The sequence below is a fragment of the Cornus florida genome, unplaced genomic scaffold (genome assembly GCF_030987335.1).
Source record: "Cornus florida cultivar Cherokee Brave unplaced genomic scaffold, ASM3098733v1 CherokeeBrave_3.0.0_Hap2_Chr09, whole genome shotgun sequence".
NCBI classification, from domain to species: domain Eukaryota; kingdom Viridiplantae; phylum Streptophyta; class Magnoliopsida; order Cornales; family Cornaceae; genus Cornus; species Cornus florida.
In genome coordinates, this window is record NW_026775579.1 from 85,652,542 (window position 1) to 85,940,899 (window position 288,358).

Genomic DNA, 288,358 nt, shown 5'->3' on the forward strand with positions numbered 1-288,358 from the left:
ATGACAAAAAAAAAAATATGTTGGATAAATTCTCTTTTGGCAGGACCCAAAAAAATATATATATCTCTTTTTACAATATATATATATATATATATATATATATATATTGAAGAAATTATCTCTTTTGTTAAGACCAAAACAAAAAAGTACGAAAAAAGAGGATTAAAAAATATATATATCTCTATTGAATAAATTATCTTTTTTGATAAAACCCAAAAGAATATTTATATATTTCTATTGAATAAATTATTTCTTTTAACGGGACCAATAAAAAATCACAAAAAAAAAGTTACCTCTTTTGACCGGACTGAAAAAAAAAAAAAAAAAGAAGAAGTTTACTTCGTTGAATAAATTACATATTTTAATTGCACAAAAAAAAAGAAAAAGAAAAAAAAAAAGAAGTCTATTGAATAAATTATCTCTTTTGACTGCCAAAAATAAAATTATCAATATGAAATAAATTATCTTTTTTGAGAAGACCTTCGAAAAGAAAAGAAAGTATAGCACTGGGAAAAAAAATAGTAAAGGAACTAAAGAAGGTAAAAAAAAAAAAAAAAAAAATTGTATAAAGGATAGTTATGATATAATAAAATAAGGTATAATACATTAATGAATTCAATGACCTTCTTGTCATTTTCTTTAAAAGAAAAAGTTAAGCGTAGTGCAATTAGAAAAAATTGGAGTGGGAATATCCTCTCCCTTAATTAAAATCATATATATATATATATATATATATATATATATATATATATATATATATATATATAATTATAAATAGATAAGAACCATTTGCATTTAATTAATACATGAGTCCCCACTTGCATGTAATTAATGACTTTAATACTTTATTATAATTATTATTTTATATATATATAATATAATATATATTCCAATATATAGTAATTTTATGTGTAAAATTCTGAATGGTGCGTATATTTTTTCTTCTTTTCTAAGAATTCAAAGTAGGAATGGGAATGTGCATTAATGTCTTTAAAACGACATATCAACAAATTTTCTGGTATTAGAGTATTTTCCTGGCATTTTTTTTATATCTGATGTGCAAAATTATTAAACATTTGTTTATACTTTTATCGTGAACTTGTTCTGGATTAAATATAATAAAAAAAAATTATGCATATCGGGCGACCTAATCTGGTTCGCCAAATTAATAAAATCCAATGCAAAAAGTAGCGCAACAACTTGTAAGTTTAGAATAGCCTAAACCCAACCCAAGCCGAATGAATTGAGTTAGGTTTGGGCCCAAGTATTTAGATGATATTTATGCTATATTGCTATCCAACCCAAAAGATAAATGCTTGAATTGAGCTATGCTGTTTTGGGCCAGTCCCAAGCTGGCATACTGCCATTTAAATGGACTTGGATCCTCCCTTGTGAATGAGAAGAGATCTGTCTTCTCATTGAATTACGGGAGACAAAATTTGGCACGATAAATCAATACGATTTGAACATGACACGAGTTAAATGGATTTAAATTTATGTTAAATGAATTCGAATCGTAGATGGGTGTTTAACCCGTGTAGTCTATTTGGAACTTATATTTTTTTTAATATTTAATATTAGGTTGAATATTATTAATAATATAATGTCTCGTTTTAGTAAATATGTTATTAAACGGGTTGCATATATAACTCTTTTAATAAATAAGTTAGGTTAGTATTAAGAGTTCTTGACATAATTATTAAACTGATTGTATTTGGTTTGAACTAGTATAATATTCTTCTATCAACACGACACGATTATGACTTTTGAACACAAATTGTCAATCCTAAATTAAATTCACTTTCAAATACACTATGTATAGCTCTCATGTAAGGTCAATCAAAAAAAAAAAAATTGTTTATTATTTTATGAACCGACCGATAAAGTTCGAAAATTTTAGCTGTGATTTTCCATGAGAATGAAGACCAAAAAAAAAAAAAAAACTAAGAAAAATATTTGAGAGAGTATTAATCCATTTCTGAAATAGATGAAGATCTTTTGAGAACTTATTTTCCATTCTTAATACTTCACTAATGATCCTTTCCATAACACCCATAAAATGTTGTGAACCGGATAACATTCAGGCCTCATCTTCTAAAATCAGTTTTAAAATATCTTATAGCCTATGTGTTGTGTCTACTCGTATGGATCAATATGAACACTTCCAGGATTATATTTATATCAAGAAATTTTTATACAAATACGATTATTAAATAGGTAGTGATTTTTTTTTTTTTTTTCCCATATTAAATAGGTAGTTTACATGACTTGTGTAGCTTATTTAATTAATTCGTCAACAATCTAATTAAATTTCGTAATATTTTTTACAAAGGTCAAAAAATTAGATCGTGAACATGTTTAATTACAATAGTGGCTTGGAATCACTATAACTAAATTATAAGAGAATTGTTGTGTCAAACAAAAACACAATAAGTATAATTAACATGTCAATTCAAGTAATGATACAAACACATTAAGAACATTGTGGGCTAGTATTATCCCAAAATAGTTGTCAATTTAAAAAGTCAAATAAAAAAAATAATGTTATATTTTTATCATTATCTTTTAAGTTTTAAAAAAGTCTTTCAACTAAGTAATATACATCTTTAAACTTAAAAGAATAAGTTAGAAATTTTAATAAAGAACAATGCCATTTAAATGTGTCCTCTTCAAAACTTCTAATTATCCAAGATGGAGAAAAAAAATATCAATTCATATTAAACCATGAAGTTATGGGCCAGCAATCTATATGTTAATGGTGTATCTTTGTGATTTGTGAACAATAAAAGAGGTTATGTGATTTGTGAACAATAAAAGAGGTTAGAGGAAACCCTGTTTTAAAAGCAATGCTACACAAAACCATGTTATTCTATTCTGTGCTCTCTTTTTTTATTATTATTATTTTTTTATTATTTAAGAGTGGTAATATATTAGAGAGAAAAGGCCAATAAAAGACCTTTATTTTATAGAGAATTTGGAGAAATGATGTTTTATTAATGGGTTTTTTACACTAATTAGTGTAGGAATGTACAACTTTTATATAAATTCTATTACTTATCAATGGCAGATTTAATTATTGAGCTGACATTTCCATTTGTATCACAGCGCCACCTATCATTATTTCATGTCTCATACTTCTATCACGATGAGTCATTAATTTATCGTTGTAGAAGTTCTAGCAGAACTCACAACAACATGCTTTCGTCATGACGAATGCATTAATTTATCATTGCACAACTATCTGGATTCAAGCAAACAGTACAATAATATGGACAAAAATGTTTTCTAGTTTACTAACCAATGCAAGTCGGTCTCACTGTTTCTGGCCAAGGTCTCTCGCCAAACTTTTTGGTGGCCCTCACCATCACTTCGAGCTTGTTGGATACAAATGTCTATTATCCTATTTATAGACCTAATTCTAAAATTTTATACAGTCCTAATTACTTACAACACAAAATTCTCTATTATTTTAGAATTTTCTACCATCTACAATGATGCACAATTTCTCCAATATTTTGGTTATAATCTTTCAACTCTCTCTAACAAACTAACACTATATTTCTTTATGTAAATATAGAGTCTCAATCTATTACAATTCTTCCAGATATCATGAATATGTGCCAATGACAATGTATTATTTGGAAAAAAACTTGGCTCACTTATTTATAAATTTGTTAATAACAAAATAAAAATATGTTATATTTGATTGAATGGATATACAAATACCATGTTATGCTGTTAAAAAAAATATTCCAATAATAATTTCCACCCAAATTTGCAAGTTGCAACGCTCTCATTGCGGCTCGAGCTACCCTGCCTACCTCGACTGCAAACTCGGACTACTTCCGAGTAGGGCACTTGGCGTGACATCAGATCAAGAACTGGGTCTTGCCCTAATACCAACTGCAACGGGTGGATGTTTGCCCATTTACCTAAAAGCTCAAGTTGTTGGGTAGTATTACATACCAATCCATTTGCACTCAATCACTTTCCCTTCCGAATACGATGTGGGACAAATGACCTTTGTTACAGCATTCATGCACAACTTCTTCTTCGATTAACAATATGGGCCTCATAACCGCGCGGGCCAACCCAAACCAAACCAATTGAGTTGGGTTGGGCTTTAAGTATTTAGAAGATGCTTATGCTATATTGCTCTCCAACCCAATAAGATAAATATTTGAATTGAGCTGAGGTGTTTTGGGCCGGTGTCAGACTGACATACTAGAAAAATATTGATTGATTTCTTAAATAGATGAGATCTTTCAACAATTTATTTTCCATTCCAAATACTTCGAGAATGTTCCTTTTTACATAACACATAAAATGTTGTGAACTGAAAATCATTCAAGCTTGTATCAATACCAACACCGCACGATTACATTCATATTAAGAAATTTTGATACTAACACAACATAATTATTAAATAGGTAATTATATATAACTTGTGCAAGTTGTTTAATGAGTCAAAACTTAAAAATGAATAATCTAATTAAAGTCCATAATATTTTTATAAGGATTGACAAGTTAGCACATCAAACACAAATTCAATGAGTTAATTAGGATGTTCACAAATTCAATGAATTGACGAAAAAAAATAATAATAAATAAATAAATGTAACTAACATTTCAATTTGAGTCAATACAATTATAATTCAAACACAATTAAATTATATTCAAATTCATTTCTCATATGTTGTGTTTGACTCATATCAATGTGTGGTATCTCACTCTCGTTGTGATTGTTGAGCTTCTCCTACTTGCCAATATAGACTAAAACTAACTAGTATACTTCAAGAATTTGTTCCAAATCTAAATCACACATCACTTTTTTTTTTTTTCTTTTTCTTTTTCTTTTTTTCCATGTAAGATTAAGTGTCACACATCACACTTTCATATTTTGATTAATTTTAAAAAGTAAAAGGTGAAGATAGCAACGTAAGATACGAGCACAAAAGAATAACTTCATGATGAAAAAGAATATCAGTTAATTATGTTAATGGAAATTAATTAAATAGTAATTTCATCATGTGTACTTGTGAACAGTAAAAGAAGTTAGAGGAAACTCATTGGTCTAAAAGCAATGGCTACACAAAACCATGTTAATGTACCATTTTCCTTTCGGTTCGAGTGCTTAGATTACAAGTTATTCTATTTTATGCCTTTCTTTTTCAAAGAGAATATATAACGATTCACATAATTAGTGTTCGAAGAAAAAGACGATAAGAAACATCTGTTTAATCATGAAAAAGAAAAAGTTACCATATGGGGCATCTTGTACCACTAGTTCCAATAACATGGTGGGTGCATTCACATTGTCACTTCACATTCCAGATATTTTAACTAAGAAAAATTAATAATAAAGATTGCGAATTTTTTTATTATACTAAGTCTTTGTTTGGATGTAAGATATTATTTTTAGAATTTTTTTTTTCCTTTTTAAGATAAAATTTTTTTATTTTAAATTTTTGAATATTTGATAAATGTCTAGATCGAGTTGATCCGACGAGTGTTTAAAATGATAAATTATTTTTATTAAATTTTAATATATTTTTTTTCTTAGTAAATCTTTTACAACAATCAAACACCAAAAAATAAAATAAAAATATTTTACATTCAAATAAACAGAGCTCCCTTTGTCCATATTTACGAATGGTTTACTTGATGAGATTTCTTAAACGAAGTGCTTAGTAATTTATATATATATATATATATATATATATATATATATATATATATATATATATATATATATATATATATATATATATATATATATATATATCGTCAGCTACCTCAAACCATGCATGCAAATTAGTTGGGAGATCAAAATGGCCTCAGAAATTGTAATAAATGAAGAAATGCCTGAAGAGGTAGCCCATGAGGTCCATGATGAGTTGTTTGAAATTGCCATGAAAGGCCATTGGGACAAAGTAGTGGAGGTCTATCAGAAGAGCTCAAAGGCTCAAACGGCCAAGCTCACCAAATCAGAAGACACGGCTCTCCACTTAGCTGTCTCAGATGGCTACACAGACATTGTTGTCAAGCTAGTTGATAGCATTCCTGTAGATGAAGCTTCCAACATCCTTGAAATCAAGAATGAAGGCGGCAACACCCCTCTCCATATTGCGGTGATAGTTGGGAATGAGGATATGTGTATGTGCATTGCCCTCAAACACCGGAATCTAATCATAGCTCGTAACGCGGAGAGCGAGACACCTCTCTTCTTGGTAGCCCATCTTGGGAACTGGTGAGGCTATATCCTCATTATGCTAACAAGCTCAGTATTCTTGTAAATGCATTTTAATATCCTTCATTAAATTGATAGTTTTCTTATTGTAGGATGCTACTAAAGAACAATTAGAAAGCTACTGTACGTAGATGATGATAATGTTTAGACTGTTTGATTTAGGCTATCACTATATATTTATTTTTTTGTTTATGAGTTGAGAAGGGTTGAAAGTTAGATCAGTAGATATAAAGAGTCGAAACTTGGCACTCCAAAATCAACTGAAAGTATTAACTCACTAGACTATCGAGTCATCTGTCAATGTTAGAAATTGAATGTGGTATCTAAGTCAGTTCAATAATAAAGAATTTAAAAAAATGATGTTTATTTAATGATTTTTTTACCGTTATTATCTAAGTTGGGCAATGTCTCAAATTTTATATAAATTATATCCCTTATCAAACATGCCGATTGAATAGTTCAGAAATTTTTGTTAGTGAATAAATTTTAGCATTTCTTTGCTTTAGTAGCACCGCGGCCACTTATCGTTATTTCGCGATCTCATACTTCTATAATGGATAAGGGAGTTAATCTCGTTGTAGAACAATATGGACAAAAATATTCATATAGATAATTTCTAGTTCACTGAGCAATGCAAGCATGTCAACAATTAGTGTCACTGTTTCTGGCCAAGGTGCCTTGCCAAACTTTGTGGTGGCACTCACCATTACTTTGAGCTTGTTGGATACACGTCTATTCTCCTATTTATAGATCTTACTCTCTAAAATTTTATACATAAATGACCTAACTACTTACAGTACAAAATTACCTATTGTTTTTGAATTTCCTACCGTCTACAATGATGTATACCAGCAGAGTTGTGGCCTAGCGGTATCAAGTCTTTACTTTTCAAAAAAAAGTCAGAAATTCAAATCTTAATGAAGACATATATGGTTGTGTGAATATCAATTAAGGAAAAAAAAAAAAAAAAAATGATGTGCAATTTTTCTAATATATTAATTAGATTCTTTCAACTCTCTCTAGCACTCTATATTATACAACTCTAAAAGTCTCAATCTCTAACAACTCTTCACATATATGGTGAATATTCATCCAATAACATTGCATTTTTTTTAAAAAAGTTGGCTCACTTATTTATAAATTTGTTAATAATGAGATAATAATATATTATATTTAATTGAGTGGGTATGTAAATAACATGTTGTGCAAGGTATATATACTCTCATTTATGCACTGCTAGCTGTTCCAAAAAATTCTAAAAAATTGTGCCCATGACTCAATAGGGCAGCCATGCACAACTTCTTCTTCAATTAACATTATGGGCCTCATAACCACGCGGGCCAACCCAAACCAAACTAATTGAGTTGGGTTTGGGCTTAAGTATTTAGAAGATGTTTATGCTATATTGCTCTCCAACCCAATAAGATAAATGTTTGAATTTCGCTAAGCTGTTTTGGGCCAATCTCATGCTGACATACTAGAAAAATATTGATTGATTTCTTAAATAGATGAGATCTTTTAACAATTTATTTTCCATTCCAAATACTTCGAGAATGTTCCTTTTTCATAACACACTTAAACTGTTGTGAATCATTCAATTCCAACACCATAAGTATACATTCATATCAAATAATATTAATTAGAACATAACATAATTATTAAATAGGTAACTATTTATTGTTTAAAAAATGAGTTATTACCTGAAAATACATAATCTAATTTAATTCTATAATATTTTTGTAAGGGTTGACAAGTTAGCACGTCAAACACAAATTCAATGAGTTAATTAGAATGTTCAAAAATTCAATGAGTTGAGGGGCAAACACAAAAAGTGTAACTAACATTTCAATTTGAGTCAATACAGTTACAATTCAAACATGATGGAATTAGATTCAAAGTTATTTAGGGTAAAGTGCAAAAAAAAGACCCTAAATTATATCGGAATTTGCAAATAACTCTCCTGAAATATATTTTGTGCATATTACCCTCTGAACTATATCACATTTAGTTACAAAATGCCCCAATGCCTTGACTATATTTCATTAAATGACCATAATGCCCTTTATTATTAAATTACACTTAATTTATTTTTCTTATTGAAATAAATTATGAAAAAAAATCATACTAATTTGATGACATATTTTTCATTAAATTTGTATAAATTTACCTTTAATTTTTGAAATTAATTCTTTAAATAAAAATCTTAAGTAAAAAAAAAAAAAAAAATTAAAACAATATAAGTAATTTCTTAAATTTTCATGAATATATTGCATAAAAAAAAGGTATTTTGTATTTAAGTAATTTATTATTTTTTTTTTCCTAGTTGGTACTTATACACACTTATCTCTTCTGAGACTTGAACCTTGACCTCCCTTTGGGAAGTAAGAGGCTGATACCGCTAAGTCACTGGCCCGTTGATAAATTTTTCATGAATATATTGCATAAAAAAGAAGGTATTTTGTATTTAAGTAATTTATTAATTTTTCATGAATATATTGTATGAAAAATAAGGTACTTTTTATGGTAAAAAGTTTGAAGTGAGAATAATAAATTTTATTATAAATAGTAAAGCTTTAATAATAAATTAATCATTTTATAAAATTGTACAATATATAACTTGTACATGTTGTTTAAAAAATGAGTCAACAATTAAAAATGAATAATCTAATTAAATTCCATAATATTTTTAAGGGATGATGAATTAGCACACGTTAAACACAAATTCATTTAGTTAATTAAAATGTTCACAAATTCAATGAATTGACTAGCAAAAAAAAAAAAATTGTGTAACTAACATTTCAATTTGAGTCAATATAATTACAATTCAAACACAATTAAATTAGATTCGAATTCATTTATTATATGTTGTGTTTGACCCATATCAATGTGTGGTATCTTACTCTCATTGTGATTATTGAGCTTGTCTCTTCCTTGCTGATATAGACTAAAACTAACTAATTCTCTCTAGAATATACTTCAAGAATTTGTTCCAAATCAAAATCACACATCACTTTTTTTTTCTTTTCCCTTTTTTTCCATGTAAGGTTAAGTGTCACACATCACACTTTCATATTTTGATTAATTTAAAAAAGTAAAAGGTAAATGTGGAGGGAAAAAATTCCCCCTTCCAATAATCATCATCCACGTCATCACATTACAAAATTGATTCAGATGCCACAATAGCCTAATCGGCACCAAGCCTAAATCGGATCAGCCCAGTCCAGAGCAAGCCCAGTCAAGGCCTCGACTCCCACATCGATCGCAGACCAGAACCACCTGCCTAGCTTCTAAGTCCAGGTAGTGACAGCCCATCGTACTAATAGTAAGATCCAAACCCATCAACCGAATCATCAGGGCCAGCCCACGTTCAACCCAACCTTGATAAAGAGAAGTCATGTCCTGCTAGGCCAATGAATCACTAAAGAGAACAAGTTCTATACAAGGAAAATTCAACATAGAAAGAATTGTAGAAAGGAAAGGATTATAGATGTAAAGAAAATCATATATGGAATGAATTGAACGACAAGTAATGTGAATCCTACCAAAATTCCACCACTGTATTTCTTATAAATAGAGGCCTAGACCTCCAATAAAAGTATCAAGCAATTCTACGCTTCTCTATACACTGTTTTTATTTATTTTTATTATTTTTTGAGTGAGTTGTTTTATTTTTCTCAATCATTATTGGTTGAGCGAAATTTTGCACCTACATTTTTGCGCCGTCTGTGGAAACCGTATAGAAAGATACTCCCACTCTTTGTTTTAAGTTCTTTTTATTTTCGCGGTGCGGAATGTCAAACGGAGAATCAATGGCGGCAGATCAACAGATGAAGTTGATGCAAAAGATGCGAGAAGAGTTCTTGCACCAGTTCGAAACGCTTCGTCAGGCGAATGAAGCCAGCGTAGCCCAAATTACATTACTTCAACAGCAGAACGACACCCTTCAAACGGCTATGGCACAGCTGGCACCACAGCCACCGCTAGTTGACAGGGCTGCGCCTCTTCCCAACCAAAATGAACCCAGGGCAATGGGGTTCGGCCCAATGAAGTTCAGCCCCACCAGTTAACAGAGCTGCGCCCCCTCCCAATCAAAACGAGCCCCAGGTCAATGGGGCTCGGATTAGTGAAGTTCGGCCCACAGAAGTTCAGCAAGTCCAGAGGGCCAGATCCGAGGCGGTAGTTTCAGACAATCTTCCTCGTCACATGCAGGATGAACAGGCCGAATCCAGCCGTAAACTCACGGTATGGTCTAATGGTGTTCCAGATAGTGCAGGAGTAAAGGAGGCCTTTGACGAGAAAAAACTCTTGAGAGTTTAGACGCCTGCAGAGATGGCTAGGGAACATAAGAACTCACTCGTGAAGACTCATTTCATTGACGATGTGTACCTCGTTGAGAGACCTAAGAAATTCATTATGCCATCCTTTACCCAGTTTGATAGTACATGAGATCCTTCCCGGCACTTAGATCACTAAGCGCAAAAGATGGCTCTGGATGATCACAATGACCAATGGATGTGCAAAATCTTCCCTACCAGTCTAACTGGGGCTGCGCTGGAGTGGTTTAGGAATAGGCCGCACAAGTCTATTCTAGATTACGAAACTCTATGCGCTATGTTCCTAGCGCAATATTGCGGTAATAAGAAGCAAAAAAAGAGTATTGCTAGCCTTTTTACTATAAGGCAAAAGAAGGGCAAAACGCTGCAAGACTTCTTGTCTAGATTCAATATGGAGGCTTCGAAAATAGCAGATTGCCACCCTACTACCGCAATAGAAACATTCAAGCTCGCAATGATTCAGGGAACCAAGTTTCATACGTCCTTGATTAAGTATTCTCCTCCGGACATGCAAACTCTTAATGCTAGAGCACAGATCTACATCCAACTGGAAGAGAATGTGGCTCCCTGAGCTCAACATGTCACCCTCATCACGGTGGAGAACAAGCCTCAGGAAAAGGTTTCAAGTTCAAGATGCCGAAGAAGCCAGCACGCTTTGGCGCCAGCCATTCAAATACCCGAAAAATGGCAAAAGATAGAAGAAAGAATCACTCCCCTTCGCACAACCTTGGCCCGGTTATTTCAGGAGAACAAAATGAAGTTTGCAGCTCCTCAGCCAATAAGGCAACCGTTGGAACAGAGAGACAAGTCCAAGCACTGCGCTTACCATAGAGATTATGGGCATATGACCAATGATTGCAGATCCCTCAGGCGAAAGGTGGAAAACATGTTACTGAGGGGTGAATTGGCAGATTACCTTACAACAAAGGAGTACGTGAAGCCTCGGGAGACCAACCCTTGGAGTGTCGATGGTAATCAGGTGAAGGTCATCCATGCAATACATGGAAGATCAGAAGATGATCAGGAGTCAGATGAGGTTTATAGATCCCGACTGAGAATAACCCATAAGCTGAGGTTATCCTCAGTAAACACTATTGTCTCGAGAAGCATCAACATCAGGTTCGGCGATGGAGATTTATCCATAGTTCAACTTTCCCACGAAGATCCGTTAGTCATCAGTCTCTTGGTGGTGAATTGTATGATTAAGAGGGTTCTGATAGACCCATGGAGTAGTGCCAACATCATCGCAAAGACGGTCTTTGAACAGCTAGAGATCCCGTCATTATCAGTCCGGCCCACCTTCAGCCCGTTGATGGGGTTCGATGGTACAAAAGTTGATCCCCTTGGGGTGATTGATTTATCCGTAACTGCGGCAAAGAGGACTCTGAAGGAAAATTTTGTCTTAACAGAGATCCACCCTTCCTATAATCTTATTATGGGAAGAGGTTGGATCCACCGAATGAACGGAGTGTCGTCTACCCTTCACCAAGTGATGCGATGTTTGTCTCCAGACGGGAAAGAGGTCATAGATCTTAGGGGAGATCAAGTAGCCGCCAAAGAATACTACATGTTAACGCAAAATGAGGCAAAGAAGGTAGTGAAACAGTCCCAACCGATTACGCCTCCAGGAAGCAAATCCAAATAGCAATTACAGAATCCTCTGCCTAGGTATCTGAAGGCAGAGGATGAGGCCGAAGCGAAAAAGCCTACCGAGGAATCACTAGAAGCTGTCGAGGTAATCCTCGGCGATCCACGGAAAATCACTTACATGGGTTCTTCCCCCATAGCCGAAGAAAAAGAAGCATTAATCAAAGTCATTCGACGAAATGCAGACGCATTTGCTTAAGAGCATTCAGACATGGTGGGGATCGATCCTTCAGTCTCATGCCATAGCCTGAAGGTGGATCCGGCATTGTGATACCCCTCGGATCCGAGACACGGGTTGATCAGAACCAAGCCCAAACCCGAAAGATATCAAACAATTAATATGTAACCGAACACAGAATACAAGATGAGATAAATAATAACAATAAGCTGGAAGAATACTAATTGAAATCCTCAAAATATCATTAATGAAAACTATTAAATCCAAACTCCAAAAGTCCATAAGTTACAACTCGGGAATCCATTTAGTGGACCCTTTATTAAAATCCCAAAAGAAACTAAAATAACTGAAATAGAAACTTAAAGTAAACATAGAAAAGATTCCTACGTAGTCGGAGGAACGAATGTCTGTATCTGCTCTGCACGTCCAAGCTCTAACCCTGGAACTGAAGAACACTTGAAAAATAAGAGAGTGGGTCAGGCCCACATGCAAGTCCTATTCTACTACGATCCAAACAGTAATCCGATACGCAGATACATCCTAGGAAGGCTCAACAATATCTAGAGTAGTCCATATGTATATATATAATACACACTATAGAACGCTCACTAGTCCAGTAGGTCTGTCTCAGCCTGAGTAGAGATACCATGCAAATCGCACAATAATGCGGTCATGTGTACCTAGACCTACCGGGGAACAACACCTATGTCCAGTTATCCATCCTAGGCGATATACGCGCCCTAACCATGGTCCTGAGATTCAAACTCATACCATGGTACCATATAATAAGTATATAAAATCCGTACTCCTCATAATACAAAATACCACCCATCTGTGTAGTGGTCTAGTATATGTATAATCATCCGTCCTGAAACCATATTAAGTCATCCAACTATTTTGTTGACCTGACGCAAGTAGGTAATAGACTTAACCTATATGATTAATCCGTACCTTAATCCAAATTAGGTAGGACTTAGGGTTTGATCTAGTCTATACCTAGTATGTCACCGTCCCATACCGGTACATACGATCCTCCAGTTTACACGGTTGACCAAACAATGATAAATGCATATCAATTATACTCCAGAATAAGCACACATACAAATCTAATAAGTGTATGATCAAATTATATATCCAGTATATGATCTAGAAGTCACATTCTAGTCCTTTAAAATGTTAGAGTAAAATACAGCATCTAACTCCTCTAAAGCAGTACAATAACTGATGTAATTTATTGTAGATTTTAAACATCAATCATTTCCAATTAACCATACTTATTCATCATTTTTCCCAGATAAATAATTATATGATTACAACATAAGGAAGACATGATTAATAATTGTTAAGACATGTAAAGCATCCAAAACTCCTCAAAACAGAAAACAGTTTTAAGTTAATTAATTAATTAACCCTCCTTATACAGATTTCCTATTTAATCTTAGAATATATCATGCTTCCACATAATATCGTTAACATGCTTCCCAACAATTTATACATCTCTGGAATAAGTATACAGATCATCCATATCCCCGGAACCAACCTAGAAACCTTCCTACAGTCCAAACTGAAGGCAGAACGTGGAAAAATAAAAAAAACAAAAGAGGAGCCGGCTTCACTAAAAGTGGAGCCGCCTCCCCCCTTGGTGGAGCCACCTCCACCACAAATGGAGCCGGCTCTACCCCTTGTAGAGGCGGCTCCACCCTTGTGGTGAGTCGGCTCTACTCCCCTGTGACCCGTTTGCGCGTAGTTTGATCATCTTCTTCGCCTCTGGTGGGGTTCAGAGGCTCTGTACAACTTTAATAACTTATTCTAGAGTTCAATTGATGTCCTAGAATTAATTAAAATCATGCATTCATTCCAAGACTCTTAAGGCTAACAAGTTTAAAAAACCATGCAAATAGATTCTTAACAGAGCAACTTCCTACACACAAAACAGATTCATACAACGATTAACAGTCGATTCAACCATGCCTCCAAGATGATATTAACTTTAATTTAATCTGTTTTAATGCTTGATTAATCCCTGGAGTCTACTAGGAATGCACAGAACACGAATTAAAGGGAAGGAGAAGAATAGTGACTTGCCTTTGAGTTTCAGATTTTGAAACTGTAATCCTGTCTCTAAAGTTTCTGACAATGTCCTAGATTGCCGTCCCACTCCTCCGGTGCTCTTGGTTCAACCCAGAAGCAACCCCGTTCCTTTCTCCTTAAAGCTCCCTTTTAAACTCTCAGAACTCTCTCTCTGTTGCTCTCTGTGTATCTCTCTGTTTCCCAGTCGTGACTATGAGAACTAGGGTTTTGTTTCTAACCCTAAACCAACGTAGAATATGCATATATATAGACTTTTAAATTCTAACCCTAATCCTTATACAACTCGGCCCATTAAATAACCTAGGTTTAACAGTGCCGGCTACATGAACTTACGTAAAATTATAATAACAATGACTTAAATAAAGAAATAAAAACAACCATTAACAACCAATTAAATAATTAAAACAATTTAAACAATTAAAACAATTTAAATAATTAACAATTTACAAAATAATTAACAATTAAACAAAATACCCGCAATTAAATAATTAACACAACAAACAAGGAAAACAATTAATCAAAAAAAAAAAAACAATTAAATCAAAAATAAAATACCAGAAATATCCTTTTAAAAATTAGGGGTATTACAGGCATACAAACCAGTCAAACAGAAGCACAGAAGGTTTGCTCCAGAGCACAACCAAATTATAGCTGAAGAGGTAAGCAAATTACTTCAAGCAGGTTTCATCCGAGAGGTGTACTACCCACAATGGCTCTCCAACGTGGTGGTAGTTTAGAAGAAGAATAGCAAACGGAGGGTTTACATAGATTTCACCAATCTCAACAAAGCCTGCCCTAAAGACAGCTTTCCGTTACCCAAGATTGATCAAATGGTTGATGCCACTACTGGTTTCGAGAGGCTCACATTTCTTGATGCATACTCCGGCCATAACCAAATTCCTATGAATCCGAAGGATGAAGAGAAGACTGCTTTCATAACGAAGAAGGGCACCTACTGTTATAGAATAATGCCCTTCGGGCTAAAAAAAGCTGGAGCAACTTACTAGCGCCTTGTTAACAAGATCTTTGATGAAATACTGGGAAAGACGGTCGAGGCTTATATTGATGATATGGTGGTAAAGAGTGTGAAGAAGGAGGAGTATCCTGGACACCTCTAAGAGGGCTTTGATACTTTACGAAAATATGGCATGAAGTTAAATCCTTCGAAGTGTTCCTTCGCAATTTCTTCAGGATAGTTCCTCGACCATATCGTGAACAAAAGGGGAATTGAGGTAAGTCCGGCACAGGCTCAAGCCCTCATACAAAATCAAGAACCAAAGACACGCAGGGATGTACAAGTTCTAACAGTTCGAATCGCAGCTCTCAGTCGATTATTTCCCGATTGTCCGATAAGTGCAAACCATTCTTTGATGCAATAAGGTCCAAAAACAAAGACATATGGGGAACATAACAGCAAGATGCTCTTAATCAACTGAAATGTTACATGTCAAGACCTCCAATTCTGTCAGCTCCGAAGCCTGGTGAGGCTCTTATCATGTATTTAGCCATCTCCAGCATAGCTACAAGTGCTGTGTTAATCAGAGAAGAAGGTAAGAGTCAGTATCCAATTTTTTACACCAGCAAGACAATGATAGATGCAGAATCGTGGTACAGCAAAGCCGAGAAGATCATACTAGAGTTAGTATACGCCAAAAGGAAGCTTCGACACTACTTTGAGTCACACAGCATCAAAGTTCTTACCAATTACCCCATGCGAGTCATTCTTTCTAAACCGGATTTGTCCGGAAGAATAACTAAATGGATAATTGAGCTTAATTCTTTTGACATATACTATGAACCGAAGGAGTCGCACAAAGGGCAAGCACTAGCTGATTTCCTCTTGGAGTATGAAGACAAGTCCGAGGAGTCAAGCCCTTTCGAACCACAATGGGAGCTTCGGGTAGATGGTTCCTCGAACTTGATTAGTGCTGGAGCAGGAGTCATTATCACAACTCCCGAAGGCACCAGATTACAGTAGTCAATCCGGCTGAATTTTCCTGCCACTAACAATGAGGCGGAATACGAAGCTATGCTAGCAGGACTTCGGTTGGCAAACCAGCTTCAGGTAAGGTGCTTAAAAGTTTTTAGTGATTCTCAGCTTATTGTGAATCAGGTAACAGGCCAGTACCAGCCTAAGAAGGATAGAATGAAGGCTTACAAAGAAGCTACGGAGATTGTCTCGCGAGGGTTCGACCAGATCGAGTTTCATCAAATACCTCGCGAGGAGAATTCTGAAGTAGATCAGTTAGCCGCAGCGGCATCTTCTTCAGATGAAGATTTGGTCCGGATTGTACCCATCGACATCCTGGACGAACCGAGTATAAGCCCTCGACATGAGATAATGGTGATCCCAATTGTCCCACGCGAACTATGCTGAATGGATCCATTGGAAGCTTACCTTAAGAAGGGGACTCTCCCGAACCAGAAGGCCGAGGCATGAAAACTCAGGCTCACCGCAGCTAAATATGCTATCATCAATAACCAATTGTATCAAAAATCATTCTTCGGTCCTTACCTAAAATGTTTAAGCCCTACAGAGGCTCTTATGATACTACAACAAATTCATGATGGAGATTGTGGCAATCACTCTGGAGGAAGATCTTTGGCGCATAAAGTTCTAACTCAAGGTTATTTCTGGCCTTATTTGGCTCGGAATGTTGAAGAGTATGTTAGAAAGTGTGATAAGTGCCAACAACATAGTCCAATGAAGCATCAATCCGCCGAAGATTTGCACGTAATGGCGAATCCGTGGCCATTAGTTCAGTGGGGGATCGATATGGTCGGTCCTTTGCCCAAAACGGTGGAGAAGAAGGAGTATGTGTTGCTCACCATCGATTATTTCACTACATGGGTAGAAGCCGAAGCCTATTCAAGTGTGACCCATGAGCAAGTGAAAAGTTTCCTCTGGAATAATATAATCTGCCGATTCGGGATGCCACATGTGATCATGATGGACAATGGCCCCAATTTAGATAACCACAGCACAAGAAAGTTATTTGCCAAGCATGGGATTAGGCAGAAGTTGGCCGCGGTTAGCCATCCTTAAGGGAATAGACAGGAAGAAATAACTAATCGAACCATCTTCAGTTGTTTGAAGAAAAAGTTGGAAAAGCTCAAATCCAAATGGTACGAGAATCTACCTCAGGTACTTTGGGCGTATCGAACCACCCCTCGCCGACCAACAGGAGAAAGCCCTTTTGCCATGGCTTATGGGTCAGAGGCTGTCATACCTATGGAATCAGCAGTTCCGACTCTTCGGACTCACTTGGTGTAATACCCCTAAATTTAAAAAGGACATAATTGGAATTTTATTTTTATTTTATTATTCTTAGGTGTTTTCATGACTTTTGTTACGTGGTTTCTTGTTTTGTTGTTTAAATGAATTAATTGTTTAATTATAAGTGTGCGTGATTAAGTGGCATTTGGAATGTAAAATTAAATGTATTGTTTTTATTTTATTTTATTTTTAACCGAACTTGGGCTTGGATATGATTAACGGACTATTTGGATAGTGTAAATGGGTACCATTTTACCCATGGAAGTATATACATGTATATATATGGGTATATATGTATATAAAGCTAGTTTTAATTATTGCTATTTATTAATAATTAAACTTGAGGTATTAATCCTAATTTAATATAGGTTATAATTTTAGGGTTACATATATTCTCACGTTTTTAGCCGACTTACATTATAACTTTTATGGTTGTTTTTCTTTCTCGGATTAAAATTAGAATTAGGGTTTTAGTTTTTCTAAACCTATAAATATATCATTATGTTGACTTAAGGTTTTTAAAAAAATATGTAAACCTTTTTCACGTACCATAGAGATAGAGAGGAACAAAGCGTAAATTGTGAGATAAATGGTAAGGGTTTCAACTGTGGATAAAGGATTGGTCATAGGAGAAAGGAAGGTTGAGCAGTAGGAGGCTTGACGGCAGTCATGATCGCCGGAAAAAAACCTAGGAAGACGGCGACAAGGTTTTGATTCCAAAACCGCAAAGGCAAGTTTTTTCCTTTCTCTCTCCCGTTGCCTGTATTCTGTGCATCTGTAGATAGTCTCTAGGGCTTTAATGGACTAATAAATTGAATCTTAGATACTTAGTATTTGTTTAATCAATTATCTGTATTTAGGCGTGAATTAATTTTGTTACAGTTCATGCAAGTTTGTTTTGGTTGCAGTGCTTGCTCTTTCTAAGCATGTTGGATCAGCAAAAGTTTTAAGTTTTAATTTGATGCAAATTGACTTAAGTAAGGATTTGGGATGGTTTTAGATATACTTAGGACTCCTAGGAACAATTTTAAAAACCAACAAAGGGAGTGGAAGTGGCCGGTGCTGAAGCAAATGGTCAAAAAAACATAGCTGGAGGAGAACAGAGGCTTAGAGGGATGAAGAGCCGGCTCTGGGGATTGAAGAGCCGGCTCCCATCATTCAAGAGCCGGCTCTAAGAAGGCATGGAGCCAGCTCCATGCTTTCAAGAGCCTGCTCTTGCATTTTAGAGCAGGCTCTCTCCTATTTTGACGTATTTTAGTGTTTTCTGATTTTTCTGGGCACCGTTTGGATGATTTTAATTCTTTCGAATTGTGTTGTGAGGGCATTTGGGTTCTTATTTTAAATCCTATTATTGCATAGTTTATACATTTACACTAAAGTATTAAACAGTAGGAAAATAGACAACTTTTCAGTACTGTTAACGGTTGGAGGAAAGTTAAATTGCGTAGTTTAATTCAGTGATTGACGGATTATAAAACCAGTCATGGGGATGATTTTGGGTGTAAATAGGATTCTTAAACTCAGTATTAAAGATGAACCGAAGGTTGGGAATAGCCGGAGACGAAGCTGAAAGGCGAAACGGAGCAAAACTGGACAGAGGAGGCTCTAAGCCTTTAAGAGCAGGCTCTAAGTTTTTATGGAGCAGGCTCTAAGTTTCTAGAGCAGGCTCTAAGTTTTTATAGAGCAGGCTCCATGGTGTAAAGAGCCTGCTCTATGATTTTTAAGAGAAGGCTCTTTGGTTAGGTTACGTTTGGTTGCAATCTAGAGCTGTCCGGGAACTGTTTGGGCTATGTTTGGAGTTCTAAATTGTTTTAGGGAGTGAACTAACAATTTTAAAAGTAATTTCAAGAGATCTTAAGCTCTCTAATTGCATAAGTTAGCCTATTATAGGAAGGGAATGATCAGTGTGAAAATTAGACAATTTACATACTGTTAACGGTTGGAAGGGAAGTAGTTGTTCAATTTTTAAATAGGCGACTTAAGTAATTATAACATGATGTTAATCTTGTTTTAAATGCACGTTAGGGTCATTTACTTAATAAATTTGATCTGTGCACACTCGGGAATATAATTGCTGAATTAATAAATCCGTTCTACAATTACGTAGATTAAGGATAGGAAATTACTTGCTTTCTCTAATATGGCAATTTAATGAGTTATAACATGTTTCTAATTTTTGTTTTAGATGCACAGTAGAGTCTTTTAGTTTAAAGATTAGACCTATGCATACTTTGGATTTTTATATTACTGAAACATTAATTTTCCTGCAATTACATGAGTAAAATGTTTGCTTTAAATTGTTGAATTATTAGATACACTATTCTGCAATTAATTGGATGATGGTTTTCAACTGGATGATGGTTTTGGACTTAAATTGCTAAACTAAAACATAGGTTTTGTAATTTACATGGGAGTTAACCTGGACTTAATTGAAGAATTAATTGCTTATTTTCTGTCAATTATATGAATGGATTTTCGATTTTAAGTTAACGAACGATTAAGTTTTGTCTCGTCAATTTCATAGATATTGTCATGGATATTTAGTTGATAAACTTTTCCAATTTTGTTTTATCAGCTACATGGATTTATGTGGATTGTATTTGGTGTACTGATTGAGTTAATGCATCATTTACGGATCATATGCATGGTATGTACCGGTATGGGACGGTGACATACGGAGGGACGAATTAGATCAAAACGCTAATTCCAACCCATTCATACATACGGAATGGATTAACTAAAACAGTTGAATCCTACATTGTTTCATGTCCTGTAAACTAAAACAGTTGAACGACATATTGGATGGTTGTTTATATTTTCTGTTAATAAGAAGGATAGGGATTTAATTAAAACATTTAGATCCTAATTATATGTTGTGTTTTGGCAACGAATAGTTGACCGGCTCAACATTGTATTTGGATGGGTTGTATATACACTTAATTTATGTTAGTCTGTGCAGTTGAACAAGCTGAACGACTAGCTGGATTTCTTATGGTTGGATAGGATCGGACTTTATATATATAATTATGGTACCGTGATCTGAGCTTGAGTCTCATAGTCAACGGTTAGGGAGCGTATATGTAGTGGGATGCATAGCTAGCTATGTTGGTTGAGGTATACCCTGTTAGGCTTAGGTAGTCATGCCCACTCAAGTGCGTTTTTGCATGTTGCCTTCTATTCAGGTTGAGACCCTCAGCATAGTCTAGTGAGAGTCCTGTAGTGTGGTTATATGTATATATCTATTTATGGATTATATAAATATGGTTGAAACATCTAGGATGTATCTGCGTATCGGGTCTCTGTTTGGATTGTAGTTAGGATAGAACTTGTTCGTGGGCCTGACCCACTATTATTTTTCAGGTAACGGACGGTTCCAGGTCTTAGATCTTGTTCGTGCTGGGCAGAGACGACTTCTTATTCTTCCGACGACGTAGGCGGTTCCTGTATGGTTTAGCATTGGATTCTTTTTCGGTGGTTCATTTCTCAGTGATGATTTTTATTAGGGGTCCACCAGATGGATTCCCGAGTTGTATTAGAAATGGAGAATTTGGATGTATCAGAATAATTCTTTATTAATTTAATTTTATTCTGAGGTTTCAGTATTTGGTTTATCATTCTAGTTTCTTTTTAGCAAATTTTTATTTATTCCTGTTTCCTTAATTGTATTCTGTGTTCGTTTATTGCTAATTTGTTTGATATCCTCGGGTAGTCGGGCGTGGGCCTGGCCAACCCGTATCCAGAAATCCGGGGGTATCACACTTAGTACTCGAAGGTAATAACTACCAGCAATTCGAGCACAGCCTCAATCTCTTGGAAGAAAAGAGGGATGCCGCGACAATCAGGCTCGCTTCATATCAGTAGCAGTTGCGTAACAGTTACAACAAGCGTGTTAAGTTCAGACGTTTTGTAGAAGGAGATTAGGTGCTGAAACAGGAAATGGCTCATGTAAAAAAGTTGCAACCCAATTGGATCGGACCGTACAGAGTCACTGAAGTAGTGGGAAAAGGAGCCTACCGATTGGCAGAAGCTGATGGACGTCCAATTGCGCGTTCATGGAATGCAATACACTTAAAAAGGTACTATCATTAGATGATATAGTTTATTTAATTTCTATTTATAGACTACATACATCTATTTTTTATCCAAGTATGGCTGCTTATAGGCCTATTTAATAAAAGTTGCTTGAAGTTTTGCCTATCTTTGCACATCTTTATTCCTTTAGTAGAGTGGGGCCTTACTTCTCTTGTCGTGATAAGGGGCAATACACCCTACTCTTGATATTGCAACAAGAAACGGATATACGACAAAAGAAGCAACACAAAGCAAACAAAATGAATAAATTTTAATTTTTTGCTTATACTTACAAGTCCTTTTTTATACAAGGCAAAAACAAAACGAATGATTTTGACTTTTTACAAGTCCTTTTTTATACAAGTACATCAAAATGCAAGTATGTACCCGATTGTTGATGTCACAAGTTCTTTGGTAATGGACATTTAGGCTCTATTTAAATCATGAGCCCAAGGTTGCTTTACAGTCTTTTCATGTTTTGAACACAAACCACGAGTGTGTACAATTCAGAGTACTTATGTAGTATGGTCCCACATTGGAAAAACACTGTTTATATGCTACCTTTATATAAGGAAATATTAAAGTATTTGGATGCATTGCAAAGAGAGCCCGTTGGTAATAGTACTGGCCCAGCCCAAGTTGAATGCATAGCCCTAGTACCAACGGGTATTCTTTGTAATAATTTTTGCTCTTTCCAAACAAATCAGTCTTAGTGGCTCATATATCATTTGTCCCATATCGAAAAGGAATACTAAAAGTATATAGTTAATATAGAGTTGACAAACAGCGTTTGATTGCCACGAAGAGAGTCCCTGTGAAGGAACGCCTTCCAAAAAACATATATGAAGGATTTCCCAGTTATAATTACTTTCTTTCTTGGCCTCATGACATTTTTAAATCTTCGGCTAGCGTGGCGAATTGGATGATTTTTCCAAATCCGGCTTATAGCCGAGGACACTTCGCTTGGGACCCCAAGAGTCCAGTTCAGAGCGGACCCCAAGAGTCCAGTTCAGAGAAGTTCCTCTCCGGCTTATAGCCGAGGACACTTCGCTTCGGACCCTAAGAGTCCAACTCAGAAAAGTTCCTTCGCTTCGGACCCTAAGAGTCCAGCTCATGAAAGTTCCTCTCCGGCTTATAGCCGAGGACACTTCGTTTCAGACCCCAAGAGTCCAGTTCAGGAAAGTTCCTCTCCGGCTCATAGCCGAGGACACTTCGCTTCGAACCCCAAGAGTCCAATTCAGAGAAGTTTCTCTCCAGCTCATAGCCGAGGACACTTAGCTTCGGACCCCAAGAGTCCAGCTCAGAAAAGTTCTTTCGTTTCGGACCCTAAGAGTCTAATTCAGAGAAGTTCCTCTCCGGCTCATAGCCGAGGACACTTTGCTTCAGACCCCAAGAGTCCAGCTCAAAAAAATTCCTTTGCTTCGGACCCTAAGAGTCCAGTTCAGAGAAGTTCCTCTCCGGCTCATAGCCGAAGACATTTCGCTTCGGACCCCAAAAGTCCAGCTCAGAAAAGTTCCTTTCAGGCTCACAGCTGAGGACACTTCGCTTCGAACCCTAAAAGGTCAGCTCAGCACGGTCCTTTTGTGGCTCATAGCCGAGGAACGTAACTCCTCGGACCCCAAGTGTCCGACACTCAAACCTCAAGACTCAGGAGTAGTACAACTCCTCCCAGGCTCATGACTGAGGAGTTTATTGCATCATGCATTAGGAGTCCAGCACAATACGACTCTTTTCAAGCTCCTTGCTAGCTAATATATTACCTCAGATGATTCAAGTTCAATACTCAGCCAAAGGGTGCTACTTCAAACAATTGAAGTCCGAAGTTGCGCTAGCAAAGTGAGTCTAAGCAGGAACAAAAGTTCTCTATGGTGACACACCCGCAGACTCTTACTCAAAATTTCATCCCACATCAAAATGATGTAGGGAAAAATAAGCATTGATATGTACATTTCTTATAAATCAACAGCAAGAAGGGTTCCCTTGATAGTTGGAATGATAGATGAAAAAGCCTTCTTCAGGTAATAATTAAACGGTCAAAGGGATTCCCTTCTTATCATCTGTACTATTTTTTCAGGTCACAAGAGATCCAAAGCTCCCAGGCAATAAGCCTTCCTCCCAGTGAGGAGCATGTCTTTGTAATATGATTGTACAGAAGCCAAAAGTATTCATAAACATGAAGAGGACTTTAGAATAAATATGATCATTACATTGCAAAAGTTATAGTTTATACAACTGTTCTTTCAAAACAAGGAAAGAAACACAAAAAAGAGGCAGTTACATAGATCTACTTCCTTTTTGGATCAAATGGAGTAGAGTCAAAGGCGTCCACCACGTTTGGATTGGTAGGAAGAGGGATCAGCAGGTCAAAGGATGGGGGAGCTGGCAAGCTTAAGGCTAGAGGAACTTCCAGATGAGCTTTCACCATCTCGGCAAAAGCACCTCAGTTTCCTGAGCCTTGGGTTCCTAGCATAAGAAAATGACACCCCCATGTTAGCATCAAAAGCCTCTGGGTCCGTCGACTTGTCACCAGAGCCCTGGTTGAAGCCGAACCTAAAAGCTTTTACGCTGGATAAACGCACGATGGTGGAGTAGCGTCCTTGCATTTGCCTCCCATCAGTAATATAGGTACCAATGGCATCATTTAAGCGCTGAACTTCAGCCTCCAGAGCCTGCACCTTTGCCTCAGAAGCTGTCAGGCGATTCTTGTAAACATCCCTCACATCAGAAGCAATCTTCGCATTCATAGCCCAGTGCAAAGACTTCTTCTCAGCATTGCCTAAGTCCCTTTTCAATTTCTTAATGGAAAGCGACTGAGCTTCAGCAGTGGCACATAGTGCCATAGTCTGGTACAGACTTTACATGATCAACAATAATAATGTTAATAGATTTGTGGTGAAGATAAATTTGAGGAATTAAACAAATAGATGAAAAAGAATAAACCTTCACGGCATCCACGGGGGCAGATGGCAGCAGCTGGTCCAGCCCCAGATTCCCAATAATTTCCTCAACCTTGGGAAGCCACATACCTTGAGCAACAGCCAAGGCAACAAAAGGGTCAGAGACTATGGAATCCCAGAAGTGAAGAACTGACTTGTCAGCCCTTGAAAAGACAGGCCTCCAGGGTTCTCCAGATTTAGCCTGAACGTAAGCATGGACTTCCTCCTTCGGGTCAGTCTTTCCAGCTTTCTTCCCCTTGCTTTTTAGGATGGTCTTGTTCTTGCTGCTGGAGGAAGTATTGGATCTAATCTTTTTTAGAGGGGGTTCATCCACCTCCTGCTCATCTTCAGTTGATCTAATAACCAACAAAGGTTGCTCCTCAGCAGCCTTCTTCTTCAGAGCTTCAGCCCTCAGCTTTTCTTCCTCAGTCAAGTGGAAGCTATCGAAAAAGGGGAGCGCCAAATCCATGAGATTTGCAGCAGAAGCACTAACAGCGATATCCTGAAGGTTGGATAAGGTGAGCAGCTCCTCAATCGAGGGGGTTCGCTCCAAACCTGTGCTTCAAGAAGGGCGAACCTCTTCTTAGCTACGGAAGAAGGAAAGGTAGCCGAAAGAAGAACAAGAAATTCATAAGTATGGTGAAATAATAAAACTTGACATGGGAAACAACCAGAACATTTTTCATAAAATAAGGGAAGGTACTTTATACCTAACTTCCCAAATTTGCAAAGAATGGGAAGGGAATTCGATTTGTCCACAAACCAGTTCCCCTTCACAATTATCATCCTCTCATTCCACTTCTTCTCGAAGAAAGGGAGGTTCGTGCATATTCTCTGATGAAGGGGAGAAGTGAGGTAGAAGCGGCTAGGCTCAGTCCCATGCCTGATGATGGTATAGGTAGTTAGTAGATCGGCAAGAGTCAAGTCGAGACTTTCCAACCTCCGGCGAACTAGAAGAGCCGAAATCACTCAAAAGAAGTTAGGGTTCACTTGAAGAGGGGCAATCTCTAGTTTGTTAAAAACTAAATGATAGAAAGGGGTGAAAAGGGAAACGAAGAGCGTTGAGATGCCCAACGGATAATAGCAATTCATTGTTTCCTACACCTTCACCGGAACTAAAGTCAGCCCCTTCTGAGTACACGACAATGTCAACTCCTTTAGGAATTTCATAATCATTTACTACAGACTCGATTGAGAACTTGATACGATGAACAGACAAAATTAACTCTCTCTCTCCCTTAGTAAATAAGCAATCGGACCCTGAAGTGGATTCTTCAGCTTGCGAAGTGGATTCTTCAACTTCTGAAGGAGAGATATCCATCTGAACAACTAAATCGTTCATGGTTTCAACAGGGTCAGTGATGTGACTTGAGCGTGTGCACAAAATAATGCACAACACTTTGGTTTTGGAAATGGTATCAAGCGGGCATCATAGTTTATATTTATAAACCGCTAGACACTTATACTATGTAGTATGAAGTGAAAAGGGATTGAACCCAAGAGACCTTTGGCTTGGATTTAAATAAGACAGTTGGTTTTAACAAATAATTACCATAAGAGAGAGAAAGAGAGAATAAAATAGATGGTTGGTTGATTAAGCTAGTGAACAATTAAATTAAAATGCAATGAAAATAAACTAAGTTAGAGTTAGGGGTTTAAGAGATAGAAGAAAATTCTTAGGGTTTATTGGAAGTACCACTAAGCTCATGCAATTAACCACTTGCTTTCCATTAATGGGGAGAACATTGTTGTAATTAAAATGTAGCTACAATCAATGGCACAATTTGCATATGTAAGCATGATCATCCAATTCATTTGTAATGCATTGCCTACCTAACCAACAAGTAAACTACGTGTAGGACAACACACCAATCTTGAGGCTTAACCTATCTCACAAATCCACAAATGCATCCAATGAGAGCACACATCAATGTGATAACACAAATTTCAATCATGATAATGGATTGATTAATTAAGTGTAGATTGTCTACCTAATGACAAGTAAACTAGGGTGTAGTACAACCTATCAAGACAAAACCATAACCAAACAAATCCATTGACCATTTGCATATAATCCACAATCAAGAAGATGATACAAATTGCATATAATAAGTGTGGAATATCAATTTCAAGTATGAATTGTCTAATCATAACACAACTCATCAAGAATAAAGTATAAACCATCAGACTAGTTAACAATTGCATCCATTAAATACCATGTCATGGTCTTCAAGTATAATTCTTAATTAATAACATATAGACATGAAATTAACATATAGAATTAATGAAAGAATTAATCTTTAACATCTAATCATGAGTATAAACCCTAGATTGATCACACATAGACATGCAACCAAAGACAGAGAAATAATGGATGGATTAATTAACATAAATCTTGGAACATCCAAGTATGAAATCACAAGACCACAACATCAACTACAACAATATATTAATCTCCCCAGAAATAGAAATTGCAAAGGTTTAGATTACAAGAGACTTAGGGCTTAACCAAGCCCTAAGTGGAGAGCTAACCCATCATGGTTGTGGTAGTCCAGGTGTCAACAAGATCCACCTCCATGCTTTGCTCCTTCTTCTTCTTCTTTGATGCTCAAGAGAGATGAGTGTGTAGATATTCTTCCAAACTTGTGCCTCCACTCTTCCCTCTCTTCTCACCCTAGCCTGTTCTCCAGAGAGAACGTGATATCTTGGTACAGAAAAAAAAAAATAATTAATAATTCAAATAATATTCACCTAAATAAAATAAATACTAACCCTAATCTAATGGCTCACTGGGCCTTAAGTAACAACCCTATTAAAGCCTAATAGTTCATAAAATAAGCCCAAACAATAAAAAAAATCTGTAATGTTGCCAAGTCCTGGGGGATCGATCCCCCCAGAGTTGGAAATTTCCTTTAAGCCCTATTTAGCTCCATTTTGGCCCCGAGCTCATTAGTTTGCTTCTTCATCTTTGGGAACATTATCAAAGGCCTGAAATTGACTGCTTTTGAAGAATAAACACACTATACGAGCAATGGGCTGCGACTTCCTTTTTGCCATTTTCTGAGCTTTTTCTGAATATCTTTGCTTGACTCCAAAAAGGCTTTAATGGACCGTTCTTAGCTCATTTTAACTTTATTGCCCTGAAATACACATAAACATAAATTAGGACTAAAACATGATATTAAGATAGATGCAAAGACTGAAATACCCTAACTTAGGTGCTGAAATGTGCAACATTTAAGCACTTATCACACCCCCAAACTTAGATATTGCTAGTCCCTAGTAATGAACTACAGCATTGAAATGAATTAAACATATATACAATTATGAACTAATAAAACAAATAAAGATAACACCACTTTCGTAGGGATCACGGTTGCATTTAGCATATACAACAAGCCTTTTAAACCCCTAGGTTACCCCTAGTGGACGAGTGAAATCTCGTGAGGGTTTCCAGAAATGGTACACACAAACATCAAAAGCTCTTTCTTACTTGAGAAGTAACGACACATATTAAACAAGTGTTGAAAGTAGACTACCTCAAGTATGCAAATTCTGCCATTTCTAAGCTATTCTCAACATTTCAATATCATGTAAGCAAGAATGGTCCTCCACACATCAAGCAATTAATCATACAAACTGAATCAATTCTATCATTCTTTTTTAGTGAACCAGCATCAAAATGTGTTGCTATCCTAGCAATCAAAGTAATGGCGTAGCCTTACCCTCAAACTGGCATACAGATATAGTACCAATCCTCAAGACATTGAATGAACCTTGTTATTCAATCAAACATTGTTTTTTTTATTGATTTCATTTTTTTTATTTTTTTATTTTTATTTTTTATTTTTTTATGTATGACCATGTGCAATGTCCAAGTTCATTAAGCTCTCTAATCACCCCATATAACAAGCGTTGAGCCAACGACTCCCAAACCAGATGGTCTTAGGGCATTAAGTGTAAAGACATTCCTAAGGGCGTAATGACTCGGAATGGTTAGGCTACGAACTCAAACTAATCATACATCTTACATTCTTCCCTTGTCTTCCTTTTTAATCAGTTGACATGTTGAAAGAATGCAGTTTTTTTTTTTTTTTTTTTTTTTATTCCTCACTTTTGGTAAGTGCTTTTATTTCTTTTCTTTGCAAGGTCATTTTATCAAGAATGAAAGCTTTCAAAGCATACTAGCTCAATTGGGATAAACCAAGACAATAATCAACTAAGCATGTACCCCACAAATTGAATGCTAGTGTGCGCAAGTGCAAGTGTAGAATTCTAGAATCAACTTTTAAAGCATTTTCAACCAACAAGATGATGTGTACCACAAAAGCAAATATGATGTCAAAAATTAAAATTTTCCCCCAAATGGCATCCTAGAGCATACAAGAAGTATTAGACTCTAACAACTTGCTTTCCAATGGCACTATGTTTCAAAATTTCGAAGTCATTGCCAAACACATCTCAAATCTCAATTATGTATTTAAAGCTCAACTTAAAGTAGAATGTAACACGACTACCTTACCCCCAAACTTAAACTGCACATTGTCCTCAATGTGCAATGTAAACAATGAAAGAAATGGAAAGAGTATACCATGATGGCAAAAGTTAATGACGCCCGGCAATGATCCATGACGAAAGAGGTCTCCCCCAAACTTGGATGCAAAAACCTACTAGAAAAGCCACACTAGCAACTCACATCAAATATCAAATGGGATAAGTAAAGCATACATTCTAAAACAATATAGAATAAGATGTAAAGAGATATGATATCAAGCCCTTTGTAAAAGATGAAAACATGTATAACTAAGCAGAAGGGCATAACGGGAACACATATTTTTGAAATTTTTTTATTTATTTATTTTTTTGTTTGTTTTGTTTTTTTAATTGTATTTTAAAAGAAACAAAGAAAAAGAACATGTATATACAACCTAAAAAATAAATAAATAAATAATACGCTAAGTGTAACGTCTCTAGCAAGACAGAATGCTACTGAAATTTTTTTTTATTTAAAATAAATCAATTCAATTTTTTTTTTTTTTTTAATTATCAATGCAATTGTTTTTAACAACAATTCAACTGTTATTTTATTTATTTAATTTTTTTATGAAGAATAAAATTTTATTTTATGTATTTTTTTATTATTATTATTTTTGTTATGTAACTTTGTTATTATTTTTTTATTATTTATTTAATTTTTTCTTTTCTTTTTCTTTTTTTTTTTTTTTTTTTTTTTTACACATCACAAGCTCGCCGGAGAAGACAACCGGCAGCGCTGGGTAAACCCAGTCCAAGAATCGCCGGCGAGACCCAGCAGCCAAGCCGCGACGCCAGAGAAGAACTACGAACAGCCGCGAGAAGAGCCCAGCCGCGATTTTATACCTATTAGGTGTTGGGTCAAAATTCTAATACAGTTACTGACAGGGCAATCTGTGTACCACGAACTGGTAATGGAAGCAAATTTCCATGGAATGGGTTGAGATTTGAAAATGTAAAAGAAATGATTTTTTTTTAACTGAACATGTATCCTGAAAACCGAAGACAAAAAAGGATTGGAGAACCTACTTAATAGTAAAGTTTATATCTACAATCAAGACATTAAACATGTAAAAGTTATATTTGAATGATGTACAAGATAACTCCATAAAATCTTGCAATTACTAACAAGTTGTTAGGTTTGATGAGGATTGTGCCATGATGCCATATTAGTATGAAGAAAAGTATCTAGATCCACCAACCGATGCTTAGGATATCGATAAAACCTGAAATTACCCATTCCCAAAAAAGTTTAATTTGATGATGTTAGCATTTGACTTTATTCAAATTCTATTGTAACTTTTAGAATGTTAAAGAGATTTTTTTTGAAGTAAAATGGTTAGAACTCATCAATAATTCAAGATGAATTATTATACAGGATCCGTTAATTGGTTATTGGCATGAGATACTTGCAAGTCGGGTCATAATGATGCGCTTTAGAAAAATGCCATACAAATGGAAAAGCGTATTAAAAATACTTCTGTCTTGAAGCAAAATACTCTCATTGTGATTTTGCTTTTGAGATTGCTTATCAAGTAATTCTAGGATGGATATTTGGTGTCATTTTGAGAATAGCATTTCGCTTATTCAATTAATGGGAGCAAAGTTTACGAGAACAGCTCGTAGTTAAGTCTCAGTGAACCTACTAATTTGTTCATGTATTGTTCATATGGCATGTAGGCATTGGAAGGACAAAGAAAATCACATAAAAGAAAAAGAAACATGTGTGGGCTCGTCAGATCATGAATGAACTGGTTGTACGTGCATCTACTTACAAATATGATTATAATGGAAAAATGCCCCATGAATCCCAAAATTTCAAGGATGGAGGAGGAGCCCAAGTTCCAACGTCGCCACCCTCCCAAATTTTCAAGGATGGAGGAGGAACCGAAGTTCCAACGTTGCCACCCTTAACGGATGACCCTAATAAATCTTTAGGCATAATAATGAACTGTGGGAACAATTCTTTAGATGCAAGAAAAAACAAGGATCAGAATAAGAAGGATCAGAATGAATCAGGTAAAGTTACAAGTTTTCGCTTAACTGTGACTTCACATGCCTTGTGTATGACTTTATTGAATGAAAGAAGCATCTGTGTTATTTGTGAGACTGTAATAAGTGGGAAATACTTGTACCTAGGGAAATGGAAAATCGAAGTAGTTCGAATTCGTTTGGGGTTGAAAACTTGTTTTTGCAACTACATTGGGAATGGATAATCATTGTAGTTCGAATTAGTTTGAGGTTGAAAACTTTTTTTTTTTGCAACTTTTTGGGATTTTTTAGGAGAATTTTCAAAAGCAACTAAGGAAATTCAGGAGTCTTCCTCCTCTGATTATTTGGGTAACCATGAATCACATCCAAGTGCTTGCTATTCCCTTGATCTCATTGTAATGAAAAACTTAAAGATGTTTTCTAGTTCCTATTAAAGTATTTTTCCTTAAAACTTTTCAACTTAGATTTACAACTTAGTGATTTTAATTCTGGTGGAATAATAAAACCCGCAAAATAATTAACTGTGACAGTTTCAGGGTTATAGAAGTGCATTTTCAGAGAAACCTGGAAAATATATGATGTTTTTTAGGAACAAGCAAACTATTTGCAATGTTTTACACAGCCTGTATGATAGATTATGCTGTTTTAACTAGGAAAAAAAAGAAGAGATTATGCTGTTTACTTTCATTAGCAGTGTTCATTTTATTAGAAGCTAAATTTTTTTATTATTTCCACTTCTTTGTTTTCCATTATCTTTCAGTCTTGTTAGGCCGGTGGTACAACACTTTCAATGTACTTTTCACCTCCAATTGTACTTCCTTGACCTTTCCTGGAGTTTTGCTAATTACTCTCTTAAAACCTTTATCCTGGAGCACTGGGAATTGTAATAGCAGTGATTTTAAACAAAAAAAATGTCTCTTACTAACCAAAAAGTAGTTGTCTCAAGAACAATAATGAAATATTGTTGGTTATTTCTAAAACTATCTTTAATTTTTTGTATTTGTAACATTTGCTATCTGAAAGAGCACAAGTCATGTAACAATATATGTAAAGCATTTTTTCTTGTTTTAACTAGTCATAAGAGATACTGTTTACAAAATTGTGATTTTAGATGGCACGGATAAAAGGGACGCACTACCCGGATCTTTTGCTGCAAAGATTGAATTGATTAATGTGATGGACAAATTCCTCAATGCGTACCCAAATGTAGTTCAAGTGTTGAATTCATCTTTCAAAGATCTTAGACATTTGCAATATGAAAAGAAGCAAATGCATGATTATGGGAAAAGGGAGACTCCATTATTAATAGCAGCAAAGATGGGAATTGTTGAAATGGTGGAGAAAATCATCTGCACATTTCCGGTGGCTATCCAGGACTTGGACTCCAATAAGAAGAATGTTGTGCTCTTGGCAGTTGAGAACAGACAAGCTCAGGTTTACAATCTCTTGCTAAAATGTAGTTACCTTAAGGAGAGCGTACTCCGTCAAGTGGATGACCAAGGGAACAGTGCACTGCATCTTCCTTCAATGTTCGGGGATCACCAGCCTTGGCACATTCCAGGCGCAGCACTGCAAATACAATGGGAAATTAAGTGGTACAAGGTATGATCTATAATTCCCATACTATTTATGTTCATGGTTTAGAATTGTGTATCTCAGATCATTTTGACCTGGTTATGCCTTCCAAACATGAAATGTAACATTCATAAATTGACAAAACATATTGATTGCACAATTCTTGTATAACCGCCATCATGGTTGGATAGATAATAGGTTCAACAATTAGATAACTTTCTGTCGCATCTTATATTTGCCGAAATTTTGGCTTTATTATCCATCATCTAGTTTATGTTTTAGGTTCAGCTCTTCCCTTGTAACTAATTGCCCAGTCATCATGTGACTAGGCACAAAAGCGTAATTAAGCACATAGTTTGATTATTCAGAGTCCGAATTCATAAAATTCAAGCGTGAGTTATATAATTCTTGACTTGTATCATAATCACTGAAAAAAGTCTGGTTGGAAAACTGAGAACTAATGCTTTGTTTGGTATGAGGGTGGGAAAAATGGATTGGTGGGATAGGAGGAAAAATGGAAGCTAGAGGCATCCCTAGGGAAGGGAGGGTGTCCATCCCTCTTTTGTTTGGTCGAGTGGAAGGGAAGTAATTAAAGAAGTGACATTATCATTTTACCTTTATACCTTAATTATTTGAATTAACATACTTAAATAAGAGTGATAAAACCCTTTTTTTTATTTTTTTTTTTATCCAACAAATATTCATTCTCTCTACCTCCTTCCTCTCAATTTTGGATGGAAGAAAATGGTAGGCCAGGAGGGTTGCTTCATACCTCCTCCTATCCTTCCCCTCTACCAAACTATGGAAGCTTGTATTGGATAAAATGAGTGAAATATTATAATGTGTTGTTACTACTAGTTACTAGTAAGAATCTGTTTTTTGACAAGGTATATGTCCTTTTAGACTAATGAAAGAATTAAGTTAGGCCACAAGCAACCTTTAATTTCACAATAGTTGTAGAAACAAACTGAATAGGACTACTCGAGCTTTGTGAAAGTTGAACTTGAATTTGAGAAATCCAATGGTTTCCTAGCCTCGACTTGTATATGAATTTCTTGCTGCACTTAAATCTGGATAAAGGTCATAATTTATCAAATTTCAAGCATCTCAATCAAAGCTGAATACTAAGGCCAATGCAGACACTTGCATAAGAAATCCTGGCCTATGCCCTTTTTTAGAACCGAGTAGACAAAACCTTTCATCCGTAATGAGAAAAGTTTTTTTTCATGCTGAATATGTATGTCCTCTATACCTTCCACACACAAATGCACATATCTCGTGTCTTTTTTTATTTCTTCTTGGTGGTTTTGACTTGATTTATCAATTCCAACATAGTTAGCTAAATTCAATAAGATTTGTGTCATATATATAATGCATACTACTCGCACCTTCAATTCATACATGTTACATGGTTATATTCCTATCTTGGTAATTCTGATTGGGCTAAATGATCATGAATATGCACCAACTTACAACCATTTTCAGTTGTGTTACTATTTTTGGGGAAAGTTGTCATTGTGTGCGTCTATGAGCACAATCATTTATATGTGTGCATCTCAAGAGCACAAAGTTTACTGATTTAATTATTCTGGTGATACAGTTTGTTAAACACTCAATGCCACCCCAGTTCTTTGTTCGCTATAACAAAATGGGCGAGAACCCAAGTGAGATCTTCACTCGTACACACCAAAAGCTGGTGAAGAGTGGCAGCAACTGGCTTATCAAAACCTCTGAGTCGTGCTCTGTGGTCACAGCACTCATTGCAGCAGTTGCATTTGCAACATCAGCAACTGTGCCAGGTGGCGCCGATCAAGATACCGGTGTTCCAATTCTTGGAAGCGAGCCCGCGTTTGTTGTCTTTTCCATCTCATCACTAATTGCTCTCTGCTACTCTGTCACAGCCCTGGTGTTTTTCCTGGCAATTCTCACCTCTCGATGCCAAGAAAAAGACTTCCATAAAGATTTACCAAGGAAGCTTCTGCTTGGTTTAACATCGCTATTCGCTTCAATAGCTTCCATGCTGGTTTCATTCTGCGCTGCACATTTTTTTCTCCTCAAAGATAAATTGAAATCTGCGACCTTTCCAATATATGCAGTGACGTGCTTGCCAGTAACATTTTTTGCCTTTGCTCAGCTCACTCTTTACGGAGATCTTATCTGGGCCATCCTTACAAAGGTGCCGCAGCGTAGCTACAAGGTGTTTCCTCATTAGGTTTGTCATTTATGTTCTCCACCCCTTTGATATGTAACTGAGAACATATAATTTGTTTTCGAGTTCTAAGCTTGGTTTATGATTTGTGTCATGGTCTTTTAGTATGAGCAAGTTAAAATGTGGTTCAGCTAAGTAGCATAGTTCGTTTACGACATTGAACTTCATACATAAACGCACAATCTTTCAAATACCTTTCGCTCAACCTCACAAGCCATTTACTGTAGAAGAATTTAAAACTTGTGTAGGAAAATTTATCGAGATGAAAGGTATAAATGACTAGGATGAACTATTTCTATTAAGTTGCTCCAGGACTGGCCTAATATCACATGGAAAACAATAAAACAGAACGTGGGAACTGTTGAGGCTATGTCCTCATTCTGCTAAAAAGTTCAGTATTCTGTTAGTTTCTCTGATACAAGATTAATTTTCGTGTAAATGCATTTTAATATCCTTCATTAAATTGATAGTTTTTTTATTGTAGGATGCTACTAAAGAACAATTAGAAAAAGCTACTGTATGTAGATGATCATAATGTTTAGGCTGTTTGATTTAGGTAACTACATAGAACTCAGAAATGTATTGTTACCCAACTGGTGGACCTACTTGATACCTCCCTCTATTATAACTTTGGCAATGCTATTCAGACCTAATAGTTTAACCTAGCCGAAAGTTTCTTATCCATTTGATGCATCGGATAAGATCAAAGTTGTGGCCTTATTCAATGCATCTAATAGATAAGACTTTCTCGGCTAGGCAGCTTGCTTAGACTATTATAATAATGTAATGTTTCCAATTTTTACCATTTTTTATTTGTTGGAATTTTTTGATTTTTCGAGATATTTTCGTCTTTACTCGTTTTGCGTGCCGGACACCGTGGGGTGTGCCGATTATGTCTAAGAGTTTGTTAAGGCATTCCATTGAATTCAGGACTCTTGGAAATGCAACGACTACCATCCCGACATTTTTTCTTTTTTCGAGCCAGGAGGCGGTCCCACTACCGGAGTCATCGTGTACGAAGGTTGTGTCTTGGGTCCATTGCATACCATGTATCATTATTTTATGTTCATTTACATTGTTGTAAGTCAAATTGTATGGTTGCATAAAAGAATGATATTTTAATGTAGGACCCACTTGTTATTTCTTTAGCCACATATATTGACTTATAATGACCATAAGTCATCAGATGGATCATTTTTATCTCACCCGCACAGAAACTCTCTCACTCGTCCCAGCTTTTTTTTCTTTTTTTTCTTTTTTTTCCAACCTTTAAGCTTAGATATCTCTTTATCCTTTGAGATTTCAATCTTGCTACAAAAGGCAAAGTTGATGAGTGCGTCGAGGCCTACATTTTGATCGGAGTAAAGTTCAATTTGGCCACCATTTGAGATTTCAAATTTTGGGTTCAATTGGGGGCTTTTTCTTCTAATTGAGGTAGGGGTACTTTAATCCACAATTTCTTGGATTTTTTGTGAATTTTTCCTTTAATTTGACTCTAAGCATGCTTAATTTTAATTATCTTGATTATGTTTGTTGTGATTGTTGGTATTTAAGGTGATAAAGACATGTTATCTGTTAAGTGAGCTTATGAATATGATTAAATTCTTTGTGGTGAAGAAACATGCTTAGTGTTGATATATTATATGTCCTATGATTTTAAATTATTATGAAAAGTGATGTTGTAGTTATGAAAATAAATAATTTTATTTTATGCCTTATGTATTTAAGTTGCTGGATTTACGAATTGAAAGTATGTAAAATACCATGATTTAGAAATACGAAAATGTGATATTGTGTGAAAATTCATGTTTTAAACATGCTTAACTGATGTGGATGATATGTATGAAATTTTTATATTGTCATGGCATTGAAGAAATTGCATAATTCATGCATTACCATTGGGAAAGTAAAGGGAAAAGTTTGTTTTAAAAAAAAAAAAACAACTGAAATTGTATTGGAAAATGGTTTTTGAAAAGTGTTTGTGAAATCCGGACGCCTAGGAGGCGTCTAGTGGTCCGTGGTGTTAGTATGGTCTAGAGGGGAGCTAGAGAGAGACTCTAGTGTGGTTAAGCTACTTAGGCCCAGATGAAGCCATGGAGGTGCCATGTGGTCGGGGAAAGCTAGCCAACCTTCCCTTCGTGACGCCTCAGAGGTGCCTTGGGTCGGATCGCATTAACGGTTTGGAAGTTGAAATGGCATTGTTTCGGAAATGGGGAGCGACATTGCATGGCATGGTATTGCATTGGCATACATTTTATATTTGGTGGTTAGACGACTTGCGTATGTATTTGTTGATTATTATAGTTATTTTGCTTATTTTCCCTGAGATATGATCCCGTTCTCTCGTATCATATTCATTGTATGGATTCACGAGGTCGTAAGAGGTGTGTCTTAGACGCTTCCTACTGAGCTTTATGCTCATCCCATCATCTTAACATTTTTCAGGTCACGAGAAAGAAGTGGCGGACGATGCTACTCCACAGGTTTTGATGGGTTAGTGAACTGTTTTGACATATTTTGTAGCTATGATCTCATTTTATTATTATTATTATTTATGAACCCTGGGATGACATGTATATTATGTATTGACATAGGAAAGGACGGTAACGTCTTTAATTGACCTTGAATTCGGATAAGGACCCGGTTAGCGATTCGGACCCTTGGGTTATCAGAGCTTTAGGTTCGAAAACCTAAGGACGACAAGTAGTGGCTTGCCTAGAGGGGTAAAAGGCTGACTTGTGTTGATTACGTGTTGGTGTTTATGTACTTGTTGTTTTATGAAGTATGTTTACTTGCTACTTGTTTATATGTTTACAGTTTTGAAGGCATGCCTATTTGCTAAGTGCTTACATGTTTAATTACCGTTATATGTAAATGAAATGTAAAAGTATTTGAAAGCATGTTATACATGATAAGGTGAAAAGTATGTGATACATAACGGTGGCAAATAGTAGGCACAGTTGGTGCAATTTTCTTTTATGCTAATGTGACAAGTAATGAGCCTGATATATCCAAGCATGTTTCGTATAGTATTGTGGGTTTCATTCATTTTGTATACGTATATATCTATATTCCTATATGTTTATGCGGTTGAGCATTGGGGTGGTTGCTAGTACGGTAGAGTACTTGTCATGGCATTGAGGGTTGTGTAAGTTTTGACTTGAGTAGGAGAGGAGCTCGATTGCTCCAGGGTTGTTGGGTATTGGCTCTTCAAGAACTACAGGTGTTGACTTCTAGCTCGTGGATTGAGCTATTTAGTGTGTAGTCATCCTGATTTTCTTGTTACATTTTGTGCGGTGCTTAGGGCACAACTTTAGAACGGGTTCATATTTCATGGCAGGATGTCTTTGTTGTGTGTGAGTTTCATGCATCAGTGGATGAGTTCCTGTGACCATGGAGGTCAGGTATGCGAGTGAGGGTTTTGAGGGAGAAATGTATGACCTTAGGAGTTTAGTGTTTGTGACTTGGGTCACAGTTTGGTGCGGAGGTTCTTTTCGAACCAGTCGTGGTAGGTGTGATAGAAGTTGTTTGAGTCACGAATGTAGTCTATGGGTTGTAGATGTGTATTGCAGGTGTTCTGGTGCGGTCTAAGAAAATGTGTTGGTTACGGTTGGTTGAGGGGTGATTTTCCATTTCAAAAAGTTACAAGAGTGTGCTACGAGTAATCGACTCTCAGTGGGTCGATTACATGGCTCGGTGGATGAGCGAAGTTATAAGTTGTCGTGGTTGTCAAGAGAGTCTCGAGGTAGTGTATAGTGGACAATTTTAGCTGTGTAGTGTATGATTGGACGATAAGGCAGGTATTATGTAGTCATCGGTATGTTTGGTGGTTGCGGATGAAGTGATAGATGGTAGGTACTGTGGTACTAAATAAATTGTGTTTTAGAAATTGTAAGCTGTGGACTGGAGTTGAACTTTATGTTGCGTATGGGGTATGAGGAGGTAGTACTTGTTGTTTAAGGATTCAAAGAGATAGACTGATGATTGGAATGATTGGGACAAGGGTGATCCCGTAGGTCTAGTTGGTTGCCCTATTTGACTTTTGTCAGGATCAGGAGTGTTCTGAGGAATGGTGAAAAGGAGAAGTAATGATGTTGAACTAATGGTGTGAAGTTATCTTACTTAGGCACGTAAATTATCTTGGTAAGAATGGTCGGAGTAGTTGATAAGTGTTAATGACTGATTATGATGTAGATGGTTTGAGGAGGCATTTGGATGTTAAGGATTCTGGTTTTTGCACCTTTGGGATTTGTCGGAATGGTATTGCCGTATAGAGATTTTCTAGTGGCAAGTAGTGGTTGTTGTGGAAGGTATCGAGAGTAATGTTTATTCTTTTGTTATGATGGTGTCATAGGAAGAATTACTTGGTAGTGACTTGGTGATCTGGTGAGATGAGAGGTTTGAGTTATCATTTGAGGATGATGGTAGTAGAGGCGTTATGGCGTGATGTTTAGTATTGATGAGCAGAATGGTTTGGGGTATAATCAGAGGGTGGATTGGAGAATATGAGTTGTTATTGTATGTTGTCGGGTAGGTGATGGGATTGCACGCCAGTTGAGGTGATTGTGGTCGATTTAGTCTTTAGAGCCAATGGGGGTGATGTTGCCAGATAGGCACCTTTTTCTTTTGATGAGTCAATGGGTTGTTGTGACTGAGGTCACGAGTTGGGTGTACATAGTGATCGAGACAGTATTATATGGGAAGGTAGTGATGGAATGGGTGGTAAAGTGTCATTTTATGGCATATGGGTTGTTATTTGGGAGTGACAGGATGCGGTGTCCGATGGGTTGTGATTGTTCCGAGTGTTGGTATGTTGTGAGCATTAATACTCTTGTCTGATGGTTGTGTTCTGAGTTGTATCTTAGTACTCGACGAATGAGTGGTAGGGATCTGATTGGTTTTGGTTAGCATGGGTATTGCGGGGTATCGTATGCGAGGTTTATGTGTTGATAGTGTATAATATTCCGTTAGTAGCAAGGTCGCTTAGAATTAAGTTCGTCCATGGACAGTTGGTGTGTAGCATGTGACAAGGTGTCGGGTGCATTCAAGTGCGAGTCATCAGTCTCTTGTGAGAACGAGGTTTGTTACCCTTTCCATTTATTCTAGTTCTGGCAAGGACGTCATTTGCCGTGAGTCTTGTTTTTCATTTAGGAGTTGTGCGCGTTCATAGGTGGACGGACATGTGTGTGCTTTGTTATGTTGTTGAATTCATCGGTAAAGGTTTGGTTGATTTGGTCGACTCACTTCCACGGAAAGAGATAAAATCATCGATTTATAATAGTGCTTGTTTTGAGGATGGTTTTGACGGTTGTGTTTTGGGTGTCTGGTACTTTCGGTGATGGCTAGGGGTGTGTCGTGAATTGTAAGCTTGAGGATGGTTAGGTGATATGATGTAAGTCATGTACTCGGATGTTTTTATAGGTGTTTGATTCGAGTAGTGTCTTGAGGACAAGTGTCGATATCACCTTAAAACTACGTGATTTAAGAAAGTGAATGTGGGGATTCCGTTAAGGAATAATGGGAATGATTGATTTTGATTTTGAGGTTTCAGGCATGAGACAGTCGTATTATGTGTTTTGAAGAAATAAGAATTGAACTAAATGATGTTATAGAGTCGTCTACCTGGTATGGGTGCTATGAGATCATCAGAGAGTTTTTACGCTAGTCGATGATTTTGACTTTTGGTGCTGTGTTATTACTAGCTTGTTAGGGTTGTATGATTAAAGCATGATTGGGATTTTTAGAGTAAGTATGTGACTGTTTAGCCGTTGTGGTTACGTAGAACGATGAATTAATAGCGAGTTAATTTCATAGTTGTCTTGTGAACTGTGTGAGAGTGTGTTTGAGGTTTGGACCTGAGGACAGGAACGACATCTGTGTTGAGACCGAATCAATGATGAGAATGGCCTGGCCAACCATTTCTCTTGAATCAGTCCCTCTTTAGCACGATGTTGGGTCCAAGGTCATTGACTGTTTTCACTGGTCGCGGACAGTGAGAGCATAAAATTGCACGTTGTGTTGGTGTGGCAGTGTAGATTCGGGAGGCTTGTCTCAGGTGACGAGATGTGCTAGGTAGTACCAAGTGTCTGATAAAAGGTTTGCGGTATGACCATTGATTATTGAAGATTTTGTTTTGAGGATAATACGTTTTATTATTCTAGTGACTCACGTTTATGTAATCGGGAGAATTGTTGTTTTGTTATCTTGAGGGTGATAACTTTAGTGATTTCCTATTTGTGTGGTTGGTAGTCGTTTGTATGGATACGTGATGGTGTAGTTAAGTGTTAGATAATGAGTGTTTAGTCTGACAGAGCTGTGTAGATTAGAGTTGGGCTTGATTGTGAGATGGATGAGGTTCCTTGTCTGAAGTTTAGTGTGTCCATTGAAGCATGAGTTTGGTTTGGACGTTGTCGTGTTTGGTGGTCTGATGTCTGTTCTTTTTTTCAGACTTTGGAGCCTTTGTGGCAGTATAGAGTAGATCGATATCGTCTTGAGTCGAGTATAGTGTTGAGCATACCAGCTAATTTTGTGTTGCGATGTCGTGAGAAATGAGTACCCTCATAGGGTGGTGAGTATTGGGTTTTAGTGGCAGTGGATTCTGATAGCCTGGTAACGTCTGGTGTTAAAGGAAATATATTGGCGAGTTCATGGTCTTGTAGTTTTGTGAGGTGTTTCTTAAGAAGGTGTGTATTGTGGGCTTCCTTCTTTAAGGAGGGTAGATTTCGAGGACGAAATCTTTTAAGGAGGGTAAAATGTAATGTTTCCAATTTTTACTATCTTTTTTCGTTTTGCGTGCCGGACGTCATGGTGTGTGCCGGTTTTGTCTAAGAGTTAGTTGAGGCATTTCATTCAGGACTCTTAGAAATGCAACGGTTACCATCCCGACATTTTTTCGTTTTTCGAGCCGGGAAGCGGTCCCACTACCAGAGTCGTTGTGTACAGGGGTTGTGTCTTGGGTCCATTGCATACCATGTATCATTATTTTATGTTCATTTACATTGTTGTAAGTTAAATTGTATGGTTGCAATTTAATTGGAATATATATATATATATATATATATATATATATATATATTAAATGATTAAAAGAATGATATTTTAATGTGGGACCCACTGGTTATTTCTTTAGCCACATATAATGACCATAAGTCATCAGATGGATCATTTGTATCTCACCCATGCAGAAACTCTCTCACTCGTCCCAGCATTTTTATTTTGTTTTCTTTTTTTTCCAACCTTTAAGCTTAAATATCTCTTTATCCTTTGAGATTTCAATCTTGCTACAAAAAGCAAAGTTGATGCGTGCGTCGAGGCCTACATTTTGATCGGAACAAATTTCAATTTGGCCACCATTTGAAATTTCAAATTTTGGGTTCAATTTGGGACTTTTTTTTTCTAATTGAGGTAAGGGTGCTCTAATCCACAATTTCTTGGATTTCTTGTGAATTTTCCTTTTAATTTGACTCAATGCATACTTAACTTTTAATTATCTTGATTATGTTTGTTGTGGTTGTTAGTATTTAAGGTGATAAAGACATGTTATCTATTAAGTGAGCTTATGAATATGATTAAATTCTTTGTGGTGAAGAAGCATTCTTAGTGTTGATATATTATATGCCCTATGATTTTAAATTGTTATGAAAAATGATGTTGTAGTTTTGAAAATAAATGATTTTATTTTATACTTTATGTATTTAAGTTGCTGGATTTGCAAATTGAAAGTATGTAAAATGCCATGATTTAGAAATATGAGAATGTGATATTATGTGAAAATTCATGTTTTAAACATGCTTAAATGATGTGAATGATATGTATAAAATTTCTATATTGTCATGGCATTGAAGAAATTGCATAATTCATGCATTGTTATTTGGAAAGTAAAGGAAAAAGTTTGTTTTTTAAAAAAACAACTGAAATTGTATTGGAAAATGGTTTTTGAAAAGTGTTTGTGAAAACCCGGACGCCTAGGAGGCGCTTAGTGGTCAGTGGTGTTAGTATGGTCTAAAGGGGAGCTAGAGAGAGATTCTAGTGTAATTGAGCTACCTAGGCCCAGAAGATGCCATGGAGGTGCCATGTGGTCGGGGAAAGCAAGCTAACCCTCCATTCGTGACGCCTCGAATGTGCCTTGGGTCAGATCGCACTAACGGTTTGGAAGTTGAAACGACATCGTTTCGAAAATGGAAAGCGACATTGCTTGGCATGGCATTGCATTGACATACATTTTATATTTGGTGATTAGACGACTTGCGTATGTATTTGTTGATTATTATCGTTACTTTGCTTGTTTTCCCCGAGATATGATCCCGTTCTCTCGTATCCTATTCATTGTATGGATTCACAGGGTCGTAAGAGGTGTGTCTTAGACGTTTTCTACTGAGCTTTATGTTCATCTCATCATCTTAACATTTTTCAAGTCACGAGAAGGAAGTGGCGGACGACGCTACACCATAAGTTTTGATGGGTTAGTGGACTGTTTTGACATATTTTGTAGCTATGATCTTATTTTATTATTATTATTATTATTTATAAATCCTGGGATGACATGTATACTATGTATTGATATAGGAAAGGACGATAGCGTCTTTAGTTGACGCCGGGTTCGGGTAAGGACCTGGTTAGCGATTTGGACCATTGGGTTCGGGACATTACAAATAAGGACAAAGTACAGAAAACCCCCATCGACTTGTAACCTTTTTCAATAAACCCCCCGTTTAATTTTTTACCAAAGAACCCCCCTCGACTATCTAAGGGGGTAAAAAAGTTGATATTTGGACCAAAATGCCTTTTTATTTAAATCTTAATTTTTCCAAACTTTAAAAATTCATAACTCACAAACGATACATCCAAATATTGCAAATAATATATCCACGAAAAGCTTATAAAACATTGATTCCAGAAATATAATTTTTGTTTAACAAAACTTCATAACCAGAGAGAAATAAACAATCTAAAAATGTAACGATCCAAACAGATACCAAAATAATAATAATAATAATATATAAAATTTCGGTATGACCTCCGCAGAAAAAATTCCTCTACAACCTGTTGAAATAAACAAAAATGTAATGATCTCACTTGGCCTTAAAACTAATCTATCATGTTCCAACGCACAATACAAACATTATACCACATTCCCAAAATGATTACATACATATAAAAAGGTCTCGTTCCTCCATCTCATCCAAACAAGGAACACACTTTAATTACATCAAGTTATAGTCCAACAAATATAGCTAAAATTTAGAAGTCCATAACTTACAACATTATACTAATTAAACTAAAGTTTCACAAAATAGTTAAAATTACATTTGTTTCTATAACATCCACTGTTACAATACTCTACAAGCTACACTTGGTCATTACAAGAGAATATGGTTCATGTTTCTACACAAAAGACCGCAAAATGACAATCCTGATCCAATCTAGATTTGTGGTGGATTGTCGTCCGCCACTTCTTTTCTTAAACCTGAAAAATGTTAACATAATGGAGTGAGCTAAACGCTCAGTTTCTTATGACCCAGTGAATCCACGCAAAGAATAGGTAAAACATAAGCGAGATCATGCCGTAGGGAATACACATCAATAACACCACAACAAGCATATAAATAAATATCATCAAATCTCAATTACACCAAATATGCTAATGAAATGCAATGTCATGTCAATGTCACTCCCCCATTTTCCAAAACAATTCATTTTTGACGTTCCAAACCGTTAATGCAATCCGGCCCATAGCACAACGCCACGAGAGGAGGGTTGGCTAGCTTTCCCCGACCACATGGCACCTCCGTGGCATCGTTTGGGCCTAGGTAGCTCAACCACACTAGAGTCTCTCTCTAACTCCCTCTAAATCACATTAACACCACGTACCACTAGGCGCCTCCTAGGCATCCGGGTTTTCGCAAACTCTTTATCAAAACTTTTTTCCAAAACTTTTTTCTTTCATTTCAAAACAATTTTCCCATTTTCCTTGCCTAATTTTATGCATGAATGTCTCATATATTTCAATGCCGTGCAATTAGAGAAATCCATGCCCATCAAGTTAAAATTCAACAATATACATGCTTTGTAATAAAATAAAAATTTTAAAATATATTTCATGCTTTCTAATCACAAAATTTAGCACTAAAGACACAATGGGCATAAATTAACATCAATTAAGCATGTTTCACCTTCAAATACCAAATAACACACAATCACATATTTTATATAAAACATTAAAGTAACTTTACAAGAGATCTATACAAATTGAGCATGTTTTAACACAAATTAAGGAGAATAATCCAAAAAAATCAAATAAAATGTGAATTAGAAACCCCAACCTCAAAATTGAAGAAAAACCCTAAAATCCCAAATTTCAAACCCTAATTTCAAAATCCCAAAGCTTGGCAAAATGGTGCTTGGCTCCTATTAAATCGACGGCCTCGACGAGCTTTACAACTTTGCCTAGGAAGTGCTATCAAATTCCAAAGGGATAAAGCTAGATCAAGCCTTGAATGGTGGAGTAAAAAAAAAACACATAACAGAGAGAGAGAATAGAAACTGTCGAGAGCGAGAATGTAAGGGTCTGTTGATGACCCTCAAGTCTTATATGATGATAAGTAATAATGTGGGTCCCAAGGCTTTAAAATAAATTCAGTTAACATTTATATATATATATATATATATATATATATATATATATATATAAACATCACATTCTCCCCAACTTTAAAAGATTTCGTCTCCGAAATCAAGCCATACCTGAGGGAGAAAACAACTCTGGATACTTGGAGCGAACCTCCTATTCGAGCTCCCAAGTAGCCTCCTCAACTTTGTGATGCCTCCAAAGAACCTTTACTAACGGTATCGTCTTGTTCCTCAACACTTTTTGTCGTGTGTCAAGGATCTGAACTGGTACCTCCTCGTAGGAAACATCCTCATCAATATCAACCTCAACCCAACTCAAAACTTGAGGTGGATCCGGCTCGTACTTCCATAGAATCGATACATGGAAAATATTATGGACCCTCCATCTGTGGTGGCAACGCTAGTCTGTAGGCAACCTCTCCTACACGATCCAAGATCTCAAAAGATCCAATGAATCGTAACGACAACTTGCCACTCTTCTTGAACCTTATCAACCCCTTCCGTGGAGAAACCCGAAGAAAAACGTGGTCTCCCACCTCAAAGGATAGTGGTCGTCTCCACATATCCGCATAACTTTTCTTTCGGCTCTGAGCTATGAGTAACCTCTGTCTGATCAACTTAATCTTCTCAGTAGTCTCAAGTACAATGTCGGGTCTTAAGGCGACTGTCTCGCCCACCTCAGTCCAACAAATAGGAGACTTATAAGGTCTGTCATACAACGCCTCAAATGGAGCCATCTGAATACTCACTTGATAACTGTTGTTGTAGGCAAAATCAATAAGTGGAAGGTGATCCTCCCAACTACCTCCCAAATCAAGAACACAGGCCCGAAACATATCCTCCAAGATCTGGATGGTACGCTCCAATTGGCCATCCGTCTGTGGATGGAATGCTATACTAAAGTGCAGCGATGGGCCAAACGCTATGTGAAGTCCCTCCCAGAACTTCGAAGTGAACTTAGCATCCTTATCTGAAACAATAGATATTGGAACTCCGTGCAGCCTCACAATTTCCTTCACATACAGCACACCAAGTGTTTCTGGGTCATTTGTTGCCTTAATAGGCAAGAAGTGAGTCGTCTTGGTCAATTTATCAATAATGACCCATACGGCCTCATTTCCCCTCCGTGACCTAGGAAGACCTGTCACAAAATTCATGGTAATCTGCTCTCATTTCCACTGCGCTATTGATAATGGCTGCAATAAACTAGCTGGTCTCTGATACTCGGCCTTCACCTACTAACAGGTAAGGCATCTATCCACAAACTGTGCAACGTTTTTCTTCATCCCACTCCACCACTACTAACGTCTCAGATTGTGATACATCTTGGTACCACCCGGGTGAACTGCAAAGCGGGAGGTGTGAAACTCCCGTAAGACGTTCTCACGACAAACTGTGGGGACAACCAACAAACCCATAAGACCTCTATCTGCATATAAGGTCCAATCTTTTACTGTCTCACCACCAGAAATCAGAGTGTGAATAGCATCCAAATCCGGATCCTGTCTCTATGACTCAATCACTCATCTGACAAGAGTGGGCTGAGCCACGAGACTAAACAAAAATGTTGATTCACTGCCAACATCATCATCAAAACAATACAATCCCATCTCTGCCAAATCTTTAAGCATCTTCCATTTCTGAATGACTTACCCGGCCAAAGTCCTACGAGATTTTCGGCTTAAAGCATCAGCTACCACATTTGCCTTGCCAGGATTAAAGTTGTAGTCTTCTAAGAACTCAACCCATCACCTCTGTCTGTTGTTCAAGTCCTTTTGGGAGAAAAGGTACTTGAGACTCTTGTGGTCCAAAAACACCTCAAATCTCTCGCCATACAAAAAGGGTCTCCAACACTTCAAAACAAACACGACTGCCGCTAACTCCAAGTCATGAGTAGGGTAATTAAGCTCGTGAGTCTTCAACTGTCGAGACCCGTAAGCCACTATTTTACCATCCTACATCAACACACAACCTAAACCATCACGTGATGCGTCGTAATAAATCACATAACCCAAACCACGCTCGAGTATTACCAATACTGGAGCCGTAGTCAACCTTGTTTTCAACTCTTAAAAGGATGGCTCACAGGCCTCATTCCATGTAAACTTGATCCCTTTCCGGGTCAATTTGGTCATAGGAGCTACCAAACGGGAAAAATCCTTCCTAAATCTCCGATAATAACCCGCTAGGCCAAGGAAACTCCGGATCTCAAAAACATTCTTAGGTTGCTTCCAATTCAGAACTGCTTCAATCTTCGATGGATCAACTGACACTCCACCTTCCGAGACAACATGTCCCAAAAACTTCACCTCTTGTAGCCAAAATTCACTTTTTCATATTTGGCGTACAAACGATGCTCTCGTAAAATCTACAACACTATACTCAAATTGACCTCGTGCTCCTCTCGAGTACATGAATACACAAGAAAGTCATCCACGAAAATTACCACAAACTGGTCCAAATAATCATGAAAAACGCGATTTATTAGGTCCATAAATGCTGTTGGTGCATTAGTCAAACCAAAGGGCATAACAAGGAACTCATAATGTCTATAACGTGTACGGAAAGTTGTCTTTGGGATATCCTCATCCCTAACCCGTAACTGATAATAACTTGACCTCAAGTCAATTTTCGAGAAATAACTGGCTCCCTTCAACTGATCAAACAAATCATCTATCATTGGCAAAGGATATTTGTTCTTAATGGTAGCATAATTCAACTTCCGGTAATCAATGCATAACCTCAAAGAACCATCCTTCTTCTTAGCAAACAAGATCGGTGCGCCCCACGGTGACACACTCGGTCGGATAAAGCCTTTCACTCTCAAATCATCAAGTTGCTTATTTAATTATTCTAATTCAATCGGTGTCATACGATACGATGCCATAGAGATTGGCGCGGTACCAGGTATCAAATCAATGGCAAACTCCACCTCTCGGTGTGGAGGCAACTTTGTCAAGTCCTCCGGAAATACATCCAGAAAATCACGTACAACCACTGGATAATCAACTCTACAATACTCAACATCATCATTGGCTAAGAGGCTCGCCAAAAAGAACCCCTGACGATCCCGACCTCTAACACCATAAAAAGAAGGAATAAAAGAATCACACCGATCTCCCACAAAACAAAAACAATCCCTATCTAGGGTACACACTGACACTCTACCCCTAAAACAATCAATAACAGCTCTGAAGGACGACAACCAGTCCATCCCAAGAATGACGTCAAACCCTGTCATCTCGAGAATGATGAGATTGAACTCAAGTACCTGTCCGGCAATGGTAATAGAACAACCCCAACAAACTCGACCAAGAATGACTGAACCCCCAATAGGCGTGTCAACATAAAGCGGTCTGTCTAACTGACTGACCTCCAACCCCAATGCCCGTGTAAATGATGAAGCGATGAATGAATAGGAAGCACCAGAATCAAACAACACTCTAGCCTAAGAACGAGATACAAGGAATATAACCCTGACAACTGAAGGACTGGATGATGGCTCAGCTAGAGTGACTGTAAAAACACGACCCCGGGTCCTGTGCCCCTAAGAACCACCTGTCTAATAACCCAACTGCTGAGTGGGTGCATTCGAAGAAGCCCCTCTGCCCGGTGGAGAACTCTGAGCTGTCATAGCTGGCTGAGGTGGTGGTGGCGATTGAAACCCTGACTAAACTGTGGCAGACTGCATCTGTCTCTGCTGTAAACCTCCACCTGTACCTGAACCACCGCCCCACTGTGGACAATCCTTCACCCTATGGCCCTACTGGCCACACCCAAAACATCCACCTAACACTGCTTGAACCTGAGTGCACTGGGTCTTATGGTGCCCCAATTGCCCACATCTGAAGCAAGTCACCTTAGTCTGAGTGCACTGTGTAATGTCCCGGTTGTCCGCATCTGAAACAAGTAACATTCGGTCTAGAAGACCCCATAGACACTGAAGTTGTGGGTACGGATCTGGCTGACTGTTGTCCCTTAAACCCTGACAGTTCATTCTTCTGCTTCTTATGTGATTGACCCTCGGAGATAGCATTCATGTTCCTATTGTGCTTATAGGAATCTCTGATAGCTTTGCTGTCCTTGCTTTCAGCCTCAACCACTAAGGCTTTTCACACTGCTTTTGCATACTCTGTCCGTTCTGAGGCAGCCACAATTGGCCTGATGGTAAGATCAAGGCCATCAACAAATTTCTCTATCTTTCCTTCCTCATCATCAACAATCCCAGGTGCAAACCTCAAAACCTACGTAAACTTGTTCTCGTACTCAGTGATAGTCATATTTCCCTACTTCAACCCATCAAACTCTTTCTTTAACTCTCTTCGCTTAGCTGCCAGAAAGTACTTCTCATAATACAACTTCTTGAATGTATCATAGGTCATTGTGTCCGGATTGTGGGTGTGAGAAACGGTCTTCCACCAACTCTCAGCTTCTCCAACAAAATTATAAGTTGTCAATGTAATCTTCAACTTGTCCATCGCCAAATTCATGGCGTTAAGATGCTTCTCTACCCTATCCATGAAACTATCCGCAACAAGCGGATCTGAACCGCCCTCAAACAAAATCGGCATCAACTTCACAAACTTTGTAATGTGATAAAGAATATCATCTGACTCATTTGTCTTTGGAAGTAGTGCTGGTAGTGCCAGCGGTGGCACAACCTGTGACGATGATGCCACTGCAGTCTGAAACACATCATGAAAAAATCGTCTGCACTGCCAACTTAAGCTGCTCCTTACTTATTTGAAGAGGTGGATAAATGGTCCCCATCGCTTGTCCCCCTCTTGGTGGGACCAAATCACACAACAAGACAACTTCTTCAACTTGGTCCCGATCCTTTTCTACAGGATTGGAGCTAGAACTTTCCCCGGGATCCCTTCATGGTGGCATGACGCTATAAAAAAAAGGAAATGGGCCAAAAACGATGACACTAAAACACGTCCGAAAATGAGTCCTCACATGAATGACTTGACAAGAATAGAAACACATAAACACCTTCCATACTCCCGGAATACCAACTAATGATAAACATGATCATGATAATAATATACATCAACTTTAAACACTTAACACGTAAGCACATAAGCTATTAAACAATTAGACATGTTTTTTAAACAATTAAACACCTTAACATATAAGCATATAAACATGCTATTCAACTTCCCATGCAATCCTAGGTAGGCCTCTACCAGTCGTCATAATGGTATTCGAACCATTGCTCTGATATCAAATTTATAACGACCCAAAGAGATACAAAAATAATAATAATAATAATAATAATAATAATAATAAAATTTATAAAATTTCAGCATGACCTCCGCAGAAAAAAGTCCATCTACAACCTGTTGAAATACATAAAAATACAATGGCCTCACTTGGTCTTAAAACTAATCTATCATGTCCCAACGCACAATACAAACATTATACCACATTTCCAAAATGATTACATACATATAAAAAGGTCCCGTTCCTCCATCTCATCCAAACAATCATCAAGTTACAGTCCATGAAATATAGCTAAAATTTAAAAGTTCATAACTTATAACATTATACTAATTAAACTAAAGTTTCATGAAATAGTTAAAATTACATTTGTTTCTATAACATCCACTACTACAACACTATACAAGTTACACTTCGTCATTACAAAAGAATAAGGTTCATGTTTCTGCACAAAAGACCACAAAATGACAATCTCGGTCCAATCTAGATTTGTGGTGGATTATCGTCTGCCACTTCTTTTCCCAAACTTGAAAATTGTTAAGATAATGGGGTGAGCTAAATGCTCAGTAGGAAATGTCTAAGACACACTTCTTATGACCCCGTGAATCCACGCAAAGAATAGGTAAAACATAAACGGGATCATATCGTAGGGAATACACATCAATAACACCACAACAAGCATGTAAATAAATATCATCCAATCTTAATTACACCAAATATGCTAATGAAATGCAATGTCATGTTAATGTCGCTCTCCTATTTTCCAAAACAATTCCTTTTTGCCGTTCCAAACCGTTAATACAATCCGACCCATAGCACCTCTATGGTGCTACGAAGGGAGGGTTGGCTAGCTTTCCCCGACCACATGGCACCTCCATGGCGTCATCTGGGCCTAGGTAACTCAACTACACTAGAGTCTCTCTCTAGCTCCCTCTAGATCACATTAACACCATGGACCACTAGGCGCCTCCTAGGCGTCCGGGTTTTCGCAAACCCTTTATCAAAACTTTTTTCTTTTATTTCAAAACAATTTTCCCATTTTCCTTGCCCAATATTATGTATGAATGTCTCATATATTTCAATGCCATGCAATTAGAGAAATTCATACTCATCAAGTTAATATTTAATAATATACATGCTTTGTAATAAAATAAAAATTCTAAAATATATTTCATGCTTTCTAATCACAAAATTTAGCACTAAAGACACAATGGGCATAAATTAACATCAATTAAGCATGCTTTACCTTCAAATACCAAATAGCACATAATCACATATTTTATATACAACATTAAAGCAACTTTACAAGAAATCTATACAAATTAAGCATGCTATAACACAAATTAAGGAGAATAATCCACAAAAATCAAAGAAAATGTGAATTAGAAACCCCTACCTCAAAATTGAAGAAAAGCCCCAAAATCCCAAATTTCAAACCCTAATTTTGAAATCTCAAAGCTTGGCCAAATGGTGCTTGGCTCCTATCAGATCTACGGCCTCGATGAACTCTACAACTTTGCCCAAGGAAGTGCTACCAAATTCCAAAAGGATAAAAGCTAGATCAAGCCTTGAATGGTGAAAAGAACAAGAAAAAGAAAAATGTTACAGAGAGAGATAGTAGAAACTGCCGAGAGAGAGAATGTATGGATCTGTTGATGACCCTCAAGTCTTATGTGATGATAAGTAATAGTGTGGGTCCCATGGCTTTAAAAGAAATTCATTTAACATTTATATATATATCTATAAACTTTACAAAAAATCTACTGCATTATTTTATTTTATTTTTTATAAAATACTCAGGTTATTTGCAAGAAAATTTTCAGAATTATTTTTTTTTATATGGAGCATAACATATAAAAAAATTATCTCCAATAGAGACCAAATATTCATTTTTATTTTTTTTTAAATGGCGAGTCTATAAAAGAATGAAAATACTTTGACGCAAAATATGATATTTCATGAAATTGATCTCTGTTGGGGCTAAATTTTTTTATATATTTGGCTCCATATGAAAATGAATAATTCTGTAAAATTTCTCGGAAATATCTCGAGTATTTAATTTTTAAAAATAAAATAAGATTATTGGAATAGATTTTTAGATTGCCTATTTCTCTCTGATTATGAAGGTTTGTTGTATAAATCTTATATTTCTGGAATCTTTATTTCATAAACTTTCCGTGCATATAATATTTACAATTTTTAAAAATACGGTTTGTGAGATATGAATTTTTGAAGTTCGAGAGAATTAAAATTTAAATAAATGGATATTTTGGTCGAAATATCAAATCTTTTACCCCCTTCAGATAGTTAAAGGGGGTTGTATGGTAAAAAATTAAACAAGGGGAATTTATTGAAAAAATGTTACAAGACGAGGGGGGTTCTTTGGTAAAAAAAATAGATAAGAGAAATTTACTGAAAAATGTTACAAGTCGAGGGAAATTTTTTATACTTTGCCCATTATAATAATTATAAAAGGTCTAAAAAATAAATGCATTAAAGCCGTTGATTACATACAAGTGGGAAATGGGATCACATGACTCCCACTCGCATGTAATCAATGACTTTAATACTTTAGTATAAATTTTATATATATATATATATATATAAAAAAAATTAATTTTATGTGTGAAATTCTGAATGGTGGCATATTTTTTCTTCTTTTCTAAGGATTCAAAGTAGGAATGGGAATGTGGATTAATGTCTTCAAAACGACATATCAACAAATTTTCTAGTATTAGAGTATTTTCCTGGCATTTTTTTTTATATCTTATGTGTACAATTATTAAACATTTGTTTATACTTTTATAGTGAATTTGTTCTGGATTAAATATAATATAAAAATTATGCATATCGGGCGACCTAATCTGGTTCGCCAAATTAATAAAATCCAGTGCAAAAAGTAGTGCAACTACATGTAAGTTTAGAATAGCCAAAACCCAAGCCAAGCCAAACGAATTGAGTTGGGTTTGGGCCCAAGTATTTAGATGATGTTTATGCTATATTGCCATCCAACCCATAAGATAAAATGCTTGAGTTGAGGTATGCTGTTTTGGGCCAGTCCCATATTGGCATACTGCCATTTAAATGGACTTGGACCCTCCCAATGAATGAGAAGAGATTTGTCTTCCCATTGAATTAAGGGTGACAAAATTTGACATGACCCACCAATATGATTTGAATACGACACGAATTAAATGGATTTAAGTTTAAGTTAAACGAGTTCGAATCGTGGATGGGTCAACATGCTTAACCCGTTTAATAAATCGTGTCCTGCTTGGATTGAGGATTCAACCCATGTAGCCTGTTTCAAACTTTTATATATATATTTTTAGTATTTATGGTTAGGTTGAGTATTATTAATAATATAATGTCTCATTTTAGTAAATATGTTATTAAATGGGTTGCACGTATAACTCGTTTAATAAATAAGTTGGGTTAGTATTAAGAGTTCCTGACATGATTATTAATCGAATTGTACTTGGATGGATCTATTTGGTATAATATTCTTATATCAACACGACACGATTATGACTCACGAACATAAATTGTCAATCCTAAATTGAATTCACTTTCAAATATAGGATGTATAGCTCCCATGTAAGGTCAATAAATAAAAAAAATTAAAAAAAAAATGGTTTATTATTTGATGAACCAACTGATAAAGTTTGAAAATTTTAGCTGTGATTTTCCACGAGAATGAAAAGGAAAAAAGAAGTATTTAGAGAGTATTAATCGATTTCTTAAATAGATGAAGGTCTTTTGAGAACTTATTTTCCATTCTTAATACTGTACTAATGATCCTTTCCATAACACCGATAAAATGTTGTGAACTGGAAATCATTCAGGCCTCAATCTTCTAAAATCAGTTTTAAAATATCTTATAGCCTATGCGTTGTGTCTACTTGTATGGATCAATATGAACACTTCCAGATTATATTTATATCAAGAAATCTTTATACAAATACGATTATTAAATAGGTAATTTACATGACATGTGTAGTTTGTTTAATTAATTCGTCAATAATTTAATTAAATTTTATAAAAAAAATTTACAAAGGTCAAAAAGTTAGATCATGAACAAGTTTAATTACAATATTATTTTGGCATGTTGAGTTAAACCACTATAACTAAATTATAAGGGAATTGTCGTGTCAAACAAAAAGCACAATAAATATAAGAATAATGTTTACCTTAGGCCGTATAAGAAGGAACCTCCATCTTATGATGAGGTGGCCCAATAAAACACTACAATGTGTTGAAATTTTTAAAAAATAAGAAATAATGATTATAGGAAAAAGAAACCCTCGTTCTCTCTGACGCAACTATATATCACTCTTGTGTTTTATCCCTCAAATTATGGACCTCGCTGCCGATTGAGATTTTGTTCGCCACCATCTATTTTTATGGACCACCGCGGCTCGCCACCAACTATTCACACAGCGCCCAATCAATTTCGCAGCCAGAGTTCGCATCATGTAAATATCATCAAAATTACCAATCAATGGTGAATATGAGACCCAAAAAAGAGTTGATTTGGTGGTCGTCTGTGATGGGATACCCTGATGGTGGGAAGAATGATTTTATGAGGCGGTGGTTGTCACATATACTGGCGGCCTGGAGATGGGTTGATTGGTTTGGTGATAATTCGATTCCGTGTGGTTATTATTATTATTATTTTTAAAACTTCAACACATGGTAGTGTTTTATTAAGCCACCTCATCGTAGGAAGGAGGTTCCTTCCTATACGGCCTAAGACAAGCATTATTCTAAATATAATTAACATCTCAATTCAAGTACTGATACAAACACATCAAGAACATTGTGGGCTAGTAGTCTTAAATAAAGCACAAATCACACCCTTCTTTATTTTTATTTTTAAAAATTCAATATTCATTTGTCCTTTTTTCTTTTTAGGATGTTCCAAAGTAGTTGTCAATTTAAAAAGTCAAACAAAAAATAATGTTATATTTTTATCATTACTCGTTTAAGTTTTGAATTAAAAAGTCTTTCAACTTAGTAATATACAAATTTAAATTTAAAAGGATAAGTTAAAAATTTTAATAAAAAGCAATGCCATTTAAATGTGTCCTCTTCAAAACTTCTAATTATCCAAGATGGACAATTAATACACAACAGATGGAGTAACTTGTGATAGAAAAATAAAAATAAATTTTTTTTATAGCAATTCATATTAAACCATGAAGTTATGGGCCAGCAATTTATGTTAATGGTGCATCCGAACAATAAAAGAGGTTAGAGAAACCCTGTTCTAAAAGCAATGCTATACAAAATCATGTTATTATATTATGTTATATTAGAGAGGCACTTGCGTGTATAAAGAAAGGCCAATAAGAGACATCTATTTTATAGAGAATTTGAAGAAATGATGTTTATTAATGGATTTTTTACCCTCATTATCTAACGAGTGTGGGAATACTAACAACTTTTATATAAATTTTATCACTTATCAAACCTCCAATTTAATAGTTGAGCCAACAGTACATAATTTGCATTCTACAAATTTCCATACCTAATCCAATTAGTGTCGTTGTAAAAGTTCGAATGAAACATAACTATTCAATTCAAGCAAACAGTACAACAACATGGACAAATGTTTTCTAGTTCACTAACTAATGCAAGCACATCAGCAATTAGTGTCACTATTTCTGGGCAAGGTGTCTCGCCAAACTTGTGACCCTAACCATCACTTCGTGCTTGTTGGATATAAATGTCTATTCTCCTATTCATAGACCTTTAGTCTAAATTTTTATACATAAATGTTTTAATTACTTACGCTACAAAATTTTATATTATTTTAGAATTTTCTACCATCTACAATGATGTACAATTTCTTTAATATTTTAATTAGAATCTTTCATCTCTCCCTAGCACTCTATTTTTCTTTACGTAACTCTAAAAGTCTCTATCAATTACAACTGTTCACATACATCATGAATACCCAATGATAATGTATTATTTGAAAGAAAAAAAATGTTGGTTTACTTATTTATAAATTTGTTAATAAGGAGACAATAATATGTTATATTTAATTGAGTGGATATACAAATAATATGTTATGCAAGGCGTACTCTATATCATGCACTACTAGCTGTTAAATAATAATAATAATAATTTGTGCCCATTACTCAATGGGGGCAGCCATGCCCAACTTCTTGTTCGATTAACATTATGGGCCTCATAATCACACAAACCAAACGAATTGAGTTGGGATTGGGCTTAAGTATTTAGAAGATGTTTATGCTATATTGTTCTCCAACCCAATAAGATAAATGTTTGAATTGGGCTAAGGTATTATTGGCGAGTCTCATTAGAAAAATATTGATTGATTTTTTAAATAGAAGAGTTCTTTTAACAATTTATTTTCCATTCCAAATACTTCGAGAATGTTCCTTTTTCATAACACACATAAAATGTTGTGGACCGGAAATCATTCAAGTTTGTATCAATAACAACACGATACGATTATATTCATATCAAGAAATTTTGATACGAAAGTTAGTTATGAAAACAACATAATTATTAAATAGGTAATTATATATAACTTGTGCAAGTTATTTAATGAGTCAAAACTTAAAAATGAATAATCTAATTAAATTTCATAATATTTTTTCTAAAGGTTGATGAGTTAGCATGTCCAACACAAATTCAATCGGTTAATTAGAATGTTCACAAATTCAATGAATTGCCTGACAAACAAAAAAAAGTATAACGAACGTTTTAATTTGAGTCAATATAATTACAATTCGAACACAATTAAATAGATTCAAATTCATTTATTATATTTGTTGTGTTTACTCATATCAATATGTGGTATCTCACTCCCGTTGTTGTTATTGAACTTGTCTCTTACTTGTTAATATAGACTAAAACTAACTATTTATCTCTGAAGTATATTTCAAGATTTTGATCTAAATCTAAATCACACGTCACTCTTTTTTCTTTTTATCACTGTAAGGTTTAGTGTCACACATCACACTTTCATATTTTGATTAATTTAAAAAAGTAAAAGGTAAAGATAGTAACCACAAAAGAATAACTTCAAGATGGAAAAGACTATCAGTTCATATTAAAAGATAAAGAAGTTAATTAAATAGTAATTCCACGGGGGTGGTGTCGTCCTTTGTGAACAATAAAGGAGGTTAGAGGAAACTGATTGCTCTAGCTAAAAGCAATTGCTACACAAAACCATGTTAATGTACCATTTTCCTTTCGGTTTGAGTGCGTAGATTACAAGTTATTCTATTTTATGCCTTTCTTTTTCAAAGATAATATATAATTATTCACATATTATTGTTTAAAGAAGACCACAATAAGAAACATCTATTTTATCTTGAAAAAGAAAAAGTTGCCATACGGGGCCATCTTGTACCAGTAAATTATTATTATTTTTATTTATAAGATAAAATAAATTTTTTATTTTTTGAGATTTGACAAAAGTCTAGTTCATCCGACAAGTGTGTAAAATAACTTACCAAAAATTAATGAATTAATTATTTTTAAAATAACTTACCGAAAATTAATGAATTAGTTATTTTTATTAAGTTTTAATATTTTTTTTCTTCGTAAATCTTTTACAACAACCAAATACTAAAAAATAAAAAATATATACTACATCCAAATAAACAGAGCTCCCTTTGTCCATCCGGACTTATGGTTAACTTGATGAGATTTCTTATATGAAGTACTCAGCAATTTATATATATATAAACAGAATTGTTCATTTCTCTCTGATGTGGAGGAAAATGTATGCACATCTCAAATATTAATCGTTAAATTCTATTGGGCAGTTAAAAAAGTAAATTTCTTGCACACCAGTGAGCAAGTGAACTGGTCTTCTATATATATATATATATCATCAGCTACCTCAAACCATGCATGCATGCAAATTAGTTGGGAGATTCAAATGGCCTCAGAAATAGTAATGAATGAAGAAAAGCCTGAAGAGATAGACCATGTTGAGTTGTTTGAAATTGCCATGAAAGGCCATTGGGACAAAGTAGTGGAGGTCTATCAGAAGAGCTCGAAGGCTCGAACGGCCAAGCTCACCAAATCAGAAGACACGGCTCTCCACTTAGCTGTCTTAGATGGCCACACAGACATTGTTGTCAAGCTAGTTGATAGCATTCCTGCAAATGAAGCTTCCAACATCCTTGAAATCAAGAATGAAGGAGGCAACACCCCTCTCCATATTGCGGTGATAATTGGGAACGAGGCTATGTGCGAGTGCATTGCCCAAAAACACCCGAATCTAATCGCAGCTCGCAATGCGGAGAGCGAGACACCTCTCTTCTTGGCAGCCCATCTTGGGAGGCAAGGGGTTTTTTTATGCCTCCATGAGCTGTGGGAAAAAGAATCAGGGCAAGAATTAGATTATACACCATGTAGAAAGAGCAATGGAGATACTATTCTTCATACTGCAATCTTTGGGGAGTGCTTCAGTAAGTGTGGTATATTATTGCAGTTTTTTTTTTTTTTTTTATTATTATTTTTTTGTGTGTGGTGGGGGAGGGTATTTTAATAAAAATGTTAAAAGTTGGTTTTTGTTTTAAAAAAATTTTGTTTTTTATACAATTTTATGGTTACTTAATTTTTTTTCTTGTATTTATTAATTGTGGAAGCATTTTGTTCTAAGTTTCTAACTTCAATAAAAGAGGTATTTTTTTCTCTTTGATTGACTCTCTCATTTCTATAAATGTTTCACCATTTTATGTGTCATTTTGAGTCTAACTTAGATGCAAGACTTAGTAAAAAATGGTTTTCAACAAAAACCCTCCAGTCCAATGGTACAAATTTTTTGAGGGGGAGGGTTCAAAGTATGTTTTAAATACTTACCTGAGAGACTCAGAAAAAACTAATTATTATTTTTTTTTTTAACTACATACCTCTCTATTATTTTGAGACAGGACCTTTTTTCAATCTATTTTATTATTATTATTTTTGCTCTTATTTTTCGCTAATTCTATTAATTGCCAATTTTTTTTTTGAATGATAATTGCCAAATTCATATACTTAATTCCTTTCTTCTATATTATTTGCAGCATGTTTCTTTTTTTAATTCTTATTGCTAATTTTTTATACTGTTTTTAAAAGTACTCCGTACAAAATTAACCAGTCAAAATTTTTTTATTTTATTTTATGAAGTTTCTCTAAAAACAAAAGGTACGTGCTTTAAAAATTTTCTAACAAAACCTATAATAGCACTAAAAATTTCCTTTTTCTTTACATTGTGTAGTTGATGATTTGAATTCTACTAATGTCGTTCATTTGCTAGGTTTGGCATATCAGATACTTAGCGACTACCCAAACCTTGTTAACTATGTGAATGAGAATGGTTTGTCTCCTCTCCATATTTTGGCCAGCAAGCCAAATGTATTCAGCAGCAGTAGTCCCCTTCGACTCGTGGATCGCATCATCTATCACTGTAAGAATATTTGCCCCAAACTCTATTTCATGTTCATTGATCTATCATCCAACCAATTTTTAGAGTTTGTAGGGTCTAGAGAGTCAGATGACCAACCGTGGTTCTTTTAGAAAAGGCGTGTTCATTAGTTCTCTAAAACAAGGGACTCTATTTGGTGTAGTTTTGTAGAGATGTATTGCACTTTTGTTGTTTGATAATATGCTTCACAGAAATGTGCTACTTATTTTATATAGGACATGTTCTTAATTTTTTTCAGCTTTTGTATCTAACTGGAGAAAAACAAACTACATCACATCAAACCAATAATTCACCTCAATGGGCAATCATAATAATTTTGGTAAACAACTTAGATGATCATGATTGATGTTTGGCAAAGTGATTTATTTATGAAAATATACTTACATATGCATGTGTAAGTACATATATGTTGAAGCATGGATAGACATTTTAGTAGTTATTCTTTTTATAAAAAGAAAAATCAAATAAACTAACCAGTGAATCACGAGGTTGAGCTTTTTTTGCCGATAGATTTAGCGTTTGTTTTTAATTTAAAAGTGCAAACTGGCTTTAAAATTCAAGTGTTGATCCATGTTGCTTATTTCCATCAAAACAATTATAAGTTTATCTCCATTGTTGTTGTTGTTAAAGCATATCTGATTTTATTTTCAAGGTGTATTTGTTGATGAGCTCAAGAAGAAATCACATGACCATAAAGCTATTGAAGCCTATCAAAATAAATATAGAGGCAGTAACAGTGTGCACTATCCAGAAAACTACAGAACATGCGCAGACATTTTCAAACTACTGACAAATTCATTTCAAGTTTTAAGTGGGTGAAATCTCTTGGATAAGTTTCATTTTTTTTCCTTTCCCTGCTTATTTTCGTATATATTGTACTTGTTCTAATTGGGCATTCTTTCACTTCAGCTTCTCTGAAGAAAGATGAGAGCTGGAAGTCATGTTTACTGTCATGTTGGGAGGGTTTCAGTCACTCTCTTCTTGCAGATAGAAGCAGAAAGAAAACTACCTGTGCAAGTGACGAGGAAGATCCCCAACAAAAGAGCAGTGTTTCTCAAAGTAAGCATCATTACCTCTTTAAGGGACACCTAGCATCACGATCAATTATTTATCACAACTCAGTATCTTGAGGGATCATTTAAGTTCCATGCATAGCCATACTCACGCTCCTTAGGAACTTCAAGCAAAACTGTTGTAGATCATTAAGTTGCCTGCAATCAATGTCAGTAGGATACTAGCTACCAGGGATAAAGTAATGGAGTCAAATCACTCACAATGAACTGATGTTAGAAGGCACTAAGTATCCCTTCTTTTACTATAGGTTCACTTTGACAATTAGTGTCAAGGTATACAAATAAGACATATGGCAAGGACAGTGGTGCCAGGTTGACACATTGGTGACACATATAGCGCGAGTCATATAGCCCAAGTTTGAAGCCTAACAGAATATAGTACAGCTGGTAGATTTCCTAAATCCCCTTGAGAAAATAAATTCTATCTAAAAAAAACCCAGATCACAACATTGGCACATTTGTTAAAACACTAAAAGTGAAAGGTTACATGAATTAAGGTCATTGAATGTTTATGAAAATCGTATTGTATATATTATTCGTGGTGTGCATTGTAACTTAGATTGCAATTTACTTTAAAGTACAAAGGCAATACAACCCACTTTTTTTGATAAATAACAAGTCTCTCCGCATATAGTACAAACTCTAGTCTTTGTCTCAGTATATATATCCATCATTTGAATCAATAGCATTTTTTAAGATATATTAATTTAATTCTGACAGTTTACACTACTCTATACTAATGAAAGAATTAATCATTTATGCTCCGTCTTTGGCATCACTCTATTAAAGCATAATGTTATTTGCCAAGTTTTACGATTACTAATCAGATAGTCATTTCAAGGGGTTAAAAGAATTTGCTTCCCTTGACCCAATGGCATTTTTCTCATTTCTGGCCCACATCGGGACTTCAGCTACAAATAAATTTTGACAAGTATCTCTTGCACCAAAACCAAACCCCACGCTTGAATATCCACTTCTATGCTTATTTTCAACTTTATTACTTCAATTCAGTGACACTTTATATATGATTAGTTTGACTAGTCAGACATATAGTTAGTTCAATTTTTAAAATTTCATTTATACCATTGAAAAAAGGAAACAGAACTTCCAAGGCTATTGATAGTTAAACTAAGAAGGGACATAATTGCTGTTAAAATTTAACATTGAAATTGACCAGTATTAGTCTTAAACAAAAAGGGAAACAATCATATTTATGCTGGCATCATCCTAATTAAGAAAAACCTATGTGATACAGGAAAGGATATTCAAGGAGCTGCACCGAATGCACAAAGGTCTGGATCACGCAATGGTAAGTGCTCCCCATCTCACAGTTAAAAGGGCTTATTCCCTTTGTCTCAAATTATAGTGAGTTGGTTTGATGGAAATAATAAATAAACGTTTTTGGCCGTAAAGTTTGTTGGGTTCCTAATAAGTTAGTTTTACATCAAAATAAATAGAAAAGAAGGCAGAAGGATCCACAACTAGATTGCTCTAATTTTACTTATCTACCTAAAAATCAGCTAGATTTGATGAGCATTTACTATCCAATTTTCAAATTGAATACTCTGTTTCACAGCATTGTGTAAAGTTATAATCATCTGATGTTGATATTTTCTGAAAAGCTAACTGTGTTGACTACATCTGGTTGTAGCAAATGCAACCCTTCATGTTGTGATTCCTGATAATTAGATAATCGATAGATTTCCAAGGGCACAAACTTTTCTCTTTTTTCCTCGTGTTTTTGTCAGGCAGAGGACCTAAACTTGTAAATTTATATGTTTCTAATCCATTCTGTGGACTTTCTCTGGCAAGATGGAAAACAAGCAAGTAGAGAAGACAATGACAATCACTCCTTTCCTCCCAATTACTCCACGTGTCTTGGATTCTTCAAACTCTTCATGAAGGCACTGCTAATTATTCTTGGACTTGGTTAGTAATAATTCCTAACTTTGCAGACCTGGTAAAATTGTCTGCTGTTAATTATTTTATAAATAAACTGTTGATTGTTTAACCAACTTTTGTACTTTATTGTGTTTCTCACCAACTTTGTAACAAACTTTAGTCATTGTAATCTAGTTTGCTTTAATTAGGAGTTGTTACACTTTTTATAAATTTTTCCTATATTTACTTTAAACTTTTGCTAAAAATCTTTTTACTGCTTTGTTAATCTTTGATCTTTACTAGAGTGACACTTGCCATTTCAAAATGTTTTGTGTTGTTTAATGCACACATATGCTGATGAAGATTTTAATAAGTTTAAATTTGTGTTACAAATTAAGATTTAGAATACCACAATTTACAATGAATTGATGAGGATTCCTACTGTACTACTTATTTAGTGATAGCATAGATGATATAATATAATTTGAGGTATTGCTAAAGCAAAATATGGCAAAAATACAGTAAACTTGGAAGTGTCGAAGCAGGTCATTGTAAACACTATCAATCTTCACACTTTAATATATATATGTGTGTGTGTGTGTGCATGTATTTATATTGTGTATAAGATATAAAAAGGGGAATTTGAAGGTCTATTGGTCTTAATTTTGGCTAGATCTGGACCCAAGTCCAACGCATATTAGCAATGTTGGGTCTTAGACTTTAACTAACTCAGTGTTGTTTTGAACTACCATGCATAAAGGACTCATCTCGTTCCATGTTAAGAATCTTAAGATATCTGTTAGAATTTGGACCATCTACTTGGTGGGTTTAATACTAAATTCAGCTCAAAGGGATAGTATTTTACTGATTTGCATATTGAGGATTATTTAGTATGTTCTTTACATCACAAAGTAACTCAAGCAATGTTGGTTAGATAAGGTCATGCATCCTCACTTGAACTGTATGCCCTTTTAAACTAACTGGTAATGGAAGCAAATTTCCATGGAAGGGGTTGAGATTTGAAAATGTAAAAGAAATGATTTTTTTTTTTAACTGAACATGTATCCTTAAAACCAAAGACAAAAAAGGATTGGAGAACGTATTTAATAGAAAAGTAAAGTTTATATCAACAATCAAGACATTAAACATGTAAAAGTTATATTTGAATGATGTACAAGATAACTCCATAAAATCTTGCAATTACTAACAAGTTGTTAGGTTTGATGAGGATTGTGCCATGATGCCATATTAGTATGAAGAAAAGTATCTAGATCCACCAACCGATGCTTAGGATATCGATAAAACCTGAAATTACCTATCCCCAAAAAAGTTCAATTTGATGATGTTAGCATTTGATTTTTTTCAAATTCAATGATAACTTTTAGAATGTTAAAGAGATTTTTTTTGAAGTAAAATGGTTAGAACTCATCAATTAAAGATGAATTATTATACAGGATCTGTTAATTGGTTATTGGCATGAGATACTTGCAAGTCAGGTCATAATGATGCGCTTTAGAAAAATGCCATACAAATGGAAAAGCGATACTTCTTTCTTGAAGCAAAATGACTCTCACTGTGATTTTGCTTTTGAGATTGCTTATCAAGTCATTCTAGGATGGATATTTGGTGTCATTTTGAGAATAGCATTTCGCTTGTTCAATTAATGGGAGCAAAGTTTACGAAAACAGCTTTTAGTTAAGTCTCAGTGAACCTACTAATTTGTTCATGTATTGTTCATATGGCATGTAGGCATTGGAAGGATAAAGAAAATCACAGAAAAGAAAGAGAAACATGTGTGGGCTTATCAGATCATGAATGAACTGGTTGAACGTGCATCTACTTACAAATATGATTATAATGGAAGAACGCCCCAAGAATCCCAAAATTTCAAGGATGGTGGAGGAACCAAAGTTCCAACGTCGCTACCCTTAACGGATGACCCTGATAAATCTTTGAGCATAACAATAAACTCTGGGAACAAGGGTCAGAATAAGAAGGATCCGAATGGATCAGGTAAAGTTACAAGTTTTCGCTTAACTGTGACTGCACTTGCCTTGTGTATGACTTTATTGAATGAAAGAAGCATCTGTGTTATTTGTGAGACTAATAATTGGGAAATACTTGTTCCTAGGGAAATGGAAAATCGAAGTAGTTCGAATTCGTTTGAGGTTGAAAACTTGTTTTTGCATCTACATTGGGAATGTATAATCATAGTAGTTCGAATTAGTTTGAGGTTGAATTTTTTTTTTTTTGCAACTTAATTCAACTTTTTGGGATTTTTAGGAGAATTTTCAAAAGAACTAAGGAAATTCAGGAGTCTTCCTCTTCTGATTATTTGGGTAACCATGAACCACATCCAAGTGCTTGCTATTCCCTTGATCTCATAGTAATGAAAAACTTAGAGATGCTTTCTAGTTTCAGTTTCTATTAAAGTATTTTTCCTTAAACTTTTCAACTTAGATTGACTGGACTGGTGATTTAATTCTGGTGGAATAATAAAGCCCTCAAAATAATTAACTGCTACAGTTTCAGGGTTATAGAAGTGCATTTTCAGAGAAACCTGGAAAATATGTGATGTTTTTTAGTAACAAACAAAGTATTTGCAATGCTTTACACAGCCTGTATGATAGATTATGCTGTTTTAACTAGGAGAAAAAAAGAAAAAGAAAAAGAAAGAATTATGCTGTTTACTTTCATTAGCAGTGTTCATATTATTAGAAGCTGAATTTTTTTATTGTTTCCACTTCTTTGTTTTCCATTATCTTTCAGTCTTGTTAGGTCGGTAGTACAACACTTTCAATGTACTTTTCACCTCTAATTGGACTTCCTTGACCTTTCCTGGAGCACTGGGAATAGTAATAGCAGCGATTTTAAACAAAAGAAATGTCTCTTACTAACCAAAAAGTAGTTGTCTCAAGAACAATGAAATATTGTTGGTTATTTCTAAGACTGTCTTTTTTTGTGTTTGTAACATTTGCTATCTAAAGAGCACTAGTCATGTAGCAATATATGTAAAGCATTTTTTCTTCTTTTAACTAGTCATAAGAGATACTGTTTACAAAATTGTGATTTTAGATGGCACGGATAAAAGGGATACTGCAAAGATTGAATTGATTAATGTGATGGACAAATTCCTCAATGCGTACCCAGATGTAGTTCAAGTGTTAAATTCATCACTCAAAGATCTTTGGCATTTGAAATGTGAAAAAAAGCAATTACATGATTATGGGAAGAGGGAGACTCCATTATTAATAGCAGCAAAGATGGGAATTGCTGAAATGGTGGAGAAAATCCTCTGCACATTTCCGGTGGCTATCCAGGACTTGGACTCCAATAAGAAGAATGTTGTGCTCTTGGCAGTTGAGAACAGACAAGCTCAGGTTTACAATCTCTTGCTAAAATGTAGTTACCTTAAGGAGAGCATACTCCGTCAAGTGGATGACCAAGGGAACAGCGCACTGCATCTTGCTTCAATGTTTGGGGATCACCAGCCTTGGCTCATTCCAGGCGCAGCATTGCAAATGCAATGGGAAATTAAGTGGTACAGGGTATGATCTATAATTCCCATACTATTTATGCTCATGGTTTAGAATTGTGAATCTCAGATCATTTTGGCCTGGTTATGCCTTCCAAACATGAAATATAACATTCATAAATTGACAAAACATATTGATTGCACAATTCTTGTATAACCGGCATCATGGTTGGATAGATAATAGGTTGAACAATTAGATAACTCTCTGACGCATCTTATATTTGCCGAAATTTCGGCTTTGTTATCCATCATCTAGTTTATGTTTTGGGTTCAGCTCTTCCCTTGTAACTACTTGCCCAGCCATCATGTGACTAGGCACAAAAGCGCAGTTAAGCACATAGTTTGATTATTCAGAGTCCTAATTCATAAAATTCAAGCGTGAGTTATATAATTCTTGACTTGTATCATAATCACTGAAAAAACTCTGGTTGGAAAACTGAGAACTAATGCTTTGTTTGGTATGCGGGTGGGAAAAATGGATTGGAGGGATAGGAGGAAAAATGGAAGAGGCATCCCTAGGGAAGGGAGGGTGTCCATCCCTCATTTGTTTGGTCGAGTGGAAGGGAAGTAAAGAAGTGACATTATCGTTTTACCGTTATACCTTAATTATTTGAATTATTAAATAAGAGTGATAAAACCCTTTTTTTTTTTTTTTTTTTTTTTAAATCCAACAAATATTCATTCTCTCTCCCTCCTTCCTCTCAATTTTGGATGGAAGAAAAATGGTAGGCCAGGAGGGATGCTTCATACCTCCTCCTATCCTTCCCCTCTACCAAACAATGGAAGCTTGTTCCATCCCTTCCTCTTCCTTCCCTCCAACCAAACATAGTCTAAACATAAAATCAACTATGTATTGGATAAAATGAGTGAAATATTATAATGTGTTGTTACTACTAGTTACTAGTAAGAATCTGTTTTTTGACAAGGTATATGTCCTTTTAGACTGATGAAAGAATTAAGTTAGGCCACGAGCAACCTTTAATTTCACAATAGTTGTAGAAACAAACTGAATAGGACTACTTGAGCTTTGTGAAAGTTGAAGTTGAATTGAAGTTCAGCCACAACAAATTTGAGAAATCCAATGGTTTCCTTGCCTCTACTTGTCTATGAATTTCTTGCGGCACTTAAATCTGGATAAAGGTCATAATTTATCAAATTTCAAGCATCTCAATCAAAGCTGAATACTAAGGCCAAGGCAGACACTTGCATAAGAAATCCTGGCCTATGCCCTTTTTTAGAACCGAGTAGACAAAACCTTTCATCCGTAATGAGAAAAGTTTTTTGTCATGCTGAATATGTATGTCCTCTATACCCTCCACACACAAATGCACATATCTCGTGTCTTTTTTATTTCTTCTTGGTGGTTTTGACTTGATTTATCAATTCCAACATAGTTAGCTAAATTCAATAAGAAGGCTGTTTGTGTCATATATATAATGCATACTACCCGCACCTTCAATTCATAGTATGTTACATGGTTATATTACTATCTTGGTAATTCTGATTGGGCTAAATGATCATGAATATGCACCAACTCACAACCATTTTCAGTTGTGTTACTATTTTTGGGGAAAAGTTGTCATTGTGTGCGTCACTGAGCACAATCATTTATGTGTATGCATCTCAAGAGCACAAAGTTTACTGATTTAATTATTCTGGTGATACAGTTTGTTAAACACTCTATGCCACCCCAGTTCTTTGTTCGCCATAACAAATGGGGCGAGAACCCAAGTGAGATCTTCACTCGTACACACGAAAAACTGGTGAAAAATGGTAGCAAATGGCTTATCAAAACCTCTGAGTCGTGCTCTGTGGTCGCAGCACTCATTGCAACAGTTGCATTTGCAACATCAGCAACTGTGCCAGGTGGGGCCAATCAAGAAACCGGTGTTCCAATTCTTGGAAGCGAGCCCGCATTTGTTGCCTTTTCCATCTCGTCACTAATTGCTCTCTGCTTCTCTGTCACAGCCCTGGTGTTTTTCCTGGCAATTCTCACCTCTCGATGCCAAGAAAAAGACTTCCATAGAGATTTACCAAGGAAGCTTCTGCTTGGTTTAACATCGCTCTTCGCTTCAATAGCTTCCATGCTGGTTTCATTCTGCGCTGCACATTTTTTTCTCCTCAAAGATAAATTGAAATCTGCGACCTTTCCAGTATATGCAGTGACGTGCTTGCCAGTGACATTTTTTGCCTTTGCTCAACTCACTCTTTACGGGGATCTTATCTGGGCCATCCTTACAAAGGTGCCGCAGCGTAGCTACAAGGTGTTTCCTCACTAGGTTTGTCATTTATGTTCTCCACCCCTTTGATATGTAACTGAGAACATATAATTTGTTTTTGAGTGCTAAGTTTGGTTTATGATTTGTGTCATGGTCTTTTAGTATGAGTAAGTTAAAATGTGGTTCAGCTAAGTAGCATAGTTCGTTTACGACATTGAACTTCATACATAAAACACAAAATCTTTCAAATTCCTTTCGCTCAACCTCACAAGCCATTGACTGTAGAAGAATTTGAAACTTGTGTAAGAAAATTTATCGAGATAAAAGGACTAGGATGAACTGTTTCTATGAAGTTGCTCCAGGACTGGTCTAATATCACATGGAAAACAATCAAACAGAACGTGGGAACTGTTGAGGCTATAACCCCAGGAATGTGTTGTTACCCAACTGGTGGACCTACCTGATACCTCCGTCTATTATAACTTGGGCAATACTATTCAAACTTAATAATTTAACCTAGTCGAAAGTTTCTTGTCCGTTTGATGCATCGGATAAGATCAAAGTTGTGGCCTTATTGGATGCATCTAATAGATAAGACTTTCTTGACTAGACTGCTTGCTTAGACTAAAAAATAAATGCATTAAAGTCGTTGATTACATACAAGTGGGAAATGGGATCACATGACTCCCACTTGCATGTAATCAATGACTTTAATACTTTAGTATAAATTTTATATATATAATTAATTTTTTGTGTAAAATTCTGAATGGTGGGCATATTTTTTCTTCTTTTCTAAGAATTCAAAGTAGGAATGGGAATGTGGATTTTTTTTAGTATTAGAGTATTTTCCTGGCATTTTTTTTATGTATCTTATGTGTAAAATTATTAAACATTTGTTTATAGTTTATACTTTTATAGCGAATTTGTTCTGGATTAAATATAATATAAAAATTATGCATATCGGGCGACCTAATCTGGTTCGCCAAATTAATAAAATCCAATGCAAAAAGTAGTGCAACTACATGTAAGTTTAGAATAGACTAAACCCAAGCCAAGCCAAGCCAAACGAACTGAGTTGGGTTTGGGCCCAAGTATTAGATGATGTTTATGATATATTGCTATCCAACAAATAAGATAAATGCTTGAATTAAGCTATGCTGTTTTGGGCCAGTCCCAAACTGGCATACTACCATTTAAATGGACTTGGATCCTCCCCTGTGAATGAGTAGAGATTTGTCTTCCCATTGAATTAGGGGCGACAAAATTTGACACAACTCATTCAACTTGAATACGATACGAGTTAAATTGAATTAAGTTTACTTTAAATGAGTTCGAATCGTAGATGGGTCAACATGATTAACCCGTTTAATAAATCGTGTCGTGCTTGGATTGAGGATTCAACCCGTGTAGTCTGTTTGAAACTTATATATATATATATATTTAGTATTTGTGGTTCGGTTGAGTGTTATTAATAATATAATGTCTCATTTTAGTAAATATGTTATTAAACGGGTTGCACATATAACTTAGTTTAATAAATAAGTTGGGTTACTATTAAGAATTTCTGACATGATTATTAAACGAATTATATATGGATGTATCTATTTAGTATAATTTTCTTATATCAACACGACACGATTATGACTCACGAATATGAATTGTCAATCCTAAATTGAATTCGCTTTCAAATATAGGCGGTATAGCTCCCATGTAAGGTTCAAAAAAAAAAAAAAAATTTTTTATTATTTGATGAACCAACTGATAAAGTTTGAAAATTTTAGCTGTGATTTTCCACGAGAATGAAGACAGAAAGGAAAAAAATAGTAGTATTTAGAGAGTATTAATCGATTTCTTAAATAGATGAAGATCTTTTGAGAACTTATTTTCCATTCTTAATACTATACTTATGATTCTTTCCATAACACCGATAAAATGTTGTGAATTGGAAATCATTCAGGCAATTTCATGGGAATCATAACTTGCATATTAGAGAGACACTTAAGTGTATAAAGAAAAGGCCAATAAGAGACATTTATTTTATAGAGAATTTGGAGAAATAATGTTTATTAATGGATTTTTTACACTCATTATCTAATCGGTGTGGGAATGCGACAACTTTTATATAAATTATATCACTTATCCAACTTCCAGATTTAATAGTTGAGCCAAGAGTACATAATTTGCATTCAATCCTACAAATTTCCATAACTAATCCAATTAGTCTCGTTGTAAAAGTTCGAGTGAAACATAACTATTTCAATTCAAGCAAACAGTACAACAATATGGACAGAAATGTTTATAGTTTACTAACTAATGCAAGCACATCACCAATTAGTGTCTCTGTTTCTGGGCAAGGTGTCTCGCCAAACTCTGTGGCCCTAACCATCACTTCGAGCTTGTTGGACATAAATGTCTATTCTCCTATTTATAGACCTGAGTCTAAAATTTTATACATAAATGTCTTAATTACTCACTCTACAAAATTTTATATTATTTTAGAATTTTCTACCATCTATAATGATGTACAATTTCTTTAATATTTTAATTAGAATCTTTCAACTCTCTCTAACACTCTATATTTTTTTATATAACTCTAAAAGTGTCAATCAATTACAACGTTTCACATATATCATGAATACCCAATGATAATGTATTATTTAAAAAAAAAAGTTGGTTCACTTATTTATAAATTTGTTAATAAGGAGATAATAATATGTTATATTTAATTGAGTAGACAAATCACATATTATGCAAAGCCTACTGTATATTATGCACTACTGGCTGTTAAAAAAATAATAATAATAATTTGTGCCCATTACTCAATGGGGAAGCCATGCACTACTTCTTCTTCGATTAACATTATGGGCCTCATAATCACGTAGGCCAACCCAAACCAAACGAATTGAGTTGGGTTTGGGCTTAAGTATTTAGGAGATGTTTATGCTATATTGTTCTCCAACCCAATAAGATAAATGTTTGAATTGGGCTGAGGTATTATTGGCGAGTCTCATTAGAAAAATATTGATTGATTTCTTAAATAGACGAGATCTTTCAACAATTTATTTCCCATTCCAAATACTTCGAGAATCGTCCTTTTTCATAACACACATAAAATGTTGTGGACCGGAAATCAATCAAGTTTGTATCAATAACAACACCATACGATTATATTCATATCAAGAAATTTTGATATGAACACAACATAATTATTAAATAGGTAATTATATATAACTTGTGCAAGTTGTTTAGTGAGTCAAAATTTAAAAATGAATAATCTAATTAAATTTTATAATATTTTTCTAAACGTGGACGAGTTAGCACGTTTAATTAGAATGTTCACAAATTCTATGAATTCCCTGATAAACAAAAAAAGTGTAAGGAACGTTTCAATTTGAGTTAATATAATTACAATTCAAACACGATTAAATAGATTCAAATTCATTTATTATATGTGTTGTGTTTGACTCATATATCTCACTCCCATTGTGATTATTCAGCTTGTCTCTTACTTGTCAATAGAGACTAAAACTAGCTATTTCTCTCTAGAGTATATTTCAAGAGTTTGGTCCAAATCTAAATCGCACATCACTCTTTTTTTCTTTTTTCTTTTTATCACTGTAAGGTTTAGTGTCACACATCACACTTTCATATGTTGATTAATTCAAAAAAGTAAAAGGTAAAGATAGTAACCACAAAAGAATAACTTCATGATGGAAAAGAATATCAGTTCATATTAAAAGATAAAGAAGTTAATTAAATAGTAATTCCACGGGGGTGGTGTCCTTGTGAAGAATAAAAGAGGTTAGAGGAAACTGATTGCTCTAGCTAAAAGCAATTGCTCCACAAAACCATGTTAATGTACCATTTTCCTTTCGGCTTGAGTGCGTAGATTACAAGTTATTCTATTTTATGCCTTTCTTTTTCATAGATAATATATAATTATTCACATATTAGTGTTTAAAGAAGACGACAATAAGAAACATTTATTTTATCTTGAAAAAGAAAAAGTTACCATACGGGGCATCTTGTACCAGTAATTTTTATTTTTTATTTTTTTAAGATTAAATATATTTTTTATTTTTTTTTTATATTTGACAAAAGTCTAATTCATCTGGCAAGTGTGTAAAATAACTTATCAAAAATTAATGAATTAATTATTTTTAAAATAACTTACCGAAAATTAATAAATTAGTTATTTTTATTAAGTTTTAATATTTTTTTTCATCATAAATCTTTTACAACAACCAAACACCAAAAAATAAAAATATATATTACATTCAAATAAACAGAGCTCCCTTTGTCCATCCGGACTAATGGTTAACTTGATGAGATTTCTAATACGAAGTGCTTAGCCATTTATATATATATATATAAATAGAATTGTTCACTTTTCTTTGGTGTGAAGGAAAATGTATACACACCTCAAATATTAACCGTTAAATTTTATTAGGTAGTTAAAAATATAATTTATTCTTTTATATCCAACTTCGTACATAAATTCATTACACACCCGTGAGCAAGTGAACAGTCTTCCATATACATATATCATCAGCTACCTCAAACCATGCATGCATGCAAATTAGTTGGGAGATTCAAATGGCCTCAGAAAAAGTAATGAATGAAGAAAAGCCTGAAGAGGTAGATCATGATCAGTTGTTTGAAATTGCCATGAAAGGCCATTGGGACGAAGTAGTCGAGGTCTATAAGAAGAGCTCAAAGGCTCGAATGGCCAAACTCACCAAATCAGAAGACACGGCTCTCCACTTAGCCGTCTCAGATGGCCTCACAGACATTGTTGTCAAGCTAGTTGATAGCATTCCTGCAAATGAAGCTTCCAAAATCCTTGAAATCAAGAATGGAGGAGGCAACACCCCTCTCCATATTGCGGCGATAGTTGGGAACGAGGATATGTGTGTGTGCATTGCCCTCAAACAATCGAATCTAATCATAGCTCGCAATGCAGAGAGCAAGACACCTCTCTTCTTGGCAGCCCATCTTGGGAAGCAAGGGCCTTTTCTTTGCCTCCATGAGGTGTGGAAAAAAGAATCAGTAGATTATACACCATGTAGAAAGAGCAATGGAGATACTATTCTTCATACTGCAATCGATGGGGAGTACTTCAGTAAGTGTTGTATATTATTGCAGATTTTTTTTTTTTTTTTTTGGTGGTGGGGGAGGCCGGTATTTTAATAAAAATGTTAAAAGTTGTTTTTTTTTTTTTTTTTTTTTTTTTTTAAATGTTTTTAATACAATTTTATGGTTACTTGATTTTTTTTTTTTTTTTCTTGTATTTATTAATTGTGGAAGCATTTTGTTCCAACTTCAATAAAAGAGGTTTTTTTTATCTCTTTGATTGACCCTCTCATTCCTATAAATGTTTCATCATTTTATGTGCCATTTTGAGTCTAACTTAGATGCAAGACTTGGTAAGAAAATGGTTTTCAACAAAAACCCACTAGTCCAATGGTACAAATTTTTTGAAAGAGGGGAGGGTTCAAGCTCGAAAGTGAATAAAAGTATATTTTAAGTACCTCCCTGATCAGAGGTGAGACAAACATTTTTTCAATCTATTTTATTATTATTATTTTGCTCTTATTTTTCTAATTCTATTAATTGCCAAATTCCTATGCTTAATTCCTTTCTTCAATATTATTTGCAGCATGTTTCATTTTTTATTCTTATTGTTAAATTTTTATACTGTTTAAAAAATATATAAAATTAACCGGTCATAATTTTTTATTTTATTTTATTTTATAAAGTTTCTCTAAAGACAAAAGGTTCGTGCTTTAAAATTTTTCTAACAATACCTATAATAGCACTAAAATTTTATTTTTTCTTTACATTGTGTAGTTGATGATTTGTATTCTACTAATGTTCTTCTTTTGATAGGTTTGGCATATCAGATACTTAGCGACTACCCAAACCTTGTTAACTATGTTAATGAGAATGGTTTGTCTCCTCTCCATATTTTGGCCAGCAAGCCAAATGTATTCATCAGCAGTAGTCCCCTTCGACTCATCGATCGCATCATCTATCACTGTAAGAATATTTGCCGCAAACTCTATTTCATGTTCATTGATCTATCATCCAACCAATTTTTAGTGTGCATAGGGATTAGCCAGTGAGACTCCGTCTTTGTAAGGTCCAGAGAGTCAGATATACGCAACCTTACCACCTCCACCAACCAACTGTGGCTCTTTTAGAAAAGGCGTGTTCATTAGTTCTCTAAAACAAGGGACTCCATTTGGTGTAGTCTTGTAGAGACGTATTGCACGTTTGTTGTTTGATAATATTCTTCACAGAAATGTGCTACTTATTTTATATAGGACATGTTCTTAATTTTTTTCAGCTTTTGTATCTAACTGGAGAAAAACAAACTACATCACATCAAACCAATAATTCACCTCAATGGGCAATCATAATAATTTTGGTAAACAACTTAGATGATCATGATTGATGTTTGGCAAAGTGATTTATATATGAAAATATACATACATATACATGTGTAAGTACATATATGTTTAAGCATGGATAGACATTTTAGTAGTTATTCTTTTTATAAAAAGAAAAATCAAATAAACTAACCAGTGAATCACGAGGTTGAGCTCTATTTCCCGATAGATTTAGTGTTCCTTTTTAATTTAAAAGTGCAAATTGGCTTTAAATTCAAGGGTTGATCCATGTTGCTTATTTCCATAAGAACAATCATAAGTTTATCTCCATTGTTGTTGTTGTTAAAGCATATCTGATTTTATTTTCGAGGTGTATTTGTTGATGAGCTCAAGAAGGAATCACATGACAATAAAGCTATTGAAGCCAATCTAACTAAATATAGAGGCAGTAAGTAGTAACAATGTGCACTATCCAGAAAACTACAGAACATGCGCAGACATTTACAAACTACTGAGAAATTCATTTCAAGTTTTAAGTGGGTGAAATCTCTTGGATAAGTTTCATTTCTTTTCCTTTCCCTACTTATTTTCATAAATATTGTACTTGTTCTAATTGGGAATTCTTTCATTTCAGCTTCTCTGAAGAACGATGGGGGTTGGAAGTCATTTTTACGCTTAAGTTGGGAGGGTTCCAGTCACTCTCTTCCTGCAGATAGAAGCAGAAAGAAAACTACCCGTCCAAGTGATGAGGAAGATCCCCATCAAAAGAGCAATGTTTCTCAAGGTAAGCATTATTATCTCTTTAAGGACACATAGCATCATGATCAATTATTTATCACAACTCAGTACCTTGGGGATCATTTAAGATCTATGCATAGCCATACTTACACTCCTTAGAAACTTCAAGCAACACTGTTGTAGATCATTAAGTTGCCTACAATAAATGTCAGTAGTACTAAGTTACTAACAGGGATAAAGTAATGGAGTCAATCATTCATAATGAACCGATGTTAGAAGGCACTAAGTATCCCTTCTTTTACTATATGTTCACTTCGACTATTAGTGTCAAGGTATACAAATAAGATATATGGCAAGGACAGTGGTGCCAGGTTGACACATATAGCACGAGTCATATGCCCCAAGTTTGAAGCCTAGCAGAATGTAGTACAACTGGTAGATTTCCTAAATCCCCTTGAGAAAATAAATTCTATCTTAAAAACCCAGGTCACAACATTGGCACATTTGTTCAATTTGCAAGCACTAAAAGTGAAAGGTACAAGTAGTTAACATGATCCTTAAGTTATTTTGATAGTATATGAATTAAGGTCGTTGAATGTTTATGAAAATCGTATTGTATAAATTATTCGTGGTGTGCATTGTGACTTAGATTGCAATTTACTTTAACGTACAAAGGCAATACAACCTACTTTTTTAGAGAAATAACGAGTTTCTCCGCATATAGTACAAACTATAGTCTTTGTATCAGTATACATATCCATCATTTGAACCAATAGCATTTTTTAAGATATATTAATCTAACTCTGACAGTTTACACTACTATATACCAATGAAAGAATTAATCATTTATGCTCTATCTTTGGCATCATTCTATTATAGCATAATGTTATTTGCCAAGTTTCACAATTACTAATCAGATAAAGGGGTTAAAAGAATTTGCTTCCCTTGCCCCGATGGCATTTTTCTCATTCCTGGCCCACATCGGGACTTTAGCCACAAATAAATTTTGACAAGTATCTCTTGCACCAAAACCAAACCCCACGCTTGAATATCCACTTCTGTGCTTATTTTCAACTTTATTACTTGAATTCAGTGACACTTTATATACGATTAGTTTGACTAGTCAGACATATAGTTAGTTCAATTTTTAAAATTTCTTTTATCCCACTGAAAAAAGGAAACAGAACTTCCAAGGCTATTTTTTTTTTTTTTTGGTCATTCAAAGGCACAAAGGCCAAAAGCCATGAAGGCAGTACAAAGGTTAAAGCCAAGCTGGAAAAGACATACAAATCTTAAAGCAAAGCAAATAAATGAAGAACAGGTTCCAAATTTGTGGAGGAAACATAGCCCAACACTCTACAAACGGAACCACCATGGGAGAACGCAGCAAACTGGAAAGACCAAAAGGTCTGGCCATCAGTATGGCAACCGTTTCAAAGCTAAAACCACAAGGCGCTCCGACATATAAAAAACCCTGCACAAGATCAAATCAAGGGGAAAAAGATTAAATCGAGGCAGGGAAAATTAAAACCGATCTAGACCAGAGATCTAGTCGGAGGAAACAACAGATCCGCCCATGTGATCCGAAAACAAACCGAACATGAACAGATCTAGCCGAAGAAAAACAAAAACGGCGTAAAAAAACACCCACGGAGTGCACTTATTGAAACACGCCGAGTTTATTGCAGCAATGGGAGGTGGCCATCATCTCCCCACTCCCATGGAAGGGAGCAGGGAGGCAGAGTGATGAAGCAGACGAAGGGGTTAGAGAGAGAAAGTTAGAGAGAGGTGGGAGAGAAAGTTGGGGCGGCTGCCGGCTATAAGGCTATTGATAGTTAAACTAAAAAGGAACATAATTAGTGTTAAAATTTAACATTGAAATTGACCACTATTAGTCTTAAACAAAAGGGGAAACAATCATATATATGCTGGCATCATCCTAATTAAGAAAAACCTATGTGATACAGGAAAGGATATTCAAGGAGCTTCACCGAATGCACAAAGGTCTGGATTACGCAATGGTAAGTGCTCCCCATCTCACAGTTAAAAGGGCTTATTCCCTTTTATTACTTTGTTGTAACGCAAAATTTCACCATCATTTTCTTTACATATTGTACTGCACTTCTGTTCGCAGGCCAAACTGTCTCGAATTACAGTGAGTTGGTTTGATGGAAATAATATATAAATGTTTTTCGCTGTAAAGTTTGTTGGGTTCCTAATAAGTTAGTTTTACATCAAAATAAACAGAAAAGAAGGCAGAAGGATCCACAACTAGATTGCTCTAATTTACTTATCTACCTAAAAATCAGCTAGATTTGATGAGCATTTACCATCCAATTTTCAAATTGAATACTCTGTTTCACAGCATTGTGTAAAGTTATAATCATCTGATGTTGATATTTTCTGAAAAGCTAACTATGTTGACTACATCTGGTTGTAGCAAATGCAACCCTTCATGTTGTGATTCCTGATAATTAGATAATCGATAGATTTCCAAGGGCACAAACTTTTCTCTTTTTTCCTCGTGTTTTTGTCAGGCAGAGGACCTAAACTTGTAAATTTATATGTTTCTAATCCATTCTGTGGACTTTCTCTGGCAAGATGGAAAACAAGCAAGGAGAGAAGACGATGGCGATCTCTCCTTTCCTCCCAATTACTCCACGTGTCTTGGATTCTTCAAACTTGTCATGAAGGCACTGCTAATTATTCTTGGACTTGGTTAGTAATAATTCCTAACTTTGCAGACCAGGTAAAATTGTCTGCTGTCAATCGTTTTATAAATAAACTGTTGATTGTTTAACCAACTTTTGTACTTTATTGTGTTTCTCAACAACGTTTGTAACAAACTTTAGTCATTGTAATCTAGTTTGCTTTAATTAGGAGTTGTTACACTTTTTATAAATATTTCCTATATTTACTTTAAACTTTTGCTACAAATCTTTTTACTGCTTTGTTAATCTTTGATCTTTACTAGAGTGACACTTGCCATTTCAAAATGTTTTGTGTTGTTTAATGCACTCATATGCTGATGAAGCTTTTAATAAGTTTAAATTTGTACACAAATTTAATTAAGATACAGAATACCACAATTTACAATGAATTGATGAGGATTCTTACTGTACTACTTATTAAGTGATAGCATAGATGATATAATATAATTTGAGGTATTGCTAAAGCAAAATATGGCAAAAATACAGTAAACTTGGAAGTGTCGACGGGACGTCATTGTAAACACTATCGATCTTCACACTTTAATATATATTTATATTTGTGTGTGTGTATTGTGTATAAGATATAAAAAGGGGAATTTGAAGGTCTCTTGGTCTTAATTTTGGCTAGATCTGGGCCCAAGTCCGACGCATATTAGCAATGTTGGGTCTTAGACTTTAACTAACTCAGTGTTGTTTTGTACTACCATGCATAAAGGACTCATCTCGTTCCATGTTAAGAATCTTAAGATATCTGTTAGAATTTGGACCATCTACTTGGTGGGTTTAATACTAAATTCAGCTTAAAGGGATAGTATTTTACTGATTTGCATATTGAGGATTATTTAGTATGTTCTTTACATCACAAAGTAACTCAACCAATGTTGGTTAGATAAGGTCATGCATCCTCACTTGAACTATATGCCCTTTTAAACTTACCAAAAAAAAAATAAACTATATGCCCTCTCAATTTATTCATTTATTTTTATTTTTTATTATTTTTATACCTATTAGGTGTTGGGTCAAAATTCTAATACAGTTACTGATAGGGCAATCTGTGTTCCACTAACTGGTAATGGAAGCAAATTTCCATGGAATGGGTTGAGATTTGAAAATGTAAAAGAAATGATTTTTTTTTTTAACTGAACATGTATCCTTAAAACCAAAGACAAAAAGGATTGGAGAACCTATTTAATAGAAAAATAAAGTTTATATCAACAATCAAGACATTAAAACATATAAAAGTTATATTTGAATGATGTACAAGATAACTCCATAAAATAGTTAGAACTCATCAATTAAAGATGAATTATTATACAGGATCAGTTAATTGGTTATTGGCATGAGATACTTGCAAGTCAGGTCATAATGATGCGCTTTAGAAAAATGCCATACAAATGGAAAAGCGTTTTTAAAAATACTTCTTTCTTGAAGCAAAATGACACTCACTGTGATTTTGCTTTTGAGATTGCTTATCAAGTCATTCTAGGATGGATATTTGGTGTCATTTTGAGAATAGCATTTCGCTTATTCAATTAATGGGAGCAAAGTTTACGAGAACAGCTTGTAGTTAAGTCTCAGTGAACCTACTAATTTGTTCATGTATTGTTTATATGGCATGTAGGCATTGGAAGGATAAAGAAAATCACAGAAAAGAAAGAGAAACTTGTGTGGGCTCATCAGATCATGAATGAACTGGTTGAACGTGCATCTACTTACAAATATGATTATAATGGAAGAACGCCCCAAATTTTCAAGGATGGAGGAGGAACCGAAGTTCCAACGTCGGCACCCTTAACGGATGACCCTGATAAATCTTTGAGCATAACAATGAACTCTGGGAAGGATCAGAAAAAGAAGGATCCGAATAGATTAGGTAAGGTTACAAGTTTTCGCTTAACTGTGACTGCACTTGCCTTGTGTGTGACTTTATTGAATGAAAGAAGCGCCTGTGTTATTTGTGAGACTGTAATAAGTGGGAAATACTTGTACCTAGGGAAATGGAAAATCGAAGTAGTTCGAATTCGTTTGAGGTTGAAAACTTGTTTTTGCATCTACATTGGGAATGGATAATCATAGTAGTTCAAATTAGTTTGAGGTTGAAAACTTTTTTTTGGAAGTTTTTGGGATTTTTTAGGAGAATTTTCAAAAGCAACTAAGGAAATTCAGGAGTCTTTTTCTTCTGATTATTTGGGTAACCGTGAACCACATCCAAGTTCTTTTGGAAAACAGATTTACTTTACTTTCTTTTGCTATTCCCTTCATCCGTGAAAAACTTAGAGATGCTTTCTAGTTTTTATTAAAGTTTTTTTCCTTAAACTTTTCAACTTAGATTGACTGGACTAGTGATTTTAATTCTGGTGGAATAATAAAACCCGCAAAATAATTAACTGCTACAGTTTCAAGGTTATAGAAGTGCATTTCCAGAGAAACCTGGAAAATAGATGATATTTTTTAGGAACAAGCAAACTATTTGCAATGCTTTACAAGCCTGTATGATAGATTATGCTGTTTTAACTATGAAAAAAAAAAAAAGATTATGCTGTTTACTTTCATTAGCAGTGTTCATATTAGTAGAAGCTGAAATTTTTTATTGTTTCCACTTCTTTGTTTTCCATTATCTTTCAGTCTTGTTAGGCCGGTAGTACAACACTTTCAATGTACTTTTCACCTCCAATTGTATTTCCTTGACCTTTCCTGGAGTTTTGCTAATTACTCTCTTAAATCCTTTATCCTGGAGCATTGGGAAAGTCATAGCAGCGATTTTAAACAAAAGAAATGTCTCTAGCTTACTAACCAAAAAGTAGTTGTCTCGAGAACAATGAAATATTGTCGGTTATTTCTAAAGCTGTCTTTTTTTGTGTTTGTAACATTTGCTATCTGAAAGAGCACTAGTCATGTTGCAATCTATGTAAACCATATTTTCTTGTTTTAACTAGTCATAAGAGATATTGTTTACAAAATTGTGATTTTAGATGGCACGGATAAAAGGGACACACCTGGATATTATGGGAAGAGGGAGACTCCATTATTAATAGCAGCAAAGATGGGAATTGCTGAAATGGTGGAGAAAATCCTCTACACATTTCCGGTGGCTATCCAGGACTTGGATTCCAATAAGAAGAATGTTGTGCTCTTGGCAGTTGAGAACAGGCAAGCTGATGTGTACAAACTCTTGCTAAAAGGTAGTTACCTTAAGGAGAGCGTACTCCGTCAAGTGGATGACCAAGGGAACAGCGCACTGCATCTTGCTTCAATGTTTGGGGATCACCAGCCTTGGCTCATTCCAGGCGCAGCATTGCAAATGCAATGGGAAATTAAGTGGTACAGGGTATGATCTATAATTCCCATACTTTTTATGCTCGTGGTTTAGAATTGTGTATCTCAGATCATTTTGACCTGGTTATGCCTTCAAAACATGAAATATAACATTCATAAATTGACAAAACATATTGATTGCACAATTTTTGTGTAACCGGTGTAATGGTAGGATAGATAATCGGTTGAACAATTAGATAACTTTCTGATGCATCTTATATTTGCTGAAATTTCGGCTATATGATCCATCATCTGGTTTATGTTTTGGGTTCAGCTCTTCCCTTGTAACTACTTGCCCAGTCATCATGTGACTAGGTACAAAAGCGCAGTTAAGCACATAGTTTGATTATTCAGAGTCCTAATTCATAAAATTCAAGCGTGAGTTATATATAATTCTTGACTTGTATCATAATAACTGAAAAATATCTGGTTGGAAAACTGAGAACTAATGCATTGTTTGGTATGAGGGTGGGAAAAATGAGTGGAGGGATAGGAGGAAAAGTGAAAGAGGCATCCCTAGGGAAGGAGGGTGTTCATCCCTCAATTGTTTGGTCGAGTGGAAGGGAAGGAAAGAAGTGATATTATCGTTTTACCATTATACCTTAATTATTTAAATCAGCATACTTAAATAAGAGTTATAAAACCTTTTTTGTTTAATCCAACAAATATTCAGTCTCACTCTCCTCTTCCTCTCACTTTTGGATGGAAGAAAAATGGTAGGCCAGGAGGGATGCTTCATACCTCCTCCTATCCTTCCCCTCTACCAAACAATGGAATCTTGTTCCATCCTTTCCTCTTCCTTCCCTCCAACCAAAGATAGGCTAAACATAAAATCAATTATGTATTGGGAAAAATGACTGAAATATTATAATGTGTTGTGACTACTAGTTACTAGTAAGAATCTGCTTTTTGACAAGGTATATGTCCTTTTAGACTGATGAAAGAATTAAGTTAGGCCACGAGCAACCTTTTGTAGAAACAAACTGAATAGGACTACTCGAGCCTTGTGAAAGTTGAACTTGAATTGGAGTTCAGCCACGACAAATTTGAGAAATCCAATGGTTTCCTGGGCTCTACTCATCTATGAATTTCTTGCTGCACTTAAATCTGGATAAAGGCCATAATTTATCAAATTTCAAGCATCTCAATCAAAGCTGAATACTAAGGCCAAGGCAGACACTTGCATAAGAAATCCTGGCCCATGCCCTTTTTCAGAACTGAGTAGACAAAACCTCTCATCCATAATGAGAAAAAACTTTTGTCCTGCTGAATACGTATGTCCTCTGTACCTTCCACACACAAATGCACATATCTAGTGTCTTTTTTATTTGTTCTTGGTGGTTTTGACTTGATTTATCAACTCCAACATAGTTAGCTAAATTCAATAAGAAAGCTGTTTGTGTCATATAGATAATGCATTCCTTGTTTCATGGTTATAGTACTTTCTTGGTAATTCTGATTGGGCTAAATGATCATGAATAAGCACCAACTCACAACCATTTTCAGTTGTGTTACTATTTTTGGGAAAAAGTTGCCATTGTGTGCGTCTGTGAGCACAATCATTTATATGTGTGCATCTCAAGAGCACAAAGTTTACTGATTTTATTATTCTGGTGATGCAGTTTGTCAAACACTCTATGCCTCCCCAGTTCTTTGTTCACTATAACAAAAGGGGCGAGAACCCAAGTGAGATCTTCAGTCGCACACACGAAAAACTGGTGAAAAATGGTAGCAAATGGCTTATCAAAACCTCTGAGTCGTGCTCTTTGGTCGCAGCACTCATTGCAACAGTTGCATTTGCAACATCAGCAACTGTGCCAGGTGGCGCCAATAAAGAAACCGGTGTTCCAATTCTTGGAGGCGAGCCCGCGTTTGTTGCCTTTTCCATCTCGTCACTAATTGCTCTCTGCTTCTCTGTCACAGCCCTGGTGTTTTTCCTGGCAATTCTCACCTCTCGATGCCAAGAAAAAGACTTCCATAGAGATTTACCAAGGAAGCTTCTGCTTGGTTTAACATCGCTCTTCGCTTCAATAGCTTCCATGCTGGTTTCATTCTGCGCTGCACATTTTTTTCTCCTCAAAGATAAATTGAAATCTGCGACCTTTCCAATATATGCAGTGACGTGTTTGCCAGTGACATTTTTTGCCTTTGCTCAGCTCACTCTTTACGGGGATCTTATCCGGGCCATCCTTACAAAGGTGCCGCAGCGTAGCTACAAGGTGTTTCCTCACTAGGTTTGTCATTTATGTTCTCCACCCCTTCGATATGTAACTGAGAACATATAATTTGTTTTTGAGTGCTAAGATTGGTTTATGATTTGTGTCATGGTCAGTGTTGTTAAAGGCGCGCCTAGGCTCGAGGCTTGGGTTTAGCACTTGTTGTCATCCTACGCTCACTGATGTTTACTAGGCACGCGCCTCGTCCTGTTTGTGAGGTGCGTCTCACTGATATTTGTTTTAAATAAAAAGGATTGTTCTATTTCTTAAGCTAAAAAGGGTACTTTTGGCAACATAATAAACAAAAAAGAGGAACTTTTGTACAAAAGAATAAAAAAAATAAGAAAGCCTAATAGTTAAAGTGTTAACCGAACAGTAATAGAATGAGATTGTGAGACAAACACAAAGCCCTAATTGGAGAGATGAACGATGAAGCCACGTGAGTTCTCTCTCTCTTTTTTTTCTCTCTTCTCCTCTAGATCTCCCCCCTCTTCTTATCTTTGTTTACATCTCTCTTTTCGTCTAGTCTATTCTCTCTCTCTCTTTATTTTTATTATTATTATTTTTTTTATGATTGTTTTTTCGTTTCGTTTTTTTTTCTTGTTAACAATTTTTTTTTTTTTTTTTTTTTTTGTTAACATATTTATTTCTTTTTGTTCTTTGTTTTGCCATTCAAAAAAAAAAACATTTTGCTTTGCCTTTCAAGAAAACAAATTTGTGCTCTGTTTTATCGCTGTTGGATGCTTGTATCGTTGATGGATTTACTTTTTTATATTTGATATTAATTTTTAAAATATGGATATAACTTATGAGATATGAATGTTATCATGGTAGTTCAAATTTTCAATTGTGCTAACTTATGAGATATGAATGTTATTATGGTAGTTTAAATTTTCAATTGTGCGCCTCACTTCACTTAGGCGCGCGCCTCGCTATGCGCCTAGCGCCTAGGCTTTAAAGGACCTCTAACGCCTTCGGCCTTTAAAAACACTGGTCATGGTCTTTAGTACGAGCAAAATAAAATGTGGTTCAGCTACGTAGCATAGTTCGTTTATGACACTGAGGGCCCGTTTGGCATGCGTTTTGTTTTAGGTGTTTTGTTTTTGGCTAAAACAGAAACAATGTTTTTGCTTTAGGGTGTTTTGGAAAAAAATCAGAAGCACATTTGGGAACGATGTTTTGCTGTGAAAATGTCGAAAGCAGAAACATGCAAAACATGTTTGGTAAGTCATGTGCTTCAAGAAATTTGAAAACAAAACATGTTTGGTCATTCCAATTGTTACCAAAAAAAATATAAAACAGAAAAAAAAAAATGTTTGGTTATCATTGTTTTTAATTTGTTTTTATAAATTTAAGTGTATTTATAAATTTATTTCTATATAAATAGTCATCATATTTTTAATAGATGTGAAGAAATTTGAACACACAAACACACACACACACACACACACACACATATATATTAATTTTTGCAATAACCTATTTACAAGTTGTTCGCAATAACCTGCTTCAATTTTCTTATCCTATTACCTGTATAGTCCAACACAACATTAAAAATAAAAACAAAACCCAACTGCAAACATAAGTGGAATAAAGGGTAAACTATTTACAAGTGCTTAAATATTCAACAAACAAATTTATTAAACTTGCAAGTCATCTATTGCTTTTTTAGCCTTCTTAAAGTGATGAAATATAAGAATTAATACAAGTTGAAATATGCAAAGACAGCATTTGAAACACTAATTTGCAACCACCTATTTTATAATTATACCAAGGTAATAACATCAATGCTATGAAGGTAAATAATAACCACCTGTTCTAATATATATACTAACAACAAAGCTTTCAAGGTAAATAATCACTTGCAGACACTGTGGAGAGAGCAAAATGCATAATTCTAGTGAGCTATACAAATGAATATTACAAGAATGAAACAACTGAGTAGTGAAAATACATAATGCAAAATGCCATTTTTTAAGATTACAAAGATGATACAAGTGAGCTAGCCTCATTGATTACAAGGATGACGCTATAAATACAGAATGAAGATTACAAGGATGATACAGCTGAGCAGAATCCAGAATGCCATTTATAAGGTCTTTAGCTATGGAAATACAAGGATGAAAAACTTGGGATAGCATCCTTGATACACAACAATAGCAAAGACTTTTCTTCAACCAAAATGCATCATCTATCTTTAGAAACTTGCAGTATGATAGCTTTCTCAGTATTTTGAGAAGATAACCTCAAAATGAATTTGATCATAGCAGTCCCATTACACAGCAGCAACCATATGCAAAAGAGGAGCACAACAATATTACCCAATTGTCCACATAATGACAACAATGAATTATACCAAGTATAATAAATGCCACCATTTTGTAATATTCTCTTCCATTTTCACTGGTTATGAAGCATTTGAAAATTGCCATTAAATATTTGTGATTCACATATAATTTGAACAAGTATAAATAATTAATGAATAAAATCACAATGTTTGAGGTGGAATGATGAAACTAATGACACGATAATTCCTAAGTATTAAAAGATCAAACAAGAAAATACCCATAAGGCAACCTTAGAACCAACAGGTAATCTGATTGGCTGTCCCTTGAATTTGGATGGCCACAACCATAATTTACATGGCATTCAAATAGGCCCTCAATTTGTCTCCATTAGTACGCAGTATCGTCCCTTTATTACCTTGGCCATGTGGTGAATTATCCCATTAAATCTATGTCAATTACACTACACAATTCATATAAATAATTTCCAAATTAGCAAGAAAATTAAGTATTAGTGCTTCTATATTTCTCATTTTGTCTAATGTCTTCAAACTAAGATCAAGAGAATTGTCAGACTTTAAATCACTCTCAAGACCTGAAATTCCTAAATAACAACAAAACCACGGAGTTTCTGGTAGAAAGAGCATTAAATCTATTTTGTAGCAAAGATGGCACTATTTTGACTTCTATACAACAAATTTTCAGTATAATAATTTTTGATATGAAAGGCAACCGAACAACAATGACACTATGATAATTATCTTTAAGCATGCTTCACTTAAGAAATTCAATTACACCTTGAAATAAGCTTTTAGGGAAGCTCTTCACATTAGATGTTTTTATGTAATTTGTATTATACTTGTAGGTTTTCTTTGTTGTTTAATACATTAAATACCATTTAAGTAGGATTAAATAGATTAAAAAACTTAGTGGATAAATAGATTAAATTTTTTTGTTTATCTTATTGCAAATATTTTCTCAACAACCAAACAGAGAAATTTCCTAACACTTAAACAATAATTTCAACTCTTTTGAACTAATTTCAAGAACTCTTTTGGACTAATTTCAAGAATCAAGACTAACTCAGAAAAAAAAAAAAAACATATTAAACACGCTGGAAAATGGTAAGGCCTTAGGCTAACACACGCTTGGTTCGGAGTTTGGAGAGCTTGCCGTCGATGATGAGGGCATCGGCGTCGGCGGCGGTGGTTCCAGTGGAGACCTCGAGCAGAGAAGAAGGCAAGGAGAGATTTCCAAGTGATCGATGAGTTAATGAAATCGACGCCCTCTATTCACGAAGACAAAATTGAACAAATCGAAACCGAATAACACTTAAAAAAACATTAAATCAAACGTTTGGGTTTCAAAGACTTACACTACTATGAATTGAGCCTCTTCTTCGCATATCACAGGTCGCCTCCAAAATCGCCAAAGCTTAGGGCTTCATAGGAGAGAGAAATTTTCGGGCCAAATGAACTACAATATTTTAACTTTTGCTTTTATACGTGGGCCAAAATGTTGCAAGTAGTTTAATTTTGTTTCGACCGCTACAGTTGTGTTTGGCCCGCTACAGTTGTGAAACATGCAAAAACACCAATTTCTTGCTTCAATTTTTTGGCCTAATTTGTGAAATGTTTTGATACTATGTAAAACAATCCGCCCACTACCAAACATGTTGCAACCCACTTTTCAGCTACAGTACCCAACCTGCAACAAAAACACTAAAACAAAGTAGATAACAAACAGGCCCTGAACTTCATACATAAACACAAAATCTTCCAAATACCTTTCGCTCAACCTCACAAACCTTTGACCGAAGAAGAATTTGAAACTGGTGTAAGAAAATTTATCGAGATAAAAGGTATAAAATGACTAGGATGAACTGTTTCTATTTAGTTGCTCCAGGACTGGCCTAATATCACATGGAAAACAATCAAATAGAACATGGGAACTGGTGAGGCTATATCCTCATTCTGCTAAAAAGTTCAGTATTCTGTTAGTTTCTCTGATACATGATCAATTTTCTTGTAAATGCATTTTAATATCCTTCATTAAATTGATAGTTTTCTTATTGTAGGATGCTACTAAAGAACAATTAGAAAGCTACTGTATGTAGATGATGATAATGTTTAGACTGTTTGATTTAGGTAACTGCATAGAATCCCGGGAATATATTGTTACCCTACTGGTGGACCTACCTGCATCTATCATAATTTGAGCAATGTTATTCAGACCTAATAGTTTAACCTAACCGAAAGTTTCTTATCCATTTGATACATTGGATAAGATCAAAGTGGTGGCCTTATTCCATGCATCGAATAGATAAGACTTTCTCGGCTAGACTGTTTGGTTAGACTATTAGGTCTATGAGTCATTATCCGCCAAAACTTTTACCCCTCTATACGAGCTTCTAAGTATGAGTTAAGTAATGTTATTTCCACAGAGGAATCTTGGATGGCAATAAATGTGCCAATTCACTTATCTAGCTTGTGCATGTAGTACCTTTCAGAACAAGGGTTTTTCAAGCCAAAAAGCATTTGAAATTAAATTTGGCTTAAAATGTTTACTAGTATTTCCATAATTATGTTTAATAGTTTCTACCTCAAATGTTTTCTGGCCTGACTGAAAAAGCCTTTATGTGACTTTTGGCTTTTAAGGCTGAAATTCTTGTCTTCAATGTTTTGATCCCAAAGACTTTCTGATTTAGGCATACTCATTTGATGTGATTTACTAAAGTAGACATATTTGACTGTAAAAAAGAAAACTAAACTGAATGAGTATTATTAATTGTGAAATAACTGTGTTTAACTTTATAGGGTTAAAGATTATAATGATTATTGTCCATTATATTGATCCTCTGGTTGCTCTGTTATCCACCCTGTTTTTATCTGTGAAACAAAAGGGAAGAAAAACATTTGTTGAAAAGTGAAATGTAAATATTACCTTTTATAATAATTTATATATATATATATATATATATATAATCACACATAATTAGAATCTTTAAGGTGTAAAACATCAAGTTAAAGAATCATTAATTTATTGAGCTGAGCTGGAAAGATTAAGATTAAAGCTATTGAAATTAATTTAAGTTTTTTTTTTCTTATAAAACGAAAAGTCATACATATTTGGATGATGACTTCATGGTTGCTTTTAGTTGTCCAATTCAAGCATAAATAAACAATTGAAGTCATCAAAAGTTGAATAAATGCACCCCCAAAGGATTAACAATCATTACTTTCATAAATCTTGCATTAATGTCTAACGAATGCCACCAGGATTGGTGTCTCCTATCATGCCATTTGAACTGCCCCTCATACAATTTGTTTACATTTTGACAAATTTGAGCCATCCAATCACCACCCAATCCATTACACCCAACTAAGAAAAAACCACCCACCATCACTGTCCCAAAAATTATACTTTATTGCATACTAACCCATCCGAATTTATTTTGATAGGTACATTCAGACACATTCGTTTTTCGAATTACTTATTTACATAATTCTGATAGTCTTTTCACCCAACGATTTAATTAGGTGAATCATTAATCCAATTGAGGCTTTAATCCTTTTTTATTCGAAATCTTACTCTTTGCGCAAATTAAAATTTTCATTTTAGATTATAAAATAAAAAGATAAAGATTTTTTGGATCGGTTGTTCAAATAATCATATCATCAAGTCTTACAATTTATTGGGATCATTAAATATATCAAAACATGAAATTGATCGATAAATGTATTGAATAAAATTAATACATCAATCAATACTCTACTTTTTGTATTTATTATTGTGATAAAAAAAAAAAAATCTATTTGACTTATGTTCAACTTTGCTCTCACTAGATTAAATTTCTGGCTCCATTAGTATATATATTTGTCCCATTATTGGAAAGTTGCTACTATTTTTCTTCACAGTTTGTACAGAAAAGGGAAATAATTCCATATATTCAAACCCCATGAAAAGCATTGATTTATAAATGGTGTAAAGATGAAAAGCATCGATCAACCCATATGTTGTACTCGTAACAATTCATCATCACCATGCAAGCATGACCAAGTAATTTGGAAAATGATGAGTTCATCATAAAAATCAAGAACAAAAAGGTTGTTCTTTGGATATATAGACTTTATAAGACTTTGAGTGTTGACTATGATACCTTATTTTTCACGATGAGATGTCTTTTTTTATAAGATTACAAAAAATAATAATAATAATAATAAAATAAAAATAAAAATGTACAATTTTTCATTTTTATTCGTCCCAAAATAAGTGTTCTATATAAAAAGTCAATGTACTTATTTTTTTGTTTTTTTAGTATTATCAATTTAATCTTCTTGCATTGAACCTATAAAAAGTAAACCATCATATCATTATGGACCCACAAAGGGTAAAATTGATAATTCATTCACCACTAATGCAATTTAAAAACAATAAAGATCATTATCTTAAAAAGTTAGATTTTAAAAAGAAACACTTTTATTGGGAGAGAGGGAATATTTTGTACCAAAAATCATTTTCTTGATTTGGTAACAAGCGTGAAACTCCTATATGCTTGTGAAATTTGGAATTAATTTGTTAAATTAATATGATGTGACATTCCACGTGCCCAAAAAAAAAGTCGTTGATATTTGTGGATGTTTTTTTACTTATATAGATGCGTTCTATTAATATGATGTGACATTTCGCGTGCCCAAAAAAAAAGTCGCTGATATTTGTGGATGTTTTTTTACTTATATAGATGCATTCTTGAGTACAAAACAAACAATATCTACGAAATATAAATTGAATTCCAGATGCTAACAAATGAAACTAGAGTCAATTGAGGGTTAGAATGTTGAGCTACCGATCATTGTCAAATGCTAAAATCTAATGTCTCAAATATATATATATATATATATATATATATATATATATATTAGGCAACCAAGTCAGGCTACCAACAGCCACATATTACTTAATACATTATCCTATTTATATACATGTGTTTATATATAATGTGAATTTGTATTTATATCGAAATAGTAGTATTTTTTAGTGGTTCCATACCTAAATTTCCGCCATTGATGATGTTTGTTAATCTCAGGTCCCCCATTTCCGTCCAACAACCATATCTTGACCTTTGTTATCCCTGGCTAGCTCTGCCCCCTCCACGGCTATGGCGTGTTTGGTTAGGATTATCAACTCTTATACTTCTTTTGGAATTTAATTTGCTTTAAAAAATAAATACTCAAAGATTAGGTCAAATTTTTTTTTTTTTCATGTGCTTTCGTCACTTTTCTATCATTGAGAAAATATAATTAAAAATTCAAATTTGACGACTGGATTAAAGGTGGCAACTTAATAGTGTATTTTTTTTATTTTTTATTTTTTATTTTTTATTTTTTTTACCTTCCAAAATAAATGGTCGAAACTTCAAGCCTATTTTGATCTTCAAGCCTACGTGAGAATAATGTGAGTAACTTTCCTGCCAAGATTATATATATATGTGGAGAGAAAACAAATCCAGAAGACTTATTCAATGAAAATAATAATAATAATAAATAAATAATCGAAGGAAATAGAAGTAGACAACAGCAAAATTCAAATTTGAGATGTCCCAGATAGCTCAGTTGCTAGAATTGAATTGTCTTTAGATGTGAACTGTGAATGTTATTAAAATTTATAAGCTATCCTTGTGAAAATTGAACTCATTCTAGAATTGTAGATTTTTTCTTCTACCCATGTTTGTTAATTATCCAATAAATTACCATATAAAAGAAAAACGAAATTTTTAGGCACAATCCTTGTAACACAGTCTTTTGCTTGTATAAGAATTACAAATGTTTGAAAATTTGTGTGACTTGGGTCCATATCAATATATCACGTGTTCAAAAACATGCCAATGCATGATTCAATATCTACTCTTCACATGAGGAGATCCAAGATCATCCCCATAAAATAATGTGAGTGAGTGAGTTTAATGTCAGGATAATATATATATATATATATATATAGTATAAAAAATTAGTTAGGAATTAAGTCACACAATCCTTTTCAACGGGTGTCGCTCTTACACTCCCGCTCTCAAATTTGCTCTGACTCTCGCTTTATGTGATTTAGACCAAAAAAAAATGTCACACGTGCTTGGAAATGCGAGTGTTCTACTTCTAAAAGACCTCCTCGTGTGAAACCGATGGAATGTGCGTTCCAAGAACCTAATCAACAAAATTAAAGAATATTCATTGCTGACATAAAACCTGGGTGGGTATTGGTTGGCTTTTATGACCATACAATTCAACCATGCAACCTAACAAGTTTGAATAAAAGCACACCAAAAGGTATATCAAATTACTATCATATACAGTATATATATATATATATATATATTCACATTCAGAAGCTTCCTTACCGCGTTTTCTATCCCCATCTCCACCTAATGCCATTCTAGCCAGCACCATGCCGCTGAACCACCTCTGCTTCATTTTACCGGCAGATTTCGATGATCTTGAACCGTTTGATCGTCAACAACTCCATAAACCCATGAAGAAGGAATCCTCCCATCGCCATTGTGGGGCTCAGATTCTTGACATCTTTCGCCAATCACTTTACCGGTTTCTTGAATCGAAATGGTTTGTTTTCTGTCACCATGGTGCGCCCAAAAAACAACACTCGGGCGTCTTTCATGACATGCAAGGAGTTGAATTATCGGACAAGGTTGGTGGCGACAATCCGAGGATTTTCAGCTATGCTGAGCTTTACATAGGCTCAAATGGATTCAGTGAGGATGAAGTGCTTGGAAGTGGTGGATTTGGCAGGGTGTATAGAGCTGTTTTGCCAAGCGATGGAACGGTGGTCGCTGTCAAGTGCTTGGTGGAGAGAGGGGAGCGGTTTGAGAAGACCTTTGCGGCTGAGTTGGTGGCAGTGGCTCACCTCCGCCACCGGAACCTTGTCCGCCTGCGAGGATGGTGTGTTCATGAGGACCTGTTGCTTCTTGTTTATGACTACATGCCAAACCGCAGCCTTGACCGGGTACTTTTTCGGCGACCAGAGAATATGGGATCAGGGCCGCTCAGTTGGGAACGGAGAGAGAAGATAGTTAGAGGTTTGGCAGCTGCGCTGTTCTATCTCCATGAACAATTGGAGACTCAGATCATACACCGGGACGTGAAAACGAGCAATGTAATGCTTGACTCCCATTACAATGCCCGGCTTGGTGACTTTGGCCTGGCAAGGTGGCTTGAACATGAACTTGAGTATCAAACACCTTCAATGAAAAATCACCAATTTCGGTTGGCAGACACAACCAGAATTGGTGGCACAATTGGGTATTTGCCACCAGAAAGCTTCCAGAAAAGAAGTTTGGCCACCGCAAAATCTGATGTTTTCAGCTTTGGGATTGTTCTGCTGGAGGTTATTTCAGGACGGAGAGCAGTAGATCTCACATATCCAGATGATCAGATCATTTTGCTTGATTGGATCCGGGGGCTATCTGATGATGGCAAGCTTTTACGAGCAGGGGATACTCGTCTTCCTGATGGGTCTTACAAGCTTTCTGATATGGAACGTTTGATTCACCTGGGGCTCCTATGCACACTTCATGATCCGTGGTCACGGCCTAACATGAAATGGGTAGTGGAAGCACTCTCAGGCTCTATTTATGGCAAATTACCGGATCTTCCATCATTCCAATCACACCCTCTATACATCAATTTATCCTCCCAAACCAACACTAGCACTAGCAACACATCCAACATGAGGTCCAGCATCGCCACCAGCACCGCAACAACAGTTGCATTCAATTCATCCAACTTTGTCACAGCCAATGGAGAAACCATGTATGCAACTGCTGAATGCGGAGATGGTGATCATGCCAACTCTTCAGACAATGGCCGCCGCCGATCAAACACTTTCCCCCTGGTTGAAACTCCAAGAGTGATATCCTACAAGGAAATCATTTCTGCCACAAACAATTTCTCAGATTCTCAGAGGGTAGCAGAGCTGGACTTTGGAACCGCCTACCATGGTTTCCTTGACAACCGCCATCACATTATGGTGAAAAGGCTTGGTTTGAAGACATGCCCTGCACTCCGGGCACGCTTCTCAAATGAATTGCTGAATTTGGGAAGGCTCCGCCACAGAAATCTGGTACAACTGCGCGGATGGTGCACTGAACAAGGAGAGATGCTTGTTGTCTATGACTATTCAGCGAATCGCCTTTTGAGCCACCTGCTATTTCATCATGAGTGCAAGAATGAACATCCAATCCTGCAATGGCGTCGTCGATACAACATAATCAAATCGCTAGCTTCTGCCATTTGTTATCTCCATGAGGAATGGGATGAACAAGTTATCCATCGGAACATTACCTCTGCTGCTGTTATTCTTGATCCAGACATGAACCCAAGGCTCGGTTCCTTTGCTCTTGCAGAATTCCTGATACGGAATGAACATGGCCATCATGTGGTCATTGACAAGAATAAATCGATCCGTGGGATTTTCGGTTACATGTCCCCAGAATATCTAGAATCTGGTGAAGCAACTACATTGGCTGATATTTATAGCTTTGGTGTAGTGATGCTAGAGGTGGTTAGTGGACGGATGGCAGTTGACTTCCGCCTGCCTGAAGTGCTATTGGTAAAGCGACTCCATGAATTTGAGACACAAAAAAGACCATTTGAGGAATTGGCGGATCCGAAATTGAAAGGAGAGTATGATCATCAGGAACTGGTAAGGCTTCTGAAATTAGGAATAGCGTGCACACGCTCTAACCCAGATTTAAGACCAAGCATCAGGCAGATTATCAGAATACTCGATGGACATGACGGATGCTTCATGGAAGAAGGGCAAAAGAAGGAACGAAAGGAAGAATGGAAACAAAGAAATGCTTCTTCATTGTCACTGGTTAGGAGAATCCAAGCTCTAGGCATACAATGACCCAAGAAATAGAACAGCGAAATATAGATAGATATTGTATACTGTTTCTTTTACTGGTAACGTTTTTGAATTTTTTTTCCTTTAGTTCCTGGGAAGTCGTATATTATTTAGGTTTCTGGTGTTTATAGCGAAAGAGGAGCAGACCTCTGAATGTATCTTTTTAACTAAGAGTGAATCTTTGTAAATGTCCAAGTTTGCAAAATGTCAAAATCCATCACAAGTTTGGAGTATGATTTAGTCAAGGAAGAAATAACAGTTTCAAAGAGAAGAACACATTAACCAACTAAAACTGTAATTCAAGGAATGTTGAAATTTCAAAAATAATTCCACGGAATGTTCAGATTTCTACACGAAGGCGATATTTTGTTATGGTATACAGACACACACATATTCATCTAACCGAATAAAACTGTAATTCAAGGAATGTTGAAATTTCTACTAAAATTCAACGGAATGTTCAGATTCCTATGCAAAGGCAATATTTTGTATGATATACAGACAGACATGTATCTATCTAACCTTGTTTCTGACTTTGTCGTTGCTCCATTTTAAATTGCCCAGCACTCAATTTATCTTCTTTCGATGGGGATCTGATCATCGGCATCAATCCACACAATTAATCAAAGCAAAGAGGATCTCCATGAAGCTCTTCCAATTCCTGTCCAAATCCAATCCTTTTCTTCTACATTTATTTGCAAGCGAAGGTTAAAAGAATTTCAAAGAAATGCAACCATAAATTTACCGGCAGCAGTACGATAATTAAAGTAGCTAAATACTAAAACAAGTCTAGTGATGCAAGGGGTTTTCTCGTAAAGAAAAGCCTCGTTCAAAGCCTTGACCATGCCTTTATTGTTCAGCTTTTCACAGCCATTTTCATCAAGAAACAAGAATGCTTCAATTATAGTATAAAGGTGGCTTCAAGCTGTGATGAATTCATATTTCATGTCTGAAATGTACTCGAAGATCATCAAATAAATTGACGGCACATATTTACCAAACGAGTGAATTCTACAATATAGAAGAAAAAATATCAAGTTAATTGTGGATACAGCATGAGAAGAGATGGAAAGGTCCATTAGGAGATAAATTGGACATAGAATCACAGTGAACTCATTAAATCATATTCCCTCACTATTGTCCATGTCACATTAACAATATATCTATATATATATATACATATATCATCAATTTTCTTCTGTAAGATGAAAGTTGCAGTTTCTATAAGTGTCCTTGAGTTCCTCGCGATCAATAGCTTATTATTGGGAGCATGCAAACAAACATTGCAGAAAAAACCAGTTTGAAGCGGTTAATCCTTACTAAAAGTATTTTAAAGATGGGAAACTTGAAGAACATAAAAGCATCGTTGTCAAAACTCAAACTAACACTACTGGTAAAGTTTTTGAATTTTTCTTTTAGTTTCTGGGAAGTCGTATATTATTTAGGTTTTGGGTGTTTGTAGCGAGAGAGGAGCAGGCCTCTGAATGTATCTTTTTAACTATAGTGAAGCTTTGTAAATGTCCCAGTTTTAAAAATTCATCACACTGAACTGCTTTCCATCCACAAGGCAGGAAAGAAATAACAGTTTCAAGGAGAAGAAAACATTAAACTAAAACTATAATTCATGGAATGTTGAAATTTCTACTATAATTCAATGGAATGTTCAAATTTCTAAACAAAAGCGATTCTTTGTTATGATACAGACAGACGAGTATTCATCTAACCGAAGAAAACATTAAACAACTAAAACTGTAATTCAAGGAATGGTGAAATTCCTACTATAATTAAACAGAATGTTGAGATGTCTACACAGAACGTATTTGTTCTGATATACAGGCAGACATGTATCTATCTAACCTTGTTTCAGATTGTGTCGTTGCTCCAATTTAAATTGTCCAGCACTTGGTTTAACTTCTTTTCACAGGGATCTCATCATCAGCATCAATCCACAATTAATCAAAGCAAAGAGGATCTCCATGAAGCTGTTCCAATTCCTGTCCAAGTCCAGTCATTTTCTTCTACATTTATTTGTAAGATAAGGTCAAAAAAATTTCAAAGAAATATAACCATATATTTACTGGTAGCAGTACGGTATGTAAAGTACCTAATACTAGAACAAGTCTAGTGATGCATATGGGGGATTTCTCGCAAAGATAAGCCTCATTCAATGCCTTGACCATGTTTTTATTATTCACCTTTTTATAACCATTTTCATCAAGAAACAATAATGCTTCAATTATAGTATAAACGTGGCTTCAAGCTGTGATGAATCCATATTTCATGTCTCAAATGTACTCAAAGATCATCAAATAAATTGACAGCACATATTTACCAAACGATCAAGTTTATTGTGGATACCTGAGAAGAGATGGGAAGGTCCATTAGGAGATCCATTGGACAGAGAAGAACAATGAACTCATCAAATTGTATTCCTTCACTATTGTCCATGTCACATTAATAATATATATAGATATATAGATATATCATCAATTTTCTTCTATAAGATGAAAGTTGCAGTTTCTTCAAGTGTCCTTGAGTTCCTCGCGATCAATAGTTTATTATTGGGAGCACACACACACACAGTGAAAAAAAAAAAAAAAACCAGTTTGAAGCGATCGATCCTTACTTTAAGCATTTTAAAGACAGGAAAGTTGAAGAAAGGAAAAGCATCCTTGTCAAAACTCAACACTAACCCTACTGTTAAAATAAGCTTCGAAGCCTTTTCGTTCCCCTCTAAAAGATAGAAATCCCATGACCATGCTATTGATTAAGATCCAAAATTGTTATTTTCCCATGCACTACTTATCTAAATCTCCATCATTTTCCTTTCAAGCTTCATGTCCTTTAGGTAAATTTTGCCAATAGAGCATGCTTCCTAGTTCCTACTTTATTTATTTATTATTATTATTTTTTTTTTATAAGTAAATTTCATTGAAAGAGCGCTCAAGAGGGGAGTGCATCACGAAACAACTGCACAAAACCCCAAAAAAAAAAAATATATTATTTAAAATTTTAAAATAAATAATTAGTTAAAAACTATACCTTAAGACTATCCACAATGCCTCCAACTTTGTGCCTAAAAAAAATAAAAAATAAAAAGATCGTTTGTGTTCATATTCTCAATTTCACAATCTGTACAAAATAGATGAGCACAGAAAGCAGCAAAATTTAAACCAATTAACTAAAAATCAAATACAGGCATGCATGTAGCTCAGTAAATAACTAACCAAACAACGCAGCTCTATTAAAAAGATGGTCCGATTATGAATTTATTTATAAATCAATTGCCTGAAATCAAATGTTAAACACGTTGTGAAACCCTAATTGATTAGTTGCTACAATTAGCATTCCACTTCAGTCACATGAATCTTTAAATGAACAATTTACAACAATCTCATGAATTATTACGACAACAAACAGAGAAACAGAGACTTACCCAGTGAATCTTTCGTGGGTTTTTTGGCGCGAGAGCAGAGCAGCTAAAAGATCCCAACACACGTACAAATATATCACGTTTGTGTGTGTGTTTGAGAGCAAATAATACATAGAAAAGAAAATGGAAAACGAAATTATGGCTTTCAATTGTCCTACTCACTATAAGTTGGTAAACGTTCACTATTTTTAAGTTAAGATACAGCAATTTCATGGTAGGGGTAAAAATATTCTCTATAATTGCTCGTAAGATAGGAACGGTATATTTGCGGTGCACTGAGAGCCCGACAAACAAAGATGATCCGAAAATAAAAAAATAAATAATTACTGTATTATATAAAGCACAGTACAAATATCTGTACCGGAGATTTTTATGATGGTGTTTTGCTTTCTAAATAACATTATTTTAGAAGATTGTCAAGAAAAATTGTAGCTTTTGGCATGATTTTTGATGCACGATGCTCTTTGGGCGTTCAGAACCTATCCTCTGTTTGTTACGGACACAACTCCATTAGCCCCGTATATAAATTTTCTTCAAATAATTCAAAAACAATTAAATTTAAACATTCACACGTCTTAAACTTAATTTAAATAAGTCAGCCGGTCACCATTTGGTATCATTAAATAGCGACCTTGATTTGATGTCTGACACACAATTTTGACTGTAGAAAGAGTTGTGTTCAATTTACTATCAGTCAGAGAAAGAGTCGTTTCAATTCACCATGACAAAGCAAACAAATAGAAGAAATTCAAAGCAATAATGAGGATTTTTCAAGGATCAAACAGCAAAGTCACCAAAGTTAAATGACACTATATCACGCTTCATCTAACAAAATCAACTGCAGATAGAAAGGGTTCTTCTTCTTCGAGTTGGCAAATCAGAGGCATTTGCAGGGTTACTCTCGATATTGAGAGTATGGAACTCTAAGTTGAAGATGAAGGGCAATGCTATACCTATAACAATCTACAGTATTTTGCCTCGAACATTAAACAAGAAGTGTTAAGACAAAAAAAACATTATTATCTAAAAGACGTCATCAAAAATGCAGAAACTAATCATCAGTTGCAAATGAAGTAGGCAGAATCAGGGTCACATCTCTCTTTAAAAGGACATGTTCCTTTCACCGGATATCATCATTTCTTCACCAGGTCACAGTTCCTTTCACCGGATATCATCATTTCTTCACCAGGTCACATTTCCATACATCCGGGATGCAACAATCCGATCAAAGTTAAGTTCATCAGCACGACGGAGCAAAACAGGAGCTCTGCTTAAACTCAAAACAAAATATACAAACCAAAAAGATTAGAGCAGAAAACATAGAGAATTTACAAGTACAGAGAGAGGATGCTCAAAGTTTTTTAGATTCTCTGAAGTACGGAAAGAACTTCTGCATCATGCAAAATATTCAGAAATTATCGGGGGTTCTAAAGATGTGATTATCATAACACTCATCATTTTCACTTTATATCTGTACTGTAGTATCTCCCAATTGTTAGCAAACGTGCATCCGATCATAAAGAGCAGATCTAAGAAGTGATTACACAATCACAATCTAAGTAAAATCATGGTATAGTAAACATTTAGGTCACAGATTAAATTTTTCCTAATAACCTATGTTGTATCCAAATGTCCCACAAAGTAAATTTTAGCAGATGACATAATAACATATTGTTCACAACCAATATTTCTCCTCCCTGTGACTGAACTATATCATTGACAGTACTGACAGTGATACCGTTCACTTGTCTTCTATTGATTTTCATGGTTCTAATAGAATATCCATTGCATCCTATTAAGTCCATATCCCATTTGTCATGCATTTAGTCTCGATGTAGGAGAACATTTCACGCAATTATTGCACCACATGGTACAGAAATCCACTGCTTCAATTGCACATTTCAGTCTAAAATTAGCAGAATAGTCTGAAACTCGAGGTCCCTGAGGAAACCAAGCTTATTTACTCAGAGAAGCCCCAGAAAGAGGAGTTGTAAATCCTCAGACAGACTAAACACTATTGAATTCTAAGGTTACTTAATACTATGGTAGAATCACAAATCCTGAAGCCCAAACACCATATCAGTAGAGGGCATAGAGTGATAATTTGGAAGCCCGGAATGAGCAGCACATGGAAAATAGAGAGGAGAGAGCAGTTTTTAAAGCATATAGAAGACTCGTTGTAAAATGATATCAGTCCAGTGGACAGACACCAAACTGTCAATTATTGCAGGATGTATGTCTGGAAATTAATATATGAACCTCAAGATTTCAATCTTCGAGAGAAATATCAGATTGAAGTGACAAGCCTGATGGAAAGTATCTGGAGACAAATTACCATAGCAGCAATCCACCACCCTAAAGAAATATGTCTCAGAAAAAAAAACCGTAATCACAGGATTTGGGTCAATCCTCGAATGTAACCCATTAAACAGAACTGAAATTGGAAATAGTAAAGTCTCACAAGTTGAATTCCTTCGATATGCACACAAGACTTTTAATTTAAAATTTCAACAAAAATACAGCAAATATAGATGATAACAGCTTATGTTTTGGATACTTTGTTTAAGTGAAGGTATAACATAACAGACATTAGCAACTCATTCAACTTCCAACTGAGAATAAAAAATAGTACAAACATAAATATGGCAGTAAATTACTCACTTAAGTTCTATTCACTCAAGAAGATGGCAGTAGGATTTCCTGGGGATGGTGGATTTTGCCTTAGCAGTGACACATGGGGCCCAGCTCTATGAACTGCTTCAGGATCTGTTGCAGACAAAATTTCGATCCGTTCAAGACCTAGCTGCCGCTTGATCAACTCCAAATTTTCCTGGAGGACGGCAATCTCGCCAAAGGGTAGCTTCAGATCCAATGCCTGAACTCCAACAGCAAGAACCTCGTCCTTCTTAAACCTCAAGAAAGGCATACAAAGCTTTTGGACCTGCTTGAAATTGCCTTCCTGCCCGATTGCACTTTGCTGCAACCCTTCAAGGATCTCCTTGTCCGGTGCGAAACTAGAAGTTGTGGGGTCAAACTTACTAAGGAGTATGTTCAAGCATTCTTTTTTCCATCCATCATATTGCTCACTCACAAATATTAGGCCAATCGTTGGTTTGTTTTGATTACTTGATGCATTTACGTTACCTTTCTTTGAACCAGAAACTTGTTTCTGAAGCAACTTTCTCATCGAGACAATCGAGTCTTGCACATATTTGTTCGCTCTTTTAAGAGTAAGATCAGGTAAATCAGCTTCAGGCCAGCCTGCTTTGATGACAAACCCATCCTTCTTCAAAAGCTCCCTCCAAACATATTCAGCATAATGAGGGCAAATTGGAGTTATAAGCCTTGTCTGAACATCCATAAACCGCCACAGTAGTTGACGATTCATGCCCCCTGAGCCACAAGAAAACCTATACTCATCCCGAGCGGCCTGAAGATCATAGAACCCAGTTTTGAGAGCTTCCCGAAACATGAACTCATTGTAGTTCTTATCCGTCATTTTAACTGCAATATCCATCTCATTAGCAAATACACGGTCTGCATAGGTAGAAGGAGGACCATTTCTTAAAGATGACTCAGCAGCAAGAACCTCCTGCATCCATGATATCTCTTTTGTAAGACGTAAGATTGCAGCATTAGCCGTATCAAATACAAAGTTTGCATCATCCATTCCATCCCCTGCATCAGCAAGGGAGAACCTTGTGGCATCAGCAGAGAACTCCTCAATAGCTTGGCGTACTGTCCTGAAATTCCCCGTGGACTTGGACATCTTCTCGGAATTCAGCATAGTGTGCCCATTGCATCTGAACCCTCTAGGCCAGTGGCGCTTGGGTAGAAGTGCAGTATGGTTATAAATGCAGAAAGTGAGATGATTCTGAATAAGATCCTTCCCGGAAGTTCGGAGGTCAAATGGATACCAATATTCAAACTCCTGCTTCATCTTATTAAGAAGGGAAGAAGATATATCCGATGAATTGGGGTATGGTCCACCACAGAACAAGAAGTCCCAAACCTCGTCTGTAAGTTGCTCTGGTTTTACCGAAGAAGTATCAGAGCCATACATATCACCTCTCTGCAACAGATGAGAGACAGTATAATATGCCATGTAAAGAGTTGAATCAGATAAAGACTCCACAAGGAACTGCTCGTCCCAAGGAATGCGGGTCCCAAGTCCAAAATTACGAGAACAAGCCCACTGATTTAACCAGCCGAGTGTGTGCTCAAATCCATGCCGTGTCTCATCACAGTACAGATTCATGCTGGCCAAGCACTCCTCTGCATCCTTCTTCCAACTTGGTTCCCCATAAGTGATGTACCACTGATCAGTCAGAGCCACCACACATTCATCTCCTGATCTCGACATGACCTTCTTCTCAGGCTCACTATATATAACAGCTTGACCAAGATCAAGAAGCTTGGTCTTGATTAAATTCTTGGCTTCCTGGACTTTCATTCCTGCATATTCTCCAACAAGCATAACTCCCTCATAGAACCCTCCCTTGTAGACTATTTTCTTAGCTTCCTCAAGCTTCTCTCTTTCATTCTGGCTCTTAATCTTCATTTCTGTGCAAATTTTCTCAGCTGCCTTATCTCCATACTCTGGAGTGTTGATGATTGGTATGATCTCAAACGGCAAGACCCACTCATCCTTTATACCAAACTTGGCCCTGAAAGCTGGTTTTGATTTCAAATCATGAAGGGCCATGAAATCATCAGGGGAATCACTGGGAACACTAGTCACAATCCCAGTACCCTTATCAGTGAGAACTGACAGCATAGGTAGAGCGTATATAATCTCATTGAATGCTAAAGGAGATTTCAAAGGTAAACCAATGAGATCGTGGCCAGTCAGCTCAGCCAAACAAGTTGGCTTCTCTGGGACTCTGGACAGCTTCTGATATGCAAGATTAAGCGCTGCCCTCTCCGTCAAGATAAATACGTCTGTTTCATTTATTTCAAATGCTTTATATTTCCCGTCAGGCAACACCCACGCATTGGTTTGCCCAAACATCGTTTCCGGTCGTAAAGTCGCAGCTGCAAGATACACTTTTTTGCCTTCCAGATCTTGAAACTTTGGGGGAAAAGGTGGGACGAGCTCCATTTTTATCAGTGTGTACTCTTGAGGGTTGACACCTTCGCCTGAAGCCCGATCATGATCAGCACATGGCTGGCCATCTAAGGGTGAGTATATAGTGTACCTCAAGTCCTTGACAATTTTTCCCATTGCTTTCAATTTTCTCATTTGCCACTTAACGAATGAGTCAAAAAATGGATTCATGTCAGTAGTGACGAAGGAACGTCTCCAATCACAGCCTAAGCCAAATGCCTTAAGGTCTTCAACGGCCAAAGGGGGAAAATATGTCAGCCAGCAATATGGGTCCTGGAACTTTGCAATCTCATCATCGGAGAGGCCATAACTCCGCATAATCTCCCACTGGTACTTATCGCCACCAGATTTTGATACAGCTTTAGACTTTTTCCCTTTAAAATTTCCAGGTATTACCTGGCTTCCTCCACCTGCTTCAACTGATTCTGGTACCGAATCATTAATTTGCAGCTCTTCCATGGAAGGAAAAATGGGTGGATTGCCAAACTTTTGGCTTTCTCTTTTAAGTTTATCAGCTGAGGCCTTGATGGGCATTCCGGTACAGTGGAAACCAAAAGGCAAAAGCACATTGGCACCCCTTAATCTGTGATAAGCTGCACCAAATTCAAGTTTGGATAGTGAGAATGCATGGCCAAGGTGAAGGTAACCATTCATGTAAGGAAAAGGGAAGTTTCCAAAGAACTTCTCTCCCGGTTTAGGAGGTGCTTCTCGAGATTCAGCCCTGAAGACATCTCTCTCTTCCCACCATTTTTTAACCCGGGCCTCGATGTCCAAAAGTAGATCTCTCCTAGCAAAGCTCTTCCCACTCTCGGTGCTTAATGCCATATCCTCGGTAGCAAATTGACACAATCTGCAGGAAGATAGGAGAAGGATTAAGGTGGGACACACACATATAAATATATATATACGTCTCAGACTGAACAACATACATGCAGAGAATTATTCAGAGAACAGAAAAGAAACTACATGTTAAGAAAACTAAATAGAAGATAAATAGAAAAGTGTAAAGCCCACCTAGGCTTTTAGTTGTTTTGATTGATAATTTGATATTAGAAGGCTAAGTAGAAAAATAACACTTACAAGATATAACTACCTGAAGAAAACCCAAAATTTAATTTCTCGTTTTCAATTGCCCTTTATCAGACACCAAATAAATAATATCACACAGCACATGAATAAAATCTAACGACGGCAAAATAATTAAAAGGAAAAAAATTTGTGCTTTATATTCATTCAGGTCTGTCTGCTCAGATCTAATTATATTAATTAACACCGCAAAGAGGAAACCGACTCAGACAATTAGAGGATGGATTAACCATATAGAAATAATCGAACAAAAATAGAATATAAAAAAATAAAGAATTGATGGTAACATATGAATTGAATGTTACAAACAAGATTGAAAAAAACCAACAATAACAATTATTAATCAATGAATGAATGGTTGTTGTTACCTCAGATGACGATAGTTGGGGTGTTGTGATCTGAAAAGGAGGATGTCTCTCGGAATAATCTCAAACTGCTGTAGTACTCGTCTCTTCGTTAGCGACGACGCCACAATGAATCCACCTTTGGTTGTTCAATATCTTACTCTCTATATATGTATATGAACATGAATATATACATACATAGATACCCAAAATCAATCTTTGTGAAAGAGAGTGAAACTAGACATCCTATGAGGGAGATGCCCTCTCTGGTTGCAGTGCAGACGGACAGTGCGGCTTGTTGATAAAATGGTTTTAGGGTTTTGGTTTGGATACGTTATATATATAGAGAGAGAGAGAGAAGGAGCAGTGATATTATGTGGGTGGGTGTTTGGGAGTGCTTATTGATGGAAAGCACTTTTATTTTAAAAAATTGGAGTGTAAAATATTTTAAAAAATTGCAGTGTAAAATGTTTGGTGAATGCAGAGATTAGGGTTAAAAAGCGCGTTTATTTAAAGTTAAGAGTCATAGCTTTTAAAATTGCATTACGGCAGAGGTACTTGTTTTTAGGTAACTAATTTTGTTATAGACAATTTGATCCCTTTATATTTTTATTAATACAATTTTATCCCTTTTAGGCTTCTACAAACAAATAGTAACTAATGCGTGGGACTCTATAACAAACAAAGATTCAAGTTTATTTTGGAGCATAATAAACAAAATATGTGATATTTAAAAAATATGTAAACAAAATATGTGATCCTAGTTTATTTTGGACTCTGTAATAAATAATGCGTGGGACTTGGTAATAAACAAAATATGTGATATTTAAAAAATAAAAATAAAAAATACAAGTTCATCTTTATAAATCATTCAACTCTATGGAATTTTACAATATTTAATATTAGGAAATTATTATCTGTTTAATGTAAGGGCAATGTAGTAAAATTAGTAATAAAAGTGTTTTAAGCAATTTTATTACCAAATAATTTTAAAAGTGCTTAAGTATGAAAAGTGTTTTATATAATGTATCATCAAACGCTTAACTGCGTTTGACTGACAGCACTTTTATAACAACTCTACTATTAAAAGCACTTTTAACATTCTAACAGCAATCCCAAACTGGCTATATATCTAATCAAATTGGCCAAGTACAAAATTGCCACATAATATTTCTTTGTAAGTTAAAGATATTAAAAATAAATAAATATGGAGAGTAGCTTAAGAGATTTTGACGATCCATCTTGATTTTTCTACAGTGGTATTTTTCTCTCTCTCTGACTTAGGATTTTTCTACTTCTAGTACAAAATTGCGACATAATCTTTCTTTGTAAGTTAAAGATATTAACAATAAATAAATATGGAGAGTAGCTGAAGAGATTTTGACTATCCATCTTTGATTTTTCTACAGTGGTATATTCGTTTTCATTTTTTCTCTCTCTGACTTAGGATTTTCTTTTCCACTTTGTAAAATTGAAGAGAAAATAAAGAATTAAGAAGTCTCTATTGGTTCATAAAATCAAAGGGGTAAATACATATAAACGTATATGTTTATTTGAAGAGAAAAAAATAAATCTTAAAAAGATTAAAGGTATGTATTTATGTTTTTTTTAACGTATATTATATAATTTTAGGGATTTTATTAAAAAAAAATAATAAATTAAAGTTCATTATGAAGTGGAATGTATATAAGCAAAAAGTAATGCTTGAAGAGAAAACGATAAATCCTTCTTCTTCTTCTTTTTGTTTTTTTTTTTTTTTTTTGACTGCTGATACACACGCGTACGCATAAATGATGAAGAGAGTGTTTTATTAATGTTTAGGGATGATCTTTATCAACTAATTGTTGTGTTACTGCTAACACATAATCCTTATTAATCGAGTGTTGTGTTAATAAATTATTTACTACTGTCAGTCAACTATACATTAATTTAAAAAAAAAATCCATGTAAGTTTTAAGTATAGTGATGTATACGTACTACACATTCAGCATAATTGCATATCTATATAATATCTAGAGAAAAGTGCATAAAACCCCCTGAACTATGGGGTTTTGCAAGTTACCCCTCTAAATTACAAAAATCCCCTTGTACTTTAATTTTGTTGCAATTAAATCCACCAGGTTAATGGCCAGTGCCGAAAATTCTAAAAGACAATTATACCCTTAAAATAAACGACGTAGTTTCGAGTTTTCAACACCGTACTCCTCCTCCGACCTCAACCCCTTAGCCACCGCCATGCCATCGTTGTCGCCACAACATTTTTTCTCTCTACATTCTCTATTCCAATCCAGAGAGAGAGAAAACGATTACAAATTTACAAACAACATACTCTGATTCATTCACTCTCATCTGCAATTGAAATCACAAACAAACACGCACACACAAAACTGTAATTTATTGTAAATTATTCAAATGCATTGGCCTCCAAGAAGGCACGAAACAAGTAATTCAACTAAATCTGAGTTGTCGTCATCACTTTTGTGTGATTGTACCGATGGATCTGATGTTGAGAATTGGTGGGGTGGGGGAAGAAAAGGATTGGGGATTTCATGGTTCTAGGGTTTTAAGAAGAGGAGGCTACAGAGGAGACAATACAGCTACACTTCTCAACAAGCATGAGGAGTATTACGATATCGAGCAACAATGGGTTTGACAACAGCACCATCATCCTCGCCGAACTCACTACCGAGACAAGTTTCTCGTTGCCCACCTGTGCCACGCCTTTGCACCACCTGCCAGATCCGCCAGCCATGTCACACTTCTCTGCACCGTTACGCTAGCCCATCGCCTTGCCCGCCGTTCAGCCCGCCTTACTCGTCAGTCCATTCCATCGTCCGTTCCAAGCTCACCTGCCCATGCCGCCATTTCCATAGCCAAACCATCCATAGCCGAGCACACCGCCATCCGTGTTCCAAGCACACAGCCGTCCACAGTTCACTACCGAGCCCCTACGAGCTCGCCGCTGTAATACCCCTAATTTTGTAAAGGATATAATTGGAATTTACATTTTTTTTTTTTTTTTTTTGTGCATTTTAGGTGTTTACGTGACTATATGTGTTATGTGGTTTCTGTATTGTATTTAATTGGTTAATTGTTTTCTTTACTTGGATTGGTTGTGTAATTGATTATTTTGTTTTTGTCTAATTATTTGCATCAATTGGTTAATTGGTTTTTTTTTTTAATTTTCTTTTATTTAATTAAATTAGTTTTAAATTTTTAAATGTTTTGTTAGGTTAAATTATTAGTGTATTTCATTTTAATGTTAAATTAGGGTTTTAGTTTGATGGACCGCGTTATTGGGCTGATTAGGGTTTAGTTGGGTGTCCATCTCTAATGCAAATACACGTAGGGTATATATGCCTATATATACTGTTATAAGTCTGTTTAGGGTTAAAAGCACCAACCCTATTCACGAACAGTGAGCATATAGAGGGACGTGAAAACAGAGAGAGAAAACTATAAGGAAAACAGAGGGATTTGTTGTTAGGGTTTCGGCTGCGGATTAAAGGACAGGCCTAGGAGGAGGGAAGGTTGCACAATAGGAGATTGACAGTGAATTGGACGTCGTCGGAAAACCTAGAAAAACGGCGACAAGGTTTTTTTTCAAAAACCACAGAGGCAAGTTCTATTCTGTCTCTCTCTATTTGCCCTGTGTTCTGTGCACCTAGATAGTCTCTAGGGTTTAATTAATCATTAATTGAAACCATATATGTTCATTGTATGCTATATTTATGATCTGTGTGTGGTGAAATTAACTTTGTAATAATTCGCACATGTCTGTGTTTAAATTTTGTTCTTTAAGTATGCTAAATCAGTACAGTTGTAAATACTGGAATTGTTTGCAACCATTGAATACAAAATATCAGAATGCTACTGGGATTATATATAAAACTCATGGGGTCAGTGTTATCCTGTTTAAATATGTGTTGCAATTTATTCTGTTTCAGTTCATGCTTATTGAATTTCAGTGTTAATCTTTAAACATGTTTAATCAGTAGGTGTTCTAAGATTTTTCAATGATGCTAACTAGTGTAACTAATGGATTAAATGTTACTGGATACTCTTATGACCCTTAAGATTAGTTTTAAAACCCAACAGAAAAGTTGCAACTGGCCGAAGTTGAAGCAGGGGTCAGAAATGGAGTGCAGTTGAGTAGAGGACTCTCAGAGGAGGTGAGAGCCGGCTCTATGGAAGTGGGAGCCATCTCCCACACTCTTAAGGCTGGCTCTAAGGTCCCTAGAGCCTGCTCCCATGCACAAAGAGCCTGCTCCAAAATTTTTGGAGCAGACTCTCTCTCAAATTTTGTTTTCCAGTTACGTTTTGATGCACTGTTGAGACTGTTTGAAGGTGGAATTGTTCTAGGTAATTAATGGGACTTCACAGAGGGATTTAATGGGTGATTTGGGGTGTTATTAAGACCTTAAATTAATTTAAGTGATCTTTAGGTCAAGGGGACAAACAGTATATAATTAATGAACTTCTTATGCTGTTAACGGAGGGAAGACGGATTAATTGCTTAACTAAATTTTAGCAATTTAATGGGGTTGAGTATGTTTATAAAACTTAATTTTAAATGCATAAAAAGGTCATTTACTTATTAGTTTTGATCTATGCATACTCTGGATGCTAATTGTTGAAGTATTAAATCTTTTTCTGCAATTAGATGGATTATTGGTTGGATTTAAATTGCTGGAATGTTAAACACTGTTCTGCAATTATTTGGAATGGTTTGGACTGTAAATTGCTAAACTTTTATTTATATGTTGTAATTTACATGGTTTTGGATTTAAATTGCTGAAACACTAAATACTCTTCTGCAATTATTTGGAATGGTTTTGGACTGTAAATTACTAAAATATTACGTGTTTGTTGTAATTTACACGGATATGGAGGATTGTATGCACCGGTATGGGACGGTGACATACTAGGATGGCTTAGCTCAGAAACACTAAGATCTACCCTATTGGAATAAGGGAATGAATTATAAATAAATCTTACTTATATTTATGCTAAGTCAAAGAAGCTGCACAAGCTGAATGACTAGCTGAATTACTTGTTGTCTATGTTGAGTCAAAGAAGCTGCACAAGCTGAATGGCCAACTGGATTTCTTATGGATGGATAGGAACAAATTTTAAATATATGATTATGGTACCATGGGATGAGCTTGAGTCTCAGACTCGTTGGTTAGGGTGCGTATATGCAGTGGATGCGTAGCTGGTTATAGTAGGTTGAGGTGTACCCTGTTAGGTCTAGGTACTCATGCCCACCTTCGGGTGCGTTTTTGCATGTTGCCTTCTATTCAGGTTGAGACCCCCTACATAGTTTAGTGAATGTACCTTAGTGTGGATATTTATATATGTATGGACTAGATAGCTATTGCTGAGATATCTAGGGTGTATCTGCGTATCGGGTCACTGTATGGATTGCAGTTAGGATAGAACTTACATGTGAGCCTGACCCACTCTTATTTTTACAGGTGTTCGTCAGTTCCAGGCTTAGAACTTGATCGTGCTGATCAGATACAGTTATTCACTCCACCGACGACATAGGAGTATTTTCTTCTCATTATGGGCATTGGATTTCTTTGTAGTTGTTCATGTTCAGTATTGGAATTTTTAGTAGGGGTCCACGAGATGAATTCCCGAGTTATATTAGAAGTAAAGGGAAGTTGGTGTATTCAAACTAGTTCTTGTATATAAAGTTTATTCGGAGGTTTTTCCATTAAAGGATTTTCATTTTAGTTCTTTTCAACAAAATTTTATTCAATCCTGTTTTCTATATTGTATTCTGTGTTCGTTAAATTGCTAATTGATTTGATATCCTCGGGTTATCGGGCGTGGGCCTGCCCAACCTGCATCCGGAAATCCCGGGGTATCACAGTTGGTATCAGAGCACTCCAGGTTCTAGTGTCCTTAGGAGTGTTTTCGTTATAAGACTTCTGCGTTGCGTCTCTTAAAAACTTAGAGCCATGTTAGGATTCGTTATACTCTCTTTACGGTTCGTTAGGAGGAATGGATGACAATTATATTCCATAGTTATGGAATGGTTGACACAAAGAGGAGGATGTGATCCACGGCGAAAGCAATACGGACCTAACAGAGTAAAAGAGTATGTTTTCGAGTGCTTTGCCAGAAACAGAACTTGGGGATTGAAGGTTTAGTTCCGGAGTTGGCGTTACTTCGAAAGTATAAGCCACAGAAGGATTAAGGTGTAGGTATTAGGTCACCTTATGGCGAAGCCAACACAATTTCGGTTGTTCTTAAAAAGAAGATAAACGAAGAATAGGTGTCCGAAGAGGATCCTAAGGGAGGAGATTTCCACATATCCAATAAAAGGGGATATAGAAATTTGAGGATGAAGGATGGCACAAGTGTGCTCTCATTCACCAGCAGTATAATGAATGGTACTAATGGAGTTGGTGTGAACCAATCTACATATAGTTTAAGTTTCGTATCATCTTTCCAGGAGTTATTTGAGAAGTACTCTTTAGGAGTTTGGGAATCGGATTGAGTTCTTACCAGAATAAAGACGTGATTTTATATCACATTCCGGAGAGTATGGGGGTTAAATTGTAACGTTCTAAGTTGCTTATTAAAGCCACGTTAGATGGGTTGCATTCCGCATATAAGGAGGAGGAGAGTTAAGCTCGTTGGTTTCTGTTTAGGCAAACAATTGATGTTATTAAGCTATGTTTAATGGATGGGTTTCGAGGTTGGATGGTTACCTACGAAACTATAAAAAGAAAGGGTGAACCAATCTAGAAAGGTTGAGTCCAAAGGAGACTTACTTTTCTAGAAGGAACAATGTTCAGAGGAAGATTATATTTTTGTTTATGGTATGCGTTTTATGTGTTTCATTTTTGTTATTGTATGTATCTTATGTGTTTCATTTGTTTTTTTTGTTAATTAGTTTGGATTGGGAGAATGGTTTCGTTGGGGGCACACATATGTGATCAGCTAACTATTGTTTTACTAACACGGAGTAATAGCGTTATGTGCACTAGGATTTGTGAGCGTGTGGTCATGGGATTTGGTAGATATACATGAGTCTAGCCAATCTATTGGACCTGAACATATATCATTATGGTATGTTACTTGGGATCGGATAATTAACCTATCAGTACGCGTCAACTAACCTAAAAACGATGGGTTTAATATGCTTTACACTATATAAGGATTTGTTGTTACAACACCCTAGGATTGGTGGATATCATTATGATTGTATTCATGGGGTTGTGGTAGATAAAAACCGTTGAAATGCTACCATGGTTGGTGAAAGGTGTCGGAGGTGCAGAATATCTTCAGGGAAATTTCTAAAGTGACCACCAAGACGGAAGAAGGATTTCGTGCTGGTTTAGGTATTTATTGAAAATGATGCCGAGAGAGGATGGGGGGTGAATGACTGATTAAATATTCATCAGTCTATTCGTAACCAAGACACTACTGATGAGGGAGTCATTTCAAGGGGTTGCTGGTGTTACACTTGGAGAGGGAACCAAAAGTTTCTACACTGTATAAAATGTGAATTTTTTTTTTTTTTTGGGTCCTAATTTGCAATAATTAGCTGTTGTTACGACATTAATGACTCTATGGAGGATGGAAATTTTTCATATTGGTTTGAAGCGAAACAAGGAGTTAATTGACACTTATTTATATTAGAGAAGTAAGATGTGTCAAGAACAGGAAGGTGAAACCAAACACCTATATAAAGAAGCGGTGCACGGTGTGTGTGAAAAGTCATAGTGAGTTGATTTTCGATGACTGGAATTTTCGGATTGATTTTATGATCGGTAAGTTTATCATTAATTGGTACTGCAACGATTCAGTTGCAGGGTTAGCTTTTGACGATGCTCCAAATTAAGTAATGGGTGCAGACGGAAGCTGGTGATACTAGACTAATGGTACTTTTGGTAGACAGATTGAAATGAGGATGTAAGGACTGAAATTCACAACACTTAATTCATTATTCATTCTGGTGGAAGCATGATGTTTCACGATATGGAGTAGACTTTTTGAGGATCAGGAGGAGGGACAAAATGACTTTGTCTTCCAGTCCAATATTTATTAGATGTTTGCAATGAACTAGCAGAGATCGTTAAATCTTTGCAGTCCTTTTCTATACAAAAGTGGAAATGATAGAGCATTTTCATGGATTTAGTTGAGGGATTGCTGATTATACCAAATGATCAGGATTCTGGATGGGATACCGGTTGATTTCTAATGAAATCAACTCCATTTTTAGTTTATTTTGGACTTGTAGGACATCAGTTCATATGGATAGAGTGGATTACGTGACGACTTAGATACATCAAAAATGGGGGTCAACCTCAAATATCAGAGCTGACCTAGAGGCAGTGTTACCTTACTCAGAAAGAGTATAAGGTACTAGAGGAGGATTTGTTGCATCTGTGAATACTGTCAGAGTGACTGAGATATAACATTTGTAGAAAAAAAATTTGATGCACTCGGACGGTTATACGGAACATCGAGACATCAAATGCCAGTTCTAGCAAACAGGTTTGGAAAGAGACATGTATATAACTGTCTATACGAGTAACACCTGTTAGAAAAAAAATGAGTCGGACTAGTCAGAAGTGGACGGTTGGTTGCGATAATTGACATGTATTGGAATTTTAATTCCACACGGATGAAAAGTGGTGAATTAAGCAAGTTTGCTGCTCAACCTAATTCTTGTAATGTTCACTATTGGACTTCGCATTAGTTCTACATTGCACTGCTAAAAGAAGTATAACTGTACTTCATATCTCTCAATGGGGGTTTGGATCGAAAGTGTACATTTGATCATGGAGGAAATACTTAGGATAGATATCCTAGGTTTTTATGAAAAGATGGAAGTGCTTATTTCACTTCTTATATTATGGACACAAGAAGATTCGTATGACCATGTATGGGGTTTTTATATTAATAGAGCAGACCTATTACCTGTTGGTTTGGAATGGCAACAAAGGTTGTACAATAAGACCTTGGCTTCCTTAAAGGATTCATTGGGGAGAAATATTCTCCTTTGTAATGGATTGCGTGTGGTTTGGTAGTAGTGGTACGATTTTGTAAATCAGTACACTCATACACTAGAGTTCTCAATCAGGAAACAGTTAATTGGGAATGTCTTCCGTATTGGAAGCAAAGTGCGTTTTTGAGGAAGGTCAGTTATTATGTCTTAAATTGACTTTTCATGGATGGTGGTTCTCTATTTAGGCAATAGCCTATCGATTAGTGTTTTTAAAATGTTGGGATGGGATGCATAGAAGTTTTACATATCTATGCTATAAAACTTGGTGGACTATGGATCTTTACCCTGTATAAAAACATTGGGCAAGGATGAGTAGTTGCTACATACAACTTATGTGTTGAATAATTTTTATGTTTCCTTCATATTGGACCCATAAATTTTCTTGGAGGTTGTGGAATTCCGTGGCGCTCCTACACAGAGTCAGCGTCCACAATGGAATGTCAATGAATTTTAATGAAAATAATTCAAAATTTCGTGAATTCTGAGAACGGAATTCCGTTTGTTAGAGGGGAAGAATGTAATACCCCTAATTTTGTAAAGGATATAATTGGAATTTACATTTTTTTTTTTTTTTTTTTTGTGCATTTTAGGTGCTTACGTGACTATATGTGTTATGTGGTTTCTGTTTTGTGTTTAATTGGTTAATTGTTTTCTTTACTTGGATTGGTTATGTAATTGATTATTTTGTTTTTGTCTAATTATTTGCATTAATTGGTTAATTGGTTTTTTTTTTCTTCTATTTAATTAAATTAGTTTTAAATTTTTAAATGTTTTGTTAGGTTAAATTATTAGTGTATTTCATTTTAATGTTAAATTAGGGTTTTAGTTTGATGGACCACGTTATTGGGCTGATTAGGGTTTAACTGGGTGTCCATCTCTAATGCAAATAGACGTAGGGTATATATGCCTATATATACTGTTATAAGTCTGCTTAGGGTTAAAAGCACCAACCCTATTCACTAACAGTGAGCATATAGAGGGACGTGAAAACAGAGAGAGAAAACTGTAAGGAAAACAGAGGGATTTGTTGTTAGGGTTTTGGCTGCGGATTAAAGGACGGGCCTAGGAGGAGGGAAGGTTGCACAATAGGAGATTGACAGTGAATTGGACGTCATCGGAAAACCTAGGAAGACGGCGACAAGGTTTTTTTTCAAAAACCACAGAGGCAAGTTCTATTCTGTCTCTCTCCCTTTGCCCTGTGTTCTGTGCACCTAGATAGTCTCTAGGGTTTAATTAATCATTAATTGAAACCATATATGTTCATTGTATGCTATATTCATGATCTGTGTGTGGTGAAATTAACTTTGTAATAATTCGCACATGTCTGTGTTTAAATTTTGTTCTTTAAGTATGCTAAATCAGTACGGTTATAAATACTGGAATTGTTTGCAACCATTGAATACAAAATATCAGAATGCTACTGGGATTATATATAAAACTCATGGGGTCAGTGTTATCCTGTTTAAATATGTGTTGCAATTTATTCTGTTTCAGTTCGTGCTTATTGAATTTTAGTGTTAGTCTTTAAACATGTTTAATCGGTAGGTGTTCTAAGATTTTTTAATGATGCTAACTAGTGTAACTAATGGATTAAATGTTACTGGATACTCTTAGGACCCTTAAGATTAGTTTTAAAATCCAACAAAAAAGTTGCAACCGGCCGGAGTTGAAGCAGGGGTCAGAAACGGAGTGCAGTTGAGTAGGGGACTCTCAGAGGAGGTGAGAGCCGGCTCCATGGAAGTGGGAGCCGGCTCCCACACTCTTAAGGCTGGCTTTAAGGTCCCTAGAGCCGGCTCCCATGCACAAAGAGCCTGCTCCAAAATTTTTGGAGCAGGCTCTCTCTCAAATTTTGTTTTCCAGTTACGTTTTGATGCACTGTTGAGACTGTTTGAAGGTGGAACTGTTCTAGGTAATTAATGGGACTGCACAGAGGGATTTAATGGGTGATTTGGGGTGTTATTAAGACCTTAAATTAATTTAAGTGATCTTTAGGTCAAGGGGACAAACAGTATATAATTAATGAACTTCTTATGCTGTTAACGGAGGGAAGACGGATTAATTGCTTAACTAAATTTTAGCAATTTAATGGGGTTGAGTATGTTTATAAAACTTAATTTTAAATGCATAATAAGGTCATTTACTTATTAGTTTTGATCTATGCATACTTTGGATGCTAATTGTTGAAGTATTAAATCTTTTTCTGCATTTAGATGGATTATTGGTTGGATTTAAATTGCTGGAATGTTAAACATTGTTCTGCAATTATTTGGAATGGTTTGGACTGTAAATTGCAAAACTTTTATTTATATGTTGTAATTTACATGGTTTTGGATTTAAATTGTTGAAACACTAAATACTCTTCTGCAATTATTTGGAATGGTTTTGGACTGTAAATTACTAAAATATTACGTGTTTGCTGTAATTTACACGGATATGGAGGATTGTATGCACCGGTATGGGACGGTGACATACTAGGAAGGCTTAGCTCAGAAACACTAAGATCTACCCTATTGGAATAAGGAAATGAATTATAAATAAATCCTACTTATATTTATGCTAAGTCAAAGAAGCTTGTAATACCCTTAATTTTTAAAGGATATTCCTAGAATTTATTTTATTATTGGTTGCATTTTATTTAATTATTTGTTTAATTGTGTTAATTAGAATTTAAATTATTTGTTAATTGTTTTGTTTTGTTTGTTTTATTTAATGATTTTAATTGTTGTATTTTGATTGGTTGTTTAATTATTTGTTATTTGTTTTGTGTTAGTTTGGTTGGTTGTTTTAGTTAATTATTTTTGTTTAATTATTTCAATTTCGTGGGTTATTTTAATGAGATTAAGTTTAAGGTTTTATTTATTGCATTAGGTTATAGTGTTAATTGTATAATGGAGTTCGTATGTAGCCGACACTGTTTTACGACGTAGGTTTTGTTATGGGCCAACGAGGATTATAATTAGGGCTCTGTCTCTATATGTACAGGCAATAGGGTTATTTTACGTCTCTATATATAAATAGAACAGTGTATGGATTTAGGGTTCTAGAATACAAAAGCATTGTCACGTACCCAAGATACAGAGGGAGAAATAGTGAGCAGTTGTGAGAGAAACAGAGCAAGGCTTGAGGGGAATTTTACAGAGAAGATCAAGGAGGTTGAGTAAGGTTTAGAGGCGGAGTTAGAGGAGGCTGGAAAGTAGTCTGTGGTTGCCGGAAGTTAGGACGACGGCGACAAGTTTTGAGTCTAAAACTATAGGCAAGTTCTTCTCTTTCTCCTTCTCTTTAGCTCGTGTTCTGTGCACCTAGATAATCTCTAGGGTTTAACCAATCAATAACTGGAAGATATATGTTTAATATATGTCATGTGAATGATCTATTATGTTGAAAAATCAATCTGTTACAGTTCATGCATGTCTCGTTTCAGTTTTCTGTTCTTTAAGCATGTTGCTCTGTTATAACTTTAGTCTTTGGAATTGCTTTTAATCTTTTTAAATGAACCATGGGGATGTTATTGGGATTGATATAGGATCTTTAGGTTTAGTGGTAAAGGGGAACAGAGGGTTTGGAAGAGAACTGAAATTTTCTTAAATTAATTTTCAGTGTTGTTCTTCAAGCATACCAATTTAATGGCTTCGGTTAATCTCTGTAATTGGTTTCAAATTATTGTAATAAAATCTTGGGGATGCTATTAGGCTTAAATATGACTCTTAAATTAGTTTTAAAACCCAACAGAAAGATTGCAACTGGCCGGAGTTGGAACAGAGGTCAGAACGAAGCTGAAACGGAGGGGAGGCTCGCAGGGGGAGAGAGAGCCGGCTCTGGAATGCCAAGCCCCGGCTCCCACCTGTTTAGAGCCGGCTCCAAGGTGGTGGTAGAGCCGGCTCTATGCTGATTTAGAGCCTGCTCTATTTTTCTAGAGCAGGCTCTTTCATTTTTTAATGCGTACAATGTTTTTTGGCTGCTGTTTGGGCACTTGTGGTTCTTGAACAGTTTTAAGAATTTAATGGACTTTTAAATAAATAATTTATGATGTAATAAAGGTCTTGAATTGCATCAAGTACCCTCTTGGTATTAGTGGAATTAACAGCGCGTTATTTATCAACTTTGCGTACGATTAACGGCTGAAAGGAAATTTATTGTCTAATTTTGATTTGACAATTTAAGGGGCTATAATATGAATCTAAATTAAATTTTAGATGTATGATGAAGTCTTTTATTTAATATTTTGGACTTGTGGCTTAGTGTGTGTCCCGGTGCTAAAGGGTAAAACAGAAAATAGGTATACAACTTAGTACGCTGTTACCGGATAGAAGGAACTAAATCGCTTAAATTAATTTAGCGATTTATTGGACTATAATATTATTATAGAACTGATTTTAAAAAAAAAAACATGATAGGGTCATTGTTATATCAAATTTAAACTATGCATGTTTTTAGATGTTAATTGTTAGAATATTATATTATTCAATGCAGTTACATGGATTAATACTGGATTTTAATTGCTAGATTGTTAAACTTCTTTCTGCAATTATTTGGTTATTAGTTTTGGATTGTAAATTACTAAAATGTTATATATGATGTAATTTACAAGGATATGGAGGATTGTATGCACCGGTATGGGACGGTGACATATTAGAGACGGTTTAACTCAAAACGCCTAAACCTAACCTAATGGATTGATAGAATGGATTGAAAGATATCGAATCCTAATTGTAACTAAGTCAGATCAGCTGTAACCAAGTTGGATGACTTCCTGGATTAATGGATTGTAGTTAAGTTATATCAACTGATTAAGTTGAGTGACTAACTGGTTAGTTTATTGTATATCAGTTTAACAAGTAGTTGAACTACATACCTTAGATTTGGATGGATTTTATATATATGTTTATGGTACCACGAGCTGAGCTTGAGTCTCAAACTCGTTGGTTAGGGTGCGTATATGCGGTGGATGCGTAGCTGGTTATAATAGGTGGAGGTGTACCCTGTTAGGTCTAGGTACTCATGCCCACCTTTGGGTGCGTATTCGCATGTTGCCTTTTATTCAGGTTGAGACCCCTATTATAGACTAGTGAATGTCCCTTAGTGTGGATATATTTATACGTATGGTCTAGATAGATAATGTGAGGTGTCTACGGTGTATCTGCGTATCGGGTCACTGTATGGATTGCAGTTAGATTAGAACTTGCTTGTGGGTCTGACCCACTCCTTCATTATTCTTTTCAGGTACAAGACGGTTCCAGCTTTAGAGCTTGATCGTGCTTGTCGAGGACAGTCTCACCTTCATCTGATTACGTAGGACTTCTCTCGATGTTTCTAGCATTATCTATTTTCAGTTTTCAGTTTCAGTTGAACTTTTGGTTAGGGGTCCATCAGTGGATTCCCAAGTTGTAACCTTGAAGTTTTGGGAGGATTGGAGTTTTATTATTTCAGTTATGCATGGAGGGTTTATAATTAATGTTTCTTTCAGTTTTATTCCATCTTTATTATTTTATTTTTGTAATCTGTGTTCATTTTAAAATACTTTAATTATTTGATATTCCCTCGGGTTCGGGCCTGGGCCTGATCAACCCGTGTCTCGGATCCGAGGGGTATCACAAAGCTGCACAAGCTGAATGACTAGCTGGATTACTTGTTGTCTATGTTGAGTCAAAGAAGCTGCACAAGCTGAATGGCCAACTGGATTTCTTATAGATGGATAGGAACAAATTTTAAATATATGATTATGGTACCACGGGATGAGCTTGAGTCTCGGACTCGTTGGTTAGGGTGCGTATATGCAGTGGATGCGCAGCTGGTTATAGTAGATTGAGGTGTACCCTGTTAGGTCTAGGTACTCATGCCCACCTTTGGGTGCGTTTTTGCATGTTACCTTCTATTCAGGTTGAGACCCCCTATATAGATTAGTGAATGTACCTTAGTGTGGATATTTATATATGTATGGACTAGATAGCTATTGCTGAGATATCTAGGGTGTATCTGCGTATCGGGTCACTGTATGAATTGCAGTTAGGATAGAACTTGCATGTGGGCCTGACCCACTCTTATTTTTACAGGTGTTCGTCAGTTCCAAGCTTAGAGCTTGATCGTGCTGATTAGATACAGTTATTTACTCCACCGACGACGTAGGAGTATTTTCTTCTCATTATGGGCATTGGATTTCTTTGCAGTTGTTCATGTTCAGTATTGGAATTTTTAGTAGGGGTCCACGAGATGGATTCCCGAGTTGTAGTAGAAGTAAAGGGAAGTTGGTGTATTCAAACTAGTTCTTGTATATAAAGTTTATTCAGAGGTTTTTCCATTAAAGGATTTTCATTTTAGTTCTTTTCAGCAAAATTTTATTCATTCCTGTTTTCTATATTATATTCTGTGTTCGTTAAATTGCTAATTCATTTAATATCCTCGGGTTATCGGGCGTGGGCCTGCCCAACCCGCATCCGGAAATCCGGGGGTATCACAGCCATCGCCTCCATCTGCAGCCAAGCTTCTTCTTTACGGCTGAGTCAATCGAGCTTTCATCACAGCCAAGTCCTTCGTGCATAAATCGCTATCATCCGAGGCCGAGCCATCCTGCCGGGTCTCTTCTTTCTCTCTGGTCTCTTCCTCTCTCCCCGTTCTCTGGTTTAGGGGTGCTTAAAGGGTGTAATTGTTACAATAATAAGAGGTTTTAGTATCTTTTCAAGCTCACAAGGATATTATAGTCATTAAAATTATAGTGTATATGACGTTGTCACTTTAATGGTAAGATCCGACCGAAACAGTGACGGATCCAACTGGAACATTGATATATGGAGTATCTGCAACAAATTTGTATAGTTCAGGGGATTTTTTGTAATTTTGATAGTTTAGGGGGTTAGTTGCAAGTTTGCCGATAGTACAGGGGTTTTTTTTGCACTTTTCTCTAATATCTATATAAGAAGATATGTTTGCAAAAAGTAAAGTTGATTAATTTTTTGCTTATATATATATATATATATATATATATATATATATATATATGATCTGCTAATAGAGTAGCCCATATATAATTCACCTCGTAATAAACTTTTGAAGTTTATTAATTTTTATTTCTTCTAATCAAATTCTCAAAACTGATACAATATACAAAAGCCAAAATATATATTGAAAAAAAAAATGATTTGATCTTATTAGGATTTATTTTTTTCTCTTCAAGCAAACATATACCATTATATGTATTTTCCCCTTTTATTTTATGAACCAATAGAGACTTCTCAATCCTTTATTTTCCCTTGAATTTTGCAAACTGGAAAAGAGAACCGTGAGTTAGAGAGAGAAAGAATGAAAATGAAGATACCACTCTCAAGTAGGATTCGGACTAAGCTTAGACTAATTTGATTGGAGAGAGTATCATTACTCATATTCTCATAGTATAGGAGTGCTATATACATATTACCTTATATTTTATATTTTTGAAACTTTTATATATATATATCTATATCTATACTATTATTAAATGCGCAAAGAGTTTCATTATTTCAGTATTTTAGTATTTATTTATTTATATAAAAAATATTTATTAATGAATATAAAAATAGTTTTTATAAAAATAGTTTCTATAAAACTCTAAAAATTACCTAATAAAATCAATCACAATAATATATTAATTAATTAATATAAAAAGAATAGTTATTTTTTTATGAATAATTATCACAATATAACCGGTCCGCCCAGTTATGATTATGTCATTATTAGAAGAGGACACATGTCATCATCGTATTAATTCAAGAACCCTATAAATAGAGGCATGGAGGAAGGAGTACACAAATTCAGAATTTCAGAGTAAAATATAGAAGCTCTGCCAAAGAGTTTCAGTATTTGTTTATTTATATAAAACAATGTTTATTAGTTGATATAAAAAGAATTTTTATAAAAAATACTCTATAAAACTCTAAAATCTACATAATAAAATTCAAATTAACCTATTTATCTATTTATTATTATGAATTTTTTAATAAAAAAATCTAATTAGATAAGAATTATTAATATAAAAATAGTTTCTATAAAACTCTAAAAATTACCTAATAAAATAAATCACAATAAAATATTTATTAATTGACATAAAAAGAATAGTTATTTTTTATAGATAATTGTCACAATATAACAAGCCCGACCCATTTATGATTATGTCATTATCAGGAGAGTACACATGTCATCATCATATTAATTCAAAAAGCCTATAAATAAAGGCGTGGAGGAAGGGATATAAAAATTGAGAATTGTATAAATCCAAAATTCCAGATTAAAATACAAAAATTCTGCCAAAAAGTTTCAGTATTTATTTATTTATATAAAAAAAATATTTATTAATTAATATAAAAAGAGTTTTTATAAAAAATAAAAAATAAAAACTTTATAAAACTCTAAAATCTACCTAATAAAATTCAAATTAACCTATTTATCTATTTATTATTATGAATTTTTTGATAAATGAAAATCTAATTAGACTAAAATTATTAGCATAAAAAAAAATTATTAATTGATATGTAAAATAAAATAATTTTTCCAAAACTCGACCACAAATTAGCTTTTATTATGAGTTACTTAGCAAAATGAAATCTAATTAGATAAGGATATATTTAAAGAAAATAAAATAATTTATATAAAATTCTATAAAAAATTACCTATTTTATTTTCAATAAAACTCTATCACATTAGACAAAGATTTATTTAAAGAATTTCAATAAAACTCTAACACAAATTACCTATTTATTTATTTATTATGAGTTTTTTTTAATAAAAGGTAATCTAAGACAATTGTTATTAACATAAAAAAATATTTATTAATTGATATAAAAAGAGGTTTTAAGAGAGTTTCTATAAAACTCTAATACAAATTACCTATTTATCTATTTATTATGAGTTTTTTAATAAAAGGAAATCTAATAAGATAAGAATTATTAATATAAAAAATATTTATTAATTGATATAAAAAGAGTTCCTATTAAACTCTAACACAAATTACCTATTTATCTATTTATTATAAGGTTTTTTTTTTTAAAAAAAAAAAATTATAATTAAACAAGAATATATTTAAAGAAAATAAAAAATTTCTATAAAATCTACCACAAATTAGCGAACTCTAAAATCTACCTAATAAAATTCAATTTAAGCTATTTATCTATTTATTGTTATGAATTTTTTAATAAACGAAAATCTAATTAGATAAGAATTATTAATATAAAAAATATTTACTAATTGATATATAAAATAAAATAATTTTTCTAAAACTCTACCACAAATTAATTTCTATTATGAGTTTCATAATAAAATGAAATCTAATTAGACAAGTATATATATTAAAAAAATTAAATAATTTATATAAAACTCTATCACTAATTACCTATTTTTTCTAAAACTCTACTACAAATTAACTTTTATTATAAGTTTTTTAATAAAATAAAATCTAATTAGACAATGATATATTTTAAAAACATATAAAATAATTTATATAAAACTCTATCACAAATTACCTAATTTATTTTTAATAAAACTCACAAATTACCTATTTTATTTTCAATTAAACTCTATTATACTAGACAAAGATATATTTAAAGAGTATCTATAAAAAAGTCTAACACAAATTACTTATTTATCTATTTATTATGAGTTTTTTAATAAAAAAATCTAATTAGACAAGTATTATTAATTTACAAAATTATTTATGAATTGATATAAAAAGAGGTTTTAAAAGAGTTTCTATAAAACTCTAATGTAAATTATCTATTTGTCTATTTATTATGTGTGTTTATTATAAAAGGAAATCTAATAAGAGAAGAATTATTAATATAAAAAATATTTATTAATTGATATAAAAAGAGTTTTTAAAAAGGTTTCTATTAAACTGTAACACAAATTACCTATTTATTTATTTATTATAAAATATTTATTAATTGATATAAAAAGGTTTTATAAAACTAGTTTCTATAAAACTCTAAAAATTACCTAATAAAATCAGTCACAGTAAAATATTTATTAATTGATATAAAAAGAATAGTTATTTTTTATGGATAATTATCACAATATAACTGGCCAGGCTCAGTTATGATTATGTAATTATCAGGAAAGAACACATGTCAACTTTCTATTAATCCAAGAAACCTATAAACAGAGGCATTGAGGAAGGAAGAAGGGGTAGAGAAATTGAGAATTTTAGAAATCCAGGAATTTAGAGAGAAATTCAGAGGGATGTAGACTCAGAATTATAGAATAAAATACAGAACCTTTGCCAAAAAGTTTCAGTTTTTATTTATTTTTCAAAGAGTTTCAGTATTTATTTCTCTATATTAAAAAAATTATTAATTGATATAAAAAGAGTTTTTATTTATAAAATACAGAATTCTCAATATACATGTGCACTGCTTTTTGGATTTTGGAAAATTTTTATTTTTTTTAATTTGCACTTTATTTTTATTTTTTATTTTTTATTTTTATCTTTACTTTTCTTTTATACTTTTATTTTTATTATATATATATATATATATATATATATATATATATATATATATTTGTTTATTGTCGGCGTTCTCCAATAGTGTCATTTTCGGTCATTTTATAAAATTATTTACTTTTATATATTTTATAAAATGGTTTAGAAATGGTAATTTAGTCAAATTTATGGTTTAAATTTGTCAAGAGGACTATTTGCACTAGATTGAAACTTTATGGGTATTTTTTGCACGAGAGGGGCATCCTCGAATAATGTCATTTTCAGTCATTTAACAAAATTATTATTTTTATATATTTTATAAAATGGTTTGGTAAGGGTAATTTAGTTAACTTAAGGTTTAAATTTGTCCGATGGACTTATTTGTAATAAATTAAAAACTTTGTGGGTATTTTTTGCACATAAGTGGTGTGATATACACTGTAAGCATACTTTAAGAGTATTTTTTGTACTTGACAATAGTATATATTTTTCTTGTAGTACACTACTAACCTAAATAGGTTATTTTTTTCTCAAATTACATAATTACTTTTTCAAATCTTTTGCGCTCTATTTGATAAGATCTAAAAAAAAATCTCTTTTAATAGGATCCGAGAAAAAAATATTTCTCTCTTAATAAATGTTTTTTTTTTTACATGGCCCAAAAAAAATTATTTATTTTTTATTTTTATTAAATAAATTAATTCTTTTGATAGGTTCCAAAAAAATATATAGTAGGCAAAAAAAATATATTTAAATAAATTATTTCTTTTGGCAACACTCTAAATAAAATTTAAAAAGTTATCAATGTTGAATAAATAAATTCTTTTGAAAGGACCTACAAAAATATATAAGAAAAAAAAAAAAAATTCTCTCAAATAAATAATCTCTTTTGATATGCCCAGTATATATACACACAGTGTATATTTATATCTTTTGACATGATAATAAAAAATTAAAAAATATTAAAGGGAAGTAAAGAACTTAATAAAAGTTAAAGCTTATATGTCACATGGTATAAAGATAGTTCACTTATTTATGGCCAATCAAATATAGTAGGTCTAATAATTCTGTCTAAGTGATTGGTGCAAGTATCATTACTTTTAAGAATCAGAAAAAGTAGTAAATAAAGAAATCAAATAAGGTGGCTGAATTTATTTCAAAAAAAATTTATTGTCCTTATTTAACACTGTCCTAATTGTGTAATTGCAAACTATTTGTGTGTGATTGGTCTACATCAACGGTGTACTTACAGCTGGTAAGTAGGTACAAAAGTGTGTAAACTATAAAAACGAGTCAAGGTGGCCATAAACTAGAGAGTCTTGACCAATTTGAAAGATCATTAGATGTAGTTGAAATGACAGAATTTGGGATTGTTCGATCAAGTAAGGGAAAGTCAATAGAATTCAAAATCCTTCTTAATTTCAATTATAACAACAATTACGAGTATATGTAAACCCCAGAATAGAAATTGTTACACTAATATTTAATGGGGAAGTCTTTTCAAAAAAAAAAAAATGATGGAGTATTAATTGGTTTAGGGAAATTATTGTCGTTCCATCTAAAAGGAAAAAGACAAAGGGAGTGCTAAGTCACAATTCGAGCGCTCCCGATCTCACTCTCCACGCATGCTCTTATTCATGTTTTCACTATTTGTGACTTAATTTTGCCGTTGCCACTTTATGTAACTTAAATGGAGTGTAGTTGTAGAATAGGAAAGGACCGATATCACCTTCCATTTTTTTATTTTTTATTTTTTATTTTTTATTTTTTATTTTTTCTATCTTTTAATATTTATAAGATCTAGTATTAAAGCCCACAAATTTATTATTATTATTATTATTATTATTTTTATCTTGTGACATGCAATCAAGTAAAGTTTTTTTCTTTCTCTCTCTCTTTTTTTCTTTTTTTTCTTTTTTTTTTTACAGATAAATAAATAAAAACTTGTGATAAATCTAGTATGGACATGATAGTTATTAAAATGAACATCCCAGCTCAGTCATATGAACTGTACGAGAACAATTTACATCAATATAATGAATAATACAATAACAAACAAAGAAACATAGAGTTGGGCAGTGTGAATCTTTCACGGGTTTTTGGCATCAAAGAAGAACATTTGGTCATTTCCGAAGATATGTATGAATAAATTGTTGTTTATCCTTGTGTGGGTGTGAATATATACTAGCATAATTTAAAGAAAAGAAAAGGATGAAGTGAAAGTAAATGTGTACAACCACCAACAATGAAACATATTACTACTACTGCACCCAACCCAAGTGATTTTTAGGGTTTGGATGTGTTTTTCTACTCCTGATTTTTTTTTGTCTCTCACTAACTGCTATAAGATTTAGTATTAAAGGCCAAATTTTTTTTTTATCTTGTGACATGCAATCTAGTAATTATTTTTAATCTTGTGTTGATTATACAATTACCAAGAAGGAAACAAAACTTGGGCTGTGAATCTTTCATGGGTTTGTGGCATCAGAGAAGAACATTTGGTCATTTTCCTAAGATATGTATGAATATATTGTTTAACCTTGTGTGTGTGAATATATACTACCATAATTCAAAGAAAAGAAAAGGATGAAGAGAAAGGGAATGTGATTATGCTAACGTAAAGTGGAAATGCCATTTTATGGCTTTCAATTGAAATTTCTCTCCCTTAACTTAAACAACAAGCTCTCTCTAACAAATCTAAAATATGCTCCGACTTTTCTTACAATTAATTTTATCATCTTTATTCTAGTCGTTATTTTGTACAATCAGACACTTTTTCATGTTTATTTCGCTTGCTTATAATCAATTTATCATCATCATTGTAGTCTTTATTTTGTACAAACTAGTTTGGTCACATTTCGGTCTTTATTTTGTACAAAGTAGTCTTTATTTCATCTACTCATCCACTCCACTTGCCGGATGTTGCTGTCCAGAGGAGACAAGCCTCCGTTGCCAAAGAAAGGCCTTGGTCTCTTTTTCATAGCAGCAGCAGCAGCCTGTGCACTCAAACCCGCTGGAGAAACCGGGCTGCCATTTGAGGTCAAGCAGCTGTCAGTAGAGCAATCGCCAATCTGGGCAGGGATGCTGGAAGATTTTTTGTTCTCCAGAGTTGCAGCTACTTCAGACAATGAAGGCATTTTTAGGGTCCCAACAGCTGCCATACTATTATAATTGTTTGAAACCTTGATAGCCAACTCGGGTAGCTCTTCCCTTGCAGCTTCAAGCCCAGCAGAGGCCGCAGCCTGGTCAATGAGAACTTTACATGCTTTCTCAAGAATTGACTCCAGATATTTGCCTTGAGCTTCAATGCGAAGTTGGAGACCGCGTTGAACCTGGTTACAATTGAACCATAACAATAAGCTTCTTTAAATCATAAAATTAGTATCAAATTGAAAAGTTAGTTATACATGCCAAAAAGTGGTTTTCAGACTAAGGTTGCATTTGGCTTGGCTTGTTTTTTCTATAATTATATATAGAACTCTTACTTTTCTCTTTTTATTAAAAGGTTGCATCAAGACAAGTATCAAAGTTGAACACTCTTATGTTACATAAAAAAGCACCATTTCACCATATATAGGAAATAATAGAAGAATAAGAAAAACATATGAATACTTATAGTGTCCCCCTGTATCATTTAGCTTGGAGATTTGAGAAACCTGAGACTTAAGACATATATAATCACCCAACACACAAGTTCACAAGTCCCTACAACATGGATTAAAAAAAAGGACACAATATTATCTTTTTTAGCAAATGACACAAACAAATGAAACAAACCTCCAGCTGTTCATGTAGTCTTCGCTAAACTTCCATCTGTACTCGCAAAAACTCAGTAACTTGGTACCCACTGTTTAAAAGATGAATAAGCTAACAACCAGGCAAGGAGAAACAACAAGCTTTGGTGGTAAAAAAGAAAAACAAAAATGCTTAACACGAAAAAAATAAGCCTACTAATCAATAAGAAAAGGAACTAACAGAAAAAACTTATGAAATGACATCAGGTGAGACCCACAAGAATATATCTATTAGTTCTTTGCCTTTCACGTTGTTTATTCTGCCTAGTTTATTGGCTTGAATACCATTATTCAAGGAAAAGATGGAACATACTCATTTAAATCTTGTGAGGTCATTTGTGATGACGATGATGTAGATAAAGCAGTGTTCTGAATCTCTCCAATGCATGATGCTGCAAATCAAAACTACATATTAGTATATTACTAATGAATCCAAGAGAATCTCAACTTCTGTTATTCATCACACTGAGAACAACCACCATTTTCACCCTTTAGTGTAGCAGATATTATTTGTTTCCACCCTGTACGTGACACACCCCCCAAAACCGATTTAGGTTGGGGTGTCTGGCACATGAAATATATATATATATATATATATATATATATATATATATATATATATATATATTTGCAAGAGAAACAAATTCTCAAAATATTTGCAGAGCAAAAAATAGGAAAATGCAATGGTTGTGGTGACAGATTAGAACAAGTGTACTCCAAGGGGAAGAAGAAGAAATGCTATAAATATCCAAGCCCCCTTGATGAAACTTCTACATTCAGAAAACCAAGGACACATTTGCAAAACAACTAATGGTGCAGCCAGCGATTTTTTTTTTTTTTTTTTTTCTTATTTTTGGATGGAAAAGTTCCTTTCATGGATTGTACATAACTGTATTGGAAACAGTGAAGTCTCACAAGTTGAATTCCTTTGATATGCACACAAGACTTTTAATTTAAAACTTTCAATAAATATCCAGCAAATATAGATTATAACTGCTTATCTTTTGGATACCGTTATTGTTTAAGTAGGTATAACAGACTTTAGTAAGCCATTTAACTTCCGACTGAGAATACAAGTTAGTACACACATAAATATGGCAGTAAATTACTCACATAAGTTCTATTCACTCAAGAAGATGGTAGTAGGATTTCCTGGGGATGGTGGATTTTGCCTGAGCAATGATACATGGGACCCAGCACTATGAACTGCTTCAGGATCTGTTGCAGACAAAATTTCGATCCGCTCAAGACCTAGCTGCCGCTTGATCAACTCCAAATTTTCCTCGAGAACAGCAATCTCACCAAAAGGTAGCTTCAGATCCAATGCCTGAACTCCAACAGCAAGAACCTCATCCTTCTTAAACCTCAAGAAAGGCATACAAAGCTTTTGGATCTGCTTGAAATTGCCTTCCTGCACGATTGCACTTTGCTGCAACCCTTCAAGGATCTCCTTGTCCGGTGCAAAACTAGAAGTTGTGGGGTCAAACTTACTAAGGAGTATGTTCAAGCATTCTTTTTTCCATCCATCATATTGCTCATTCACAAATATTAGGCCAATCGTTGGTTTGTTACCTTTCTTTGAACCAGAAACTTGTTTCTGAAGCAACTTCCTCATTGAGACAATTGAGTCTTGCAAATATTTGTTGGCTCTTTTAAGAGTAAGATCGGGCAAATCAGCTTCAGGCCAGCCTGCTTTGATGACAAACCCATCCTCCTTCAAAAGCTCCCTCCAAACATATTCAGCATAATGAGGGCAAATTGGAGTTATAAGCCTTGTTTGAACATCCATAAACCGCCACAGGAGTTGGCGATTCATGCCCCCCGAGCCACAAGAAAACCTATACTCATCCCGAGCAGCCTGAAGATCATAGAACCCTGTTTTGAGAGCTTCCCGAAACATGAAATCATTGTAGTTCTTATCCGTCATTTTAACAGCAATATCCATCTCATTAGCAAATACACGGTCTTCATAGGTAGAAGGAGGACCATTTCTTAAAGATGACTCAGCAGCAAGAACCTCCTGCATCCATGATATCTCTTTTGTAAGACGTAAGATTGCAGCATTAGCTGTATCAAAGACAAAGTTTGCATCATCCATCCCATCCCCTGCATCAGCAAGGGAGAACCTTGTAGCATCAGCAGAGAACTCCTCAATAGCTTGGCGTATTGTCCTGAAATTCCCCGTGGACTTGGACATCTTCTCCGAATTCAGCATAATGTGCCCATTGCATCTGAACCCTCTAGGCCAGTGGCGCTTGCGTAGAAGTGCAGTGTGGTTATAAATGCAGAAAGTGAGATGATTCTGAATAAGATCCTTCCCGGAAGTTCGGAGATCAAATGGATACCAATATTCAAACTCCTGCTTCATCTTATTAAGAAGGGAAGAAGATATATCCGATGAATTGGGGTATGGTCCACCACAGAACAAGAAATCCCAAACCTCATCTGTCAGTTGCTCTGGTTTTACCGAAGAAGTATCAGAGCCATACATATCACCTCTCTGCAACAGATGAGAGACAGTATAATATGCCATGTAAAGAGTTGAATCAGATAAAGACTCCACAACGAACTGCTCGTCCCAAGGAATGCGGGTCCCAAGTCCAAAATTACGAGAACAAGCCCACTGATTTAACCAGCCAAGTGTGTTCTCAAATCCATGCCGTGTCTCATCACAGTACAGATTCATGCCGGCCAAACACTCCTCGGCATCCTTCTTCCATCTTGGTTCCCCATAAGTGATGTACCACTGATCAGTCAGAGCCACCACACACTCATCTCCTGATCTCGACATGACCTTCTTCTCAGGCTCACTATAAATAACAGCTTGACCAAGATCAAGAAGCTTGGTCTTGATTAAATTCTTGGCTTCCTGGACTTTCATTCCTGCATATTCTCCAACAAGCATAACTCCCTCATAGAACCCTCCCTTGTAGACTATTTTCTTAGCTTCCTCAAGCTTCTCTCTTTCATTCTGGCTCTTAATCTTCATTTCTGTGCAAATTTTCTCAGCTGCCTTATCTCCATACTCTGGAGTGTTGATGATTGGTATGATCTCAAACGGCAAGACCCACTCATCCTTTATACCAAACTTGGCCCTGAAAGCTGGTTTTGATTTCAAATCATGAAGGGCCATGAAATCATCAGGGGAATCACTGGGAACACTAGTCACAATCCCAGTACCCTTATCAGTGAGAACTGACAGCATAGGTAGAGCGTATATAATCTCATTGAATGCTAAAGGAGATTTCAAAGGTAAACCAATGAGATCGCGGCCAGTCAGCTCAGCCAAACAAGTTGGCTTCTCTGGGACTCTGGACAGCTTCTGATATGCAAGATTAAGCGCTGCCCTCTCCGTCAAGATAAATACGTCTGTTTCATTTATTTCAAATGCTTTATATTTCCCGTCGGGCAACACCCACGCATTGGTTTGCCCAAACATCGTTTCCGGTCGTAAAGTCGCAGCTGCAAGATACACTTTTTTGCCTTCCAGATCTTGAAACTTTGGGGGAAAAGGTGGGACGAGCTCCATTTTTATCAGTGTGTACTCTTGAGGATTGATACCTTCGCCTGAAGCCCGATCATGATCAGCACATGGCTGGCCATCTAAGGGTGAGTATACAGTGTACCTCAAGTCCTTGACAATTTTTCCCATTGCTTTCAATTTTCTCATTTGCCACTTAACGAATGAGTCAAAAAATGGATTCATGTCAGTAGTGATGAAGGAACGTCTCCAATCACAGCCTAAGCCGAATGCCTTAAGGTCTTCAACAGCCAAAGGGGGAAAATATGTCAGCCAACAATATGGGTCCTGGAACTTTGCAATCTCATCATCAGAGAGGCCAAAACTCCGCATAATCTCCCACTGGTATTTATCGCCACCAGATTTTGATACAGCTTTAAACTTTTTCCCTTTAAAATTTCCAGGTATTACCTGGCTTCCTCCACTTGCTTCAACTGATTCTGGTTCCATGGAAGGAAAAATGGGTGGATTACCAAACATTTGGCTTTCTCTTTTAAGTTTATCAGCTGAGGCCTTGATGGGCATTCCGGTACAGTGGAAACCAAAAGGCAAAAGCACATTGGCACCCCTTAATCTGTGATAAGCTGCACCAAATTCAAGCTTGGATAGTGAGAATGCATGACCAAGGTGAAGGTAACCATTCATGTAAGGAAAAGGGAAGTTCCCAAAGAACTTCTCCCCCGGTTTAGGAGGTGCTTCTCGGGATTCAGCCCTGAAGACATCTCTTTCTTCCCACCATTTTTTAACCCGGGCCTCGATGTCCAAAAGTAGATCTCTCCTAGCAAAGCTCTTCCCACTCTCGGTGCTTAATGCCATATACTCGGTAGCAAATTGACAGAATCTGCAGGAAAGATGGGAGGAGGATTAACGTGGGACACACACACATATAAATCTATACTATTTAGTGTAAAGAGTTTCAATATTTCGTTATTTATTTATTAATATAAATAAATATTTAAAAGAGTATCTATAAAATTCTAACACAAATTATCTATTTATTATGAGTTTTTAATAAAAAGAAATCTAATTAGCCAATATTTAAAGAAAATAAAATAATTTCTATAAAACTCTACCACAAATTACCTATTTTATTTTCTATAAAACTCTATCACATATCACATATAAAGATATTTATTAATTAATATAAAATAGAGTTTTTATTTTCAATGTTTTTTTAGTTCGGGTTGGGCTTTATTTTGAATTGAATTTGTTGTTGAAAATTTTTTATATGTTGATTTTTTTTTTTAATTTTTATTATTTTTTTGAGTCTTGTCGGTATGTAAAAATTTTGAATTTTTTTCAATTTTTTATTTTTTATTTTTGGTGCATTATTAAATATAAAGATATTTATTAATAAATAAAAAAATAGTTTTTATAAGTTTTTCTATAAAACTTAATACAAATTACCTATTTATTATGCATTTTTATTTTTTAATTAATAAAAGATGTTATAAGAGTTTCGATAAAACTCAAACCACGTATTTATTATGAGTTATTTAATAAAAAGAAACCTAATTAGACAAGGAAATATATAAAGACATTAAATAATTTAGTTTCTCTAATTAGACAAGGAAATATATAAAAAGTTAATAATGAATTCCTATTAAAAGTTTAATAATTGAATTCCTATTAAAAAAAATTAATAAGATTCTTAATAAATTATTCTCATAATTTAGTACATAATCAAATTATAGGTTTTATATAAAAATAAATAATAAATAATAAATAATAAAGAGTTTCTATTACATAAAAGAGATAAAAGTGTAAAGACTTTCAGTATTGGAAAACTACACATAAGTAGTTAGTCAATTTTAAAACTTTATTTTTCACTTTGGTTGAATTAAACAAAATAATTACATATGCATAGAGAATCATTGTTAATTTTTCACTTTATACAAATTTTTATTTTATTTTATATCCATACATTTGTTTTAACTTTTCAAAAAAAAAAAAAAAAACAACAAAAGTAATGAGCATCAGAAAGAAATATAGTATTTAAACATAGTATCAAAACATTATATACAATGAGGCACAAAGTTAAAGAAATTTCAATTTTCACAATTAAAGAAATTTTTATTATGAGTTTTTAATAAAAGAAAACCTAATTAGACAAGGAAATATATACATAAAATAAATAATTTAGTTTCTCTAATTAGGCAAGGAAATATATAAAAAATTTAATAATGAATTCCTATTAAAAAGTTTAATAATTGAATTCATATTAAAAAGTTTAATTAATAATTAATGTTTTTATCTCTTTAAAATTCTAACACAAATTACCTATTTATTATTAGTTTTTATTTTTAAATTAATATAAGGTGTTTATAAGAATTTATATAAAACTCAAATCACCTATTTATTATGAATTTTTTAATAAAAGGAAACCAAATTAGGCAAGCAAATATATAAAGAAAATAAATAATTTACTTTATCTAATTAGACAAGGAAATATATAAAAAGTTTAATAATGAATTCCTATTAAAGTTTAATAGGATTCTTTATAAATTATTCCCATAATTTAATACATAACCAATTTATACATTTTAAATAAAAATAAAAAAATAAATAATAAATAATAAAGATTTTCTATTACATAAAAGAGATAGAAGGGTTAGGGTAGGATCCTAATTATATTATTTTACTATAAAATTGCATAGTATTTAAAAAAAAAAAAAAAAAAAACTTGGAAAGAGAGAAAAATTAAAAAGAAATGATTTCTATCACATAAAAGAGAGAGAGGTTTAGAATAAGATTTCAAAAAATAATAATAATAATAATAATAATAATTAATAAATAGAGAATAAAGAGTTTCTATTACATAAAAAGAGATAGAAGGGTTAGGCTAGGAATCTAATTATATTATTTTATTATAAATTTCAACTCTTTCCAGGGTTAGACTAGGATTCTAATTATATTATTTTATTATAAATTTGCATAGTTAAAAAAAAAAAAAAACTAGAGAGTTTGGTACATATATATATACTATTATTAAAAGTACATGGGTGTTCGAGAATTTCAAATCATTAATTTATAATTAATTTTATAAAATAATTTAAATAAAAATATCAATAAGCAAAGTCTAACTAAAAAAAATTTATACTATTACTTTATAAAGATACCTAATTATAATGAGTTACGAGAATTCCTTCAACGGAAACTTCTAATTTCATTCTCTAAAAGTTTCCTACTAATTTCGTGTTTCCTACCAATTTTCTTCTCTAATATAATTTACTTTTCTAAGAACCTATTTCTTCCTCTATTATAATTTCTATATGAATTAAATAATATAACTAATCATGCCAATCTCAAATATTAGGTATCTCTCAAATTTTATTTTCTCGTTGATTTTTCCATTCACCAAGGAATTAGTATAAACTTACTTTAGTGGGTTTAAATTATCACCACCAATATCACTCCATTGTAAAACTTATAGGCTTTGTTTGGGTTGATTCTAATCAACGAGAAAAGAAAAGAAATAGAAAATTTTAAAACTTTTTTATAGTTTGGTTAGATAGAAAATGAAAAGTTCTAGAAAATTAGGATTCTTGTAACCCTTTATTTTTTCCAAAATGTTTCCTTCGAAAAACATTTTCTAGAACTTTTCCTTTTCTATTTAACCCGACTATAAAAGAGTTTTAAAATTTTCTATTTCCTTTCTTTTCCCGTCGATTCTATCCAACCAAACGAAGCCTTGGGGAAATTTATTTTCCCGTGAAAGCATGCCTTTTTATTTAGTATTCCTATTTTACCCAACAACTTCATTGATATTATTTTAATCAACAACTTCATTTTATATTTGGAAACAACAATAATATTTTACTAGGTTTCAAAGAATTGGAGTCCACTAACAACTTTATCATTGATAAATTTTTAATTAACTTGACTTCTTTTCCTAGTTAATTTTCATCATATATGTTAATAGTAATTCAAGATGTCTAATTTAATTGAAAACTTTATCATTTTTTTTATATATTTTATTACTAATTTTTATTATTTTATAAAAGAAGGATAATTTAGATATCCAAACTATAATATGATATTTGCTACAATTTTCTTGAAGAAATTTTTATCGTAACCAAATGCATACTAGAAAATCATTCTTTTTTTCATTCACTTCACTTTTCTTTTCATTTTTCATTTCTTTTCATTTCTTGCTATTTCCATCTGACCAAACCGAGCCATATTGTGATAAAAAGTCCATTAGAGCTACCTTGTCCAAGCAAAAAAATAAAAAATCTATTAAAGCTTCACACCCAAAGTCAAAAAAGTAGTTAGAACTATTTTATACACTTAGTTACTTAATAAGTTTTACTTTTTATCTTTACTATTTTATGTTGTTGACCTATTATGATTTACAATTATGACTAATGATTTAAAATTATGAATTTTAATATTTATCAAAAATTAGTATTTAGATCATAATTAATAATTATTTAAGTAAAATCTTGTAACTCCTTAAATTTTAATCTTTACTCTTAGATTACTATTTGTTGCTCCTGATTCATTCATATGCAAAAAAACAATCCATTTCATTTCATTAATATTTAAAATTGTAATTACTCAAACAAGTTGCTAATTAATTATTTAAAAATAAAATTTATTTTGATAATTCTCTATAATTTTTTATTAAAATTATAAAATAACTCACATATATATATATATATATACACTTACAAGATATAACTACCTGAAGAAAACCCAATATTTAATTTCTCGTTTTCAATTGCCCTTTATCAAAAACCAAATAAAACATATCACAGAGCACATGAATAAAATCTAACAACGCCAAAATAATTAAAAGGAAAAAATATGTGCTTTATATTCATTCAGTTCTGTCTGCTCGGATGTAATTATATTAATTAACACCGCAAAGAGGAAACCGACTCAAAAGATTAGAGGATGGATTAACCATAGAAATAATCGCACAATATAACAGAAATAGAATATAACAAATAAAGAATTGATGGTAACATATGAATTGAATGTTACAAACAAAATTGAAAAAAACCAACAATTATTAATCAATGAATCAATGGTTGTTGTTACCTCAGATGAGGATACTTGGGGTGTTGTGATCTGAACAGGAGGATGTCCCTCGGAATAATCTCAAACTGCTGTAGCACTAATCCAACTTTAGTTGTTCAATATGTTCTCTATATATGTATATGAACATGAATATATACATACATAGATACCCAAAAATGTGAAAGAGAGTGAAACTAGACATCCTGTGAGGGAGATGAGAAAAGAAACGAAGAGAGAGAGAGAGAGAGAGAGAGAGAGAGAGAGAGAGGCACCTCTGGTTGCAGAGCAGACGGACACTGCGGTTTTGGTTTGGATACGTTATATATATATATATATATATATATAGGGAAAAGTGCAGAACGCATAGCCATCAGAACACTTTTATCCCTATTTAAAAACGCTTGCAAAAAAATATTCCTAATTTTTTTATATTATATAAAATTATCTTCTCTCATATAAATTATTGTTATAATATTCCTTTTATTTTTTTACTTTTTCAAAAATACCCGCAGATATATATACTACTAATTTCATAATATAAAGGTGTTATGTGCACATTATCTTATATATATATAAATTTTTTTCCCTATATATATCTCTAAACATATATTTTAAAAAACTTTGAGAATTTATAAAATAAATATTTAAATTTTATTAAATTTCAGTTTACTCTTTTCTACTAATTTTTATTTTATTTTATTTTTTTCATACCAACATTGTTAAACAAAAATAATAATAATTTCAATATTAGTGTGTACTAGTTTTTGGAGTTTGAAATTTTTTTGTTTTCTTTAGTTTGCATTTTATTTTTGTTTGTTATTTTCTATTTTTATCTCTACTTTTATTTTTTTTTTAATTTTTATCTTTACTTGTCCATTATCGGAGTCCTCCAATAGTGTTATTTTCGATCATTTTATAAAATTATTTATTTTTATATATTTTATAAAATGATTTAATAAGGGTAATTTAGTTAACTTAGGGTTTAAATTTGTCAGAGAGGCCTATTTGCATTCGATTGAAGCTTTATAATTGTTTTGTGCACTAGAGGGGCATTCTCCAATAGTGTCATTTTCGGTCATTTTATAAAATTATTTATTTTTATATATTTTATAAAATGGTTCAGTAAGGGTAATTTAGTTAACTAAATGTTTAAATTTATCAGAGGGACCTATTTGCACCAAATTAAAATTTTAGAGTTATTTTTTTGCATGTGAGGGTGTGATATGCACTCTAAACATACTTTAGGAATACTTTCTGCACTTGACCCTATATGTATATAATAGTATATATTTTTCTTGGAGTATACTACTAACCTAAATAGGTTTTTTTTTCTTCTCAAATTACATAATTATCCTTTCAAATCTTTTGCACTCTATTTGATAAGATCTAAAAAAAATCTCTTTTAATATGATCCCCAAAAAAATATTTATCTCTCAATAATTTTTTTTTTTTTTTTTTTTTTTACATGGCCCAAAGTTATTTTATTTTATTTTTATTTTTATTAAATAAATTAATTCTTTTGATAGGTTCCAAAAATATATATAGTAGGCAAAAAAAAAATTGAATAAATTATTTCTATTGGCAACACTCTAAATAAAATTTAAAAAGTTATCTATGTGGAATAAATATATTCTTTTGAAAGGACCTACAAAAATATATAAGAAAAAAAAATTTATTTCTCTGGAATAAATAATCTCTTTTGATATGCCCAATATATATATATATATATATATATATATATATATATATATATATAGTATATACTTATATCTTTTGACATGAAAATAAAAAATTAAAAAATATTAAAGGGAAGTATAGGACTTAATAAAAGTTAAAGTTTGTATGTCACTCTCTATAAAAAAAAATAGTTCCATATTTAAATAAAATTAGGAAAGTGATAAATAAAGAAATCAGGGAGGGTGACTGAATTTATTTTCAAAAAAAATTATTGTCCTTATTTATCACTTTCCTGATTTTGTAATCGCAAACTATTTGTGTGTGCTTGGACCACATCAACTATGAGTAGAGGTAACCTATTCACCGGTGAGTATACAAGTCTTCTAAAAAAAAAAAAAAAGATGGAGTATTAATAGGTTTAGGGAAATTATTGTCGTTTCATGTAAAAGAAATAGACAAATAGAGTGCTAAGTCACACAATACTTCTCTTCAATGGTGCTCCCGCTCTCACTCTCTGCGCACGCTCTTATTCATTTTTTCACTATTCGTGACTTAATTTTATCGCTCTCGCTTTCGAATTTGCTATCGCTCGTTCTTTATGTAGCTTAGATGGAGTGTAGTTGTAGAATAGGAAATGACTAATATCACCTTCCATTTTTTTATTTTTAATTTTTAATTTTTTTTGTTGTCTTTTTCTATCTTTTAATAGTTATAAGATCTATTATTAAAGCCCACAATTTTTTTATTATTATTATTACTTTTTATCTTGTGACATGCAATCAAGTAAAGTTCTTCTTTTGTTTTTCTCTTCTTTCTTTTTTTTTTAGATAAATAAATAAAAACTTGTGATATGCAATCTAGTATGGTCATGATAGTTATTAAAATGAACATCCTAGCTCAGTCATATGAACTGTGCCAGAACAATTTATATCAATATAATGAATAATACAATAACAAACAAAGAAACATAGAGTTGGGCAGTGTGAATCTTTTCATGTGTTTTTCGCATCAAAGAAGAACATTTGGTCATTTCCGAAGATATGTATGGATATATTGTTTTTCCTTGTGTTGGAGTGAATATATACTAGCATAATTTAAAGAAAAGAAAAGGATGAAGTGAAAGTAAATGTGTACAACAATATCATGAATTATACAGTAACCAACAACGGAACATATTACTACTACTGCACCCAACCCAAGTGATTTTTAGGGTTTGGATGTGTTTTTATACTCCTGATTTTTTTTTTGTCTTTCACTAACTGCTATAAGATCTAGTATTAAAGGCCACATTTATTTATTTATTATTATTATTATTTTTATCTTGTGACATGCAATCTAGTAATTATTTTTAATCTTGTGTTGATTATTCAATAACCAAGAAAGAAACAAGACTAGTTGGGACTTGATATTTGGTTTGTTTGGAATTCTTTGGGTCATGCCTCTATCCTCAGAGGGTGTTCTGTGGGGGCTCATATTCAGGATGCTTGGAGGTTACGTTTCTTTGTGTGTTGTGGTGTATTTGGTTCGAGATGAATAAGAGATATTTTGATGAAAAGAGATGTCTATTTATATTCTAAAATTCTCTGTTGTTTTCACTCTTTTTTGTTGGGTTTCAAGAAGATATTATAAATCTTTAGAAGACATTGTCGATTTTTTTTGGCCTCTTTAAAGGTTTAGAGGCTATTTTTGACCTTATGTAGTTCTCTTGGGATGCGTTCCACTTTTGAGTACTTTTTATACATTTCTTACTTATCCAAAAAAAAAAAAAAAAACAAGACAAGACTTGGGCTGTGAATCTTTCATGGGTTTGTGGCATCAGAGAAGAACATTTGGTCATTTTCCTAAGATATGTATGAATATATTGTTTAACCTTTTGTGTGTGAATATATACGAGCATAATTCAAAGAAAAGAGAAGGATAAAGGGAAGGGAATGTGATTCTGCTACAGTAAAGTGGAAATGCCATTTTATGGCTTTCAATTGAAATTTATCTCTCATAACTTAAACAACAAGCTCTCTAACAAATTTAAAATATGCTCGGACTTTGCTTACAATTAATTTTATCATCTTAATTTTAATATTTATTTTGTACAAACGAGTCAGACACTTTTTCAAGTTTATTTCGCATGCTTATAATCAATTTATCATCATCATCATTATAGTCTTTATTTTGTACAAACTAGTTGGTCACATTTCGATCTTTATTCCATCTTTATAGTTTTTATTTGTACAAATTAATTTTTATTCCATCATTATGGTCAAACTAGTTGGTCACATTTCAGCCTTTATTCCGTACGAACTTGTGAGGCACATTTCGGCTTTTATTCCATACAAACCAGTGAGCTGCATGAATCTCTTTCTCCAAATAATCTCTTTCCCAAAAAAAAATTCAAGTGCATATACAGTTGAGTAAAAATTCAAGTGCATATACATTTACTTATTAGTAGTTAAAAATGACAAGCTATAATGCATAAAGAATAACCTTCAAAAAGTAATTGAAGGTAGACATTTGAAAAGAAGACAAGTATGAAGAAACATATAGAGAGAATTCAGAAAGTTAATTTGGTTTGAATTCAACCTTACTGTTAAATTGAGTTCATTCCTCATCATTGTCAATCAAATAATTATTAGACTACTAAAAAAAACAAAATGATATTTTTTATTCAGCGTTTCAATTTTTAGTTCTCTAAACACAACTTGACAACTGTTTTGACAGAACTGAACCAGAGAAACTTGATATTTGCTGATGGCATAATGCAAAATTTAACTTTCCAAAAGCAAAACTGACAAGGTATTCCAAATTCACATAATCTGCTTTGAGAATATACAAAATAGAAAATGATAAATAAAGAGAGGGAAAATCAACAGTTCAATTTTAGACAGAAACGTCCATCTTCATCTACTCATCCAATGTTAGTCATCATCCACTCCATTTGCCGGATGTTGCTGTCCAGAGGAGAAAAGTCTCCGTTACCAAAGAAAGGCCTCGGCCTCTTTTTCATAGCAGCAGCAGCCTGTGCACTCACACCCGTTGGAGAAACCGGGCTTCCATTTGAGGTCAAGCAGCTGTCAACAGAGCAATCACCAATCCGGGCAGGGATGCTGTTCTCCAGAGTTGCAGCTACTTCAGACAATGAAGGCATTTTCAGGGTCCCAACGGCTGCCATACAATTGTTTGAAACCTTAATAGCCAACTCGGATAGCTCTTCCCTTGCAGCTTCAAGCCCAGCAGAGGCCGCAGCCTGGTCATCGAGAACTTTACATGCTTTCTCAAGAATTGACTCCAGATATTTGCCTTGAGCTTCAATGCGAAGTTGGAGATGGCGCTGAACCTGGTTACAATTGAACCATAACAATAAGCTTCTTTAAATCATAAAATTAGTATCAAATTGAGAAGTTGGTTATAACATGCCAAAAGGTGGGTCTCAGATTAAGGTTGCATTTGGCTTGGCTTCGCTAATGACAGGAAACAAAGCAAATTCATTTGCAGCATTCTTCTATACTTATATATAGAAGTCAACACACAAGTTCACAAGTCCCTACTACATGGATTAAAAAAAAATGACACAATATTGTATTTTTTTAGCAAACAACACAAACAAATGAAACAAACCTCCAGCTGTTCATGTAGTCTTCGCTGAACTTCCATCTGTACTCGCAAAGCCTCAGTAACCTGGTACCCACTGTTTAAAAGATGAATAAGCTAACAACCAGGCAAGGAGAAAGAACAAGCTTGGTGGTAAAAAAGAAAAGCAAAAATGCTTAACACGAAAAAAATAAGCCGACTAATCAATAAGAAAAGGAAATAACAGAAAAAACTTATGACATGACATCACGTGAGACCCACAAGAATATATCTATTAGTTCTTTGCCTTTCACGTCGTTTATTCTGCCTAGTTTATTGGCTAGAATACCATTATTCAAGGAAAAGATAGAACATACTCATTTAAATCTTGTGAGGTCATTTGTGATGACGATGATGTAGATAAAGCAGTGTTCTGAATCTCTCCAATGCAAGATGCTGCAAATCAAAACTACATATTAGTATATTACTAATGAATTCAAGAGAATCTCAACTGCTGTTATTCGTCACACTGAGAACAACCACCATTTTCCTCCTTTAGTGTAGCGGATATTATTTTGTTTCCTTTTGTTTTGTCCTACCATTTCCACCCTGTATGTGACACACACCCCAAAACCGATTTAGGTTGCGGTGTCTGGCACATCAACCTGGTGGAAAAAAAAAAAAAAAAAAGGAAAATGCATTGGTCGTGATGGCAGATTAGAACAGTGTACTCCAAGGAGAAAAAGAAGAAATGCTATAAATATCCAAGCCGCCTTGATGAAACTTATACATTCAGAAAACCAAGGACGCATTTGCACAACAACTACTGGTGCAGCGAGCCAAAATTGTTTTGCCCAGAGTGTTCTTATTTTTAGATGGAAAAGTTCCTTTCATGGGCTGTACATAAATGTATGTTATCAGGTAATTCTGCTACTGTGTCCTTTCTTTTGATTTAACGATTGTGATTGCATTCAACATATAAATATGTAACAGGTGCAAAACTAAGTACCCTGTATCTATAGTGGAAGGTGCAAACACGCTATATAGAGAGATCAAGGTTAATACCGTCTTTAGAGTTGTCTATTAACTCCTTGCAAGATTGCTTTCCCAACCGATATTTCTGCAAGGATGAGACTCAAATACAGGCAGTGTCATGTATGTGGATATAGTAAACAAATTCTTCACAAAGCAATTTGATAAGGATGGGAACGTCAATGAAACGAAAATGAAATACAGTAGTATCGTTGGAATTGGTATAACTTCTGTTCTTTTTTACCTTTTTTTTGTGTGTTTGGGAGGGGGAATCAATATAGTTCCCAAACAATGTTAAAAACTTAAAATGATAATCCTGAAAAATAAACTTCGGAAACAACAAACCTGAAGATGTGACTTCAAATGATAAAGAGTGAGGCCTTTTACCCCCATTGTTCTCATAATTGTCTTAGGTGTTGCTTCTGCAATAAATAAAATAAAATAAAAGACAATTAGCTTATTAATCAATCAAGAATGTTCAAACCTATCATTCATAAGATGTAAATTGTTGCCATCGAAAACAGAGTTTTCAGCCAAAGACAAGTGAACTCTGGTAAATAAGGCATGAGCATAAGCATGCTACTGCTAGCTGTGTATTTAAACTGTAAAAATAGGGGTACACCTGGGGGGTCCTGGATTCAGTTCAAGCCAGTATGCAAGCAATCCAGAAAACATGTAAATGGTTAAGTAACAAAAATGTAAATATTTGCGAGTGTGAAAGGGCTGCCCCCATCACTGTGATTCTTATCTTTCTTCAATTCATGTAACAGGTAAGTAATTATAATCCTAAATTATACTCGTAATAGATGTAACTCAAATGAATTTTTTTAATTATTATATTTGTAGAAAATAAATTACGTATTTATGGAATGAATTATTACTTGGATATGGGACCACAAATCAATAAATAAATATATTTCTTTCTATTTGGATCTGAACTTGAACTGTGGGAATCCCACCTAGCGGAGTCGGCATTTCCTCTATCAGTAGCACTATTCTGGTACAAAGGACTAAACTGAGAATTATACATACGTAAGAAGGTAATTCACTGATAAATCCTCCTTGAGGTCAGGAATAGAGGTGGTGGATTCCGTTGCGCACCTTTTATCCTATCGAGAGACATGGCTCAAAATCACTTTGCCAACGTACAATAAGTAGTCATTGGTAATAGTGTCCGATTGTTTATCCTTCCTTTGACTCTATTCATAAGTCAGAAAGGAATCTCCTCTACTGAAGTACCAAAGGCAACGAACGGGGCTCCCAACAACAGTATTAAGCAATAGCTATAGTAGGCTAGTAGCTTAATTGTATTATCAATTTTATAGAAGATATATATTATGACAATGTACAATAGGGAAGTTTCTTTTTGTAGATTTTATAGAACTAATAGCCAATTAAAAATAAATAAAAATCCTGGTTCTGCCCTGTGACTCTGTGAGTACACCATGCTGAGATGTGACCACTTATTTCATTTTTCCATCTTATGCAACACCCATCTTGTAAAATGTGCCATTTAACTTTCAATTTGCTGGACATTTTTCTTACTGCATCCCTTTCTTTTATTAGCAATTTGCGAAGTCACTTGATGCTATCAAGTTACTTGTATTTTTTTTGGGTACCAAAAAGGAAGAGAGTACAAGAAACACAATTAAATATAACAGATCGAAGATGAAATGGAGCTTAAAGGCAAGATTTTTCTACTAAAATATTGTGGAGACACTCCAACAACTGATTGCTTTAACTTTGTCAACTTGAGAGTTGAAATACAAAAAAACATAAGATAATCTGCTTGAAATGGCAGTCCTGACTCAAGAGATTAAATATCAATACTTCCATGAGTCCATCACATAACTTGATAACTTGCTCACATAGAAAAATTAAGCCATCTTTCAAGCTATCCTCATTTCATTTTTCTTCTTCTGACCCTAAGGGCCTAATGAAGCTCTAATTTTCCTTATTTATCAAGCAACCGGTTCTTGTTTACTATAGTATTTTTCCCATCTTTAATGTCTCTATATGCCTTGGGATGAGATGTTGTACTTCTCTCCAGTTCCTCCAACTTACCTCACTTTCCAGGTTTATTTACTTTTTATTTTGAGGAGGGAGAAGAGAGAAGTTTTCTTCCCTAATCACTCACTTCCTTCCTTTTCTCCCTTCATTGTGTGAACTTGCCCGCATAGGAAAGATTTCAAAAAGTTCCTGTGTGTTTAAGTTTTGTTGTCTTCCCTATTTCAAAGATTGCTTTGCATCAAAATTGGGGACCAAACCTCTTCTTCACCCAGTCCAAAAATTCCTGCTCTCCTAACTATACAACTGCGTGTCCCCTTTTGATCGACAAAACTTGTGTTCGTTATTCAATAAATGTGAAGATCATTAGAATTTAGTGTCGGCAAATTTTGTAATAGAAGTTGGGAGTATCTAATTTTTAATTTATTCTCAAAAAGTTGGTCTAGTCAGTTAGGGTTATGATATATACCCCGATCAATGGACTATGAAAAAACAAATGAAGATTGAAAGGGAAAAGGTACATTAATCTCTTGAATTACTAACTCACCAATTATGGTTCATGATATGCATTCTTATCGTCAATCATACCAGGGCACAGTGCATACATGCTTTGGTTTATAGAAAGGATGTTTCAAATACAAGAAATTGTTTTTAGATCAAATATATTTGAACATAAATTTTTACAAAAACAGTGTGCTTCTATTAATATATCTTGATTGATCGAAAATTTTCAAATTTTATGTTATTTTATCTAATTCCAGTATGCTTCCATCAAAAGCTCGATCACAAATGGACAATAGGTTTCAATTGAAAGCTTGATAAATGGATCGGTCTCAATTTTAATGGAAACCCACTCTAATCAGAACTCCAAAATATTTTATTTTCCCTTTTTGTTGATGACTCAAAAATTAATAATCACGAAAACACCCATAGGCTCTCAAACTTATACAGATCTCTTTACACATTATTGAGAAAGCATATAGAGAAATTATATATTCATATTTTGAAAGAGAGCATAATTGTTTCCTATCATCTAGCATGTTACATTAGATGGTGATTTATTATTTAGACCATCAAATTGTGAAGCAAAAAGCTTCATCAACACCAGAACACACAAACAAATAACAACTGGATGTTAACTAGTTATTGGAAAGCAAAGCACGGATTGGAGAGTGGAACGCATGAGGAACAAGTTTGTTAGCCTAGTTAATAGTTGTAAGAATTCTTCTCATTGGTGGGTTTGATCTGTCTAAACTAGGTTCCATAATTCTTACTAACATTAAAACCGTGTATTCTTGTGTGATTGCTTGATTATTTATTTTTTCTCCCAAGACTTTAACTGATTCATATTACTGAGTTTTAAATATAATTCCCCTTAGATTTCTGGGTAAACTTTGTATATGATGAAGTAGGAACAGAGTATATCTACACATGAACCAAGGGAAGCAAAATATACAAACAAAATAAAGGCTTGTATCAGTGCTTCTGTCACTCTGTTGTTAGGAACAGTAGATTATAGAGTTTCAAAAGCAAGGCTGTCTATTTTATTTTCAAGAAAAAAATTTATTCATTTATTACTCTCATGCAACGAAAAGGCACCAAAGTCACTATATCCACAACTAGACTGCAAGCCAAAAGTAAGTGAACTGCATGATTCCAAAATAGTTTGTCTTTTGGCTATTTTTTGTCTTGATGTAGCACACACAATCTAGAAACAAACTAATAATAATTCATCACCCCGAAAAAAGTACACCCTAGAAACATATGGGGAAAAATAGTTCATCAAAAATTACTCAAAGCATGGACTGAGAAGAATAATAGGGGTGAAATTGGGGAGAAAGAAACTAGGAAAAAAAAAAAAAAATTGGGAAGAAAGAATAGTCATACAACAATTCAAAAATCATGAAAGATATTTGTTAATACAATTATATTTATCATTAATGAAAAAACATAAAAGAAGGAATGATGGTCTATAATCTATATTCCACAATTATCCTTAAAAAAATGGCTAGCAGAGAGAAAAAGAGAGAATTTAGCCTAAATTTATTAGTACACATCCCAAGTAACCTCACTCATAGTAATGATGATGATGCATTGATGATGGGAAAAATACTAAAATGTGAAATGAATTTGATAATATTATTTGATAATTTCCGGGGAAAAAGAATTGATAATATTATTGTCCTATTTCCATATAATCAAACTTCAGCAAAAAGGAGCAATTACATCAAAACCACCAACCCCTTTTATTTTTATTTATTTTTTAAATGAAAACTATATACACATGCCCAATACTGTTATAAGAGCTCACACTATCCATTTATTATGCATCCTATTTAACACTAAGTAATATTTTTTGTATTATCTTAATCTAGGATAAAAATAAAAAAACATCAATAAAATCTTCTGAAATTGTGTATTACTTGAATTACCAAAATCCTTACAATATGAATTGAAAATTAGGATCAAAGAACTCGCATTGAAAATCTATTGACTTCCATTAATGGGAAGCTTTTTTTTTTTTTTTTTTTTTTTTTTTTTTTTCATGACGCTTGTGTATATAAAATAAATAAATAAAAGCGTTTTGTAGACAAATACATGTATGTCAATATGTGTGTATCTTCAGTTCAAATACTCCACAGTCATAAGAAAAAATCAAAATCGCAAAAAAGAAGGAAAGGATTCCAAGCAGCATAAATAATTTAGAGAGAGAAAGTTTAGAGAGAAGGGTGAATAATGAACACGCACTGTCAGGGCCACCGAGCTGAGTGACCGCATCCACAAATTTCTCATGGAGCTCCGCGGTCCACCGGAGCCGGGGCTTCGGATCCATGGTCATCATCAAGCACGAATCGCCCGGCACGTTCGACCCATCAAGGGACCCGTGGAACTCGCTGTGGCCGGAGCTACCATCTTGCGGAAGTGAACGAATCGTAGAGTACATTCCCTGAAAAATCACCGCCAAAATTTTCCTGAGAGAATGAGAGAAAATTTAAACGAATCGAATAACAGATGAAATGGGTTACCTGTATTTTCGGGGCTCGGAGCCCCGAGACTGTTCAGAAAGTTGGACGATATCAGTGGCTTGAAATGGTGGTGTTGATATATATGTATAGGAGGAAAGAGAGAGAAGACAGCGATGTCGTCGTACTCTGTCGAGTGTCTATTCCCTCTCTACACTATACACGCTCTCTCTCTCTCTAGTCTCAATGTACTGGCCCCCTCTCTCTCTCTCTCCACGGTATAATAGGAGGCAACGTGTTGTTTGGCTGGCATTTGATATTTTATCCTGTTTTTGTTGGTCAAAATGTTAGCCTGTGTGCACCCTCACGTTAATAAAATACAGTAGTTATTAAATATATATATATATATATATACACATATATATATTTATTTATTTATTTAGAATTTTATAGAAATATATACTACTTAGTACTGTATTGTATAAGAATAAAATTACGAAGTTCAATTTTGGAGAATAGTCTTTTTTAACTTTTTAAATGATTTTTCTTTCGAATTTCTTGAAATTTATTTATTGGTAAATGAACTCATTATCAGTGAGATATATAGCACTATAAAATACTCCTCGTACGTATGTTAGAGTTTTAAGTTTATAAATACTTTATTTTTAGTTTATTAAATGTTAATTATCCAAAAAAAAAAATTGCTAACTAGTGTGCTGTTTTATAGAAGCAAATTAGAGTGGCATGTAGTGTAATTGCTTTCAAGAACCCCCCTTAAAAGGAAGAACTAAGAAGGTTTTTTATATTTTTATTTTTATGACTCGTGACGTGTAAACTTTTTAGCAACTTTTTAGATTATAATTTATTTTCAAAAAATGCTTTTTAAAACTAAAAGGTTCTTTAGTTTATATTTTAAAGGTTTTATCATGGTCTTTAAAAAAATAATAATAATAATAATTGCATATATTTTGGAAAGACACTTTTTATTGGAAGCTTTTCTCCATAAACGCACCTCGTCAGAACCATACATTATACGCTTTATTTTCTTTTTAATTATAGGTGAGTAAAGCTAACTCACGCATTAATTCTTACTTTTAATGGTTTTTTTATAATTATTTCATAAAAAATTTATACACCTATTTATTCCGTACATGAAAAATTGAACTCTCACAATCTCCTTTAAAAAAATAAAAGAAATACCTCTAAGTTGGAGGTCCGCCAAGGCGACAATCATTAATAATAATAAAAAAATTGAACTAAAATAATAAATAGCAAAGCAATGGTTTTTTTTTTTAATTTTGATTCGTTAAAACTTTGTTGATGAGCGGAATAGAAAAGACTTTAGGTGCTTTTTCTTTTCTTTTTTTTTTCTTTTTTTTGAGATGGGCTCAAAAAGAAGGGATCCTTTTGAATTTTGGAAGCTTTTTTCTAAGGTCTTTTGTGATTTGTAAGGTGTTCAGTTGGGGGACAACTATAATTATTAAAAAAATTATATCAAACTATAATTAAATGAAAGTTTAGTGGGGACGGTTGGCCCCTGGTCCCAACGTAGCTCGGTCACTACTAACATTTCTAAGTTTCAAACTTAAAAATATTTCGAAATTAATGTTGTCTTTATAGTTTTTCTCTTCTAGCTGTTAATACTTCTCTATTTGTTTCCTCCACGCTCCAAAAGGAGGGAAAAGAAAGTCCCTAGCAATAGAATCACTTCAAAGTTCAAAGTGTGTGTGTGTGTGAGAGAGAGAGAGAGAGAGAGAGTTTAAAATGAGAGAAATGAAGTGAAGAAAGGCTTCATTAATAGATATGAGAAATGAGAATACAAGGGCAGCCATTGTGGACCTCAACATGAAGATGCAGTAGTAGTACTTCATGTGGTTGCCATTCGTATTCCAGGGCACAGGAAATGGCATATAGGACACACCTCAAGATGACCATACAGACAAAAGTGTCCTCCAACTTACCACTTTGTTGTGAGACCACCAATGGGGTCAATTGTGATTGTTGACATATATAACCTCTACTCTTTTCTTTTCTTTTTTGAAAATTCATGTGAATAATAATGGCACTTAATAGATGTAACTCTAGTTTGCATTGCCTTTTTATAGGTTGCTTGTCCTATCTAACCACCTAAAATGATGAAATAATAGGTCATGTTGCCTTTATACCAGTATTATATTACTAATGAAATGCTTAAGAACTAAAAACTTGGTTTTATCAATGGTCTGGAATCTCTAGATAGACATGTACATATACATACAGATACAAAAAATATACATGTATATATATATTATTATTAAGTGTACATAATCGAAGGTATAATTGTGCTTGTTAAACCCCTCCCTCCCCCTTTTTTTTTTCTTCTTTTTTTTTTTTTTTTTTTCGACAATGGTTAATAGTTAATTTGGGGAGGGGAGAATTGAACCGATGATCAATAGGGTGCCTGTTAACCTGGCTTTTCCAGTTATATCAAATATTTTCTTTAACAATTTAGTAAAAACTTATTTTTTTATTTTTTTTTAAGTGGTGGTAATATGTGTTAGGATGAACTTATTTGTACTAAATTGAATTTTTAGGGGGTATTTTCTATACATGAGATGTGTGATACGCACTGTAAATATTATAAAAGGTATTTTTTGTAAAAATATTTTCTATATATGAGAGGTGTGATACGCACTGTAAACTTATTTTAGTAAAAAATATTTTCTTTATATCAAATATATATATATATATATATATATATATATATATATATATATATATATATTTAAGTGGTGGTAATATGTGTTAGGAGGAACTTCTTTGTACTAAATTGAAATTTTAGGAGGTGTTTTCTATACATGAGAGGTGTGATACGCATTGTAAATATTATAAAAGGTATTTTTTGTACTTGACCCATATATTATTCATGAGCAATGACATGTTTTTATTATTATTATTATAATTATTATTTTCTTTTCTTTTTTTGGAATATGGATTTTTTTTTAATTAGTGTAACAGCGGTCTCTTTCTCTATCATGGTTCATGACATTAGAGATTCAAGAATTACCAACTAGAATGAAGGCAAGAAATAATAAATTCTTAAATGGTCTTAAACATACTTAATGAATCATTTCAATCTAAGATTATTCGACTAAAAAATGACTCCACACAAGAGTATATTAATTAATATATTATTAAAAAAATTCAATATTAATTTTTATTAGATTAAACTACCAAATGTCAAAGATCCAAAATTATTTAATAATTTCTCCAATTACAAAACATGTACAAATATTCATTTTTAAAATGAATTAAAACATCAACAAATGAAAGGTTTGGTTTTAAGTCAGGTCAATCCACCCAAAGGGACCAATTATAAACAACTCGAGCCCTAGCCACACCCACCATATGGTATAATGATTGAAGTCAACCTTTGGGGTTGGGGACACAAAGCCACAACAAATTAAATGCCAAAATCTAAACAACTAAATTCCAACACTCATAATCATTCATCAATTATAGGAATTAAATGTGACCATCATCTTTTTTAGTTTGACACAATCAATGGACTTTGGTGAGACCACGATTGAATGTACTCAGTTTATCTGATGGTGCATGGTAAGTTTTGTGTCTATTTTAGTCAACTTTTCTTTTATTGTTTTATTATTTTTATATTTATAAAAAAGAAAAAAAAAGCCAACCTATTTTAGTCAACTTGATTCCACAAATTTTATAATAATAAATTTTGAAGTCGGTTACATGAATACATTGTCTAAAGTTGTCTTTCTATCAATCCATCATATATGTCAAGAGTATATACCAAATCACGAAAATGGAAGAGCTTGTCTTCCTCAATCATATTCTTGATGTTCTGAAATCTTTTCATATAATGATTATAATTATCACATGGTACCTGCGTGTCTTAGCTACTCATGTGTATTTAAGACATGAAAAATAAAAAATAAAATATTCAATAACAATAAATTAAATCTTATTAGCTTGTTAGTAAATCATGTTGACACTTGACGGTAATATCGTATCCTTAGAAATTAATTTCTTTAATATATTTGAGTGTTTCGAATCAACATCTTAAAAATAGAATTGAAAGAATTTTAATTTTAAAATGCCTAGTTTAGTGCAAATTAACACAACATGATTACCAGGGAAAAAAAAAAGAGAAAGAAAGAAAAATGTATTTCTCGAAGTAAAAGAATCTTTTCTTTAAAAAAAAAAAAAAAAAAACTTCTGTATAATTGGTATATTTTTCCGGATTGAACAGCATTACTAAAAGAATAATAAAAAATAAAAACAAAACAAAACTATTGACAAAAAGAAAACTTGCACATGTTGGATAGGTGTACTTCTCAATAATGATTTGAAGGTGCATGCACTAGTTGCCTTATAATAATACAGCGTTCACATCTATTAGGGAATTTTTATATATTTTGTAATTTAACACAATTCATATAAAAATATAAATTAATTAGAAAAGAAAAAAAAGACATTTAGAGTTAGTATACAAAGCAAACACGAATAAAAAAGATACAAATAACAAGAAATACAACATCTACAATAATGAGATGAACTATACAGCAATGTTATATAAGTAATGTATGTTTTATATATATATATATATATAAATCAATTTAATTGTATACATGAAACAAACAAATAAGATAAAGTTATGAAACTAGCCTCTGGACATGTTAAATATTATCTTAAGTCGATAATTTTATCTTTATGTGCAACAATTGATGGTTATAGTCCATAAACACGTAAAGTAGTGAAATAAGTAGAGAATGGAAGAGAATTGAGATAAAAAAAGACTTTATCAAGTGATTTTATATATCACGTTGTATTTATTTTAAGCGTAATGGTTTAGGCTCGCTTAATTACATAATCTAATCTACCTTCCGAAAAAAATAAATAAATAAATAAGAAACATAATCTAAATAGTACAATAAAATTATTATATTAAATATAATTTATATTTTTTATTCCCAAATGTAATGTCAACTGCTTTAGGTGATCATAAAATAAGAAGAAAGAAGAGCACTTTATACGTGCAATTATGGAAGCCGGAAGTTCCAAGATTGGTAGTGCTGCAAAATTTTATGCCGATAATGATTTGGAGTCACAAAAGTCCGAATAACGTGAGTGAGAGCCCGTGATGTTATTAATATTCATAAGTTAAAAATAAATAAAAAAAATTAAACACACGTGTTTTTTGTCATGACGAAAGTAAGCTTAAAATGAGGATAATAGGATAATTTTAATGAAGATACATTTTAGTGCCCTTTAATATGAGGATATTGTTGACGGAGGTACATTTTAGTAATCTTTGGTGGGAAAAAAAAAAAAAAAAAAAAAATTGGTGCAATGAATTGAACAATTAGGTTCGTTTGTTCTGAGTATAAAATATTTTTCAGTAAAATATTTTTTAAAAAATATGTTATGTGTTTTATGATATTTGGTTGTTGTAAAATATTTACGAAAAAGAAAATATTAAAATCTAACAAAAATAAATTATTTTTCAATTTTTGGCGTTATTTTACACGTCTCATCTGATGGACTAGACCTAGATCTTTGTCAAATACAAAAAAAAAATAATAATAATAAAAATTTCAAATGGATTAATCTAAGTAATTTGATTTAATTCAAAATTTTGAATAAGAAGTGTCAATTTTTTTTCCTTTTTGGTGGGGACTAAGTTTTATAATAGGCTGACAAAATACAAAAGTGTCTCTTTTCAAAATAAATATAATTAAAAGATAAAATCAAAACTTAGGAATTAAAAAATTTGAAGATGACGAGAAAATTAATTTGGGAAGGATTCTATAAAACAAGTATATATCTCCAACTTGATATAGATGCTGTTGTAAAAACTGAAAATTTTAAAAGTTTAATATATATATTTTTAACATTGATAAATAACTAAATTCAATGTTATTTAAAATTTCAAGTCATTTATAGTGACACTTATTTTCTGAATTGAGTTACTAAAGAATTTATTTATTCAAATTTAGATATCTAAACACACGAGAAAAAGAGTATATAAAAATAATAAATGAATAAATGTCAAAATTAGCTTGGGCTACAAAACCCTTCTTCAACCCAGAGCTCTCACCTGAAAAGAACAGCGATAAAGCATCAGAGAAATAGCTCAAACTCAAAGCATGTTCTCTCGTCCTCTCTCCCACAAATCGATTCCTATTCTCTTCTGGACATTTAAAGGTACTCTCTCTCTCTCTATATATATATATATACACACACTCTAGATTATCTGTTCCGTTTTCCTCCCAAGTCTGAATTGTTTCTGTAATGATTGAATTTTCTATAATTAGTTAATTTTCTCATCGATTTCCAGCTTCCTTTTCCACACACATTGTTGGCGACACTCCAATTCTTGTAAGACACAATCTCTCCACACTTTATCTCTCTAGACACGCATGTAATTTCAGCTTCTGCTATACGAAATGATTGTATATTGTGGGTTTTCTTGATTTCAATGTGCAGGTTAGGGATTTTATACGATCTGCATTGTATGATCCTACTCATGGTTACTTCACTCAAAGATCAGGATCAGTCGGAGTGCTCGAGAGAAGCATTAGGTTCAATCAGCTCGAAGGTATTGTTGTCTCTTCTACCCTCTCTGCAGCTTCTAATTAAGTAATTTGTAATGGGTTCTGTGAATTTGGTGATTAATTAATTTATTTGATCATTTCGAGATATATATTTGTGTAAATTATTTGGTGTTCGAAGCACTGAAGTTCCCTGAATCGTGGTCAAGTAGAGGGTTACCATTTTCAATGCAAATTGATGATGTTCAACCCAAGAGTTGGATGCGTAATGCATAGTTAAAAATGGGTTTGGATGTCAAGGAAAGAAATGAGGTGGCTTTTTATAAATTGTAATTCTCTGTTTGTGATTTCAGCTAATGTTGAACTATGAAATTTCTCCCAAATTTGAAACTAGTGTAATTACACTATAGATGGTTTTTGTTATTAAGGATTTAGATGATGAATACTTTTTCTTGACTCAATGCCATATGAATATTCTCGTACTTGTTTCTGATGTGGAGTTTTTTGATTTCACTTGAGGTTTTCAATGTCAAGCTTTAAGGATTACCAGTTGTTCCTTTATGGATTGAAGTTATAGTGTTCAATAGATTACATTCCTAGAGCGTGTGAACTGGATTCATTGTTGTTTAACCTATACCATACGTCAATTTTTTGTTGCTAGGATGATTGAAAAGAGGTTACAGTGTTTTCAAATTTATACATTTCCAATGGTAAAGGCATGAAGGAATAAACAAGAGGATTACTGTTTGAGTCTCCAAGTGGACACACCGTGTGGTCTCTCCATTCTTCTCATAGCATCTTGTTGGCAGGATACAACTGGGTTGAAAACAAGATGCCGGGATCATCCAACGATAATTTTCACAGGATCCAAATTTCATTTATGACTAAATTGTGTTCATGCACTTGATTCACCATGTTCGATACTTCAAAATGTTATCAGCTGAATATCAATGAATTTTGGAATGGAGGGATTTATTAGAAAAGGAAAGAAATTAGATTCGAAATTATAATTTTCTTGCTTGGAATGTACAAAGTAATAACGTGAAAGAATTTTAGAAGAATTTCATTACAATTCTTGGTTTTTGTCAAAAAGGCATTAAATCAATTTTCTGTTCTAATATTTATGCATGTTCTTTTTTGCATTCATAGTGTAAAAGATGTCAATGGATAATTCCTCCCCTTCTTCCCACTCCCCACTAACATATATGTTCTCCATAACCAACAATAGAATTAGACTCCTCTACTTCTGTTCCTTTCCTTTTATTTGGTTAAACTCCTTTTTCTCTGTCTCCTTGCAACAATAGCGTGGAATCTTGGCCCTATACGCACATTACAAAATTTGAGTGATAGAAGAACAAACGAATGATTCCAGCGGGGAGAGAATGGACTCAAAAGACTTTTTGATCACAAAAGTAGCGGTAAGGGAGAAAGAACAATATACAAGGGAGGGCTTAGGGTGGTATAAACAAGCACCTCTATCATAGCAGAAGAGAAATATCAAGATGGAGAGAAAACCAGAACCAAATAAACATGGGAATTTTAGAGAAAAAGAGCGCCAAGCTCTTTTGAATTATCATTATATTAATCCATCTCCGAAGAGTCAGTTCTCTTTTTTCTATTTTTTCTTGTTTGTTTGTTGTTCTCCAAAGCTAATAAGCACGAGGATGTGTTAAAAAATATAAAATAAGCACAAGGAATATAACCACTCTAGACAGGTATCGCACACTGACATTTCTCGAATACTGTGGACATGTGTGGGACACATCTTCCACTTGTCCGTGTTTCAAAAATCAGATTCTTAATTTGGATACATATAAAATTGAATTACATATTTGTATGTAATTTGTATTTAAGTTTGATTATAATGAAAAAAAAGAAAGAAAAGATATAGCAAGGTTTTACTAAAGTAGTGGGGATGTGAATTGGAGATGAGTCGTTAAAATATGTGTAGAAATGTAATTATAAATATTTACATACATACACAAACACATACAAATATTTGTTGTGTCCTCAAATAACTATAATTATAAAATTTATACGTTACAAATTTCATGTTTTAGTTATAAAATATTAAATCTGCTTATTATGAAATAATTTTTTCATTTAATTTTTTTGCCTGGTCCATGTTTATCTCTTAGTTTTTTTAGTTTTTGCCATGTCAAGTACATGTGCTGTTTCATGTCTGAGACCTGTGTTTGTATCTATACTTCTTACTCCCCAAGACTATTAGTGGGCTCTATAAAATTTTAAAGACAGTCGTTAAAAACCTCATCAAAGTATTCCTATCGTAGTGATATATTAATATACTAGCGAATTCTATTCCCAAAACACTTAGAAACTTTAAAAAATAAGTTAATCAAGCATTAGTTAAAAAAGACTCCTGATAGCAGTCAGACTACTGAGGTTAAAGCGTTAAACCCAAATGCCATGTCATCTATTTGTGGATCCCACATCAAAAGCCTTATAGCGTTGGGGTCTCCGTGGTTGCATATCCTTTTTTGCTTACGTTGTTGTCACTCTTCTTTGAAACTTAAGAAGCTAGAATATTGAGAGATGTATTGTCCTGTAAGTAGTAAGTAATGGAATTGTGGAATATTTCAGGCAGGAGAGCTTATATGCAGCATTTGGATAAAATTTACAAGCAGAACAACATATCATGGTTTACTCCTGTAGAGCTTTTTAAGGTAATATACAAAATATAATCCATTTACTTGATAACTGTGAGAAAGACAGAGGGTATTCTTTATTATGATGTATTTTTGGAATTGTGAAAGTCCACATGATAATGCAATTGTTGGATGAGATTTTTGAGGAAGTACAGGTTTGTGGTGCACTGAGGATGTTGGAGCCATGGACTATGAGTGATCGGGATGTTAACATCTGCATATTGCTTTTGAGAACTCCCAAAAGGAAAAAAGGATTGTGATTATTCCTCATGTTACCATTTTCTTTGCAAATTTGCAATATTGACAAAAAAAAAAAATTGATCTTTTTTGGTTTGTTACATTTAATCTCACTGTAATTCTAACAATGTTTTGCTTAATTTTGTATGTATTCTCTTTTCATGAAAATTTTCATTCTTGTAGCCTTGGTATGCCCATGGGATTGCTGAAGCAATTATGCGAACTGCTAATCTTTCAGTTCCATTAAGAGTAAGTTCCTTCTTTATTCTGATCTGCCACTTGATGAAGTGTCACCCTAAACTTGTTTCTTTTAAAACTTCATCTTGTGTTGCTTTTAAGTCATTCTGCAAGTTAATTTTTGGTTTCATATGTACATTTAAAATTATTTTATGATATAAAAGAGAAGCTTTATTTCTGTATTACACTTGGATTCACTGGCATTGATCTGTTTTAATTTAATTTGCAATGTCTCAGTGACATAGTGTAATGCTAATGATTAATAAATTACTAAACCTGGCTGTACTTTTTAGATATTTTGATGGTGCACATTGTGAAAACTTATGAACATGTAATGACTAGAGAGTAGAGACATCTGACGTAACTTAAATGCAGAGGTTCCTGCATTGAATCTCCTGTTTCATTTCTACTTAACAAAGTAGAAATGAATAAATGGCACAGGTTCAATGGTCACATCTAAATTCATGTGCTTTCATGCAATCAAAATTTTGTAGTGTTAATTTTTCATTTTTTTCCATCTCCTAGTTAGAACTTTTGCTGTTCGTTTTTTCCCTCTTACTGTTTTGACAGCTTTCAATTTCTTCAAGATAATTGTTCACCCTAGAAGCTTACTTTTAAATTTATTAACTCTAAAGGTAAATTAAGTTGTGTACACGATTTGAACTATGGGGAGGGGTGGACTGGTTACAAAACTTATCTCTAACTTTATTTGCATGAAGTGGCATCACTCGGGCTGAATTTGAATGAAGTGGAACCATTTCCCAAACTGACAGACTAAACTTTCACCATTGTAAAAATAAACATTACACTATTTATATACTTAAAAATAAACTAAAGTTATAGATCTTATTCGCTATTGAATAATTTTTTGTCACCTGGCAGCTAGAGTCTCTGACGCTTCAGCACTTCCACTTCGAGGGGGTGCATGTAGGTGACTATCTGCTAACATTTCTTGATTAGTTCCTCAGGTGCTCGAAAACCAAGCTAGATGAAACAATGGCGTTTGTGCTCCCTAGACAACACTAATTGATTCCTAGCTGTTTTGCTTCTGTAAATGTGCCATATTTTTGGCTTGAAAGGACGAACCATTCAATAATTCATGTACTTAACTTTTTCATTCTTTTTTATCTTTGTGAGATTTCATCTGGGAAATGATTCAATTTCATTTCCAAAACTTGAACAGTAATAGCTATTGTCGATTTCATACTATCCCTTGCCTGCAGCTTCTACCTTAAGTCTATTTGGTATTAATATACTTTAGCATATATGTGAGCTCTTTAACCAATTGAATATAGTTTGTTTGAAATAAACTCTTTATCTCTTCACTATCTGTTTGTACAAATATGTATCTCAATCATCTTCCACGTGCTTGATCATAATATAATTTGACTTTTTATAAAAAATATTCATCCCTTTTCCGGACCTTTTGTTTTCATTCAGTTTGTATATTATAATGTATTTTGATATATTTTCTTTCCCATGGCAATACTTGTGCTAGCTTATATTCATTTGTCACTTCCCTTTTTTAATTATTATTATTATTATTATTATTTTTTTTTTTGTGTTAAAATCTACTTCTTTGCATCTTAGGAATAAATATTGATCCTATTCCTTTATTATCTATATTCAGATATATGAAATTGGTGGTGGATCAGGAACTTGTGCAAAGGGCATAATGGATTACATAATGTTGAATGCACCTACGAGAGTTTACAATAATATGACTTACATGTATGTGCATCAATTTTACCTTCTATTACTATGACACTGTAGACCTCTTTCTAACATTAAGCTTGTAATGGCATCTTTAAAGATGTGAATAGGAACTTGTGTGCTTTTCATATAAATTGTTATAAAATCTTGAAAAGCAGATCTAGACCCTAAAGAAGATCAAATTGGATAAAGGGGTGATTATTTCTCATCTTTTCCACTGTTTGGTTCACATTCACCTATTTGACTGTATCCGTTTTTGGTTTAGAGGTTGTGCTGTGGTTCTACTTCATAAAGTGCTAATCTGGAGTTCTTGACTTAACTGCTTGTACTTCATCAATAAATTTTAAAATTTTGATGAATGGTTGTGAACCTATAATTAACTAATTTTTTTCTCTAAATTTTGGAACAAAAGATATGCGACTTTTACTGAGTTAGTGAAGTCTCTACACTGTATATTTGGATTTTTTCCACCACCATTTCTAATCTTGCTAGGCTTAAATTGATTTGTGGTGGTTTTGCCGTTTGACTTGGATTCAACCTGAATACTAAAATTTAATCATATTTAAGTATTTTTAGGATTAGTCTCTCTGAGAGGAATAGAGAAGATGACATCTCCTTTTATTGTTTTTCTTGGTAAAGAAGAGGACCGACTTACTTATCAAAAAAAAGAAGAGGACCGACTCAATATTGAAAGAGAAGTTTAATACTTAAAAAAGGAAAAAAAGGTGTTCTTAGAATTTTGATTAAAATTTCAAATAATTGAAAATCCAAAATTTTGTACTAAGGCTAATTACAGTTACTTTATGTGGTTGGGCCTATAGGTTGTATCACAGACGCTACTAATACTACCTTTGATGGTGGATAAAATGCAACTGTTAGTTTTTCCATCTAATATACTGGTGTACCAGTGTCCACACAGCAATTCAAAGGTGGGAACACTCCCTCCTAATTTGAAGTGCCAAAATAAAATTTATGTCCTTATAAACCACTTGTACCCTTCTCTTAATTTTCTTCTCTCTCTCATTCACTTTCTCCTCAACCAACATTCAGCAAGCCCACCACCTCCTAACTATTTGCCCTCCCACTCCTATCACACTTTCTATTTCTCCCTGAAACCCCATAATCACGACACTATCATCTAACACTGCCACCACCACTGCCACCAAGCACCACCGCTAGTTTTGTCACCATCTCTCCTCCCACCATCGTTTCTCACTTTTTTTGTGTACTTGAATTGGGTTTGCTTTCAATTCTTGATTTATTAGAGTTTCTGGTAACAAGTTTATACTCTGGGAATTCCCTCCTTTCTATGACTTAAAGAAAAACAAACCAATTTAAATTTTGGAGTTCTCTTTAGATGTTCTACTTCATTCACACGTTTATTCTCTTCTGCATTTCTAAAAGGAAATAAATTAATCAAAATTTTCTTTTCTAAATTTCAAGTATGAATACATACAAGTATTTCTCTAGAAAAGATAATGGCCCACTTTAGACTCAACCCACAAAACAACGTATATCAGTAGAAATATGAAAATATATTAATATTTTTCAGATATTTGTTTTTATTTGTAGAAATATTTAGTAAGTTATAATTGACTTGAAGTATTAGGAAATGTGCATGGCACATGGACTTTTACTAGTATGTATATACATATATTGAATAGATATTATGGATAAATATAAAGAGGAGAAATTGAAATTGGATTTACTCTTGATTGTTGATTTTGAATTTTCATAACAGTACATGTATGAATTGGAGATGTGGGCAGAGAGAGAAATAGAAGTAAGAGTTGGGTTTGCTTTTGATGCTTAATTTGTTATTCTTCTAAAAAGAAGATATATTCAATTTAATTCAACTCAACAAATTTTAATTCGAACTACTCGGGGTCGATTACATGGATTCGTCATCCCTAATTTTCTCTAAGCTAATCCTTTGTAACCTTGCCCTTCCTCATGGCTTCAACCATGTTTTTTTTGGCCTTCCTCTTGTTCTTTAGAACCTTCAATTTGGATCAAATCACTCCTCCATAACAGTGTGTTGAGTTATCTATGTTGTGCATGGCTAAATCATCTTAGACGATTTCTTCGTTTTATATTCGATCAGGTGACTTCAATCTTCTCATGAATGGATAGTTTCTTGTTCTGTCTTTTCTTGTCATGCCACTTATTGGTCTCTGCATTCTCATTTCTGTTGCACAATTTTATTTATTTTTTGACATGCTTCTTGGTTATTAGCTGCCAAACATTTGGTATAATGTAATATAAATGTTTGCATCGGATGCAAGTGGAGTAGAGAGCGGGAAAAGAGAAAAGGGAGGATGAAATCATTATTGATTTGGACAGAGAGAAAGGAGATGGAAATGTTTGGGGGTAAAGATAGAATGGATGTCGGAGAGAAAAGTGAGGAGAAAGTATGGTGGTGGCGATGAGAAGTGATGGGTGTTATAGAGAAGAGAAAATAGAAAGAATGGTATTTTGAACATTATACATTTAATTTCTTATAACTCTTTATATATTGCTCTTTAGTCACAACTATTTGCATGCGCAATGACACCTTTTGAATTTTGGGGGTTTTCGGTGTTTTTATGCCTAACCACTTGGAGGCAAATGTAATTATAACTTGGAATTATCTTTCATATTTAATAATAATTATCCGTTTGCTTCATAGTTTCCTTAAATTAGGAGGATGCTTGGATTGAGTTCTGGACCTTACTAGAACTTGCCTGAACTTTAGCCAGTAACTAGTCAATATGTATGTTTTGTACAACTACAGATGTAAGAGATGTTTTGTTTACTGCAGTTCAGTGGAAATCAGTTCCTCACTGGCCAAGAAACAAATAGAGACAGTTGGAGAAGTTGGCAGTCACTTATCAAAGTTTCGAGTAGAGTGTCGTGATGCTGCCGATCGGAGTGGGTGGGGTAATTTGACCTCCACTGTGAACACATTTTCCTTTTTTCTCACTTTTCCTGATGAAACTACATTTACATTTCTTGCAAAATTAATACTCCGTATGCACTTATTTCTGTTGTCCAATTGTGAGGCCCTACTTTTTGGTCATGACCTTGAAAGAATATTCATTGAAGAGAACTATGCTTACAATACACCATGATATCTTCCATTTAATTTTATTTTTATAGCTATTACTACTGTTATCATCATCATTAAAACTATTTTAGTTATTATGATAATTATTATCATTGATCTCAATATGATATTAATTATTATCATTGGTCTTGCCGTTTCATTATGCGATTTGGTTCACTTGTGTTCTGGTCTTATCCTTCACCTTCAGTTTCCACCTTGGTTTAAATATTCAAAAGAACAAAAGAAGTATGCACTTAATTTGAATTCGTTTGTTAGATAATATGAATTTTATTCAATCTAGTGCTGGTTGAAAAAGGGTCCTTAGATGAATGATAGTATTTTTTAATACAATCTTAAAGAGATTTTCCAAAAAGAATTCCCAATGCAAATTAAGTCATTCTTAACACAATTTTGAGAAACGTTTTTTACATGTTGGGCCTTCATGGTGCATTTGATGGATTGATCTTACTTATTTGAAAACAAGAGGGGACATGTGATAATATTGCTCGATATTTCATGTGTGTCTTGTTTATTGATTTTTTTGAAGAAGTGGTATAGTGATAGTTCGATATTAGAGATTGCAATGGGGGCAGTCTGGGAGGTGTTCTTTACCTAACCTTTGCTCCCGAGGGGGAAAAAATGCTTCCAAAACTTGTCTTGGAGACCGGGACTCAATTCAAGACGGGATGGGATGGGGTGAGAAAATCATATGAAGCTAGGCAGGTACCCCATCAGGGCAAAGATAGAGAGAGAGAAGAATGGTTAATGGCAACACAACAACCAAGAGTGAGCATATATTCGAAGGTCATTAGATAGCAGGGGCTCTTTTCCTAACCTTTGCTCCTGAGGAAAAAAATAGTCCCTGAAATTGTCTTGGAGACTGGGACTCAATTCAAGACAGGATGGGACCGGGTGAGAAAGATATATGAAGTTGGGCTGGCACCTCATCGGGGCAAAGAAATAAAGATAGAGAGAGAGGAATGGCTAATGGAAACAGAACAACCAAGAGTGAGCTTATATTCAAAGGGCATTAGCTAGTTTTGGTTCTGCCTAATGGAGTGCTGTGAGAGAGTAAAATGTGTTTTTGGCAGACTAAGAATTATGTATATATATTTACTATTTCAATTGAGCTGTTCCTCCTGCGGGTTCTCTCTGAGGGTCATTACCATTTATGTTTTACCTTTTCTTTGACTAATAGATATTGATCCATCTCCATGTGAAATCTGGTGTAGCATGGAATCAAGGGAATTGGCTGGAGAATGTTACAAGGGATAAAGTTCTAAAATTTTTAGTTTACCAGTTACAGTGTGCTACTGTTTATATTAGTTAGAGGGAACAGAAGAAGTCTTTTAAATAAATTGCTGTAACTGTCCTCGCTCAGAAATGACAATTTCAATGTTATTTGAATCATGTTTTTTCATTTAAAAAATCCCAGTACTCAGCATAATAGATGGGTGCATAGGGAATGGAATCTCTCCTGTGAATCTTCCAATAATAAGTAGCTATCTGGTAGAAGTCCTCGTGATATTTCCTGAACTCACCTCTGTCTCATAGTTCTGCACGATACTGTCCATCGGGATTATATGAGGCTCCATAGTTGATTGAGTTGACCAACGTATATCATGAAATTTTTGATCTGCTGTGTTATGATTCTTTATATAAAATACCTTTTCCGCTGGAAATGTTAATGATGTGATTTTTTTTTTTTTCCCGTTCAATGGTCAACAAGAAAGTAGAAAGGCAGGGTGTCGCTAGGCAGACACCTTAATTGACCACCTAAAACGAGTTATTTTTTCCAACGGTCACCTTGCTTATGGTAGAATATATGTTTTTCTTAATGCACTTATCAATTTTTTCTTGTCATTATTTAGAAAATGATATATGGAAATAGAAAAATTGTATTCTTTGATAAAATGTTACATCTTTTCATCATTCTCCTCATGTTTGCTAGATCAAATGTTAATCTTGCCCCTCTCTCCAACCACTATAAATAGGGGTCCTTTCCTCCCCCTTAAAAAAAAGGGGGAAATTTGTTAAGATTTTATTTTCTTTGTCATATAAATATCTAAAAATTGCCATTTAATTGCGAGCTGGAGCCTGTTTTAAGTATCCTTCATCAGGTTAGAGAACTAAGAGTACTTTTGCTATTGAAAACAGGGGATGCAGAGCAACAACCATGCTGGGTTATAATGCTTGAGGTATCATCAATCTCTTTGCTTCTTTTTTGACTGGATTTTAAATATTTTTTACAAGATCAGTAGTATAAGTTCCCCACTAATACTGAAAATTGATTGCGTACTCTTGGAGGTCCTTGGAAATCATTCATTGTAAATTGAAGGTGGTGTTAGAGAGTCCGAATTATTTTCTTGTTCACTAGAAAATGTACAGACGCAACAATTATTTAGACAAGAATATGAGATTACATATTCTTATATATATATTCCAAAGTTATTTTATATTTGGTACTATATAACTTACTTTATGAAGGCAGTGGTTTCTATAGTGACTGTAACATATTGCTGCCCTTCCTATGAGGACAAGGTGGTTGTGGGTTATGCCTTTATCATGTGAATCCATAACAAATGCTTTAATGAATGAAGTAACATTGTGTCCTGATGTCACTTCAAGAATAAAGTATTGCTATCAACCTGAGAGCTATATGCTATACATCTTCTCAAGCGAAACTCCTATGTGAGTTCCAGTTAGATTCATCTTATGCATTTTATTTATTTTAATTAGTTAATTATTTTCTTATAGGTTCTTGATAATCTTCCACATGATCTTATCTATTCGGAAAATCAAGTTTCACCTTGGATGGAAGTATGGGTTGAAAAGCAACATGACAGGTGAGCAACTGCGTGCAGCTAGTGTCACTTTTTCTCTTTAAATACTCTATAAAAATTGATATAGGAACTTTGTCTCATTTATACACTTGGCATATGATTTTGCTAGATGAAAATGAACAAACTGAAGTAATCCATTATTTGTTTATGTATGTGTTCATCTATGTGATTGTGCAATTATTTTTAGACTGGTCATGTCTGATGCACATAAATGGAATTTAGTTGTGATAAAGAGTGTTTAGAAACCTTGATTTTGATTTTGGGCATGGATTTAAGAATTGTGGTTAGTTAGGAACCAATTTCCATTTGTTATTTCAAATCTATTGATGTGGAGGTTTGAACTCTGTCCAAGGGTTTCGCCAAATCAATTGCATGATAAAGAGTCCTTCCAGAAGGAATTTGGACATAAGGCCTCAAAGTCAAATCTTTATCACAAGGGCTGGCAATCTAAATGCTAACTTAATGTTTTCCTTGAAGTATTCGGGAACTGTGTTTTACTTTTTGCCTATACTACATCAAAATGACAATTATCTTCCTGCATGTTTTCCAAGTATAGTAGTGTTAGCTGTAGGACCATTAAATATGCACATAACGATCCTATATATATATATTTTTTAGTAGGTCACAGCTCTCTGAGTTGTATAAGACTTTACAAGATCCACTAATTACACGTTGTATGGAGATTGTGAATTTGGACGAAGATCATACAGCTCAAGGAAGCAAGGGAGATTCGGCACTAAAAAAAATTTGGGCTAAAATTTACCCAAAGTCTCAAAGATGTTGGCTACCTACTGGCTGCCTGGTACAAGAATTTTTTAGAACAATGTCGCAATAATTTTGTTGTCTTCTATATCAATTTACTTATGCAATTCAACTCCCCTAAAACATTCAGAAACTTCTAGAAGTTCTACATGGAGCCCTACCAAAGATGTCTTTGATTGCTTCAGATTTCAGTTACCTTCCTGATGTGAGAATACCTGGTGAAAGAGCTCCATTGGTTTCAACCAAGGTACATTTTATACCATATTTTGTTTTAATCATTATGCATTGGTTTCCACATGTTCTCAGAACCTTCTTATATACTTTGATAAAGCAAATCTTATGAGCCATATAAGCCTATCCTCATTGTGCTTTGTCCCTAGTAAGCAGCATACTTTACATCATTCCGATCATGTCCTAAAGTGACTGTAGCTAACATTACCATGCTAATGAAGCCATTGGTTTCTTGTGGTCCCTACAGAAGCAAAAACAATAGAGGTTTGACTAACATCTCAATGGAGAAGGGAAGGAGAGAAGGGAGGGGGGGTCTTGTTAATTGAATCAAAACGATATTTCAAGACCTTCGGAGACACTCGTGGTTTATGCACAAAATTTTGTATATTTTGGGGAAATTGGCCTTTTCATCTTTATGTTCAATGATCAGCTAGTGAGGTGGTTGACTACAGTTAAGTAGGTACCTAGTACATTAGAGGAGTTTCAAGGATACTCATTCCATCTAACAGGTTTCCTTTGATATGACATTTCCAATACTTTTTTTTAGTCTTTTACTATTTCTTTGACTGCTGTTCTTCTTTTCCGTACTCTCTTTCTTCCTCTTACAAATGGTTTCTATTTCTCAGTGAAAATAGGAAAAATAGAAATATCTATCTTCTTGTTTTCCACTTCATCTACAAATTGCTTGCTTTGTTTTTATAAGACTATAGACAAGCATGTCAAACAATATTAACAATCCCCACTTAATTCATTTGACCTTTTCTACAATTTTTCTCTGCAGAACGACGGGCAAAGTTCAGATCACAGCAGTTATCTGGATGCTAAGGTAGTATTTTATCATTTTTATTCCCTTTTTCTGTGTCTATAAGGACTCTTGAATCACCTTAGTATTACTCCCTGCAAATAATGCCAATATCCTTTCTCAGTGACTAAGATGCCAATAGCATGATAAATATGCTGTTAGATAATATTGGATCGTAAAATTCTGGGGATAACTTCGTCCATATATTGGAAAATATTCTAATTAAGGTGGATATTTTTCAACATATAGTATCAGTGTTGTTATGATCAAAGGTCCGGTAGTTATATATATGCCTTGATTAGTTTAACTGGATGGTACTTTATGCTGTATCATCTGTAAACTTCATGAAGCGGGGAGCTGATGGCCGTATTAGTAGTGAAAACATCTACAGTGTTCTGCTTAAACCACTATTTTTGTCCATTATTCGACCAATAACAGAAACTAAAATTGAGTGCTTGCCTCTGCTTCAGTTTTTTTGTCAACTTCGAATGATTGGATTGATTCATAGTGGTGTCTTGACAGCAGTCAACATGTTCTATTCCTGCTGCATTCCCAGGCACAAATCTTCAAAGTTAAGAGTGGAGCTGTGAGAAGGAAGTTGATGTTAATTAATTAATTTAATCATCAAGAATTTTATAGTCAGTTTTATTTATTTATTTTTCATAATTGGATTTGATAGTCAGTTTTTTTATTCTTTTTTTTTTTTTGGAGGGTTAAGCAAATTCGCACACCCATGCCTCCACCGAGGCTCGAGCTGACCTCCCCTTTGGGGAGATGGTTTTGTACTAGCTAGGCTATTGCTCATTTGGTCAGTTTTTTTTATTCTTGTTTCTTGATATCTCAAATCTTGCATGTACATGTGATAAAACTTATTTCCATATGCTGTAAAATGCAAAAATAGGCCCATCCATGGTCCATTGGTCTCAGTCAAGTTGAAACGGAATAAAAACATTTCCACCATTTCATCAACAGCCCATCGCACCTGACTTTGAAACCTAACACTTCGAGATTCCTTTCTTTGTGCTCTTGAATACAACATGACTATAATCTTCCTTACTATGTGATGCGTCTAACTAATGCCATCCACTACAATTCCTTGCAGCAATAAAAATGTGCTATCTTTTGGTTCATCATTTAAAAAGGAGTGGTATCTTGAATCATTTTGTAGGTTACAGTAGTTTCCTGGAGATATCTTGCTTAACATACTGAATTAATCCATTCATTTATTATGTAATTAAAAGTCAAACATATTATTGTACCGACTGCTTCACAGGAACATGATACTGCAAAAATAACCGGCTTACTTATTTTGTGAGGTCAACCTTGTGTATTATCTTGTGAGTTTGTTTGCCGTGTTGATAAAAACACCTGAGTTTCCAGTCTTTTATAATCTCTGGGCATTACATTGATGTTTTGAATATTTTTTATTGCAGGGTGATGCTGATATCTTTTTCCCAACAGACTTCTGGCTGTTGGAACGTCTAGATCATTATTGTTCTGGGTGGCTGAAGCTGCAAAAAGAAAAATCATCAAAGCAAGGGAAAAAAAGGCGGACTATCACGGTAATTTCTGCTCTTTTCTAGCACAACGTTTTAAATACAAACAGTTACAGGAAATATTTGAATATTGAGTAGAAAATTCCGTGCAGTATTGGCTGGCTTCTTTTCACAAATTTTTAGAGATATATATATATATATATATATGATAAACATCTTATTCCTTCTTTTTATATTCCAATTATCAGTATTGAAAAAGTTTGATTTTGTAATTTTTATTTTTTTTAAAAAAGGTCAGTCTGCTACACCTAAAATACCCATAGTTGATTAAGATACATCTGTTTGCAAATTGATTTTTATGTATATATCTCAAGTTTAAAAGTTTTTGGTAACTTATTTTTAGTTGGTGCTCACGTTTATCACATTGGGTGTAGCTTGAGACATCTTCATTCATGGAAGAGTTTGGTCTGCCCACAAAAACGAGGACCAAAGATGGATACAACCCTCTTATGGATGACTTCAAGAACACTAAAATTTATCTGAGTGTTCCCACGCATAATACAAAGTAGAAGAAGCTGATATAGTATGTTTTCTGAGGCCACTTCACTTTGGAGGAAGCATGCTCTTGAAGCTACACGGTCGATTTTGAGGCTTGGCTTGTTAGAATTGAAGTGTGTCAAATATGCGAGTTAAATCAGGCATGATGCGAACAATGGTTTGAGTTTGTGCTGCGCATGATGCAGAAATTTATGTATCAGGATACAGTCATAAAACACAATTTGGGGACCAAATTGTGTTTTACGAATTCTTTGTTGTGAGGCTAGGGCTAGCTAAGCAAGCACAACCTGGAAAAAAAAAATGAAAGCTTAGAAACAGTTTCAACTTCTCACGATCATTTGTTGTCATTCAATTTTGTAAGAGAATTAGATGAGGAAACAACGTTATTCATGTGTTCTATTTACATATTTTTCTGAGCATTTTTACACTAATTCTTCATTTTAAATAATTTTAATGTTGCAAAAAATATAATTCTTGCAACTTCAAGCTGATGACTTCATGACTTTCTCCATGTTGGATCCTTCCAATAACATTTTATTCAGGCCTAAGAACAGTTTTGGAGGAACTCTTACTTTTTAAATTATCAAACATGTCTTCCTCACCTTGAGGGGAAATCTTATTTATAAATAAAATAAAACAATAAAATAAGTTATCAATTAAAATATAATTTTATTTACAAAAAATTACCCAGCCTTTACTCTACACAGGATTTCTCATAATAAAATAAGTTATCTATTAAAATAATAAACCTATTTTACACAAAATTTCTCGAGGTTTACTCTACACACACGGAATTCCTCAGGGTTACTCTCTTACACAGGCTAAACACGTCTTAAAATAATTAATTGACGTGTATTGCTGATTGTTTTTTTAAAATAATAAATTCTAGGATATATTTTTTAATTGACATGTATTTTGTTTTATTGTTTTTTCAAAATAATATTGACTCCAAATTTAATTGTTAAAAGTTTAATAGAAGAATTTTTTAATTGTTTTTGTAAAATAATATCGATTCCAAAATAATATTAACTTGTATTTTTAGCAGTGTTTGCATTTGGGCTTTTATATATAATTTCTTCTTGTTCCTTTTTTTATTGTTTTTTTTTTCTTTTTTTATTCTTAAAGTCTTGCAAATTAAAATTTTTATTGTTTATTTGTTCGGTAATTAATATTTTGCTTTTAGATTAATAGAAACTCTTTTAAATTTTATCTATTTTTAAAAGTTGTAAAAGGTATTGATGTACTAAAAGGGTTGTTAGTTTCTTTTGATTTTATAATAATGTATGCTTTTTTGCATTTCTTTCTTGTGCATTCGATCTTGAGTTTGTCTTATGAATGCCTCTTTTGTAGAACAGAGTCCGAAGAATAAGTAAAACAGCGCATGATGAGCTACAATTTATGAAAAATTAATCAATTCAGTTGGATTCTCCAAATTTTAGTTATTTGTTCTAATGTTGTGCTTTTGTTCTCTAAAAACATTAATATTTTAATATTTAATTTTAAATTTAATTTTTTTTTTACTATATTTAAAATATCTATATTAAAAAGAAATTAATCAATGTAATGGTATCTATTATTAAATAAACCAAATTAAATAATAATTTTTAAAAAAATTAAAATTAACTTTTTGGGTCCCTAAGTTTTGGCAAATTTCTCAACCAAACAGGTCCTGCAGTACTTCAAATTTATTCAGCCTTCAAAAAGTGAGCCCGCCGTGCCAAAAATTGCAGCCCAATTTATGATTCAATTTTTTTTGGGCCAAATTTCGGACAAGCCCATTGAAATACCCAATTCGGCAATGTTAAGACAAACAGAGGAGGAGTAGTTTCCTAAATTAATACCAGTAGGTTTCCTTTCCTTATGGTATTAGGATTCCGTTATTATAAATTCCACTAGTGCTATAAATATCACATTACTCCTGCAATCCCTCATATATCTTAGCTTTCGCTTCATATATCACACAAACTACTCTCTCTCTCTCTCTCTCTCTCTCTCTCAGGTTAGGGATTTGGTTTTTTGTTTTGAGAGACACAATACTATGTCGACTTCAAAGATCGTCGTGTTGAGAAGTTCCGGCGGTGGATCTATCAGTAAGATTGCTGGATTCCACGATGGAACTACACAAACGCTGGGTTCTCATTATCCTCAAGAAGCCTGGAATTTTCCTGGGAATCTCCCTTACACTTCACAACACCAGCTTAATATGAAAGGCAGTAGAAGGAATTTCCAAATGGCGTTTCCCGAGCAGCAGTTGAATAATATTGAAAACAAGGTGATGAGGAGCTCAGGACAGTTGCCTCAGTTTCCTAGTGATCAGGCTGGACCAATCCCTTTGAATATGAAAAACCACCCACTGCAACTTATTCCTTTACAACCTCACTTACGTGTATCTCAGCAAAATTTGGGTCCGGCGGCCGGAGTTTCAATGCCATCATCTTTAATGGTTCCTCCTGTGAATCATGGACACACAACGCAAGGGCATGGTTCTGCTGTAAATGCTTTCTTATTGAATCCAATTCCTGCCGTTCATCCGTCGTCCATGCCAATCCTTGATATCCCAAAAAGCTCCATGCATTTGCAAGGACCCTTCCCACCTCTTCCTCCAGGTCCCCCTCCTGCCTCATCACAAATGATACTACCCATCCTACAAAAACCAGGTCTAATTGTTCCTAACCCTCCTGCTGGGAATGCATTTTCAGGTTTCTTTAATTCTCTCATGGCTCGAGGTTTGATTTCATTGACAAAGCAAGCTCCTGTGCGGGATTCTGTGGGACTTGTATTCAATCTTCAACTTCTCAAGGTGCGCCATGAGTCTGCAGTAACCGCTTTATATGCTGATCTCCCAAGGCAATGCAAAACGTGTGGGCTTCGGTTCAGAAGCCAAGAGGAGCACAGCAGTCATATGGATTGGCATGTGACGAAGAACCGGAGGATGTCCAAGAACCGTAAGCAGAAGCCTTCTCGTAAGTGGTTTCCAAGCATTGACCTGTGGCTTAGTGGTGCGGAGGCATTAGGGAGTGATGCTATTCCTGTGTTTTTACGTCCCACTGAGAATGTTGAGGAAAAAAAGGATGATGAAGAATTGGCTGTTCCTGCTGATGAGGAACAGAACGTTTGTGCGCTATGCAGAGAGCGTTTTGATGATTTTTATAGTGATGAGACTGAGGAATGGATGTATAAGGGGGCTGTCTACATGAATGCCGCCGATGGGTCAACGGCAGGCATGGATAGGTCTGAGTTAGGTCCAATAGTGCACGCCAAATGCAGGTCCGAGTCTAGTGCGGTTCCCCCTGAACGCGATGAAGGGGGATATACTGAAGAGGGTAGTCAACGGAAACGCATGCGAAGTTACCCTAATTAGATCAGCTTTTGTAGGTCCTGGATGAATTTTTGAGTTGTTTTTGATATTAGTGGTATACTTTTAATCATGTACATGTATAGTTGTACCATTGCACATTTTCTTAAGCAAAAACGTTACAAATATTCCTTATCATTCTCCATTTTTTATTCTTATACATTAATTGGATTGAAAACTACAAAAAAGCCATACAAAACAGTTTTAAGTCTGACATTTGGGAATCAATCAAACCTGAAAATGAACCAAGGTTGAAAATGGACCATATAGTGCTCTAATGTTGATCTATATATCTATCCAATTTAAGGAAATTAACGGGCAGAGAATTCCAAGAGTCAAAGGAGTTGTATAATTTGTATTGTATGGTAACTATAAATTATCGTAACTAGAGGTAGAATTTTCGAGAAACGCAACACTCCCATGCCCATTACTTTTCCCCAAAAAAAAAATAATAAATTCTTGAAAACAATATTTTTCAAAAATTAAACAATGTTATACAGGTTTATTGAATTTAAATTACCGAGTGACAATTGGGCGTTTTAGGCGATCATGAATGTGCAAGTCAATAATAAATTAATAACTCGTTATCAACCAATTTATGATGGATCATAAAAGGGTTGAGTGTTAAATGGGCTCGTTAACACACTTCAAACCAAATTATCCAAATATATTTAAACACAAATTATCAAATTATTTTAATTGTTGAATACCAAAAAAATTTAAATATATTAATTTTTTGTTCTCATTCATTACAATTTTTATTTCTTTGATTTTTTTAAAGACAAAATCACTATACGACTTACTTTGAGAGTTGTCACAGTCACAAAAACAAAAAAAAAAACAGACGGAGAGAGAAAAGGAGAGAAAAGAGAGAAAAAATGGAGAAGGGATAGAAACAGAATAAGAAAGTTATCACAGCAAAAAAATTAAAAAATAAAGAAAACGGAGGAGAGAGAAGAGAAAAAGGGCAAAAAATAAAGAGTTTGCCTCATAAAATATTAATAAGAGTTTAGTATCCTCCACTCTTCTTCTATTCCTAAAATTTTAAAAAATAAAATAAAAATAAAAATAAAACAATTTACATAACTCCCACTCTCCTATTCATAAAAATAAAAATTAATGGTAAATATAAATTACGTACTACTTACAAAATAATTTAGGTCTAATAATAAAAACAACTTTCCTTCAATTTTTAAAATAAAAATAAATAGTATAATAATAAAAATAATTTTCATCTCCCCAAAAAATTAACACAAAAAACATACTTTGATAACTTTTTTTTCCATTTTTGTTTAATTACATTAAAAACTTATTATAATAAAAATATGTAATAAATTAAATTTAAGTAATTTATTGTTTATCAAGAATTTGAACATTAAAATTTTAAAAGTTAATCTATCATTTTGTTTCAAATTCGAGTTTCAATTCAATAATTTATAAATAAAAATAATAAAAAAAATTACTTTCCTAATTAGGTTTCCTTATACAACTTAGAATTCATATTATAAATAAAATAATAAAAAAAGAAGTTAGGTCCTATATATACCACCTTCCATTGTGGAATTAGGGTTATTCTATTTTTGCCGCCGCCGCCTCCTCCTCCAACTCGTGTTTCTCTGAGACAACCATGGTGGCCGCGAGGAAAGAGACGGAGGTGAAACTACCTCGACGTACTAGGGATAAGAACAAGACGCCCGCACGGATTCAAATCACCGCCGAGCAAATCCTCCGGGAGGCCCAGGAGGCAGAGATTCGCCAGCCATAAAATCACCGACCTCACAGAGCTTTCCGACTACCGCCTACGGAAGCGCAAAGAGTTCGAAGACCTAATCCGCCGCCAACGATGGAATGTAGGCGGCTGGATCAAATACGCCAGGTGGGAAGAGTCCCAGAAGGACTTGGGTAGGGCTCGCTCCGTCTGGGAACGAGCCCTAGAAGTCGATTACCGCGACCACACGCTCTGGGTGAAATACGCCGAGGTCGAGATGAGGAACAAGTTCAATAATCACGCCCGAAACGTTTGGGAGAGGGCTGTATCATTGTTGCCTAGGGTTGATCAGCTATGGTACAAATACGTACACATGGAGGAGATGCTCGGGAATGTCGCCGGAGCTCGGCAAGCCTTGGAAAGGTGGATGAGTTGGGAGCCTGATCAGCAAGGGTTGGCTCTCATATATCAAATTCGAACTCCGTTACAATGAAATTGAGAGGGCCAGAGCTATTTTCGAGAGATTCGTGCAATGCTGTCCAGAAGTCAGTGCTTGGATTAGGTTTGCCAAGTTTGAGATGAAGATTGGACAGATTGGGAAGGCGAGGAATTGTTACGAGAGGGCCGTGGAAGATAAGTTGGCTGATGACCACGAGGCGGCGCAGCAGTTGTTTGTGGCTTTCGCGGAGTTTGAAGAGCGGTGTAATGAAACGGAGAGAGCAAGGTGCATATATAAGTTTGCGCTTGATCATAAAGATGATGCAATTGTTGGGAAGAAGAGGTTTTAGTATGAAGATGACGAGGTTAGGAAGAATCCATATTAGATTTCAGAAGCAAAGTCAATATTAGGTTTCATACTATTGTATGGTGTTCTGAATTTCTATTTTGTTTTATTTTTTTGTACAATGTTCTGAATTTTTTTATTCATAATAAAAACTCATTCTTGTCCTTCTTTACTTTATATATTGATTTTCATTCAACTTTATATATTGATGTCAATCATGAGCCTTATTGTTTATTTTGTTGGTTTAGTTTTTTAAGAAAATTTTTTCATGTCTTCAATATTGTACTCCGTACATAAACTTGTTTGGTTGCAGTCTTCTGAAATCTAAATTGAAAGAAAAATAAATAAATAAATAAACTTATTCTTTCATATTGTATTTTCAATAATTCAAAATAGTAAGTGGAATATTTTCCAGGGATTACAGTCCCTAAAAAGCAGTATGGGGATAACTGGATAAGGAAGGAATAGAGGATGCAATTGTTGGGAAGAAGAGGTTTCAGTATGAATCTGAGGTTAGGAAGAATCCACTTAATTACGACTCATGGTTTGATATATGGAGCTGGTTGGTCTTTAGTGGTCTTTTGTGTTGCATGAAATAGAGGATTTGGTTTAAATTCTGTTGATTGTTTGAAGAATTACATGTTTAATGGTTGCACATTAATTCAATTTATTTGTACTCCAGGATTAACTATGCTTTATATGAAGAGCTCGATGCTCAAGACGTGGAGCGTACTAGAGATGTTTACGGGTAACATAATCTTGGACCTAGTATAATTTTTAATTTGTAAAAAACTTGTTTCTTGTGATTTGTTCTGTTAATGCACTTCCTAAAGTTCATCCCCCCAACTCCACCCCATCCCACCCCACCCCTCTAGGTAACATTGTAGGGAACTTGGCATTTCCTTGAGACTGTAAAGACTTAAAAGATGCAATTTTTTTAATTAATTGACTATAGTATGAATGATGTAACAAATTCTGCACCTCTTTTCTCCTGGTAACTGAAGGTAAGTTTTGGATAGAGTCTGGTCGGCATTTTTGTCTAAGACATTAAAACTTTCCTTCTAATCGCAACATTAGGACGGATGATCAGGTGTGAACCAAAGTACCCTCGTGTATAAAGTGCCCTTGTTGCTAAGTTCTACTTGTTTTGAAAGGTCACAGAGGGTGAGTATATGTATAAACAAGCTGAGCCGAGTTGATTCAAGTGCTCATGCTTAGCTAGGATTAGAAAAGGTAGTGCTTGAACTAGGCTTAAAGATTGGGAGGCATATGCTCTGCTCGACGATGTGAGTTTCTAGGCTCCACTGGACTTATTAACCTTTTATTAGAAAAACAGTGTAGTAAACAGATCAGAAAGGTTTCTGGGACTTTATTAGCTGTTACACCCTTATTATTATTATTATTATGCAAAAAAGTTATCATGTAAATAAAAATGTGCTAATATCTTTCTTTCTTTCCTTCCCCTTCCCCCAACCCCCTAACCCATCTCTCCTGCTTATAAAATAGTAAATAAAGGATAAATGCAACAAGCATTAGCTTCTTTGCAGTTAATCACTGAAATGTCAACATAACTCTATGAGTTTATCCACACAGATGTTCTAGGTTGTAAAAAATGTTTTTCAAGAACTAGAGGGTGTCCTAATCTGGAATACTTTGAGCGGGAGCAAGAGGAGAGTGGTATTGTGGCTGAGAGCGTGAGAATATCAAATTTCAAAATTTCACAGACTCAGATGTCATTAGATCGTTATCTATATTCACATATTTTTTACACTTTTGTAAGCATTATGGATTCATAATAACATTCCTTTTAATTATGTTTTTCTGTTTATTATGAAACCCAAAAGCTACTTGTCTCTAGGTGTGTATTAGCCATGGAATTTTTTTTTCACAAGCTATTAGGCATGGATTTCCCTATAAAAGGTTGATTCAAGGCCCCTTCCCTAATATGGATCCTTTTTTTAAATAAAAAAAATAATAATAATGGTTGCAACATAAAATCCTTGGTTAAATATGTTGGTTTGACGTACTAATACTACACGCTCAGGGCGGATTCTGCTCTGCTAAATCGTATGGACAGATACCTTAGGCTTCGATGTAGAGTCGTGCAAGGTCCGCGAGATAGACCTAGAGGAGTGAATAGGTCTTGTTCGTTGGATTAATGGTTTATAACAACTTTTGGAATTTAAACTTAAGTACCTGAAATTTTAAATTAAAACTATTTACTAAATAACTAATTACATTCAATTCATTATATGTTAATAAATCATGTAATTATAAGATTTAAAGCAGTAAAGCATAAGAGATGAACACAAGGATTTTTTATGTGAAAAACCCAATTGGGAATAACCAATTGCATGGACATCCATCCTTCAGGATAACATTAAGCGGAGGAGACAAATTGTGGTCAACTGGTGTTTTATGTGTAAGAATGATGAGGAAACAATGGATCACCTTCTTTTGCGCTGTCCAGTGGCTTGGGATTGTTGGGTTTTGTTGCTGGGCTTGTTTGGGGTTCAGTGGGTTATGTCCAAGTCTTCCAGAGGCTTGGAGAGGTTGTACAGTGGGGGCTCAAGTTCGTCATTTTGGAGGTTACGCCCTTGTTCATCTGGTGGTGTCTTTGGCTTGAGAGAAATAGGAGATCCTTCGAAGGAAAGAATCCTACTGGGACATTGAAGTTCTCCATTATTTGCACCCTTTTTTGTTGGGTCCTAGGGAGAAAATTTAAATCCATGGATGGTATTTTTTATTTTTTGGACTCTTTGAGGGTTTAGAGGCCCTATTTGGCCTTGTGTAGCTTTTGAGGGACGTGTTCCCCTTTTGAATGCTCCAGCCAAGCGAGAAGTCCCAATACATGTTTACTTTTTTGAATAGCTAATTTTGTTTAGTGGTAGAAAGGTAGTAACTTTAATGTCTGTCTAGTTGTCAACTAATAATCATTTAAGAATTCATATTATCTTATTAATATTCTTAGAAGAGCTATTAGTTGTGAATGTAGCATTTTATCATTCAAATTATTTTCTAACAATATTGAAGATAAATGTCATCCTCTGTTGATGCCGTCTTTCCATTTGAATTTGTATTGGCCAGTGTGCTTTATTTTTCAGATGAATTCTCTTTTAAACATGCAAATCTGTTTAGTTCATGCATTAACAAGTTGATAGTATTGATCTCCAAAAGAAACCACAGTTCATGTCTTAGTGTTTCATGATTGGCTTTGGCTGCTCAAATATGCTGTATGTCACGAGTCTGGGAAATTTTCTTTAGGGACTAAACTATAAGCTTCAACTTGGTTTTCATAGCTTGATAGGATGCATACATTGGTGATTTTAAGCTTTACTGTTGAAAGGCATGTGAAAAAAACAAGTGCTGTGTATTTTTTGGTGGTTGAGAAGGCTGAAAAAGACTTGACCTTTTAGAGTTCCATGTCCAAGGACACCATTTACCCCTAACATTGTATATTGTTTAGTGCTATGTTTGGGAGCACCGATTCGGTGCCTCTAAATGCAACATAAGTGGATTTCAGATGATCAATTTATTTATATTGCTGTATGTAGTGTCACCCACATAAGTTTTTAGGTGATCAACGCATATGCTTGCACTACATAATTAGGAGTTTCACCCATCTAATAGCCAAGATTAGATATCACCACAGCTAGGGATGGCAATTTGACCGGCCCCGCCCCGCCCCGCCCCGCCGTGCCCTACTCCGTTTTGGCGGTTTTGGGGGACCGTTTAGCTTATTTGGGCGGGGATGGTTTGATGTAATAAAAACCCGTGTAGATTTGATGCGGGGGCGGGGGGAGGTTGCCCCGCACCACCCCACCCCGTTTAGATAGGAAAATTACTTAAGTACCCTTATTTCATTAGTATATATATTTTCCAGTATATATATTAAGTACCCTATATAACAATATTAAAGTAAAAAATGAATTTGATTAGAAGGAAAGTTATAATGGTGAAGAAATGAAGATGAGGGAAAAAAAAGAAGAGCAAATCTATTTCAACAATAAATAAATTATGGTCTTAAACGGAGCGGGGTGGATACCCGCGGGGGTAAAAATGTTAAACGGTTACAAGGATGGGGTGAAAAATCCCCCCGTTTTTGCGATTTTGGGCGGAGACGGGGGCGGGGTTTTTAAACAGTTGCGAGGGCGGGGGAGGGTACACCCGCCCAAACCCGCCCCCGTTGCCATCCCTAACCACCGCAGTGCACCACATATGCTCATGTGTCCTAGTTAAAGATTGGACTTTTCTTATTTGAACCGAACTAATAGTATAATTATATAGAAGTTTCTCTTAAAATAGTCGTCTTGAGTGTTTCTATACCCCTTTTTTTCCAAATTGCGATTAGATTCAGAACTTCCCACATAGCAAACACGTAAAAATGAAGTAGTTTATTTGAACAAAAGTGAATGGTCGAAAATTTCTTAATTGAAGGGAAACACGATGCTTCTTTATTTATTGTAGCCAAAAAACCAAGCAGAGAGCCCATGGAATTCATTTTAGGCAATGCAAATGATGCTCTCAACTATTACCTCTTCTGATATATTGAGCTTTAAGAAACATTAACAATAATGGGTTATAGAGCAGAGCTTGGAAGTCTTGAATGAGGGTAGAAGCAGAGTGAGTATGTGAAGTTCCATTCAGTGAAGATTTATCATTATTTTAGCATTAGTTTTAGTGATAGAAATCTCTGTCTTTCTTTCTGGGATTATCATCTATCCTTGAATAGCAGATTAAGATTAGTGATGAATATAACTCTTGTGGCGTGCAGTGACTACTGACTTGAAACTAAAAATAAAAACAATAATGCAAGCAATGACCTCCTTAGCATAAGCGTAACAATATATACATACATACATATATATATAAATGATTGTGGACTTTTTAACTGTAAAAAAGTTATAAGTTTTGCTCAAAACTTGGATCTTCTCTGATTAATCTTGTTTTTTGAAGATAAAGCTCATCTTTTAATGCTATTTGTTGTCGTCTTTCCATTTGAATTTGTATTAGGTCTTTTTATTTATTATTATCATTTTGATGAATTCTCTTGTACAAATACACCTTTGTTGTGTTCAATTCATGCATTAACAAGTTGGTGGTATTGATCTCCAAAAGAAACCACAGCTGGGTCATGTCTTAGTGTTCATTATTGGCTTTCGCTGCTCAAGTGTATATTGTATGAAAGATTTGCTTTTGAGACTAAACTATTAGCATCAATTCGGTTTTCCGGCAGAAGCATGAGAAAGAATGAAAAATGACCTATTGTAACAATGTAATGTGAGTAGCTTTTTTAGCTTGATAGAATGCATAAACTTAGTGATTTTTAATCTTTATTGTTGAAAAGGTATGTAAAAAGAAGCAAGAGTTGTATGCTTTTGTAAGGACAAAACAAAACTTGAATGAGAAAAAATAATGTTTCTCACCAAAAAAAAAAAAAAAAAAAATGTGAAAAACTTTTAATGTTGTATATAAATAATTAAAGGTGTGTTTTCAACTTTTCTAAGTGAAGCTCAGTTTGGATTTTGGCTCAGGCGTTGCAGGAAGAAATCGAAGGGATTCTCAGAAATCTACCTCTGAAATTCTAGTGAGCTTCCCAGAGGAGAATGTCGTGAATCCTTTTGTGGGTTGTGGCCACAGAAGCGATCCGAAAGTTCAGTCTAGCCATTCATTCATAATTGCACACTGAAGGAATGGGCACGGTGACCGTTACTCAAATGAAATGGCAAGAGGGGTTGGGGCTTAGAACCTTTAGCCGTTGCCCTCTGTTTGTTTTCAGAGGTTTTAGTGCGGAATTTCGCAGGATCACGAATATGTTATTTGGTACTTTTTTGCCTGTCAGAGAAGATGATCATATCACAGATGATCATATCACAGGATGTCTTGTAAACATGTAAAAGGGTATAGGTAATTCTATGTGAATTGTGGTTTCCATAAATAGTGTGAATTCTAATTTACATGGAGTGATTTCCCTTCTTTGTGCACAGGACCTCCTGTGACACAGGAGGGGATCACAGTAGATGTAAAAAAGTGTTTTTTTAGCAGTTGCACTCAGTTTGTTTTCAGTGGTTATTGTGCAATTTCACAGGATCACAAATACGTGCTTTAAGGAGAGTAAATGAAGCAGCACAAGACAAACGGTGTGAATCAGAATTTTGGAAACATTCCGTGGAAAGAAAATATGTTATCAGAAAAATCAGATTATCCAAACACTAATGATAAGTTATGAGAATTATTTATTTATTTTTTTTTTTTTTGGGGATAAATGGTATTAGGGACCTAAATTGACCAAAAAAAAATAAAAATAAAAAAACAAAAAATAAAAAATTTACTCAGAGACCACCACTCCACGTTCAAATGAAAAGATCTCAAACACAATAAGCAAGATTGGGCCTTAGGTTGCTGGGTGTGAATTTGGTGGTAAGTATGGGGCCCACATCTTCAGAACGGTGCAACATCATTATCTGTTAAACACGAAATGTAAAGAGGCCCGCTTTATTTAAGTGATCCCTATTACAAACAGAATAATGATGGGGAGACCAAATCTGATTTGTTTTCGTCCACTGAACAATTTTCAAAATCTGACATGTATATTTTTAATAATTCTTTACTCTCTCTCTCTCTCTCTCTCTCTCTCTAAGTTTCTATTGCCTTCACTTCTCTTTCTCAAACTCTATTCATTTTCTCTTTCTCGGATTTGGGTTCTGAATTCTTTCATAGTTCTGTGCAATCTTTTTTTTTCCCTCCCTCTAAAAATTAACGCATCTCTTTCCTCTGTGAAATTCTCACTCAGATTGATAAGAATTTTTATCTTCTCCATCTCTTTGTTCTTCCTATCATTGGCACCATCCATTTGTTTAATATCTCAAATACCTTCAAATTTGTTCCTACTCTACCATGGCCACCATCTTGACCCATAACGATCATCATATCTCTTCCACACATAAACCCAAATCTCTAAAATTGGTCTATTCATCTGTCACGGGGGCTAATTAACTTGGTCATCTTCAAAAAAACAAAACAAGAGAAAAAGAATAAGGAGATGAAAGATTTACAATTGTAAGATATATGATGACAATAGACGACAGAGGAGAGATTATTTTGAGAATGATAAATTTAAGAGAGAGAATGAAGGGTATGTAATAAATAAAAGGATAAAAATGAGAAAAAGAAGTCATAATATGAACAATAAAAATTGATGTGGCCAACCACATTAAATTCGATGTTAATTTAGAAATTTCTTTTCGGTCCCCTATCATTATTCTTACAAAAAATATATTATAATGATTTTTTAACAATAATGCTACTCATCAAGCTAAAATATAAATAAGTAAAAGCTGCAACTCATCAATATCAACAAGTCACTAGACTTTCTTTTGGAAAGCATTTTCCAATTTGTAAATGGGATCATTCAATTTCAAAGGACACATCCCAGGTCAAGCATACCAGACTCCAAACACAAAGCAATGGAACAAGCTGATTAGTTAACAAAATGGTTCAACAGTGTTCTAAATCACAAGCGCTCCTCAATGCATCCACTGAAAAACTAGCAGCTCGTAGCTTTGGTAGAGGATCACAGAATGAAATTAGACTGAAAAATGCTGGCAGCTACATATTAACAGAAGAAGTCTGAATTGGAGAAAAGTAAAGAGAGCATAAGATAATATGACTTGAAGCAAAAATCACAATCATATAGCAAGAAGTCTCCTCAAATATTGCCACAGGAAAAACGACAAATAACATGAAATTCAAATCAAAACAAAGTTTTAACTTGAACAAAATTTCCCAAAAAAATGTCATTCAAGAAATCTAACGTCTATATTTTAATATTTGATGGGAGCAATAATGTCTAGTTGGGAACCAAGCTTCTCCTCGGCAGCTTTTTCGGCTTTGACCCTCAATTTCTTCAACTGCTTCTTCCTCTCATACATCACCTGAGACCTCTCTTTCCGCTTCTTCTCAAGCTCCTACAGTGAAGAACAGTGACAGGGAAATCAGCCAACACTTGCATATAACTATATTGATTACAAAAGAACAGCAGCATGGAAGAGTGACAATTTTGTAAACTCAAAGCTTAATCTAGGTCCAAGCAAAACTAGGGGAAAAAGATTTATCATCAAAGATGCAAGGGGTATTATGTACACAAATAAACCAAAGCAACATGGAATACTATATTCATATTAATATATAGAACAAAGATCACATCAACGGGTTAGTTAAATTCCTATAGCAAAATGTTGGCAGGAAAACATGTTTATTTGACCGAGCAGTTAAAACTAGGTCTAGATATTTGTTTGGTGGTTGGTGGCAGTGATCAATTATGAATTATGTACATTAACACGATGAAGAAAGAAAAAATCAAGCAGATATGTAATTGCCGTCAGATGGAAATGAACATAAAACTATAGTTGTAAGATGGAAATGGTATAGTCATCAGTTTCAAACCCAATCAATCGTTCAAAAGGAGAAATTCCCGAGATATTGGGTGGTCATTATTTTGGGTTTCTATGTTTTTCGCTTTATTCAATGTGACAACATGCATTAGAATGAGAGGGAATCCAGCAGTACCATGAAAAAAATAAGTAGGTAACAAAATCTCACCCTGATAGTATCGTAGTAGTTCCATCCAACCTCTGAAGAGAGCCTGCCCAACAAGCAGTACTTGTGTCCTGCTTGAAGCCTCAAAACCCTGATTTTTTATAGAACCCATACATTAAAAGAAATTTTTATGACCAAAAAAAAGACTCAATCACATCTTATGAATGTACTACATATACTCGAGCACACGACTCACTTGAGCGCATCAGGGATGACCATCCTCTTCATCTTGTCATATGGTGGTGGGATCCCCTCATAGACCTTCAGACGATCAAGCGCAGCTGCTCCACGCTTAGTCTTGTGGGGAATCATCCTGCAAATCAGTTACCAAATAAGAACAAGCAGGTACTATTAGTGTTTCAAGTAGACGTACAAATCAATAACAAATAACATTTGGAAATGTCCACTGACTCTATCTTTTACTACTGTACAAGAAGTTCCTCTGAGTTTAAAATCTTTTCAGAAGACAAGACAAATTCAAAATAAAAACCAATTAAAATCCTACTTTCTATAAAAAAACATAAGCACACATCTCAACATGTTACGAGATTAAACAAATCGTTTACCCAATGAAGGAAACATGAGGCCAGGTTTTACTGACTATAAAGGCTTAATGGGGGAATTATTCTTTAGACGAACGCCAAATTATGCGATCAAAACTACAGAACTATTGAGTTTCAAATAGCAAGAATCAACAAAAAATCACTTTTCCAGTGACAAAATTAAAATCCCCAATTTTCGGTATCAAAGAGATAGAAAGGTTCCTATGGTTTTATTCTAATTTACATCGAACAATAAAATCAACCAAAATCCTTGTTTTCTGATTTAAAAAACTCAAGGGGGACCTTATTCCTACCAGGAACCCTAATTATATGAACACTCTGTGCAATTTTTATACAAATGTACTAAAATGTAGCACAAAAAGACCCTGATTCTCTAGTCAGTGCAAAAATAAACGTTTTTTCAGGGTTCTAATAAAATCAACCAAAATCCTTATTCCTACCAGGAACCCTAATTATATGGTTCTTAAGATTTCAACACTCCGTGAAATTTTTATACAAATGTAGCACAAAAAAAACCCTAATTCTCTATTCAGTGCAATAAAAAAATCGCTTTTTCAGGGTTCTCAGTGTACCAGCAAACTGAGCCATCCCAATTAACAAATGCTAAAAACACCAAAATGCCATTTTTCAAGCACCAACAAAAATAATTCCAACAGATCAAACAAAATCAATCATCAAAATAACATAATTATAAACAAATGCAAAAAATGGGTATCCGATTATCTATACATACACACGAAACTATACAGTACACCCACATGATGAGCAAATATCTCTCTATGTATCTGTATAGATCATAACAACAAACGAGTATTTGGCTAGCTGCATATATAAATAAATACAAAATGTTATCAGTGATATGATCGATTATGAGTATATACCCACGGATGGTGCGCCATAGGATCTTAGAGGGGGCTCGGAAGTGGATGGGTCCGTGAGAGGGCTTGGTGTTCATGCGCTTGCGAAGGAACCTCAGGTACTTCATCTTCTGCCTCACGAGACCACCGGAGAGGCATATCTCCTCGCACCGCACCACCACCACTTTCTGCCCGTTCAGCAGCTCCTTCGCCAGTATGGACGCCAGCCTCCCCAGCATGTGGTGGCGCGCGTCCACAACCACCCTCCGAGCGCAGATCCCTGACCCCGAAACCATTTCTACTTTCCCTGTCTACCCTACTCTCTCTCTACGAAGTGGGATAATGTCGCTGCAGCCGTCGCTTTGGAGCAAATGGAAGACAGATGAAGCGAAGCTAGGGTTTTTTAGGTATGTGTTGTGGGGTAAAACATTTTTTTTTTTTTTTTTGATAAATTGAACTCACACCCTCGGAAACCTATAATTACAACTTAGGTGCTTTTAAATTAAACAATGACACTCCAAATCAAGGTAATATACTAATGGTATTATATTTCCTTTTTACTTATTAATGGATTTATTTAAATTATAAATTTACTATTTTTAGCTTCTCAAATTTATTATCAATAATTCAATAATTTTGATCCATTTGATTTTACGAACTTGATCTGCTTCCCTAATTAGGTTTAACTTGTAATCAAGTCCAATTAGTAAAAAATTAATCAGTCCAATTATTGATTGCAATCCTAAGATTAATAATTAATGTGGCCACAAATGCTAATAACACTATGCTCCCCTTGAATATATATATTTTTCTTTTTAATAAAAAATAAAATAATTAACTTTATAAAACACACTCATGCTTTATTATTATTATTATTATTAATTCAAAAAGTAAGCGTGCCATCATATTTTTAATAATTATTAATTTTTAATAATTAGATAAATATTCACACACTCACATTTTAATGGTGTTCATTAAAATGCTTTGAGATGGTTGAAATAGTAAATTTATAATTTAAATAAGTTAATTCATTAGTGAAAGAGTAATAGTATACTTTTTTTTCTTGATTTGGGATGTCATTGCTCAATTTACCAAGTTTGAGGTGTCATTGTCCAATAAGCGCTTAAGTTGTAACTATTTGACTTTTATCCAAACATGGGAGGGTGTGAGTTCAATTTACCCTTCTTCTTTTTCTTAAAAGTATATTAGTCGAATAAAAAGTAATTAGTATAAAGTGAAAGTAAATACATAAGTATACAAGGAAAATAAATTGCATTGTATAAAATTCTGAAAAATTATTATTTTATAGTTTGAATAAGTATGAAATTTGTAAAAGGGATATTATTGTAAGTTCAAAAAAAATTCTAAATAAAAAAAAATTATTATTTTTTTTTGAGGATTTTTTTTTATTTTTATGGAAATGATAATTTTATTCTCTAAGTAATGTTACTACGAGATCTCCCTCATAATACTTCTCATGAACTCTAATATCACATTACTAATATTAAAGTGATCTCTCTGTTAAAAAATTAGTTCAAAATATTATAAAATATAATCATACGATCAAAGTTAAAAGTACGTTTAATTTGGTAAAAAGAAATAGGGTAAAACTTTCATTGATTTGTGTGATTTATTATAAATGAATTTTAGTATAAATTTTTACCATATAATCTTTATGCAATCTTTTTTTCAAGAGTTAGTTTTGAGTCTCAATATTTGTACATAATTATGACAAAAAAACAAATAATTTAAGTATCCCAATTTTGTTTTGCACCTATTCACCAAAATTGTTTCAAAAATTTTCCATCTATTTTGCACCCCCCCTCCCAAGGCAAATTTCTAATACGTAGGGAGGCTTTATTTCACTTTTATATGTTTGCGCAACACCTTTGTTTTTTTTTTTTTTTAAGGATTAATTTTACTAACAACCTCTTTAAATTTGACCAAATATTACTCTCAAATATATTTCGAAAATAACTGTTAAAATATTCAGGTTACTTAAATGACCATCATGCCCCTCAAATGTGTGTATATCTATATATATATATATATATATATATCTATATATATATATATATATATATATATGCATGTAACAATTGCAGGTATATATTTGTAATAATCGCAACCCATATTACGACGGTGACAATATTGGTTAGTCATAGAGGCAATGACGGTTGGGCATTGCAACGATGACGTTAGTCTCTTTTGCCGAACTAATAAATTGGCGATAGTCGGCGGTGATGGGGTGCTGGTGGATATTCACAGTCCCCAGTAAGAAGACAGTGACGACAAAGTAGGTGAATCCACTACCATGGAAGAAGACAATCACGGACAAGAGGTCACCAGACAATGGTGGTTTGGTGGGAAGGAAGACGCCGAATCAGAGATTGGGGGGTGGAGTTAACGGCAACGTTTGAGGTCTTGACGCCTTAAATGGACTTGGAATTGGGTGGAGCTCTGTTGTGGAGGAAGTGGACCACCAACCATCACTATCAACAGCGTTGGTTGAGCTCTGACGTTGTGCCTTCTGGGCCGGCCGGCATGAACTCTCCACAACCGTAAACGGCCGTGGCCGCCAAGTCCGATGGCGTGGTTCTTTGGGCACCCCTTGTGGGTTTCCTCGGCGCTGCTTCATATGGAGGCGCATTAGCTCCATCTGGGCTTGGCATATTGTGTCCGGACAAGTTACCGAGTGAGTTGTAACTCAGTGGTAGCTCAATCTCATCTTCTTAATCCTCCCCCTCATGATCGTCAAACTCAGACAACCAAACAAAAAATAGAAATTTCATTTGAGTTATTGCCAACCAACACATAGCGTTGCTTATTTTATTTTATGTTTTTATCGATCATGAAATTTGCTAGGTGTCTAGTGATAGAAAATTCTACACTTTTTTTTTTTTTTTCTTTTTCTCCTTGATCAGTAATGCATTGGAACTATGGAGATAGTATTATTCTTCACACACACATGTATTACATTTTGTTACAATGCATGATTGGATTTTTTTTTTTTTTTTTGGGTAAATCAATATGTCATAAAATAGGGGTGACAAAGTTTGGCAAAACTCGCGAACACGACACGAGTTAAATGTGTTTAGGTTGACCTTTAACGGGTTTGGATCGTAAATCAATCGACACGATTAACCCGTTTAATTAATCGTGTCGTGTTTGGGTTGAGGAGTTTAACTCGTGTAACCCGTTTAACTATACGTGTTATAAACAAATTTTTATTCAAGTTCCAAAATAACTATCTAAACTTGTATCTTATAATTTATTCTTTTGTAGATTAAAGATTATTTAGTAATTTTGTTGGATTGAAATTTATATTTTTATATAATTTAATGTTTGATAGAGTATTATTAATAATTTAAATAATAAAATATATGATTTTATTAAACAAATCATTAAACGGGTTAGTATTGAGGGTTCCTGATACGATTATTAAAAACTCGTTTAATAAACAGATCGGGTTAGTATTGAGGGTTCCTGATACAATTATTAAACAGGTCGTGTTTGAGTTGAACTGTTTAGTAGAATATCCTTAAATCGACATGACACGATTACGACCCGCGAATATGAATTGTCACCTCTATCATAAAATAGCAAACTATACGGGAAAAAAAAAAAAAAAAAAAAAAAAAAAAAATGATCCGGAAAGCCCAAGGGTAATTACAAACTGGGCCAAGCCCAAAACGACCAAAAAAACCAAACCCAGAACGAACCCAAAACAAATTGGATTTTGATCGAAGGTAATTAATTTTAAAAAAATAAATATAAATTGGAAGAGCAATTAGTATTTTAATTCACAGATAGAGAAAGTAGTTGAAAAAGGATAATAGATTGAGGGTGTTAGAAGGGATAAATAAAGTGGAATTGACCTAAATTTTATGTCTCAAACTTGAGATATATACTCAATTTTGACCAATACATGGAATGGTCTAAGAAAAGGGTACAACACACAAATTTTTAGAAAATGTTTCCCTCTTTCTCAATGCACCAAATAGTGAATCTTAAAAGAAAGGTGGTGACAAAATACCTAAAAAAAATTAGGTTACCATTTTTTCTTCTTTTTACAGGGAAGATTGGCACGTATTTAATACAAAATGAAATTCGTACTCTTAACCTCTTATTTAAAAGATGGAGATATCATCCAATTAAAACTGTGTTATATGTTGTAAACTTGAAGTTATAGATAGAGAGATTGACCAATTTGAAGCTAAAGAGGCAGCCCAAAACATTGACCATATATTGGAGATGATTAACGGCCAGCCGGTCCAGCTGGAGTTGCCATGGCGGCGGCGTCCTACATTTTTAGGACATGGACTCCCATCACATCTAAAAAGTATCTACATTTTAATTTGTTTTTTGAGACCGACATACATTGCAATTAGGAACACAGTATAGGACATATTTACATTTTTAAATGATTGGTAATTTGAGATCGATGGATGCTGTGGACATGATTTTGAAAGATATTGTTTAATACATAAAGACAAGATCGGGACGCATCTGACAAGATTAAAGTTTTTTTTTCTTAGTTAATACTCACTCATTCCCTCCAAAGACCCGACGAGAATAGTTTGTAAACATATTTCTTAAAGTTATTGGGGCACAGCTCATATTTAAAAATCAAATGGAGTAAGAGTATTAAAAGAAAATTTCAATCAAAACTCGATTGTGTATGTGTCTGTCTCTATATAGGCATAAATTAAATGTCTAATAAGAGGCTGAACCCAAATTTCATGGAAGAATTTATAGACCAAAAAAATTATTCATGAAGTTCTTTTCAACTAGATTACATCATATGCTGCTATTTGCATGGATAAAACTGAATATCTGTTGAACCGAGCTCGCTATATCTTCAGCTGTGTATCTCGCTTCACTAGAAACCTACACTAAGAGAGATATATAATAATTTCAGTATATATAAGAAGATAGAGACTTTAGATACATAAATATTTATATTTATATATATATATACACACAATGCTAGATTTGAAACAAAATGTGTTTATATATTTATACACCTAGCTTGACCGAAATGGAATTTTTTTTTTTTAAACGTAAGACCGAAATGGATTCTCTCCATTAATTTTTCTTTCAAAGCCATCATTCAGCAAGCCACTTTAATTAATTAAAAATATATCACATTATTACTTGTGCAACTATCTACATACATAACTAAATCATAACAAAAGTGATGGCTGAAATATGTTTGCATCGGTTGGACAATTGCTTAAACCGATAGACACCATTTTTCCTCCAAATATGTATAAGAAGTTATATATAGAGATATATGTATGGTGCATATATGTATTTTAATATATAAGAAACTATGTTTTATATATATATATATATATATATATAATTTTTTACTTATTATTATTTTTTTTTGGAAGGCTAAGCAAATTCACACAGTCAGGCCTCCACGTACTGAGACCCTACCTCCCCGTTGGAGAGGTGGGTTTGTTCAGCTAGGCTTTTACCTTGATATTGAAAGAATAGAGAACAGTTTGTTCAATTGTGGTTATGTTGGTATGAAGGACATCAAGCTGCAGATCTTGTAGCGCAGCTATGATCTTAATGAGTTGTCCTAGCCTTCTCCTCGACATGATCTTGATCATGGCATCAAACCCTAGCAGCTTCACCTCAACATCGGCCAAGCATGACTTGCTCTCAGCTGTTTCCTCTCGGAGTAGTCCCGGTTCGTAGTCGACCAGCTTGAGCTGGTGATGATCATTTGGAAGAGGCATTGAAGGAAAGATAGGTGATTGAAGCTGTTGGATTGGAAGAGAAGGGTCTCCCATAGGCCGTGGAGTGTCACCGTAGAGTCGCCGGCACTTCTGTGACTCGAGGCATTGGAGGAGTTGCTCTAGTTCTCTCACAAACTCGATTGCTCCTCCAATAATAGAAGCTTGATCTCCCTTAAATTTTCACAAACCAATTCAAATTTCAGTTACTTGGCGAAACGTGTATATTTTTGTGTGAAGAATCACACATTAGCATTGCTCTAAAAACACTCTTTTGTTCTCAAAAACTATATATTTAGAACTTACATGATTGAGAGTTTTGTAGAAAATTGTAACTTTTATGGGTTAAAAGAACATTTAGTCTTTATATTTATTTTAAAACTCTTACGTCTTTCTAAAATGATATATGTGAGTAGAGTTTAATATAATGATGTGAGTCGTGAGATTGACCCCACATCAATCTTCACTTACATAAAAACTGTTTTTAGATAATTGAACGGTTTTATTACATACCCTTTGGACATATGAGCTAGGCATGAGAGACCTCAAAACTTGAAGATGCTCATTCATTTGCTTTCTTCGATTTCTTTCAACTGCAATGTGAGTCATTCTCTGGCTCTCCACTTCCTCACTCGTCTTGATAGTTCGCGGTCTCTTTCTTTTGTTCTTTGCTTCTTTTACGGGTCCCTTCTGAAGGTTTTCGCCAAGAAACTGAAGTTGCACCGGAGTATTCTCCGACCCCCAAGCTTCTCCATCATCTTCTCTTTCACCTTCTTCTTCCACCACTCTTGCCTTCCCATCCAAGCTTTTTCCTTTAAACCTCCCTTCATTGTAACCAACAGTTTGTGCCACCACAAGAGACTCATCTTCCTGTAACTTATCATTCAAAACCGGAAACTTTAGGATCCCGGATTCTTCTTCAGCATGTTTGGTTTGATTTAAGGCCGACTTTGGATCAAAATCCGTGAATTGCATCACATCTGCAATGCTGCAGAAACCGGAAGATACATGTTGGTGCTGAGGATTGTCGAGCATGAAATCAACCATTTGATGGCTGTTTTCGCCGAATGTTTCACCAATTAGTGGCGTAGTTAGATGTTGATGATGATGGTGATCATCCAAAGTATAACACAGTCCCGGAAATGTTCCCGGCAAGGCGGTCTGCAATAATAAATTCAGGTTCAGATAGATCAACATAGTGATCATGTAATTGAATAGCATACAAACATTAGAAAATGATAGGTTTCTAGCTTATACGTACCGAGAAATGCTCTCCTTTGTCCATTACAATATGCACAAAGGCTTCTTCCAAAAACCCTAATGGAGCTCAATTCATGTATAGAAAATCCCTTGTGAAATTTTCTTGCTCGAGTCTCCAACTCCTGAAACAGTAACACACACACACACACATACATGAACATAAAAATTTAACAAGCAGTAACTCATAAGATTCTATTGAATCATCAAGATATGAAAAAACAGTTAGGCTTAGGATTATTGTATCTATGTATATAACCAGAACATCACTGTAAACGAAAGTAAGTAAGACGGAGAGTAAGTAAGACGGAGAGTCTCGTGCACTGTGTTAACCCTTCAACGTATGTATATAATAGCTATGAACATGTGTAAATTGCAACAACCACCTTCGAGAGAGTAAACAAGAAGATGAAGTGGGGGGTGTTGATGTATGGATTGAGAGGCATAGGTTACAACCATATATATATATATATATATATATATATATATATATATAGAAGTGATATCTCTCTAATAATGGGCCAGGGTTGCTTGTTATACCTAGTTTTGACTTCAAATAAATTTATTAGCAGCCACTTGCTGCGCGCAGAGAGAGAGAGAGAGAGAGAGAGAGAGAGAGAGAGAGGAGCCTGTGGATTAAATATTTGCATATCACAATTTCACCTCACTTTCACCACCTTTTATTAATGTGAATCACAAGCCAACACCGCTCATCCCTAACTTTACCACCACCTCTTTTCATGACAACTATAAATTTAAACGCGGACAATTCGAACTTTTAATTAATATACATTATAGAAATGAGATTGTATATAATTGATCTAGAGCCAGACTTGTCCAAATCTGTTCTTATTAAAATAAAATAAAAATTAAAATAATTAAAATAAGGTTCTGATTCATCAGCTCTATCATGCAACTGAAATTTAGACATCTGTTGGTCATGAAACTGAAATTTAATAAGAAAAATAAAGTAATTAAATTTCATGTCAATTTCGTAAAAATAAATTATTATTATTTTTTGAGTTCACAAAACTCCAAATGTTCTATATTTATCAAGCCTCTTAAAACATTGCAGAATTCATCAACCGACACTGTGCAATCGGAAAATTATTCTACGATGGTCCGAAGGGGTTGGAACTTCCAAGCTCTTCAATCGATTTGTACCATTATTATATACAAATATTTAGTTCACCTGTCATGGATGAAATCGATTTTAGCAGATTGGATTGTATAAGATTGTTAACAAAACTCAAATGGTCAACAAATAAGATTATTAGCAGATTGGATTGTCAAAAAAAAAAAAAAAAAAAAAAATTCGAATCAAGCAAAATTAAACACATCAAATTGATCCCCAAAAAATCATCTACATTATATAATTGTAACTAAAGTTATAATTCAAAAAGCGGAAAAGCCCAAGTGTGAAACAGAATACCATACACAGAATTGACGGACTCGAACTTCATAAATTCACATCATGATTCATGACTGGAAAGTGCATTTCCTGTTTTTTTCTTTTCATAAATAAAATCAGCCGAATAAATAGAAAGAGACAGATATTCTCGTGATAAATCTTCTCGTGATACCTCATATTCATCCCATTCAATCACAAATTTCATGAGCTTCTCATTCGCAGAGGATTGCAGTGTTCATCATCTCCCTATCCTCCCAACTCCTAAATGTATTAAGTTAAAAAGAAACAGAGAGGCGATGACCAAGATATAACGATTGCAGCAAAGAGAATGCCCCCGAACATTGGCCATGACTCCCAGGATAATTAATCAAGCGTTTCACTGGACCAATTTTTTCTCTTCTCCGCGTGAAGCATTAAATTTTTCCATGTTACCTAAATTTCGAAATAAGAACCCAGATGTGGTATTTGAGCTAGACCCAAATCATGCAGTGTATTCAAATGCCTGGGGAGGCTGAGGCTCCTCATCCACAGCCATTGCTGAGGCTGAGCTCTGTTGTCCAGTTGTCGAGCCACCAGCATTGGATACGGTAGATGAGGGTGCATCAGTGAGAGACAACACTTCAGGCTCAGTTGGACGCAAGTCTTTCAAGAGAACAAATCCTGAAGGTGCCAACTTCACCGGCACATATCTGCTTTCTTCCAGAAATTTAATGAATTTTTCCTGCACAGGAACCACCCTGGCAGGGTTAGTCAAAATTTCAAAAGACGGCTCGGGCTCTGTCTTCTTCTCTACTGGACTGTCAACCTGCCAAACAAAAAACACAAGAAAATGAAAAACAAAAGGACAGGAAGGAAAAACCAAAAAAAAAACGTGTAACTGACTCCCATCACTAGATCGAAAGGAACTGAGTGCAGCAATATGGCATGGTGACTTTAGAATAGATCTTGATTTTTTTCCCTTGGTCACAAATGAACTATGTATTATCAACACCGATTCCATGATGCTATTACACCTTTATGCATGGATACAAAGAAAAGTTCCCAAGTCATTTGCACTCTCAAAGTTCTAGGTCCATCATTAAGAGAACAAGCAATTATTGAAACTAAACTGATGTTTAAATGTGAGTGCATGAAAGAGGGGAGAGAGATGCTTAAGATTGTTGTCATGGATCATGTGAAGGAATTTTTCTAGTTTTCTTTAAAAACATTAAACACCCAAGGATATGATTTAGGCATCTTTGCAATAGAGAGGCAACATGTGATTGATATTTACCTGCATAGAGTCGCCATCCTTATCGGCTGACGATTTCCCTTTCCCCGTATTAGAGGCTACAGAAGCTGACTCTAACCCGGATGATTTTTCAGTAGTAGTCTTCTGATCTGCTGCTTCTTTCTTACTAGCCCTAGCCTTGGCCTTCGCGGAGGTTGATAAAACTGCAGTAGGAAGTTTAGAGGCTGATGTAGTGGTGGGAACAGTACTTGGTCGTGGATACTCAAACAGTGATGGTTTTGCATGGGACAAGAACTCGAATCTTGGAACTTTCAGGTCATAGTTCAGTCCAATAAAAGCTGTTGGCGAGAATGACAAACTAATGAAATAGATGAGGGGATACCAATACCAAAACTGGCTAAAAACAGCAAGGCCAACAACTGCAGTGATTTTATCATGCTTTGTCTTGGAAAGTAACTTTATTGTCACATTCCTTCCACCGGCGTCAAGAATTCCAGAGGCCAAAATTGCTCCCATCTTGCTCATGGTATCTTCATGCTTATCCAGAATTATTTTCTCCAACTCTCGCCTGAAATAAAAACAGACAATACAGTAAGCTAGAGAAAGATGATAAAAGAAGCAACAAGATAAATAAAAAATTTCTCTTAAAAGCATGGTACCTGAATGCTCCAACACGAGAATCACTAGCTTCACTAATCTGGACCATGACCATAGCCATTGCAATAAGAGCACCTTGTCGAACAAAATCAACTACATCTGAGGTCATAGGCTCTAGCAACGATATTGCTTCACTCAGACCACTACCAGCACAAGAAATGCCTACTGCCAAAGCCGCACCATACCGGACATGTGGGTTGTAAGATTCAGATAGCAGGGAAACAATGCGAGGGGTCTACAATTCAAAGGCAGTGAGATCAATGGCAATATACATAGCCAGAGAGAGAGAGAGAGAGAGAGAGAGAGAGAGACGTAAAAAGAAAAAGTGGAAAATAAAATAACTTAGATGCCAATTGAGTAACCCAAAGTAGCTAAAAATCATTATAGTTATTATAAAATCATGTACCAAAGTTTACAATCATGTGAAAATAACATCAAAGGAAATCTATTGATGACAACAGAACGCACATGACCATGGCATACTGCATATGACAAACACTTGAAAGAACCAGTAATTTAGGAGCTTCGAAGCAACAAAAATAGTGAAGGAAAATACCAACCTGTTCTGGTTCAGAATATAGGACAAATCCAAGGGCCAGAACAGCAGTCCGCCTGACATCATCACTCACATCTGATACAGCAAAGTGAAGCAGCTGGCGGATTGCCTTGTTGTTCGCCGTTCCACTGTACGCCAATGCCAAAGCATACATCCCACCGTAACGTAGTATAGGGTCTTGATCCCGAGTCATCTGCTCAATCAATGTGTCTGCTTCTTCTTCCCTCCCGTAGACTGTGAGGGCTATCCCCAGTGCCAAACCCCTGCAACAAGTAGTAACAAAATAAATATCAAGAACATAATAACAGAAGCTAAGACACTTGACGAAAGAGCCAACTTTACCTAATGATCTTCTCATGCTGTGTCTCGTGTGCATAAGCAAGCATTTCACTTGCTTTCTCACTTGCAGTTCCAACCATAAGTAAACCCATGCTAATACCAGCAGCTTCACCAGCAACAGCACTATCAGTATAAAGCACATTCTTTATGTCATCATAAACCTCTTCGTCAGCAGTTCCTAGAGCTGCCAAACCAAGTCCCAAACATGCACCATGCTGAATAACCTGTACCAATCAAGGTTTTCAAAATTATATCCGGTAATAGATATTCATGTGCATAAAGGCATCATTAAACTATAGAATGCAAGCACCTCAACATTGGTACTCCGTAGGCTATCACGAAGAAACTGTTTGATGCCCTCGCCATGGTTTGCATGAATCAAACCCAGAGCGTAGAGTGCACCACCTTCTGAGTATGGACTGCCACCACCACCGGATCCACTCTGTGGCAAGTAAGGAGCCATGAGTGATCTTCCCTGCTGCAGATGGCCTCTGTGAATAACACCTAGCCCTGCTGTTGCACTAAACTTAGCCCAATTTGTTGCCCTGCTCAGCCAGTCCTACAATTTTAAATAAACAACACAAGAAAATTATTACCTACCCAATAAAAGCCAAAAGATGAACAAAACGAATATGCTGCTGTGCAAAAACAAGGATAGTTTCAGAGATTGGAAGTGCATAAATGATTCACCAGATTCTCCCTGAGAAATGTATCCACTGTTGTTCCAGCATGCATAATCGCATTAGAATATATAGTTGCACTGTGGCACACACTATTTCTCATCTCAACAGACTGCTTTATTGTCTTAAGAATAAGAAGATCCGACCTAAATGTAAATTCACAACCATCAGCAGAAGAACTTTCTTCAGAATTTAAAGTAACTCCTATAAATAGAATTTGAGTCAGAAGTAGAGAAATTAGAATATGGCAAACAAATCAATTGCCTCACTTGTTATGACTGTATAGAAATTGTAGAGTCAACTGTATTGAAGTCTCTCCAGACAAAATTCCTTTGAGTTTTGTTAACCTCTCGGCATAGGTTGCTTCATTTGGATCCACTTCATGCACACCCCCATTAAAAGCTTGAGTTTCATTTGTCATTTGAACATCCTCTGATACAGTGGCATTTCCATTTTGATCAGTATCTGGCACAACGGATTCTTGCTGCACCGGTTGTGAAGGTTGAGTCTTGGGAATAGACAGCCGGTCTCTAACTTTCAACAGAAAAGCTTGGTGCTCATTTTCTACAAGGTCAAAAGCTATTTGAAATGCCAGCAGGGCATCTTCCTTATTTTCAGACCTAAGAAACTTTTCCAATATGCTCGCAACACCTTCTGCTTCATCCAAGAACATGAGGCACTGACAAATGCTCAAATAATCAGGAGACGGCAACTGTTGATATACTTTAACAAGAAGACGAAGCACCTGTCAAAAATTAGCAGAGGATAAATACATTGTGTGTATCCCAAATCACTATCTTCTCTTCCCAAAGAACTTGTGAAACAATCTCTAATTAACACACCCAGCAATTGTCAGAAATGAGCTAGACAGCAATGAAACCAGAATACAAACATTTGATCAGCGTTGTAACATAATCATATTTATGAGACCAGTAAACGAGGCTTGACTGTTCAACACTATAATATATATAATGTCATGTTTAGCTCCATTACAGATCTTTTTGTAAGTTTATTCCCATCCCTTTTTTCCTTCTCTCTCTCTCTCTCTCTCTCTCTCTCTATATATATATATATATATATATATATGTATATGTTCTTTTAATACCATCCTCAATTACATATTCTAAATAAGCTTAAATGTTTATAATTTCATTTCCAGCTCACCGCATTGTTTTAAGCTTCAACCATTATGGCTTGCTTGTAATTATTAATTAAACAGATATTTCATGGATTGATTTTCAATTTATCATCAGAATAATTCAATTCAGGCAGAAGAATCGAACATTAATGTACAAAAAAACATATATAAACCATTTTAATTCTCTACATTTAATCAACTAATCTACTTTATCACCTCATATTCAAAAACGAAATTACCTCACCCAACCAACCAAAAAAAAAAAACAAGGGGTTTCATTTCCTTACTCTATTTCATCACTTTGCAGTTTCTCCTACTTTCTTTGGAATATTTTATGGAAAAAAAAAAAAAAAAAAAAGGTTAAAATCAATTCATCTTTCAGGAGTCATTCCAATTCTAAAATTACGTTTGTATGTTTTTGCAAATTGCAGATCGAAAATCTCTCTACATGAGATTACAAATCATCCAATTAGCTACTGCATTATCATTTCTTTTTCTTTTTTGATGACCTGTAGACTTGAACGAGGAAACCAGAATTACAAGAGGTGATCATATTATTGGTGTTAAAGCAATATGTTTAAGAGAAAAAATTCTGTTTCAACTACAAGATTCCTGGGTGTTTTCATTATTATGAACAAAATGTACCAAAAGTAACAGCCAAAAGATTCGAGAGCTGTTTTCTCACAAGACACGTTTGACACAAAAAATATAGTACATGTGTCTTTTTTACCTCATGTCGATATTCTCTACGATTTACAAACAAATGAGAGATATGAATGCAATAGGATAGAGTGGCAGGAACAATATCACTCCTCGTAATTCCTTCCTCAAGCTTATCCAATCTTCGGCATTCAAGTGCCATTCCTATAGCTTGTTGATATCTTCCATCCATTATACACCTTAAGGGGAAAAAAATAAAAAGAAAGGAGCAATGGTAAGACAGAGAGGAGAGACACGTAATTAAGTAAAAGAGAAGAAATTTACGTACTTATCCAGCATCCTCTCAACAATGGCCTCCAACCTAGTATCCACCTTTGCTGCTTCATCACTTGACTCTGCCGCTTTAGTCTTGAGGCTTGCATATTCATCTATGGCTTTAGCTGAATGATAGAACAATGTGACAAAAATGATTAGTAAGTTTACACACTGCAAAATGTCTAAACATCCACAAGCTTCCAATAGTTAATGACCACCATAGATATGAAGCTTTACATGATCACACAATTACATTTACATTCAAAAGTTGATCTTGATTAATAACCCACAAAAAAAATGAGTTGATCTTGGTTTCTAAACTTTCTTAAGACTATCATTCACATTTAAGTGCTAAAAGGGAACCGATGCTGAAACACAAGCTAAATTTTAAATTCTAGAAGTAAATACATAATTTTTCAAGGAGAGAGGAAGAATCAAAGGTGAAAATTATACCAAGAAGAGTATGAACATAATCCGAATCCTCGGAAACGTCAAATAGTGGACCAGCACCGAGGGCATATGATAATGAGTCATTAAGTTCCCCCAAATAATAGAAAACCTGTAGATAGAAAAAGAGGAATCAATTTATAGAGACGACAAAGGCTTATAAAATTACATATCTCAAGCAATAATTTTTCAACTTTCATCTTCACATTTGATAAGTAGTCTGTTGTATTATTACCAATAATAAACAAGATCTGTTGACAAATTCTGGATGCAAATTTAAAAGAAATACTCAGATTGCAGAATTCAGTACTTCGCAGAAATACGCAAGATCAGATTGGAAGGTAAATGGTAAGTTCTCAAGCCTAATGAGATTCACGGTATCCACCCTCATTAAACAGCCACCAAAAGATGCACCAGATTACTCATGATATCAGAAGGGTGGCCACCCTTCATTACTTATTTGTGAATATAAATATGCTAATATATACATGTACATATGATGCATGTATATTTCTTTGAGTTTGTATATCATCACGTATATTTAAAGAAGTAATTAGAAATTTGCAACTTCCCTGTCCAGAAAAGGAATGCAGCAATCTCGTACCAGTTGAACACATCAGCTAGATCAACTGCTCATTGAACTAGCCTACTAGGTTATGTCACTATACTGCCAATTTGATGACCACAAGTAAACAAGTTGTGCTGGACCTCGGAACTAACGAAAGGTTGTGTTTTCCCGTGAAGGTTATGCCACCATTGCCAATTTGATGAGCACATGTATCAGATGTAAACAAGTTGTGCTGGCTATTTGGACCTCGGAACTAACGAAAGGTTGTGTTTTCCTGTGAAGGTGTTTGGCTGAGCACAGATGATTGCATTTTTGTTCTATGTATACCAACAATTGAAACCTGAGTATATTGTTTGCAATGGTATCTTTTACCATACTCTGAAGTTTTAAAATGTTCTCAAAAAGGATAACCATTTCCCACAAGAATTCACAAAATAAGGACTTGAAACTCTATGTAATCTCAACACTTTCACAATTATAAAATAATAATATTTTCCTAGACTTGAAATTCAATTTTTTTTTTTTTTTTTTTTTTTTTTTTTTAAGTAAAAAATTTGGACCATTTCTCGATTTGTGCGTAACTTGAAATTTAAAATTTTCAGACTACATTCTAATTATGAGATTTCGTTTTATTTAAAAAGCAAAGCATGTTTAGCATACTTAATGATTAACATAAAACAAAATCTCGTAATTAGAATGTAGTCTGAAAATTTTAAATTTCATGTCTAGAAAAATATTATTATTATATAATTGTGAAAGTGTTGAGGTTACATGGAGTTTCAAGTCCTTGTTATTTTGTGAATTTTTGTAAGAAGTGGTAATCCTTTTTGAGAACATTTTAAAACTTCAGAGTATGGTAAAAGGTAAACATGCATTTGAAATCTTCAGAGTATGCACTTGTTTAGATACATAAAGATTAACACCAAAAATCGAACAACATATTCCTTTCCATAGTAGCAGAGAAAAACTAAATTCAAGTACTGTCCTCGTCCCAATCTAGAAAATTGCAAAACCAAACAATTAAAAACTCATTAAATGCACGATTTTGTTAATTACTATTTGAGTAGACATCAGTTCAGGCTAAAGCAACCCCACATTATCATTGGTCGTCATATGGATTAGATCATCCAGCTTCTTTTTAAAGTGGAAAATGCTACCATACAAAATTCAATTAACCAAAAAACTACTTCCTTTAGTCCATTGAAGTAATAATTTTAATAATAATAAAAATAAAAACCCTTGAAAGCCACTTTTAGTAACTGAGCATAATTCTAATAATCTATGCAGAGGTTAAATCCACTTGAATAAGTTCAAAAAACTATTACCTTCCTATAGGAGATTTAGAGTCACCACTATTATGAGTCACCTCCATACCAACAAGAAAAGCACCAAATTCCTTCTCTAAACCTCCCAACCCCATAAAACTTGGAGAAGCAAAAGATATTATGGCCTTAACAATTTTACACAATGCATCCAATGCTTGGTTGACCCGGATTACCAGGAGAACCATATACATAAAACTGTTAGGCTGAAAAGTACCTTCCAGAGGAGAAGACCAACTCTTCTAAATCCTAGGTCCCAAAGGGTTTGCAAAAGAAATACCCAAAAGAAGGGTATTTTGCCTGGTCCAAAGGCCACCACAACTCCACACTTCCACAGGGAGCAAAAAACATGAAACTTGGATATTTTATTTAATTGGGTTTGAAATGTTTCCAAATAAAATGATCATTACCCAATGTGGTCCCCATTAATCAAGGGTAATGGATTGGACACAAGACCTAACCTTGGCACTTTTTGCACAAAGTTGCTGCGCTAAGGATTCAAAAATCAACAACATCATGCTTGATAGTCTAAACAAATTACACTGCACCAGGCAATGACCCCTAGTTCTAACAAATATTAGCTTATTTTTCTCCATCTTCCTTGCAACCCAAATGAGCAGAAAAACCACAATTATGGGAAAATGTTTTCTAAATGTAAGAAAAATAAGCAATCACATGAAATAAGAGGACACTAGCACAAATTAAAAGTAAAGGAGGAAAAAAAAAAAAAACGAAGCAAGTTATGACCTTTGAGACGAGCAATGCAGCCAGTTGTCTTTGGTCAAACTCTTCATCTTCATATAAGCTCTCTCTGGATGAAAAAATATATATATAAATCACAAACATTCATCTCTAATTTAAAAATCTTAAACTGAACAAATTATAGTTCCTAAAACATGAGCACAGGTATTCCAGTAACACCATATTTTTTATGAATGATAAATACCAACATATTGCAAGCTTACTACTCAACTAGCCACTAAGACAATAAAATTGCATAAGAATAACCAAACATACTTAACACTGAAACGTTAAAGGGAGAAAAAGATAAAAAGCAAAAAACTTATACAACAAGCTGGCTATAGTAAAATGCATGATCAATAAGCAAACAACGAGAAAAACCTGGGGCTCAGAATCATCAAGCAAGAATAAGTTGAAATTTCAGGAAAAATTTTGTGCGCAAAGAATATGTAACAGTGAACTCATGTGGCAGATAAATAATGCAGCTAAGACAAAACAAAATTATATGGTATATTTCATTAATTATGTTAACAGTTCATAAGTTATTGGCAACACTTAATATTTGTAAATGATTCATGTAATACTAAAACACAACACACATTTGCTAGATTAAAAATCAGAACGTTAATCAACTCTAAGAAAATAGATAACTCAATGAAATTATCAATTGAAACACCACCACAATTCTGATAAAGATGTCCGAGTCAATCTTCATAGCATAAATAATATATATATATATAACATTCACCTCAAGAAGAACCATGATAATTAAAAGATGTAATCAAATCAACACCAACGCATATGTTACACCTTAAAAACAGCATTATTCTTGGATAGCTAAACAAGGAACAGTTTCAGCTTATCAAACTGTGGGCATAACTAGGAGCTTCTCAAAATATAATAAATAAACAAAGCATGTATTCTAACCTAATTCAAGGAAACAAATTAAACACACTAAAGACAAATACAGAACAACAACTGCAACACAAGTTATGCATATAATTAGATTTACTAGGTTCTACCTTGAAATCAATCGAGTCTTTCACATTTCTCTTCTTCTAAAATTTTGCTTTTTAGTCCTCTTACCTACTACATCGATTTCAACAAGTTTTAATACTTTGAGGTAATGCCTTGCCTCCCCCATGAGAAAAGAAAACATTCATCCTATTCTACTCTTTAATTATGTCAACCAACATTAATTGTTAGAGCTCATTTTTTTTAGCCAAAATTGCTTTCCTACAAATATTTGAAAAAATTGGGGATTTTTCAAAATTCCACCAAATTTTCAATTTAACTAGGTTAGACTCATATCCGTGCAAGGTACACCAAGCAAATGGAGAGAAAGCAAATTTAGAAGCTGCCAGATTTAGTAAGTTCAAAATAAACATATCCAAATTTTAATCCTTGCCCACACACAGCCCAGACCCTAAAAATTCAACTTCTTTAGCACAAAAGAGTTGAACTTCACCATAGAATCTCCTCATAACAAAGATCCTTCAATTTCTATCTTTCCCAAGACACCAGATAAGGCATGCACAGCTCTTCTCTAAAACCCTTTTGCATCTGTTGATTGTACTCACTCATAATTTCTTAACAACACAAGGAATAAGCTAAATGAAACCCAAAAGAATGCAGATAGAAACTTGCACTCAACCAGCCAAGTACGTAACAAATTCAACTTTGTCAATTCGTTGGAACCCAAAAAGACATTTAAAAATAATCTAAAGATTCAATAATCAATATGTTTACTTTTCCTCAATTTTCTCAGTAACCAAACAGAGGGTTAACTAAAAAAATAGAATCTTGCACTCAACAGCCAAGTACGTAACCAATTCAACTTTGTTGGTTCGTTGGAATGCAAAAAAGCTTTAAAATAATATAAAGATTCAATATGTTTACTTTGTATACTTTTCCTCAACTTTCTTAGTAACCAAACAGAGAATTTCATGGGACGAACAAATCAGGAATAATCAAAACTCAAGAACCACAATTCCATCGATATACATAATTACATATATACGTATATCTATATAAAAATATTTATATATATAATCAGCAAAAGATATAGAGAAAAGGAGTTGGATTGGAATACATGATGGGTACGCTTGTGGAGATCTCGGGCCAGAAATAGTCAACGAAGGCATTGAGATTGGAGAGTGCGTGGAGCTTCAACAACGGATGGGTCTCGTTCAGCATCGCCAAGAGGCCTCCCGCCGAGCTCACCATAGTTGCCATGGCCGTTGCAGCAGCGCCGATTCGAAGAAACAAGGGTTAGGGTTTGGCTGTTAGATCTTCGTTAGACTAGGTTAGGGTTGGGTTTTTGAAGACGAAGAAAACGGAAAGGAAGAGCAGAAGACTACAGAGAGAGAGGGGGCTATTTGTATTTGATTGTGTGCTACAGATGTTTTTCTTGCGGATGCAGCAAGTGAAACTCAGCTAGGACTTTCCCTTTTTTTTTCTTTCTTTTTTCTTTGTTTCCTACGACTCTTAAATTTATTTTATTATTTAGTATCTATTTATTATACCTTGTATTTATTATTTATTTTTAAAACTTATGTTTAGTGGAGAAACTCAATATTGCAATAGCGTTAAAAAAAATATATTGCAATATCTATTTTCTTTAGTAATGTAATTTATTTTGATGCACCCTTGAGCAAAATCATTTCTCTATAAGTAGCCAATAAATTTTTTTTTTTTTTTTTTTTTTTTTTTACTTATTTGCCATAAAATAATAAATTGTTTTTGATTTATTCTTGAAAATATCAAGCAAATTTTTTTTTTTTTACAAAATTGAGGATAAATTTCAATAGGTCATATGCATTATTTTATGTTTAAAAACAATAATTTTTGACAAGATTGAAGTAATCAAAAAAATATGGATTCAAATATATTTTGTTACTTATACCAAAAAGTTACTACATTTGATCGTGAATAAATAATCTATTAAATTGTTTATATGTTCTAGGTTTCGAATAAGGGTAAAAATAAGATTTCATTTTAAATTTAATCCAATTTCAATTCATTTTCTAAATTCAAAGCCCAAAAGGATTTAGTTCCAAACAAAAGTGTAAATTTCAATGGCTTGATCAAGGTCTATTTCAAATTTGACATAAAAAATGATAAAAATAAAAATAAGTAATTATAAATTTAAACAATATATATATAAAAAAAAAAAAAAAGAAAAAAAGTCATGGTTCATCTGACTTGCTCTTTCCAATAGAATCCAAAATTTTCGTAGATACTTTTATTTATTTGTAGTGGAAATATTAAGTTGTTATCCTACTTAAAACGTTGATTAAAAAGTCACATCATCACTATTCACAAATGAGTTTACTGAAATATTTTTGGTGTTATTAGAATAGTACATTGTTGTGAAAAAAATAAATTAGATAAATACACAATATGTTAATACCAAATTTTTAATTTTCAATTAAACGAGAACAAAATAAGTTAATACCAAACAAGCTCAAAATTAAAGAGAATAATGTCTCTTAATTGAAGAGAAAAGTACCCTATTATCATATCTCTCAACAATACCGAATTTGATATATATACATACATATATATATATATATATATATAGGATAAAAAATTTCAAATTCGAATTTGTTAAAAAAAAAAAATGAAGAGAGAAGGAAATGTAGAAGAATTTTAGTTTTTAACAATCCATGAATTCGACTAAATACTAAAATAATGACCTCTAGCACACAATCAGCTAGGACAAAAAAATAATAGGTATGATAGAGGATAGAACCTTTTAGACCCATGTCAAATCTCTTTATTAGTTGAAGTTTAATAATTAAAGAAAATATATATATTTTTAAAATAAGTTATAATATATATAAAAAAAATACTAGGTATAATTTTTGGGACGATCGGCCTAAGCTCGAGCCGGTATGAAATATCAATCCGAAGACAGGTATGAGGAAGCCGATCAGTGAAGAGTGAAAAGGGTGGGTCACGACACAAGCCCACATCGGTTTTGAAGTAAAAGTTATATTAGTTTATATTAAGAAACATGATAGCCTGCACTCAATCAGAACCCAGGGTGTGGGGCGGAGCTTGTGAGTGGCTTTGTTGGGTTAAGCCAACCAACCATCCCTCTTTTTTCTTTTTTCTTTTTTTATTTCTTTTTTTAACCAAAAAAAAAAACACAATCCCCCTTTTTTTTTGGAAAAAACAGAAATCATCGGATGGGTACATGGAATTTTGAAACCACAATAACTGTGGACTATTGGGGTTGGGCTAAATACTACTACTGTAAGCCCAAATCCTTAGGAATTTTCACAATTTACATTTAAACCAAACTTTCATTTTTTTTTTTTTTTTTTTTTAATTTTGGGAGGTCACTTTATTTATTATTATTATTTTTACATTTGTACTCCAATTTTAAAAGGAATGGCACTATTAATCATAATTTCACAAGTAAATAATAATTATTTTTTAAATGACACAATTATCCTTTCAGATTTTGTGTCAGTTTTTTTTTTACCAAACAATTTAATAACGAAAAATATCATCTTTAATTATCAAATTTAATATGGTGGGTAAATAATCACTTACTAAATCAGAAATGGTGATTTGATTACCATCTATAATTTAGTAATTAAAATAGAATGTGTTCATTTATTATTGGTCCACATCAACGATTAGTAAGGAGTGAGGATCTAAGTATTATTCGAACTGAACAATGTATAAGTTGACTATCAAAAAATACGGATTCAAATATATTTTTGTTAATTATACAAGAAAGTTGCTATATCTGATCCAAATAAATAATCTATTAAATTGTTTATATGTTCTAGGTTTCGAATAAGGGTACAAATGGGATTTCATTTCAAATCTAATCCAATTTCAATTCACTTTCTAAATTCAAAACCCAAAAGTGTAAATTTCAGTGGCTTGATCAAGGTCTATTTCAAATTTGAGATCAAAAATGATAAAAATAAAAATAACTAATTATAAATTTAAAGAATTTTTTTTTTAAAAAAAAGTCATGGTTCATCTGACTTGCTCTTTTAAATAGAATTCAAAATGTTCATAAATAGTTTGATTTATTTGTAGTCGAAATATTAAGTTGCAGGCTTCCTACATTAATGACATGTTTATTAAAAAGTCGCATCATCACCATTCACCAATGAGTTTACTTAAATAATTTTGGTGTTATTAGTATAGTACATTGTTGTGAAAAAAGAAATTAGAAAAATACACAATATGATTTTGTATCTATAATTACAGAACAGTGATAAATGTCATGAACTCTTGTCAACAAAAACACAATATTTGAATAGGTCCATAAATTGAAGCATATTTGGTTCAATTATAATACATACAACAGTTCTTTCCTCTTAGAAATTCTGTTTGTTTTAACTTATTTTTTAAAAAAATTGTCAACTAAAATAATTTTCAAGTAATTTTCCATTTTCAGTTTAACAGAACAAAATAAGTTAATACCAAACAAACTCAAAATTAAAAAGAATAATGTCTCTTAATGGAAGAGAATCGTACTCCGTTTTCGTATCTTTTCATATATACATATATATTAAGATAAATAATTTTGAATTTGAATTTGTTAAAAAGAAAAATGAAGAGAAAAGAAAATGTAGAAGAATTTTAGGTCTTGCTTGGTTTGTAACTTAGAACATTTTTTTGTTATCAGGAAACTAAAAATAGAAAACTGTACGAAAAAAATTGTGTTTGGTTTAGTTTTTTGAAAACTGTTTTAGAAAAACTTAGTTATAGAAAGACTTATTTTCAGAAGAGTGTCTTTTATTGATATTTGAAAATCATTTTCTATTCTCTGAACTATTTTCAGAATTAAAAACCAAACGAGCCCTAATTTTTAAAGATCCATGAATTTGACTAAATACTAAAATAATGGCCTCTGGAATCCAGCCAAGAATGAGCATTTGAAAAACATAATGATTCCATAGACAAGACAATAAGAAAAACCATTATGAGCATAGCCAAAACCATCTCCAAGCTCTTCAAATCTGAAAATGGCTTTCAAGATACCCACACCTTCATAAAACCAACTCCTCTCTCTCTCTCTCTGTCGTCAACACTTTTCAAGATCATCCCGCCAAAGTCACCCGGTGCTCGTATATCTAGCTGCCATTGTGAGTTCAGCATTTGTGATATATATAATCGAGCACACAAGTTTTGACACTACTTTTTCAGGTTCGAGAACAACTAATGTATTAATTGCCAAAAAATTCAGATTTTTTTCATTGAGTTTGCCCAGTAATTGAAACCTCCTATCTGGATCATCTTTGATTTTAATTCAAATACAGATAAGAAGATGGGTGTTGATAGAAAGGTCTTCAATTCTGATGAAGTCTCTGTGCACAACAACGCAAAAGACTGTTGGGTCATTATCAATGCAAAGGTAATCAAGTTTATTCTCTGATTTATCAATATATATATATATAGATTAATTTCAATACTAGAGAAAGGTTAAAAATCAGTTCATGTTTGATGATTGTCTCTCATTCTTATTGTTTTTGTTCAGTTTGAGAGGTTATGAATTCATTGAGAAAGTATTTTTTCTTGGTAGGTGATGTTGAAGTTCTTTTAAAATAAAAATTAAATGGAAACCTACCATGCCTGCTTGTCAATTTTTGGTGACACCATTGCCATTAGTATATCATTAGAATTTCTTATATTTTATGTATTTTTTATTTGGCATCTTCATATATTCATTAGTTTTGTGTTCAATCATGGTTGGTTACATTATTGTCAATTTTAGCTACTCCTAAACAAAGTTCAAGCTCGAGTGTGACCACTAATTATTGCTAAATGTTAGGTTTGTATCAAATTTATTCCTCTCGACAATACCCTCTTTCCCGATTATCAAAAGAAAAATATTTTTTACGCGGATTCATAAAAGTTTTTATCTCACTTATTTTAATTTTTTCAATTTTGCCAAAATAGGCTTATGATGTAACAAACTTCTTAGCTGACCATCCTGGTGGTGATGAGGTTTTGTTAGCTGCAGCAGGTATAATATAGAAAAGTAATGCAAGTATTATATATATATATATATATATATATATATATATATATATACATATATGTATGTGTGTATTTTCTTTTATTGTGTGTGTTTTGTAGGGAAAGATGCAAGTGAAGAATTTGAGGATGTTGGTCATGGCAGTGCTGCTAGACTAATGTTGGATGAATTCTATGTTGGAGAGATCGATCCATCGAGCAGTCCAGAAAAAACATCATACACGCCTCGAACGCAGTCTCGCGCCATTAATGATTGTAACAAACCATCCGAGCTCATCATCAAGCTCTTCCGATTCCTTGTTCCCCTTACAATCTTGGGTTTAGCTGTTGGCATCCGCTTCTACAACTGAAGAACTTGATGCAGCGACCAAGTTGCAGGTTGAGATAATCTATAATTCGTGTGTGTATATATATATATCATCATCATCGTCCTTACCTTAATTTTATATAAATAATGTATACATATATCTTATATCTCCTCGATTTGGTCCCTGAAACTTGAAAGGGTAGCATCATGGAAGAAGTGGTCATCGTTGTTTCCTTCCCAAAATCATGATAATTTAGGAGTTTGTTGTTCGTGTGCTCGCTCTGTGTCTCTGTCTCCATCTATAAGTGTGTGTACGTTGTCTCCACTCTCGTGTTTGTATGTTTGAGTACATTTCAATTCTAAGTGTATATTGTGTGTATGCATACATTTCAATAAATATTTGAAGATCTTATTTAGTTTTTGTGTGTTTTGATGCTGTCTTGTATGTTGTTGTTAAGCAATAATTTTGGCAATATGCTGAATTTTGCTTACATGGGATTGGAGTGGATGAAGCTAAACCTGATGTCATCAGGCTAGTCACAGATGCTGCAAATACATTTAAAACTGGCAGATACTCTGTGCTTTCTGAGTCCTGGAGTTACATCTTTCAGGAATTGTTATAGGACAGTTACTGTCAAGTAAGTTACCCTACATGGCCCTGGAATACGTGAAAGTATTTCATACTTTCTCACAGGAATACATGGTCTCAGCTAATCATAATTAGTCACATAAGCAAAAAACTGACCCATCTACTTGCGTGTCGATTGTGATTGGTCCGAACCATATAATCCCGAAACGTGTAAAAATTTCATAGTAATGACCTACTCCGCTCTCTGAGTCTTGGAATTACATTTTTAGGACAATTACCCTACATGGTCTAAGACTACGTGGCCTTAGCCAATTACAACGAGACACAAACCAAAAATTGAATAAAACTGACACATTTGCTTGCGTGTCGGATTATGGTTATGATTGGTCAGGACTACATGGTCCCGGAGAATGTAAAAATTTCATAGTAATCACCTACTCCAGCAACTGTAAAAACCAACCCTCTAGCATTGTGCCAGCTAAAAAATGAAATTCAAATACATATACCATAATCCCGCCCTTTTGAATCTTCCTTTCTACCATTTTCAACCAGAAAAAATTTGCAATTGTCTCGTGCAAAGATCAGTTGCTAAAAAAATAGTAATGATGGTAAAAACTACAAGATAGGGCTCCAATTGCGAAGTAACAAGATTGTTGTGTCAACAATATACAACTATCAAAGCAATTGGTGCAACTGGTGCAACTATAGACAAGTTCTCCACGACTGCAAAAAAAATAGTAATGACGGTAAAAACTACAAGATAGGGCTCCAATTGCAAAGTAACAAGATTGTTGTGTCAACAATATACAACTGTCAAAGCAATTGGTGCAACTGGTGCAACTATAGACAAGTTCTCCACGACTTTAACAGCAGCTAATAGAACTTTCATAGCAACACTTGCTATAAAAGTCGATACTACTCTCGCAAGAGCACAGACAAACTTCTTTCACTTACAAAACCGCCTGCAAAGAATCCCCTTCACCACAAGTAACAGCACAATCCGTTATCACGAGAGGCTAGAACCGGGTAGGTAAATCCGCAATGTGGATTCATAACACAGTGACAGACAGCATCTTCTAGCTGACAAAAGGTGCATTCTCACATGAAGATAAACAGGTCAAAATAAATCTGTGCATAGCATTAGAATATGTAATAATAGAGATGATGAAAAAATGAAGAAGTTAAAATGGTCATTTTATTTCAAGGCTCCTTTAAAAGTTCCATCACTACCAAGTATAGACAACAAAGGGAAGGAAATATAGAGGGTGCAGAAAAAAACAAAATCTAGTAAATTCCTGTACCACTAAACTAAACCTAATTTATTGAACCCTAATGGGCCTACCCCTATCACCTTCTTTCCCTTCCCTTCTGATGATCTAATAGTTAACAAAGGGCCTTGTTGCATTTGTTATGTAACTCGCTAGCTCCTGTTATGATACAGATTATTAGTCTGCACTTTAAATCTTTGACAGCCCTACTTCTTTCTTTACACTTGACAGAAAGGTGATGGAAAATGGAAATAACACCATCACCATAAAAACTAAAACAATTCCTGCTACTGTTTCCAACTATCCTAAGAATAAGGTCAATAGAGAATCTGCAGGAAAAGTTGTCCTGACGGAACAATAACACCTTCTAAGGATCCAATTTCACCCATTCGTATTGTCCAGGGAGGGGCTCCTCATTCAAGGGATCAAAATTGTACCTACAGAAAAAGTTCCATAGGAGAAACTAAATTAGCAGATGGGAATATATACGACATGCAGTCAGACATCACAAGCAAGCAAACCAAGAAACAAAATCATGGATAGACATGCTATAGAAATAAAAGAGGTATACTTCTCAATAAATTGTTTTTTCTGCTCTTCTTCTGCACCGGAAAAGAACTCGTCCATTTCGTTTTTCGTTGGGATGTGTCTTCGAACTGAATTTTGTCTTCTACCTTTGGCCTCAGTTGACCTGGTAGACCTAGTTGTAGAACCAGGGGTTCTGATGGTGTCTGTATCTCTAATTAAACTGCATGGTGTGGTTTCCCTGGTGCTCCTGTTACAGAGAAGATGTAATCCCATTAAAATCAAATAGAACAACCAGCAAAGTAACCCAGAGAAAGAGACAGAGATGGAAATGACAACAGCGTGAAAAACTATGTATCTATGCATCACATTTCAAGAACTTTTTCTATAACTAAGATAACTGATGCTAAGCTTTTTGCCACAACATTAGCATAGAAAGAAACCCATAGCGTGTTGGCAGAATGCTAAGAGAACCAAAGAAACTCACTTTGGCATCCAACCATCAATGATTTCATTGTTATTATCACACCCCACCACCCCAAAAAAAATATATAAAAAATAAATACAGTGGTACATCATGCAGGGCACCAAGACACCTATGCATTCATCAAGATACAATAAAATCAATGATTAAGTAACTTTTTTCTTCTTCAACCACCAATATTCCAAATTCATTCTTTTTCCTCTGTATTTCTCCCATGGTAAATAGTACAGTAAGAAATATACTTTTCTGATCATTTGGCACTTTAAACACCATAAATCAAGCAAAATACTATTTTGGTACTGATTTTATTACAAACGAAGAAAAGAAAGATCCAAAATCTTACAATTTTTGGTTCTTTAGGCCAAAATCAACATTATTGATTAAAGATGATAGGATATGAATGGGTTGCTACAAACATTAACACCATGTTCAGAGCAGTTCAAAAAAAGTATTCCATTATATAATCTCTCCACACCACATCTAACCCAAACTAAATTGGCCAAACAACATTCTTAATAAATTAAAGAGAGGCATCGGACAGGGGACACAGAATAAACAACAAAAAAAAAAGGTACTTTTCAGAGAATGAAAAATAATAGCACTGCAGACAAAAATATATAAATGAGGATATATTAAATTAAGAATCCAGATCTTCAAATCACCAATGTAGTTATGCTCTGGAAACAAGAGCAAAACAAATAGAAGGATAAAATGCCAAGTAATCACATAAAATGTACATATAGGAGCATAAATAGTATTGACTTTAAAGACTGGTAGCCTGGTAGTAAACTATCCAAGACTCTTTATTTTATCTCATGGTTTCCAATTTTTTTTTATATATAACCCACCAGAAAAATAAGAAAGTGGCCCAAACTGTATATATGAACAGAAACTGACTGCTGGAGTTCTCAATATATATATATATATTTCTTACAGTTTTCCTTCCCCTGCAGTGGGGAGAGATAACAAGAATTACAACAAAAATTGTACAAACGCACATCCTTGAGCAAATCAAAGGGAAAGGATGACTAGAAAACTTCAAGGGATATTTTATTTACAGATCAAAATCCCTCAGATACATTTGTCCAGAGGTTTTCTTAAACCAATAAACAACAGTATACATATCACTCCTACACAAAAATATATTGAATACAAAATTTTTAACAGAACCAAGAACAACACTGTCATAGTTTTCTCTCCTCAATAACAACCTAAATAAAGCATATAAAGCCTCATATTTTCTCAGCCATCAAATCAAGCCTGATAGGAAAAATATTCTTCTAAGGCTCACTCGAAAATTGAAAATTGAGAAAAATATTAATTTATCTCTTTGTAGATACTCTCAGCAAGAGCAAGAATGAACAAAATACAACAGGACAACCCATCTCTCTTTCTTCAAAACCCAAACACTTCTCCAAAACAACAGAAGGAAAAGATTTGAAATTTTTATTTCATACACTTCCCCAAATTTTCTCAGCAACCCAACAAAGAAAAACCTTTAAAAAACCATATTAATAACAAGAACAAGTAAAACACAAATAAATGAAGAAAATAAAGAGAGAAATAATAATAATAATAATGCTTTAACCAAACGAAACTTACCTCTCTCTGCCTTCAAAATCCAAGACATTCTCTCCAAAGGAAGCTTCAATTCCCAAATCAACAGCGTTGTCTTCCTGAATTTCTTTCTCTTCCCCCACCAAACGACCAACAGACCCAGAATTGACAGAACCAACCCTCACCCTCGAACTTGCACTTGAATTAGGATTTGGCGCACAGCTTTCTTTGTGCTTCTGTCTCTTCGAATCGTCACTGGTCACCATAACTGTAGACTTCTGGAGTCGTCTACTTCGGAGCTGGAGATAGGAACCGCCGGAAACCGCCGCCGCGGGAGCCGATTTCTGGAGTCTCTGCAAAGCTAGGGTTTTGGCTCGGGTTCGGACGCCAATAGACTGAGAGACCTCCATGAGAGCGACCTCGGCTACTGTTCTTGACTTCCTCGTGTACTTACCCATCTATAAGCTTCCCTGATAACGCTAAGCTCGCATAGGGAGAGAGAGAGAGAGAGTACAGGTGGAAAAATGAAAAAAAAGGTAGGAGAGAGTGTGATGAGAGAGAGAGAGTGTGTGATGAGAGAGAGAGAGAAGGAGAAAGCGAGATGGTTTCTGTTGTTGGATAGAGTGAAAAAGGGTCAGTTTTCAGTTGGTGGTTAGAGAGAGAGAGAGAGAGAGGAGAATGCACAGAGAGAAGAAAGGGAAAGAGTATTCCTGCAATTTGTACTGCCTTTGTGAAAGAAAGGGAAAGAAGAAAGGAAAGTAGGGTTGGGGTTTCAGCGCTGTACTTCCCAATTTCTCACGATTCTGTATATATATATATATATGTGAAAATTTATCCACTTTCTATAGTAGCATCAGATCTACATAGAAATCCACCTATATTATTTTTTCTTCATATAAAAGTACTATTATTATTTTTAGTTTTAAAATTTAATATTTAACCGTACCACTAATTACAATGTTACGTGAGTTCAGGAAAAAAATTATTTTTATTTTTTTTTAAAGATGTTCCATGATATGCCATTAGTTTAATTTTTTCTACTGTAAATAGGTTGATCGAACTTGTAAATTCAGTTTGTACAGAGAAAGAGAATTTTTTTTTTTTAATATATTTACTCCAAAGAAACGTGATTTATAGGGGCCAAGAGGTTTCTAATTTTTTTTAGGTAATTATCTTTTATTATTATAATTAATAGTATTGATAAATATTAAATCAAAAATATATATAGGTGAATTTTTATCGTGACTATTAGATTAGATTAGACTAGATTAGATTGTATAGTCATTATAAGAAATACAGATAAATTCTCTTACTGTACGGAAAGTATTCTATGCTGGAATTTGACTTATGTTGAAATTTGACTTATGTTTAAAATTTTATTTTTATTTTCAAAAAAATCACAAATATATTCTCTACTGACATCATAGGAATAAAACTCTAAAACTTAAATAAAATAACACGAGACACACCACATTAATCATCTAAGTTTCATAATAGAACACAGTAGAGTTTAATAAGTTTAGAAAAATAATTTTAAAGTCGATAAATTGAGCAGAATTACTTAATTGAATGCTTTCAATTAAATTATCATAAATTTTAAAAATAGGACACCCCAATTTGAACCCTAATATCACCAAGCTCACTCAGATTGTGATCACCTTAGTTTGAGATTAGATAATTATTAAGAGTACTTTAAATCCTTCAAAACCACTTTTATGTTTCACAATGATTCAAAAAATAATTATAATAATCATAATCTTTCACTTCATTTTTTAAGGAATAACTATATCTTCTTTATTATTAAAAGAATAAGTGGATTGTAAGAGTGCAGAATAGAGTGAGAATTAATCATCTTAAACATAATTATTGTTTAGTATTAATAAAAGAAAATAGAAACATTTTTATTCGTATCAAAGAACAAAATAAAAAATAAAATAATCCGATCTACATAGAAATATCACCAATTTATCACGATTCTGTATATATTTATATATATATATATATATATATATATATATATGAAAATTTATCCACTTTCTATATTACCATCACATCTACATAAAAATCTACCTATATTATTTTCTCTTAATATAAAACTACTGTTATTATTTTTAATTTTTAAATTTAATAGTTATTAATATACTAATTACAATAATAAAAGATAATTATCTAAAAAAAAATCTATTTACTACTTGATAGAAAAAAGAAATAATTTTAATCCATTAAAATTTATGTGGGTAAAGTGTTGTGCAAATCACATATTACATGAATTGATCAGGTAGGAAAAAAATATATATATTATTTTTATTTTTTTTGAATCGATGTTTCATGATATACCATTAGTTTAATTTTTCTATTGTGAATAGGTTGATGGAACTTGTAAATTCCGTATGTATGGAGAAAGATAATTTTTTTTTTTTTTTTTTTTTATATATATTTGTTCGAGAGAGACGTGATTTATAGGATGAAGAGGTTTCTAATATTTTTTTTTAGATAATTACTTTTTATTGTTATAATTTATAATTGGTGATATTGGTAAATATTAAGATTTCTATCCTGACCATTAGATTAGATTTAATAGGCAAATAAATTTTCTTACTTCACGGAGAGTAAGATATCCTACCCTATATATATATATCACATCAAACTTGTATATTTATATGGTGTACTCACTTGTTACTTTTATTGATCTCCGTTGAAATTTGACTTATGTTTAATTTTTTTTTTTTATTTCCAAAAAATTCACAAATTTATTGTCTAGAGATATCATAGGAATAAAATAAAATAAAATATTGAAACACAGTAGAGTTTAATAAGTTTAGAAAAATAATTTTAAAGTCGAGAAATTGAGCATAATTACTTAATTAATGCTTTCAATTAGCATGCCAAATATTTAAAAAATGGGACTCCCCAATTAAATGTATTGAGTTAAATAATTTTGCCTTAACTTTTGAACTCAAATATCACCAAGCTCGAGATTACATAATTATTACTTAATACTTTAAATTTGCACCACTTTAAATTTGAATTTTTCCCAAATTTATGACAATATCTATTTTTTAAATTGAAATTGATGATATACTTGTCCTTCAAAACCACTTTTATGTTTCACAATGATTCAAAAATAATAATAATCTTTCATTCCATTTGTTAAGGATTAACTAGATCTTCTTTATTATTACAACAAAAAGTGGGTTGTAAGAGTACAAAATAGAGTGCCAATTAATCATCTTAAACATAATTATTGTTTAGTATTAATAAAAGAAAATAGAAACATTTTTATTTGTATCAAAGAGCAAAATAAAATTTTTTATTCAACACTAATTTATGTCACGAGAACAAATTTTAACCAGTCCTTTCAGGAGATGCGACTTAAAGGGTGATGCCAGGGCATTTAAATGGGAAAAAGGTTCCATGTCCAGAAGATGTGCAGGTCATGTGAGATGAGATGATGTCAAAAGCTTGTTAAGTTGAAAAATAATAATAATAATAATAATTATAATAATAAAAAGCTTGTCGATGCCTCAGATAGACCTATTTCAAGAAATCAGATCCGTGAACATTTAGATCTAGTATCGAAAGTGCATTTAAATCGATAAAGTAATACTCATTGAACAACTAAGACTTTGGGGAAGCAATTCCGCCTTCCTATAGATACGAATATGACTAAGATTAATAAGAATACGGTAAGATGACTAAGATTAATAAGAATACGGTAAGATTATTAATAGTGTTTAAGACTCTTAATACGAATATGACATGATTATTATACGTGTAAAACGACATGACATGACATGCGTAACTTGTTTAATATATGGATTAAAATTTTATATAATACGAAAAGACATGTTTAAATCATTTTTTATATGAATACGACATGTTTATTTTACACGTTTAACTAAATGGATCATTTTTTACACGAACATAATACGTTTGTCTGACACGTTTAGTTAATCAGGTCATAATCGTGATTACAGAGTCAAACAAGAACACGACACGTTTAGTTAGCGAGTTAATTCGTGTCGACACGATTACGGCATGAACACAAGCTTTTATATTATATCGTGTTAGCGTGTCATGTCAAATATTGCTACTCCTAGTTTAAGTTGCATTTTCGTCGGGGGTGGCAATTTGTGTGCGCGGGTCGTAGTTGTGTCATGTCGATCTAAATGTATTATACTAAACAGCTCAACTTGAACACAACTCGTTTAATGATCATATCAGGAACCCTCAACACTAACCCAACCTGTTTATTAAACAGTTTACATGTGTAACCCGTTTAATGACTTATTTAATAAAATAAAACATTATATTGTTTAAATTATTAATAAATACACAATCAAACAATAAATATTAGAAAAATATAAATTTCAATCCAACCAAATTACTAAATAATATCTGATCTACAAAAAAAAAAAAAATAATAATAATAAAATAAAATTTAAATTTAAATTTATTTATGACACTTATAGTTATACAAGTATAAATAAGTTACACATGTTAGACCCCTTAATCCAAACCCGACATGATTAACTAAACGAATTAATTATATCAATTCGTTTACGACCCAAGCCCGCTTAACTCATATTACATTGACGAATCGTGTTAAACTTTGCTCACCTCTCATTTTTTATCTAAATGTGATGCAATGAATGTAGGAGAGAAGGCCAAAAAGGTGACAAAGTCAACATAAAAAACTGTAACTACAAGAAAGATAAGAACCATATTCAACTAAATTCATGGGTTTTTAGACTCTTTACACTTTGTTACCACATCATATAGATCAAACAAAGTCAATATTGAAAACTTGCCAAGATCCAAAAACAAGGCTATTGTTTTTCTCTTCTCACTCATTCATAGATAAGAAAATGGGACCATTAACATGTTCAAGTCATTTGCTTAGCCAAAAAGGAAAACATGCACATATAAAAAGAAAAAATATAAGCCAACTTTGAGATAAAAGCCAGTGGAAATCTTTTATATTCAAGAAAGACATGATAAACACCATCTTTATTCTCATTTCTTTATTCTTGTAAAAAAGAAAAAAAACACACTCTTTCATGCATAAAATGAATGGGTAGCCTACCATCAGATAACACACAATTAGACATATTTTATCTATTTAAACAGTAGAATTTCGCAATCTGCTGTTTATGAGATTTCCATGTATCCATAATTGGAAACATTCTGCAGTTCAATGTTAGACCGCTGCGAGCTTATATAACATCTTTATTTATTTTTTCCCATGGTAACCATAAGCTTCTATAACATCATCAAGACTAAACAATGGAACTAACTCAGGAAACTGTACAGAAATTAAACTAAATCCCCCATTAGCAGCTAAGATTAAGAAAGAAAGTCGGGTGTCCCAAGTATAAAATGATTTCTGGAAGTGCTTCCAGAGATGGCACTTCTGGAGAGCACTTAAAATGGTTTTAGCTCGTGGAGTTGGTACCTTCTTGATCTTGTGAAGTATCTGTGAAGATCAGCGCAGCTGAACTATCTTCTGGATCCCGCAGAGCATCATCACCTGACAACACTGGATCAGAGGAAACATCTTCTACATCATCAGGATCATCAGAAACATCCTCTTCAGACTGTTCACCTTCTAGCCTCAATATTAAATTATGCATGACGGGCGGCTGTACAATCTCAAACTTGTGTTCTGATGTGTGCTGCTGATTAAATCGGCCAGTAAGCTTGGAGGAAGCGTTATAGCACCCTTCACATAGGTCAAAACCTATTTTCTCAACACAGTCTTTGCATTTGTATCGTTCACCAATAATTGGACACATCTGAATAAAAAGCAAGGGTTTAGTAAATTTAACCAGTTCTAGGCAAAAGGATGGTGAATTTTACATTGGATTTGGACGGTTTACTAAACTAGTAGTTGTAGTAAGAATTTTAGAAGTGGCAACAGAGACATCAGAAAAGGGTTTATTTCGCATAGTTTAGAGGTTAAACTAAGAATTCATATTCCAGTAGAGGTTTATCCTATCAAACCACTCTATGAGATCCAAAATTTATGCCAATGGAAGAGGAAGGAAATGATACCTGTTGGCATATATGAGACTATTTCCATTGTTCTTGTTATTATTATTATTATTTTTTGGGTCTTTGCTTAAGAATTGGATTTGCTTCTGCCAACATACCTACTGAGTGCCAGTAATAATTCCAAGGTAAAGAACACCAGCCAAGGTATACACCCTTCGTTTCATTTTTTCCAATAGCCAGTAAGATTACTTGTACGTTTGAGATTTTTGTTAATGCCCATAATTTTCAAATTTTAAAACACGTCAAAACATATTTTAGAGGTTCAAACTTCAAAGAATGCTTTCAACCAAGCCAAGGAGCCAGACGCTGAGATCCCAATCTTTTTAGGCTGCTTGTTGGCTGCAAACAATCCTAGAGGATCTATTACGACAATATTGAATATGTGATCTTTGACAATGTTTTCTGACATAAAAGGACATCAAAAAATCAGTTTTGTTCAGAGAAAGTAGTAATGTTTGTCTAAATGGATCCAGTACTAAAAAGGACAAAACCACTTACAGAGTCATCACATCTAGGCTATTTGTAACTATCAGGTTGTCAAGAATCATTCATCTGGGATTAGTTTTTCCTATTACAAGAATCATCAAGCAACTCTGCCACATTTTTGAGGAATGGATCTGGCATTAAGAAATGAAAGAATAATGACATTACCCCGCAAAAGTCACAACCAATTCCAATATGAACCTTGGGCCCTTGGCCAGACCACCAGGACGAGTAAATATTGGTAGGCATTGACGATGTCCGGACAGCATGCTGCTGAGCTTGTGTTGAACCTGAATATGAAATGCCACGGAAGTCAGAGCCTGCTAATGAAAGTAATAAATTTTTGGGAGCATCACGAAAACTGGATCAAACTATATATGCTACTTAATGTATAGCAAGAAGCATGGGTACTCCTATAAATATACCAGCAATTCTCATATACTCCTCGTTAAATTTGGATGCGGAAATAAGAAATGCAAATAGGAAAATGGAAGAGAGAAAGATGGAGAACACAGGTATATACATGGTTCAACGCTAAGGCCTACATCCTAAGGGCTACATTTCTATTTTTCAGATCTATATATTGTTTGAGTACAAAGAGCCTATATATAGGCATGGTAAATATAAGAGAATATAAAAGGTATAAAATAGTCAAAGGAGACACCGTGATTGGTGAAGGGTTTTGCTCCACCGTTATATAGAAATATCTATATATTTCAACACTCCCTCTCAAGTTGGAGCTGTAACAACCCAAATCCTCATGAATCCGGATCATTAAACGGGTCCTTACCCGACCCAAAAACATCCGAGGGTAACACGATCATTTCACGCTAAAACTAAATATCAAAGTCCAAAAAGGACAAGGTGGTAATTTGCCACAATTCAATAAATTGAGACTCAAAGGGTAAAACAGTCATTTACTTGCATCACATAATAAATAAAATAAGGTTCGGGGTAATATAGTCCATTCGGTGGTCAAAACATAATTATTTCATTTTGGTGGGTCATAAAATAATTACTTGTTACATCACTTAGGTGCCAAAGTGAAATTTTAAGAACTTAAAATTGCAATTACATAAGAGACAGAAACTGGTCGACGTATGTACATTATACGTCGACTGGTTTGGGTTATGAACAGTGAAAACCCACTATCAGATACCGGTCGACGTATAGGATTTTACGTCCACTGGTTTGGAACATGATACCAGTCGACGTATGGATGTGCAACAATGACCTACACTGCCAAGATACCGGTCGAGGTATGGGAAGTTACACGTCAACCAGTTCTGGGAAATTCTCACTTCCACTTCCCACTGTCCAATGTAAACCTATGTACACCAACATTTGGTAATTAACCACCCACACCATTACATTCACGTACATATCTAGATACATTTCAACACTAAATTACAGTATCAACCACCACGTTTTTAACGTAATTCTCCACACGTTACTAAAATTACATAAAAGGATTTAGAGTGGATGGAACTTAATTACATTACTCCAAGGGCTATATACAAAATGAATCCAATCATTTTACATGTTGTAAAAATAATACATATTGAGTCAACATTTTTACAAAATTAGGACTACAAAAGGTAACAAAAAAGACATTTTCCTACTCCAAGCTAAGGCTGAGTTGGATTATCGTCAGCTACTTCTTTTCCATGTCCTGAAAAAAAATGATAAATATAGTGGGGTGAGCAATTTGCTCAGTAAGTGGCGCTTAAGATGCACCTCTTGAGTCCCCGTGAATCCAAAACAAAGAATAGGCCAATGGGGTCGGGATCATACAATTTAAGAGAGAATGCAACATAGTCACCAATCTCAACACAAATAATAAGATGAAATGGAAATGCAATGCATGTCGATATTGCTCCCCATTTTCACATTTAAAACCATTACTTTCAAATTATTAATATAACCCGTCCTTTGGTGACCTCGCAGCGACACGAGAGAAGGATTGGCTAGTGTCCCTGACCTTTGGTACCCCCGCGGCGTCATTATGGGGCCCAGCTAGCTCAACCGTGCTAGGGCGACTCCCTAATTCCCTCTAGGCTATATTAACACTCCGGCCCTTTGGTACCCCCGCGGCGACTGGGTTTTCTCAAATCAATTCAAATCAATCTTCTCCCCAAAAAAAAATCCCCTTTTTATATTTCCAAAACATTTTCCATCATGCAACCCCATGATTTACATGTATATATCATGCTCTTACCACTTTAACAATAGGGATTTTCACATAATACAATAGAGCATGCTTCCATCCATCATTCAGAGCATGTAATCAACACAATAAGCATAAAACTCATTATATAAGCATGTTTTTCATTTAACACAATCAAAACAAATGCTCATATATTCACATATACACAATTGAAGCATTTTAAATTACAATTAACATAAACAAGCATGTTGTGGCACAATTCAAGTAGATTGACTCACAAAAGTGCAAGAATATGCGGATTAGAAAGCCCCTATCTCAAATTAACATAAAACCCTCAAAGTGGTCTCTAATTTTGAAGGCCAAGAGAAGACTCCAAGCTGGAATTGTTGGTATGAATGCGTAGAGTTCGTCGTGGGCTTCGTTTTGCCTCAAACGGCACTCGAATCCACCAAGAATTGAGGGAGTTATCAAGATTCAAAGCTTGAAGCCAAAATAAAAGAAAAATGAAGGGAAAATGGAAGAGAGAGGGAAGCTTACGGGGGAGAGAAAGATAAGAGACCAAAAAATGCGGTCTCTAGACAATAAATGGGATAGTGGTGGGTCCCGCCATTAACTTCTCTTTTCTCTTTTTCTTTATTCTTTCATTCTACACCACGTACACTTATAAATGCACATTTAACATGCAATCAATAAATAAAATAATTATGATGCAAATGGACCCAACCCAAAACCCCTGTACACAACTGGCACACTCCGCAGTGTCCAGTACGCAGAATGACAAAAGACTAAAATGCCCCCCCTCAGCGAAAGAATTTTAAAAAAATGGAAAATGACGAAAATTGAAAACATCACAGTCTCCCCAACTTTAAGGGATTTCGTCCCCGAAATCAAGCCATACCTGGGGAAGAAAACAACGCCGGGTACTTGGAGCGAACCTCTTGCTCAGGCTCCCAAGTAGCCTCCTCGGCTCCGTGGTGTCGCCAAAGAACTTTCACTAGCGATATCGTCTTACCCCTTAACACCTTCTGCCGTGTGTCAAGAATCTGAACTGGTCCCTCTTCATAGGTGACATTTTCATCAACGTCCACATCAACCAAATCCAAAATGTGAGATGGATCCGGTTCATACTTCCATAGCATCGACATATGAAAAACATTGTGAACCTTGTCCATCCGTGGTGGTAAAGCGAGTCTGTAGGCAACCTCTCCTACACGGTCCAATGAATCGGGGCAACAACTTGCCACTTTTCCCAAATCTCATCAATCCCTTCCGTGGAGAAACCCGTAAGAAAACATGGTCTCCCACCTCAAAAGATAGCGGTTGTCTTCGCCTATCCGCATAACTCTTTTGTCGACTCTGAGCTGTGAGCATTCTCTGTCTAATCAATTTAATCTTCTCAGCAGTTTCGAGTACAATGTCGGGTCCTAAGGCGGCTGTCCCGCCTACCTCAGTCCAACAAACCGGAGACCTACAAGGTCTGCCATACAACGCCTCAAATGGAGCCATCTCAATGCTCGCCTGATAACTGTTGTTGTAGGCAAACTCAATGAGTGGTAGATGATCTTCCCAACTGCCACCCAAGTCAAACACACATGCCCGAAGCATATCCTCCAAAATCTGGATAGTACGCTCCGACTGGCCGTCCGTCTGTGGATGGAATGCCGTACTTAGGTGCAACGCTGAGCCAAATGCTGTTTGAAGTCCTTCCCAGAACTTCAAAGTGAACTTAGCATCCATGTCCGAAACAATGGTTACTGGAACTCCATGTAACCTTACAATCTCCTTCACGTAAAGAACACCAAGCGCCTCTGCATCATCTATTGCCTTAATAGGCAAAAAGTGAGCCGTCTTGGTCAATCTGTCAATGATGACCCATATGGCCTCGTTGCCTCTCCGTGACCTTGGAAGACCTGTCACAAAATCCATAGCAATCTGCTCCCATTTCCACTGCGCTACCAGCAATGGTTGCAACAACCCTGCCGGTCTCTGATGCTCGGCCTTTACCTGTTGACAGGTAAGGCACTTAGCCACAAACTGAGCAACATCTTTCTTCATCCCATTCCACCAATACTGACGTCTCAAATTGTGATACATTTTAGTACCACCTGGATGAACTGCAAAACGGGAAGTGTGAAACTCCCGTAGAACATCCTCACGACAAACTGTGGGAACAACCAACAAATCTCTAAACCGTAGACCCCCATCTGCATGCAAGGTCCATTCCTTCACTGTCTCACCACTGAAGGCCAAAGCGTGAATGGCATCCAAATCCGGATCCTGTCTCTATGACTCAATCACTCGTTTGACAAGAGTAGGCTGAGCCACAAGACTAAAAAAGAATGCCGACTCATTACAAACATCATCATCAAAACACTGCAATCCCATTTCTGCCAAATCTTTGAGCATATTCCATTTCCGAATAGCCAAACCGGCCAAAGTTCCACGAGATTTCCGGCTTAAGGCATCTGCTACCACATTTGCCTTACCCGGATGATACTGCAAGTCAAAATTGTAGTCCTCCAAAAACTCAACCCATCTTCTCTATCTATTGTTCAAGTCCTTTTGGGAGAAAAGGTATTTGAGGCTCTTGTGATCCGAGAACACTTCGAATCGCTCACCATACAAATAATGTCTCCAACACTTCAATGCAAAAACAACTGCTGCCAACTCCAAGTCATGAGTAGGGTAGTTATACTCATGAGTCTTCAACCGTCGAGACCCATAAGCCACTACTTTACCATCCTGCATTAACACATAACCCAGACCATCCCGCGAAGCATTACAATAGATTACATAACCCAAGCCACGCTCAGGTATCACCAACACTGGAGCCGTTGTCAATCTTGTCTTCAACTCTTGAAAAGATGACCCACAGGCTTCATTCCATACAAACTTAATCCCTTTCCGGGTCAAACGAGTCATAGGAGCTGCCAAACGGGAGAAATCTTTCACAAATCTCCGATAATAACCCGCTAGACCAAGAAAACTACGGATCTCAAAAACGTTCTTGGGTTGTTCCCAATTCAAAACTGCTTCAATCTTTGATGGATCAACTAATACTCCACCTTCTGAAACAACATGCCCCAAAAACTTCACCTCTTGTAGCCAAAACTCACACTTCTCATATTTGACATACAACCGGTGCTCCCGCAAAATCTGTAATACAGTACTCAAATGGATCTCGTGTTCCTCTTGAGTCCGCGAGTACACAAGAATGTCATTCACGAAAACTACCACAAATTGGTCTAAGTAATCGTGAAATAAACGGTTCATCAAGTCCACGAATGCCGCTGGCGCATTAGTTAAGCCGAAAGGCATAACGAGGAACTCATAGTGTCCATACCGTGTACGGAACGCTGTCTTCGGGATATCCTCATCCCTAACCCGCAACTGATAGTATCCTGACCTTAGGTCAATCTTCGAGAAACAACTGGCTCCCCTCAACTGATCGAACAAATCATCTATCCTTGGCAAAGGATATTTGTTCTTGATGGTGGCATGATTCAACTTCCGATAATCAATGCACAACCTTAAAGAACTATCTTTCTTCTTAGTAAACAAGACCGGTGCGCCCTATGGTGACACACTCGGTCGGATGAAACCTTTCATCCTCAAATCATCAAGCTGCCTCTTCAACTCTTCCAATTCAACTGGTGCCATACGATACGGTGCCATAGAGATTGGCGCGGTATCGGGCATCAGGTCAATTGTAAACTCCATTTCTCGGTGTGGAGGCAACTCTGTCAAATCCTCCGGAAACACATCCAGAAAATCACGAACTACCTCCAGATAGTCTTCTCCTACAACATCATCTTCTTCGGCTAGAAGACTAGCCAAGAAATAATCTCCACGACTTCGTTCTTGAATTCCATACAAAGATGAAGGCTGGGAATCACTCCGATCTCCTATGAAAAATAAACAATCTCCCTCAGGAGTGCAAACTGTAAATCTTCCTTTGAAACAGTCAATCGTGGCACGAAAGAAAGCTAACCAATCCATCCTGAGGATTACATCAAAGCTAGTCATCTCGAGGAGGATAAGGTCAAACACAAAAGTCCGCCCGGGTATCACGATGGAACAATCTCTCACAGCTCTGTTCAAAGACACTGAAACCCCAACTGGCGTATCAACACATAACCCCGGATCCATGAAACTAACCTCTAACCCCGATGCAAGTGCAAATGATGATGAAATGAAGGAATGAGATGCACCAAAGTCAAAAAGAATGCGGGCCCAAGAACCAAACACTGGAAGTATAACTCGGAGAACTGACGGTCCAGGAGATGGATCAGTCGGTGCAAGTGCAAAGACACGTCCCTGTTGTGCGTGTGCTTGAGAACCACTAATCTGAACACCAGACTGCTGTGCCGACACAGTAAGAGTATCCCTCCTAGCTGGTTGAGAACCTTGAGAAGACATGGCAGGTTGTGGTGGTGGCGGTGGTCTGAACCCTGACTGAACTGTAACCGACTGTGACGGTCTCTGCCGAGACCCTCTGCCACTACCGGTGCTTGCTCCCTGACTCGGACAATCTTGAATCAAGTGACCCTGCTGGCCACACCTATAGCAAGCCTTTGGAGCTAAAGAAACTGAAGACGATCTCATGGGACAACTGGACTTGTAATGCCTTGGCTGCTGACACTGGAAACATACGACTCCACTCTTGTCAGACCCCGCTGGTATATGAGTGGTAGGAGCGGATCGTACAAACTGTTGCCCCTGAAACTGAGACGAACCACCCTTGTTCTTCTTCCAAGAAGGTCCTTCTGAAGATGGCCTTGCACCTCTCTTTTGCTTCCACTGCTCTCTTCTTGCATCCTTATCTTTAATATCAGCCTCAAGCATCAAGGCTCTTTCTACTGCTTCAGAATAAACTTTGATAAACTATGCCGTTATCAACGGCCTCATTCTATCATTAAGACCGGAAACAAATTTTCGAGCCTTGTCAACTTCATCTTTTACCATTTCCGAAGCAAAGCGAGAAAGTGAAGTGAACTTGTTCTCATACTCCACCACTGACATATTGCCTTGAATAAGGCCAAAAAACTGGTCTTTTAACTCCCATCTTTTAGAAAGCGGAAAATACTTCTCGTAAAATAGCTCCTTGAACTTATCCCAGCTCATCTCTTCCACCTTATGCCGATTCGTAACCATCTTCCACCAAAGTTTGGCATCCTTAGCAAACTTGTAAGTTGCTAGGATGATCTTTAAATGGTCCTCCGTCACATCCATTGAGGTCAATTGTGTTTCAACTTGATCTATGTAGTCGTCTGCTACCATTGGATTTGCACTGCCCTCAAACATTACTGGCATCAATTGAGAAAATCCTTTAATGATATTGAGACGTTTCTGAGCTGGCGTCTCCTCAACTTGAACTGTAGGTTGTGGTGCCGACTGCGACTGAGCCGCAATCGTTGCCCTCACGGCACTTTGCAACAAACAATTCAACTCCAGTGCAACAGAACATTCACCTACTTCTACGGGTGCTTCAATGTTATCCCTCCTTGTGGGGACAACTCTCTGGGAAATCATGTCCCTAAGAAGTGTGTCCTCATCATTTAGCTTCTCTGAATTAGAGCTAGAGCTCTCGCCAACATTACCCCTAGTCGGCCTAGGGCTAACTTCCCTGGTTTCCTCACGCCGTGACATCGTACTATAAAACGAGAAAACAATTCAAAAACATGATGCTAAAGTCCACCGTGGACGACTCAACATAAAATGATGACGTACCATCACTTAGCATGCACAACTATACAAGAAACATTTTAACGTAACATTTAAGCACGTAAGCACATAAGCAATTAAGCATGCTTGTTCAAGAAATAAACACGTAGCAAGTAGTCACGTAAACAATGCAAACAACTTCCCATGCAACTCTATGTAGGCCTCTACCCGTCGTCCTATAGGTTTTCTAACCAAGGCTCTGATACCATTTTGTAACGACCCAAATCCTCATGGATCCGGATCATTAAACGGGTCCTTACCCGACCCAAAAACATCCGAGGGTAACACGGTCATTTCACGCTAAAACTAAATATCAAAGTCCAAAAAAGACAAGGTGGTAATTTGCCACAATTCAATAAATTGAGACTCAAAGGGTAAAACAGTCATTTACTTGCATCACATAATAAATAAAATAAGGTTTGGGGCAATATAGTCCATTCGATGGTCAAAACATAATTATTTCATTTTGGTGGGTCATAAAATAATTACGTGTAACATCACTTGGGTGCCAAAGTGAAATTTTAAAAACTTAAAATTGCAATTACATAAGCAATAGAAACCGGTCGACGTATGTACATTATACGTCAACTGGTTTGGGTTATGAACAGTGGAAAATCCATTGTAAGGATACCGGTCCACGTATAGGATTTTACGTCGACTGGTTTGGAACGTGTACAACGCCTACACCATTACATTCACGTACATATTTAGATACATTTCAACACTAAATTACAGTATCAACCACCACGTTTTTAACGTAATTCTCCACACGTTACTAAAATTACATAAAAGGATTTAGAGTGGATGGAACTTAATTACATTACTCCAAGGGCCATATACAAAATGAATCCAATCATTTTACATATTGCAAAAATAATACATATTGAGTCAACATTTTTACAAAATTAGGCCCAACTACAAAAGGTAACAAAAAAGACATTTTCCTATTCCAAGCTAAGGCTAAGTTGGATTATCGTCAGCTACTTCTTTTCCATGTCCTGAAAAAAAAATGATAAATATAGTGGGGTGAACAATTTGCTCAGTAAGTGGCGCCTAAGACGCACCTCTTGAGTCCCCGTGAATCCAAAACAAAGAATAAGCCAATGGGGTCGGGATCATACAATTTAAGAGAGAATGCAACATAGTCACCAATCTCAACACAAATAATAAGATGAAATGGAAATGCAATGCATGTCGATATCGCTTCCCAATTTCACATTTAAAACCATTACCTTCAAACTATTAATATAACCAGTCTTTTGGTGACCCCGCAGCGACACGAGAGAAGGATTGGCTAGTGTCCCTGACCTTTGGTACCCCCGCGGCGTCATTATGGGGCCCAGCTAGATCAACCACGCTAGGGTGACTCCCTAATTCCCTCTATGCTATATTAACACTCCGGCCCTTTGGTACCGGCGACCGGGTTTTCTCAAACCGATTCAAATCAATCTTCTACCCAAAAAAAAATCCCCTTTTTATATTTCCAAAACATTTTCCATCATGCAACCCCATGATTTACATGTATGTATCATGCTCTTACCACTTTAACAATAGGGATTTTCACATAATACAATAGAGCATGCTTCCATCCATCATTCATAGCATGTAATCAAAGCATAAAACTCATCATATAAGCATGCTTTTCATTTAACACAATCAAAACAAATACTCATATATTCACATATACACAATTGAAGCATTTTAAATTACAATTAACATAAACAAGCATGCTGTGGCACAATTCAAGTAGATTGACTCACAAAAGTGCAAGAATATGCGGATTAGAAAGCCCCTACATCAAATTGACATAAAACCCTCAAAGTGGTCTCTAATTTCGAAGGCCAAGAGAAGACTCCAAGCTGGAATTGTTGGTATGAATGCGTAGAGTTCGTCGTGGGCTTCGTTTTGCCTCAAACGGCACTCAAATCCACCAAGAATTGAGGGAGTTATCAAGATTCAAAGCTTGAAGCCAAAACAAAAGAAAAATGAAGGGAAAATGAAAGAGAGAGGGAAGCTTACGGGAGTGAGAAAGATAAGTGAAGATGCAAGATTTCATTTCTTCTCTCTTTTCCTATCTCTCTCTCTCTCTAGAATTCTTCCTCCTTACTTTCCACCTGTCATGGTCTATTTATAGGCCATCACCCTTATTGCTGTTAACTGATTACATTGGGCCTATATTCAAAAGCTCTCTTCCTTCTAGGCTTGATCTTCCAATGGGCTTGACCTTCCTCGGTGGATCCCCCAGGTTCGGCCCATTCCAGGGCGCTTTGGCATGAATCCTACTTCAATCATTCGACCCGATCCCGTTTCAGCGAACTATATCCGGCCCATGCCACTTGCCGCATCCTCAACTGCCCCCATAATTACCCCTTATTGATTAGGGGGTAATTATTAGAGGCTGCTAATGATGACCTGACGGCTCGAGAAAATCGTGTGGGAGAATGGACAGTTAGATTTAGGGGTCGGCGTTTCGAGATTCAAAAAAAAAACTCATCGCTTTCCTGACTCCTCGGCCCTTGGGCTCACCTTGTCTTTATAAGCTTCATAGATTCTCCATCGATCCTCTTTACCGTCTCCATCTCACCTTCTGCAATTTGAATCCTCTCCGGCGATCTCTCGCGAAAGATCTTCCTTCCAGTGGCTTTGCAGTACTTTCTGCAGTTTTCACTCTCTAAGGTTAGTTTCATTTGCATTTTTCTTTTGGAAGACTTCTTTCTCCTCCTCGGAATCTTCATTCACTCTCACCATGACAGTAGATCTAGACGTTCTTCGCATGAAACTTCACCTTCCTGACGATGTAGAAATTAGAAACTGCCCCCGAGAGGTGAATATTAGAACCGGTGCTGGCCTTCTTCCCGGCGAGGTCCTGTTTTCACTCCTCCATCTTAATCTCCTTAGGTTTCCTTTGCATCCTTTCTTTTGCTATGTTTTCAACAAGCTAAATCTTTCCCCTTTGCAAGTAAACCCCAATTTCCTTAGGATTTTATCTGTTATGCTACTCCTGATTCATGACAGAGGTCTGGATCTGGACCTTGTAGATCTTCTCCTCTGTTACAAGGTCAGCAAGATCAGAACTGATGAACCGTTTTACCACTTTTTCCCCATCGAGAAGAGGTCCATTTGCACGGATAAAATCAAATCCGAGAAGGGCTGGAGGAAAAATATTATTGGGGTTAGGGGAGCCTGGTTCTCTCCAGCTGCAGAGGATTTCCCTATCCCGAGCGCTTTTGGAGAGTGCTCTGTCTCTTTTTACAAGAAATATAAAAACCATAAGAGTGACTGTCCTTGCGAGATTTGTATTCCTCGTTTTTGTACTTTCTTGTGCCATTCCTTAGGCATTCCTTGTGATGATTTGAGCTACAGTGTGTGCAGGGATAGGGATAAACTACCTGAAGCGGTACGTTCTGACCAACGTTCCCTCCTGCTCGGACCTTCTCACCTCAGACAATCTCCTCGATATCTCAGTCCTCGGCAAGACAATGAGCCAACTCCAGATCCCTTCCTTCGGCAGGAAGAAAACTGCCCCCAGGCCTGCTATCACCCCTGCATCAAATTCCTCACCGGCTTCAGCATCTTCCTCCGCTACCTTTTCTGATACCACTCCTTCCACCGATCCATCGGTGACGGCTGCTGACCTGGTCGCTAACACGGCGACTGCCAGTCCGAACGTTACCCCTTCTGTCAACAATCCTCCTGGTTCTACTACTGCTTCCGCACGGGAAAAGGCCAGAGGAAAAAGGCATCAACCTGACAGTGCCCTCAGCATAGATGACGTTCCCTTGTCTCAGAGGGTTAGGCCCTCTGGGCCGAATGTGATATCCCTGGCGAGACCTCCTCAAACTAGGCCCCCTACCCCTTCTAGGCATGCCTCCGCTTCAGGAACGGCGCCATGGAGCCCTCGCTTCATTCGAACAGACGGATCGTCTGTAAAACCGACCGAGACCATGTTCAAAGATGGTCAGACCGCAATGGCTTACTACAGGAGTATGTGGACTCCTAAGGACATCGAGGTAGCCAAAGGTCTGTCTTAGAGGGAGGTGTTCAGCCGATTTCCCTTGTCCACCATGGAGGTAACTTCTGCCCCTTAGTCAATAAATCTTTACACTCTTTACACTTATTTTCTTCTAACCATCTGCTCGGCTTAACCAGTTGTCCTGTATATCTCTACAGACCTTGTACGGGATGATGGCTATGCAAAAACAAGTTGAGCATGTGAATGCCAAGGTCCGCACGCTTTCTGACAGTCTTAATGCAGCGAACAAGGAGAACGATGATTTGGCTGCTCAGAAGACCGGGTTGATGGTTTAGCTTGGTAAAATTGAAAAAGAGAGGGATTCGCTGAGGAAGGAGACTGACTCTCTTCAGGATGAGAGGAATGCTCTGCAGCTTGAAAAGAGCGTCTGGCACACCGAGCGGGAATCCCTAAGGCTGAGAAGGAAGAACTGCTACGCCTTCTAAGTGACGAGCAATCCGCTCGGATGGCCTTTGAGAAAAGGGCCTTGGATAAGCGCAACGCTTTACTTGATACCATCAGCAGGGTAAATGGTGGTATGCTAGCTCTGCATGCTCGGTTTTCTAGAGTTGGAGCCCTCAGATATGCTTAGGGGTTCCGAGAGGATTACGCCGATCCCGTTCCGGATGAGGGTCAGACTGGTTCTACCCCTGATAATGTTGATAAAGAACTGGATATTGACCCTCCTGGTGTTTATACCGATCCAGACTCCACCGCTGCCGAGGGCATATTTGATGAATGTCAGGAGATTGCGTCTTCTCGGATCACTCCTACTCCTCCTGCTGCTCTGACTTTGGACATTCTTCCTCTGTCCACCTTGACTCCATCTGCTGTTACTGCTGAAGATAACCCTCAGCAGAATGATTCTTCCAACGCTGTTGAGGGTAGGACTCAACAGAACGATTCTGTCATTCACCTCGACTCTCCACCTCATGAGGACGGCGACACTACCAATAATGAGGAGGCAGCCCAACATCATCAAGAGGCCGACGAGGCAAACGCCTCTTACTTAGAACTTCTTTTTTTTTTAAATGTACTGACTTTGGTATATTCGCCATCTTTACACCTCATTTTTTTTTTGTAACCCTCTGAACCTTATTAATGAGATGGCCGACTTTTGATCAAACTTTTTATGTAAACTTCCTCCTGTTTTTTTTTTTTTTTTTTTTTTTTTGGCAAGTGTTTGGCGTTCGGCTCATAGTGCCAACTGCCACTTACTTTGCTCAGGCGCCTGGCGTTCGGCTAGAATGCCACTTGCCACTAGGCCCTCTATTTTTTTTAGCAAGTGTTTGGCGTTCGGCTCATAGTGCCAGTTGCCACTTACTTTGCCCAGGCGCCTGGCGCTCGACTGGAATGCCACTTGCCACTTGGCCTTTTATTTTTCTTAGCAAGTGTTTGGCGTTCGACTCATAGTGCCAGCTGCCACTAACTTTGCTTAGGTGCCTGGCGCTCGGCTGGAATGCCACTTGCCACTTGGCCTTTTATTTTTCTTAGCAAGCGTTTGGCGTTCGGCTCATAGTGCCAGCTGCCACTAACTTTGCTTAGGTGCCTGGCGCTCGGCTGGAATGCCATTTGCCACTTGGCCTTTTATTTTTCTTAGCAAGTGTTTGGCGTTCGGCTCATAGTGCCAGCTGCCACTTACTTTGCTTAGCCTTTTAAAGAGGAGTGCAATCTTTATAAATCTCAGAAACTTATACATTCGACTGTTTTCAATTTAAAATAAACAAAATTCAGTATTGAATCTCAACTTTTTATTGATAATATCTCTTCAGAGAAGTAGCATTCCAAGGCTTGTTAACCAGCCTTCCGGCCATGGTTTATAAGGTATATGCCCCTTTTCCTATGGCCTCTGCAATTCTGTATGGGCCTTCCCATGGTGGCATCATCTTTTTGACTATCCCCACCTTCTTTTTCAGAACCAGGTCACCTGGCCTAAAGTCTTTGTGCTTTACTTTCCTGTTATGGCTGTTCGTAAGCGTCTGCTGGTAAGATGCGAGCCTTACTGCTGCTGCGTCTCTTTTTTCTTCCAGCAAATCGAGGTTAAACCTTAGCATACAGTCATTATGCTCACGGTTCCATGCCAAGCTTCGAACAGTCGGAACTAAGTGCTCGACTGGTATAACTGCCTCGGTTCCATACGCTATGGTGAATGGGCTTTCTCCTGTCGGTCGTCTAGGGGTCGTTCTGTAGGCCCATAGGACGTTCGGCAGTTCATCTAACCACCTTCCTTTCCTTTCCTCTAGTTTCTTCTTGATACAAGTAAAGATTGTTCTATTTGTAATTTCCGCTTGTCCATTGGCCTGTGGGTGACTTACTGCTGCCAGCTTTTGATTAATTCCATATTCCTCCAACAGCTCTCTTACTTGCTTACTGTCAAGGTTGGTACCATTATCCATGACGATTGACCTCGGAACACCAAACCAGCAAATAATATTTACTCCAAATGAATCGTCTCACATGAGTTTGAGTAACGCTCGGATATGGCTCTGCTTCCACCCACTTAGTAAAGTAGTCTGTAGCCAGTAACACATACTTGTTCTGAGCTCTGGCAGTTGGTAGAGGACCAACTACATCCATCCCCCATTGTGCGAAAGGCCATGGTGTGGCCATTACATGCAAGTCTTCAGGCGGTTGGTGAATCAGTGGTCCGAACCTTTGGCACTTATCACACCTTCTGGACAATTCTTCCGAATCTCGCGACATGTTTGGCCAGAAGTACCCTTGAGCCATTGCTTTGTGTGCTAATGATCTCCCCCCTGAGTGGTTTCCACATACGCCTTCATGAATAGCTCGTAATATTTGCCGAGCCTCTGTGGGAGTAACACACTTTAAGTACGGTCCGGAAAAAGATCTTCTGTATAACTGGTTATACACTACGGCGTACTTTGCAGCATTCGCTTTGATTTTCCTAGCCTCATCTCTTTGTTCAGGCAGAGTACCATCTCGGATGTAAGTTATGATCGGATCAATCCAACTTGGCTCATATGAAATAACATTCACTTGCCAAAGATCCGAGCCTGAAGGTTCTTCGAAAATGGATGGCTGGTTTAATATTCCCACTGGAATCACCCTTGCCAATGTTTCTCCAGAACCCGAGGCACTACATGCTAGCCTGTCGGCATCTTCGTTATACTCCCTCGGAATTTGAATGAATTCAATTTTTTCAAAGTTCTTCGCCTCCCGTATAACAGCAGAACGATATGCTTCCATCGTTTCATCCTTGGTTTCATACTCACCCCTCACCTGCCGAACGATTAACTGTGAGTCACTAAAAACATTCAAATTCCTGACCTTAAGTTCCTTGGCAAGCTTTATTCCTGCCAGCAACGCTTCATACTCTGCCTCATTGTTCGTGGCTGCGAATTTAAGCCGAAGCGCTTGGCTTAAGGCTGTACCTTCTGGCGTCTGCAGTTTGATCCCAATACCTGCACCCATCTGATTTGAGGATCCATCGACGAAGAGTTTCCATAAGCAACTACAAAGATTCTCCTCCACGTCCTCTGAATCACATTCTAGTAAAAAATCTGCCACCGCTTGCCCTTTGACTGCTATTCTAGGTTCGTATGTGATATCAAATGAGCTTAACTCTATGGCCCACTTCGTCATTCTTCCGGAGAGATCTGGTTTGTGCAGGATTATTCTGATAGGGAAAGTGGTTAGAACGATGATAGGATGGGATTCAAAATAATGCCTGAGCTTTCTTTTCGCATGCACTAGCGAGAGTATCACCCGCTCTGCCTTTGAATAACGTCTTTCGGCCTCAGTCATTGTCTTGCTAACATAGAACACTGGATATTGCTTCCCTTCTGCGTAGCGGATCAGAACGCCACTTGTCGCGATGCTGGATACTCCGAGATATAAACACAGCTTTTCGCCTGATTCTGGAGCTGACAGTACCGGAAGGTTCTGCATATATTTTTTCAGAGCAGTTAACGCTAGGCGTTGTTCATTTCCCCAAACCTGCCTGCCGTAGTTCCGTATTGTGTCAAAAAATGGTTTGCATCGATCCGACAATTTGGAAATGAAACGGCTCAGTGCAGCAATCCGTCCCGTAAGTGTTTGCACTTCTTTGATTGTCGTCGGCTCGGCATTCTTAGTCAGAGCATCTGCTTGGGCAGGGCTTGCCTCGATGCCTCTGAGATTAACCACGTGCCCTAGGAATTGGCCTGAACTTACACCGAACGAGCACTTGGTCGGATTGAGCTTCATTCCATATTGCCGCAACACATCAAACACGTCTCGAAGATGCTGCACATGATCAGCTTTCTTCTTACTTTTGACCACCATATCATCAATGTAAGCCTCCACTGTCTTCCCTATTTGTTCCTTAAAAATCTTGCTAATAAGTCTTTGGTAAGTTGCTCCGGCGTTCTTCAGTTCGAATGGCATAACTTTATAGCAATACGTCCCGCGTTCGGTAACGAAAGAAGTTTTTTCTTCATCAGCGGGGTCCATGGGGATCTGATTATAACCTGAATAAGCATCTAAAAAGGTCAAGCGTTCATAGTAAGCAGATAAAATGAATTAGATATAATTAATCTGAATATAAATGCATTCATACAATATGCAAGGTGAATTATTAATACTATCATGTATATTTAATTAAAATCAGTTTGTCAACCAACTAGTATAATAAATCTCAATAGTATAGGAATTCATTATCACTATAGGTAAACAATCCCTTTTAATTAATGCGGGTCCCTTAACTTCGTAGCATGATAAATCACACAATCAATATGTCAATAACTTATCCTGATAGAGGAGTTCATTATTACTATTGCTGAGATTCATTTGCTATTAGGCGAGCACTTCCATTAAAATAGTCTTCTGCACAACGACCACATTCGATAGCCAGTCGGGGTAGTACACCCTCTTACAAACCCCGCATCAAGCAGCTTGTCAACCTCCTCGGCAATAATTCGGTTGCGCTCGGGGGCAAACCGTCGCTGCTTCTGCTTTACAGGTTTTGCATTGGGGTTAACGTTCAAGGAGTGACAGGATACCGAAGGATCGATCCCTGGCATGTCTAGGTGACTCCATGCGAACACATTTGCGTTTTGAGACAAAAAATCAACTAATTCCTGCTTTTTCTCCTCAACGAGTCGTTCCCCTACTCTGGTTGTCCGTTCCGGTCGGAACTGATCGATCTGCACATCAAACAGGGGTTCTTCAGTCAAGCCTACTGGTTCCTCCTCTCCATTCTGCTTGGAGGGAGGCTCCTGTAATTGTTATTTCGGACTTACTGAACGAATGGGAGCTTTCCTCTTTCCGGCATGTTTCAGCGTTACAGAGTAACATTATTTAGCTGCAACTTGGTCTCCATGAATGTCAATCACTTTGGTTCCGTCCGGTCCCAGGCATCTCATTACCTGATGCAGAGTGGAAGGAACACCTTGAACTCTGTGGATCCACCCTCTGCCCATCAGAAGATTGTAAGAGGGATGAATTTCAACAACTACAAAGGTTTCCATCAAAACCCCCTCGGCAGCATGTACCGCTACCTCCACCGTGCCGACGGGTTCCACTCGCTTTCCATCAAACCCTAATAGTGGATTCCCGGTGGATTTCAGCCGATCCTGTTTGATCTCGAGCCGATCGAATGTATCTCTTGGCATGATGTTCGCACTACTTCCAGGGTCAATTAGAACTCTGCGCACCAAGCATTTGGCCACTGTCAAACTTATGACAAGCGGGTCCTCATGAGGGATCTGAACACGCAACAAGTCTGTTGCGTCAAACTTTATCTGCATTGATGCGCTCTGTTGGTGCAGAGTGTTTACACTGCCTATCCTTCTCTTCATCCGTGCCTGGCGAAGGCGTGTTCGAAGCAGTTCATCTGATTCCTCGGCAGGTTCTGGCCGACCGTGAATTGCATTAATTACTCGAACTGGTTGCGTGTTGTGAGAATTCGACTTCTGATTCTTCTTCACGTGCTCCATTGGTCGGTTCTGCTCCACCGCTGGTCCTTGAATATAACTTGCGAACTCCCCTCTGGCTATCAGCATCTCTACCTGTCTCCTTAGGTTCCTGCATTCGTTAGTCTGGTGGCCAAAATCAGAATGAAATGCACAGTGCTTAGACTGATCCCTCTGTTAGAGAGGTTGTCTGATTGGTAAAGGAGGTCGGAACTTATCTTTATTTTCTTGGTACAGTCTCGCTAGGGTAACTTTCAATGGAGTAACCAGCTCTTCCTCTCTGGGCCTCTTCTCAGATTTCCACGAGGAGCGTTGCGGCTGAACCTGTTTTTGCCTGATCTTTGCTTTGGTCTTTTCTTCCGTGGATATAACGGATGTCTTCCGAGCGTTTGCCGCCTCTTCTTCTTCCAAGCGCACAAATCCATCGGCTCTTTCGTTAAGTTCATCCATAGTCCTCGGCGTGTTGACCACCAAGCTTGTGTGGAACGGGGTGCCACGGTTCATGGCCAATATGAATGCTTGAACTGCCGTTGAAGGGTGACATTCAATAACCATGCTCTTGGTAAGGTTAAACCTGGTTAGGAAAGCCTGGAGACGCTCTTCAGCGTGTTGCTTCATTGTGAATAGGCTCGAAATATCTTTCACTGGACGCTTATTTCCATAGTATTGGCTTATGAACCGATCACACAAGCTTCGGAAACTATCTACTGAACCCCTCGGCAGGTTCTTGAACCAATTCAGAGCTGGTCCGGCCAGACTCGTAGGAAAGCACTTGCACATCAAAGAGTCATTCTCAGTGTTTAGAGCCATTTTCAGCTGGATGTGATACACATGATCGATCGGATCAGTCGTTCCGTCGAACAGAATGAAAACGGGCATGGAAAATTTCCTCGGACTCGGAGCATTCAGAATCTCATCGGTGAACGGTGAATCAACCGTTCGAGCTGCTGAACGGAGTGCTTCATTTTCCCTCTGGAACCCCGCGGCTGCTCTTTGGTCTACTGATCTCCTCTCTGAGCTGTGATAGTCGAACGTCGTCATGGAAGGCCGATAGATCGGATCAAATGATCTGTCCTTAACAAAGTCTTTGCGCCATGGAGGCATAGCTTTCTGACGAATCAACTCTATTGCTTCACCTCGGCTGAGCTTTTCTTGATGTGGATCAAAAGTCATTGCTTCGTTTCGCCTGATCTGCTCACGCCGTGGATCTATGTGAGTCGATCCTTCACGATCATCAATACGACGAAGATTTGGCGGCAAACCGTCTCGCCGGATTTCCTCGCGGTGAGGATCTACTAGATTGTTTCCAACCTCCTCACCGTGATGTGCTGCATCGGTACGTGCACCATCTTCTCCTACGGGGAGCGATCGTGGAATTACTGGAGCTTCTTGACGCTGCATTTCAGTCCTTAGATCTGCATTTTCTCTCCGGAGAGCTTCGATCATGTTCATCAACTCATCAAGTTTCACTTGCTGGACGTTCTCAGCCGTATTAGAGTTGTCACCCCCTATCATGATTCCGGATCGAAGCAAAGGCATGAATTACGAACTCCGAAACAGATCGAAGCGTTTCCGATGCAAACTCCGTTAGATCTGGGCTTAACTTCACCAAATCGTGATCACTGTTTGCTAGATCTGAACTTTTCTAGCTTCAAACTCATCGGATCTGACTGCAATTGAGCAAATCACAATCGCGTCATTCCGAAGCAAATGTCTCAGAATCCACAATAAGCAAGAATTCTCTCTGAACAAACTACAATCTCACTGATCTGGATTCAACTTCCAGAAACCACACTGCGTACTCAAACTCGATTGAACTAACATGGTACTGATCGGGCTCGAATTGATCTTCGTCCTCATTTCCCACAGACGGCGCCAATTGAAGATGCAAGATTTCATTTCTTCTCTCTTTTCCTATCTCTCTCTCTCTCTAGAATTCTTCCTCCTTACTTTCCACCTGTCATGGTCTATTTATAGGCCATCACCCTTATTGCTGTTAACTAATTACATTGGGCCTATATTCAAAAGCTCTCTTCCTTCTGGGCTTGATCTTCCAATGGGCTTGACCTTCCTCGGTGGATCCCCCAGGTTCGGCCCATTCCAGGGCGCTTTGGCATGGATCCTACTTCAATCATTCGACCCGATCCCGTTTCAGCGAACTATATCCGGCCCATGTCACTTGCCGCATCCTCAATAAGAGACCAAAAAATGTGGTCTCTAGACAATAAATGGGATAGTGGTGGGTCCCGCCACTAACTTCTCTTCTCTCTTTTTCTTTTTCTTTTTCTTTTTCTTTTTCTTTCACTCTACACCATGTACACTTACAAATGCACATTTAACATGCAATCAATAAATAAAATAATTATGATGCAAATGGACCCAACCCAAAACCCTCGTACACAACTGGCACACTCCGCAGTGTCCGGTACGCAGAATGACAAAAGACTAAAATGCCCCCCTCAGCGAAAGAATTTTGAAAAAATGGAAAATGACGAAAATTGAAAACATCACAGGAGCATGAATATCATGAATGCCCAACTTGCCAAAGAAACGCCTCCAAAGATGATGGGAAGGTGTTCGGAACAAAGCCACAAAATTGACCGCATCTTGCCAGGGAAATAAACCGGAACTTGCCGGGAAAAAATAACCGGATCTTGCTGGTGAAACTGGACAGGAACTAAGCCGGATTCGCCGGAACAACGCAGAGAAATAACCCGAACAAAGCCGAGAAAATGGCCGAAACATCGCCGGGTAATGACCGGAACTAAGCCGGGAAATGGCCGGAACATTGCCAGGAAATGACCGGAACTAAGCCGGGAAAAGCCGGAACTACGCCAGGAAAAGAATGTGAAGATATAGAGAATATGTTCCATGATAATAATTTCCATACTCCCCTCAAACTCTCTGTGATGATCAATCTAGGATCGATACTCTGATACCATGTTAAATTTGGATGCGGAAATAAGAAATGCAAATAGGAAAAGGGAAGAGAGAAAGACAGAGAACACAGGCATATACATGGTTCGGTAGTAAGGTCTACGTCTATGGACAAAGAGCCACTAAGGGCTACATTTCTATTATTCAGATCTATATACTGCTTGAGTACAAAGAGCCTATATACATGGTAAATATAAGAGAATATAGAAGGTGTAAAATAGTCAAAGGAGGCACCATGATTGGTGGAGGATTTTGCTCCACCGTTATATAGGAATATCTATATATTTCAACACTCGTGAATACATGTCAGGTGATTCCTAAACAAGAAAATGAAAAATAATTTGTTAAGTTCAAATAGGTATCTACATGTGTTTGAAATTCTTGAACTTGGGATACAACATTTCCAATATAGTAAATAGAGTATAACTGTTAGTAAAAACAATTCTAAATAGTCGGAGTGGTGTTTAATTAACAAGAAGTGTGATATGATAAGGAGAAAACTGTGTGGAATATTACTTATCAAAAAAAATAAAAAGTATCGAATATGGTCCCTGGTTTATTTTAATGGAACATAACCCTCAATTTTCTCATGAAACTTTTGAAAGATAAGTAACCTTACCCTTGATAAAAAGATATTTAAGCTGCTTAGTCCAAACACTTGCATTAGACTGGAAAAGTACAAAAATGCAGTCCCAGTAACGAATCGGGAGAGTTCTAGCTCCAACAAAGAAAGATATTATCCGTCTTTAATAATTATATATACAACAATATATAACAACATATATTTGTGTCATTGCCATTTCATATAATATTTTCCGGAATACATCATATTAGCATTTTGAAGCTGTATCCTATCTGTATTATCTGTCCATGCTTCAGACAGTAGAAAACATATCAAAATTTTGGAATATAAAGAGGGTGGATATGTATTCGAATATATGTACATATATTTACCTTTACATATGTGTGTGTCAGTGTGTGTATATATATTTTTTGTTTGCATGTAACTCATTTTGTGCAACCTATGCCACCCAAACTCAAGTAGGGATCAAAATTAAACTCAAAAGATCAATACCTGAAATTGGACTGCGAGGTGAATAACTCTATTGAACAATCAATTGCCAACATTGTTCCTAAGCCTACTAAGTAAAGGGTGAATGAAGAATGATAAAACATTTAGGACTTACATGTTGTTGGGCTTCCATATTGACAATCAGCTTGTTTGAGTACAGCCTCCTTCCTTGCTGCATATTCTTCAGAGAACTGCTCTTCCAAGATATGCTCAAGGACTAAACAAACTTTTGGGAACCCGTATGGATGCACACTTGGACAAATTTGACACCTACATACCTCGCCATCTATATTGATGATACAGGTTTCACAATATGCTGCAAAAGGGAAGACAATAACACGAGAATTTCTTTAATATATTTCTTTCAACTTAAATGTTCAACATGGCTATCTAAAGTTGTAAGGTTTACCATGGCCACAATTAAGAACTGTGGGTCGATATAGTAGCTGCTTGCATATAACACACAGAAGATCAGTAATAAGCACCTGATCACAAGTTCCGTGCACAAGCTTATTTCCATGCACACTTTTTTCTTGGGCAGTCATATTTCCAGTGGCTTCACAGCTTGACATTGTATGAACAGTAATCGTACAATCTTTAACTGGCACAATAATTTCGGATGAATCCTTGATTAAGGAAGGTTCCCCCACGCCAGAAGAAGATAATTCCACATGCACTTTATTTTGTGAAGTGTAAGAATGTGGAGAAAATTCCTCCGCATTATTGCACTCTTTGCTAGGATGTGGTGCAGATAAATGATCATTCAACCGAGGAGAGGAGTGCCCAGTTTCCTTTTCTTCTTCTGGAACAACCATAACAAACATAATGTTGTTAGATAACACAAGATAAAATGCACTAAGCAACGATTTCAGCACAAGTCTATTAATACATGCTTAAACATTGGGCACATTATAGTGACACAAAAGACCAGTAATAGACCATTGCTTTATTAAGTAGTTTAACTGAACACTTCCAAGCTTCAACAAAATGCCATCTAACTAAAAACTTTCTATTTTCACCCTCCTCAACACAATTTTTACCTTGCCCACCCTGATTTTGTGAAACATTTGTTTTCTCTAATCTCTCTAAAGTTATCATCTATTAATCTTCCTTCTAACCATCGTCCACTAATTCTGTTCATTTACCTATGTTCAAATTTTATAAGTTGTTAATGTAACCCAGTTATTTTTTATTAGATTCTCTATCTGCGCTCGTCTAGCATAGCATGGAAACCCTGCTCATTTCACTTGATCTGGTCATCAATCCAATGCCCCCTTCCTACTTCTCAAAACATTTGAATATCCTCAAGATTCATGTTTTAAGGCTCTGATAAAGTTTTATGCTGGCCGTCTACTCTTGGGGGAATGGCCCAATCATTTTCTTGAATATCCTCAACATTTATATTTTACGGGGCTGATAAATTTGTATGCTGGCTGTCAACTCTTTAACACAACTATCCTCCTTTTTCAAACTTATGACTAACTATGTACGGATATCAAACTAAGCACATTACAAATGGAATTCCCAAATGAAATAAAATTTAAAAAGAAAGAAAGAAAAGAAAGAAGAACAAAACATAACCAATGAACCTTGCTCAGACTTGAGATCAAGATATAGATGCAGTTTTCTGACTATTCACAGTAGTCAAAGAATAAATGTAGATATAAGTAACATTTATTAGTAAAAAAGAATCAACCATCTCACCGCTCACTTGTATTTCCCTTCTTTTATAGGCTAATGGGTACAACTTCAGAAGCAAGACGTGCAGTAAATGGCAGATACTGGGAAAATGATTATATGGTTGCCGACAAACTGGACAGCGTGATTCATGCCAAGTATTCATAGCTTTGTAGACACACCAGAAGCATGAAATGTGGCCACAGGCTGCAAACAAGAGAAAAAATGGTCTAGAACCTAATGAAGAAATAGCGAAAAATTTTCACTCTTTGTAACACTTACTTACCTAAGACAATGGGCTTGTAGAAGAGATCCCTGCCAACATAAATAATAAATAAATAAGAAAAGAAGAAGAAAAAGCTTTCAAATCGGTTATTGATCAAAGCAGAAAAATCAACTGTAAGTTGTGGATTCTTGATATGTGATAACTCTATATATATAAGGTACCAATAAACTCTTTAAAGTAGTTAAATTGGGGATACTCAACAACGAACACTTTCAAAACTTAATTTAATAATCCAGAAAGATTAAGAGATGACTCAGATAACAGGAGTTTTCTGTAATAAAGAGTTGCTTCTCAGGCAACTGAATGATTTATATTATATGATATTAAGTGCAGTGTCAATCAACATCTCCACATAGTGAGCATGGCTGATATAGATATGTATGAGGGATTGTGGAGAGACAAATAATAGTATAATGAAAAGAACTCCTTCATGATAACCGAGAGATGCACCGTTAGATGAGATAATTAGATATTCTAATGATGTGTGACAAAGCACAATTGGCTGTGCCAGCAAGATGTAGCAACACGGTTAAGGTTAAAGATTTCACGAGGATAGTGTTTCATGTGAATGAACAGGGCCGTGCATAGTGGAGAGAAAATATCTTATGGCATTATTGGCCTATCAGTTCAAAATTCATACACACACATACGTACGAACTCCATCAATCAGAATGGCAAGAAAAAAATTTGATAGCGGACCAAGATAAAATTAACAATGCTATGAGGAATTGAATATAGTTTGCAAATTTGTAGTGTAAGCCTCTTTAGTTTTTCTTACTTCTTCCATTCCACATCAATCTGTAGGAATTTGTTGACTATAACAAACCAAATATATCCTCTGCAACATACTTTAAACGCGTAAAATAAGCCACTGATTTACAATTTTTTTCACACACACGTTAAAATACCCATGCCCTCTTAACAAATTTCAATTGCTTCACTAAATTAGTCTCATTGTGAATTTCATTTTGAAAATTGCTTGCACAAGTAACACCACATCTTTGTAATACTATCATTCATTTCTAGCACATTTAGATATTAATCCCTTTAATTTACCAGGAAACCAATAAATTATTATATATGTATGTGTACACACACAGGTCAGAAGCCTTCAATATATATATATATATGTATATATATATACAGGTAAATTGCTTCCAATATATCTTGAAATCAGTAATTAATTGTTCAATAAAACAGATAAAATTGAAGCAATCTGAAATAAATAAATAATAAAGGAAAATCTAAGATTGATAAAGACTAAATATCTGAATCAATAACTTGATAAAGACTCACAGACATACGCAGCACTGGAACTCATCAGGAAATTCCTCACTTTCTGTTGCAGCAGACTCTTTGGATTGATTTTCCATGACTCTGTGTGTTCTGTTATGTGTTCGTCTCTCTCTCTCTCTGTACATATATATATATATATATATAGGAAGGAGAGGGACATAAGTGAACAGAAATTTATATTAAAATAGCTCAGAACGAGGACACTGTGGGTTGGGCTGGACTGGACTGGCTGCATTTAAGTCTGAAGTCTGAGTTCAGACTTGATTCAAACGCGACTGCTACCTCAAGCCCAGCCCACACATAACCTGATGTAATCGTTTACTAAAAAAGAATTGTCCAACAAATGTCCCCATTTGTAGCATGCTACTGTTGATGCCGTGTGGGACTTTGATTGATTAAAATTTATGATACTTTATAATATTCGTTCCTATTAAAATTTGAAAAGGATTTAAAATCTTAACTCTGTTTAAAAACTCAATTTAGTGTTTGCTTATTCAATTGAATGCATTTAATAACGTAATTTGAATATTATTGAAAATGGTAAGCATCATTTAAAATGAGATAAAATTTTAAATGATAATGACATCACTTATTATGAATGTAGAATGCTAGATTTTAAAAAATATTTATTTTTTAATTTTTTATTTTTTATTTTTTTGTTTTTTGATAATAGAAAATTAATAATCTGCTTTGTACGATGACAGTTTTCGAGAACTGTTGCCTAAAAACTCAATTGAGAATTGTTTCTAAAAACTCAATTAAAAAAAAAAAAATTTGTTTTTAGAAAACTATGTTTCATAATTTTCTAAAACAATTTTATATTTTTTAAATTCTTTTATAAATGCCGAACCAAGCATATTGTTACATTTTTTATTATTTAGTCTCATCGTGTTAAGTAACTTGTCTTTTTGTGCAGGATGAGGATTGTTCAAGGCTCACCCAAGTCCTACCTAATGTTATGATATCTTATACTAAAAAATTAATTATAACAATTAGAAATAGAAGTCTTTTTTTCAATTATTTGAGGTCAATTATATTAATCCATTTTATTTTATTTTATTTTATTTCATTCAATCTAAAGTTATAGTTTCAGTCATTTCCTTCTAATTTACAGCAAAAATTACAATTTTGATGACAGTTTCAGTCATTTCCTTCTAATTTACAGCAAAATTAAATTTTGGTGACCAAAATTGTAATTTTTGTGTATGACTCAGATTGTATTTTTTTCTGGGTGATCCTCCCTTTGAAACTCCTTACTACATCAAGTCCTCGATGTAAACTGCCTCACGGTCATGACATTTAGGGTATGTTTGGCTGAGCTTTTTGAGGGCTTTAAACAGGCTTCCAAGTCCAAAAAGTCTATTTGTAAAATTTTGAGTGTCTGGCAAAATATTTGAAACGGATTTCCAATGAAATCAGAAGTCATTAAAAGTCCGTTCTAATGAAGCCTTTAAAACTTTCTTTCTAAACTAACGTTTCGGGAAGCCAATACCTCATTTTAAGTAAATAATTACATAGACGATTTTGTCCCCTTTTATTTCCTAAAACTAGTCGACGCTACACAGAAAAGCGAGTTGTAGATCCCTTCAGATTCCTATCTTGAAACAATTCTTACCAGTCAGGAAGTGGTGAGTGCTAAGATTATACAAAGTTAGGGTTTTGAAGACTGATCAAAACATTTATGTGTGAAATTGGGTTGAGAAGTATACAAAGAATACACCCATGTGTTATCCTCCAATTCCATATATTAATATGGATTTTTAGTTTAAGAGAATGAAATTGAGTATTGCTACATTCCTATTCATGGTATCATTCTTAGAACTCAACATCTAACAAGTAAAATGAGGGTGATTCATGAATTTATGTTGTCCTACTTGTTGGGGCTGCAATTCGGGCGAATTGGGCGAGTTTGAGATATAACTTGAGCCCAACTCATCATATGAAATGCTAAATTCAAACCCAATCCTAACTCTATCCTCAACCTTAACTACTCAACCCAAACCCAACCCATCTTTCTACTTTTAAATTTGGGCTTGCAACTCGGATTTAAATTCTGGACAAAAACTTCGGGTTAATTCGGATTATTCATATGGCTAATCCTTATATCAAAAATTTAATATGATCTTGAATTAGTTTTAGATTAAATTATTCCTAAACAAGAAAAAGTTTAAAGACTTTTTGTAGATTTTTAATAAATTACAAACAAACTTTTAGAAAATTAATTCTCCTAAATGTTAACATACAATAAGTTAAGATTTAACAAAAAGAAGTTGTAAAGAAAAAAAGTAATTATAGTTTAAATATTATATATAATGTATTTAAAAGTAAACATATGTATGAAAATAATATTAAAATTTGGATTTGGGTTGACTCGGGTTGCTAGCATTTCAATCTAAATCCAACCCTAAATAAATTTGGGTTGAGATTTTTCAACCCAAGTTCAACCCTAATTATAAAAATAATTATTTAAATCCTTAAAAAATCAAACTGAGCTCGGTCAGGCTTGAATTACCCCACCCAAGTTGCACCCCTGCTATTTGTTTTCAAAACACTCACCCAAGGTTTTGACTTTTTAGAGAACTCAAATGAAATGAAATATTTTAGAGGATGAATCCAAACTGATTTTCAATAAAACGGAATCTGTAACACGTCACGTCCAGATCCTTAACATATGTAGCAATATTGCATTATAAATTTAGTTATTATTATTTTATGTTTTGGCATTGGCAAAAAATACTGGCATTCTACCAAGAGATATAGGGAAAATATTATTTGACTACACAACCTTGGTCGTTAATTTAGTGAACTATTGCATAACAAAGATATATATATATATATATATATATTTTTTCTCATCGTCAGTTAGAGAGACTAGCATGTCCTTCGACTAGTGAAGAGAAGCACGTCCCCTCTATATGGTTGAAAATGCTACATATGGGATCGTTAAAAAACACTTCAACCATTTGTCATCCTCCACCTTTGGTGGCTAGATTTTCTTCTCTACTTCACCTTCTTCTTTTCCTTTATCTTTATATTGGGTTCGATTTGTCCACCTCCATCGCCATTGTATAAAGTGTTACTCGAACATTTTGACATTTGGGGTGGCTTTGAAGAGGAGGAAGAAAATGAAGGGATTGAGAATATCTGAATAGCAATTAAGGTCGTGTTTGGTGTGAATGAATAGAATAAAATGAAGTGGGAATGGAATACTTTTGTTTTCATTATTTAGTTTGGTAACTTACTTTAAAATTGGGATAATGATTCTTGCCCATTCTTCGAGAATGGTGATTCATACTATTCATTCCACTTTCTAACTAAAGGAATGACCATTCCATTCTCACTTTAAAATAAATAAATAAAGCATTTAATAAAATGTCGGCTACAAATATATATATATATATATACACATATTTATATATGTTTTACAAATATAGAATATTTTTCTGTGCAACCAAACATGGGAATTCCATTCCTATTCCATTATCTGATTCATTCTATTCCCACTTTATTTCATTCAACCATACTAAACTAGCTCTAAGTGCTGTGTTATTTGATTAGTTGGATTGATTCTCATGTTCGGGAGTCAATAACGAATTCAGAAAATTTTGTGAGGGGGGCGACCTTTAATTTGTGGGGACAAACTTATATAGTGGGTCCATTTTTATAATTTCAATAGAGTTTTCTTCATAAATTTTTCAAAATTTAAAGTATAAAATGCAAAAAAAAAAATAAAAATAAAATAAAATTACTTGAGTGAATTGTAATTTTAGTAGGGGCATCTTCATAAATTCTCAAAATTTTGAAGTATAAAATCAATATATATATATATATATATATATATATATATATATCCAGCTGAGGTGAATTATAATTTTAGTAGGCATCTTCATAAATTCTAAAAAATAAAAATATAAAAAATCCACCCCCACTGGTTCTATGTTGGGTCCGTTCCAGCCGGAAGTCGTGTTCAAGCCTTGTACCTTTCCCCATTCCTCTAACTCCTAACATTCTTGTCATAAAAAAAAAAAAAAAAAAAAGACAACACTTAGGTCCTCCCATTAGATGATCATAAATTATTCTAATTGATAATAGTAATCTGAATCCCTCAAAAATACACTTCACATTCCAACTTTTTGATGATTCAATTAATCTTTCTTGGGAAACTTTATCCTCCAAGTTGATGTGGTCCAATACAATTTAGGTGAGTGTCTAAATTTTTAAAATTTTTAATAATGGTTATTTTCCAACTTCTCAGGTTAAACCTAAATCCAATTATTTTTCTTTCCCTACTTAAATTTTTTAGAATCCCTCTTTTAGAGGGACTTTCTTAATTTCTCCCTCCCCCCTCCAAAAACAAAAAATCTCCATGCCCAATCTCAATCTAAAATCCTAGTCTATCTATATCAATCATTCAACTTTTATATTGATGAAATCCTAGTCTATCTACATCAATCAAACATTCAACTTTTATTCAATATATAAAACAATATAAAAACCAACAAAAAGTGACACAAAATTGTGCAGTAATTGAAATTTGCATTATTCAAAAACTTTTAATATTTCTTTTTCATATTTTCCATCAATGAGAGAAAGGGGGGGAAAAAAAAAACCAACACTCAGCCCTATCAATTGAAGGTGTTGGGAACTTGAGAGGGATGCAAGAGATATATCTAACTTTGACCAAAAATAGATCTACAAGAAAGAAATAAATATGCGACAAAAGCTCTATTCAAATATAGGTTAACATCTAAATTTTCATATAATTTATTAAGCTCCTATTCTTTCTATATTTAACAGTTGATATTGTAGTACATTCTTTAAATAAATTTAGTAATTTTTCAATTTGGGTATGAAAACAATCGTATTATTTTGGAAAGGAAAAAAAATTAGAATTCCGTTCAACAGTAAAAAAATGAGTAATGATTATTTTTAAAAAATTTAAAGTTTTAAACATATTTCTAAATTGTATAGGGTCACATCAGTTGGGAGGATGAACTTTATCCTCCCTCCATGGAAATTATTTTTTAAATTTGGTCACTATTTACCTTTTCCTGGTTTAAAGTATGTATATAAAACAAATTTTCTCAAATTTTGACCACTAAATTTTAATTTTCCCAAACATTTTCCATTAAAAAAAGAAAGAGTTTCGTTGTAAGTGACACTGGCAATTAAGGCAACCTTGGCCGCCAATGGGAGAAGAGATCCGTAGAAGTCATTTCATTACACTAGTTAATGTATTGATTATGCTTTCTTTATTGTATTAATTACTAATATACAATGGATCAAGTTAGCAAAAGCACTGGTATAGTTATGTTAATTAGACGAGTTTCTTAATTGATTATGTTTTTGTCTATTGTGTTAATTATAAAATAAATAGAACTAATTTTCAATTCGTCAATACAAGTTTCGAAATAGTTTTATCTTTATCATTCATTATATTCATTTTTTTTCTCAACAATTTATTCTATTCTTTAAATCCTCTTGCATATCAATACTTGTTCTAAACATTATATTTCTTTTTAACTTTGTAATATATTGACTTTTTTATACATTAATTGCGTGCACAATAATTACCAAAAAAATTTTGCCTCCACAATTAAACCACCATGTATTGAGCTAAAAAAATGAAAATATTATTTTTATATTTTCTTGTACTTATTGCAAATTTAAGAGAGATAATAATTAAAAAATTATTAGTAACTATATAATAATATAGTTAATGCGAGAACACCTCGTTAAACTATTTTGCTTTAGGCCTCGAACTTACAGCTCCAAGCCGGTCAGTTTGACAGTAAAAACATGCAACCACCCTTTCAATAGGGTGGTTAAAAGCATTAAAGTAATAAAACAGAGAAATAAAACAAAAATAATGATCGCAACAACCATATCAATAAAAAGTTCGCTTCATCATTTCCATGAGCAGATAAATGTGCTATGTCATGGTGTCAAACTAAAGCAAGATGTGTACTGTTTAGTGGGGCAATGTTTGGTTGCTCCATTTATTGAATCAGAAATGCCAATTAATGTAATGACACAAGGAAAAAAAAAAACGCAGTACTACAGTCCAGAGATTTCAACCCTAATAACGCGTTCTTCGTCTCAAACCCTAGAATTAATGAAGCATTGCTGTCAACTGTGAATGTGTTAGAGGGGGGCAGTTGGAGAACATAAATTACAAGCCCAATCAAAGCCCAGGCATTTATTTTACTCAGGAGAGAGAAAGTTAACAATTGGTTACAGTGGACCAACCCATGTGTTGTAAACTTGTAATGCAGTACACAAAAACTCTCTTCTGTCACTATATATATATGTACACTTCACGTTCCCTTTTGTTACACTAGTATACTCACTCAGCTTTGTATACTTCTCTCCTGGGTTAGTGTTTTTTTTTTTTTTTTTTTTTTTGGGCAGATTTCTTGTTGGTTCTTCAACTTCTTTGTTGAAGCTACAATGTGGGTATTAGGGCGTTGTGTTGTGGTGGTTGTTTTGCTTGGTTTGGCTCTTGGTGGTGGAGTTGTTGCCGATGATCATGTCAATGGAGTTGAAGATGATAAACACTTGCTTGGACTAGGGCCTGGGATTTTTAAAAAAGGGCTTAGGCATGGGAGGTTTGCTAGAGGTGGGCTTGGTGGAGGGTTTGGTGGTGGTGCCGGTGGCGGTCTAGGTGGTGGTGGCGGTTTAGGTGGTGGTGGTGGTCTAGGTGGGGGTGGCGGTTTAGGTGGTGATGGTGGTCTCGGTGGTGGTGGTGGTGGTGGTCTCGGTGGTGGTGGTGGTCTCGGTGGTGGTGCTGGTGGCGGTCTCGGTGGCGGTGCTGGAGGTGGTCTAGGTGGAGGTGCTGGTGGTGGTGGAGGTCTAGGAGGTGGTGCAGGTGGTGGTCTAGGTGGAGGTGCTGGTGGTGGTGGGGGTCTAGGAGGTGGTGCAGGTGGTGGATTAGGACATGGTGGGGGAATAGGTGGTGGTGCAGGTGGTGGGCTTGGCCATGGTGGGGGATTAGGAGGTGGTGCTGGTGGTGGTGGGGGTCTAGGAGGTGGTGCAGGTGGTGGGTTAGGACATGGTGGGGGAATAGGTGGTGGTGCAGGAGGTGGGCTTGGCCATGGTGGTGGATTAGGAGGTGGTGCAGGTGGTGGTGCAGGTGGGGGAGCTGGTGGAGGTCTGGGAGGTGGTGCTGGAGCTGGTGCAGGTGGGGGATTTGGTGGTGGAGCTGGTGGAGGAGGTGGTCTTGGCGGAGGTGGTGGTGCTGGTGGCGGTGGTGGTGTTGGTGGCGGTGGAGGTATCGGAGGAGGGTTTGGAGCAGGAGGAGGTTTCGGTGTAGGAGGTGGAGTTGGAGGTGGCGGTGGAGCTGGAGGTGGTGGTGGTTTTGGAGGTGGTGCTGGTGCTGGTGATGAAGGTTTAGGAGGTGGTAGTGGTGGAGCAGGGTATGGTGAAGGTTTAGGAGGAGGAGCTGGTGGTGGCAATTAAGCTTGCATTCTACCATATATATATATATGTTTCTTTTTTGCATTACCAAAAGTGCTACTATTCTGTAGTAGCAGTAGATTAATGGCTGGCTTGTTGATTTGGAGGCATAATCTTACTTTGTAGTAAATTTCTTTCACTACCTTCTTTGTATTAGCAAATGCAATGCTCAATGATAATTACATTTTGCCACCCAATAGTATGTACGTAATAGTATCATTTTGTTTACATGTGGCATTTGTTAATTTGTTTTTAATTTTTTATTTATTTATTTTTATGGAAAAACAAATCAAATTAGTGAGACAATGCTCAGATCCAACATGAATGCATCCAATGTCTTTAGACGATTCAAGTCACTAGTTTTCGTTTGTTAGGGCTTTTTTTTTTTGCGCCTTTTTGGCAGCTTCTGAAACAGTAGTAGCATTGAGAATAACACTACACTCGTTGAAGTTTTCAACGGAGTCGAAACATATTCATCGCAATGATAAGTAAGAATTTCCTACTCACCATGACAAGTGTTGTCTAAATAATTATTAATTTATTGAGCCGAAATAATGAAAGAACAATGCTACACGCAGCAAGTCTTCAGTCGAGTCGAAACATATGCATTATAATGGTATCCACTCTCTGGTCCCAGCACATGCATCCTACCGACGGCCAGAAAATAATTATTCATGGTGAAAGGTTTTCTAGATAAAGCTTGTTTGGTGTGTTAAATTGGTTGTTTAGTTTGTACTTTTTCTGTATTATTTTTGTGTTTTGTAAACAAATAATAGTGACAACTATGAAGTATCTACTACAAAGAGAGGTTAAACAAACCAAGGGAAAACTACTCAATTGTGTGTGTGTCTCTGTGAGGGACGAGGGGGTTAGGGGTAATATTGTCAAATTACTAAGATGCACTCAATATATATCTACCCAATTTCTATATAAATGAAAAAGAGTGAACCAGCACTGCCTGCAGTTGCCACGAAATTAAAGTGTTCTTAGCACTAAGTCTGCAAAGGTCCTTGATTTGTACCGGAAGTGATCATCAATGCATTAAAAATGGTAGATGTACTGAACTGAAAATGGTACAAGTGAAAATAAATTACTAATGGAAAACCATTTTAAAAATAGTTGAAAAGAGCTCATTTTACGTTATTCAAGTGCACTAAAATGCGAACCCACATCACAATGGAGTGTCTCACATAAGAGTGGGTCCACTATATGTGAGATACCTGTGGTGAAACATATGGTGAGCCCTATTTTTATGTAAGACACCCGACTTTTGAGATGAATCCATTCTTATGTGAGGTACCCAACTTTTAAGTGTCGGTAATTTATAATTTCTCCCGGTTACCTTAGTTGACCAAAAACTTTCATCTTGGTTTTTGTAACTCTCTTGAGGGGAGAAATCAATCTGCTAGGTAATATAAATGGAGATTTTTGGAATAACATCCAAGAGAAAATCTTTGGCATCTATGCCCCGTTTGTTAGGATAGAGGAAATTTGGACGGAAATGAGAGAGCTCGACGAAGAGATAAATGAAACATCCCTAAGTAAGAGATTATGTCATTTCCTCTTTTTATTTGGTTTGATGAAAAAGAAAAAAATACGACAATATCTTATTTTGTTTGTTGTTATAGAAAGAAAAAAAAAAGTGTTAATTACAAAGAAAATTTTAAATTTTAAAAACATTTATAATAGTCTTGTCTTTCTTCCTTCGTGTTTTCTTTATTGATGATTTCTCAAGGTATGCTTATTTGTATCTAATACACCAAAACTCCCACACTGAACAGAAAGTTGGCGGTTGCCATATGGATATTATGTATTTTTGTCATTTAGGCATGTTTTTTCCTTTGTAAAACTTTTGAGTCAATTTAAATTGGCTAAATTTTGAGTTAACCTGGCAACAACTGAGTGATTAGTTGGCTGATATAACTCAAATTATTTCTAAAACAAGTTAAATTATACTATAATCAAATTTAAAATCATAAGTCAAGTCGTCTGAGATATCGAGTCCGCTGCTTCAAGTTGATTTTCTTCCACCCACCCCTAAGTTCTTGATGCCAAAAGTAAATAAATAAATGAGCTAGCTTTTGAGTTGTATATATGGAACCTTTTCTGCTGTGAGCAAATGTTTTGAAAGTAGTGAATTCAACTAATTTGATTTGAGTAGAGCCTGACTTCATTCATCATAAATAATAAAGCCGTCCTACTAATTAACATTAATTAATATTCACATAATTAAATTAGTTGAAGTTGTCCCTCTTTCAAACTCTAAATTATTTTCCTATTATAGTTATTTGGATCTCACTTTTTTAATTGATTAAATACTAATTTTATTTTATTTTATTTTTTGGGTAGGCTAATAAGTGCTTAGAGGAAAAAAAAATAATTTAAACAGAATTTATTCTCCTTTAGCTAATTTACAATTTTACATAGGCGACAAATGCATGGAAGTGACACAAACTTTAGCCAAGAAAAAAAAATATATATATCATCATAGCTTATTGAATTTGGTGGTTGTAGCAATTATATAAACTTTACCATGTTATAATTATTGAATCATATCTCATGACTTTTTTGGTGTCAGGTGTCTCAGGCCATTCGTTTGACTAGAACAGTGCAAAAATCCATAGTTACTGCCCATTGGACAATTATTTTAGAATGACAAGACCGAAGTGAACTTAGATACCATCATATACATAAATCAAACAACAACGTACTACAGTCTTAATTGTACATGTACATGGACTCATTGATCTTTGTTTCATGATCGATATAGATCCTTCTTCAATATATATCAATTGTACAATACCAGATACCTAGTTGATCATCATGCATGTAACATACTTACATACATAATATGTATGTATGGCCACTTTATTGCTTACTATCAGGAGACCGAAGAACACAAAGTGGAGATAACATATGATGATGAGCCAATGTTGTTACATGAAGAGTTTCTGCTTAATTACCTGTTTTGATCGGGATTTGGACCGCTAGGAACATCATGGGCAGCGGCTTCAAACCGTCTATTCGTGGCGGCGGCGGTGGTGGTAGTATTTTTAGCTTTGTGTGGATATAACGTCATGGTTGATTGGTGCGCGGAGGGAGAGTCTAGAAGAACTCGTTCAGCCGACGATGAGGAAGCCATGGATGGATTTGACATATCGAAAGGACGACCTAGAATGAGAGGAACAATATTCAGGAGTAGCACAAGAACTAGCAACAGAGCTTGTGACTTTATAGAGCTTTCATAAAATGTTTTGCTAGTTGTTGCCATTGAGATTATATATAGTTCACAGGGGATTAATAACCATAAACCAATTAGACCACCAAGTTCAATATGATCAAGAACAATAAGGTGAAAAAGAGAACTTTGATTACATATACAGTATGAAATGGAAAGAAAGATGTGAAATTCAAAGCCACATTTGTTGATGCTTGGAGTACTTGCTTACTTTACACAAGAGGAGGTGCATATATATAGAACATGCTGTGACCTACTAAAGTTACCAAAGTGCCCATTTTCTTATTTTCGAATTCCAAGGGACATCCCTACATTGAATTGACTAATTAAATTACGGCCAGCTGGTTCACATTAATTTTGTGTGGAAACAAACTTATAAAATGCTACTTACCAATTAATATATTATGATATATGCACACGCAACATCAAAGTATCAAACGCGACTTGTGTGTGTAACTTTTTTTTTTTTAATTGGTACATCGTACTCACACACACGTACTTTTTAAATTTTTGATCTTTCTCTAAAAAGTAGGGATCTAGTAGACTAGTACCGTTAGACCACTAATGTGACAAGAAATTATATAGATAACTTGTTTACTGGGATCTGATAGCTTTTATACATACTCAAATGCATGTGTGAATATATACACCAAAAAAATATATATATATATAAATGTCAATTGAGATTTTGTAATGATTGATGTGGCAATTACTAGTGAAACACTCTTTAAAATGAGAGAGTTCATTTTTATCTTTTAGCGACAAAAAAACTTTGTTAGACTCTATCCGTTAGAATTGAAACAAAAACCAATCAATTTTTGTATCCTTATTCACACATGTATACACACAACTCTGATTCATTGGTCACTCTATGTTGAATTATAGTCACCTCCTTAATTGCACAATGATCGATATTAGCTAGTGATACTATCAAAATATATCTAATTAAAGAATCCTTCATCTTGGCTACTATGGTCATTTGAAAAAGAAAGAATCTGTAAAGATAAAGCAAAGTGAGAGCAGAAAGGGAGGGCAGAAGAAGGGTACGTGATGTCTTTTTCTTGCTTGACCTATTGCACAAGAAATCTCTCTCTTCTTTGACTTGGACAACCCTTGGAAAATTATGCATCGTTGATGCATGTATTGACTGATATGATATGTCACACACACACACAAATATATATATATATATATATATATATATATATATATATATATATATATAAAAGATTACAAAAGAAAAGAAAAATCAAAGCTTGTGAATTGTACTCCAGGGTTTGTCTCCATGATCGGTTGCATAGGTCCCCACTACCTTTGATTAGAAGCTTATGATGAATTCGATGTCGTTAGCTTTCCATTGCTCTTGACTTTTCATCTTAAAAGCTCCTATGAATTTTAATTATGTTATTCATGTAAATGTTATGAGAAACATGTTCTCATAAAAGCACGACGACTCCAACAATTAATTTAGCTAATTATCGGGATAAAAATAAAATAATTGAGCTTTTGAATATTGGAAAACCGTGGCTACTCATTTTGATTATTAGAGTACCGACGACATGGCGACATATAGATATTGCCATGTTTGCGATGCATGACATATATAGATGAATTTACTCTGTCTAGATTATATATATATATATACTGTATATATTTCATGTGCATTGTGCAATATATATTTATTGCACACATCAATATTTGTGCTTACTTAATTGTTTAATAAATTAATAAATATGGACAGATTTGCATGGCTGTTAAATTAATCTAGCTAAAGTCAGCAGAGAAAAATTCAAAAGTATCAAGAATTAAATTGATGGACATGTATGTCTTCAATTTCAGTGCACAACATCATCTTAAAAACACAACACTAATAAAACCTCAGACTCATTTCAAATTTCATGTTTGTCCAACAATAATTTAGGGCCTATATATATATATATGAACAAACCAACAGTGTGATAGATGGTGACCCCAAGAAGACCCCCAACAAAAACAGATATTGAGAAAATTCGGGAGCGCCTTTCACGCCCACATGTTTGTGGTTGTAGAGATACATAATGCAATTGCTTCGCGAAGAACCCCTTTTCACATATCCCCCTTTGAAAACGTTCAAAAATTAAGTAGATATATATATGCCCATGCATGCATGGCAAATTAAGCATCCATTAGGACGTAAACCTTTCACATTAAGCTACAATTGTTTACTTTGTCTTTTGCCTCTCTTTTCTTTGTTCAAAATCCATTTCCCACATGAGAAGGAGCAAATTAAGGACTTTTGCGTGAGCAATGACAACGTCATCCATCCATTGGCTATGGGAACTAATCAGGGATCAAAAATTCTCTCCACGTTTTTACGCGATTCAATTTGGTAATTCGTAGTTGGTACTGCATGGATTGTGAAGTTCATTACTATCAATAGCGAATTTTGTTATTATTAAGATGTGAAATCCACATGTAAGTAAATAATAACGAAATATTAACATGTGAATTGTAAATAATAACGAAATATTAACATGTGAATTGTAACGTCCACACCATTATAGTAACAAACTTCACTCATTAAATGGAACTGAGAGAATAGGGAGAGGATTTTGATCCCCTAATTAGGTCATGTGTGCGTCGATGAATATTGTTGAAAATACATGTGATGGATGTTAACCTTTAAATTAACTTGAATATTAATGTGTTCAAGAGAGAGATTATACTATCTATACATGCAACAAGGATAAAAATGGCAGGGCACAAAAAATAAAAAAAGTCCGGAGAGATCTAAACCAATATAAAGTAGCTTTTTCTGAACTTTAGAAAAGTATCACACTTCAACGGTATTGCTAATGCAGGTCAATTTCTACATGTATATATGTGTATGCTTTTCTCGTTTGGTAAAGACAATGTGAATATGCGGCATTCAACAATGTTTTTGTGGGCATGACATATGACATCATTTTGTGATAAGTATTAATTTTTACCTATTCTTCATATAAAAGGTGGTTTATTCTCTAAATTATCCCTATGGTCAAAAGGACTTTTTAGTTTGCTTTTTAATTATCCCTATGGAAGATGAAGAGGATTTTAGAGAAAATAACAGCATCAATGGTGCTGAAATATGGAGAGGATTTTAGAGAGAAAATAATGCATAAAATTATAAGGTTATTTTTTAGGAATGGAGGAGATGGCGGGGTAAGAAAGGTGATGGAGGTTGGGTAGTAGAACTGAGAGAGAGAGGAAGAGATAAAACATAAAGGCCGGTTTGGCATGTGTTTTGTTTTTGAGTTGCTATAGTGTCGATTTTGATAACAAAAATATGTTTGGTGTGACCTTATTTTATTTTATACAGTATTAAAACACTTCGTGAACAATGACTCAAAACCAAAACAGCAAAAAATTATTTTTTTTTTAAATTTTGACAACTGTTCATGGTCCAAAATCATAATAGTAGCGCAATACGGGCCAAAAACAAAACGTCCTAAACTATCGTTTCCAAATGTGCTTCTGATTTTTTTCCACAACACTCTTATAACAAAAATACCATTTTTATTTTAGCCAAAAATAAAACACTTAAAAATAAAGCCCATGCCACATGGGCCCTAAGAGAGAAAGGTGACGTGGTTCATGATTAAATTTTATAAGTTTGAAACATGAAGCATATTTGTTTAACAAAAAAGGACATTATTATTTATTTATTTTTTTTTTTATCTACTTCGTTTGATTTATATTTGTATTGGGCTTAGAAACTGGGTCTTACTAATGCCCAATAAGACTAGAGAAGTCTACTTCTTCTCTCTTTCGTTTTTTTTTTTTTGTCGTTGGGGCGGGGCATGTTTGGGCTTATGCACCCTTCAGTCCTTCTGGGTCATACATATACACACAACTTTTGGGGGCCTAGCCCATAGCCACCCTGGTAAGTCGTTTGCCATTTATTTATTTATTTTTAAACAGTCGTTTGCCAATTGGAATTAGAACTAATGTTATAGGAGGACGTGACAGCGAAAATACGACGCCGTAAAACCGCTTTTGGTTTCTTCACTTCCCCTTCCCCTTCCCCGATTGTCCTCCTTCAAACCCAGATCAGTCGTCAAATCTCTCTCCTTGTCTCTCTCCCTCTCTCTCTCACACACACAATGGATTCTCACATTTACGGAAGTTTCCGCCTGTTATTTATCCTAGCGCTGCTCTGTCTGCAATCTAGGGTTTGTCTTCTCTCTTTACATATATATATATACACACACACACACAATATGCATATTTGTCTCAACTCTCTCTCTTATAATACATGATATGATTGCGGATCCATTGATGTTAGTGTTGAATTGTTTGTTTTCTATATAGGCCGATGACAGTGGCTCGGTTTTCTTCCTCGATAGCTCAATTCACCAATATCTTCGTCCTCATTCATCGGATTCTATTGCAAATGTAATTTCGTGTATTTTCATTTAATTATTATTTTTTTAAAATCTTTTTTCTGTCCCAATTCGGGTGTTTCCTTATGAATTGTATTATTTGTTGAATCTATGACTTTTATAGTACAAAATTATTTGCTATTAAAATAAGAAAGGAGGGAGATATTGGAGGATATCTGATCCAATCGAATAATGTTTACACAAGATTTGGCTGATCATTCTTCAGTCATGCCTTGAGAGAGTAAGAAAATCTAGATTGCAAGTCTTTAGAATTAATTGCACAATTTGAAATTTTTTGTTAGGTTTTAATTCAGTTATATCTACATAGAGTGATCACCGGCTAATTCTTTAAGTGCTTCAGCATCATTCTTTTAAGAGATAGATCTTCCCTCTTTTGTTTTTCGTAGCTTTACGCACAACATGCTCCACTGAGTCAAACTGTTGAAGACATTATCTTTACTCTTGCTTTTCTCAGCTCTCCGCTCCTGTTTGGAACTCTTTTACTCTCCATATGCTTTTGAGAGATAAGGCTCTTGTGCTGCCCCATCCGTTTTGAATTGCATATTTTTAAAATAAATTGGAAAGGCTCAATGCCAAATCCCTCATCTCAGGTGATTTATGGGAAATAAAAAACTAATTCAAATTCCAAATTGTCTCATCCTTAAATTGAAAATTGTATGAGATTTTTTTTTCAAACAATGGTAATATACTACCCCCTTATCTACTATTGATTCCTGACAGTATACTGGTTTCTAGATCAATCTTTACTCAAGATGGAAACTTTGATGCAGTGAGATGTTGTAGCCAGCCAATTTATCTATCCTTATAAAAATTAGATGAGTAAGGTTCTGACCACATTGGTAATCTGGAGTGTAAAATAGAGTTTGTTGTCCATTAGCTAAGGTCCTTCAACAAAAATTACTGTAAAGTATATATATGTATGTGCATGCGCGCGCGCGCACACATGTGTATAAAAGAAAGGAAGGGATAGTGGCTGTTTGGTAGCAGCCAGGACCTTTAGCTACCATTAACGTGCGCATGTGTATAAAAGAAAGGAAGGGATAGTGGCTGTTTGGTAGCAGCCAGGACCTTTAGCTACCATTAAACTGGAGAGGCTCATTCTCTTGTGTTTGCACACAATTCTGATAATTGCCCTTTTACCAAATTATGCCATATGGCATCTACAACAACTAAAAATATTCTCCATCTGATCTTATTTTTTTCAATAAATTTATGTTATGATGTAATAATATCTATTAATATTATACTCAGGTAGTCTCTAATTCTTTACTTTAACTTTGATGAAGTACCCTCTGGTTTGTGCTGAGAAAATGTTTTGTAGGACAATACAAAGAAATTAAAATTTGAATTTTTTATGTTTCATTGTTTGAACCTTTTAAAGAAGAAAGGATAAAATTTACAGGGAATGGATATATTTTATTTATTTCGCCTAATTGATTGTTTCAAATCAGTGGTGACATACAACATAGGAAACGGGCTTGAATAATTTTCCTGTTTATGAGAAGTATGGGAAACCGAGTGGAAAGGATAGTTTATGCCTCTTCTATTACTCTGTATCCTGTAAAAAATGAAGAACATGCAGGGATCGCTTCAATATTTAAGTGTGTAATATTAGATGTTAGTTTGTCTTTGCTGTATTTGAATGGAACTGTTCGATGAATTTGTGCCATCTTGGTCTGTTACTAGTAATGGCTTCCAATGGAGGAGATAGAATCTTCCATTCAAGTGTTATGGATAATAAAGAAGCTTTTTTATGCCCTTGTAAGATTAATATGGCTAATTTAAGTATAACATGGTGTTTTAGTATAACATGGTGTTTGCTATTACATAGTAAAGCTGGAATTCATAGAATTTCCGAAGATTCTAGTCATACGATGTACTGTTTTTGGAAGTGTTCAACATGTTTGACAAAATTTTCCTGTGCCATTATCCTTTGGTTGTAAAAGGGATGCTAAGCATGGTGTAATTGTCTTAGTCGTTTGACTGCTTGATTTATCTTGACTTTTGCAGAGAGATTCAATGTTGCTCCCTGAAGTTGGTGCTGCTGTGTCAGTCTTGCTTGGTTTTGCACCACCTGCCACACTCTCAGCTGCTAGTTCATTGAAGGTAATAAAAAATAATATAAGTGATGGAAAATAACTTGTTTATCCTCTTGTTTCTGCTATTGGAAGTCCTTTTTTCAGTGTAAGTCAATAATAGTATTATTGTTTTTGCAGCTGAATGAGGTGCTCATGCCTAATCCATTTGATAGGCCTCGCTCTGTTTTAATGCTAGAAGTCAAAGGAATTGAAGGTGCATGAACTTGAATCCGAAATGCATCCATCAACTGCAACTTGTTATGTGTTTCTTTATATTTTTAAAAGTTTTCGCGAAATGTTCTGACTTCTGATAATGCAGATTCTCAGCACATGATTGATTCTGTTAGTGATTTATTCGGTAGTTCCCTTAAGAGAGAGGTTATTTTTGGTTCAAATAAAGCTGACATTCAACTTCCAGGTACATGAATTTTGTAATACTTGTGCCATTGGGACACCTTGTTATGACGACACGATCTAGTCACTTCTTTCTTATTATTATTATTTTTTCTCCTAATGCACTTTTATTTTATTTGTATTTATCTTTTGCAGATGAAGGTGAAGTATCTGTGGTCTCTCTGAATAGACCCTTAAGTTTTGATTCTGATGTAGAATGTACCGACAAAGAGCTAAAGGATTTTGTAAGTTATGACTATTGTTGTTTTCTTTTAGATATGCTGGCCAATTATGTTCAAATATGTGATGTATCATTTGTTTATGTATTCAGGCATCTTGGTTGGATGGTTCATATGTTACTAACACCTTGGAATCATTGAATGGAGAGTTGACCATCCCCTTGAGTAACGGTGCCCACTTGAAACTTCATATGTCAAAGGTCTCCATCTGGATTTTAGAATGTTCTTTCTTGCTATATATTTATGTTTTTGTGGATTTATCATTTATAAGGACATGCCAAGCACTGTCTGCTTTCTCATTTCCATAAATTTAATGGGAAGAGTTTCTTTTTAATATGCAGAAAGCTGACAGAGAATTTACAGTAAGTCTCGTGTCTCTCATCCGTAATATCATAAGGGCAATGGAGATGCATCAAGATTTGTCTGGAAGTATGCGCAGTCCAGCTGAGTTAGTGACAGGAAGTTTTGATGGCATTGAGGTGGGAAAAACCATTTCTCTTTCTCTCTCTCTCTTAATTAATAAATTGAAATATATTCATTCATAAAAGAAAATAATAATAAATTAGCCTTGGGAAATGTTTCAAGTAAAACCAAGATGCAATATATATATATATTTTATTTATTTTAATGATCCGATTATGTAGCAAGGACAAGGGCAATATTACTACTAACAAAATGAATCCCAAAATTGAAAAATGCCATGTGCAGTGGTAGTTTGTTTTGTTCGTATGAAGTTGAGTTTCTGTTTTAGGTGTACTGCACTTGTTTTGACTTTGATCAGGCAGATTATCAGTTGCTGCCTCAGTCAATAATGGAGTGATGATAAACCTTTATATTGAAAGAAATGTTTTTTTTTTTCCCCTCGTTTTATTACCTTATTCTACTTGAGTACAGTTTCAATTACCGATGCGCAATGAAAAGGGAAAAAATTGGAACCAGTATTTATGTCTGTTTCGTTGTTTCTTCTTGTAGATATCTCAGATAGTCGAAGCTCTAGAGTGCCTATGGTTATAGAAATCCATGTGATGAAATGCTACATGGTTAAATTATAATTACAAGTCTATATTACTTTTTATTTTTTAGGTTGATAGACAAAATTTATATTTGACATTTTGGTAGGTTATTAATGGTTCTATACTATTTAATGTGAAGTTTGAAGGATCGGCATAGAAGTACTTCTTTCTGCGCTACATGAGCAATTTAATGTCATGTAAAGAAATGGTTGTTTTGATTCTCTTACCTCTATTTTGGCATTTTTATGATATAATGTCTGAGGTGTTCCAGTATCATTAAATATTTACTCTAAATCCCAATATGGTCTTTAAACTCGTTTGATTCAGATGTATACTTTTCCTGCTTTGGTCTGCTTGCATTTTCTGCCTATGTTTCTGTCCATTGCCACTGTAACATTTTCCTGTGATTTACCTTTGTTTCTGTCAATGGCACTCCAATGTTGTGTTAGTTCCTGGTTAAAACAAGCAAGATATTCGAATGTTGACAAGTTTGTTTTAGATAAATATTATTGAAACATGAATCTAATGATGGGCAGAGCAAAAGCATCATGTCCTTTTTCGTTGGCGTTTATGAAGTACATTTCTTTCATATGAAATTAGTAGTTCAAAACAAAATGCTGACTGCCAAAGGGTTGAAGAGTACTTTCACAGCGCTAATCGAATGATGCCTCTGCTAAATAGTGTGTGCATGCACATGCAATATAATTGCTAACCACGAAGTGGAATTATGTCACAGGCTTTGCAGAATGAATATGGAAGTGAACGTGTTACCCAGCAAGGATTGGAATTATTCCTCGCTTCACTTACCAAGATACATAATTCTTTGCAGACAGCATACAAAGGTCAGTTTTATTTATCTTGGATAATATGACTCAGCTGCTCCAATCGGACTTCTTTGTAAACCAAATTTTCGAGTGGCCGAATTTACCTGATTAGTCAGTGCGAATGCTATTTTTTTTTTGTTTTTTGGGCATCATATCCAATGTATATGTTTCTGACATAAATTATGGAGAACTTTTAACTGGGCTAACTACTTGAAGTCTTGAACATAGATTGTTTTGTTTGGGCCAATCCAATCTTAATTAACAACCAGTGTTCTTTTGGATTCTGTAGGCTGCATTTTATCTACAAACTTTTGAGTTATTAGTAGTTAGTTTATTGCACTTATTGTAAATCCTATGAATTGTTTCCCAATTATAAATCCAGTTTAATGTATAAATTGATCAGGCCAAATTGTTGGAGTCATCTTATTTAATGGAACACCACCTTCAAAGTCAGAAATGATGTTGAATACCGTAGTTACCTCGCGTCCATCTCCACGTTGGCTGGAGGAAATAAAAGGCTCAACTAATTCAACCGCTGTTGCAGAAGTGATGTTGGTTAGACGAATCCTTGCATGGATAACAGGAATCATTCTTATCATTGCCACTCTCCTAGGGGTAAGTAATCATCAATTAAGGCCTTCGCCTAATTTTATGCTTCAGTTGACTTTTTCAAAATAAGTGGGCTTGGCAATGCATGCTTTGGATGCAACTAAAGGAGGTTGGCTAAACTAATTTATTTATAGGTCAATATATTCTTGACATTTATTGGAGCATTTTTTTTTTTTTGGTAATGTATGAATTTTTATCAAAACTTGAAAATGTCAATGTCATTCCAACTTGGATTCAAACAAAATTTAGTTTCATGAAAAACCATTTAGGAATTTCATTTGGGAGAAACAATAAGCAATTAAGAAAATGGTTTTTTACTTTTATATTATATGCAGAAGCATTTGCTTATTGATTTGACAGGGTAAGAATTATTATTATTATCTTATTAACAAGTCAGCAAGTTAAGTATAGCTTTTGATTTACTTCTATTAGTTGTTTTGGATGTATCCGTAAAAATCATTTTTGTTTCTATGGGTGATGTCAACCTAAGAAGCACGGAAACGGATATGGGACACGGATATGACACACATGAAATCCAAAAAAATTGGGACACGGACACGACAAAAAAGAAATATATATTCTATATATATGATGTTGTACTTTAAGAAATTAAGAGTAATACAATCTCAGAATGAAAAAAAAAAAAGAAGAGTGTTTTGCTGGAAAAAAGAAAGAATGATAGAAAGAGGGTTAAGAAAGAGAGAAAAAAAAAAAAAAAAAAAAAAAAAAAGAGGAGGAAAAAAATTAGGCCTTAGTTAAAAATAAAGGTAAGAATCCATAGAAGAGAAAAAAGTTAATGGGGAATAGAGGAAAAAGGAAAAAGAGACAAAAAGAAATTTATTGTGAAAGGAAAAAAAGGAAGTATTTAGGGTTTGTGAACAACAAGAAGAAAGAAAGGAGGACGAAGAATAAGAGAGAAAAGAGGAGAGAGAGAGAGACCATTCACCGGTAGCGAAGCTTGGTTGGTGGGACAACAAGAGAGTCAAAGATGATCGTGCAAGGGTTCGAACCTTTGAACTAAAATATAAGAATAAATATCTAATTGTTTGAATATAAAATTGTTTTATGAAGCAACAAGTTTGTAAGGAATTATGTAATTAAACAACCCCTAATATTTACACTTCAATTCAGCATTGTTTCTAAAATTTTCTTAAAAATCCCCAAAGAGTGAGACACGCATGTTGGACACGTATCCATGGTGTGTTTGGATATTCGAAAGGATATTAAATATTCGGACACGTATTTTGGCGTGTCCGACAAGTGTCGGGGCATGTCAGTGCCCGACACGGATTCTTTGCCCTTTTAGGCATGTACGTGCTTCCTAGATGTCAACGTAGCATTACTAATTGTTTGTGATGACCCAATTCGATAACCCCTTAATCCTAACTGCTTGGTGTTGGCTTTTGCAATTTGTCTGTCTATGACCATGTCCTTTGTTAAGTATTGTGCTATCATGTCTTTTCTCATTGCTGGGGCTGTTTTCTTGAATGTCTTTCTCTTCCCAATCTTTTATCTTCAACATGAATCAAGTCACTTTTAATTGGTGAACTCAACAGTTCTAAATCCCTTTATTGTCAAAACTCGTTTGATTCCTGATTGGCAGGATGATAATATTGGGACTTATACTGTACTAGAGTCCATTTATGCCTTTTATACAATGGCTGTTCTTAGTTAGGTAAAACCAATCCACTAAGGAACCTAGGATGCAGACTATGCAGTTTATGTTATGCATGATGTGTTATTTTGAAATTTGGTTGGATTTCAAGGCAAGGCACTTGGGATCGTGCATAATCAGGTTTTTACACAGTCTTGACTGTTATATTAGGTCTCCCAAGATTTCCATTCAGTTTATTTTAGATCTTCTGAATCTTTTCTTGGAGTCTTTTGTTGGTTTAGATGAATATATGATTCAAAATCTTTATTTTTAAATTTCAAAGTCTTAAGTATCATAATTATAAACCTTCGTACTCTTTCGAATATAATGGAGATCAATTTATAGAATTTGAATAAGCTTTTGTAGCTCGTGTAATAGTTATGATGCTATTATAACTCTAGGTGTGATTTGTAAGTGGCTCTAGGAGTGCTTTCTACATTCTTCTTTTCTCCTTTTTTATTTTTATTTTTAATACTAGGTTTTTACAAGCTAACTTGTTACCTTTGTGCCAGCTCTAGAAATTCAACCTTGGCAACCCAAAAGAACCAAGAACAGCAAAAGTTTCTGTTTACATGTTCTGTTTCACAACAAAAGTCTCTATCATGCACTTGCAGAGCTACCAATTTCCATTGGGTTTAATCACTACTGATTTGTAAAAAAACAATAAAATGGAATCAAAGTATTTTCATAAATCATTTTAAAATATTTTTACATATTTTTGTAATTAGATCGTTGTATTTACATTGGAAAGTGTATCCAATTCATGTGATGATTCAAGCCGTGAACCAGAGAGTTCATCCTAATTTTTGAAATAGCAGGAAGGAAAAAATTTTGTACACACAACAAAACACTACTGTCTAACTAAATGATCTAAAATATTTTTTCAAGTAATTAGGGCACGCCATATTGTAAAACCATCAATATTAAGACATTTAACTAGAATGACACTTAATATGGTTATGCTCGATTTAAAACTTAAAAATAACATTAAACTTGATTGTCTGCATAAACTCTTAGCAGAAATAATCTAACCTACCATCATATTATTGATCTCAATAGGCAACACAAAATTCTAACTATATAATTGAGTTTTCCTTTTTTGCAGTGGTGTATAAGCTGTACCTTAAACGAATCACTTCATTAGTAATCATGGTGTTTATGTCATTAATTTTTATGCCTTAACATTGTTAATTTAAAAGTGGACTGGAGGTTTATGTTTACATTTCAAGCATTCACTAGTTCTATTTAATAAATTTGCAAGATTTGGTAGAATTTAGGATTCACATCGTAAATAGTAAGACTTAAAAGAAAAATGTGTGTGTTTCTCAAAGCATATCAAATTTTCAATTCAATGCAGTTTTGGGTGAAATTTAGTTTGAATTTAGATTATTCAGATTGTGAATTATAGGATTTTAGTGACGATTTGCTATGTTTACGTTGGATTAGTTTTTGAAAAAACATTGGAATTCTTTTTGTGTCTTGTCTATTAATACTACTGATGAAAATGTGGTTAAATGTTTAGATATGTCTGGGATTTACATGTTTTGGGTTTTAGTAGTGTCTCTTATTTGGTGGATCACACCCACTGTTGAAAAGCTGTGGCTATATAATTTCGTTTTTTGTTGTGTTGTTTCTATGCAGATTTACTTCCTTACGTATATGCCACTCACAAGGGACACACTTCTGTATTCTAATGTCAAACTTGACTAAGAGTTTATAGAAGATATTTTTTGGAACTGCAGAAAGAGGTCCAGGTTGCCATCAAACCTGCTTTGAATTCAATATTTCTCATGTGTATGTTTATTTATTACATTCTTATGTGAAAAATATTTCTAGTTACGTCGTTTGGAAGAGTTGGTCTTGCTAATCAGTGTATTATTACTCTTTTAGGCACCGGTAGCTGGATGAATGGTGAAAATCTGATATAAAGAGACAAGTGGTGGTAAACTTGAACTTCTCTGTTTATCATATGATAAAGTGTGCGTTCTGAGCAGTAGGGAGTGGGGATGAAGTCAAGAGCTAAGGTGGTCTGTCATTGTATGTATTTGGTTGCCTAGTGTTTGAATTATTTTTTTTTCTTTCCTGTATGCAAACTGGAATAATGCAAATCCAGGAATTTCAACTTCATTTTTCTGCACTGGGGTTTGGTTATAAACATATCATATAACTCCTGATACTATAATCACATTTACTATGTATTTCTAGACTATAGTTTTTTTTCTTTGTTTGAAATTTAGGATGTTGCTGCCAAATTTACTCTTTTGGTCAGAGCACTCAACCGAAATTTCAATTGCCCATTTGCTATTTTATGCAACCTGCTCTTTGATATATAGGTTATTTATTTATTACTTTTTGTAAAGGTGCATTGGATTTTTCATTGGACTTTATTAGTTTTGTAGGTATATTATAATATTTTTTATCCTATATATATATATTTGGAAGATATTACCAATTTATTAGCAATCAATCGAAAGGGTAAAATAAACAAATTTACATTTTTGAAATTGTATGAGATGTCATATAATTTAATTTAGGATAGTTTGATTTGGAGTGGTAGGTTGTTATTTGCAATCTTGTTACTCAAATTATTCAGTTTTTATTTAAAAATATTTTTATTCTTTAACAGTTGTTTCTTCATTTTCTAAAAAAAAACTTTTTTTTTCCTTGTTTCTTCCTTTTCTGAAAAAAAAACTTTTCAATATTGAATATAAAACATATTACAATGTTAAACGTTTGCTACCTAACTTTTTTTTATATTGAATATAAACTAACATATTACATCTTTTATATGACTCATTCGTTACAAATGAGACTCCTACCTTTTATATTAACATTCTCTCTTTAATAAACAATTATAATGCATTTCAATCAATGATCTTCAAACCAAATTCTTTACATAAACAGTTCTTATAATATTAGTATTGTATTATTATTATTATTATTACAAAAGAAGAAACACTGTGCTTGCTGATTATTTATCTCAGAATGCTTGAATTTTTTGAATATTTTTATTAATTTATTTTACTTCTTTATATTATTATATAATAATCACATGCATTATATATATATATATATGAGATAACTTATATAAATATAGTAGTTTTATTCACATTAAATTCACATATACATCCCCATCAGTGTTGAAATCCAAGATATTTAGTATATAACATCCTTAAGATAAACAAATGGATGCTCTAGGCCAATTTTTTCGATCAAGCTCCAATTACTCATTGGCATACGTGATCATAAAAATGCCATTGACACAAGCCTTTGCTTTTCTCATGCCTCTTTCTTATGCCTCCCACCAAATTAAAAGCAACTGTATTCACCCCTCCAGGGGATCAAAATTCAGACTCTATGCATCAACCAAGATGATTAAAAAAGCTAATGGTCCGTTGGGTGTAGCAGTAATGGTTGTGGACGTCAAAGATTCTAAATAACTGTGTCCTAGTTATGAGAATGAAAGTGGAATGCTGTATGAGAAAGCCTTTGAATATTCATTTCACAAAACGTTCCCAATTAAATAGCTAAGGGACACATGCCAAGGAGCTGTAAGAAACTAACAATGTGGGGTGGATCTAGGGTTTACATGGAAGACAGTAGTCAAACCAGAGTTCGGTACAGCAGCCATTTCCTATAGAGTACGCGTTTGTAGAGCAGCTTCGGGCCATAGCCCTCGCTGAGCACCTTCTGCGCCAAGAGTTGTGTCCCTGAAACTCCTATCCCTTAATAAGGTTCTTGTGGATTCACTAATGTTTCGTTTGGTTGGAGGGATGGAAAAATAGATGGAAGAGATAGAGGGATGGATGGATGAGGAATCCCTAGGGAACGGAAGGTGTCTCCTCCATTTATTGTTTGGTTGAATGGAATGGATAGTAGAAATGATGGATGGGGTAATACTTTTTTTTTGTTTGGTTGGAAGGAAGGGAAAGAGATTTTTATATTTTTTTACCAATATATCCTCACTGTATAAAATAATAAAAAGTAGATATCCATTCGAATTTTTTTGAAAAGGTTAAAATTGAAAATTGCATATTGTTGGTAGTTATTCATTTTCTCTCTTCTCCCCAAAATTAGGCGGATAGAAAAACATAAAGAAAGGAGGGATGAAGCATCCCTCCTTGCTTCCTCCCTCTTTTCCCTTCCCTCCAACCAAACACGAAAAGCCTCATCCATCCCTCCAACCAAACATAGCATAAACCTGAGAGCCACCGCACTCTTGAGGTCTACAAATGAAGAAGTCCCATGAGGCTTTAGCACCAGTGTTTTTCACCATTCCAGAAAAATCTTGTTAAAGTTGTGTTGATTTGATCAATGACTGCTATACCCTTCTCTTGTGTCTTTTCACTTGTTCAATGTCATGAACACATGGAGAAAGTACTATAATTTTATCTCAACTTCTGAAGTTACTATAATTTCCACTAAAATGCCAATAGTTTTGCAGAATACATGGAAGCAATGTATTCTGCAAAAATTATTTGGAATGAACGTACATTCAGACCAATGATTCGTATAGAAAGACTCACGTAACACCTGCTTGTGAGAGTATTAGCAATGTGTTCCATCGTATATTGGCATGAAAATGAAGGAATAAAGAGAAATCAAATAAATCAATAGCAGGGCTGCGAAGCTCTGTGGATCCACGGTGCTATGGTTCTCTAGGGTTCGAAGAGGTTTCATGAATTCTAGGTTAGTCAGCTGTGAGTTATATCCTGATAGAATTGTCAAATTCCATTCTATTTGCAGAAAACAATATAACATCTACAACTAGCACGTAGTCCATTATTCTCTAGTTGAAAATAAAGGGTATTTTATACATAAAGACAAACATTATATGACATTATGACTATGTAGCTTTTTCTATGATTTAATATGTCTCAATATTCATTGAACTCATTCTAATGGCAGGGATGCAAAGGTGAACAACCATAGAAAAATACCCTTTATTGTCCCCTGGTATAGCCAATCTTTTGAGGTGTAGTGTCTTCTCTACTTTATATAGAGATTTGTGGAGTGATGGAGAATTCTAAAAAAATTACAATAATATCTAGATTAGATTAGAGAAGATTTTCGTACAGATTTATTATGTGAATATTTAGGATATTTAGAGGAGTGTTATAGGGAGAAGATATTAGCCATTGATTGAAATACATTCGAATAGTTAGGATGTCTATATAAAAGGTAGTTGTCTTGTTAGTAGCCATAAGTCAGAGCAAGTGTGGAGGTAGAACTAAAAGTTGAACTTTTCTTACTCACGGTGAGGGAGTTGTATTTGGTTCACACACGTGCTTAGGTAGTTAGATTTGGTTTATGTAGTAGTGAACTATCTAATTGGTAGAGGTGTGAGATTTTTGTTTTGTTTTAGTGGTGTGGTTCGCCCGGACATGTATCAGTTGCTAAAGGAAGAACAAGGTCACCTACAAAATTTAGGATAAACTAAAATGAGGTTGGACTTTGTCAGAAAAAATGGTTGAAGGGACCAAAATGCCTATCAACTAAGTAAAAAGATGTTATTATCCTTATAGTATTATCCAATGACAAATTTTAATGGACAAAAATGCCCCTCTCCCTCCCTCTCATATTAAAATTTTATTTATCAAACACATTCCATTAATTTTATAAATCACCTATAAATTTATTTTTTAAGATTTTACAAAACTTAATTATCTTGAAAATCAATATTTAATTAAAAATTTAAATTTATGTTATATTTAATTTTTATATTAATTACATTTTAATTAGATATTCAAATCAAATCTATAGTTTAAAATAATATTTATTTACAACTTAAAAACAAATAGATAATTTGATAATTATTATTTAGATTAATTAATTTAAATTTAGGATTGTTTTTTTTTTTTTTTTGAAAGTAAAATTTAACATTAAAAACCCAAACCCAAACGCACCACCATTCCACTCCCTTCACTGCCACCGCCAATCCCTACCCTCCTTCACCACTCTTGTTTCGCTTTACTCTCAAACCCAATCACTGTTCCATTTTCGCCACCACCCACTGGCAGACATAGAGGGGGGTTTGGGTGGGCTTGAGCCCTCCCTAAATTTTTTTTAGTATAGATATGTCCAACCAATGTTTTTTTAAAAAAAATTTTAATAGTAGTATTAGTCCCTTTTTTTAACCCATCCAAACAAGCCTAATATATAAGCCACAATTTTAAAACAAAATAGGCCCAAGCCAAACAAATTTATGTTCAATACTAGCCCCCATTGACAATTCCTACTTGCCACCACCAGACAGCCATTGCCACTACCATTAAATTCCACACTTGCATAGTCCATTGCCATTTTCTTTCAATATTATATATATATATACATAATGCATAGTCCACTACCATTTTCCCCGAACCTTTCTCTATACCCAGCCTGAGCCGATGATGTGGATGAAGAAAGATTCAAAGTCAAAAATGTTGGGGGAGTACTTTTTGAGACTAGATTTGGAAACCGATTCTACACAGAAAAAGAAATTAAAAATTTAGGGGGAGTACTTTTTGAGACCAAATTTGGTGGTGGTGGTGGTTTGGGGGGTGAAGATGGTGGTGGTTGTGGGGATGTGGCGGTGTTTGTGGAGGTGGAATGGTGCGGAATCCATGGTGGTGGTGGTGGTTGACGAGGTGGGGATTGCGATGGTGGTGGCGCGGCTGTTGTTGTACCTAGAGATTGAAAGAGAGACGGCTGAGATTGATGGAGGTGGGGATTGGTGGAGACTGATCTGATCTATTGACGCTGAGTAACAAATGTGGGGTTGTAAGAATAGGGGGTAAAATTGACATTTGATATATTTAGATATTTTGATTACTTTTATAATATAATAAGGAGGGTAGATAAGGAAATTCACAACAAAATCTGACAATGGGGTCTTTGCAAAAAAAATAGGAAAGTTTCGATTTAATTGCAATTAGGCCAAACCTGAGGTAAGATTAAAAGTCCATATAGTTATCATGATGATATCTAATCCAGTAATTCAAATTACAAGTGTCAGAATAATTGTAAAATTACCTGGACTACGACTGATAATTGAGATTGTAAAATTGTAAAACACGAGAAAATTTTATTTTCACGTGAAAATAATTTTTTTACGCAATAATTTTATCGTATTTTTTTTATTGGGTTTCAAAGAATTGTAGTCCACGAACAACTTTATCATTGATAGGGTTTTAATTAATTTGACTTTCATTTTAGTTATTTTTCATCGTATATGAATGAAATAAATAGTAATTTACAAGTTCTAAATTAATTGAAAACTCTATCATTTTTTATATACATATTACTAATTAATTTTTTATTATTTTACAATTTTTATAAAATAAGGACAATTTAGGTATCTAAACTATAACATAATATTTTGAACAATGCTTGTCTTAGGCCACATAAGAAGGAACTTCCTTCTTACGATGAGGTAGTCCAATAAAACTTCAACATGTATTAAACTTGTAAGATAAAAGAAAAAGATGATTACAAGGAATAAAAATTGTACAAGTTATCTCCCATCTCGAAGTATCAACAGGCTCTCCAATAAAGTCCGATAACGGTGGCTTTGATGAAAAGGCCACTGGCGTACGAGCTCCCATTTCATGGAATCGATCCGATTCCGATTAGGCTTCATGGATTTGGAGCTAAACTTATTGTCGAACCCTAAAACGACATTGCCAAAACTAACACGAGTGGAAGTATAGAATCAAATGCTTCTTGTAGTAGAACGGTTAACTATTTCCTCCCTAAGATGATGACAATGCCGATCGATTCAAATTATAAATTAATCAACGAGATTGAAATCTAGAAAGAGAAAGATAGATAATATAACTTTATTTGATTTTAAATTTGGTCTCACGATTTTAAACAATGATCTTAATTTAAGAAAAACTTCAACAAATAGAAAATATATATATACACCCACATATAGATATGTGTAGATGTATATTTACAGTGGGAGAGGGACACTTCTTTTCTTCTCCTATTAACGTAATGAGAATTGGTTTGAGAGAGCAAGGATATGGGTTTTTATTATTTGCAAGCACCGAGAAATCTCTCACTCAATGAGCTTTCCCCGTAAAGCGATCCCTTCGCTTAAGAAGTCTACTAGGATCTTCTGTCGGAGTTATTATAATCGGTACGGGTGGGTATACCCGCCTGCAGGGGGAGATAGTGGGCTGAATCAGGGAGCTAAAAAGGGGTTGACTCCCCTACTTGTTGAGACGGTTCCTCCGATAATCTCAAGAAGGAAGAGTTACGTCATTCTTTTCTTTTGTCTTAAAATTTTTAACGCAATTTAAAATTTTATTAGGCCACCTCAACATAACATAAGAAGGAAGTTTCTTCTTATGCGGCCGCAAGCATTATTGTAATATTTTATTGGATAAATTTTCTCTTAATCAAATATATACTAGAAAATCAATTTTCTTTTTATTCACTTCACTTCTCTTTTCATTTTTCATTTTCTTTCCTTTCTTACTATTTCCATCCAACCAAACAGAGCCTAAGGAATGATTTTTTATATTTGAAATTGTATATGTTAGCATTCCCACAATAATAATAATGTGAAGCACAATAATTTATTAGAGTGAAACAAATATCACATGAATGCTGCTCACAAATAGTTTTTGTTTGTTTTTGTATTTAAAATTTCAAAAGTTAACGTGTAATAGTGCATTTAATATTTCTGTCTGATACTTTCAAGAATTTAGTATGGGAGTAATTAGATTTTCAATGGTTTTTATGTATTAATATTAGATTTTATTTATTTATTTATTATTATATTTTGGGTAGGTAAGTGAAGAGTGAATAATATAGTAAAGTAAAAATAAGAATAATCACGAAATTGCCTTGTCGGTTTAGAAACCCTCTAGTCGATATCGAATGTCAAAATGCAATTTTTTCTTCTTTTTCTTTCATCCCTTCCCTCCCCTGTTTTTTTTTTTTTTTTTTCCTCTTATTTTATTATTATAAAAAAATATCAAATCGCTATAAATGGAGGATAGCAAATGGCCAGAAAATTGAATTGTTGGCTTGATATGTGACTGCCCGACCCAAAGAATTTTAATGTCACATCCTTCCTTAAAAAATTTCTAAGCAATCACGGTTGTTGATTTAATTGATGCGTCCTCCAGAGATGCAAAGTATATATATATATAGGTTAGGTGGCAACAACGACCGAACGAAATATTTTGACGCGTCTTTATTGTAACCTCTACATATATATATATAAAAAGGTACTAGGCTTGTATTTTTTTTCCGCTAGGAAGAGGAAAAATCCTAAAATAGAGAGAAAGAACAAAAGGGTGTATTAAGTTATAGTACATCTCCATCTTAATATAAGACGTGAACTAAACCCCAAATCACATTAAATCTTGTGTTCAGGGTGCGATGCTTAGTTTTTCATTTTGTTTCCACTGTACATTTCTTGGATTTTTTTTTTGTGCACTTTTAGCTTTGTCATAATTTGTCACAAAGTATATATACATAAAAAAATAAAAAAAAAAAAAAAAAATATGAACAGTGATAGGAAACCAAAATGTATCACAAAAAAAAGACCGAATCTTTTGTGGCAGAGCCATCCTCACCCTTCATCACTTGTAGGTAAAAGAAATAAAAAAAATAAAAAAAAGAAGGGAGGGGGAAGGAAGGTGATCTCACAGCGGCGGTGACGGGCGGTTCGGGGCTCGGCTGTGGCTAATCTGGGTTGAACAGCCGGCTTATGGGTTGAACGGCCGGCTGATATTCGTCGCCATCAAGAAACTCAATATGCGACGATGATTTCTCGATATCCGACGAGACAGACGGCGACCGGCGATGGGGACAATCCGATGATGGGCAGCGGCAGTTCACGACGGTGGTTCACGATTTGCTTGATGACTTGATGAAAAATGATAAATTTGGGGAAAAGCAAAAGAAATTAAATTAAGAATCCCATTTTTCATGTTGTTCTAGGATCCAGAGAATGGAAATTTCAATCTGAGTTAAAAGTAGTGTCATGCTAGATTGATTGGGATCTTTATTCTATTGGGTCTCAGACGATAAAAAGTGATTGAAGTTTTTAATTGCCTTTCTTGCACATTTCTTTTCCTTGACATGGGGGATTTCTTCTCCCTATCATTCCTTGGTTCTTGCAGAAGTACAAACCATGAACTGTTGTATGTTCTACTTGCCTAATATTTTATATGCTGTGCCTTTATGTTTTTATAGGACTCTATCCAGAACATCAGTTACTTGTTATGCATGCACCATTTGTGGATTCTTCACTGGGCTCAGCCAATGATGAACTTTACAAAATATTCAATTCTTTCAGTCAAGTTGAGCTTCCACATGGAAGCTCGGAACCCATTTTTTGATGAAGCATGATTCAATTCACGAAATGGATGATTCGCAGATCGTCGGAGCTCCGGCAATTGTCGCCGGTGATGAGGATGGTCCTTCAGCTGCGAAGGCATAGGGGGAAGCTAGAGGAAGGGGCGGGAAGAAGAGGAGGCGGACTTTGTTGCCGAGGGTTCAGGCCAGACAACGGCCGCCACATCGATGAAACCAAACTCACTGACCTCATCACTGCCGGAGTCCATCACAGTCGCATCCCACCATCTTCTCCAAATCTTCGGTCTCCGCATCTGCACCTGCAGTCGAATCTTCCTCGCTCTCCTTCGACGACCCCAACAACGTAGCCGACAACTACATCTGGAAGGTTAACCCCGACGGAGATCCCACCATCTTCTTCAGATCTCCGGTCTTCTCTGTTTTTGACGGGAAAGTTCTTCAAGGTCAACGTCAGTGGCTCTTTTACTCACAAGCAAGAGTTTTATAGAATCTGACGTGGCTTTTTCGGTCGTTTATTCGGGAGTTACACTTCGCCCCTTTATCATTTTCCTTTCTTAAAAGTAAGCACGCACTATCATATATTTGTTCCCTCTTGCATAAAAAAAAAATTATTTATATGTTTTGTGCCCTTTGAAGGCTCTTGGCTGTTGGCCGTTTGGCTCCTCAGCTTTTTACTTCCTTATCCAGTATTTTCATTTTTTCATGGCTGAACTATTAGTCTCTTGTCTCTATAAATTGTAACTACTTCTCCAATTTTTACAAAGGTTTTATTTTTTCCACCATGTAAATCATATTCTCTATATATATATATATATTTTTTGTTTTATAATTCTATTATGAATGATATAATATTATCGATTGCAGGTGTATTTTTATGATCAGAATCTCATGAGGTATTTTTGTTTTTCTGTAAATCATATTATTGCATATTGAGCCATTGAGTTAATCTATATTTTCTTTCGGTAAATCATTTTTTTTTTTTTAAGTTTAGTTTTATATTGATTGTGTTTCCTATTATTTAGATTTTTAAGATTTTAAGAATTTTGACAATTATGTGTACAAGAAAATTAGAATATAGGTATGAAAAAAAAATAAATAAATAAAAGATAAGAAAAAAGAATTGATTCAATATCAAAAAGGCGCTATTTATAAGTTTTTTAGAAAAAATACACAAACTACAAACTAAGAGTTTAGTTGAAGATTTGGTGAATGAAGAACATAGAAATGAAGAAAATCTTAATGAATATAGAGATTTAATGAATGAAGATAGGAATGAGAATTAAAATGAATGGATTAACTATCTTATCTATGATATATTGGAGAAAGTTGATTTGAGCACTTTAATTAATAATTTTGCGACTCATCACATTTACTTTAATGAAAAGTTTGCACTTTTATAATATCTTTTTACTCGTGTGAAACTTATGTGTAGAGGGTCTCATGTTTAAAGTTTATTTAACACCTCTCAAAAAATTTTAGGGTGGTAGGGCGGGCCTATTTCGGGATTCAAATAACACTGCAGCTATTGAGTTTGATATAGAAATTTCAACTTTCTAAAGAGACCCATTTTGCTTTTTGCTTGGTCACTTATACCTACTGTAAGTCTCCGCTCCTCCCTATCTTTTGCTGTCATCTAGACATGTAATTAAATGGAAACGTAAAAATTTTCTCTATATATACACATGGGTTTGTGTGTGTTTCATGTCATCTGTAGGCTACAATTTTGCAATATTTTAGTTATGTATAAGCCTTCTAGTATACTGGTAGTACTCATCAAAGGGATATATGCTTCCTTTTTATAAAGAAATTGTGACATAATTCGTATGATATATGAACTGCTTTATGCAAATTATATATTTTTGGTTAAGTGTGGTGGAGAAACTGGTGATGTAAATTACTTTATATATATATATATAAAGTAATTTACATCACCAGTTTCTCCACCACATATATATAATATGGACGTGTATTATGGTGAAATATGGGTGTATTCCTTTCTTGTTGTGGTCTTGGTATTGTTAGGCCGTTTTTATCATGATTTTGCCCATACTTTCTTTTGCTATTTGAATGATGGGAGAGCAAAACTCTTGATTTTGATGCTAAACTTGGGGTAGGTAGCGTCTCATATAATTTGAGGGACAATTTTGTCTATAACAAAAATAAATAAATAAAGGATAGAAAGCTCTTATAGTTTGATTGGTAGAATAATTTTCTAATTATTTGAAAGTTGCTATATGAATTTCATGTTTTCATTTCCCTCAAATTTAAGGCCATAGCCTTACTTAAATCTTCTTTATATTAACAAGTATCTATTAGAACATATGTAAATATTATACATGTCTTGTAGCGAGTGAACTTTAAAATTTTATTTCTCATGGTACAAAACTTGGTCCAACATAAGGCGCACTAACATTCGTCGGGACTGAAACCAACAATCGAGTTGGCGAGATCGAAAGTTACACGCGTATTTAGTTGCTGCGTGTTTCCTAGTATAGGAGTTGCATTGGTTGGAAGGAAAGTCTCAAAGGAAGCTCCACAAAAACATTTGCTGGACCTAATCGCAGTATAGTCTTGCCAAAATGAAGCCACACGAGTGGGAAAATTGGGTCTACAACATGATAAAACTCATAACATGTGTCAAAACCGTCATAGCTAATTCGATTTGAAAAGCCCCGAGAAGTCTGAATAAATGCATCTCTAAACTGATAGTAAATGCGACTCGGCAAACGAGTCACTATAGTTCCTGAGTCAATATTCATCTTTCCGTCGTATCTTCCGGATACGACGGGAATCTGCTGCCGGTTCACACTGATTAATGTCAGTGTGACTTGGTAGAAGATATCATGAGGAAGTAATGCAGTGATATCTGAGCCGGGTAGTATGGAGGTATTAAAGTCTAGAGTCGATGATGCTGTCGAAGAGTGTTGTACGAGGCAGTAAGAGAATGAGCTTGCATTGAGCTGCGAGACTAGGGAAAGCTTGCCCCGACTGAGCCCTAACAACCCAGGTGTGACAGCTATATCCTGGGCTCTTCTAGTAGCCCCGATCAGTAGATTGTTGAAAGAGTTGATACCAAAGGATAACTTTTCCAGACTCAAAATCCCGGCCGCGGATGCACCGTCACCGTATCGCAAAGCGTAATAGCATGATTGGTACAAACACGTGTGGTATCTGACATATTGGCATTGCTCCATATAACATGAGATCTCTTTGTAGGTGGATGACATATTCCTATAGAATAAGTCGTGTCCACAAACGTTGCAGAGATCCGAATAGACCCAATTAAGGTCACTACCAGTGTCGAGTATGAAGTAAAAATACTGACTTGGTTGACCCACTCCAACTAAAGTAACGTACTGAAATGTATCTCCATTGTACAAAACATATCCGGAGGAAACAGGAATGTCATATACCTTCCTCGTTTTGTACATGTTCATTATAGCATCTATTGATTTCACCCGAGCTGCGTCATCTCGGAGTCTAGCTATCAATAAAGAATCCAAGTCTTTAAATTGGGTTTTCCTTGTGAATAGAGGGTAGATTGGGAGTGACATGCGGTATGAATCACGAGGAAATGATAGTGATGGCGCTGATAGTGGTAGTTGTTGAGTTGAACGGGAGAGGCCAAGAACACACAAAACAGAATCTAAAATACTCAAACTGAAGGATAAAAGAATGCAAATTTTAGCAGCCATTGCCGAAGATGGAAATGGAAGTACGGAAATAACGGTATGAAATCAACAAACAAACGAGTTGTGGGATGAAGAAATTAAGAGGTGAGGATGGAGATATATATAGTAACTTGACATTGTCCTCGTGTCAAACTTGTGAGAGAATACAACAAAATAATAATAATAATAAACAAATAAATAATCACTAAATGAAATCAGCATTGAGAACCAGGAACTTACCAAAATCAACGAACCAAGAACCTACCAAAAAGATTTTTGCTGAACTAAATTGCAACAAACATTACCGTCGCATCAAGCTTGTGGGAGAATACAAAAAAGTATTTAATCATGAAATGAGATTGGCATTGAAAACCTAAAACCTTACCTTTTGTTGTTGTTGCTGTTGTATACAAAATCTTAATAGTGCTTATTTTCATAGATCAGCTACAATAATACATCAAACCACATAGCCCATTTGATTAGTTTAAAGTTTCTATGAAGATTAGCATACACTGTCATGGAAAAATTGGTCTTAGTTACTCTTTGGGACAGAGTGGAAGAAGGGAAGAGATTCTTGAATCAGGAAAAGGATCCAATGACTTCGAAAGAATTAAAAACAATCTTTTGAATTAAAGAATAGAAATCAAGTAGAAAAAGAAAAAGAACCCGCAGGCCGAGGAGATCTTGGATCATATATATGCACAAAACCAAAAATATCTCGGATCCCTTCACCAATAGTCCGCAATGCTTTAGAAATTGTGGTAGGTACAACAATATCTAATCTAATTTCCTAAAGAAATGTAGAAGGAAAAAAGTTCTAAAACAGGGGAAAAAAAAAAGAAAAAGGAAATCTTAAAATCCAGCTTTTTTCTCATAGCTCATCAAAAGGCTCTTCATCCTCAGTATCAGCAGAACTTCCACCACTCTTCTCATAAGCCTGTTTTATGATTGGGTTGCATACAGCTTCCAACTCCTTCATTTTCTCTTCAAAGTCATCTTTCTCTGCGGCATGGTTGTCGTCCAACCATTCGAGGGCATCCCTCAATGCCCCATCAATCTTCTCCTTGTCATCCGAATCAATCTTATCACTGAACTTGTCCTCATCATTAATGGTGTTCTTCATGCTGTAAATGTAAGTCTCGAGCTTGTTCCTGGCATCTATATTCTCTTTGATCTTCATGTCCTCCTCTGCAAACTCCTCGGCCTCCTTTACCATCTTCTCGATTTCCCGCTGACTCAGGCGCCCCTTGTCGTTGGTGATGGTTATGGATTCCGACTTCTTCGCTGCCTTGTCCTCTGCCCTCACATGTAATATCCCATTTGCATCAACCTCAAAGGTGACCTCAATTTGGGGCATTCCCCTGAAAGAAACATCACAACCATAATCAGCATGTATCCTATATAAATGACTATCACCTTATTTGGCATATTTTGACATTATGACATTATCATATCATTAAATACGAGGACTCCCTGTCATTACTATTTGACACTCTTTGACATTTCAATTTCATTATAGGCAAACCAAATCTTAAGTTATTAAGTATAAGATGATGGCAATTTTATTATCTTACCTTTGAGCTGGTGGAATACCGGACAAGTCAAACCTTCCAAGCTCATGACAATCCTTTGTCAAGCTTCTCTCACCTTCAAAAACCTAAAGATTTTCCAACATACATTAGTTTAATTTCTAAAATTGTACGTCCTAGAAGAAGAACTTAATCTATCAAACATACATATACATATATGCGTGTGTTTATTTGCCAAATACCTTGATTGAGACTGTGGTCTGCCGGTCCTGGTAAGTGGTGAAAACCTGAGATTTCTTGGTTGGGATAACATTATTCCTTGGGATCAATTTCGTCATGACCCCACCAACAGTTTCAATACCAAGACTCAACGGAGCAACATCCAACAAAACAATGTCTGCACAAAACCAAAAAAGTAGAAACCACATTACACATTTAAAGTACTTTCTCAGTTAATTAATTTTGGTTTAATTCAATAGTTATTCTAAATTAATTAAAGTACTAGATCTCCTCTTCTTACCTTCGGTTCCTTCCCCTCCTTCGCCACTAAGGATTCCACCTTGAACCACTGCGCCATAGGCCACAGCCTCGTCCGGATTAACACCCTTGCTCGGTTCTTTGCCATCGAAGAAATCCTTGAGAAGCTGTTGCACCTTAGGAATTCGAGTGCTCCCTCCGACAAGAACGATTTCATGGATATCATTCTTCTTCAAACGTGCATCCTCCAGAGCCTTCTTCACTGGCCTCATTGTCTTTTTAAACAAGTCCATGTTAAGTTCTTCGAATCTTGCCCTTGTCAATGGCTCCGAGAAATCAACACCATCGAAAAGAGACTCAATCTCCACACGAGCTTGGCGCTGGCCACTTAGTGCCCTCTTAGCTTGCTCACATTCCTTGCGAAGCTTTTCTAGAGCCTTCTTGTCATTGCTGATGTCTTTGTTGTACTTCTTAATGATCAACTTGATGAAATAGTCCATCAGTCTGTGGTCGAAATCCTCACCTCCCAAATGGGTGTCTCCACTAGTTGCTAGGACTTCGAAAACACCATTGTCAATGGCTAAGATGCTAACATCAAATGTACCACCACCAAGGTCATAAACAAGAATGTTCTTCTCTGCCCCTTTCTTGTCCAGGCCGTAGGAAATTGCAGCCGCTGTGGGCTCATTAATTATCCTAACCACGTTCAGCCCGGCAATGGTGCCTGCGTCTTTTGTGGCCTGCCTTTGTGCATCATTGAAATAAGCTACAAAAAACCCAACATTAATCATCCATTTGCTCATGTGACAAAATTTTCATACTTAAAAATTAAGGATACAAAGTCCGAGAGTGACACATCCAACTAAATTTATATGAATAAGGAATGACGTCATCCCCACTCATATAAAGAGTTGGATATATATAACTTTGGGATCATACTTTATATAGACATGTAAATAAAAGCGAAAGAGATTATAATAGGAATTGAAATTGAAATTCTACCTGGAACAGTGATGACAGCATCTTTGATTTTCTTCCCTAAATACGCCTCTGCTGTCTCCTTCATCTTCCCCAAAACCATAGCACTGATTTCCTCAGGGCTAAATAACTTGACATCACCTTTCATCTTCACTTCTACATAAGGCTTCCCATCTTTGTTTACAATCTTATAAGGTAAGAACTTCATATCTCTCTGAACTTCTGGATCATCAAACCTACCCAAGACACAGTAGATCAAAATCTAATTACTCTATAATACTCACAAAAGAATAATGATAAATAGTTTACAAGTAAAATGTATTTGACGTAATCATTATGAATTCTCGGACTTTGTATCATTACTCTACTCAAAAATCACAAAGATTTTAGTGCAAACATGTAAAATTTCACTTACTTTTTTCCAATAAGACGCTTGACATCCGAAATTGTGCGTTCAGGGTTAAGGGCCGCTTGATTCTTTGCAGCCTCTCCGATCAGACGCTCAGTGTCGGTGAATGCCACCCATGATGGAGTGATTCTGTTTCCTTGATCGTTCGCTATAATCTCAACGTGACCGTTTCTATAAACACCCACACAAGAATATGTAGTCCCCAAATCGATTCCAATCACTGTTCCAAGCTTTGGTGACTGCTCGGTAGCCAATGCTAATCCTACCAAAAGTTCTTCAAAAATTCAAACAAGAATAGTTTAGTCTAATGAATTTCTTCAAATCAGAAACGAACGACACCAAATTCACTAATCAGAAAACTATTTCTATAGAAATATAAAAGAGAGTTATTTGAGAAACAGATTTTTTTATAACCAAGTTTTCAAAAAAGTGAACCTGGCATAAAACAGAAAATTGTTCTTAAAAACGAGTAGGAGAATAGTTTTCTGAAACTAAAATTATTTTTTAACAAGTGGGTAAAAAATAAATTTCGATTAAAAAAACGAGTACTTCTACAAAAACAGCCTTATTTTTATACTGAGAGAATGAATTACTAAACAAAACAACAAACCCAAAAACAAAGATTACCTGAAACGAAAAGAAGAACAAAAACCAACGTGAAAGCCTTTGTTGTTCTCATCCTGAATTAACTCTGATGTAATGGAGGAGTGTCTGAGGGGTTATATTTATAGTTTGGTGTTCGTATTCGGACTCCAAGTAGGAAACCAGTTGAAGCTTTGTGATATGTTTTAGATTCAACAAATTATCCTAAAAGTTCTTTACTGTAGAAGATAGCAAGTTGTATTTGGAATTTCAGTTGTGTTGGGAGTATGATACTATAATATATTAGATTTACTTGTGTTTTGTGTATGGCATAATTCATCACAAGTGTGTGTGTGTGTGTATATATATATATATATATTATTGTACATATTTCACCAATTTTTTACTGGGTATCTACAATTTTATTTGTACTACGTAGGCTCTTTTTTCCATCTATATCTATTTTAGAAGTTCCTTTAATGGCCAGCTCTAAAATTATTGGTGCTAATTAGTTAGTGGGCTCTTGTGCATGGCTTCTTTAATTTAATGTTGGGTACATATATTTTAGCTACTTCACTCCAGCACTCTCTTAAAATTTCCCAGCCACTTGGTTACATATATAAAAAAAAAAAATTCAATGCAGTGTAAAAGAGTTATCATTCAAATATGCTTTAAGTATCTTAAAACACTTTATTTTTTGAACAAATAACATCTTTTTTTTACCTTGGTATATAACTCCCTAAAGAATTTAAAAATATAGTAAAGAGACTTTTCGTTTGTTACCGTTGAAAATATAATGTTAAAAATATATGACTGGCATATGACTTATTAAATTTTAATAAATACTAAAATTACCCTTTATTGATTTCCAAAACGTCATTGTATATAAATTTCAAAAATAAAGAATATAATAGTAATTTTACATTAACGAAATTTTTATTTATTTTTAATTATAGGAAGGGTATTTTAATATTTTTATGACCTCATTAATGATCAGACTAGAAGTCTTTATTTACACCTACAATAAAGGTTAGAGGAATTTCAGAACCTATAGGAGATTATATGAATTATATATATATATTACAAGGGTGTTAAAAGTTAATAAGCCTTAAAAAAAATTAATTTTAAGTTGAGTTTTGTATCTATTAACATTAAATTTTGACAAGAGAAGAAGTCATCCAATGTCTACAAAATCAATGTATGAGAGTTCAGATTTCATTTATTTTAATTTTAATTAGTGCCTATTTGAATCTCTCTTGCGTGTGCCTATCTAATCAAATTTTATTTTAATACAAAGTGATTCATTTATGCTGGGATCACTTACAGATAGTATCCCAGTATAATCATACAGTACAAACAAGTGATCCAGTATCAAGGGAATTACGAGGAGTTATAATAATAAATAAATAAAAATTACTCCTTTTTTTTTATCAAAAGCTGATCAACTCATAGTCTTATCCCTCTCAATTTTTTTAAACGACCATGCATGGCATGCATGAAACACAAAAAAGGGTATTGAAACTAAGAATAATAATATTTATAACTAAGAATAATAATATTTATAAGAGATTTCAACATACTTAAATTCAATTTCTAACACATTTGTTCTAGATTTCAGTACATAGAAAATTTAAGAATAAATGTGCTATATATATTTTAGAAGTTCCTCTAATTAATGGCCAGCTCTAAAATTCTTGGTACTAATTAGTTAGTGGGCTTTTGCCTATGGCTTTTTAATTTATGGTTAAATATATTTGCGCTACTTAACTCCAGCACTCTCTTAACAGTTCCCAGCCTCTTGGTTACATATATTATTATTTTTTTATTATTTTATTTTTTTATTTTTTTTCATAGTGTAAAAGAGTTATCATTCAAATATGAGTCAAGTATCTAACACCAACAAGGATCCTCTCCGGTGCAGGAGAGATCCTACACAGAATTTAGTGGTTGAGATTGAATTGATAAATGAGATCCATTAGTGATGATGCAATCTCAACCATTAAATTATGTTGAGATTACCATTAAAAATATACGTTAAAAAAAATGTGACTGGCACATGACTCATTAACTTATTAAATTTTAATAAATACTAAAATTTCTCTTTATTGATTTCTAAAATGTCATTCCCTTTTGTATATAAATCTTTGATTTTTTATTTATTTTTATTTGTAGGAAAGATATTTTAGTATATTTATCACTCCGTTAACGACTAATTGACTAGAGGTTCTCATTTAGACCTACAATAAACATTACAGTATTTTCAGAACCTA

The 288,358-nt window shown here is 34.7% G+C and overlaps 26 protein-coding genes and 2 pseudogenes across 31 annotated transcripts; 15 read left to right on the forward strand and 13 right to left on the reverse strand.

Moving 5' to 3' along the window:
- Positions 1–5,831: 5,831 nt before the first annotated feature.
- On the forward strand, positions 5,832–6,364 carry LOC132273048 (uncharacterized). The gene is made up of 2 exons (XM_059774082.1): positions 5,832–6,250; positions 6,343–6,364. Exons 1-2 carry the CDS (start codon positions 5,832–5,834, stop codon positions 6,362–6,364), a joined length of 441 nt encoding a protein of 146 aa, XP_059630065.1.
- Positions 6,365–11,338: 4,974 nt separating this feature from the next.
- Positions 11,339–12,430, forward strand: LOC132273049 (uncharacterized). The gene is made up of 2 exons (XM_059774083.1): positions 11,339–12,178; positions 12,263–12,430. Exons 1-2 carry the CDS (start codon positions 11,339–11,341, stop codon positions 12,428–12,430), a joined length of 1,008 nt encoding a protein of 335 aa, XP_059630066.1.
- A 9,283-nt stretch (positions 12,431–21,713) lies between these two features.
- Positions 21,714–23,383, forward strand: LOC132273050 (DNA-directed RNA polymerase II subunit RPB1-like). Its single transcript, XM_059774084.1, has 2 exons — positions 21,714–21,825; positions 22,797–23,383. Exons 1-2 carry the CDS (start codon positions 21,714–21,716, stop codon positions 23,381–23,383), a joined length of 699 nt encoding a protein of 232 aa, XP_059630067.1.
- Positions 23,384–31,059: 7,676 nt separating this feature from the next.
- Positions 31,060–35,096, forward strand: LOC132273051 (ankyrin repeat-containing protein ITN1-like). The gene is made up of 3 exons (XM_059774085.1): positions 31,060–31,336; positions 32,421–32,911; positions 34,485–35,096. The coding sequence occupies exons 1-3, from the start codon at positions 31,060–31,062 to the stop codon at positions 35,094–35,096; spliced, it is 1,380 nt and encodes a 459-aa protein (XP_059630068.1).
- Positions 35,097–48,570: 13,474 nt separating this feature from the next.
- LOC132273052 (uncharacterized) lies at positions 48,571–49,719 on the reverse strand. The gene is made up of 2 exons (XM_059774086.1): positions 49,582–49,719; positions 48,571–49,170 (listed from the first exon to the last, which is right to left on the reverse strand). Exons 1-2 carry the CDS (start codon positions 49,717–49,719, stop codon positions 48,571–48,573), a joined length of 738 nt encoding a protein of 245 aa, XP_059630069.1.
- Positions 49,720–58,887: 9,168 nt separating this feature from the next.
- On the forward strand, positions 58,888–59,721 carry LOC132273053 (uncharacterized). The gene has a single exon (XM_059774087.1). The coding sequence runs from the start codon at positions 58,888–58,890 to the stop codon at positions 59,482–59,484; it is 597 nt and encodes a 198-aa protein (XP_059630070.1). The 3' UTR covers positions 59,485–59,721.
- A 470-nt stretch (positions 59,722–60,191) lies between these two features.
- LOC132274844 (uncharacterized) lies at positions 60,192–69,264 on the forward strand. Its single transcript, XM_059776186.1, has 9 exons — positions 60,192–60,387; positions 61,058–61,216; positions 61,315–61,464; positions 62,734–62,787; positions 63,291–63,407; positions 65,109–65,372; positions 66,435–66,907; positions 68,562–68,760; positions 68,863–69,264. The coding sequence occupies exons 5-9, from the start codon at positions 63,377–63,379 to the stop codon at positions 69,171–69,173; spliced, it is 1,278 nt and encodes a 425-aa protein (XP_059632169.1). The 5' UTR covers positions 60,192–60,387; positions 61,058–61,216; positions 61,315–61,464; positions 62,734–62,787; positions 63,291–63,376; the 3' UTR covers positions 69,174–69,264.
- Positions 69,265–73,709: 4,445 nt separating this feature from the next.
- LOC132273055 (uncharacterized) lies at positions 73,710–74,617 on the forward strand. Its single transcript, XM_059774088.1, has one exon. The coding sequence runs from the start codon at positions 73,710–73,712 to the stop codon at positions 74,301–74,303; it is 594 nt and encodes a 197-aa protein (XP_059630071.1). The 3' UTR covers positions 74,304–74,617.
- Positions 74,618–74,958: 341 nt separating this feature from the next.
- Positions 74,959–85,419, forward strand: LOC132274845 (ankyrin repeat-containing protein ITN1-like). The gene is made up of 7 exons (XM_059776187.1): positions 74,959–75,152; positions 76,140–76,289; positions 78,211–78,264; positions 78,845–78,961; positions 80,576–80,827; positions 81,927–82,282; positions 83,892–85,419. The coding sequence occupies exons 4-7, from the start codon at positions 78,931–78,933 to the stop codon at positions 84,501–84,503; spliced, it is 1,251 nt and encodes a 416-aa protein (XP_059632170.1). The 5' UTR covers positions 74,959–75,152; positions 76,140–76,289; positions 78,211–78,264; positions 78,845–78,930; the 3' UTR covers positions 84,504–85,419.
- Positions 85,420–92,839: 7,420 nt separating this feature from the next.
- On the forward strand, positions 92,840–95,916 carry LOC132274847 (receptor like protein kinase S.2). Its single transcript, XM_059776190.1, has one exon. The coding sequence runs from the start codon at positions 93,209–93,211 to the stop codon at positions 95,684–95,686; it is 2,478 nt and encodes an 825-aa protein (XP_059632173.1). The 5' UTR covers positions 92,840–93,208; the 3' UTR covers positions 95,687–95,916.
- Positions 95,917–99,854: 3,938 nt separating this feature from the next.
- On the reverse strand, positions 99,855–106,005 carry LOC132274846 (leucine--tRNA ligase, cytoplasmic-like). 2 transcript variants are annotated; one of them, XM_059776189.1, is made up of 3 exons: positions 105,678–106,005; positions 101,778–105,073; positions 99,855–100,392 (listed from the first exon to the last, which is right to left on the reverse strand). In XM_059776189.1, exon 2 carries the CDS (start codon positions 105,046–105,048, stop codon positions 101,785–101,787), a length of 3,264 nt encoding a protein of 1,087 aa, XP_059632172.1. In that variant the 5' UTR covers positions 105,049–105,073; positions 105,678–106,005; the 3' UTR covers positions 99,855–100,392; positions 101,778–101,784. The 2 variants fall into 2 exon arrangements, with proteins under 2 accessions (XP_059632172.1, XP_059632171.1); XM_059776188.1 differs by having other exon boundaries at positions 99,855–100,383; positions 105,678–106,004.
- A 21,737-nt stretch (positions 106,006–127,742) lies between these two features.
- On the reverse strand, positions 127,743–129,401 carry LOC132273056 (protein PHR1-LIKE 2-like; annotated as a pseudogene).
- A 464-nt stretch (positions 129,402–129,865) lies between these two features.
- Positions 129,866–137,746, reverse strand: LOC132274848 (leucine--tRNA ligase, cytoplasmic-like). The gene is made up of 2 exons (XM_059776191.1): positions 137,486–137,746; positions 129,866–133,280 (listed from the first exon to the last, which is right to left on the reverse strand). The coding sequence occupies exon 2, from the start codon at positions 133,253–133,255 to the stop codon at positions 130,040–130,042; it is 3,216 nt and encodes a 1,071-aa protein (XP_059632174.1). The 5' UTR covers positions 133,256–133,280; positions 137,486–137,746; the 3' UTR covers positions 129,866–130,039.
- A 4,027-nt stretch (positions 137,747–141,773) lies between these two features.
- Positions 141,774–148,983, reverse strand: LOC132274849 (protein PHR1-LIKE 3-like). The gene is made up of 7 exons (XM_059776192.1): positions 148,771–148,983; positions 148,493–148,691; positions 144,083–144,159; positions 143,771–143,825; positions 143,083–143,161; positions 142,754–142,823; positions 141,774–142,472 (listed from the first exon to the last, which is right to left on the reverse strand). The coding sequence occupies exons 2-7, from the start codon at positions 148,686–148,688 to the stop codon at positions 142,044–142,046; spliced, it is 906 nt and encodes a 301-aa protein (XP_059632175.1). The 5' UTR covers positions 148,689–148,691; positions 148,771–148,983; the 3' UTR covers positions 141,774–142,043.
- Positions 148,984–154,769: 5,786 nt separating this feature from the next.
- Positions 154,770–170,328, forward strand: LOC132274850 (protein arginine methyltransferase NDUFAF7 homolog, mitochondrial). 2 transcript variants are annotated; one of them, XM_059776193.1, is made up of 14 exons: positions 154,770–154,920; positions 155,054–155,094; positions 155,203–155,314; positions 157,869–157,951; positions 158,354–158,419; positions 160,038–160,138; positions 162,921–163,039; positions 165,363–165,403; positions 165,963–166,051; positions 166,667–166,850; positions 166,941–167,057; positions 167,823–167,867; positions 169,277–169,405; positions 169,774–170,328. In XM_059776193.1, the coding sequence occupies exons 1-14, from the start codon at positions 154,863–154,865 to the stop codon at positions 169,906–169,908; spliced, it is 1,320 nt and encodes a 439-aa protein (XP_059632176.1). In that variant the 5' UTR covers positions 154,770–154,862; the 3' UTR covers positions 169,909–170,328. The 2 variants fall into 2 exon arrangements, with proteins under 2 accessions (XP_059632176.1, XP_059632177.1); XM_059776194.1 differs by having other exon boundaries at positions 166,670–166,850.
- A 1,607-nt stretch (positions 170,329–171,935) lies between these two features.
- LOC132273057 (polyadenylation and cleavage factor homolog 4-like) lies at positions 171,936–173,262 on the forward strand. The gene has a single exon (XM_059774089.1). The coding sequence runs from the start codon at positions 171,936–171,938 to the stop codon at positions 173,256–173,258; it is 1,323 nt and encodes a 440-aa protein (XP_059630072.1). The 3' UTR covers positions 173,259–173,262.
- A 1,553-nt stretch (positions 173,263–174,815) lies between these two features.
- On the forward strand, positions 174,816–182,071 carry LOC132274852 (uncharacterized; annotated as a pseudogene).
- A 1,343-nt stretch (positions 182,072–183,414) lies between these two features.
- Positions 183,415–186,173, reverse strand: LOC132274853 (large ribosomal subunit protein uL13w-like). Its single transcript, XM_059776195.1, has 4 exons — positions 185,787–186,173; positions 184,539–184,655; positions 184,346–184,433; positions 183,415–183,711 (listed from the first exon to the last, which is right to left on the reverse strand). The coding sequence occupies exons 1-4, from the start codon at positions 186,056–186,058 to the stop codon at positions 183,568–183,570; spliced, it is 621 nt and encodes a 206-aa protein (XP_059632178.1). The 5' UTR covers positions 186,059–186,173; the 3' UTR covers positions 183,415–183,567.
- A 4,207-nt stretch (positions 186,174–190,380) lies between these two features.
- Positions 190,381–193,233, reverse strand: LOC132274854 (transcription factor FAMA-like). 2 transcript variants are annotated; one of them, XM_059776198.1, is made up of 4 exons: positions 192,774–193,233; positions 192,026–192,673; positions 191,249–191,686; positions 190,381–190,657 (listed from the first exon to the last, which is right to left on the reverse strand). In XM_059776198.1, exons 1-4 carry the CDS (start codon positions 192,795–192,797, stop codon positions 190,616–190,618), a joined length of 1,152 nt encoding a protein of 383 aa, XP_059632181.1. In that variant the 5' UTR covers positions 192,798–193,233; the 3' UTR covers positions 190,381–190,615. The 2 variants fall into 2 exon arrangements, with proteins under 2 accessions (XP_059632181.1, XP_059632180.1); XM_059776197.1 differs by having other exon boundaries at positions 190,382–190,652.
- Positions 193,234–194,089: 856 nt separating this feature from the next.
- LOC132274855 (26S proteasome non-ATPase regulatory subunit 1 homolog A-like) lies at positions 194,090–205,316 on the reverse strand. The gene is made up of 13 exons (XM_059776199.1): positions 204,927–205,316; positions 202,841–202,904; positions 200,210–200,315; positions 199,770–199,881; positions 199,512–199,680; positions 197,913–198,388; positions 197,654–197,789; positions 197,274–197,522; positions 196,967–197,187; positions 196,629–196,887; positions 196,071–196,303; positions 195,454–195,979; positions 194,090–194,985 (listed from the first exon to the last, which is right to left on the reverse strand). The coding sequence occupies exons 1-13, from the start codon at positions 205,067–205,069 to the stop codon at positions 194,662–194,664; spliced, it is 3,018 nt and encodes a 1,005-aa protein (XP_059632182.1). The 5' UTR covers positions 205,070–205,316; the 3' UTR covers positions 194,090–194,661.
- A 3,819-nt stretch (positions 205,317–209,135) lies between these two features.
- Positions 209,136–210,195, forward strand: LOC132273423 (cytochrome b5-like). The gene is made up of 3 exons (XM_059774379.1): positions 209,136–209,222; positions 209,768–209,834; positions 209,948–210,195. The coding sequence occupies exons 1-3, from the start codon at positions 209,136–209,138 to the stop codon at positions 210,193–210,195; spliced, it is 402 nt and encodes a 133-aa protein (XP_059630362.1).
- Positions 210,196–211,903: 1,708 nt separating this feature from the next.
- On the reverse strand, positions 211,904–215,374 carry LOC132274856 (cyclin-dependent kinase inhibitor 5-like). Its single transcript, XM_059776200.1, has 3 exons — positions 214,621–215,374; positions 212,581–212,784; positions 211,904–212,446 (listed from the first exon to the last, which is right to left on the reverse strand). Exons 1-3 carry the CDS (start codon positions 215,031–215,033, stop codon positions 212,377–212,379), a joined length of 687 nt encoding a protein of 228 aa, XP_059632183.1. The 5' UTR covers positions 215,034–215,374; the 3' UTR covers positions 211,904–212,376.
- Positions 215,375–219,668: 4,294 nt separating this feature from the next.
- Positions 219,669–246,337, reverse strand: LOC132274858 (E3 ubiquitin-protein ligase PRT1-like). The gene is made up of 7 exons (XM_059776201.1): positions 246,199–246,337; positions 244,903–244,931; positions 244,644–244,823; positions 243,349–243,741; positions 243,055–243,255; positions 221,281–221,402; positions 219,669–220,370 (listed from the first exon to the last, which is right to left on the reverse strand). The coding sequence occupies exons 1-7, from the start codon at positions 246,321–246,323 to the stop codon at positions 220,011–220,013; spliced, it is 1,410 nt and encodes a 469-aa protein (XP_059632184.1). The 5' UTR covers positions 246,324–246,337; the 3' UTR covers positions 219,669–220,010.
- A 4,295-nt stretch (positions 246,338–250,632) lies between these two features.
- Positions 250,633–253,873, reverse strand: LOC132273058 (vegetative cell wall protein gp1-like). The gene is made up of 3 exons (XM_059774091.1): positions 253,837–253,873; positions 252,987–253,639; positions 250,633–250,641 (listed from the first exon to the last, which is right to left on the reverse strand). Exons 1-3 carry the CDS (start codon positions 253,871–253,873, stop codon positions 250,633–250,635), a joined length of 699 nt encoding a protein of 232 aa, XP_059630074.1.
- A 6,973-nt stretch (positions 253,874–260,846) lies between these two features.
- Positions 260,847–270,436, forward strand: LOC132274859 (uncharacterized). Of its 2 annotated transcripts, none has more exons than XR_009470530.1 (12): positions 260,847–261,081; positions 261,221–261,304; positions 263,323–263,418; positions 263,529–263,604; positions 263,710–263,808; positions 263,940–264,028; positions 264,115–264,222; positions 264,364–264,501; positions 265,772–265,877; positions 266,263–266,474; positions 269,764–269,916; positions 270,013–270,436. XR_009470530.1 is itself a non-coding variant. In XM_059776202.1 (12 exons), the coding sequence occupies exons 1-11, from the start codon at positions 261,013–261,015 to the stop codon at positions 269,830–269,832; spliced, it is 1,146 nt and encodes a 381-aa protein (XP_059632185.1). In that variant the 5' UTR covers positions 260,847–261,012; the 3' UTR covers positions 269,833–269,876; positions 270,013–270,436. The 2 variants fall into 2 exon arrangements, 1 of the variants encoding a protein (XP_059632185.1); XM_059776202.1 differs by having other exon boundaries at positions 269,764–269,876.
- Positions 270,437–277,322: 6,886 nt separating this feature from the next.
- Positions 277,323–279,149, forward strand: LOC132274860 (uncharacterized). 2 transcript variants are annotated; one of them, XR_009470531.1, is made up of 2 exons: positions 277,323–277,966; positions 278,320–279,149. XR_009470531.1 is itself a non-coding variant. In XM_059776203.1 (2 exons), the coding sequence occupies exons 1-2, from the start codon at positions 277,887–277,889 to the stop codon at positions 278,787–278,789; spliced, it is 366 nt and encodes a 121-aa protein (XP_059632186.1). In that variant the 5' UTR covers positions 277,361–277,886; the 3' UTR covers positions 278,790–279,149. The 2 variants fall into 2 exon arrangements, 1 of the variants encoding a protein (XP_059632186.1); XM_059776203.1 differs by having other exon boundaries at positions 277,361–277,966; positions 278,504–279,149.
- A 1,779-nt stretch (positions 279,150–280,928) lies between these two features.
- LOC132273059 (protein ASPARTIC PROTEASE IN GUARD CELL 1-like) lies at positions 280,929–282,137 on the reverse strand. Its single transcript, XM_059774092.1, has one exon. It carries the CDS (start codon positions 282,135–282,137, stop codon positions 280,929–280,931), a length of 1,209 nt encoding a protein of 402 aa, XP_059630075.1.
- Positions 282,138–282,761: 624 nt separating this feature from the next.
- On the reverse strand, positions 282,762–286,185 carry LOC132273060 (luminal-binding protein 5-like). Its single transcript, XM_059774093.1, has 7 exons — positions 286,134–286,185; positions 285,513–285,780; positions 285,122–285,333; positions 284,163–284,885; positions 283,885–284,039; positions 283,688–283,770; positions 282,762–283,474 (listed from the first exon to the last, which is right to left on the reverse strand). Exons 1-7 carry the CDS (start codon positions 286,183–286,185, stop codon positions 282,985–282,987), a joined length of 1,983 nt encoding a protein of 660 aa, XP_059630076.1. The 3' UTR covers positions 282,762–282,984.
- Between the last annotated feature and the right edge of the window lie 2,173 nt (positions 286,186–288,358).

Bases quoted from the DNA above. Each gene is read 5' to 3' on its own strand.
- LOC132273048 (XM_059774082.1), top strand. From the start codon at position 5,832: ATGGCCTCAGAAATTGTAATAAATGAAGAAATGCCTGAAGAGGTAGCC. The intron at 6,251-6,342 runs GTGAGGCTATAT...TTCTTATTGTAG, and splicing joins GTAGCCCATCTTGGGAACTG to GATGCTACTAAAGAACAATT.
- LOC132273049 (XM_059774083.1), top strand. From the start codon at position 11,339: ATGAAGTTTGCAGCTCCTCAGCCAATAAGGCAACCGTTGGAACAGAGA. The intron at 12,179-12,262 runs GTAGTGAAACAG...AGGTATCTGAAG, and splicing joins CGCAAAATGAGGCAAAGAAG to GCAGAGGATGAGGCCGAAGC.
- LOC132273050 (XM_059774084.1), top strand. From the start codon at position 21,714: ATGGCTCATGTAAAAAAGTTGCAACCCAATTGGATCGGACCGTACAGA. The intron at 21,826-22,796 runs GTTCATGGAATG...TCCGGCTTATAG, and splicing joins TGATGGACGTCCAATTGCGC to CCGAGGACACTTCGCTTGGG.
- LOC132273051 (XM_059774085.1), top strand. From the start codon at position 31,060: ATGAATGAACTGGTTGTACGTGCATCTACTTACAAATATGATTATAAT. The intron at 31,337-32,420 runs GTAAAGTTACAA...TTGTGATTTTAG, and splicing joins GAAGGATCAGAATGAATCAG to ATGGCACGGATAAAAGGGAC. The intron at 32,912-34,484 runs GTATGATCTATA...CTGGTGATACAG, and splicing joins GGGAAATTAAGTGGTACAAG to TTTGTTAAACACTCAATGCC.
- LOC132273052 (XM_059774086.1), bottom strand. From the start codon at position 49,719: ATGAACTGTCAGGGTTTAAGGGACAACAGTCAGCCAGATCCGTACCCA. The intron at 49,171-49,581 runs GTGACTTGCTTC...TCTCGTTCTTAG, and splicing joins CACAGTGCACTCAGACTAAG to GCTAGAGTGTTGTTTGATTC.
- LOC132273053 (XM_059774087.1), top strand. From the start codon at position 58,888: ATGAATGAAGAAAAGCCTGAAGAGATAGACCATGTTGAGTTGTTTGAA.
- LOC132274844 (XM_059776186.1), top strand. From the start codon at position 63,377: ATGAAGGCACTGCTAATTATTCTTGGACTTG. The intron at 63,408-65,108 runs GTTAGTAATAAT...TATGGCATGTAG, and splicing joins GCTAATTATTCTTGGACTTG to GCATTGGAAGGATAAAGAAA. The intron at 66,908-68,561 runs GTATGATCTATA...CTGGTGATACAG, and splicing joins GGGAAATTAAGTGGTACAGG to TTTGTTAAACACTCTATGCC.
- LOC132273055 (XM_059774088.1), top strand. From the start codon at position 73,710: ATGGCCTCAGAAAAAGTAATGAATGAAGAAAAGCCTGAAGAGGTAGAT.
- LOC132274845 (XM_059776187.1), top strand. From the start codon at position 78,931: ATGAAGGCACTGCTAATTATTCTTGGACTTG. The intron at 80,828-81,926 runs GTAAGGTTACAA...TTGTGATTTTAG, and splicing joins GAAGGATCCGAATAGATTAG to ATGGCACGGATAAAAGGGAC. The intron at 82,283-83,891 runs GTATGATCTATA...CTGGTGATGCAG, and splicing joins GGGAAATTAAGTGGTACAGG to TTTGTCAAACACTCTATGCC.
- LOC132274847 (XM_059776190.1), top strand. From the start codon at position 93,209: ATGCCGCTGAACCACCTCTGCTTCATTTTACCGGCAGATTTCGATGAT.
- LOC132274846 (XM_059776189.1), bottom strand. From the start codon at position 105,048: ATGGCATTAAGCACCGAGAGTGGGAAGAGCTTTGCTAGGAGAGATCTA.
- LOC132274848 (XM_059776191.1), bottom strand. From the start codon at position 133,255: ATGGCATTAAGCACCGAGAGTGGGAAGAGCTTTGCTAGGAGAGATCTA.
- LOC132274849 (XM_059776192.1), bottom strand. From the start codon at position 148,688: ATGTACTCTACGATTCGTTCACTTCCGCAAGATGGTAGCTCCGGCCAC. The intron at 143,162-143,770 runs GTATTAACCTTG...TTTGATTTGCAG, and splicing joins AATAGACAACTCTAAAGACG to CATCTTGCATTGGAGAGATT. The intron at 142,824-143,082 runs GTATGTTCTATC...TCTTTTAAACAG, and splicing joins ACCTCACAAGATTTAAATGA to TGGGTACCAGGTTACTGAGG.
- LOC132274850 (XM_059776193.1), top strand. From the start codon at position 154,863: ATGTTCTCTCGTCCTCTCTCCCACAAATCGATTCCTATTCTCTTCTGG. The intron at 155,095-155,202 runs GTAAGACACAAT...TTCAATGTGCAG, and splicing joins TTGGCGACACTCCAATTCTT to GTTAGGGATTTTATACGATC. The intron at 166,052-166,666 runs GTGAGCAACTGC...TATATTTTTTAG, and splicing joins GTTGAAAAGCAACATGACAG to TAGGTCACAGCTCTCTGAGT.
- LOC132273057 (XM_059774089.1), top strand. From the start codon at position 171,936: ATGTCGACTTCAAAGATCGTCGTGTTGAGAAGTTCCGGCGGTGGATCT.
- LOC132274853 (XM_059776195.1), bottom strand. From the start codon at position 186,058: ATGGTTTCGGGGTCAGGGATCTGCGCTCGGAGGGTGGTTGTGGACGCG. The intron at 184,656-185,786 runs GTATATACTCAT...ACTGATTTGCAG, and splicing joins CTATGGCGCACCATCCGTGG to GATGATTCCCCACAAGACTA. The intron at 183,712-184,345 runs GTGAGATTTTGT...TCTTCACTGTAG, and splicing joins ACTACTACGATACTATCAGG to GAGCTTGAGAAGAAGCGGAA.
- LOC132274854 (XM_059776197.1), bottom strand. From the start codon at position 192,797: ATGGACAAAGGAGAGCATTTCTCG. The intron at 192,674-192,773 runs GTACGTATAAGC...TTATTATTGCAG, and splicing joins ACAAAGGAGAGCATTTCTCG to ACCGCCTTGCCGGGAACATT. The intron at 190,653-191,248 runs GTAAAAGCCTAG...CTCTTAGTGTAG, and splicing joins TCTATTCTTTCAATATCAAG to GTTTCTAGTGAAGCGAGATA.
- LOC132274855 (XM_059776199.1), bottom strand. From the start codon at position 205,069: ATGGCAACTATGGTGAGCTCGGCGGGAGGCCTCTTGGCGATGCTGAAC. The intron at 196,888-196,966 runs GTAAAGTTGGCT...TACTTGTTGCAG, and splicing joins CAGCATGAGAAGATCATTAG to GGGTTTGGCACTGGGGATAG. The intron at 194,986-195,453 runs GTAAATATCAAT...TTTGTTTGGCAG, and splicing joins AGGATGGCGACTCTATGCAG to GTTGACAGTCCAGTAGAGAA.
- LOC132273423 (XM_059774379.1), top strand. From the start codon at position 209,136: ATGGGTGTTGATAGAAAGGTCTTCAATTCTGATGAAGTCTCTGTGCAC. The intron at 209,223-209,767 runs GTAATCAAGTTT...TTGCCAAAATAG, and splicing joins GGGTCATTATCAATGCAAAG to GCTTATGATGTAACAAACTT. The intron at 209,835-209,947 runs GTATAATATAGA...TGTGTTTTGTAG, and splicing joins GGTTTTGTTAGCTGCAGCAG to GGAAAGATGCAAGTGAAGAA.
- LOC132274856 (XM_059776200.1), bottom strand. From the start codon at position 215,033: ATGGGTAAGTACACGAGGAAGTCAAGAACAGTAGCCGAGGTCGCTCTC. The intron at 212,785-214,620 runs GTAAGTTTCGTT...TCTCTGTAACAG, and splicing joins GATTTTGAAGGCAGAGAGAG to GAGCACCAGGGAAACCACAC. The intron at 212,447-212,580 runs GTATACCTCTTT...CTTTTTCTGTAG, and splicing joins AAAAAACAATTTATTGAGAA to GTACAATTTTGATCCCTTGA.
- LOC132274858 (XM_059776201.1), bottom strand. From the start codon at position 246,323: ATGTACAGAGAGAGAGAGAGACGAACACATAACAGAACACACAGAGTC. The intron at 221,403-243,054 runs GTAAGTCCTAAA...TTTCATATTCAG, and splicing joins ATATGGAAGCCCAACAACAT to GTTCAACACAAGCTCAGCAG. The intron at 220,371-221,280 runs GTAATGTCATTA...CTTTTTATTCAG, and splicing joins TTGGTTGTGACTTTTGCGGG to ATGTGTCCAATTATTGGTGA.
- LOC132273058 (XM_059774091.1), bottom strand. From the start codon at position 253,873: ATGATACTATTACGTACATACTATTGGGTGGCAAAAT. The intron at 253,640-253,836 runs GTAATTATCATT...TGCCACCACCAG, and splicing joins ATACTATTGGGTGGCAAAAT to CTCCTCCTCCTAAACCTTCA.
- LOC132274859 (XM_059776202.1), top strand. From the start codon at position 261,013: ATGGATTCTCACATTTACGGAAGTTTCCGCCTGTTATTTATCCTAGCG. The intron at 263,809-263,939 runs GTACATGAATTT...TATCTTTTGCAG, and splicing joins AGCTGACATTCAACTTCCAG to ATGAAGGTGAAGTATCTGTG. The intron at 265,878-266,262 runs GTCAGTTTTATT...TAAATTGATCAG, and splicing joins TTTGCAGACAGCATACAAAG to GCCAAATTGTTGGAGTCATC.
- LOC132274860 (XM_059776203.1), top strand. From the start codon at position 277,887: ATGATTTCTCGATATCCGACGAGACAGACGGCGACCGGCGATGGGGAC. The intron at 277,967-278,503 runs GTGGTTCACGAT...GATGATTCGCAG, and splicing joins GGCAGCGGCAGTTCACGACG to ATCGTCGGAGCTCCGGCAAT.
- LOC132273059 (XM_059774092.1), bottom strand. From the start codon at position 282,137: ATGGCTGCTAAAATTTGCATTCTTTTATCCTTCAGTTTGAGTATTTTA.
- LOC132273060 (XM_059774093.1), bottom strand. From the start codon at position 286,185: ATGAGAACAACAAAGGCTTTCACGTTGGTTTTTGTTCTTCTTTTCGTT. The intron at 285,334-285,512 runs GTAAGTGAAATT...TGTCTTGGGTAG, and splicing joins AAGCGTCTTATTGGAAAAAA to GTTTGATGATCCAGAAGTTC. The intron at 284,886-285,121 runs GTAGAATTTCAA...GGTTTTTTGTAG, and splicing joins TGCTGTCATCACTGTTCCAG to CTTATTTCAATGATGCACAA.